Here is a 239,271-nt window from a genome sequence, read left to right as displayed (position 1 = left end):
TACTTCGGTGTTTTGGTGGTCTGGGGTCAGACCTTGGTCATATCAGAAGAAATTAGACTCAAGTGGCTAACGATAACAAGGTCATTTCAGCCCCCCCCCCCCCACGCATGCAGTTTTTACCAAAACACTCATTCATTTTTATATTCATTGTATATGTATCAAATATTTATTTTCACTTTAGAAATCGGAATAGGGGATTCAAAGGCTCGCTGCTATGCACGATTCTCATATCGGGCGATGGGCGTCATTCCTACTCCCCATATGGAGCCAAGAAATGACACCCATCAATTAAGTGGGACATTGAGCAAACTTTCTCTCCATGCCGGATACGTAAGCGGAATTTGATGCAAAAATATGTGACCGTATGTCAACCGCGTATGGCCATTCGGAGTCGTGTTGATCCTCTTCTGAGTTTAGATTTTCTGGGGGCCACCTACCAAACTTGCTCTTGGCGCAAAACAGCTTTTCAGCCGACCAGCCTACTGACGCTACTCCAATTTATTATTTATTGTACAGTTTTATATTATACATATTAGTTATACAATGCTATGCATCCCAATCATTATGAAAGCTACAACTGTATAAACTAAGTTCAGGTCTACAAACGGGCTGCACCGTCATGACATGTCCTAGATTACTGTATAGATAAAGGCCTGTAAGCAAAACAAAAAGTTTTTTTAGGAAAAACCAGTACGGACAAGGTGGTTCTAGGGCAACAAACAAAACCCGATCCTTGATCTCACCACGGATGAGAAACCCATTTAAGATGCCCATATTGTGTGAGGTGTGCAGAAAGCAAGAACCCGAATTTATCAAAACATCATCATCTCCTGAAGGCCTGTTATCACTTTGCTCACTTAAAAAATAAAACTGATCTACCTACTATTGATTTGACTTGTCTGGCAGAATGGATTCTCCATATGGTTTTCTGCCTCAGGAAAACAGATCAACGAGTACAATCTGCGCGGAATTGGAAACTAAGACTAATAAAGGTCCATGCAATATGAGAACTAGAAGTGGAGGCTTGAGCAACCCCGTCGTTAATGAAGTTTGAAACTATGGACGGACTATGGATGATGGATCCACCCAAACAAAAAACATGCACGGTTGTTTACAATGCCGTAAATGAGCTGAGGGGTAGTGCACAACTTTACCTGGCGGCAATGATTATCACTAGGTGTCTGCAAACTGTAGGAGGTATATGGTCATTTGTTTATTGGGCTAAAATGTATAATTAAGTTATTAAAATGTTAAAAACTAGAAAAGCAAATTTGGTCTAGTCAGAAGTCAAATTCCATCACACGTTCAACGTAACGTGTCTTTGAAAAAATTCTTCCAAAGAGGAGTGTCTTTCAATTTTTCATTTTGATTTATCTCGTCTTGAAACGAAAAGAGAGCGGATGAGTGGCAGTCATCGACAAGTTGTTGTGAGGAGACGTGCCCATAGCGCATCGGCTACCGTCAAGTCCTGTGGTCCACAACTCGACTTTCAATGATGAAATTGTATCTGATGCGGTGTTCATTGTGTCTGCGAAAGCATTGTTCACTTAACAATCAACAATCGTCGGGTCGAAAATAAGAGCCGATACAATAAACGCTACGGCTCGTCGATCGCTTCACTTTCTATTTCCATTTTCCATTCGGATTTCCCACAAAGCGTAAAAGGCCGAGATGGCTCAAAAACCAGACACGGTTTTCCATTTTCCTCGCGAAGGTGAAGAGGCGATGCTCGCTCACCGGCGATCGATCCCAGGTCGTTTCCCTTTTCGAAATTTCAATAATTCACTCCGACACTTCCGCTTTGTCGACGGGAGTGAAAAGATTGGTAAATTATTATTTATGTTGGTACTTTGATTTGTAAATCAGTGTCATTTTGTGATTTTGATCGCACGGCATGTTTTAACCAAGCAGCACGTTTTAAGTCGAAAACTATCATGAATAACTTACTACGATCCACCTTTTACAGCAACAAGGGTGCTATTTGAAACATGTTTGGCCCAGTTTATATTTAATTCAACAACAATGCTAACACACTAATTACATCCATTTGATGAAAAAGTGGCAGAAGTGGCTGATTGATAAGAGATAAATAAATTTTACAACCCTGCTAATTCACATAATAATAATTATTGCCTCTTTAATTTCGATTAATTACGAATGAATTAAATAATAATTTATGTAGTCTTAATAGATCCATACATGTAAACTTTTTAATAAAAGATTCCTTTGTGTAAAATTTAAAAAAGCACTTGCAGAAATTTTACTTAATTTTTCAGCCTGCTTTTAATTTAGGGTATAATACAACTTGGTATAGGAAGAAAAGAACTGTATCCTAATTTTACATATTTGTATTATTCAAGCCCTCATAGCGTCAAGGAGATAAGCAGGGTGAGACACAAGAAACTAATCCCCATTTTTGCGAGTGTACAACGCAAAAGATGCTTTTGAAAAATAATTGTATTTCGTTGTTAAAACATCTTACTTAATCAAATTGATTGTGTATAGGTAATAGGTTGCTGGGAAAATACCGAAGTCAGATAGCATCAAGGTTATAAGCAGGGTGAGGCAAAACACTCCTATTTTTGTGCGTGTGCCATACTGCGATATTTTGTTAGTAACAATTCTTGTATTTCGCTGGTATAACATCTTGCTATATCAAATTAATTATGCTTAATTAATGCCTGGAAAAAATCATAGTCAAATAGTAACAGGGTTATAAGCAGGGTGAGGCAAAACGCTTCTAATTTTGCGCATGTGTAATGCAATCGATATTTTGTTAGCAACGATTCTGGTATTAAGTTGATAAACATTTTACTCAATCAAATTAATTGTGTATGGTTAATAGGTAGCTGGAAAAAAGACCGTAGTCAGATAGCATCAGGGTTATAATGAGGCATCAGGGCTGGGTGAGGCAAGATTCTCCTATTTCTGCGAATGTACAACGCAAGCTATATTTTGACAGTAGCAATTCTTGCGTTTCGTTGTTAAAACATTTTATTAAATCAAACTAATTGTGAATCGTTAATAGATTGCCGGGAATAAATACCATAGTCAGATAGCATCAGGGTTATAAGCTGGGTAAGGCAAGATTCTCCTATTTCTGCGAATGTACAACGCAAACAATACTTTATTATACCGGCATTGGTTCACTTATTGGGTCTGGCTTCATCGCGGTTTGTTGAACTACACAAACGTGTTTCGGCATTGCGCCATCTTCAGTGTGAAATATTTTATTTTTGTAATTTATTTTTGAAGCGTCTTACTATATCAAACTGATTATATGTTGGTAATACGTTGTCCGGAGAAGATCATAGTGAGATAACAGGACTATAAGAAGGGTGGGGCAATATACTTTTCCATTAAATCATTAATCACAAGTGAAACAAAACTCGCTAAGCCTGGCGATGGCTGCTTTTTAAACAAGTGCCCTGGTCATATGGTGCAAAGTTAGGGTTATAAGATGGTCGACGCTCACTCAACCCAATTCCGAGACTAAGGCCTTAAACGCAAAGCAAGAGCATTTTCACGCCGTTTTTAATATTTCATTCTTTCACTCAATGTTTGAATTTGGTTTGTTGTAGAAATGGTTGTATGATTGATTTATCCCGGTTGATCAAAGAGCTTTTGAAACTTCATACATTGCATCCTGAAGTACGAAGTCAATATTCGTGTCGTCTGGAGCAAGTTGAAAGTGCAAAGTTCAAAATATCACCATAGTTCTCTAAACACACTGAAAGCCTTCTGTAGAAACCCTCAGAAATTTAGAAATTCTCTTTAAAAAAAAAAATTCTCCCTACTTAAAGTTGGATCATATTTTGGTTTTTGGTATTTTTTTTCCAGATATACGCGTTTTTGGTTTTGTCTCTCCCTTACGTGAACAATGAATATCTAAATCTTGGCTTCCCATTCCATAAATAATTAGGTCCACTGCTTTACTTGTTATACATCAGTGATTTTCCGAAAATGGATGGAGTAAAAATTGCAACGTTTGCAGATGACACAGCGGTGATATCACTAGGATCGACTATCACCCATTCAACCAAACTCCTCCAAACTGCATGTAATAAGATAAACGAATGGACAAAAAAATGGAAAATCAAGCTAAATCAGCATAAATCAGTCCATCTAATCTTTACAAACAAAAAGGTGGACCATGTTCCGTCGCTCATAATCGATGGAACTACTATACCATACAGCAATACAGCTAAATATCTGGGAATGACCTTAGATGCCAAGCTGAGATGGAAAGAACACGTGAAGAAAAAAAGGACAGAAATAGGTTTAAGGTATAGACAACTATACTGGTTGATAGGACGTGGCTCCAATCTTGCTATACAAAATAAAATATTATTATATAAACAAGTCATAAAGCCTATGTGGACATATGGTATTCAACTATGGGGTTGTACCAAACACAGCAATATCAAAATCATACAAACACTCCAAAATAAAATCTTACGTAACATGGTCAATGCACCTTGGTACATAAGGAATAAGGACTTACATAGGGATCTTAAGATCCCTGAAGTCACGGCGGAAATACAACGATTTGCCGCCAAACACCAGGCTCGCCTCAGCCAGCACGAGAATGTGGAAGCGACCAAACTCTTACATAACCGAAACATGGTCAGAAGATTAAAAAGAACAAAGCCATATGAACTTGTGTAGTTAAAAGTGAATTGTGAATAGTGAAATGTAAATCTTATTGTACCAATGGGTTTATAAGAGTGTAAACATTTATTTATTCTATAATATTATTGTAAAATTAATGGTTGGTCTAATAAGACCAGTTTTAATAAAAACATTTAATTAAAAAAAAAAATTTGGTTTTTGGTATTTTTTTCCAGATATACGCGTTTTTGGTTTTGTCTCTCCCTTACGTGAACAATGAATATCTAAATCTTGGCTTCCCATTCCCGACACAAATTTTTATCAGATGCCTTGTTTGTAATCCAAATTTTGAACGAATCCTGATTTAACCTTTGGTAACTTATTGGAATGATACCGCATAGAACTGTACAGAGATGTTCCCTGCGCGTCTAGCAGAAGGAATTTAACAAACCCAATTTTGTTGTGGATAATGTTAAAATTGAAAAGCTTCCTTTTTAATGGGCTTTAGTATCAGAATGTGGCACAGAATCGTCTATATAAAATAAAAACAGGCCACCTGCAAATCGATCGTGGTCGTCCCACGCAAATTTCCTTTCCGATAATGTCGCGAAACGACACGAAATGAGCTTCATCTAAAATAGACGAAAGCCACAAACAAACTTTGGTTTAAATTGTTGGTTATTGAACGTAGTAAAAGATTCAGTCGCGGTACTGGCAATATCAACAAAATTGTGCTTTTGTATTATAAAAATAGTCTAAATCGTTCTAAAATAACTAGTCTTTTTGTCTATTAAATCAATTTTTCTCCTAGTTATTATAGATTTTATGGATAATGAACTAGAACAATTAATAAATTTGAGAAGGAGTTCGATGACTGACGTTCTTAGAGAATGAATATGACAAAACACTCGGTTCACTGACTTTTGCCTCCGGTTATTTAAGGTCAAAGTATATAAGCAATTATAATAACGAACAAGTTAAACTTGAATTTTACAGGGCCCTTTTTATTACTAATATTTAAGTATAGTTTTGTGGCAAAATGAAGTAGTAAAGAGAATAATTGTAAAGAGCTGGAGTAAAACTCGGCAAAATAATGTGCAAAAGAATAGTGGAATTGAAATGAACACGTGATAACCTCTGAAAGAAGATGGTTCGAGAAAGTAGCAAAAGGACTCAAAAGAAATACATCCAGAAAAAACCAGGTGAATATGTGGTAGCATCAGTTTGTACATAAAAGAAAAGAATAACACACGTATGTAAAGACATTTTGCTTTTCATGAAATAAACAATATGATGGAGACCTTAAAAGACTTATTAGAAAAAGGTGTTGGTATGTAGAGTGAATAATTGGTCTCTTTGGTTTCCTTCCTCTACTCAAAGTTTATTTTGAGCAAAGATCAAATTTAAATTCTATTAAGCCGCTGGTATCAAGTCAATTCGTTAGAAGTATATGTTAAAAATAAAATAAAATATGAAATACACTGTGCATAAATCATAGCAATGAATATATAGCTTATATTGGCTTTGTTTATTTTGCTCAATGTTCCACTGAATATAAAATTTCCTGTAAAAAATAACCGTGTCTAAATACGCATTGCATTAGGACAACGAGGTCACAGTTGACAAATGATAAATCGGATTTTTACCGATCGTTAAGCCCAATAGCTTCGGAATTATCGGCCTCCACGGCGTTTTTTTTTCTTTTGGGCGAAAAATTTGATATATTTTCACATTTTTCAATTTCGCAATAGCAGATATTTTTCAACATTTTCTCAGTAACAAGCTGTTTATAATAAGAAATCCGACAAGACGGTCTAAACAATGCCGCGTGTTATTTAATAGTTATTACTATTTCGATTTTGTTCGGAAAGCCTATTTTAGCTGCTGGTCAATACCAAGACTGAGTGCCATAACAAACTAAAACGGTCAAAAACGTTTATGTTTTAATGAGGATCAATTGCGCTAAACCAGACTTCCACCCAATGGTTAAGCCAAAAATAACATTCCGTTTCTATCAGGCAGTGTTGACAAAGTAGTGTAAAGTACATGAAAGCTTTCTTGTGTTTAATATCGTCTTCAAAAAAGCTTACGATTTGTCAGAAGAATCGATACGAAAATATTATCCATCACTAGTGTCAAACTCCTAATGTGGCTCATATTAACCTGCAATATTACTAAATTTATTCCTTTGTTATATTAATGGAAAGGATAAGATACTAGCAAAAAAGAATAAAAGTAAGACGTAGTGATTAAATCATTAATTCACTACTTTCGTGGTCCGCTTGAAAAATGGCAAAAGGAGGGAAAACTCGTAAGGTGGGGTTGAGATGGGGAGTTGATGTCCGAGTGGATCGAGGTCATTCCTGATGGTCAAATAATTACAGATAAATAAATTCAACACCTTATTACTATATAGTAGGTTGAGATGGGGAGTTTGTGTCCGAGTGGATCGAGGTCACGATAGCTCAGGTGGAAGAGCAGCGGCGTATCTAGCCGAAGGTCGTGGGTTCGAATCCCTCTCGTGCCATTAACTTTTTTTCATCTCAACTAAAAACCTTAATTAATTGTCATGTAGTGAGTAAATTTGAAAAATTGATACATACAGACATAGTTAGATAGTTAGATGAATAAACAGTGAATGAGAGAGAGAGAGAGAGAGAGAGAGAGAGAGAGAGAGAGAGAGAGAGAGAGAGGAAGGAAGTGTGAGAAAGAGATGAGAGCTAGTGAAGAAAAAAGAGAGAGCGAGAGGGACTGAAAGAAAGGGAGTGCGAAGAATGCAAGAAGATATAAAGATGAAAGTGTTAGAAAGAGAAAGTGAGAAGAATTTTAACTAGAGAATAAGAAAGACACAGAGCGAGAGAAAGTCGTAAATATAGTGAGGGAGAAAGAGAAAGAGCGAGAGGGAGTGAGAGGAAGGGAAAAAAGGAGAGCATGAGGGATAGAAAGGAAGAGACATAGAGAAGGAGAAAGAGATAACGAGAAGTAGTAGAAAAAAGATGGAGGAACGAAGAGAGATCTGTATGTACAATACATAAACTAATAAAATAATAAACAAAAATAATAAAAACATAGGACGATGTTATTTAATCTTTTTTTAAACTAATTCTATGTGCTTTTCGGTCCTCTTGATTCAGACAGTCGTAACCATTTAATTCTCTGTAAATCCTGAAGTAATATTTTTGAGATAATCCAAGGCCATCGTATTGAAGATATCATCAGAACCAATCTTGAGCGACAGGAGTGCTGTTCCGGTGGACTCCTAAATACGAAGCAAGCCTTTGGTCGAGTATTAAGCACGGCTACTTTTGAAGAATAAAAAGATCCTCCCTCAACCTACTACTTGATACTAAAATCCTACTTAACAGACAGGCATTTTCAAGTTTTCAGCGCAAAAATGCAGGAGTACCTCAAGGAAGTATCTTAGTTTAAACCATTACACAGTATACATCGACATTCGTACCCTTTTTGAAACTAACGTTACCAATCCGATCATCATCTCAACCAGAAACCTGCGAGCCCATATCGCATCCACTGGGCAGTGGTTAAAGCTGTAAAAATGAGGATAAAGCCCAAAAATATGAATTGAATTGTATTCACTCCACCAACTTATGCAGTCCGCTGCGTTAGTCTACATATAGATAAACGACACTAACACTGACATTTACTCGACAAAGTGCGACTCAAAAGACAAGAACTCAACACATGCTTCAGACTTTTTAAAAGGCTGCTGGGCAAATGATCAAAACTAGGTCTGAAAAACAAACTCTTCGTTTACGTGTGGATTCTGAAACTCATTTGGACATGAATCGAAATTTGGGGTTTAACCAACGTCAATCGTTACAATCCCAAATCCTCCAAGCCATCTCAAACACTCCTTTCTATGCATTCAATCTTACCAATAACAACAACCTTAAAAGATCGATTTTTTTTCGATAACAAAAAAATTGAAATTGTTAAGGAATATAACAATATCTCAGTGTAACGCTATCCCATCGTCTGTCTTTCAATTATCATATCAACAATAAAGCGTCTACAGCGAAACGGGCTCTGAACTGTATATGGCGCGACTTAGTTTCCCAAAATTTGATTTCCAGTGAAATTCAGACTATTCCACTCAGTTTGCCGCTCGATACTACGTTACGCCTCACAGTCTGGGGCTATGAAAAATTTGAACAGCTTGAAAAAGCTCAACGTTTTTTCATTAGAAAGTTACTTGCCCTTCCCAAAACTACCCCGAATTTTATGATTTATTTAGAGACTAAAGTTGACCCGTTATTTTTATATACCTTCAAATTTCATTTTAATTACATCTTTAAACTCTTGAAATATCCTGATTTCTTTTCCTGTCTTTCCGAAATAGTAGTCCTGGAAGTCGTTAGTCGTGGTGCATTGTGGTTTGAACGTTGGAATAGCATGTGTAGGGATCTATCATGTGACTCATTATTTTCTATAAATAACTTGAATGAGTGGCCTTTACAGTTTAAGGAAATTATAACAAAATTGAGTGTCAATTTCAGTGAAGAACTTCGTGAACAAGTCAGATCAACCTCGCGCTTTTTATTCTATAAGGAACTTTACCAAGATGATTTTAATATGTTTAACCTATTTAAGGACAGATCTAAAGGTTTGTCATTGGTCGAGTTAAGGTCGTTATTCAAAATCAGAGGGGACCTCCTTTATCCCAATGGTGCACCTTTTCGGGCAAGAGAAAATGTAATTTGTTCATTATGCAATGACCAGGATAAAGAAGACATAGTGCATTTTATTGCAAAATGCACTATCCTATCGGAGATTCGGCTTCTTCATCTAAATACGCTAAATTGAACGTGACACAGGTTATTGACTTACTGCTTAATGATTACAAAAATTTAATCAAATATGCTCGCCACCCCTGGCGTGCAACTATCGCCAAGAGTTAATATTAGAATTTAATTTTTGTATATTTTAAAGCCTTGTCATTCTAAATTGCTGGCCCAAATAATTTATATATCTATATTTATTGTAAAATAAACAAAGAACAAAAATTATTGTTTATAATGTCTGTTAGTAATTAATGTAATTATTAAAAATTAAATTATCAATTGTAATATTTATTTAAGGATCAATTTTTTTCTTTTGTACTTTTTTCTCTGTGTCGACCAAAAATTTAAGTCAAATGAAAATGGACCTCCGGTAGACGGACCCTCCATACTTTAAATTATATATTATGTAATGTTTATAACTTTTCTTTTTTGCAATAAAGTATTATTAATATTATTATCCAATATGTACTTGAATTGGCCAAAAACAGCTACAAGGAGTTGCAAAAAAGATTATCCTGCCCTACAAACCCTTGTCAGAAATCTTTCGTCCAGCAACCTTCTAAATAAACCTCCTGATGATTATTCAGTCGAAAGTCACGATATCACGATAATTTAAGTGCAGAAATTGGTGGAGTTATAAATAATTAAAAAATAGAGATATAATCAAAAGATTATCTCTCATAATAGATGAAATATTCCTTTTACGATAAATCTAAAAAAAGTTATTAAGAATGCCTACACGAAAATTTTTTTTAAAACCAATTTACGTTTAATTTTTCTTCGGATTTGTTTAAACAGACTAGGATTAAAATCCATATGGATCCCGATCCGCTCTGGGCCTTTGATCTTTCACAAACCGGATGTGAGTGTTTGTACAAGTGTTTTGCATGAAGCACGTAAGGCGTAACAGGTCAAACGCCTTTCCATTTCGGAGTTTCATCCGTGCGATATTGTAATTATCAGTTTTGATGTTTATTTTTTATTTTTATTTTTTGTTATTGTAAATGTGCGGTATAAGATTTTCGAAAGGGACTAAGTACTATTTCTACTTCTTGAGCTAATTGCTAGGGTGGGCTCCTCCGGTCGTCCGGTTTGGTCACTCATGCGTTTGTGTTTCCTGAATCATTGGCACGCAAACGAAACGAAAAGTAGTCAGTTTCAAAATCCAAAAGGTTTATTTTTCCAGGGTTGTTTTGATTTTAAGAAATCACACTATTATCATCAAATATTATCCGATCCCGGGGTAAAATCTATAGAAGTAACAGTTCATCGCAACAGCTGCCTGTTGAACTATTTTTCTGGACTTGCACAAAAACGTCTACATAAATTTTCCACGGCCAGATAAAATCTTCACCTAGATAAAAAAAAAAACGTATTTAGGGTCAGTATATTTAACGATCTGTTAAGTCCGTCTGGCGTTTCCGAGCTGTAGATGAAGAGTAAGTCCTGAAGAGGAAGGAGAAGAAATGGTGGGGCCCCCGGTCGGAGAAGCATGACCGACAGGCGGCCAGTGCTAGTTTAAAAGTGAACTGAACAGTATCATGTGAACATGAAGGAATTGCCCATGCATCTGGACCAACCTCCGGGTAAGTGGCGTCGCAAAAAAATTCCAAAAATTTAAAAACGGGACTTTCCATAAGCCAAAAGGTTAACACAACGATCATTTAATGAATAAATATTTTTTTCAGTATAAAAAAAACCGTAAGCATCATAATAGTGGTACATAGAAACAGAAAATCCAAAATGTACTCTCTAATAATTTTATAGTTTATATCGGTAATGTATATTTAATGTTTAATTTTTCTGGCAAAAAATATTGCCAGATAGGAGAGAAAAAGTCTCAATAACATTTAAGTGAGTATGTTGCCAAACTATACATAACAAATTATTGGTAAAACTCATTAGCTTATTTAAATAAGTCTAAATAAATAAATAAGTTTAATAGAATAAAATTAGTATGTCAGGAAGTAAAATAATTATAAAATGATTAGGAAGATAGAAGGCAGTAAATTTTCAAAAAAAAAATTATTGGTATGGACTTCGTCATACTGCATACAAAAAATCTGTACCAACCTTTGACAATAAATAACATTTTTTTAAGAATATTAAGAGGGCAAATATATTTACACATATATTTATATGACTATATGTTTAAATCTTGAATATTGTTAGTTAACCATTTATGAGCTTTTTGTACTCTTATTATTGTCAAAAAATGTATGTTATACCACAGATATTTGTAAAAACGGTAGATATTTACTGTCAACGAATTTACTTAACAATACACATTTTCAAATCTTGAATATTGTTATTTAATAGTTTATTGTGCATTTCGTATATTCATTGACTTCCAAATCGCCTTACAAAAATCTAATTCTTAACTTTTCAAGTACCCTGTTCAATTTCAAACAAGAACTTAGATGTTTCTGGTTAGTAGATTTTTTAAATTTGTATTTCTGAGCCAGGAAAGAACAAGTTTTGTCTGTTATTAATTTGTCTAATTTGTCCTACTCTACTTCTGAAATTCGTTAGTTCATTCATATGAACTCAATTTTCAAGGATTTCCAGCTAAAATTGCTATCTAACACTTAAGGATATAATAAAATATAGATTACCGTATTTACCATATTGATGTTATTGTCCGGAAGATTGGCTCATAAAATCAAGAGAACAAACTCAATAGGACTTAAGAAGCAGCCTTGTCCCAGCACCAACAAATTAACTCCAAAAACTCTAACCTACTACACTGTATTATTGTAAAAATACCTTTTAATAATTCTAATAAAACTTTGAAAAAAAAAAAGACGAAATTGAAAGTTTCAATTGGCATTTAAAGAGCAAATTTAGTAATAAAAAAAATGATTGCATGAGAATATTTTGTGAACTATGTTGCTAATTTAATGCTAATAATAATAAAACCGATGGAAGGTAACTAATTATGAAAATTAATATTTAAAAAAGTTGAGGTGTGTATTTATATGCCATAAAAAATATATATCTATTATGATCGAAATTAATTTTTTAGTTCTTCAATGCCATGATACTTTGTTGTGATAATTATGTTATTATTTTTTAAGACTAGTTGTATTAATTTATTTGTAACTTGGCGTGTCTAGATGCAGTTTATAATACGACAATACATTTTTTTTAAATTCTATTCTTTTGAAGGGTTGTAAAATTTGTAAGAACTACAAGTCTACGGGACATGGTATTTCGTTACAATATATATTTGTTCATCAGGAGATCATACATCTTAATGATCAGATTAAATTGCTGTAAGTGAGTTGAGATATTATTCTTTTGAAAATATATAATACAACACAACATTCCCGTTTAAATCGGCGAAGTCCGCCTTTTTCCAGGAGACCCGGACAAGCTCCTGCGTGACAGAAAATTGCTTTTCGTTACATTAAACCAACTGATGGGAGTCATGGTCCTGAGATCCCTTTCTCGATAAAAAGGAGGTCAAGAGCAAATTACTTTTGTGGGAACCGACTTTTCCGAAAGCCGAACCACCTCCCTGGATTATCCCGCCGAACGGGTGGCCGTTTATTTTTTGTCGCAACGGTCCGCATTATTCGAATATAATGGGTTATAGTTTTGTTGTATTGTCGAACGGGCATGTTTGAAACATCTTTTAAATCTACTGCGGTTGGGTGTTGGGTAGAAAATGATAACAAACTAAAAGGGGGCGTCGATGACTGCAACGGTTTAGGCGTTCACTGTAAGGTAAAGGTCCCGGGTTCGAATCCAGCTGCCCTGCACTCAAAAACACTGACGACAAGGGTTGATAAGACCTCTGCTGTTGCGAACCCTCGTTAAAAAAGGTAATAATAATAAAAAATGAACCATTTAATGTAAAGAATATAAGAAAACGCATAAATTTGAAGAATTTGCCAAAATGGTGCGAAATAAATTAATAATAGAACATAATTATGTGCGTATTAACTATCAGGGGCGTCGGTGGCCACAACGGTCAAGGGCTCATCACTGTTACCGTAACATAATTGTCTAGGTACTTAAAAAGTTAAGAATTTGGTTTTTGGAATGAGGTTTGGAAGTCAATAAATCATTAATAAGTTTACCGATAATTTTCAGTCTACGCAAAATAAATGCTTTTGAAAAGAGAAAGTTTTTTTAAAGTATTTCTTTTTTGAACACTGTTGATACCCAAACAATTTTTAAAAAATTGACGAATTGCTTTTTCACATATCACATGTAATGTAATAAATAGATCAGTACCTTTAAACTTATAAATCCTGAACAGAGGTTCTTAAAGCTAATTTGGTGGTGCTGACAAGACTGCTAAGTCCTATAGCATTGGTTTTTTCGATTTTATAAGCCAATCATGTTTTTAAGACGGTGAAATAGATAAATATACTTGGTCGCCCGACCAAGTAATTTTATCTAGAAATCATTGAAAATTGAGTTCATATGAATAAACTATGAATTTAAAAAGTTGATTTGATTGAAACTTATCTTAAGTGATTTGGACGTCATACTAACTTGACCCGATATGGAATCATTACGAAAATTAATAATAGACAAAACGCGCTCTTTCCTTAGTCAGACATAAAAAATCTGTTAACCAGAAACTTCTAGATTCTTGCTGGAAAATTGCAGGATACTTAAACATTAAGGATTTCGTTAATGAAAGGTGGTTTGGATGTCAATAAATCATAAATAAATCTAAGGGGGATTTTTAACCTAAGCAAAATGAATCCTTTTAAAAATGGAACGTTTTATCGAACTATTTCTTAATTGAACCTCGTAAATAACCAAAAATTAAAAAATATTGAATTTTTGACAAATGTTTTGCACGTATAAAATAGAAATGTAATAAATTGAAACTTTTGAACTTGGAAAACCTGAACAGAGGGTTTTGAAGTTAATTTTTGGGGCTGAGACAAGGGCTTAAATCCTGTTACATTTGCCCTTTTGATTTTATAAGACGACTTGAAAAGTTAACGATTCGGTTATTGGAAGATGGTTTTGGAAGTCAATAAATGATAAATAAGTCTAAAGAGAATTTTTAGCATGCGCAAATAAACTTTAGAAAATGGAACGTTTTTTTCAACTATTTCTTAATTTGACATCATTGATAACCGAACAATATAAAAAACGACTAAATTTTAGACAAATTGCACTTTTTTATATTTATAACATGGAAATATAATAGATTGAAATTTTCGAACTTGGAAATTCTGAACAGAGGTTCTTGAAGTTAATTTGTTTGTGCTGAGACAAGGATGCTTCTTAAATCCTATTGCATTTGCTCTTTTGATTTTAATAATAACAATTTTGTTTACTGCATCAACAGCCATCACCAAAAAATACAATTTTGTAATATATACAATATTATTATAAACTAATTTTTAGAGATGGCAACTTTTTTAGATTAAGTTGGTTGATAATGAGATATGATCTTCATAAGGCTGACATACCAAAAATTGGTAGTGTTTGTTTGGAGATAAAATATATCACAATTACTAGTTTCTTTAGCTTATACATTGAAATATATTCTATTTAATAGGTTTGTACAGTTTAAATAATTATTTAACAATTTGTGCAAAAACAATATATCATAGAAAGTTCCAGTGACTGACTACACCTGAATTTCACTCCTAAAGAATGTACATGATAAATTTTCAACTGGTCTGTGCATTTTAAATGCAAGATACACGACCATTTTCTTCCAGGGCACTTGCCTTGTTTGCCATCGAAACGACTGTTCACAAAATGTAAGTCTAGAACCAAAAGTATTTATAAGCCAACCATGCTTTCGGGCAGTGACATCGTACATATTTTAATAGCCTGACCTAGTGATTTTATCCAGAATTCATCGAGTAAATGAAAATCGAGTTCATTTAAATAAACTACGAATTTCAGAAGAAGAGTAGGTTAAAACGTATAAGTGATTTATTTGGACGTCGTACTATCTTGACCCAAAACTATTACGAATATCAATACATAATAACCAACCATGTTATTTATTTTTTAAACTTACATAGTTAAGTTTTATATTTCTCAACCTGCATTTCGCTCAACTGCAACATACAGTCCACAAATTATATCCACAAATGTTTTGGACAAATGATCAATTTTTGTGTTTTTAGGCTCTATTTGCCATGAAATTTACAAATTAAGCCTGTATTTTGGTCTACCTTCCTCGCCGGGTTTGTTTCAATAGTTTGCCAACTTTAGTGATTTCTGTGAATTTAAGTCTCTTTTTTAGCGTCCTTAGGTGTCAGGTGCGTGAATCGTCGTTATCGTTCGAATGGAAGTTGGTTTGGTTGTCAATAAATCATAAATAAATCTAAGGTGAATTTTTAACCAACGCAAAATAAATCCTTTTAAAAATGAAACGTTTCATCGAACATCATAGATAACCAACAAAAAAAAGAGTAAATTTTCGACAAATTACTTTTTTGCACGTAAAAATGGAAATGTAATAAATTGACACTTGGAAAACCTGAACAGAAGAAGTTAATTTGGTGGGGCTGAGACAAGGCTTCCTAAGTCCTATTGCATTTGCCCGTTTGATTTTCTAAGCTGACTTGAAAAGTTGAGGATTAGCTTATTGGAAGGTGGTTTTGGAGGTCAATAAATCATTGTTAAACGTCAATTTTCAGCCTATACAAAATAAATCCTTTTGACATTTAAATTTTCGAACTATTTCTTATTTAAACACTGTTGATAACCAAACAATTAAAAATCTAATTTTCTGACGAAATTGATCGTAACCTTTGAACTTGGAAATCCTGAAGTTCTTGAAGCTAATTTGTTGGTGCTGAAACAAGGCTGCTGTTTAAGTCCTATTGCATTTGCTCTTTTGATTTTCTAAGCCAACCTGTTTTTCGGACAGTGACATCGTATGACACTGCTGATCACAAGTGGAAATCTCACGAGGTGATTTGAAATTAAACTTCCTGTAGATTGTAATAAGTGTGAAATATTTAAGTTTAAACCTGCTCTACAAAATTTGACGAAGTGTTGTCAATTCGATCATCACTGATCACCAAGTAAAAGCCTGCGCCACTTGATTTCTTTTATGAGTGAAAACATTTTAATTTCTAGATCTAATGGACGTTTATGAACATTAAGAATCATTCAATAATAATCATACATCATCATAGTGAAATTGAAAAAAAAAAATCAAAGGAAGAACTGTCAGTTCCACGATGATAGTCTATGCTAGCTGTTCTAAACGTTAAGTTGAAATATCACACGTGAAAATCTTTTAAATTCTAGTTCTAATGTTCGCTGGTTAATGAGCACTATTTCAAAGGGAAGAACTTTGAAAAATAATAAGTGATAAACTTCTTAAATAATCTGAACCGAACTTGTTAATTTTTATATTCAGGATGCCGTTGACATAACTGTAGTGGTGTTAACGGAGATAAAAGATGTACAAAACCTTGTATGGAAATGTACGTATGTAGGTATGGAAACCTTTTAAGACCTAGTTCTAATTGAAATGACAAAACCACGATGTCTTAATGGATCATGTTGCGTACGTAAGAACAGAGCTGCAATGTATCAGTTGTATCAAATCCCACGGTTGATATACCCTGTGTTGAATAAATGTTCTGTTAGGCTCGTCATTCACCCGCCCTCCCATCAACAAACACAATAAGACAGAAAACAACCCCCGTAGATCCATTGTTGTGGGCCGAATCATTGCCGTGACCGTTCGAACGATGATCGGTGATCATAACGCGTGTCCTGATGTAGACGAAACGATGGGGGGAGCCACGGTGCGTGACACGTCCCGTCTTCGATTCAACACCCGGTGGCTATAGATGTTGGCCAACCGCTTATGCAATCCAGGCCTGGAAAAGGTTAACGACGACGCGTTCTCTCTCCTACAGCCCGTGGGCCACGAACTGAAAATATCGCCCCGGTTCGGGATTCATTCGAAATCGAGAGTTGGGACGAGGAAGAGAAACGATTTTTTCGATTCATTGATTTTTATTTTTTTAATGTAAATATATTTATTAAAAATAGGGCATGAACGGAAAAAGGCAGTCCATCGAGGTGGTCGCGTGACTGTTATTCTATCATCAGGCTGTTCTTTTTATAAATGTCAGGGTTGTACTGTGGAGTGAAGGAGGGTCTCAACATTTGCTTAATACGTTCTGGTTACGAATAATTTTTTTCCATAATCCTTAACAAATTCAAATGTCAAACGGATGCTTTACCTTTGAAAATGTAGCACGCACAGGCGTGAGGACCTACCTAAAACTGCCCATTTCCTCTCTCTACTCTGTCACCCTCTCTCTTTCTCGCTCTTTCTTTNCTCTCTCTCTCTCTCTCGCTCTCTCTCGCTCTCTCTCTCTCGCTCTCTCGCTCTTTCTTTATCCTCTTCCACATCACTGTCTCTCCTCTCTCTCTCTCTCTCTCTCGCTCTCGCTCTCTCTCTCTCACTCTCTCTCGCTCTCGCTCTCTCTCTCTCACTCTCTCTCTCACTCTCTCTCTCTGGCTCTCTCTCGCTCTCTTTCGCTCTCGCTCTCTCTCTCGCTCTCTCTCTCTCGTTCTCTCTCTCTCCCTTTCCCTGTCTCTCAGCCTGTCTCTCTCTCGCTCTCTCTCTCTCGCTCTCTCTCTCTCGCTCTCTCTTTCTCCCTTTCCCTGTCTCTCAGCCTGTCTCTCTCTCTTTCTCTCTCTCTCCCTATCCACATCTTTCCCTTTATCATACTCTTTCACTATCACTCTCTCTCTTTTTTCTCTCTTCTATCACTATCTCTCTCCCCCACTCTCTCCCTTTAACTTTCTCTATCTCTGTCTTTTCTCTCTCTCTCTTTCTTTCTTATAACCTTTTCCTATCTATATTTCTCTTTTCCCTTTCTCCCACTCTTTTTTGTGTTTCTTCTCGTCTTCTTTCTCTTTCTTTCATACACACATTCTCACCCTCTTTCTCTCTCTCTCTCTCTCTCTCTCTCTCTCTCTCTTTATCTCTCTCACTCTTACTGTCTTGTATTTTATGTGCAGTTTTTTACTTAAACAACTACATTTGCCTTCTATCGTGTGGATGTGAGAGTTTTCTAACATTTGCGTCTCATAGATAACCCTACAAACTACACTTTGGCAAAAGAAATTATCTTCGTTGTTCCAATCGAAATCGCCGTACTTCCTCATCCACCGTATCCTCAAATCCGACGAACTTTCTAAATGCGTGAGTATGTTTAAGGAGTACAGGAAAAAAAAAGCTCTTATGTCACCTCTGCGGGTTCAAGACCGCTTGCATCGCCCCGGCCTCTTCCTATTCATGACTTTCGCAAATGACCCCTTATCGCGCTTTCTCCTTTGTTCGATATCCGATAACATCTGGAGGAATACATTAGACGATAGGTGAACTCCTAGATCGAAACCGGGTGGAACAGATAGTCGTGGAAATCGAAAGGGATCGGCCCACTATAGAAGAGCATAAATCCAATCGGCTTAACGCTGAAACAGCAGATCGCACAGAAAATGGAAAGACTCCAGTTTTTTCTCAATAAACTCACTATAATATAATGATGTTTAATCATATTGAAGGAGAAAAATAAATAAATATATTTAAGTATATTCCATATACAGTCTGGTTAGGGATGGTGTTGAATGAACCATCCCTAACCAGCCTGGTTGAACGTTTTGTTGCATTTAGAAAGTTTCGGATGAGGAAGTACTGTGAAATTCAATAGGAACAACCAAAACTAATTTGTTTCCACGATAGTGCACTTGGTTGCATTTTGCCATCGGTGGCATGATATCGTAAAAAATAAACAACAATTTATTCAATTACAGATCATAAAAACTCAGGTTATTACTCTAAGTTTCGATAATTAGTCTTTTTTTATGAAAAGGTAATATAAACTTTTATAGTATGCTATAATATATAAAACGCACATATGTTCTAATCCCTGAAAATGAGAAAATATTGAGTTGATCATAAAACAACATGGGTTTTTATGTTAAAATATTTATTCAATTAATTTTTTCATATCATTGTTAATTAGTACAGACTATGGACAATTCCAGCATGCTTAACTTTAAGCATTTTGAATGAACAAAATTCGTTTAAAATATTTTTTGATTCTTTTATTTCAAACTTCCTTTGTTTGAATAGCAATTTCAATTTTTTTAAACAGAGTGAAACAGCCTGTTGACTTTCCGTTGAAGGAAATGAACGATTCGTTCTCAAGGATCTTCTCAGAGTGATGTCCGCCCTTCGGAATGATTGCCGGACGGCTGCTTCGACTTTCCCGTGATTGCTGGAGAACTATTGTTGTACACAATCCACTTTTCCGTCCCGCGTCATCTTCTAATATAAGAAATGGGTCGATGAAATATTCTGTGGAGTAAAAACATGACAATTGCAAAAAAAAATCTATTTGATTAATGATGTCTCTGATAAGAAAATCCTCGTTTAGACGGTGATAAAAGCAGAAAAACTCATAAAAAGTCTGCCTGTGTGAATAATCAATCAAGTATTAAGGCTAAGGATCCATACATGCAAGGATACAAATATGAAAAGTTTGCCTGTGATTTTTTACATTCCTCAATTGATAATCTATGTCTTAAACTTTTCATTTTTTTAATATTGCGAGTTGTCCCTACAGATACGTGGACAGGGTGCACCGTGAACAGACATTATTCAGGAGTATGTCCTACATGTCAAATTGGACTAAAAAAAACTCTATTTGCAAAAGTTTTATTCTCAATTGTATTCGATACATATCACTTTTCGGATTACTTCAACGTTTCGCAACTTTTTCCACAAGTCCAATGGTCTCATAAAATGTAAATTTGACTACATCAATGGAAAGAGCATTAAAACCACTGAGATTCGATTGTTTTTTATTATTATCATTTGTTTATTATAACTCAAAATAATCAAAATTCAAAATCACTAAAGAGATCAACTTTCTCGAGTTTCCAAAGTTGTCTAAAGTTTGAATAAGATTTTCTTCGTTCTGTAAAACAAATATTACGCTTACAGAAAATTTGTCCTTATTAATGAGAATTAAACACTTATCTAAGGTCATTTTTCGCAAACGGTTTCAAAAATTAATCATCAATAAAAGAAAATTTTTTAAAAAGTAATCAAAAATGACTCTTTGGTACAAAATTTAATCCAGCCTCAAAGCATCAAAAATTAACTCGAAAGATCAAAATCTGTCAGTGTTGAATTCTTCAAGAAGGTGGACCTTTTGTTTTTATTATGTTCAATCTTGTACCAAAGAGCTTGGTTTGTTTAATTGTTATATCGCTTACATTATGTTTTTAATAGAACTTTCAAAACTTTAATTACTATTTTTTCGACCGTTTGTAACCGAAAAATCAAATTTCTAATTAAAATTAAATTATTTTAGTGGTGATAACTAATCTTTGAGAAATTATTTACGTATATTTAATGCTCATTAATAGGGGCAACTTTTCTTGTTGTTATTGCTTAAACTTTAGAAAATAACATCGGAAACTCGTAAAAGTTTATATTATAATTGATTTTTTATTTTGCTTGTTCAAGATCAAAACAAAAAAATAAAACGAGTAAATATCACAGGGTTTTCAATGCTCTTTTCATTGGTGTAATCAAATTTATAGGGAGATAGGAAAAATCGAATAAAGTTTCGAAAGGTTGAAGTAACCGGAAAAGTGAAATATGGATATAATCGAGAATCAGACTGTGGACGTCAATTTGCGAGGTTGTATGATTTTCTCAAGGATTGATGTCTGTTCACGGGACACCCGTATATGTTTAAACTGGCAGGTCATTTATAGCAAAAAGCAACTGAATGTTTCTACCTTTGTTATTAGTTGACCAAGTCTTGTGGATGTTTTATTTTAAACCATTCGCATTGCGTGGTGGAGGGCTATTTGCATCTGCTTGCCTGAGTGTTGCGGTGGTTTATCATTGCATGTGGAGCTTCCCATAAGCCCTCTTTGATTAGGATGGTAATAAAGCATTTTTAGGTCTAAATGGAATTGCGCGCAGGAATCGTTCGTAAGATTCCGTTTTGAACTGTTTGTACCATCTGCGAAATTATGCTGTTGAACCACTATGTCAAACGGGGCATTTATTTACTACCTAGTATTAGGAATGACCTGCTATCCAGGAGGTGTTTGATGCTATGTTTTCTATGTTTGTTTTTGTTACTTGAGTTTTATCATGCCTGCTGTAGGTATGTTAGCTTTTCATCCAACTGATTTAATCCTATTTAACGGAAATCCACAAGCGTGACGTGGACGGGTTTTCGACAGTGTGCCACCTTTTAGACCACTCTTTGTGTAAGGATGAAAATTGGTGGTCGTTTACGCATACAAATTAAATAAATGGGCCTAGAACGCTGCCTTGTGGGACCCAGAATAAAAAGGGTTGGACAGTGAGTTCTGGTATTTATTGCAAACCTTCGCCACGTGAGGTAGTTGATGACCTAAAGTCGATCTGGCAGATGGACCATGGATTTGTGTAATAATCCTTGGATTCACACTGTTCATTTCTTTTAATATTAATACTGACAAACTTCGCCAACTGAACTTGAAATCTCACTAACAGGATGTTTAAAAATCGAGTTTTTCTTCCTACTTCCTTTGCAGTAGAAAGAATGAATTGAACAAGAAAAGACTACTAGTCTACTAGTACACTGTGCATTTGAGATAAAATAGATTCATCAAATTTGCCCTTTATTACTACAAGGTCATCAGAAATTATGTTAACCTAACCCTAATTCGGTTTCTGTTTATATTATGGATATTCTCCAGTTAACAGTCGAATAGTTCATATTCTTTTTCCTTGATGCGGCCTCAAAGCTGCATAGTATTATTTCTTTTTCCCGCACCGTTTGGCTCATTCAGGACAGTTTTCATGGATTTGCCCCTTTAGTAGGAGTGCTGTTGCTTATAGGGTGTGTTTTTTGCAAGATGGTCTTTTATCTCTTAACCTGTTATCATCCCCATTGTGCTGTGTACGAAGGATAATAGGAAGAATATAATTATTAATTCATGGAAGCAATGCCTTTTTTAAAATCAACTTCACTGTTGGGCTTACTAGCCGTACTGATTTTGCTAAGCCTTAAAGTGGACTGCCCATTTTCGAAATGAATATGTTCTTCCTCTATGCCTTTTGGATATGGGTCATTTCATAGCTAATCTTACAAATATCGACTAAAATTAAGGTTGCAATCAGGGCAAATGCAAAATTGTTTTCTAATCAAGCCTCGATTCGAGCCCTATTCCTAATTATTAATTCATGCAAGCAATGTCTCTTTTAGTAAACTTATGATGAAACAATCCTCACCAAGACTGGCAAAAGCGTTGCAGCAATTGGAGAAGGCCAAACTCAGAGGAGTGGTAGGACTACTAACCGGTCACTGGCATCTGAGGAAACACCTACACAACACGGGTATATACAACGATGATCCCATTTTCAGATTATGTAAAGACGATGAGGAAACAGCCACCCATATCATCTTCGAATGCGAAGCAACAGCTCAATGGAGATTTAACCTAACATATGGAAAAAACTTAGGGAATCAAATTGTAGCAGCGACAGTCAATGACCTGAATCTAAGGAGAAGGATTGAGTCTATTGCACTGAACTAAGGAACTAGGAAGATACAATAAGCCAAAAGGCTGCAGTGCCTGGGGAGCGCAAACCCCGCTTCCTAGTATCCTTTTTTCCATGCCATAATGTCTCTTTTAAAATCATCTTCACTGGTAAAACTCTGCTAAGACTACATTTTTTTTATAACAAATAAGCTTACACGCGAACTTCTTTTGGAAATAGTGTACGTGCACTTTCAATGTTTAGAGCACGTCACGTGGAACGGTTACGGCCTTTTATAATCATGCTACATAGGAAGCAGTAGAAATGGGAAAACGGCGAATTTCCACACTTTCCGATGTTAATATTTTTTTCAATCACTCCAACAAATAAGGAAAAAAATCATCGGAAAAGACTTTCCACAGTGAAAGCGGCCAGGCCTATTTTGGAATAATCTAATAACGACAAAAGAAACGAAAAAATATCTTTGACAGCAGCAGCCAGTATAATTTACTTTCTATTAGGTATGATGAGACTTTTCACCGCTGTTCTTGCACACGCATACCTCAATCAAAAATTTATTAACAATAACGAAAAAATAAGGTGATCTCTAGAATCTAAAATATGTCAAGTTCCATTTTTTTACACATTTCGTTTACAAAGCGCCCTTTTGATCTCGCCTTGCCCAGACGGCAATCGCTTCTATTCATATATTGATAATCCAATAGCTGATGTTTAAGCATAAAATAATAATGCTTATTCTATTATGAGGAAAGTTACTATAGAACCGATCCCATTGTACGAAAAGTAATTTAAACAATTGTATTTCATTATTTCCAAAATACACTTTTGTTTATAAATATATATATGAACATACAAATACAGTAACTTGACAATGAATGAAGAATAAAGTTAATTTTTCGTTCATTCATTCATTCAGTATCTAAAACCACCCAAATTCTCAGCACTTTTAATACGCAGGGTGGGCGGCCAAGACCCGAGGGATTAAATGCCTGGGTAGACTCGTACCCCATCCCTAAAAGGCCCGGGACTTGGTCGGCTCCTGCACAATCTCTTGGACTTGTTCACAAACCCCAATATTTTGGACCATTTTATCTCGGGGAGTGGTTTGGTGATGTCCGCTCCTTCAAAGATTTCAAATCTGGACCTAGCATACCTATCACACTCTGTGAGGTAGTGCCTTGCCGTTCCTTCTTTTGTTTCGCAAAAACGGCAAAAGGGATCTGGTAGAATATCCATTATGGAGAGGTGTCTTCTCAGTGGGTAGTCCCGTCAGAATACCATCAGCCGCCTAATTCCCTTCCTTGAGATGGAGAATAGCCCTTTCGATTCTGCTGGTTTGATCACCTTAACAAACTCTTTCGATTGCCTGTGTCTGGGGTTAAATTCCACTCATTAAGGAATTGTTTCATGCCCCAGTTATTAATGCTCTCCTTCGCTGTGTTATAGAGTGAGGTAATACCGGTTGTGGCCCGACAAACGCAGTATTAGAGCCTTCTTTGTCTAGGTTATCCGCCTTTTCATTACCAAAGTGTCCTTTATGTGCTGGTATCCAAATAAGGGTTACCTTGTTTTCAAACCTGGAAGAGATCCTATTGATAAGATCTATGGTTTCCTCCACCAATCTTAAGGTTGACAAGTCTTTTTGTAATGACCTAAGACTAGCCTGACTGTCAGAAAAAATTCTAATATCCTTTCCCTTAATTTTATTTTCCATAAGTGTTCTACAACACACATTAATGGCCCAGATTTCCGCCTGAAAAACGGAGATGTTATTGCCAAGAGGGGAGGAGATGCTGATCCCTAATTTAGGTATGTAGATTCTTGCACCACTCCCTCTACCTTTCATAAGTGAACCTTCTCTATAGCAGTCTATGTTGCGTTGGTCATCATCCAAACTATTTTATTTCATTCATTTAACTATTTTCATTTATTCACAAGGGTGACTACATGAAAGTACTTTTTCCCCTTCTCAGAACATACAAAAATACACAAGTAAAGCACACCAGTAAGACTATTTACACACACCAGTACTACGTATGTACAAATCAGCGAATACACAATTTGTGTTTTAAAGTTTTTAGGCTGGATATACAAATTTCCACAAAAACTGGATACACTGCGTGACAATTTTCGAGGTACCAGGGAATAGTTGGTTAAGGTTGGGTTAGTTAGTTAAATTGGAGTTAGAGTTATGGTTGGGGACGAGTTAGGAGTTAGGTTAGCACTAGGGTTAAGATTAGAGGTAGGTTAAATACTTTCAAACAATGTACACATTTTTTTGGGTGAACATGAGTTGGGTGAGATACGTTAAGAATGGTTAGGTTAGGTCAGGTTAGGATTAGGGTTGGGGACGAGTTAGGAGTTACATTAGCATTAAGGTTAAGATTAGAATTAGGTTAAATACTTTCAAACAATGTACACAATTTGTTAGTATACATTTCAGTTGTTTTTGTGTGAACATGATTTGGGTTAGCTACGTTAGGAATGGTTAGGTTAAGTCAGGTTAGGATTTGGGTTAGGGCAATGTTTGCTTGGGTTAGTATTAGGATTAGGGTTGTTAGCTTAGATTAGGATCAGATTTAGGGACGGGTTAGGTTAAGGATATATGATACAATATTTTTCCCTGACGCTGAGTGTATATGCGAGTAGCAAGCGCGAGTTTTTTATTTTATATAGACAACGAGAATGGTAAAACTGCTAATAGTACTTCAATTTACTCATATTTATGAATAATAGGCAAAAGGACGATTGTAGACATTTTTGAACAGACTAATTTTCCATGAATTTTATCATTTATTATTTGTTATCTAGCTCAAACGAAGGGCCAGAAAGGGCGGACCGAAAGCAAAGAAATCCTTTGTTTATTATGTGTGGTTTACATATTTTTCCATTATTTTGCTACGGCTTAATTTTATAATTAAACAATTCATTTTTTTCATACACACACACACACACACATGTATGTATATATGATATGCACTTCACGAAGAGTCTAAGTATCGTTAAGATTCGACAGCTATTAGCATAGGATTTATAAAAACTGACCCTATTGAGAATAAATTGAGAAATTGTCCATTTTTTGAACCGATGAGCGTGTTTTCGACGCGTATTCAGGTCGTGAGAAGCGTTGAATAACGATCTTTCCCAATCAGGGACCTTTCGTAGTAGCAAGCGATTGCTTGCAGGTCTTCTGGTAATAACATATCTACCCTAATTAGATCTAGCAACTTCGCTTTCACCGCCAGTGGTCACGATCTCATCGGCCGGACATTTACCGCCTCTGCGATTGTCTCGTCCACTGGGATTAAAAGGCCGAGGAGTAATTGCAAATCCATTAAATAATTGCTGATGAAAATTTTCTAACAGAAAGAAAATTTCGTAATATCCGCGCACGGGTGCAAATAAGAAAAAGGATTGATTAAAAAACGCCTCATCTTTACTAAAACATGGCTTCTAAAGTTTTAACAATGCTACATAAAAATAAAAATTAAATGGTAATCAGAAGCAAAAGTTATTTCAGCATAAGATTAAATGATGAGGTTTAGTTTTGATGCCTGCTGGGTGAACGACTATCCTCGCTCTTTTTGCCAAACCAGCATCTCGCTATCTTCAGTAATTGTTTTGTGCGATTTCTGCCCAGTCAATTTTAAAATGTTAGTGAAAATGTGGAAGCAGTGTATCGATTATTATGCACGTCTGTCGGTTTATTGACCGAGTACGATTAAATTAAAAGTTCTTCACCCCACAGTCCTCAAGAGGGAATCTTAAAATTCAACTAATAGACTTTAAATCAAATTAAGTTAATATACTATATGAAGTTTTAAAAACAAAATAGGCGTTATGATGAAAAATCCAATTCTAGAAGACAACGCTTCAGTACATCGCTCGCGTTGACTCTCCCTGCTTATATCCCTAATGTCGGTATATGAGAAGATTTTTCTTGAAAACCGTAGGAGTGGTTCCTAAGTATCAACTCAGGCTTAGTTATTATTAACTACGTTTGTGCAATCAAGCCCTAACCCTGACCAGTTTCTAATCTACCCTAACCCTTAATCCAACACTAATCCTAACCTAACCAAACCGAACCATTCCCTGACCTAACCGACCCATGTGCACTACCGGTAATGCTCAATCGATTACTTAAAAAAATACCCATGCTACAAATAGTTTCATTACAACATCAAATTGATCAATATGTCTAATTTGTATATATATGTGAAATATATATAATAATATAATAAATATGTATATTTGTATATAAAAATATATTTGTGTATAAAAAACATGAGATTTGTTGGCTTTCGGTACGCCCGTTTTCGCTATTCGTTCTAGACGAGATAATTCTAAGTTTAACAAATATAAACTTAATCAAGTAAAATTGGTTTATTAAAGTAGTATTAATACTACAGAAAAGTATTGTATTTTTTATTTATCCTTTCATGTTTTGAGCAGTTTTAGCTAGATGTTAAAGGTCATTAAATATTACACAATTTTAAAAAAAATTTTGCCTCAAAAACAACAAAAGGCGAGAATATAACATAAGAAACAAGGGAAAGTCCTTCTGCGTAAAAACATTCACTATAAAGTATTTACCTAAATTTTACCTTCAGAATAGAAGTCCAACCAAGTTCCTCACTGAAGATTGCGTAAAGACGAAACTCGTTTGAGTAACATCAAGTATCCGCGAGTATAGACAGGCCCAATAAGTTACCCAGTGGCGTTTCAATATGTTTAGTAACCATTTTTATCCATTGATATCACAGTGCCACTCCTGCTGTTTTTAAGAAAAGCAAGGGCAACTTTAGGGTAGTAAGAAAAGAGAGTCAATGTTAGCGATGTGCTGTCTTGATTGATTTGTCTTATTAGATAGATTGATTATGGCCTATCCAACTCTGCCACAGAATCAGAAGGTTTTTATTTTGGAGAAAAGTTGAACGGACACCGCCGTTCGGTGTGGGCATCTGGCAAATCATGAGGATCCAACCATTGCCCATGCTGCGGACTTAGTTACCGATGTTGGCGGCTTATGGTGGATTTCTAAGCTCAATTTGTTGTAGAGTTGAATGACTAGAGCGGTCAGTAGGTTTTCTATGTTTACAGATGATAAAAAAATTTAGAAATGATCTCCACATTTCGTGGCTTCATCATTTGGTTTTTGAAGCAAATTTGATTCTGACAAATCCTGAATATCTAACCATTGATATTCCGAACCTCTAGTTTTTCAATATGGTGGCTTTTAGAGGGATTCTATGCCCAAATTTTGATCGATAATACAGGAATATACCGTACGAATTTTGCCTTACACTCTGGAGAAATTCATCATAATCAATCACTGAACAACGATGTTAATCTTGGATGCTGGTGCTAACTATAGTAAAGTAGTAAAGTATTGTTTCCAAAACCTACTACTGCACAACCAGCACAGACAACCAATTACAGCATTTTTATGAAAATAGCCTCAAGCATTCGTCAAAAATAGTCAATAGACCAACAAACAATCTTGAAGCAAACTCATTCATAGTTCTATCAAACTTTAAGCCACTGTTTAAAACGAACTGGGTTTTTCAAAACTAACCATTTTTATCAAGTGTTATAAATTTAAGTAGACATCTCCGTTTGGCAAGGCTTGAAGATCTAACTTTTCTAAGATAATCCGAAAACCAAGTATTCTAAGTTAGCGGCTTACATTGACCTGAATATCTAAACATTGATATTCCGTACTTCTTAGTTTTTCAATATGGTGGCTTTTAGAGGGCTTCGATCCCCAAATTTCGGCTGATAATCCAGTAATATAAGCGTACGAATTTTGCCTTACACTCTGGAGAAATTCATCATAATCACCACTGAACAACAGATCGATGTTAATCTCGGATGCTGGTCTAACTATAGTAACTGCATAAAACGAACTGGGTTTTTCAAAACTAACCGTTTTTATCACGTGTTATAAATTTAAGTTAAGACAAGGCATGAAGATCTAACTTTTCCAAGATAATGCGAAAACCAAGTCTAAGTTAGAGGCTTACAATGGAAGAAGCTCCATTTGTGATCAATTACCCAATTTGATCGATGCTTGTTTTGAGGTGTTTCAGTATTTTTGACACAAATCTCTGCCACAGAATCAGAAGGTTTTTATTTTTGAGAAAAGTTGAACGGACACGGCAGTTCGGTTTGGGCTTCTGACAAATCATGAGGATCCATTGCCCATGCTACGGACTTAGTTACCGATGTTGGCGGCTTATGGTGGAATTTTATGCTCAATTTGTTGTAGAGTTGAATGACTCAGGATGAGCTAGTTCGATGTCTATCTTGAGGTGTTCCTAGCATTCAGCTTGATGGTAAATCCCTGCACATTACAGCGTAATAATACTGAACAATTTTATTCAGGAATAAATGAACAACCGAAAGACACAGCGAGAATACGCGGACCACAATGATCAAACGTAGGATGAAATGCAGGTAGATAAGTTGTTTGGCAGTAGTTTAAGGATGAATATTTAAAAAAAAGATGTAATAAATGTACATATACACATTTGAGCAAAACATTAAAAGTTTCAACTTTGATGAAAAGAATATTTTGTTCATTGAAATAGACGCCAGGCCTCAATGGGTCAAGGAATCAGAGTCATCTCTTGTTTAATTGTCCGAAGATTTCAAGACATAAAGCGGGCATAATCGGTAATAGAATACAGCTTTCTTTCGAAAGCCCATTTACTCCTCAAAACAAGAAAGGAGTCGTTTTCATTTCTTATCTACTCTTCAAATGCTCGACTGCAGGGGGTTTAATGAAGCCCTTAATTTTTATTGTGCCTGTTTTTTATTTCACCGTCTGCTTGGCTGTCGGAAGTTTTCAAAAGGAGAAATACGACATCCAAAGGAAAAGCATTCCAGCCAAAGGTTAATCACCGTACCTTTTCAACTCGTCACGACTACTTTCAGCGATGGAACTCTTTAAGCACCTTAAGAAACAATTCTCACAATTCACAATTAACCTAACCTAAGAGGATTCATAAAGTAACGATCGGAATACATTAAACTACTGGAATGTTTGAAGTTTGAAGTTTTATTTACTTAAATATAGTATGCAATTTAAGTAAGTAAAGGGAAACTTAAGGGCTACTGTGCATCCTAGTGGCAGAGGGTGAAATTTTTTTACAATTTATGAATTTTATTTCTCTAACAATGCAGTGGGGAAAGAATTGTTAGAAACCAATTACAAATAAGGGTGTAAATTATGTGTCCTGGATGATGGTTGATCAAACTATAGTGTAGTTTCGAAGAGTAAAATCAATGTTGGACTCAAGTGAATTTATGTCTTTTACTAAGTAAATTATATATTTGAACTCTAAAGATTATCGATATAGACAAGTTATAATTAAGATAAGCACAGCCTCGTCGTGTCCCGGAAGCTTTTTGAAGTTTTAATCACGCTTACGACCATTTCCTCTTTGCCTTTTTGTTTATTTTTAATTAAATTCATAACCGTGAGACTTCCTTCGATGTATGACTTGATTAAATATTCTTCAAAGGTGTATTTTATAATTCGCCTATGCGTTCTTATATAAACTTTCACGAAATGTTTAGTAAAACAATTACAATAAAGAAGCATTGACATATTGCAACACAGTATCGTTGCTGAGTTGCTGACTAAACAATTATAAAAACAAACATTCAAATTATGTCTTGTTTCTAGGAGAATTGACGATAGAGAATGGGGTCCTTGGAGCGTCTATGGACTCTGGGATCAATGGGTCGATCTCGCCGACGGGCTCGCAGGCCTCGCAACCAGAGAGCCTTGCACAAGCTTTCAACAGGTGAAGAAGAATTTTGTGGAATTCAACAAAAAAAATTTTTTGACCTCTGAGGAAATTGTGTTCGCAGTCAGCTATGTGTAATGACGCCAAGGATGTCTCCAGTCGGGTGCAGTTCCGACAGCAGCTTGGAGTGCGGAAAAGAGACTGATAACCTCGTGGAAGAGGTCTATGTTGCCAAACACTCCATCACAAAAGGTGAATTCAAAATTAAACTTATACTAAGACAATGACACGCCTGTCAAATAACAACTTTCGCCTGTTTCCCCACCAGTAAAATTTAAACAAAAAATTCTTTGAACTTCATGAAATAAATAAAAGAACTATGACTGAAAGACAATGAGGCAAAATCAAATACTATCACATCAAAACAACGACATACAATGTACGATCATATACAGTTTTTTAGGTAGTAAGCGAAAGGAAAAAAGACAGAACGTGAGAAAAAGAGGGAGACAGATAGAGAGGAAGGTGAGAAAATAAGAAAGAGGAGTGAAAGGGATAGAAAAATAGTGATAGAGAAAAAGAAAGAGGAATGAAGGGGAGAGATATAGATAGAAAAGTTTGAAAGAGAGAGATTAAGAGTAATAGAGAGAAAGAAATAAGAGAAAAGAGAGATAGATATAGTTCGAAAAAGAGTGAGAGAGGTAATGATAGAGAGAAACGGCAGAGAATATATAGTGAAACAGATAAGGCATGAAAGGTAGGTAAATTAAGAATAAAGAAAAAGATAGAGAGGGAGAGAAAGAGGTAAGGAGTAAGAGAGATAGAGACTGGCAGACAAAGGGAAAGAGTAGAGAAAGGGAGAGAAAGAAAAAAGAACGAGAGAAAGGCAGTGAGAGAGAGAGAGAAGAAGAAGAAAAAGAGAACAAAGAAGGGATTGAAATAGAGATAGAGTTAGAAGGGTAAGAAAGAGAGAGTGAGAGAAATACAGAGTGAGATAGAGCTAGATAAGTATAAAGGGAAAGAGATATAAGGGAGTAAGGTAGGGAAATAGAAGAAGAGTGAAAAAGATAGAGAGAGGGAAAGTAGAAGAGATAGAGAAGTACTGAGAGATAGAGTGAGACAAGGGGAAAGAGGGCGTGAGATAGAGATCAATAAAGATAAAGTGAGTGAGAGAGATAGAGAAAGAGTGTGAAAAAGATAGAGCGAGGGAAATTGAAGGAGATAAAGAAGAAGAAAGAAACACGAGAGGAAAGAAGGAATGTAGTGAAAAGGAAAGAGAGAGTGAAAGGGAAAGAAAATGAGGGAAATAGAGATAGAGAAAGAGGAAGTGATGGGAAGAGATATAGAAGGGAAAAGAGTGGGAATAGAGATAGAACAAAAGGGTGAAAATTAGAGACTGAGAGAAAAGGAATTTGATAGAGAAGGGGACATTAGGAGAGGGAGAGAAAGACAGAGAGAGAGAGAGAGAGAGAGAAAGAGAGAACAAAAGAAAGTGAGGCAGAGAGGGAGAAAAGTGAAAGACAATATGGACAATTTAAAATTAAATAAACCAGCTTTGATAAATCACAAAGTACTGGACAAAGGTAGGGAAACAAAGAAAGAGAAATATGATGTGAAATGGGGAGTGAGGGAGAGATGTAAAAAGGGAGAAAGAGATTTCTTGGACTGGAAGGAGGGGAATCAGAGAGAAAGAGAGAAAAAGGATGAGAAAGAGAGACTGAAAAAAAGGAAAGATATAGGGAGAGGGAAATAAAAAGTGGGAGAGAGTGAAAGAGAGACTGATAGGAAGGGAAAGATATGGAGAAGGGGAAAGAGATTGGGAGAGGGATTAAAAGGCAGAGTGAGCGTGAGAGAGAAAGAGAAAGAGAAATTGAGAGAAACAAAATATAATAGACAGGAGATAGAGAGAGTGAGAGAAATGGAAAAAAGGTGGAAGAAGTGAAAGAGAGAATGAGTAATGGAAGTATTGATTGTACCAGTGATAAAATTGACATAACAAATAACTGAACATTTTTGCAAATTTAAAGGACATATCTAGAAATTTAGAATTTTGATAGGTTTATTTGAACACACAGAAATAATTTTTTTATTACATTTAATAAATCCTCATATTTTCAGGGATAATTTGTGCAGAACAGATTGAGTCATACGCTGAGAAAACTCCAAACATCCCTATGGTTGAGCTTGACGGACTGGAAGATGTCAACCTTCGACGAAGCTGCTTTGTCGAGAAAGTAGTCGTGAACGTGGAAAACCACAAAACCCAGAAATCAAACGATTTCGATGTTGTCGTATCCGTCGACATCGGTACCACATACACTGGTTACGCTTTTGCATTTGCTAAGCACCCGACAGACAGGCAGATACATATGATGCGACAATCTGAAGGTTCTTAGTTAAAACTAGTCAAGTTTAAAACCCATAAGAGAACTGGAAACTTTTTTAGGGGGCGATAGAGGTCTAAACAACCAAAAGGTGCCGACAGTCCTTCTACTTACGCCGGAAGAAAAGTTTCACTCTTTTGGCTATGGTGCACGAGACGCCTACCACGACCTAGACCCTCAAGAAGCAAAAGAGTGGCTCTACTTTGACAAATTCAAAATAAATCTGCATAACAATATGGTAAATAAATATTAATAAAATTTATAAGTATACCTGAAAGTTTTTTAGTCATCATTACTTCTATGGTTCAAGGTGTTTTTTTATATATCCTTCAAATAAATGAATCAATTATTTTTTATTTAATTGAGAAAAACAGATAATAAATTCAGGGTACAAATACTCAAAAGTGATTCAAATAAAAATCAGTGCTTAAATTATGTAGATGTAATACTGCCTAGCAGGAAGTTCTAAAACTTACGCAATTCTTTAGATTAAGCCATGACTTCATATCTGATGCCAACAAAAGAAAAAAAAATTGTTTTTCATCACAATGCTTAAAATAGACTTTAAATACCAGATTTTTTTTTTATTTCAGGATGTAAATCGAGATACACAGCTGAATGCAGTGAACGGAAAGAGCGTTTCTGCTCTGTCTGTCTTCAGCCAAACTCTCCACTACCTGAAAGACCAAGTCTACAAGGAGATAAGCGATCACGGAATCATGCCGACTCTCAGGTGGGTCATTACTGTCCCAGCACTCTGGACGCAACAGGCCAAGCAGTTCATCCGAGAATCTGCCTACATGGTAATATCCAATCACAAGACTTTTCTTATTATTGTATTGTTTGATGGGACAGCATTAAATGATTATGTTTAACTTGGGAACAATTGTTATAAAATGTTTTATTAATGTGTTTTGTTGTCTATGTTATCAAATTTACTTAAGCGCAACTATTAGAGCAGGTGTAAATAAATAAAGGAAAAAATACAGTAGTCTTAATAATAATTTAGTTCCATTTTATCTTCTTAATAAAAGAATTGAACTAAAATTTTACTTTGTATGCAAGATTTTTTTCAATTATTTTTAAAACTATGGTTTAACATAGACATGAGTGCTTAAAAAAGGTTGGTTTATTTGTTTGGTTGTTTGGTAAGGCTGACATCTGCAGTCCAGAAAATTCAGACCGGCTCCTTATTGCTTTGGAACCAGAAGCTGCCTCTGTCTGCTGTCGGCACCTGCACTTTGACCAAATAATCAAAATTGAAAATGGATCAACCAAATCAGGTAAGGTTTATTAAGGCTTAGTTAAAACTATAAAACTAATTTTGTTGTTTGGTTTTTCTCAGGGAGTTACATGGTTGTGGACTGTGGCGGAGGTACAGTCGACATAACCGTGCATAATGTTTCTTCACAAAACGGTACTTTGAGGGAGCTACACAAAGCAACTGGAGGACCTTGTGGTTCTTTAGGTAAATAATTTATCTAAAAAATATCTAACATATTTAATTTAAAACTTAAGATACGATATTTCCCATGGAACTGCTTTTTTAACTGGACTTTTTGATATTTAAACATCAGGGATCGATGAAGAATTCAGCAAACTGCTGGATGTTGTGTTTGGGCCGAACTTCATGGAGAGGTTCAGGCAAGAGAGGTCAGCAGCATACAACGAACTTATGCTAAGTTTTGAAAGTAGAAAAAGAAGCTGCACCACTTATAGGTCTTCCTCACTAAACATATTTCTGCCATTTGCTTTCATTGACTTTTTCCGACAGATATCAGGAATGGAGGTAAGTTAAGTTTTTCTCTTTTTGTATCTTTGCTTTTACATTTTTATTGATCTAGGTTGAAACAGCTATTAAGAAATATGGATGCCCTGAACTAAGCTGGTCCAATGAAGGCATCATGAAGATCCACCCTTCGCTCATGTTTCAGCTCTTCCAGCCCACCCTTGATAAAATCATTGAGGTAATTATCATGATTTTCAAAAACGTTTTGTTTCATTTTGAAATGTTGTCATTGAGATTCTGTTTCAGCATGTTGAAGCGATCCTCTCTAGCAGGAGGCTGGACGACACTATCAGCTATCTCTTCTTAGTCGGTGGATTTTCAGAATCACAGATCCTGCAGGAGGCTATCAAGGATAATTTTTCTGATAGAGTTCACATTATAATACCACAGGTTTTTTTTTCTTTTTTTATTAAAAGTCAAATCCCTAAAATCATAAAGTCATCCCTAACCATCCCTAAAAGTCAAATATTGAAGATTATGAAGATTTACAATAATTTTTTTCAGGCAGTAAGTCTGAGTGTTCTAAAAGGCGGAGTTCTTTATGGGATGAACCCGAGCATCATTACATCTCGTAGAGTAACGCATACTTACGGGCTTGGTGTGGTCAAGCCATTTTTGAACGGGATTCATCCTATTGGTATTTTATTTTTAAAAATTTTGAAATGAAGGTTGTATAAAATTTTGTGGAATTTTAGATAAACTGGTCATCCGAGGAGGCCAAAGGTGGTGTGTGGATGTCCTAGAAAGGCTGATAGAGTCTGGCCAGCCGGTTTCACTCGGGCAGAAAGTGTCGAAGAAGTACACCCCAGCTTCGACCAAACAGTCTGAGATCGTCCTACAAGTCTACGCGACTGTGTCAAAAACTGCACAGGTACACCTGCCCCATACAGACAACTAGAGATTAAACTAAAACGTTTCTTTTTTACAGTTCATCACGGACGCAAATGTGCACAAATGCGGACGGCTGAGGCTGGTCCTCCCAAAGACATCGGACCCGAAGTTGCGAGAGATAGTCGTCAGCCTCATCTTCGGTGGGACTGAAGTTACCGCTTTTGCAGTAGATTCGGCTACTGGCCAGTCTGTTCAAACCACATTGGATTTCATGCTCTAGAACTGCATTCCTGCAGAGGAACGTTTTCAAAAATTCTGTGATACTTATTTTATTTAGTTTTAGTACAAAACATTGTTATAGCAAATTGTCTTCTTTTTTAATTTTTTTAATTGTCTATTTCTTGGAAATGAACAATTTATTTTAATAAATAGAAAATGTTTTATTTACAAATGATGACTTTTTATAATTTTAATAATATTTTTTTAATAAATAGAGTTTAATTCATTTATGGCACTGGGCGATTTATGACTATGATGAGTAGTGCTAACCATTTTCCTATCAGTTTTTTTGAACAAAGTACAACTGTTCAAATGTACTTGTTTAACAATTAAAAAAAATTATTATATAAAATTATATAATTCATATAGAAAAATATAAATATTATTTTTCCAGGAGATAAATTCTTTAACAAATATAAGTACAAAACAACATTGGATCAAAGTTTCGCTCAAAGATGAGAGATCACATAATTTTCTATGGCATTATATCAGTCTAAAAAATTGGAAAAATATTGCAAACTGATTTCGGACCCAAGCTTGAACTCTTCACGTTTCAACTTATGTCCCCTCCTTCAGAGTGCTTCAACTTGCTTTCTTGGTTCAACAGATCTGCAAAAATTTGGCATTTTTATAAATGATAAAAATACAATTTAGAAGAAAACTTAAGTTACCTTCGATTGTATTTCCTTCTTTTGATGAAGTCAATTTTTCCGTTGGGGCATTCTTTGATAAAAGAGAAACAATGACATCGGAATTCTCTTTAAGCAGAACTGTCAATTAACATAACAAATCATGATTATTTTATTACATTTATTTTATTTTACTTTTTTTTAACGAATGCATACCAGATTTTTGAGCCTCAACATTTTCCTTGCCTATCACAACACATTCGCGTGTTTTTTTGTTTAGAACAGAGTGAAGGAGACAGCAGAACGCAGCAAATCCGGAAGCTGTGTAGAACAATGTCTGTCCACCATATAGTTTTAAAATAATTCCGCCAAGTAGATTTCCAATCGCAAAGCCTGTGAAATTCCCATTATGCCAAGGCTAGAGAAGAATTTTCTAATGGTTTTTACCTAGCCCGTCATCCATTCCTCCTACAAGCCCCTGCACAGTGGCTGAGGTCCCAGGAGGTGCGACTATGCTAGCGTAAGCAACTACTGTGTTGTAAAGCAGCGCATAAGTTGGACCTTGGAGAAACAGCTCGATAGGTACCGACCACCACGGCGTGGGAATAGATGCCAGAAGGAAAAACCTAATTACATAAATTGCAAACCCAAGAGTAATGCAATTTTCATGGCCGACCTTCTTTATCACCTTACCTGCATAAACAAAAAATCAAATTAAATCTTCACTTAACAGCGAAAGATTTCAAAGTTTGTACCTGCAAAGAAAAAACATACAACTTCTCCACAGAGGGTCTCAACGGCGATGACAATCCCCTCAAGCAGAACAATGCTGCTCGAGTAGCCAGTCGATTCTGCTAAGACTTCTAAATGCCTAAAAATCAACGTTAAAAGATATGGTTTAGTCCTTTAAGAACAAATATTTATTACATTTACCAAAGGAGGAAAAATATAACGCAAGAGTCACAAATTCCAATAAATACGGCGAAAACAATAAAGACGGCAACTTGGGGCTTCTTCAGCACTTGTAGTGCATCCTTCATGATACCTGAGGACTTTGGCAATGCCGGCAGCTGAAATAAAAAATTTAAAATTAGTTTTTTTTAATTCTTGTAACAAACTAGGCTTGTTTTATAGCATGAAACATTTTCCTTTTTTTAACGACAACTTACCTTCAGTTTAGTACAGCATAATAAATCAATGATCATGCAAAATGTCGCCAAAAGAAAAGCAGGCATGTAGTCTGTTGAAGTATAGTTTGTGTTGCTGTACAAATAATGAAGTAACGATCCGGAGAATGCTACCAGCCCAAATCCAATCGAGCCCCACACTCTTTGCTTGCCGTAAGCATTTTCACCACCAGCGCCTGTTTAACCAGCCTGTCAATAGCAAGATCATACAAAAATTGGCAAATAATTACCAAGGAGATCGAAGCATATCACATCGCTGAGGCAGTTGGAAACGGCAAAGCCTGCATTCCCCAGGGCTATGCATATGACAAATAGCCAGAATTGTGGACTGAGGTATGTCCCAGACTTATGATCCCGGCATCTCAACTTGCACACTTCCTTATCTGCACACTGCAACCTTTTTCCAATCGAGCACGTCTTATTATCCCTGGAAATTAAAACATGGAGTTTGACGCTCTCCCGGGGGCACTCCCAGATGCAAAATTCACGTGTAAAACCTGGTTTACTTTTACCAGCTTGTGTGATCTAAAATTTCAACAAAACTTCACTTTTCCTCAGTTGGTAATTTGTTTTAAATCCTTAGTATACTAGTGTATTAATTTTATAATCAAATTTGTCAGTACAATACACAAAACATTTATATGTTCTTTCTGAAAATACTAAAAAAGTTTAAACTAAATAATTTCTTAATTATTATCATAAATTTGGATTCCAAAACAAATAATTATTTTTTTATGTGATATAATGACATTTATTTTTAATTTGAAAAAAAAAACAAAAAACGCCCATCTCACCAGAACATAAATAAACTTGATTGTAAATATTTACCTCTCCTTCACAAATTGGCAATTTATTGCATTCCATATTTTCAACTAATTTCAGGTCCTGTGGGATAAAAGTCATAGAGAGGAATATCACACTGGTAAAGAGGAGAACAAGGATGAAAATGAGTTTTCTGCTATTGTTGAAGAAATCGAGCAAATAGCCGAATATTGGTTTAATCACGATGTTGACTATCGGCAAAACGGCGTTAATCGTACCAATGGCCAGCTCTGATATACCGAGCATCCTCCCAAACACTGGCAGGTACGGTAAGATTGGGCCCATGGCTTAAATTCGACAAATATTTCAGTTTTTGTTTGTTTCGTATGAAAAATATATCAAAATAATTACCTGACATGAAGAAGAAAAAGTGAGCCTTTATCGGCAGTAGATTTTTGTTGATTCGTCCCATTTTGCTGTAAAAAATAAGATAAAATCAGAGTTGAGTTAAATTTGAATTTTATAGTATAACCAGTTTATTTTATATAATTAAATCTATTGAATAAGATCATTTATATTAATTATAAAGACTGAGTTTTTTTAAAGTAATGAAATTGTGTTGTTTGATTATCATTTCTGATTGATCAAATGTCATAAGGCCTTACTGTGCTGACCACTTTTTTGTAATTATATTTCTATGATTTCCTTAAGCTGCAGAATCCCAACAAGAGTTAACTACACGCCCTGAAATCTTATTTATCACTGTAGAGTTGAAGAGACTTTTGAAAAAATTTAAAACCAGTATAATCTATGCAGGCGGTTAAAGAATGGTTCATGTTACTGTATAAAAAACGTTTCTCTTTGCTTTTTATCATGAAAAAAAAAGGAGCATAACATAAATATATCAATTCCTCCCAGTATATCGTGTTGCGATCATATTCTATTTCATTAAAAGACCAGATTTTTTGTGATACCGATCAACTTGATTTCCTTGATAATCAAGTTATAAAAAAAAGGTTTTTCATTCAAAGTGAAGGATTTGTTTTTGTAATCATTCCATCTGAAAGATAACAGGCTCATGTTAATTTTTTCTTTTTTTTCATGGTGCTAAGAATAAATTATTTTTCTTCTAAATGTTCTTATCATAAAATAATTTTTTCGCGATAATGTTCAAGTATGGATTCTCAGCTAATTTTGTCTGACATCTAAAAATTCATGTTTTAACATTATAATTAAACTACTCATAGAATAATTTTAAATAAAAGGTTTAATTACTTTTATAGACTATTCTATTTGTTATCTTAGAAAATCTAAATTTATAAAGTGTTTTGAAAGATAATAGTACTACTATTAGGTAGATATTACAAAGCAGATCAATATACTTTAATTTTTTTTTTTTTAAATCGCTGTCTGTATTTTGAGCTAAAATAATTCAGATGCTTTGAACAGCTTTAAGAGGGATTCTTTACGTTTAAAATCTACTTGCCATTGACTGACCAAAAATGTAATAGTTTATCCTTGTCTCCAAAGATGAGCAGCGAACATAATTTAATCTGAAAAGTAACACTGCGAACCCAGATTATGTAAAGCAGATCTGTGACCTTTTTTGTAGGCACATAATGCTACCAATATTTAAGAAAAGCGCTTTAATTTTTCTATTTGTTTATTTTTTACAATATTATAATAGGTCCATAGCGTTTTTGGATGGTAAATTCAATGAAAATTTCAGGTATTTGTAAATAAATCTAGGCAACAATATATAAATCTTTTTGTTCCACTATCTGTTGCCATCTTTCATGTAATTTTCTAATTCCCTCCTCCATCCGTGTTTTCTGCTGTACTTGACTATAGTTTTCCCATTAGTCGAATTTTGTAATGCCTTGAATAATTGAAAATCTGAAGTGGTTATGTCAGGAGAATAAGGTGGGTGTAGTAATAAGTCCCAGCCAAGCTGCAAAATTTTTGGAGCTACTGCAAAGACGTGTAGGGGTGAGCATTATCCTGAGGGAAAACAAATCCCTTGCAATTAGCTAATGCCAGTCGTTCAACTTTAATGATTGCAAATCAAATTATTGAAAAACGCTACAGACTTATTTTACAAATCCCTCGAGGGCCACATCACTTGCATGACACTTATTCGCTCACAATTTTGAGATTATTTATGATTTATTTAAAACAGAGAAGTATGACTGCGGTAGAGTTACAATGGAATTTGACTCTCATGGGCAGATGTGAAATTTGTGTTATACGGCTCGATTGAGGATTTTGGATTGAATGAAATGACTGCAGTGTGAGGTCATAGTTTGTCCTCACCAAAAACTTCACAATAAATAATTTTAGATTGAACAGCAAGATCCTACTTCCAAGTTTGGACAAACATGACTGAAATAGCCTTTTTAGTAGTTTCCAACAACGGCGTTTTTTACATTTTTATTTGATATCTTTTTCATATTTTTTTAAAATAACTAATTTCTAAATAAATAAGTATAATTCTTTAATCATTTTTTTAAAATGCATTTTTATTTTATACATTTTTTTTAGCACTAGAATGTTACATATTTATTTACAAAAATTTAAAAATGTGTGTGATTTCAAATAAATTTTAAAGTTAAAGGTTCATTTTCTATTTTATCATCTTTTTATCATCTAGGAAGTGAATCTTCTTTTTTCACTTGTATAAATTATCAAACTGATTTCACATTTAAATAAAAAAATGCGTAACCTAATGTTTTTTATTTTAATATTTTTCATTTTTATTTCCATATTTGTTACAAAATAAATACATAAAACATGTACATAATTTATATTTAATCTCTAGGAAATCCGATTCCTAGTAATAAGCATCTATTCATCTTCAGCTTAATGGTAATACTTTGGCCGAGATATTTCAGAGCATACAAATTACTGAGCAGTATAAAATTTTTTTTTTTTAATTTATTTATTTGTTACCTATACAGAATTGTGTACTATACAAATATGTACACATGCATGAAATATCACACAGCACAACACTAGCACTAATGCCAGCACTGCACCGGTAGAACACATGCTTTGAGGAGCCAGCCATTGCTGGCACTCAGTTTATATGATTAGGGATCAAGGAGGTCCCGAGGCCATCGTCGGTTGAGGCATCGTGGTGGGTTGTCAGGATGGGAATGAGTGAATAGGGCTCGAGCCGTATGGTTAGGATGGTTTGAAAGGTTGGTTTGGAAGGTTTGGAATCTGGACTGGATTAGTTCGTTGGCAAAAGGAATGTTGAGGTCTTTGTGGATAGTGAGGTTAGTGACATAATAGGGTGCTTTAACAATTTGTCTAAGGACTTTCGATTGGAAGGANCTGAATAGTTGGGGAGATGGATCCCAAGCCAGAGGCAACAAAGAAGTCCAATAGGTCTGGGAGACGATTGGGATCAGATGGCCAATATGTGGGTTGGTTAGGAGAGATAAAGGAATAATTATCTGTTAAAATGATATTTTGGAGAAGGCGTCCACGGGAATTTGCGATTCGGCTACCCCATTGCGGGTGCTTGGCATTGAAATCTCCCCCAGCCACAAACCGGCGTCCAAGGGAGCGAAAGATGGATTTTAATTGGGGAGGATATATGGGTACAGACGGGGTGCAATAAACTGCTGATAGTATAAAACAAACAACATTCATTTACTTGTTGAACTTAATCCACTCAGATGAAGACCAAGAATGTCATTGAGTATGATCACGTCAATTTGTTATTGAAGGTTTAAAAAAAAATTATTAGAATATTCATTCACTTGTCTATAGGATCAATCGTTAAGTTTAATCTTATGCACAATAGACCAATACTGGTTGTGGTGCACAGGAAGTAAAGAGGCGGCTCCTACATAATCTAATCTAGTTTTAATCTTTCTGATTGATAATATTGAGACGTTCATTACATTATGAAAAGTTGTGCAGTTTTGCTTTATGACAGCATAAATCAGTGATTCCCAAACTTTTTCTTTTTCCGGCACTCTTAACATATCAGACTTTTTCTGCGGCACCTCAAGACAATGGTCTATCTCAGCGTAAACTTAGTAATTCATTTTCAATTCAGAAAAGCATTAATATATCAAAACCTCTTATTTTATTTAATAAATTATCGAAACTCCTGACTTTCTTGTGGAATAGTAAAACTTCCCTTTTGAAAAGCGATTACGCACTTAATAGCAAAAATATAAACATTGATAATGAGATTGGATGGCCATCAGGATCTTAGTTGTTAAAGTTTTATAAAGGGGGGTATACTATTTAAGTTTTTTTTTTTTATAAATATAAATTTCAGTGCACTAACTATAAATTATTTTACAATGTAACTGTAAATAATGACAACTTTAATGAGTATTCAATTGAAAAATAATCGCATCATTGTCATGACTGTGTAGGCCGATTGTAACACCTGCAATAACAAAGATTATTTTATTTTATTTTATAGTCAGCAAGTATTAAATCTTACCCCAGCAAGTTGTGCAACGTTAAACACAATAAAATTTCTGAAATGCAACTTCAGGGGCTTTGACATCATCAGCATCTGGAAAAACACTGTTTTCCTATTTTCTGGACTTCTTTGAAACCATGAGTTGTAATGCAGCAGTCTGTGTATATTTTCACTCTGTTCATAAAAAAAAATGTTAAACTTCTCATGAAAACAAATCTGATAAAAACCTCACCTCTGTTTCTATCTCCTGGCCACAGAAGCATATCATCGAAGGCAACAGCCAAACAAATATAAATGTAATGAAAAAAACTAAAAGGTTTGAATGCAAATTTTCAAGTCCCTGCAAATATAAAATCATGGCAAAACATTAATCGGGAATATTTCATTAGATACAATAGTACACAATTATTACAAAAGATCTAGTCTCAGTTAAAATACAAATAACAAAAGCTGGTAAGAAAGTAGGGGTTGTAGCATCAGCATATTTTCCAGAATAGTAGGACACACCCTCCTCAAGAAGAGTTACANGAATTCAAAAAAGATCGAAACGTTGGCACGATAAAGAAAATGTTTTTCTGAAACCTACATCACATCCGACCGTATCTCATGATATCTTTATAAATATAAAAATATTTTTATAAAAAATTTTCATGGCGACCCTAGTAGTTTGGTAAGCACTGGTATATTATCCAATTGCTAACATGGCAAAAAAATTATTTGATGTACTAAACTTGTTAATATTTGGTCTTTTATTGATAAAAACAATTGTTAAACAGAAAAAAATCATACATTTACTCGAGCATCAAAATGGTTTAATGACATGAGTCATCATTGCTAATCAATCTGAATAATAATATTATAGTCTTGAATAAATTCAAAACAGCAATTTTACCATGTTTTCTTTACTTTGTAAGGGTCTAGAATATCCAATTGTTAAGCAGAAAAAAAAATTATTCAAGGACATAATGTAATCGAGATTGATTAATTATAATGAATCAATCATCAAACCATTTTGATGCAAAGCATTGAGTAAATGTATGTTGTTTCTTTCTGTTTCACAATTGCATATTGCAGGCTCTCACAAAGTAAAGACATTTTTTTTGCTTGGTTTTTTATTTATTCAAGGCCATAATGTAATCTTTCAGAGTGATTAATGGTGATGAAACAATCATTAAACCATTTTGATGCATCAAGTTTACTCAATTCAACAAAATAGTATGATGATTGATTCCTCATTGCTCATCAATCTGAATGATAACATTATAGTCTTAAATAAATGGAAAAAAATTTACCAATGTTTTCTTTACTTTGTAAGAATCTAGAATATCCAATTGTTAAACAGAAAAAAATGGTACATTTACTCGATGCCTCTCATCAAAATGATTTAACGATTGATTTTCATTATCATTAATCAATATGAATGATTACATTACGGCCTTGAATAAATTTAAAAAAAATTCATTTACCAATGTTTTCTTAACTTTATGAGAGTCTAGAATATCCAACTGTTAAACAAGAAAAAACCATCAACTCATGCATTAAAATGGTTTAAAGATTTGTTCATCATTATTCAATCTGAATTATTACATTATGGCCTTGAATAACTTGAATAAATTTTTAAAAAAATTAAAAAAGAACAATTTTACCAATGTTTTCTTTACTTTGTGAGAGACTAGAATATCCTGGTGTGTTTACAGGAAAAAAAACTCATGCATTCAAATGGTTTAAGGATTTGCTCATCATTGCTAATCAATCTGAATGATAGCACTACAATCTTGAATATACGCAGAAAAGCAATTTTACCAGTTTTCTTTATTTTGTAAATTACTAGAATATCCAATTGTTGAACAGAAAAAGAATTGTACATTTACTCGATGCCTCGCATGAAAATGGTTGAACAATTGATTCATTATCATTAATCAATCTGAATGATTACATTACGGCCTTGAATAAATTTTAAAAAAAATTTAATTTACCAATGTTTTCTTTACTTTGTGAGAGTCTAGAATATCCAATTTTTAAACAGAAAAAAAGAAATCGTACATTTACTCGATGCCTCGCATCAAAATGATTTAACAATTGATTTTCATTATCATTCATCAATCTCAATGATAGCACTACAATCTTGTATAAATTCAGAAAAGCAATTTTAGCCATGCCATCTTTACTTTTTGATAGTGATCAATATCCAAATTGCAAGTCACATATAAAAAGAGAATGACAGACATGTGATGATTTAATGACCATTATCGCCAAATTTGAATGATAGCACCCTGTCCTTGAGTAGAATGTGCAAAACTTATCTTTTTCCACCCTGATGTCCCAACATAATATTTATATGGAATACAGTGTTTAAGGACAGTCTTTGCCCGGATTCCTGTTTAACCTTGTGATTCAATTCATGCCACAAAACGTTATAGTTTTATACAATAAAGGAGAAAGTTTTAAGGATGGCATTTCATAAAAAAATTTATATTTTGGTGTGTTTACTGAAGAAAATCAAATCGGTTTTGTTGAATGAGAGTAGTTTAATGACACATCTGTCATCATAAATTGATCTGAAATATAGCACAACCTACTTAAGTGGAATGTGTCAGACAGAGCAGGCTGTTGATGGTCAATGGTGCTACATACAAATCACCTTTAAGTACCCCTGGCACATTGCTTTGTTTTATATTTGGACAATGCAGGAAAGTGTATTATACAATTTTAAAAACGTATGTCAATAAAACCAGTCTAAAAATACTCTAGCCTTATGATTTAATTTAGAATGCAAATAGATGAGACAAGAGAAGAAAAAATCTTACCTAGTCTATCGTTTGGATGTTCAGAATATTTTAATTCTGGGTGGAATCATTTTGAAAGGAGAATCGAGATACCGGGCCCGGCCAGCGGTCGAAACCGGTTCGCTCAGCAGACGGAGACGTTTTCGTCGGATTGGGCGAAGCGTCTCTCGTCCCGCGGATAATGAGCACGAGACGGACGTACTTCCAGTTCCGACACAAATCTCATTCCAATTCCCAATTCTCGGCTGACAACTTCGATAGGGGAGCCGAGTAGCGGGGGACTCGTCGGATTAGATAAGAGAGGGCCTGTTTGTCCCCTTTCCACAACGATTTTTACCGTTAACAACACGAAAAGAAATATTCGAAAAATAATTCAATAGCATGCTATTTGTCGTTTCTATTTGAAAAGAAAAAATTGGTTTTGATTGGACAATTTTTCACTGAGGGGCTCAAACGTTGAAATAGAATTGTTTCTAAATTTAAAATTCCGTGTTTTCTTGACACCCTGGCGACCCGAAGCCGAACTGTTGGCCCAATGAATTTCACTTTTTACATTCAAAAATAGATTGATTGTGAAATCAAGCATAAAACTGCATTTCGCACGTTTTACATTTATGTACACACTGAACCCCAAAAACTTTGCACTTTACAAAACCGACATTACCAGTTTGTTTTTTTTGTTTTTCAAATATGAACTTTATCCCTTCCAATGTTGCTAAATCACACACCAATACATTGAAAATTAAAACTTACAGAACAATTTACAATGAAACCGGGCCTACTGCAAGTTCCTTGATGAACTAGGTGTGCTTTAAGCACAGAACGAAAGATTCAATAGCTCTTAAAGTGCACAGTCTAAAACACACCCCGACAAATACATCTATCGAACAATTTACAAGTTTTTAAATAAATGTTATCTTTGTGAGACAATTTTTTTACATCTACAACTTAACCATTGATTAATCCTGTCTGGCCATCTCAATTTGTAGATCAGGATGATTGGAGACAACCTATTACATTTTTGCCTTTTTCTAACATCATTTCTGCTCATTTTGAATTGTATACAACATTAACAGTCAAATGAACTATTCTTACTTTATGAACATGTAGTTTGATCATCTTAAGACGTTTCAGTTGGCCTATCCAAACCAGCAAGCTTTTGTTGATCATAATGATTGGAGACAACCAATCTACATATTTCTGTCTTTTTCAACATAATTTCATCTCAATTTGAATTGTATAAAATATTAACGGTCTAATGAAGTAGTCTTACTTTATGAACCTGTAGTTTGATCATCTTAGACGTTTCAGTTGGCCTATCTAAACCAGCAAGGTTTTGTTGATCATAATGATTGGAGACAACCAATCTACATATTTAAACATCTACAATGTACATATTAAATAAATTTTTATCTTTGTGAGACAATTTTTTTATATCTACAACTTAACCATTGATTAATCCTATCTGGCCATCTCAATATGTAGATGAGGATGATTGGAGACAACCTATTATATTTTTGCCTTTTTCTAACATTATTTCTGCTCATTTTGAATTGTATCACATTTGATTATTCACTTCCATGATAGGTAAAACGATAAATTATAAAAACGGTTTTAATCCTTTTAAAATAGTCTGACGTAAATCAATAATCACCTGAATTGACAGTACGGCCTAAAACTTGTTGTACACTGAAAATATAACTGGCTACTTTCAAAAATTTTTCACCAGATCCACTTTAAATTGTGTATTTAAATTGTGTCTTTTTTGCACATTGTTTCAACTTCTCTTATTTGCTTGAGTGATAAGATTAATCCGATATAATTTACTCATACTTAACAGCCAGCTGTTAACTATGTGAAATTGTAACACGCTTTTTGTTTTATTTAATGCTACTCTGCAAATAGCGTTAATTAAAATTAAATTAAATTTTATGGTAGTCATACATTGAGTGTCAAAAGTGCACAAATTTGACGAAAAAGGAAAAAAATGACACTTTCACTCATCGTAAAATATTCTTGGCATTGAACAAAAATTCTTTCAATATTTTAAATTTAATTTAATTTAAATTAATAATATTTTAAAGATGGTCAGGAAATTATTTTTTTATATTATCCACCATTCAACATTCATCACATTGTTCAGGTTGAAAATGTTTTAGTTTTAAACAGATAACAAAAAAAAAAAAAAAAAAATTGTTCTAGTAACAGTAATGTATATTGTGTCTCTTTTAACATTATTACAGGATTAAATCCTATATATTAAAAACAATTTATTTTTTAAATAAACACCTCATTACCAAGATGTGTAAAAAACAATAAAATTTTCTAAATTTACAATGATTCATTTAATCTTGGAATGAGGATTTTAATTTATTAATTTTTTATTTGTGCAATAATTTTATTATTGTCTTAATAACAGATCTCAGTAGACCTGAGGGGGGAAGAAAACGTGCATCGTTTAAATAATTTAAATAAAAATCAACAGGACAGATAAAAAGTACAACAGTTTTGATGTGATATTAAATAAATAATATGGACATTAGTCCATTTTCTAAAAAATATAATCTATGAGATTAGATTATTACCGGTTCCATAAAATTAAGTACTAAACTAATTATTGCCTACGGTTAATTGATCTTTATTTACAGGCCTTTATTAAAATAAACCACAGGAGGGATTTGATTTTCGTTACTGTATTTCTTCGTCATCTGACAGTACTTGCCGGCCTCGAATTTTCTCATTGTATCCGTTTTCAAAGAACTGAAATTGTAATAAATAATGTTAACAAGGAAAAATTGCCATCATCCGTTAGAAAATAATTTTACCATCTTTGAGGGAACAAAGCACAAGCAGCTGGGACCATGAATAGCAAACTGAAAAGAAAATGTACCGTCAGTCAATAATTTGGTAAATTTTCTTAATAATCGCAGACTTACAATCCACCGCACATCAAGGTCTGAAATGGCGCATGGGCCCAAACCGCTGTTTTGAATGTACAATTACGTTCCAATCTTTCCATTATGACGGGTAACAAGGCTAAAAAAGCAAAAATGATAAATGATTTTATAACATTTCAATTAAATAATTTGATAAACAAATAAAATTGATAGTAGAGATCGAATGTAAAAACAGACATGCAAACAACATGTTGGAAATTTACTTTCAACCTCTTTCAACCTATAATAATGATTATTGTTTTGTATTTTGAGTTCAGTTTAACACGGTTTCTTGTCAAGTACAGTAAAATCTCTCTAAATGAAAACATAAAGCAACCACCTCTCTTGATTCTTCAACAAAAAAGACCTACTAGAATGGATATAAATAATAAAAATATATTAAATGTCCATTGTGTACATAAAAAGAAATATGTGATCAAAAACATTAATGTCAAAAGGAAGGTAAGCTATTATGGAATACAATCCTTTACAGAGAAATAAAAAAGCATACATATTTATATAAATTCCCTCCCTTAAAGTAACATTTACATATTCTAACGGATCAAGGGGCAGGAAGGGGATGGGATGTGCACTATATTAGGACGGCCACACATAACTGACAACCATATCGTCTGCATTGAGTGCCTTCTTAGCATCTGTAATATGTTCTCCACAAATCCACTAATCCAAGAAATTTGTGAGAAAAAAAAATTAATTTAAAAAAACTAGGAAAAGAAATCCGGGATATTTTTAGAAATGAAGATGACCAGGCAGCCAAACAAGCAGCAAGGTCCCTACATGACCCAGAAACACCGGTTTGTCCAGCGATGTAAAAAATCTTAAAAATCATTTTTAGAAAGAATGGCAGAACGGACCACCATGATCAATAAACTATATTAAATAAAACCGTCAGTCAAATCATGGACGGTGGACGAAATAGGAAAAAAAATCATATTGACACGCCTGTGATAGGCCACACCAGTCTGACACTGGGGCATCTCCTCATCAAAGAAAGACTACAAAGCTGCCCTTTATGCACAACATATATTAACATAGTGCGAGGAATTATCTCTGCAAAAGAATAAGGTGTGGTATGCCTGCAGACTTTAACCATTTTTTTGAAGCACAGTAGTGATTATAATAAGAATGTGATTCAAAACCTGAACCAGATAAATATATATGGTTGCTCCATGGAAATAATATCCTTGATTTGAGCAATGTATTTATTAGCATGAACATTATAGTCTGGGTGTGCTAGTGATGGAATATCATGTACCCACCACCTACAAACCAATGTAGTTTTATGAAGTGAATGTATTTATTTGCATGAGTGGTTAATTGTGTTTAAGGATGTGGCCTGTGTGGAATATCGAATAGCTACAGATGTGATAGACCTATCGAGACTTAGGATAATGATAGTATGGTTATTATTATGTGTGAATGTATTTATTAGCATGAATGAAGGGGTGTCAAGGAAAATATCGACATGCCAGGCTTTCCCAACCGTAGATCTAGGTTTTAAATAATTTTAGCAAAGTTGGGTGGGCTCTCACTCATTCAAACAGACAGCTATAAGGAAGTTTCATTGTATTTTATTACGCCTTTTTTTAATGTTAAAGAATTTGTGTAATTTTTTTAAGAATTTGTAAACCAAAAAGTTTTTAGTACCATTTTTAATGAGGTTTGACAAAAGAAAATTAGCATACAATCAACTGAAATACTCTGAATGTGTGTGTGTTAGCTACTCCCCCTTCGACACCCAACTGATGATAGTTGGGCATTAAGCCCTTCTGTATGATTGGATTACTTTACTTTACTTAGGATAGCATATATTTTGCAAATATAAGCATCCAATAAATAATTTTTACAATACGTACTCATTCCCGGAGCACACATGACAATTCTTGACAGGATAACTTCACTTATACCTTTCAATGCAGCAACCTGTTAACAAAAATTGATTAAAAGTAATTTAATTATTTATAAGTAATATATTTAATTGTTGTATTACTTACACGAGATTCACCAACATGTTTGTCCTTTGCATCATAAACATCAATGCCGTTTACTAGTTCATTTTGCCTCATGAGCGGAATGTTGACACAGTTCGCCGCCGCGACAGCAGCAAATGGAACATACCTCTAAACCCAAAAAGTAAATTTTAAATTTATAGAACTATAAAAGTAAACAGTATTTTTTTTGGGGGGGGGGGATTTTGGTAGTAAAATACCTTTTATGCTAACCAACCTGTATAAATGGATTAGATCTCTTCATGAGGAAATTCTTAAAGCCGATTGCCGTGACGCAGGCGGCTGAAGTGGCTGTAACGTACGCGAACCCCATTTGTTTCACGCTGAGAGGAGAGTTTGCGTTTCTATTCGTGTAATTGACCAGAGCATTAAATGACTGATTCACCCATTGCCAGAAAACAAGAGCGGGCACAGTTCTGCCATTTAAACACAACGTTTAAGTATTTTTAAGTATTATTAAACTTGAATAACAAAAATCAACCTGTAAAATGTAAGCATGGCACCAGTGATAAGCATTCCTCCCGGAACTTGAAAAGACATGCGACCAAACAAGTTCATCTTATCACCTGTATCTGGATGGAAAGCGCTGTCGTACAACTTCTTTGCGTACAGCAATTGCTCTTGGGTTGTACCAGGAGGTTCTCGTTTCTGTCTGCAAGCAAAATTAAATTTTAAAAAATATACATAATCAAATAAATACAAAATTTAAAAAGCTTACAAATATAGACTTCTGAGGGTTTTAGCCCTGTCAAGGCATTCGCTGCTAACAAAGTTCAATCTGGGATCTGTCACCCAGGCAAAATATTTAAATCTGCCTGAATATTTACTCTGGTCCCAGACATTGTCGTAGAAATTGAACCTCTTGTCGCCCATTTTGGTTTATCCTGAAACAAATTCTGTTGTTTGACATATTTTTATCAGTTACAACATAAAGTATTGGCCACGTATTGTTAACAGAAGAACAGTGATCAACTCAGACAGTCAAGTGGTACTGATGGAAAACTGATGGAAATTACCAAATCAGTGGTAAAGTCCAGAGTCGTTTGGGATTGTATTAGGGCCCTGTCATACTTTAGGAAAAAACAAAATTACCCTTGCCTGGATACCATGCACACAGGGCAGAGGAGCAATGAAGAGACCGATAAATTGGCCAAGACAAGTTCAATGAGGACGTCTGAGCCCTTTTGAAGCAAACCAAACTGCAGCATCATAGATTCACTGTTGGTACAAAGGCTTACTTAAGCTAAGATTCTCCTACTCCTGGGAGAAAAAAAGCTCGGGCCTAACGCACATGGGAGTTCTTGAAAAAGCTTTGACAATGAGAACAATGAGTTAAAAAAGCCTTAAGCTTAATATTTTCTTTGGTGATTGATCAGCCTTCTCAGTTTAAATATATATTTTTTCCTTTCCAAAAGGTAGATCGGGGATGAGGCCATCATCCCCAATCTACCTTTTGGAAAGAAAAAAAATATACTTAAGCTTAATGAGGAACTCTAGACAATAATAGAGATGCAGACCAGACCAATACTGGTTGCAGTATGCAGGTTGTAAAGAGGTCAACTGCTTTTCTAATCTTAATCTTAACATAAAGTAGTAATAATTATAATGTAAAATAATTATCATTACTTCATATAACATTCAATAAAATCAGAATAGATATAATTGTTTGAATTTTACCCTTTTTAACGAGTATTCTATCAATTATTGGTTTTAAACAATCGATATGGATAGTAAAAGACAAATATTGTAGTATAGACATTTAAAAAAATTAATTTGCAATGAAAATGCTTCTTTAGATTTCTATTAAGTGAAGCACAATGGGAAACCTTGAAATTCTTATCTGGTGAATATTTATTACATTATTTGGAGATTGGTCTGGTGTGACGTAGTTTTTAGAAAAACTTTACTTTTTCATGCTAGCGTTTCAATCTTTATTGAGATCATCTTCAGGGCTCAATAAAGATCGAAACGCTAGCATGATAAAGAAAATGTTAGCACGATAAAGAAAATGTTTTTCTAAAACCTACGTCACACCAGACCGCATCTCACAATCCCCAAATGACCATTAACTAACAGTCACTAAACACCAAACAGTTTATTACATTTACAATTTTTTCCTATATTGTTATATTTTATTTTTGAAGGTTCAATTCCATATTAAAAAGTTAATTAATTTTTTTAATCATCTAAACATAGCTAAATGTTAAATGAAGTGAGAAGATAAATCCTTTTGGTAGATGTGGACACACTTTCGTGTCAAGCTAAGCTAGTACCTAACAACTACCTAGTAAAAAAAGAAAAAAAACTTCTTACACCTAAAAATTCTAAAGATCATGCAGTTATTTACAATAGGGAATTTTTAAAAATTGTCCAACTCTAAACAAAAATTTTCTTTCTAATTAACTAAAAAATACTAAATTATCTTTATATATTTTTTTCTTCCAATTAGTGATGGAAAAGTGGGAATGCTCTGCTACCGGTTTGACACCCTTCCTCCCCTAGAACCTATTTCCCAGATGTAGAAACAGAAAAGGGTTCAAAATAAAATAGATTAAAATAAAATAAATATAATCTTACAAATTTACAAGTGCCCAAATAAGTCCTACCTAATATTATTTTCACAGATGTTTTTCTGGCCTGATTTTCCCTCTTTCTCGCTTTGATAGATTCTACCTTCAAGATGGCCTGAGTGCATCGTTCACTCAAATCTTTCCAAGACCCTTCTGGTAAGAAGTTACGGGACTCCTTGGTCCATGACAATTATATATCAAAGTTTTGTGTGACGGAAATTATTATACGACTGAATGTATGGCGGAGTGTTGACCCATTGTTATTTGTATAGATTAGGATGATGAGGGAAACTAATGGAATGAATGGTATAATATATAGGCAAAAATTTATTTACGAGTAGTTTAGAACTTGCCAAACTTTACCGTTCAAGGCAGACAAGACAAGTTTTACTAAAACTGATAGCCTACAAAATCTTGATGATTCTGATAACTTTTTAAAATAATTAATATATTAAAATTGAACAACTGACCAACTAGAAAGTTAAATGAGCACACAATTATTTTAAAAACAAAAAGTTAATAATTGGCCAATCTTATCAAATATTCTCTGAATTTAATTATTCTATCACAACCACGTGATAAAAAGTAAGCATTTTTCCAACAAAGACCTGGCATTAACATTCTTCAACGTTCAATTAACATTTTTTTATTATAATTTATGATCAAAAAAGGTTTTCTTCAAATCAAGAAAACTATTAGGTTGATTAAATAAGGATTAATTACAATAAATTAATAGATACCTATAGAATAATACTTTTAATTTTGTTTTAAATTTGGTTATCAGCCTTTGTTTTTGCAATTTCTTAACTGCCATAAAAATTGATGTAAAAAATATTGAAATTTATTTGCTTAGAATTTTCAACAAATATAGTAAACTTGTTAATTCAATTTTTTGATAATACCAACTCCTCAGCCAGTACTTTGCTAAATTGAAATTTTTTTTATATATTTTGTTGATACAATTCGTAGCAGGGGAAGAAAGAGCATTCTTTATATCGAAATGGAAATAAAAAAATATTCCATATATTATTTTTATTGTATTTGTTTTTATTATAAAATGTATTCAAAAGGATTAATAATCAGCAAGGGGATTTTATATATTTTAGATTAGGTAAATAAAAATTTAAAAAAAAAAAAAAAAAAAAAAAAGGAAGCAAAATATTCATGCCTTCATTGGCTTCCACTTTTGGAGCAAGGTCGAAGGAGTTAAGAACCGTTAAATACCGTAAAATACCCTAAATTTGCAAAGCATAGAAACTAATTTAGTGACCGAGGTCCGTCTGTACGGGGGTCGGTCATAGCAATGTTCAATTTTATAATCGATCTATTTCCAATTTTTAATTATTTTTATGATAATTTATATACGTAAAATTCACATAACTTGTAAAAATGTATATCAACTCTTAATAATTTGATTTTCTTTTTCCTAGTTTGAATTATTTGCCTGGTCCCTTGGATTTCGAAGCTATATTTTTAAAACTTTTTTTCAAGGCATTCCCCAAACAAAGATATCAATTGTCGGTTATCAATTTATTGAAAAAAATCCTATCTTTCCATAGCTCACTTAGATATCAACCTCCTTTAGAGCTGCTAATTGCACTTTTTTAATACAAAACATTACTGCAACAAAAGATCTGATAAGATAGAAAAATAAATTAATAAAAAATATATAAAAAATAAACAATACACTTATATTNATGAGAGAAATTCACTTTGCCACATCCTAAATATATTTGTTAAATGTAAACAATGTTTGTAAATCCCAGGCCCTGAAGATGATCCCAATAAAGATTGAAACGTTGGCACGACAAAGAAAAATTTTTTCTGAAACCTACATCGCACCAGACCGCATCTCACGATTTCTGAATAATTAGTTTAAATTACAGAACAAAAATTCAGAATTCTAATTTTTAAAAAAAATAAAAATTTTGAAAATAAAAAAAATAAAGATTTTTTTATATGTAATTTAAAATGGGTTTTTTGCATACATTTGGCCTTCCAAATTAAGAATTTTAGGATAAATTAAAGCTTGGATGGCAATAGGATAAATTAGTTTACGAGTAAATGTTTGGAGTCAGAGCTTTATAGAAGACTTAGAAGGGACATAGCTAAACTAAGATAGAAGGTTTGGGATGTTAGGGCACGAAATGACCTTAGCTGTTAAAACACCCTTAAAAATTAATAATAATTACATGACATTTTTCTATTAGGAGAAAAAGATTACACTCCCAGCTATCATAGGTTATAGGAGAGTATTCTTTATTCTCCTGAGCATGTTCCTATTGTCCAAACTAATTGCCTATTTGGCAGCTTCGCATTGCTTAACAAATTTAATGGTTACGTCTCTGATTCCATCACCATCAACATGTTTGTTGTATTGTGTATATCGAGGCATGGTCAGAACTTGTTCTGCACCATCTGCAGCCTGGCGGCATTAGTCCTCTCTGTGAAACTCTAGGAGAGGCATACATACAGGAGCATCGGGCTGACCACCCAGTACAGAGAAGTTTATTGCCAGGCGACAGGCTAGTCTGGCGACTGAGCAGAGGAAAAAGCATAGTAAATAAAATGTACATAATAAAAAGCTGCTTTGATCTTGTTCATCATTAACATGGGGAGTAAAAGTGAGTTTAAGTTGCGGGTGAACATAACACACTCAAATACCTTGCCAACAGGCTAAGTAGGCTAATAGGTCATAACTGTTTGGATTGGATGAGGACTTGCCAGGTTTCAAAGTGCGGGTAACTTTAGAGGTTGTCCAGAGGTAGGGATAGTAATCAAGTATAATATTTGATTGAAGATGTTTGTTAAGTGGACTATGGCTTAGCATGGTTTTTTTGTCATGTACATGCAATCTTTGTTTGGCAACAGATTGTAACGAACTCCGATAGATAGTAGAAATCATGAAGTATTTACTTTGAATGTAAATAAGTCACTCATGTAAACTAAATTTTTGTAATAATAAAGTATTTTATTTAAAAGGTATTTACAAATAAATTGTAGACAACTGAAACCAACTAATATTTTGTTCGTTGTTTTATGATTAATTTGTATAAAGATAAACATCAAACTACATAGATTGACTAAAGAAAGTAGCAATTAGCTCAAAAGGCACAGATTAAGACAATAGTATTGTTCATAAAGCCAAAACCGTTTACAATATAATTCAAAGAATGCTTTTATATCTTATCTAATTTCAGGAAAACTGTGATTTTAAAACAAATAAAAAAATGCAGAGAATTCCCAAAACCTTGACCTCTATTGAAGCCGTATTTGTTATTCTAAAATTAATTAATAGATAAATAAAATGGTTTTTTCGTGCATTACCCAAACCTAGACTTTTATGAACTTGTGTTGGTGAGCTGAAAGATTGACAAACAGATAGTTTATAATATAAAAAAGAGAATTTTTGATTTTTTCTTTTGGTATGGACAAAATTTATCTCGGACTTTCAAAAAAATTAAATTAACCTGGACTTTTATGACATGAGCTGATCAGTTGAAAGATTTTTTATGATATAATAAAAAAGAGAATTTGTGATTTTTTTTCCATTTGGTATGGGCAAGATTTAGAACTACCATTTTAAATTGCAATTACTCAAACCTAGACTTTTATGAGATTGAGTTGGTCAGTTGAAAGATTGATAAATAAATAGTTTATAATATAAAAAAGAAAATTTATGATTTTTTTTTGGTGTGGGCAAGAATTAGAACTTAGACTTGCAAAAAAATTAAATTAATAATAAAGTAAATTATAAATAAACAAATATCATTTAAGGAAAAAATTAAATAATAATAAAGTAAATAAATTAAAACTTTTGGCTTAAAAATAGCATTATTGATATTGCGAGTAATTCAACAAACCTAGCATTTTAGATTTGTAACTTGGACATTCCAAAAAATTAAATTAACCTGGACAAAAAAAATTAAATTAAACTGGATACAGCGAGCCATTCTTAGAACCTAGACATTTACGAGATTGAGTTGGTGAGTTGAAAAATAGATAAATAGATCATTTATAATATAAAAAAGATAATTTTTTATTTTTTCTTATAATATGGGAAAGATTTAGAACTTAGACTTTCAAAACAATTACATTAATCTCTTGCAGACGGCATTAGCCATGCCATTATACTTGGTGTACCATTCAAAATTTAATTTTTATGTGTTTTCTTTTAAAAAAAAGTATTTAAATCAATGAATTAAATTAATTAATAAAGTAAATAAATTAAACTTTTGGCTTAAAAATTAGAATTATTGATACAGTGATTCATCAAACTCATGTTAAATTAAATTGTTTTAACTTTAAAATAAATGTATTAATACAATGAGCAATTAATTGAACCTAGATGAGATTGAGTTGGTCAGTTGAAAGATTTATAATATAAAGTTTATAGTTTATTATATTATTTAGTTATAGTTTATAATGTAAAAAGAAAATTTGTGATTTTTTTTGAGTGTTGGACTTGCAAAAAAAAATGAAATTAAATTGGACAAAAAAATTGAATTAAATTGGATACAGTGTCCAATTTTTAAAACTTAGACTTTTATGAGATTAAGTTGTTCAGTTGAAATATTGACAAGAATATATAATATATCTCTATATATTTAGAACTATCACTTTAAAAATATTCAATAATTAAGAAAGCAAATAATAAAATTGTTTTAACTTTAAAATAAATATATTAATTACTCAAACATAGACATTTATGAGATTGTGATGGTTAATTGAAAGATTCATAAATAAATCGATTTTAGAATATATAAAAAAGGGAATTAGTCTTTTTTTTTTTTTTTGGGAAGGGCAAGATTTAAAACTAATACTTTAACAATATACAATAATTAAGAAAGTAAATAATAAAATCGTTTTAACTTTTGGATACATCGTCCAATTTTTAAAACCTAGACTTTTATGATATTAAATTGATCAGTTGAAAAGTTTATAAATAGATAGTTTTAATATAAAAAAAGAATTTCTGATTTTTTTTGTGAGCAATATTAGAACTTTAAAAAAATCATGCTAAAGTATATACATATCAGAGGTCATGTGTCATACGGAAGAAACAAAAGCGGTAGAAGAGAGAAAAAAAATTAAAGTTTAATTTGCAAATGAAAATAATTGCAGGGAGAAGTTTCGGGAGGCAAGGAAGAGAATTTTTTTTTACTTACTTACGAGAAGAAAAGGCCGAAAAAATTCTTCCACTTTTGTCGTGGGCGTTGAAAAATGTTTGGCAGCGGATCCCGCTCGTCCCGAAGCCGGCTGGCGGTCGAAAAGTCCGTCGGTCCGAGCTCGCCGGAAATCAGTAGCTGATCATCTTCTGGCTTGTCCTGTCTCTTCTGTTTTGGGATTTTTGTGTTCAGAACGGGTTTTTGTGTGGGTCGGGTGTCTGTGTGAAATGTAAATGTGGCTCTGCGGTTGAGCCGTTTTTGAAAAAAAAAAAACCTCTCCGGCCGATTGATTGTTCCGGTTCAGCTGAAAAACAGCTGGAGTTCCGCTGCCGGCTGGTGACTGGTCTTCTATTCAGTTGGATCGATCCCGTTCTCCGTCCCACGGCCGGTGCCGATACCCGATAAGCGCGGGGCTTGACGCGTTATTTTTAAATTTTGACCTTCTTCCCCACCCTTTTTTCAATTTCAAACCCATACCCAAAACTATAAATACTCTGCTTATTCTTTTGCTTCGATAGCAGAGTCAATAATTTTCAACAATTTAACTTCAAACATTAGAATCAAAAAGAACATCTAGTAAAACATTTCTCTGATCAAAAATTTTGCCAATCCCTTAAACTCAAGAAAAAAAATTCAATTATACTCTCATCCAGTTTGTCACTCAATATTTTTGAAGCCAATAAACTATAAAATCAAGTTAATGTAAGGAAAAAATTAAATTTGTAAGCATTAGCAAACATTTTTATTGTGAGGTGAAACTTAGCACTGACATACTAGTACCAAACAAGTTTTTTTCTGCCATTTTCAATATTTTTTTGACTTCATAAAACCAGAATCTATGTACTTGATTTAAGGAAAAAGTTAAATTTGAATTCATTAGCAAAAGAACATTTTCTCTTTAATCAATATGACCTGAGCCTGGTCATGCAAAAAAACCAAATTCGACGTTAAGTAAGAAGTAGAATGTGATCTGACAACAGAAAAAAAAAGTTGAAGAAAGCATTATGTGATCAATATAGAATATGAAATGAAGCCTAGATATCACAAAATGTGATTGGGTGAAAAAACGTAGTCAGTGCCCAAAGACCCAAAGAAATTTTTTCCCTTGTAACTTTCAATATATTTATGAAGCTCATAAAATATAGAATCTACTTGATTTAAGAAGAAAGATAAATTGGAAAATGTTAGCAAAGAATACTTTCTCCGTAATCAATCAGAACTGAGCACTGTCGTGCTAAAGGGCTAAAATTTATGTTAAAATTAATTAATCTAGGAGTAGAATTTGATGTGATAGTGAAACAAAAGTATAAGATAAAAGCATTAGTAAATGAACAATATAGGTTGTGAAATGACGTGAGATCAGACCTGAGTACGACCATTCTAAGTAAAATTTCTTAATACTGTTTCGTTAGCAATATAAAAATTTTTTGTGAATGTTTAAAAAATTAAAAATACTGGTATAAAAACTGTATCATGTTCTCAAAGAAAGGTAAAAATATATATCAAGTGTTATTCAGAAATCGTGAGATGCGGTCTGGTGTGATGTACGTTTCAAAAAACATTTTCTTTATTGTGCCAAAGTTTCGATCTCAATAAAGATTGAAACGTTGGCCTGATAAAGAAAATGTTTTTCTGAAACCTACATCACACCAGACCGCATCTCACGATTTCTGAATAATTATTAATTAACGGTCACTAATCACCACATATATCAAGTGTTATGATCAACTTTAATTTGACTCATATGGTATAACATTTGTAATTTTTTCTTATACTTTTCTGAGTGTTAATTTTATTAATTTATTCCTGGGATTGATATTGCTGTACAGTTCTAATTTTTTTTTTTTTCAATGTATTATCTTTGGCTATATTACATTATGACAACAAATTTTGTTTTTATATAAATTTTTTGCAAGTTATATTTCATGTTAACTATTTACTTAATCATTAATAAATGTTTTAATTATTTCTATCATTGTGATACTTCTGTTGTATTGCTTTCTTGAATCTATTTTTGATATCATTATACTCTGGATGTCCTGGTAAATGATCTGCAAACGGCTGTTGCATCCTGAGAAAAATCAAACAATCATCATTTGCACACAAATAAATATGAGGTAGAAATTCGCTATACCAAAACTTTAAAGCCAAGGCGTTTTTGTTGTTCAGGCATTTTGATGCAGACAATTGGCACTCGATTTCACTTATCCTTTTCAAAATTCTTTTCTCATTCTCTTCCACACTTTTCTCGATTTTATTGAATACGTCGACATCTAAAAAGAGGGAATGTAGGTTATAAAGAGGCATTTCTCTTTGGCAATAAACAAAATACATGCCAAAAGTATGTTTTTCGTTCTGGCTCAAAACCCGACAAAGCGCCTGGTGTTCCTCGATTTTCTGCAAAAGCATCTGGAAAACGGCGTAATCCGTTAACGACTGAGGTACGTTGTCTACTATTGTTGTGTTATTCCTTGAAAATATGTGCCAATTTATATAATCTTTTTTTTTTCTTTTTTAATAAGTCGATCAAATGATAATCTATACCTGACCAAATAATATTCCAGAAAGAGTTTTAATTGCTCAGGATAAGCTTGTTTTGATGTTGGAATGACCGTGCTAATACTTTCAATGATTTTGAACTCAGAAACTTCCTTCTTCATTAACCTTTCTAAGTCCAAAACTTTTTTTGAGAACAAATCGATGTCAATGGAACAGTAAAACCTTAGTTTTTGAAATTTTTTCTCCTAAAAAATGAACAATAAAATTAATTTTGCTACTCTATATTCAATTCCGTTTTAAATAACAATTTTTTAAATTACATATTAATTAATCAAATGATAACAGTTAGTACATATGTGGGATATTTTCATCAGATCCAGTTAACTATTTTTTATAGCCATCAAAAATTGTTTATCATAATTTAAAACATTTAAATGCCATTAAACTGTCTTTGAGAAAATTTTAATTTTTAGGCCAGGAAAATATGTGCACAAGATAATCAACGTACTATAATAGATTCCACTTCGCCTATGTTTTCTTTTTCTGTTTTGTATTTGAGCTCAACCTCTTCATTGGTGTTTTTCAAAGTGCACATGCTCTGCTCCAAAGCTGCCAGCTTGCCTGTTTCTCTGACTGTGTCAGTGAGTTTCTCTACAAGGAATTTTTTAGCACTAAAACAGTATCTTTCATTTTCATTCTGGAAAAAGAAAGTTTTGTAGAATACAGAAGAACTACAATAAGTGAAACTGCTTTACATTTAGCATCTTGTCATATATTTTTTTCAATATGGAATTAAGCTTTTCCTCCTTTGCAGCATGGATTTTTTTAAGAATCTCTAAATCTGAGTAACGCTTTACGTGTTCCTTATCAAGTTCGAACAAAATTTCAAGTCTACTTTGGCTGAAAAACATCGAGTGGTGTGGTTAGCATTTATATTTAATATGAACCTTAAACCGCATAGTTTGGTCGTTTTCGATCAATCATCCTTCTTTGCTCTGTCAGCTGAGTTTGGCCATTTAGCCATATTCAACCCACCAATGAAGATGGTGAAATTCCAAAATTTGATAAACAGAAAAGACCACATTTTCTTTACACTGTACCTCTTAAAACAAAATTTCACAAATTCAGTAGAGATTTATCCAATTTTACACATCTATTTACTGTAATAAGATACACAACATATTATATTGTTAAAATGGGAATATTTAGTGGGTATATTGTAAAAAACAACAGGCCAAGGATGCTCCCTTGAAAGACACCTATGCAGTCAGTGATATAAATGATATTTTATTTCCTGTTAATATCCATTTGATAGGTATGACTGAAAGAATGAATAATAAGGATGGGAGGATTTTTAGCTTTCTCAGCTGGCAATGTATCCTGCTCAAAATGAATAATGCACTGCTTTTAAGAAGTAAAATCTAAACTTATGATCTAGAACGCGAGAGGAATTTTCAATTATTGGCTTTAATTGTTTGAAGGAGTTTTTCAATATCTATTTTTTTATACAGAAATGTAATAAGAAATAAATAAATGGTAAGCTTGTTTCCATTGTATATCGTTTAAATTGTAATTTGGTTATCACCGATCACTTTTGTCTGCCTATCCTTGCTGGGTTGGTCTGTCAGATCCTCAATAATAATAGATCTAACGATGGCTGCTGAAATGCCTCTGACAATGATCAGTAACGACCAAATTACAAGTTCACCCCATAAATCACAGGAAAAAATTTCAGAACTGTTTAAATTAATGAATGTTCCAACATTTCTGGTGAGAAGTGTTACATTATTTATAGATAAAGTGAAATCATTATTTTCAGTTTTATTTATGTATTTTTATGTGCTAAATAAAATTAAAAAAAATAAATACCATTTGGTGCTGGAACAGTTGATTTTATTACACAAGGCGCTTTTCATTCTTTTGATCATCTCCTCTAATTCATGACCTGGTGTAAGGCTCTTTACAGTCGCTTTAACTTCTTTAGACCAAGGGGTTTCCTCCTGAAAATTATTTATAAAAAAAATGATTAAATTATCTGTGATTTTAAAAGTCTGGAAGTACACCCTGGTCTTGCCAAATCAATATCGCTTCTCTATCAAAATTAACTAGATAATTTCTGCTCCGAACGCATGCAATTGATAATCTGAATATATTTTTTTGTTAATTCTTAAATAAATATATTCAATCGAACAACTAAATTCTTGAATCATGTAATCAATTGGGTAGTTAGTATTCCACAATAAACCTCACTTATTTCTTACTAAATTCACTAGTTTCCTGGTCCGCTTGACCAATTAATATCATACAATTAATTAAGGTTTTTAGCTGAGATAAAAAAGTCAATGGCACGAGCAGGATTCGAACCCACGATCTTCGGCTTGATACGCCGCTGCTCTACCACTTGAGCTATCGTGACCTCAATCCACTCGGACACCAACTTCCCATCTCAACCACACCTTTTGAAATTTCCCTCCTTTTTGTAATTTTTATAATGTCGTGTAATCAATTTGATTCTCGGCGACAAATGAAATGGCCTTTTGAGCTTTAGTGAAGGATACTTCATATTTAAACTTATTAAATTCACTAGTTTCATAATGGGTTCGAATCCCGCTCGTGCCATTGACTTTTTTATCTCAGCTAAAAACCTTAATTAATTGTACCTTATTTGTTACATTGCACAATCTGTGTAATCATGCTAATAAATACCTTCACTAAGTGAAACATTTTAACATAAGCAAAATAGCATAATAAACTCATAAAAACAATTCCATTTTGTTATAATAATAATAAGAAGAAGAAGAATTAAACCAACTAAATACAAATGTATGTATATATTACACCCAGAACTCTCCTAGTGGTTCTAGTGTAGCAGATGCATACAGCTCAATTGAGAAAAGGTGAGTTCCAGTTTGAGGTAAAATAATTTTTCAGCTATCACATTATTTTAGAGGAATGGAAGAATAAGACAAAAAGTACAAATGGAAAGGGGAAAAAATTAATAAAAAGGAGAGAAAAATGGGAAAAATATATGGCCTGATATGGGTATGAACTGCCAACTTTCGGGTTCTAGGTGAAGAGCTTAACAAAAATAGACCCGCTTACACTACAATTATGTTAAACTAAGATTAATTTCTATCCATACAAGAAAAATAAAAATTAAAAAACAACTTCTGAGTGATAAAACTAAAACTATTTTAGCATGTAGGTCAAACAAAACAGCAACAAAATCTCATACAACTAAAACGTGAATAAACTTTATCGATTAAAAAAAAAAAAAAAACGTTTGGTGAACCCAATTAGCTTCTATATTTCTATAATTTTTCAATGTGCAAAAAATAAAAAAATAAATTGGTACACTCACTTTCCTTTTGCATACTTTCTTATACAAATGACAATGAATTATACTTTATTATACTTTACAACAAAAAATATATATATATTTAAAAAAAAAATAAAGTAGTATGACAGCAATGCTTCTGCCAAGAGGGTAAGTGTGGTGTGAAATGAACAAGGAAGTGCATGGGGATCTGAATCGAGTGGTGGTTGTGGAATAGTTCGTGTCTCAAATTATGGCTCATAACTTAAAACTAAATTTGAACTTGTATCTAAGAAAACTCATACTTTGGAGCACTCATATCTTATACTATCACTGTATTGATGATTATTGTGATTATTTCTGGGAGAACTTCCAGACCACGAAAGATTATTACAATAGAAAATTTACATTTAGATAAATTTACCTTGGAAATTTCACCGCTAATCTTTTTGTCGGATAGTTCCAAAGCCAATTTCTGCATTGTCCTCACTGAAAATATATCATTCTCAATTTCTTTGTTTTTTAATTGAAGGGTTTTAATTTTATTCTGGTTGTGACGCTTCCCCTCCAAGCACTCCTTGTTAATCTTGCCTGAAATTATTATTAATTGTTGTTAATTGTCATAAAACGAATAAATAGAGGAAATATTTCAGCATACTTCGAGCCTCCAGTTTGGACTCTAACTCTTTCATATCATCCAAAATGATGTTTATCTTGCAATCTAGGCTTGCCAACTTATTTCTCAATGGTTTCAATTCCTCGTAAGTCACTAGGTCTTTCACGCTGTTCATTTTTTTCTGTAAAATTGTATGAAAAGTATGTGTTAATAAATATGTTTAAAAATAACATAAATGGCTGAAGCCAAGTTGGACAAGACAATCCAGTATTGCATCTTTTGAATTTTCTTTAATTATTTTTAGAGTAATGACATTGTACACTCTTGTAATCAGATGTAATGGTTGTTTTTACCAATTTGCCATTATTTGAATTATTGCTGGTTGTTAATTTGTATAGAAGTAATTGCTTCTTAATAGTAGCTGCTTTCTGCTGTGATACTATCGTGGAAGTCAAATGACGCCATTCACTCCTCATACTTGGGCAAGCCAATCTTTAAAAAATCACTTATTTTAATCTATAAATAAATATGTCACTAAATGACTTTTATATCAATGCCACACACTTTCTCCAATTCTCCTTAAACAGCGGATCATCCACATCAGGAAAGCCGAGAGAGCTCGCCCATTTTTCCAGGTTGCAGTCATAAATCAAATCCCTCGTAGACACTGTCAAATAAAAAAATCTATTTAAAACTAAAATTGACAATTATTCATCTGATCAAAAATCGATTAACCCAAGAGGTTTTAAATCATTTCTTATCTGTAACTGGAGTTAAAATTTAAAATGCAAAAACCTGACCACTGCAAAACCAAACAATACATTCCTGTTATTGTGAGATTTCTTTTTGAGGTTTATGAAGTGACAAATCAATTTTTTAGGCATTTTGGTTCATTTTGCTAATCTTCTTGGGTAAAGAATGGGTAAAATGATTGAAACCAAATAAACAAAATTACTGCTAATCCAAAGGTTTGGAGGAGCAAGATCTTTCTCATGTTTTTTAATATACCTAAGGGCTTGGTTGAGATGAAAAGTTAGTGTCACGAGCAGGATTCGAACCCATAACATTCAGCTGAATATGCTGCAATTCTAACGACTTGAGCTGTCGTGACTTCAATCCACTCGGACACCAACTCCCCACCTCAACCTACAACCTTTTGAATTTTCCCTTTTTTTTGTTTTTTTTGTCATATTTTCTAGAGGGTTAGAATCCAACTCATGACACTACTTTTTCATCCCAAACAAGTGAGTCTCTAAAACACCTTAAGTAAAATATACAATTAATTGAAATAATTAATATGGTCAATTATAACTGCTAAACATATATGAATTAATACTTTAAATAATATTTTATCTGGTTGATCAATTGAAGTTTAAATTATATATTTTAGAAATATGGAGTCTTTATCTATGCAAACATTTTACATATTACTTTTCCAATTATTGTCTAGTTTGAAAAAGTAAATAAACAAGAGACAAATAATGAATCGACACCCTCATGGACATTGTCAAATGGAAAATCATTCATCTGCGTTTAAAGCAATGAAATTCAAGCAAGCAAATGACAATAATCATCTGATTGGTCAAAAACTGTATAACACAAGAGTTTTGTAAGTTGTGTATTTTCGACACATTTGTTAGCGACAATTTGCGATACGAGTTACAATGTGAAAAGCAAAAATCTGACCACCGCAAAACTGAACCTAAGCTTATTTGACCGTGCAGTTTGGATCTTTCCAAACCTTTTGGTCTTCTTTTCCTTGCTGATATTTGGTAAATGACAGACACTTCAGATTTATCACACTGCATATTAAGAAATATTAAATGAATGAAGTATTGATTACATCTAGCAAAGGACTAACATTCTGCCCAAAATCCATGTTGAATAATAATAATAATAATAATTGCTTTATTAAAAGAAAATTAAAACTTATTTTTGTGAAATTAAAGAACAAAAGCACTATGGACATGGATTATCTGATCCGTCGGCCAGAGGTCATTGCTTTACAAATATATGTACAAAATAAGTATTAGAGAAGAGAAAAGAGAAAAGAGAAGAGAGAGAGAGAGAGAGAGAGAAGAAAAGAAAAAACATACTAAAAAAATACAATAAAAATAAATTAGTGTACAAGTATTAAAAATGAGGTCTATTCAAAAATTTTTGATAGCTCAATAACAATGAAAGAATAAAATTTAAAAATGAAATTCTCTAATCAATTCGTGTCTGTAGCTCCAAGCATGTTTAGCATACTAAATCAAGCGCCAATTATTAGAGCCTTTCAAGAACCGCAATAATTCCCACCTTCCTTGGGAAAGTAAAACAGCCTCGACGGAACAAGAATTGCACAGGGAGCATACACCAAAGCTACTATTCCACACAGCTGAATTTACATGTAAAATCTTAGCTTAAAAGCCCATCTTAGTTCATGCAAGGAGAGAACGTCAAATCGGGCTTCTGGAAATCAAACATGAAGCTTCTAATTCCTTGTAAAGAGACAAGAATGTAGATATTTGAATCAATAATAATGTCGAACAATTCATTACTGTTATTGAGACATTTCTTCTTGAGGGTTGTAGGGGAACAAACCAATAGATTGGATGCTTTCATTCATTTTGTTCTGCCTGTACCGAGGCAAAATGATTAAGCTACATTTATCACTAACTTTGTAATTGAAAGTTTAATCATATCTAGAAACATTGTTTACATCCATTGTTTTATCTGGCTGATCAATTAAAATGTAAATTTATTTCTATTAAACTATAGACGTATTAAGTCTTCTTCTGAGCTAATATTATACATATTTCACAGAGTTTAAAATCATACAAGAACAGTATGAACATCATAGATAAGTAAGAAACCATCGAAAATAAAAAATCGAATAATTACAGAAAAATAATAATAAACTTACTTTTACTGATTAATTGAAAATGTCGAGACACAGGCTGGCCTTTTCCCCAGTTCCGATATTAACAAATATTTGCTAAAACTTTTAAGAAACTGGGATTATTCTCTCTTATCGCGAAAAAGCTGTTATCAAACGACAAAAAGCGGGAAAAGTTTAATGATGGGCATCATCAACACCCTCTGCCTGTGATAACAGCTAAAAGAGAGAATAAATTTTCATTAGTATAATAATAATTCTTGAAATTAAAAAGTGTTGAAAATAATGTTGTTATTATAAGTAAACGTACACACTTAAAAAAATTGAAATGAAGTAAAAAGAAGAAGAAATTTATTTTATTTTTACTGATTTTTGGGTGAGATTTAATCTAAACAAACACATTATAAACAGGTATTAAAAGTTAAAGGGCTTAAAAGTTAAGAAGGCTTATAATTTCAACTCTCCATAAATGCAGCTTAAAAGTTCAACGGGGAACATTATGCGCATTACCAAAGGTGGGGCCATTCCAGGCTCATGCAACAATAATATAGAATGATAAAAATCTAATATATGAGTTCAAAGGGGGTATTCTGCACTGGATAACATTTTTATTGTATCCAATATTATAAATCTCAAGCTGCATGTAAAGTGCAAAAAGTTATCTGTATCTCTTTTTCTTTTTATTAATTTAATTTGGTGGTTAGGTTGTTGCTTATTTTTGTGAACTAAAACATTAATTAGTTTTTATGTAATATATTTCAATCGCTATGCATTTTTATTTTTTTTATGCCATAAATATACAACGTAAAACACAATTAGTGTTTCAGTTCACAAAAATAACCTACAACCAAGATTATAATATATCTAAAGCTTTTCAATAAGGAAATTTTGTCCAAATTTATTAATATTTAAAAAACATTGTATTCTTCTGTAACTTCAGCAGTTCAAGGTCTGAGAGGCATCGCAGTTTTTTCAATGTAGGTGCAGGTGTGAGACCTGGTTGTGTCTTAAGTTCTATACTTTTTTGATCTCGATCGATCGATCGAGAGAGTGAGAGAGGGGGGAGAGAGAGAGTTCTGGGCATATATGTGCAATATAGATGTAGAACTTTAAAGTCGTTTGTGCTTTACTGTTTTACTTGTACAAACAAATGGGAAATTAGGTAACTAAGTTCATCTATAAGGCCATAAAACCATATTGCTGGAAGAATATAAAATATTTATAAGCCTTAAAAGATGAAAATTTTAGGGTGAACATTTTGATTAACCAAAAAAACCTTTTGTGTTAAAACTAGCACCTTCGAATGGTCAAATGTAACCCTGTTGGAACTCAAAGTAATTGATTGTATTAAAAAGAAATATAGCGATTGTTTATCATGGGAAACATATAGATAACATAAGAGAAATATATAGATAAAATCTTTTCTCAAACTGTGGAATATTTGGCATTTTTAAGTTGGGCTTTTCAAGACCTACTTTGTTGTTTTTACTTAAAAAAGAGAGAAATAAAGACAGAGAAAGTGAATGAGAGAGTGAGAGAGAGAGAGAGAGAAAGAGAGAGAAAGAGAGAGTAAAAAAATAATAAAAGTGGTGATAGATTAAAAATTTTATTCTGCCACTGGAGAGAGTTCTGGGCATATATGCGCAATATAGAAGGATAACTTTAAAGGCGTTTGTGCTTTACTGTTTTACTTGTGTATGTTGTATGTATTATGTAACTAAGTTCATATATAGAGCCATAAAACCATTTTGCTGGAAGAAAATAAAATAATTATATTTTAAGACTTAAAAGATGGGAATTTTAGGGTTAACATTTTCATTTTAAAAAAAAACTTTTAGTAGTAAAACTAGCACCTTCGAATGGTCAAAGTCTCCCTGTTGGAAATTACCATCAAATAGAAATTTAAAGTCAAAGTTATTGACGGTATAAAAAAATTAAAAATTAAAGCGATTGTTTATAGTGGGAAACGTCCATTGAAATGCAGATTGAGAATTTTTCATATTTAATTCTCTTTCCAGGCTGCGATTTCGCACTTTGTTTTTAGTTTTTTCAAATTCTTAAAATTAAAGGGAAAAAATTCTTTTTTGGTGATAGTGTCTGAGTTGATTTTTAAAATCTGTTTCGCCATTTTATGCATGAGGGGCCCCCGGCCGGTGGCGGAGGGCAACACTGGTTATTTATTTATACTTCCCTGCGTTGGGTATGTTTTTAGACTGCGCTGCAGTCGACGCATGGGAAGCTGCAAAAATGGCTGAGGAACAGGTGAGTCTGTAAACAAAGTATTTATTTACGAGAATAACGGATTAAAACTTGCCGGGGGGCGGCCTCAAGGCGAGAGAGTCGAAACGCCGGCCGGATCGCCGCCTCCGGACGCCCCGGGTCCGCCGCCTCCCGTTGTCCGCCTGCCCTCGCCGCTCCTCGGCGCCCCGCCGTCGCCCTTGTAAATAACGTGTTTCCCGGCCCGTTCTTCTTCCCTGCCGCCCCCGGCCGGCTTATCCGCTCACCCGGGCCTCAGACGCGGCTGTCCGCCGAGTCGGGATCCCCGGCGTCCAACATCCCGTCCGCCCTGCTCGTCGGCTTTTCTCAATTTTCTTCCTTTTTCCTCTCTCCTTACTTTCAACTTCTCTCTTCTTAGACGATTCGTTTATCCGCCAGAATTATTCTTCAAAACCGACGATTCTTTCGAAACCGCTCCCCGATCCGCTCCGCCGGATTTTATTTGTTTACTTCCAATCGGCCTTCTTTCTTTATCGATTTTCCCTTTTTCACTCAATGCCTAAACAATACACAACGGCTAACATTTAAATAATTTCTTTGTTCTGTTTACTACATACAATATTCTCTTTTTCCCTTTGAGAAATTTGTTTATGCACTTTAACCTGGACTTTTTAACCTTTGAAGTCGATCGGAAAAAAATCTAAAAAATTCTTAAACCTACATGAAATAAACAACAAATATAACTTTTTACAGACGCGTTTCTATCCTTTGAAAACTAATCCTTCCTAATTCTTGAACAAATTTAAGGCTTTTCTTCTTGACCAAGTCTTATGGAACTATTTTTCACCGAAAACAGTAAAACCCTAAGAACCCTTGGCTCTTCGACCCATTACAATAAAACAAATGTATCACAATTATGCAAATCTTATTATGTAGGACGATTTCATCTTCTCAAAAACAATATTTCTTTTGAAAAAAAAAAAAATTATTTACAAAGTCAAATAAGCTGCACAGTTTCATCAAATCGAAACATTTCCACGAGTCTTGTTTCTCGACAATATTGAATCAACTAAAGAATGTGTGTATTTTTTATTGTCAGTCGTTGTTGACAAGATAAAACAGCAATTCAAGATGATCTCACTATAACCTAAATCATTATTCATTATCCTTTAAATTAAGACATTCGTATAAGGCTAACTGCTTTGATTGTCTTTTGAAACTGCCATTTTATACCATTGTGGTCATTGGTCGTATCGGTGTTGACCACTGTATTACGAAGTAAAACTGCAATCAAAAATCCACTTCATTCAGTTAGCTGTAAAAACGATTTTTTTTCATTGCTAATATTGTTGATAATTGAGACATTTCTGATGGGTACATTATAAGAACATAAAATAGCCTGTGGTAGTTGAATAAACAAACTTTAATCTGTGGTAAACCTAAACAAGTTTTTAAGTAAGGTTTCCCAATATAATTTGAATTTAGACAATAATATAAGTCTAGGTGCTTTCAAAACTATATTTTGTGATAAGAATTTTATTGCACAATTTGATGAACTGGAAAAACCATTTGATTGCAGTAGCGGTCATTGGTTTATTCACTACTGACAACTGCATGATGAAATATATAACAGTGTACCAAATGGTGCAATAACCACAAATTTGACTAATTAACCAAGACGAAGTCACTACCTTTCAACAATTCATCAATTCATGTGATGAATCCGATTGGGCTCATAGCGAAATAATGCAGCAAGTGGTAGATGAACTTCAACGTATAAATAAATTTCTTCAAATTGTGATATTTCCACAAGTCTAGTTTCATGACAATATTGAATCATCTGAAGAATGTTTGTATTTTTGTTGTCAACGGTCATCCATTGTTGACAGAATGGAATTGCGTTAACCACATTCGTTCTTTAATATCCTTAAAATTTTGACATTTTTCTAAGCCTAGCAGCTATGAGAGACTTCAAGTTTTTAAGAACCTACATCACACCCGACCGCATCTCACGATATCTGAATAACTATCGATTAACGGTCACTAATCTCTACACATTTTTAAGAACTATTTTTCCAATATTATTTAAATTTAGTCAATCATATAAGCATAGATGCTTTCAAAACATTGTATATTTTGTCAAAAGGATTTTCCTGCACAATTTGATGAACTGGAAAAAGCATTTTATTGCCATAGCGGTCATTGGTTCAGTCAGTGAATCGCATAAACCAGAATCGGTCTTTATTGTTCTTTAAATTTCGACATTTGTCTAAGCCTAGCAGCTTGAAAAACTTCAAATTTTTCAGAAATATTTAGTCAGTCATATAAGCATAGATGTTTAAAAAACATTGTATATTTTGTCATAAGGATTTTCTTGCACAATTGATGAACTGGAAAAATCATGTCATTGGTGTCGCGGCCATCAAGCTGACAATTGCCTTTTAAAATATACGGCCATATGCCAAAAAATTGCTCTAATATTTTCATTAACCTAAACTTCAATAGCATATGGGTAAAATTACGGCCACACTTCAACAGCATTTCACAAGACTAGTTTCTTGGGAGTATTGAATCAGCTGCAGAATGTGTGTATTGTACTTTCGTGTCACTGTTGACAGGATAAAACAGCAATTCAAGTTGATTTCACTTTAACCTTTTAATTTAACTTTTTTATATTTATTTTATTTATTTATTTTTTAATGATGGTTTGGAACAGAGGTCATATCAATCCTCAGGGTGTCGGTTTTGAAAAAAAACCCCATTTGTAAATATGTCCACCGGCCCTGAATTCGAATCTGAGAACTTTACCTTACAATGATGAATGCTGTAACACCACCTTAGCCATTGTGGCACCAACCGTTTGTTATTAGCAATAAAATTCAATAGTCAAAAATCCTCCCATCTCATCAATCTAATGAAAAAACTATTTTTCACATATTGTTAATAATTGATTCATTGTTGATGAGTACACAGTAACGAAATAAAATAGTAGTTTAAGAGATGAAATTTAACCTATAGTTATTAATCTTTAAGTTAGTAGGATTATCGGCATTTTTCGTTATTATTCAAATTTAGACAGCCCGGAGGCTTTTTAAACCTTGTGCATTTTGTCCAGAAGATTTTATTTCACAATTTGAAGTATAGGAAAAACTGTCATTAGTTAAGTCATTGCTAACATCTGCCTGATGAAATAATGCAATTGGTGCAATAGATGCACATTAACCAAGATTTTGAAGCTGGATTAGCCAGGCGGATAAAAATACAGTGACCATAATTTTTTTGCAGTAATTTTTCCATTGGGCTGAGGTCTCCATGAAGATGGAATAAAACAGCAGTTGGTAGATGAACTTCAACCAATAAATACATTCCTTAAATTGAGTCACAAGAGTGTGTATATTTTATCTCGACAATATTGAATCAGCTGAAAAAGTGTGTATATTTCTATTGTCATCATTGACATTCACATATTGTCGACTGCTGGATAAAACACACATTCAAGCTGATCTTTCCACCTGAATCATCCTTTATTATCCTTTAATTAAGAATTTCATGAAAGATTAGCGGCTTTGATTGATTGCAGAATTGTGTTTTCAGCTTGCTAAACTTAACTAGTCACCTTTAAAGTTTGATAGTAAGATCATAGCCACATAACAAGTTAAAAAAAAAAAAAAAATCCAATATTATTTCAGTTTAGACAATTTAATAATTTAGACAAGCCTAGAATTTTTTAAAACTTTATACTTTGTTCTTGCCCATTCTTGCTCAGCTGTGTTCCTAGATGTGAGACAAGCCTTTGATCAAGTGTGCCATCCGAATTTGCTCTGGAAATTCAAGTGCATCTTCCATTTACTTAATATCTTATCCTTAAAATCCTATAAGTCTAAGTAGTATTTTCAATTACGAATCGGAATATCTTTCTCCCCCATCTGCTATGCCGATCCCTTGGTCCTATTCACGATTTACAGTATACATTGAAAACAAAACTATTAATCCTGGTACAGTACTTCTCAGGCGATTACATCATCCTTTCGTAACCCAGACCTAGTACTGGCCTTTCGAATCCTCCATGACCATCTTTCCTGTTACAAAGAACAGTTCAAGAAATAAGATTAGTCTCAACGAAACCAAATCCCAGCAAATAAAGTTCTTGACAACTTCTTGACAAACAAGTTCTTCTCCTCCAATCTATTACTTGTTCCTATGCCAGCAAACAATGTCATCCCATATTTGGGACTTAACATTGACAAGTTAATAAGCTACTTTGCATCCCTACCCTCGCCTCGAAAGTATAAAACTGAAACGACTATTTAAACTACTGCAAAGACTATATGAAAAAAGATAGAAACTCTCGTTTGCAACATAATGCCTCATGTACATATCATTACAATAACCAATCTGGACATACAGACTTGAACTTTGGAGTCCAACGAAGCATTCCAACCTCCTAGGAATCTAGTTGCTTTAGTCTTCAAACCATCCCTACTTCACATTCAACCTTACTATCTACGCGTGTTTCATAGGGGCCTGCTGTATCATAATTTGTTGCTTTCATGAAGAGCGGTCAAGCATGAGGTAGTTTAGAAAAACACCTTTTTCATTTTTTTGCCGATGTTTCGACCTTAATTAATTAGGGTCTTCTTCAGGGCCTGGGTAAATTACAAAACATATGTTGATTGGAAAAAATATAATTTAAGATGTAAATATAAATTTTGAACCAAGTATTTCAAACTCAAATAAAGTGTGATGATATTCTTGTCGTGACATATTGGTTTTGTGACAGGATGGGGGATATGATAAATCTGGGAAATTTTCTTTGATCGTAGGCAGTTCTATTTATTTTCAAAGAAATAAATTCAATTTCATTTTGCTGACTTACAAAAAATGTTTTAGAATTAGTATAATATTCATTTGTGACAATTACAGTAAGTAAAGTAATACATGTCATACAGGAGGGCTTATCATCCAACTATTGTGTGTCGTGGATGAGGGTTCAAGTCACTTTACAATACAACACATTTTTCATACCATTATCAATTAAAAATCCATGGGCTTTGCTGGGATTTGAACCCAAAACCACTAACAAATGGGAGTGAGACACTCAGGCAGCCATTGCAGCCACGTCATTTTTGACAATTTAATTTTAAGAGAACTAGTTTTTTTTTATTAATGTTTTAGTCCTTGTTGGTACAATTGTTGTTTGGCAAAGTAAAATAAAAACTGGTGGTTCGTCAAATTGAAAAAATCAAAACTTTCAGGATATTTTTTGTTTTTGGTTTAAACAGATTGTTTTATCAGTTTATTTTTTTAAACCCTCGTAATTATTTAAATAATATACCAATAAGAATATTAACTTGTTTTTGTTTGTTTTTTAAATAACATATAGTCCAAGCCACAAAAGTCGAAATACATATCATGTCTTATAGACCGTTGAGAATGGGCAAAATGATCACAGATGATTAAATTTCAGGATTATAATGATAAATGATTCAAGTATGTAATTGCTACCAACAGTCCGTTTTATTGTAAATTTTAAAATTTGTGATATGCAGTTTGATTTAAACACAAAACCATATTTGACGTTGAACATGTTTGCAGGAGGCTTTCTGAAAAATATTGTTATGTTTAAAGGTGTAATAAGAGAAAACTATGATCCCCCCCAAAGATAATGCTTAGTTATGCTTGGGAAATGCTAGGGGCTAAGGTTTTGTATACATTTTATAACTTTATTTGTACAACCTTACTATTTTCAAGAGTCATGTTTTATTTTTGCTTGATTTGTAATAAATCTGGAAGCATCTTAAAGAGTTGCTTAACAAGAAATTTATTTCCTTTCCTGTTAGCATGTTGTCTACTTTTTATATCATCTTTAATATTTTTCATTGTGGTAATTTTTTAAGTTTGATTTATTTATAATCAATAGGTGAAATCCTCTTGAATGAAATCACTTTTTTTTCATGAAAAATGGTTGTATTATCTTCCAAGGGGATCTTCTTATTTTTAATATTTAATTATTGTTTGTTTCAGGAGGTACAACATCTAGAATTACTGTGCAAACAACTCTATGAATCCAATGAGCCATCGGTCCAAATTGGGGCTGAGAAAGCTTTGATCGGTTTTCAGAATGGGACTGACACATTGCCAAAGTGCCAGCTCCTCCTCGACAGAGGGGACTCTAGCTATGCTCAGCTCCTGGCAGCAACGACCCTCACCAAACTGATATCAAAGAATGCCCAAGCAGTCAGTTTACAACAACGAATTGATATAAGTAAGTTGTATCATTTTATAATTGGCTGTTTATTATTTTGGATGGCAGTTTCATCAATTTTGAATTTGTTTTAGGAAATTATGTTTTAAATTATTTAGCTACAAGACCAAAGTTAGCTACTTTTGTTGTCCAAGCTTTGATAACATTATTCGCCAAGATTACAAAGTTTGGTTGGTTTGATACTGTTAAAGATGAATTTGTTTTTCGTAATGTTATAAGCGATATAACTAAATTTTTACAGGTATATTATATTCTTTAAATGCTTTATTTCATGTGTACTAATTTTTATATTTTTCTTTGTTTTAAGGGGTCAGTTGAACATTGTATGATAGGGGTTCAACTCCTTTCTCAACTGACCTGCGAAATGAATCAAATATCGGAAGCAGACGCAAATAGATCGCTGACAAAGCATAGGAAAATTGCCTCATCGTTTAGGGACACCCAGCTTTTTGAAATATTTCGCTTATCATGTTCCCTCCTCGGTACGGCCAGCGAAAACTGTAAAAGTTTGAATTTTAACGATGAAGGCCAAGTATGTGGTCCTAACCAATTCTGATTACAAGAGGCAGTTTTAAGTGCATTAACAATAGCCAATTTGTACTTTTCAGCATGGGTTGATGATTCAGCTTTTAAGGCTGGCACATAACTGTTTAACATTCGACTTCATCGGGACTTCGACAGACGAAAGTTCTGATGACCTGTGCACAGTCCAAATTCCTACTTCTTGGAGGCCGGCTTTCTTAGATTTTACCACGCTTAAGCTTTTCTTCGATATGTACCATTCATTACCCACTTCTCTCTCTCCTTTGGTAAATATACATTTATATAAAATAACTGTCATTTCTTTAAATATTTTTTGACACTACAAAAATATTTATAAAGCTTAAAAACATCTTAGCTTAATATAAGATAATAAAATATAAAGAAAGAAAATTTTCTTAATGTTGGATGACGAATTGTGTTTTGTTTTCAACATTATATTTACAAAACATAAATAAAATAAACAGTTAAATTCTTCTTATTTATAGGCCATCTTAAAGGTGGGTAAAAAATTTCATTTTACTGCGATGTTTTGGCATCCTTTTCAGAAATAAAATGGCTTTGAAAATGATGCAGGATGCTGAAACACCACAGTTAATTGAAATTTTTTACCCACCTTAAGAAGAATTTAACTAACTAATAAAAGGGACTCCAACAAAAGAAAAGAAGAATTAAAAAAGACAATGTTACTTGTAAAATTAAGTAATAACCACATAAACTGTATTTAGGATTATTTTATCATTATTATTAGTTTTATGTTATCAATTTCAAGTTTTTGATCTATTTGTTACTTATCGAAAATGGACTTTTAGGCTTTGTCATGTCTGGTTCAGATCGCATCCGTTAGAAGGTCTCTGTTCAGTAATACAGAGAGATCAAAGTTCCTAACCCAATTGGTCAATGGTGTCAAACACATTTTACAAAACCCTCAGGTAAAATTGATAAAAAACCTCATTTGACTTTAAAGATTAAATTTTTTTTCTGTTTTTCAGGGCCTTAGTGATCCTAGTAATTACCATGAATTCTGTAGACTTTTAGCTCGACTTAAGTCAAATTACCAACTTGGCGAGTTGGTCATTGTCGAAAATTATAGAGAAGCTATTCAACTTATAGCAAAGTTTACTGTTCAAAGCCTCCAGGTAAAAAAAACCACAAAAAACAACAAAATATTAACAATAGAATGTTTATTAATGCAGCAGGATCATTTGAACTTTTTCTAGATGTGGCAGTTTGCGCCAAACAGTGTACATTATCTTCTGAGCTTGTGGCAGAGGATGGTCGCCTCGGTACCGTATGTGAAGGCCATCGAGCCGCATTTCCTTGAAACCTATACACCCGAAGTCACGTCGACTTATATCACCTCGAGGCTCGAATCAGTGGCTGTTGTTGTGAGAGAGGGGCTCGAAGACCCCTTGGATGACCTTGGCATGGTCCAGCAGCAATTAGAGCAGCTTTCCGTAATCGGGAGGTGTGAATACCAAAAAACTTGTGCTCTTCTAGTCCAGCTGTTTGATCAGTCGGCGACGCTCTACCAAGAACTCCTCTCATCCCCTCACCAACCGCAGATGGACATTTCAATCCAGCAGGGTCGGCTTACCTGGTTGGTGTACATAATAGGATCTGCGATAGGTGGGCGTGTATCGTTTAACAGCAATGACGAACACGATGCAATGGATGGTGAATTAGTGTGCAGGTTTGTATTTAAAAAATACAAATACATTTTTCTGATTTTTTGACATACTTGGTTTTTTTTTCAAGGGTCCTACAGTTAATGAATCTTACTGATTCAAGAGTATCTCAAGGAGGTTGTGAAAAATTAGAATTAGCTATGTTAAGTTTTTTCGAACAGTTTAGGAAAATATATGTTGGTGACCAGGTATATATAATAATCAGTTTTCCTGGTTGTCATAATTGATAGCATTGTTTAATATGATTGTTAACATAATTTAAAATTTTCAGGTCCAAAAAAATTCCAAAGTATATAGACGACTTTCTGAAGTTTTAGGTCTTAATGATGAATCGATGGTTTTGAGCCTTTTTGTAAGAAAGATGTGAGTAAATTAAATTATACCACAAAAAATATGTAATATATAAAAATCAAATGGCAAAAAAATTTAACGGTTAGGACTCATTGCGTATTAGTCATTTAAACTTTTTTTTTCAGTATTACAAATCTAAAATATTGGGGGAGGAGTGAGCAGACGATTTGTAAAACCCTTCAGCTCCTGCATGACTTAACTGTCGGGTACAGTTGCGTACGTAAGCTTGTCAAATTGGATGAAGTTCAGTTTATGCTGAACAACCACACTGTACGTATTAGATAAAATAATTCTTTTGAAAATGAGGTTAACAATTCCCTCATTTTTACAGAGTGAGCACTTTCCATTTCTTGGCAATGGGGTTCCAGTCAGTGAAATGAGATGTAGATCCATTTTTTACACGTCGCTCGGTAGATTGCTTATGGTAGACCTGGGTGAAGACGAAGACAGATTCACTTCTTTCATGGTGCCATTGACAAGTAAGTCTTGCTAAATCATCCATAATTTGACTATTTGGTACGTTTTTAGTTTTATTCTTTAATTCATAGTTGTTATGAAATATCTTGCAAATTTGACTAAAAATGAAGTACTGTTTGAAAATGTTTTACCATTATTAAATTAACAAAATGCCAAATGTGCCATGGTTAGTTTCTTAATACTAGGTTGTCAAAGATGGTATGCTGTCTTACAATGTTATACCCTAAATCAATATCATACATCTTAGATTTTACCCACTTCATTTTGATATAAAACTGAAAAAAATTGTAAAATTTCATTTAAAAATTTTTTTTATTGGTATTTTGACTGAAAATTTTATTGCATACATTATTTCTTTCATGTTATTTTATTTATTATTTTTTTAAACAAGGATGAAACTGTGCTGTAATTTAATTCAATTGTTCATAAATTGTCAGTTGTCTACATGTAATTAAACATAAGAACAAAAATAAAATTTAGCTCTTTGGTTTTTCAAAATCATTCAAAATTTTTGGTTCTTAGGCATCAGCTGTATACCTGATTATAACCTTACACTATGGTTACCAGCCAAAAAGGAAGACAACTAAGTTATATTCATAAAAATCGTTTTTAAAAAGGTGGCAATGTCTTTACTTCAAGAGGATTACGAGCTGATCGAAGCGTTGATGCATGTCGTCTCACAAGAGACCGAGGCGTCAAACAACCTCAAAGAGATGCTAGTGAAGGCGATAGAGCGCAAGAAGCGTGAAGAGCCTCAAGGCGAGTACGGCAGTGGTGAAAAAATTGATAGAGTACAAACGGGCAAAAAGACGAAGGTGAACCCGGTCAATTTCCTGATAAAATCAAGCCACCAAGATGAAGCCGGTGATGGGCAGAGTGAGGATGAGGTGTACGACGAAGCTCCAGAAATGGATGAAGGGACTGCATGTCTAACTGAACTGAAACCTATTAACGACGAAGCTGAGATCATCAGCGAAGCTCAGGATGATAAGACAAATTTAAAAAATAAATCCTCAAACATGGCAGAGCCGGTTCTTTTAAGCAATGGGCCCTCTACAGAAAATGAAACCCAGGAAAACGATATTGTTCTCAGTAAGAAAAACAAAATCCCTAACAAGACGAGCAACAAGGGTGAGGCCAATCATAATTCAAAATCAAAAGTAAAGAAAAAATCAAAAAAGCACACTATTAACAATGGCATTCCTTCTTATTCAAAAATAATCTCTGAGGAAATGGAACTAATAGAGATTCCTTCTTCCGATGAGGATTTTCATTTTAACCTGCAAGAAGAGGGCAACCCAAAGAGATCAGTCAAGGAGAAAGTTAAGAGAACCGAACCCATCAGGAAAAAGTCTAACAAAGAAAAGCAAAGGGATAAATCTAAAGAGCGTTTAAATTTGAAGTCGCATAAAGTGCTTACAAGGGTCAAACCGAGAGAAACGACCAATGAAAAACAGCATAAGGCACTCAAGACCGATCCTGTCAAGGTACAAAAGAAAACTCGCAACACAAACAGGACAGACCTGATGACAGAATCAAGCCTTAGAAAGCTCAAGGATGTGAAGACATCCCATATACACGTCACAAACTCACTGGCAGCGGGAATAATCGCCGCCTTGGCAGAGAGGAAAGAATGCTCCTTGCTCAACACAGTTGATTTTAGAGTCTTGAACAAAAGAAAAGAAAGAATTGCTTTGAATTCTGAAGCAAGGAAATGATTCTTATAGAAAACAGTTTTAACAAAATATCACATTTTAAACTTCGGTTATCATAAAAACAAATGTATCCGTCCGTCCTACAATCACTTGTTTTCCCTTGTTACTTGATTACATTTTTATTCATTTTGTTATATTATTTCATTCTTATTATTTCACATGTTAATTGCCTATAATTTCTTGGTCTCTAATATTTTTAGAAGGGTGTGTGTTGCTTGTTCATATTAGTTATGTGTATATATTGTGTGATTTTGTTATTCAACATGCTTTTTATATGAATTTGCCTCAATGTGGTATATGTTTTTGTTGTTTTTCTAGTTATTTTATTTATCATTAATTGTCGATGGTGTACTGGTGCTGGCTTCAAGTCAGTTATCATAGGTTTCACAATTTTATGGCATTTTTCCAGCCAGTGAAATTTGGAACAAATGCTTTTATTAAATTCTTTGGCTGGAAAACTATAAAATCGTAAAACCTGTTGTAATTTTTATTTATGTTTGAAAGTATTTGATCTGTTTTTTCCCTAATCAGAGTCAATTGTTTGTATATTTCTATATTTTTATTATTGCCACAGTGATGATGGAAGTCGAAAATTCTTCCCTCGGCCATCCACTTCGCATGCATTCAAATTTTACTTTAATTTGAATTGCTCAAAACTGTAGCATGAAATTGCAATAATTTATGAAAACTACACTGCTAGATATTTTGTTTTATTAGGCTCAATTTTCTTCTTATTAAAAATGATAACAAGCCAGCATCTATGACATAAATTAGATTTAAAATGTAAAACTTCAGTTTTAAAAATTATTGGCACATAAAATCACTTGATTTTATTTGTTCCATTACTTTTGAATCGTAACATTCAAGTGAAATGGCATAATTATATTTCATAAGATCTTCTGGTCTGTGCATTAATGAAGTAATTTGAACCTTACTGATCGATTACCTTCATCTATTTATGATGGCTGGGTTGGTCACGTTTAATCATTTTGCCATCTTCAGTGTATAATTTTTTAACTTTTATTCGATTGGGAGGGGTGGGGTATGTTGGTATATTTGTTTATTGATACCTTTTGTAGATTAAAGTCTGGATTTCTTTGTTAAACAATAAAGACTTCCCCAAAGGTACCAAAAAACAAAGAAAATGCTGACACATGCACATCCTACACGACCTTTTAATATACTTAACATAATCACACATAACTGAAGATGGCAAAATGTCGAAAAATGACTTACAGACTAACTCAACGAGGATAGTAAGACCAAGATGATTGATAAACATTAAATTACAAAGCCATATTTGTTATAACCTACTTAACAATTACTATACTCATTTTTTTGAATATTACTATTCACTTTTATTATATTTGTTTTTTTTTATTTATTTACTCAGTTAAAGGAAATATGTCAAATTTGAGTTATTGTATTGTAAGAAGAGCTATGTGCTTAAAAACTTATAAATGATGTGCAATTGTCATTTATGTCCCAGGAGTATTTCAGCTTACAGAAACCTTCACACAAACAGACGACATGTTCAACCGTCTCTTTTCCTTCCTGGCAATATCTTCACAGACTTGTTTCTACCACTCCTAGTTTATACATATCCCTCCAGAGTCTGCAGTGTCCAGTTAGCAATCCAACTATTATGCTAGTCCTAACACGTCCTGGATTTAGAAAGTTTTGCTGTTAGTTTCTGCGAAGGTCATTTGCCTCTGTCCTGCGATAAAATCCGATTGAATGGAGGACTTATTTTGAATACATTGTATGATGGATCCACATTTTTGGCAGTTTAGTATGCCACAAAAAGGGTTCAGGGCCATTAGGTGTCCTCCTCGAACTTTCCTTAGCAAATTTATCGGTCCTTTCATTGCTCATTTTTTGTTATTTTCCACAATGTCTGACAGGGCCCGACTGGACTTTACCACTGGTATGATAATTGTCCTTAGTGCCACTTGGCTGTCTGAATGTGTCTGAATGTCTTCTCTTCTGTCAACAGTACGTAGTCTCTGTTTGTAAGTGGCACGTTGCCCAAGGCTTATATGAATTTAGTGTGTTTCTCCTTATTTTATTTCCATAAATACCAGCTCTGTCCAGTTTTGGGGCCATCTGTATACTAGAAAAGGCTGACATTAACTGGGATCCTTTTCTCCCAGTTGACTACCAGGTATTTTAGTTTGAAATGTTATGTCGAATCTGAATTCAAGGATCATGACCTCTACAGCTTCCCCCGAAGTGGTAGTTGCTCGTTATGCGAATAGGCTACTGTAAACCTGTCCCTGCATTATTCGGCCAGTCTCAGGATCCAAAAAGACCTAAATTCCATCAACGAATGTGCACATAAAAATTTGCTAGTTCTCAATCCGTCCAAATTCACCACCATAATTATTGGGTCCAGGCAACTCCTCAGTTCCCTCCCCAGCATCCCACCTCTCATGGTATATATGTTAAATTACCATCCCATTACCTTAAGCTCCTCGGTTAAAAACCTAGGAATAGTCTTTGACCAAAACCTTTCCTGGCATCCTCACATTTCCCAAGTTTCCAGCCGTTGTCTTGCCTCCCTCAGCCTATTTTGTCGGTCCTGGCTTCTCTTACCTTTCTTCACCCACAAACTCCTTGTATCTTCCCTTATACTTCCCTTCTTTGATTACAGCTGTGTGGCATATGATGGTCTCTCAGAGGGGGGGGGGAACACGCAATTGAAGCGTATTATGAATTTTTGCGTAAGATTTGTGTTCAGCACCCCACGGGGGTCCCGGGTGTCGGGGTTGTATTCCCAACTTTCCTGTCTCTACCCCTCCTTCTGCACAATATTTCCCAGGTTGCTCTCTTTTCCAATCCATCCACACTCGTCCTCCTTACATCACCCAATCCCTCCAATTCAACTTCTAACATCACACTCGTAACACCGGCTCATCCCCAATTGACCTTATCCTTCCGCAACATACAACCCATACCTTTGAAAGATCCTTTCTGATCCGAGCCCCTAAACTCAGGAACACCCTTCCCCTTAATATTCGTCACGCTGCCTCCTTTTCCACCTTTAAATCCCACCTGTATAATCACCTCCTCTCCCTCCAAAGAGGGACCTTATATTAATATTTGATATTTTTGTTTAATATTCTTGTTATTTTTTCTTACGGCTTGCCTTACCTTGTATACCTTGTGACAAGATTTTTATTACATTCTATTTTTAATTTCATAGAAAAAACTTCCTTTATTTATTTCGTGTATATTATTCTTAGGGGACACAAGTCCCAGAATAAAGTTATTTTTCTTCTTCATTAATCTATGTTTTGTGAATCTGGCCTCTTCTGGATGAAGATAGTGGTGGTAGATTCAGAAAGAATAAATAAATTAGGAAATCTATATATAAATTTGTTTCAGTCCTAGATTTAGACAATTTATAATAGTTTAATTATATCAAACATTTATTTTTCCTATTTTCCATGTGAGGATTAATATTTTTCAGATGCTTTTGAATCGATTGGAGCAATGTTGGCCAATGCCGGGACACCAGTTTTTGCTCCAGATGAGGCGAAGACGGCTTTGATCGGGCTGGCAAGGGATCTGCGCGGTCTTGCCTTCGCATTCAATACAAAACAGTCTTACATGATGCTCTTCGATTGGATGTATCCTTTTATTTCAAAATTCTACGTGTCAATTGGACTGTAGTAAAAAAACACTTGTTTTCCTTAATTGGCGAATATTTACAGTTATCCCGCGTACACGCCAATATTACTCCATGCGATCGAGCTGTGGTACATGGAGCCACAAGTCACGACACCTGTTTTAAAGCTGTTTGCTGAGCTTGTTCAAAATAGATCGCAAAGATTGCAATTCGATGTCTCATCTCCAAATGGGATATTGTTATTTAGGGAAGCTAGCAAAGTCATTTCAAGTTATGGTGTGTTTATTTTTTATCTCAGTTTACTAAATTACAATAATAAGTGATATAATTATTAAAAATATTTTCAGGATCAAATATTTTAACGATAGTGGATGTTCCTGAAGATCAAATGTATCCCATGAGACTGAAAGGCATCTCAATTTGTTTCTCTATGCTTAAGGCGGCACTTTGCGGTAGTTATGTAAATTTTGGTGTATTTAGGCTGTACGGAGATAACGCTTTGGACAACGCTCTTAAAACCTTTGTCAAATTGCTTTTCAGCATACCACTTGTAGATTTATTGGTAAGATTCAATATTTACTTTTTATCCAATTGGCAATTTACATAATTTGTATTAATTCCATATTTTAGGATTACCCAAAATTGTCACAAACGTATTATTTGCTGTTAGAATGTTTAGCTCAGGATCATATGAGTTTTTTAGCCACACTTCAACCATCTTTATTTTTTTATATACTCTCGTCTATATCAGAGGGACTTACAGCACTAGGTAGGTTCATAAACAGCTTACTTTGGTTTAAAAAAAAAAAAAATGATTGCACTCACAATTAAGTTTTAATCATTATATACAAAATGTATTACTTTTACTATTAATACAGGTTCTTTTACAGATACCCTTGTTTGTACTGGCTGTTGTGCCAGTCTCGACCACATCGTTACATACCTTTTTAAACAAGTTACGCAGAAAGGTAAGAAGCGCCGTGGGGTGAACCAGCCACAGAATGACATGTTTCTCCAGGTGCTTGAACTTCACCCGGAAATTCTCCATCAGATCTTGAGCACAGTTCTGAACATAATTATGTTTGAGGACTGCCGGAACCAGTGGTCGATGTCACGACCCCTCCTCGGACTTATCTTACTGAATGAAGATGTCAGTATCTTGTATAGAAATGTGAGCGCGTATAGTATCGTTACTGACTTGGTTTGTTTTTTAGTATTTTAATAAGTTGAGGGAAAATATAATAAGGAGTCAACCGGCTGACAAGCAGTCTGCTATGGCACAGTGGTTTGAGAACTTGATGGAAGACATCGAGAGGAATTTAGTTACAAAAAATAGAGATAAGTAAGTTGAATTTATTTCTAATTATATATGAAGATTCATCTTCGCTTAATACAGTTAAGGATTTAATGATTATTCGGAGATCATGAGATGCGGTCTGGTGTGACGTACATTTTAGAAAAATGTTTCCTTTATCGTGCCAACATTTTTATCTTTATTGAGATCATCTTCAGGGCCTTGGGGGACCGCGGTAGCCGAGTGGTTAGCATGAGAGACTCTCACAGCGCGGTCGTGGATTCAATTCCCACCGTCGCCTCTGGCCCTTTTTTCCCGATAATCCCCAATTTGAACACACAAGAATTCGTACTATGGCTAATATGCAAGATCATAAGGCCAAAAAAAAAAAAAAATCTTCAGGGCCTAGAATTTATAAATAAACGTTTGAATTTTACAAATACATGTAGGATGTGGAAAAAAATGAATTTATACAATGCTAGAAAATTTTAGATTAAAAAAATATATACAATGGTAGAAAATTTTAGATTTAAAAAAGATAGAATGAATTTATACAATGCAAGAAAATTTTAGATGAAAAAAAATGAATTTGTTCAATGCTAGAAAATTAAAGATTAAAAAAAAGAAAGAATGAATTTATACAATGCAAGAAAATTTTAGATGAAAAAAAATGAATTTGTTCAGTGCTAGAAAATTTTAGATTAAAAGAGAAAGAATGAATTGATACAGTGGTAGAAAATTTTAGATAAAAAATAAGAAAGAATGAATGAATTTATACAATGCAAGAAAATTTTAGATGAAAAAAAAATGAATTTGTTCAGTGCTAGAAAATTTTAGATTAAAAAAAGAAAGAATGAATTTATACAGTGCTAGAAACTTTTAGATTAAAAAAATATATACAATGCTAGAAAATTTTAGATTTAAAAAAGATAGAATGAATTTATTCAATGCAAGAAAATTTTAGATGAAAAAAAATGAATTTATTCAATGCTAGAAAATTATAGATTAAAAAAAAGAAAGAATGAATTTATACAAGAACACATCTTGAACACCAACACAATTTCGACTTCAAAAATCCAAAAGTATTACACACAGAACAAAACAAACATAAACGTAATTTCTTAGAAATGGTTTTTTTCAACAGAGGTAAACATAGCATCAATTACAGAACAGATACATGTAAACTCAGTCGCCAATATCATTTATCCAATACAGATAACACACCTATATCATCACATTACCTATTCCACACATCAAATATTTTTCACATAGTCTAATTTCCCAACAATTTAGCTTTCCTTTAATCCTGAAATGATAATCTGACCGAACCATTACCAACACATTTTTTCCCTTTGTCGGCTCTTTTCACCTCAAAGAAGCCGATGCCTTATACAAAAATGTCTTTTCTATACCAACATCCTTCCCCACCCCTTCAAAATCCAGCGTATAACAAAATAGCAAAATCTCACTGGCACTCCCGACACGACACGCAAGAATGGCACAATTACACAGAAGACAAACACTTTGAGTGAGTAGAAATACTTTGGTTGAATATATAAAAAGTATATTTTGCACTGTATAAATTCACTTTTCCACATCCAAAATGTAATTGTTATATGTAAACAATTTTTGTAAATCCGAAGCCCTGAAGATGATCTCAATAAAGATTGAAACGTTGGCACGATAAAGAAAATGTTTTCTGAAACCTACATCACACCAGACCGCATCTCACGATTTCTAAATAATTATCGATTGACGGTCACTAATCACCACACATTATAGATTAAATAAAAGAAAGAATGAATTTGTACAGTGCTAGAAAATTTTAGATTAAACAAATGAATTTATCAATGCTAGAAAATTTTAGATTAAAAAAAAGAAAGAATGAATTTGTATAAGGCTAGAAAATTTTAGATTAAAAAAAAGGATTTAATATAAACTTTTTTTTAATGCTCCCACAAAATTGGAAATAAGTAAACGTCAGATTTAGACTGTTTTTGTAGTGGTATAAAAAGTTTATTCAGATTTGTAAGCAGTTAAGAATAGCTGCAGAGAAATCAGAGAGGAAATGAACTTTTTCTTCTGGTTTGTTTTCTTCACCATCCACGTCGTGTTTGTTTCAGTTAAAATTTCATCATCATTATGTATTCAAATAGCTGCAATGTATTGTCAAAATTAACATACTTTCAAGTGATGGGATTTTCTTCATTTTGCAATAAGAAATGCCATCCGATGAAAGCTTGGATTTCATTTTCCAGTTCCATGGCCGATATATTTTCCTTTAGGAAACCACAAGTTCTGAAGGAATTTTTTTATTGTGGTTGCCGTTACCTTTTTCCTTTGTCTGCAATATTCGTTGCAATAAGCAATGTGGTACTTTTGAGTTTAGTTAAACTGGGCGCAAAATCGACCCTTGTGGTATATGTAACATGGAGCTCGGTCCGTCCTTATAACGAAACCCCCTAGTCTGTTCATACGTTTAATCAAGATTGCATTGCTAAAATACAAATTACAAGATGTTTTGTCAACCTTGAAGGCAAAAAAAATATGTTACACCGAGAGGAATTAAATTGGTTTTATATAATTCAACAAGAGTTTTTCAAGGGAACAGCACTTTCTTACAATATTTGGGATAAGAAATATTAAGATTTTACTGTATACTAAATTTGTTGATACATTAATTGTTTTGTGAGAATGTATTTATATGTGTGAATGCACGTGTAGTAAAAGAGTATCGATGGTGGGGAATATCTAGTGAATGAATCAACCCTCAATTAGACTAGGTATTATAAGTATAGTTTATAATGGATCTTTCTCGAGACAAGGAATTTGATAAATTAAAACTGGTTCAATAAAGCAATTTTTATTCAAAACACAAGGAAAAAAAATCAATGAAGAACAAAATAACATTCTTAGCTGTTTTCTCTTCTCTTTCACCAGGAGGCAGAGATGCCTTTCTTCTTCCTTCGAGATGTTTTGTTTTTAATTTCTTCGATTTTATTCCCACCATATGAGAGCCACAGAACAACCATCCAAAGGACAACCTTCCTCACTTCTCCCTTCTCTCAGACCTCTTTTCTCGCGCTCTTGAAAAAGCTATTCACCTCATGGTCTCAACCTACCAACTTGTTTGTTATAAGTTGTCTGTATGTGTGATAAAGGATGACTTGTATTGAGGTGTTAATATGTATATATAATTTTGAATATTTATTTTTGTATTCTAATTTACAACACAGTTAATATTACGCAGGGTGGGTGACCAAGACCCGAGGGGTTAAATGCCTAGGTAGACTCGTACCCCATCCCTAAAAGGTCCGGGACTTGGTCGGCTCACGAGTCCTGCATAAACCTCTTGGACCTGTTCACAAACCCCAAGATTTTAGACCATTTTATCTTGGGGAGTGATTTAGCTATGTCCTCTCCTTCAAAAGTTCCCTGGCATACCTATCACATTCTGCGAGGTAGTGTCGAGCCATTTCTTCTTTTATTTCACAGAAGCGGCAAAAGGGGTCTGGTAGAATACCCATTATGAAGAGGTGTCTTCTCTGACATATCAGCCTCCTAATTCCCCTCCTTGAGTTAGAGAATAACCATTTCGCTTCTTTTGGTTTGATTTCCTTCAGAAACTCCTTTGATTGCCTATGTCCGGGGGACAGATTCCATTCTTTAAGGAATTGTTTCATGTCCCAGCAATTAATACTCTCTTTCCTAGCTAAAAAAGGTTGATTTTGGTTTGGAAAAAATGTACCATTTTATTTATAAAAGGTTTAATTAGACTTGAAAAATTTATATTTCCTCAACACTTTATTTTTATAAAAGGTTTAATTAGACTTGAAAAATTTATATTTCCTCAACACTTTCATTTATAACAAATTTTGTTCATTCTTTTTTCAGGTTCACACAGAACTTGTCGATATTCAGGCGGGACGTGAATGACGCTTTAAAGGGGCCTTTCCTCACAACAGCGTCCGCCTCCGACATGATGACATCGTAGTCAACGTGTACCGACATTTTCCACTTTCCACTCATAGACTGATCAATAAAATTATTTTTTTAGATTCTGCATAGCCGGATAGAAGTAGATGCATTTACCTCCCTCTCCTCGTGAATTCGGGCCAGTGTAAATAACCACATATATACTCAAAAACCCTCTCTGGTGTATAATTGTTTTCACTTAAGCAACTTGTATAATTTAGGCCCATGAAAGAGGCATCCTGACTTATAACTCTTAACAGGTGTATTTCTTTTAAAAAAAATTCTTTATTTGTTTTCTTTAGTGAACATACAAAATTTTGAAGTTGTGTTATAAAATAGCACATACACAATACACTTATTGTCTACTTGAAAAAGGAACTGTAATGCTATTTGCTTTTACATCACCTAGAATTCCCTTCTTGACAAAAAGTATGAATGGTATTATGATTATTTGTATAATTTTCTGTGCATAATGTATATATATATCTATAATAATTTATGAAAAAAAGGGGTGAATATGTGTAGTTGAGAATATGAGGAAATTCCATACTCGTTTTATAAAGTAATCTTGTAAGTTTGTAAAGAAAATTTGACAAAAAATAAAATAATAAATAACATTACTAATGCCCCACTTTGTCTTGTAATTTATATACAACAGTGATAGTAGCTTAGATCGCTGCGACTATTTTGTCGGGATCTCTAGGAAGAATCTATACCATGTATGGACTTCCTTAATAGGAAAATAACAAAAAGAACCACAGAATGTGTGGATTATTTTTCTTTTAATTATCAGTACATTTAGTTTTTTTTTTATTATATAAATTAAATTGCTTATTCCATAAGTCTTCAAATGGGAAATTGGTTGTGATTTTATTTATAATTTTTATATTCTATCCGCAGCAACAAAAGCGGCAAAGGATCAGTCCTGGAAGCGTTGATACACATTAATTTTTTACAAGTTGCAAAAATGTTAATCTCGCCTCATTAATGAGAAACATTCCATTTAATTTTAAAAACACGTTAATTAGAAGTACTGTATCGGTTGGCAATAGCTTGTTTATTTTTTATAATTCAAGAGCAAAAATTGTCATCAGTTGCATTCAAACAATTAAAAAAAAAAAAAAAAAAAAAAAAAAACTTTTAACCAACTGGAAATGTTTTATCCCATAATTTTTAGTCTGATTGTTGTACCGAAGTTTTTTTTCTCATGTTTAAAAATTATGTAAATAATGTTTTTTTTGCATATCATATTTCAAATAAAGTGATTTCAAAGGAGGCGAGTTTTATTACCACCACGTTCCGATTTAAACAAAATTAAGCAATCATATAACGGGTATGTTATATGTAAGAGATGTAATTTAAGCAGGTTTAAAAGTTCGCGAAGATTAAACAACAATAAAATAAGACAAAGTCAAATTTTTTAACATATTTTGTATTTTATTTTATATTAAAAAAATCATAGTTTTTACAAGGTACCAAAAACATTGAACAGTATTTTAGAAAATTTTTGTAGAGTATATATATCTTGGCACAAGAGCGGCTTAAAACAAAGGTAAAGTGCATAATTAATGATAATAACGATAATAAATAATACAATGAATCACACTAAAAAGCTGAAAGACTAATAACTAAGATTTTGTAGAAGAGGAATGGGTAAGGCTACATATTTTTTATTCGCAGGGTTTGAAAACAAATCAAACCATGCTTTGTGTTAATAAATTAAAAATAAATAAATAAATAAGACAATTTGCTGTTTTATAACAATATTTGATCATTTGACGAAACAATGAAAATAATTACATAGGCTACCCAAACCTCATACTTTATTTTTCATTAGGAGTATATTATAATAATAATTTAACTTTTAATACTATTTTCTTCTTTTATACTCCTTGAAAGACATAAATTGGAATGGTTCAAAAATTTCACAACATAAACACTAAGAATCACACGTTAATTTGGCATACGGTCGTTTGGCTTCAAAGGAGGTCAAGTGGATTATGCGGCAACCCCGTCACCTCCCAGACTGTCGCGGCAAGTCGGCGCGACTGCTCAAGTATGCAAGAGGACGTCGCAAGGCCTAAATGAATGCAGTAGAGTTCGTAACAACGGATTTTGCTGAGCGACGTCTTCGGAAAGCAGGTCTCAAAGAGACGCCTATGTCAAAATGTAACAATAGGTTAAGTTTATCTGTAATCGCCACAATGTTAGAATATTGGCACAAAATGGAACAAAGGAAAATTTTAATAGTTGTAGGTTGAGATAAGTTGGCATCTCGGAGGGACGGAACGTCACGATATCAATGGGTTCAAGTCCCATTCGTGACACTAATTTTTCATCTCAACCTTCTCTGTATTAAAAATTAATATATAATAAAAAAATTTATCTACAATTTAAAAAAAAAATCTTACTTGTAAAAATCACCACTAAATACACCAGGGAGTGGCAAACCTTTGACAGCTTGCGCTGTACTGACTTTCGGCTTCAGTTGCGAACCCTGACAAAACAATACAATTATTTTGGTATTATTACTCCAATTGCACAAATTTTTTTTAAAATTACCGAGGCATCCTCAAACCAAAGGTAATACGAATAGTTGAAAGTTGTATCTCTCCACATAAGAGCCAGATGTCCTTCTTGTAAGTGTATTCTGCTGAATTCAATCATCGACCAAATCTACAACCATTTCGTACAAGAAAGTACAAATAAAAACAGTGTTGGTGTAAAATAAATGTAATGGTATAAGAATTGCATTTTCTGATCTATGACCTATCCAAGATTGTCAGCATTTAGACATGGTTCACCAAGAGGTGGGCTTTTTTGGTCTTGGTTTAGAACAGGCTGATTTATTTGAATTATTAAATGTGAAACCAGCAAATTGTAATAAAATGTATACCTATACTCCCAATGCCAAAGGCCATGATTTGTCTGTGTATATAATAATAATAATTTCACTAGTTTCGTGGTCCGCTTGACCAATTAATATCTTACAAATTAATAATTGAAAAATGGCAAAAAGGAGGGGGGGAAAAGGGGGTTGAGATGGGAAGTTAGTGTCCCAGTGGATCGGGGTCACAATAGCTCAAGTGGTAGAGTAGCGGTGTATCTAGCCGAAGATCGTGGGTTCGAATCCCTTTCGTGTCATTAACTTTTTTTCATCTCAACTAAAAACCTTAATTAATAGTAATAATAATACATTGTTGCTTTGTTAAGAAGCATATCTTTATAGAAAAATATAAACAAAAATAATTCTTAAATTTAATCAGAAGGTAAATTGTCTATAAGCTGCCAAATTATTCTTCCTAATGTATAAACTAGATAGATAGATGGTTTTATTTGAACATAACTTTCATTATTACAAATTATCAGGCTTAGAATAAGGTGCTTGTGCAGTCTTAATTAATGACCTTCCAACACCTTTAACAAATTGTCTATATGATTGTACTTAAAATATAACAATACAATAATCTTTGTGACTAATGCAACCTTTGGAAGACTTTCTATGTTTGGCTAACATCTTTTAATATACAACAGAGCTGGAACAGTCATTACACCCAGTTCCTTGAACAAAGTTTGCAGTGATTTCTTTTGCTTGTGGAAAATGAACCCCCAATGCTCTTTTTTTTGTATTAAAAGTACTTTTTCTCCATACGATCCTTTTGGAATCTGGAATAAACCTATATAAACTTTCCTCAGTGTATTGTTGTGAATTATGTTTCTCAATTTATAGAGAACAACAAACTTTTGTACAAAGTATTAATTTGTTCATGCCATTTTAAAGAACAGTCAAGTGTAAAACGTGTTTTTTGTTAAAGAAAAACTAATATTAATTTTTCTGTTCATTCAACACCAACAGATTTGCATAGAAATAATCATAAACACTTTGTAATAAATTTTTAAAATAGTACATTACCCAGTTACCAAAAAGTTTGAGTCATCAGCCAAATATTAGTAATTTAAAGTTAACATTTAGAAAAAAAAAACATTGGCCTAAGTATTGATCCTTGGGAAACATGACCTCTAACTGACTAGGTTCTGTGTTATTTTTTATGAGACTTGAGTCCTACATTGAGTTTGAGCAAAAACTTCACGCATTTCCTCTCATTACAAAATATTCTAATTTCCTTAGTAATATTTCATGATCAATTGTGTCAAAGGCTTTGCTTAGATCACATAAAATCATATTAGAAGTTTTTTTCATCTTCAAAACCTTGCCACATTGTATGAGATACTTTTTGAAACAAATCACTTATCAACTCTCCTTTCTATATCCTTTTTGTGAGGGAGACAACACTACACTTCTCTAGGTATGGTAAATAATTACTAACATACAATGTTAGTATAATAACATTTTTCTTTTGTTTTTTAACAATTAAACCAAGAAGTACACTTTTCTATTTTTTTCAGAGACTCCCGATGCCAAAGGCCATGATTTGTCTATGTATATAATAATAATAGGATGAAAGCATGGATAAAGCTGTGGATTATAGACAGACCCAATAAGTAATCACTGCCGGTTCAACATTTTCAATTTACCTATTTCTTCCCTGTGGCTACAGACATAATAAAAAAAACTTTCTCTTCTTCTACTTTAATGTATTTATTGCAGGCATGTCTGATGATAATTAGTAATTTTTAAGAGCAATGTATGACATGTACAATACATCCACTAGTGGCTATGTTAGGGGAATGTATCAAATATGACACATTTGCCAGTGACTACAATTAAAAAATCAATATTTTATGACATAATTCTAAATTAACAAATACCATTGTTTATCGGATATGATTTTGAAAATTTTCTTGTAACACATGCCAATTATCAATTAAGTTAAAGTTAACCTTTTGTTTGGTGAGTGGGACGATTCCGTGTAAACGTAATTCCAAGTTGGGAGTGATGATCCGATGGTTAATCCTATCGATGAAGAGGAAGTGGACAAGCCCCGGGAAGTCCTCAATGTATTTGTTGATACTCAGTGTCGTTGTCGTATTGTCATTTGATAAGGAAAGTGCATTTTTCAAAAATGATCACAAGTGTTGCAACTGTTATTTACAAATGTTATAAAGCATGTTTAGATTCAATCAATCGATTCAGGATATTAAAGTTTATAGATGCTCAAGAAGACAAAGGAAGTAGTCAAACGAATAGTGATACAATCAATTTCAAAAGGATATGATGCCATAGTGAAGTTCTCTAGCCCTTTGACTTTCAGAAAAGTTTTGAAGTCTGTAAGCGATGTGGTGACACGGTGAGCAATTAAATGAGTGACTTGACACTTTGGCCAGATGATGTACTTATTGTAAACAGTGAATCGGAGAAGGTCACGCAGGCAGTAGACAAAGCTGTGAGTACAGGAGCTAATACTCGCCAGGTTGCCTGTCGCGCTATTTTCAGTCCATTGTCTGATAACATTAGATTTAGACTAATTTTCTTACTTTGAAATTAATTATATAAAACATTTGTTGAGTTGAATGTTTCGTTTAAAATGGACAAAAGTAAATTTACCGCTTTAAGAGATCCAACTTCACATGCATGACTTTTACACAACCCTCGAGATTAGGCGAAACGTCAGTCTGCTTGAGTTTTTTTATGCTGTCAAAAACTTTTTTCACTGCGGGATCTAGTTGCTCCATGCCCCTCTTCATGCTTGCTAGCTCGGTTGAGCAGGTCGATACTGAGTTGATGACATTTATGGCTTCAAACACCTCATATATGTGTTGGCTTAATTGGCAATATTGAGACTTAAATAGAAAATAGTATAATTATCGAACCAGTTAAACAATTTAAAAAAAGAAAAGAAAAAAGCATGAATTAACACAAAGTAAAAGGATGCACCTATGGTTGTTTCCCATCAGTTTGAAACTCATGCTGAAATGGCATTGGATCACTTATTGGGTCCGTCTTCACTTGCAGGTTTGTTGAATCATTGGCACTGCACCATTTTCAGTGAGGAACTCGGGATAATGTGTTGAGTAGTTCAATAAATCCGTGAGTGAAGACGGACAAATAAGTGACCAAATGCTGGATGCGAGTTCACCGACTTGCAGACAAATTACCCAGCATCAACTTAGTTTTGATCTGCCATCTTCATTAATTTAACTACTGTACTAAATAATCTACTATTGATGATGAGCAACAAGTCAAACTACTAACTGGAAACAACTAAATTTTATAAAATAAAGTATCATTAATAGTTTAGTTTATACCTCATAGAGTAGAATTAGTGAGACCTCCTCTGTTATAAGAGAAACATTAACAATGTAAGGGCTTATTGCCGGGAAGTTGTTTCCACTTAGAAGCAGGATATCATCATATTTACCATTGTTAACTATAAAATTAAAACATTTTTATTTATTTAGCAATTTTGAAAATTATATAAATAGTAATTACTTTCTGGAAGTTTCTGGCTTTGTGGGTTATTAACACCACATTCTGTAATATCACATTCTTCTTCGTTTGAATGTGCCTTGCGATTAGCCATTTCAGTTTGATGCCACTTTGCCAACAGGCTGAGAAACAGCATATCACGAGCACTGAGATCCTTTGCACTTCGACTAAAGTGGAAGATTTAACAGAAAGTAGAAGATAATAAGGAATCATAAGTGGCAAAAAACATAAAAAGTACCTAGAATAAAGGGTGAAAAATTTATTTTCTATGAAAATCAAAGCATGTGACTTGGGCTGGTCCAGGGAAGACTTAATCTTATCTGTTGCTTCTTTTATCACGTTGACAGTATGCGCATTTATGTTACCATCAAGTGTTATTTGTTCGAGGGCCTCAAGCAGTGTGGCTTGGCTATGGCTAGCCAAATTCTCCCAAGTGTTGAGCAGCCGGATGACAAGGATGCTTCTGCTTTGGTTTTCCTTCAGCCTGGAATTTTCGTGGGAAACGTCAACAGTGAAGACTTTTCAAATAAGATTTGTTAATTACATAGAGACGTCAGGTCCGCAGAGATGTTGAATTATAGAAATGCATATTCCGAGCATTCGCTTCAGCCACTGTACCTCCTCAAACCCAAAGTGGACAAACAAATATCCCATGTACTGAAAAATATTTTTAACCATGAAAAATAAATAACGACAGACACAACACACCATAAACTGAACTTGATGCTGTGAAAATGGCTAGTAACTAAACATAAAGAAATATTTTAAATATTAATCCATTTATGTTTAGTGGTCTAACTGACCAAATTACTTATTTCAATTAATTATTCTTTTTATATAAGGTCTTGGTTGAGATGAAAAAGTTAATGTCACAAGTGGGAATCGAACCCATGACCTTCGGCTCAATACATCGCTGCTCTAACCACTTGAGCTATTGGGACTATATTTTAAATAGTTTATTCCTGAAGACAATACAGATTTTTATAGTGATTGTGACAATATGAAGCCTCAATTCAGCTAAAAATTTGAAAATAACAATTAAATTTGTTATTTCTATAGAAAAAAATGTTCAAATAAATCAAAATTGGTATTTTTTCAGTTTACTTAAGGATGTTAACTGCAGGTTTGATCATCACTGATCCATTACTATGATTTTTTTAAAAGGGTATTTCAAGAAGGAGAGGATATTTTGTTGTTGTCTCTTCAGGTATCACATCATCTTCAGTATGGAACTGTGTCTCACTGAAGATAGCACAATGCCAAAACGTGTTTTAGTAATTCAACAAACATGTGAATGAAGACAGACTCAATAATTGACCCTATTCAACATGAGTTCACCGACTTACAGACAACCCCTCATCAACAATAATCAACATTGGTTATCTTGAGAGTACCATTTTAAAGTGGTACTTCACACCAATTTAGGAGATTCTTCCCCTGCAGACCATATGGAGAAATTTCATGATTTGTAAAAGGTTAAGACCAGTTAAGGTTTGAAGTATTTGGTATCTTTATGACCTTATTCTCCAATATTATCTAGAGCTCTTAATTAATCTTAAGGCTTTTTATCAGCTTCCAAAGCTTTTCTACTCTCCCAGGAATAGGATTCTCAGGATGCATAGGGCCTTCGCACCAATAGAGGACATGTTCTGTTGTTTCCACTACTTCCTGGCAATATCTGCATAGGTTTTTTTTTCTACTGCTCTGAGTCTGCACTGCCTAGTAAACACTCCAACTATCATTCTACTCCTAACACATCCTAGGTTTAGTAATACTGCTGATAGTCTCTGTAACGGTCCTTTGATGAACTTTTTTGCTGATAGTACTAGAATACAATCTCATTGAACCAAGTATTTATTCTTAATTCATAGTCCGATAGATATAGAATTTTAGTGATGTTGTATCTTACAAAAGGGTTGAGGGTTGATATGTCCCCATCAAACTTTCCATAGCCAATTTATTGCCCCTCTGCCCTACGTACTCTGGCACCAAAACAAGGTTAATTTTATTGTTTTCTCCAATGTCTGACAGAGTCTTGATGCAATCCCAAACAGCTCTGGATTTTACTACCAAAGTACTGACGAGGTAGTTTCCTTCCTGTTCAAGTAGATGGCTATTCTTTTTGTTGTTGGAAATACCCAGCCTTTTCTCTCTCTTCTAATCTCCTTGGAATAGTGTGAATAGCCACAACTTCAGCCTGAAAGACAGATTGCCCAAGGCTTAAATGAATTCCAGTTTTATTTTTCCACAGATACCTCCTGAACCCCTCCAAGACCAATTAAATACCAGATATAGTCAGCATTAACAAAGATCCTTTTCTCCCAGTCTAGTGCTCTAGCAGATATTTTAATCTGAAATTCTTTTCAGAATTTTGAGATCATGATGTCAACAGGCATTCCAAGGACCTTGTCTACTTGAAGTTCACAGAAGAGTAAATTACTCCTTTACGGCTTATGATGAGCTTGTAATTTTGAAGGACTTGGAAATCACAGACACAGCACTGAAGATGACAAGAAGCAAATGCAACTGACAGATGATGACAACAAGAATAGGAAGACAGAAATAATTGTAAATGACTAAACTACTAACTTTTTAATTACTTTTGATTACTTTAACTGAGTAAACTAACCATACTGCTTTTTAACTGTTTAACACTTAATTACGACTGGATTAGAAAACAATGGGGTTTAATAATTCAAAATAAGGTAATTGAACTCAAGGAAGTACTTTTTTTACAGTATTATCTGGAGTACCTAGAGCTTATTTATTTTTGAACAAAAAAAAGTTACCTCATCAAAAACCATGTTGAGTCCATCTTCGCATTGGATTGACATGTATGAATTGCCAAACTGGGAGCTCATGAACCTCTGTGATGTGACGATGGGTGCGAAGAGCTGCATGATATAGTTCAAGTCAAGTTCTCCATCTTCTTTCTGTACACGATAACAAAATTAAAGTAGGATTAAGTAAAGTTAAAGTATGTTAAGTAAAGTTAAAGTATGACTTAATTAAAAAAAATATTCCATCGTTACCATGTACCGCTGGCGGTCTATTGCCTGGTATTTCGCCAACTTTTCCACATGGGCGACGAATTTCTCATCGCTTTTTGAAAAAACGATATCGTTGACCTGGTCGAACACTAGTATGCACCTCATCCTGGCTGTAAGAAGTCGAGAAAACTTGTTAGAACCAAGTGCTGAAGATGAAACCCATTGGTTTCTTCAGAAAAACCACTTTTTCTTTTTTTTTTTTTTAATTGGGCAGTAGTTACATAACTACATAAGAGATGCAGGACTGTATGAGTATGTAAACAATCGGTGTTCTGTCGACTGTTATAGATAAGTGATACCGGTGCTAGTTTATCAAGCCCGCCTTATTTTCAAAAAAGTGTTGACTTCCGACATTGCAAAATTTAATTTAAATTAGACAAATAAAATTAATTTCCTGCTTTTTATTATAACGAAGTTTAAATCTTAATCATTCTTTTCATAAAAAATACTTTAAAGTGCCAGTTCCTCTTTCTTTTTGAACAAACACTACTCCGGGCTTTTAGATGGTAAGAATATATAAATACACATATTATTAAATATTTACTTCAAAAATAATATGAAATTGTAGCAAGAAATGGGTAGTAATTGATTATTTCATTGTTAGACGATAAAAGTTTGAAAAATTGGTTGCACACCTAAAATGATTTCATTGCTTCTAGTAATTATTTACTTTTATGTTTATTTAATTTAAATTTAAACAGTTGTTAGTTGAAATTAAATGTTTTAAGCTACACAATAAATATTTTTGATTTCTTTTATTTCTTGCCATATTTTATTGACGATTCAGAAAGCTTTGGAGACCCACCTGTTGATTGTCAACAAAAGGGAGGAAAATAGTTTTCGCTGTCCCCTAACTTTATTTTTACGTTTTCTTTTTCCTTCCTGTTTTAATTTTTCTTACTTTATTTTCCATTTGTTGAACAAACCCTTTTTCGCCCTTCTAAGCACGCCGGTAGTAAGTTTTTAAGCGAATTCCCTCTTTGTTTCGGACTTTCTTTGTATTATAACCCGACAATGGTAAGGTTATGTTTTTGTTTTTTACAATTTTTATTTATTTATTTGTCAAAATAAATTGTTTATGACCGTCGGTTTTTGTTTATTTTGATGGAGCTTTGTTTTTGACGACGGGTTGTTGGCAACCCGGTCGTGGAAAGGCGTAAATCGACGGGCGTGGTCTTATCTCGAGGACACCGCCTACGCCCGTCGTTTAATCTAATCATCCTCTTCTAAAACGGCATTAACATACATAAACGCGTTTTCATTAAAGAATAAATCTTGCGTTCATAAAGTTTGGAATTTAATGATTCTGAGGTCTTGTTTGGACTTTGTTGATTAAATAAAATGAAAAAAAGATAATGCGTATTATCCACTGGCTGAATATATTGTACTCAATATACCTTCAAATAGTACGGAGTATTATGTTATTATTTGAAATTCATGTAGAAATGAAGCATTGTTATGGAAAAACGTGTATTTTTTGGAAAAATGAATTATTCATTTCTTAAATTAAACAAAATGAACTGACATCTTGTTAAAGTCAGTGAAACCTACCAGTGGTTCCCACCATTATTATCCTCCTTCTTATAGCTCCACCTAACCTTTGAAATTCTCTCATATTTATTATTATTACTTAATGAAAAGCCTTTTATGGGTTAATTATCTGAGAGAACTGTCAACATCAAATTTAATCCATGTATGTTTAGTGGTTACAATTGACCATATTAATTATTTCAAGTAATTATTCTTTTTATCTAAGGTCATCGTCGAGATAAAAAGTTAGTGTCACGAGCGGGATTCAAACCCACAACCTTTGGCTCAATACGCCGCTGCTCTAACCTCTTGAGCTATCGTGACTTCGAAAAAGTGGTTAGACACTGCTCATGACACTAACTTTTCATCGCGAACTAAGACTTTAGATAATAATAATAATAATATAATGATAATAATGAATAATTAATCAAGTTTAATGTCTGTCATCGTGCTAATTTTCAACATAATGATACTAGTGTTGAATGGTTTGATTTTGGATGAAGTAAATGACATTTTGGAAGCAAACCTCAAAAACAAAAAAATGTTGAGAAGCTAAAGAAAAGTTAATGGTATGCTTAAAGTAAGGTCTATTTAAAAAATCAGATCCGTAATGTTGACGGGACGTATCTGTGCATTCTAAATGAACGTCATCATGTACATTATTTATTTATATTATTTCAACTGTGAGGTTATATGAACCCTTGTGGTGCTTGTGTTTTTGAAAGAAAGCTGATTTGTAAGTGTGTCGGGTTTGATTACATGGCCGTTGGATTCGAACTAGGGACCTTGACCTTACAGTGATGAGTCGCATATCAATGATGTGATGTTGATATTGATGTTAAAAACTTGCTGCTGTGCACTGTTAAAATATTTTGCATAAAAATTTCAATTTTTCATTAGGAAAAACCTGCATTTTGCAACAATTGTTCTTTTAGACTTTTTAGATAAGTCTTTTAGACCCCAAGATGATTTTTTACAGCGCACTGTGACAAGTTTTTAACATCTCTTGTCATATGCTTGCCAAATAATAAATTTAAACAACAACTGGGTGAACATCTGTCAGCTAATTGCTCAAATCATTCACAGGCTGCTAATCATTCTGACTCGTTTTACCAAAAGACACTCAAAGAAAAGTAGTTATAAATCAATTGATTCTCAAACATAACATCAATTGATTATTCAATTTTATTTTATTGTGAGTATTGACAAACAAACTTTTGTCTTTTTTTTAGGTCATTTCAAATTTTAAAATACCACTCATTCGGTACATTTACACAATAATTACCAGCTGACTACTTAAATGCTCACTGGCTGCTAATCATTGCCACTCATTTTGTCAAAAATCATGTCCAATGTGCATTAAACATTATCATAAGCCATTACTCATAACGTAAATATATCACATGGGCTGAAATATTAACAGTTAAATTCGTTATTGAATTTGATTAAATTTTGAGTATTTACAAACTTGTCTTTTTTTAATTTTTTAGGCCAGTTCAAATCATACTAAACATTATCATAAGTCATTGCTCTAAAATACTATGTGGACATAAATAATAATAATCAAATTGATTATTGAATAAAGTCTTATTGGAAAAGGGTGTTGAATTTATGGAATCCTATTGTCTAGTCAGTAGTATTATAAGACTTATTACAATTTTATTATTATTTTTTGTAAAGAATAAATCTTAATTAAAATAAATAGTAATAACTCAAAGGGTACAAGTTCACACTAATGGTATGTTGGAAAAAAAAATTGGTATAATTATATAAATAATATTCAAGTTGAAAGAGAAGCTGTGTGGGAAGACAGTTTAATGACATCTGTGTTTATAATAAGATCTGATATTTGTAGATCCTTATCTTTGTCTTTTAAAATATCAAAATGGTTGTTAGTCTACGATGTTGCGCCCGTTTCTCTACATCTTATTCTATGTTTCGTTGTTTCTTGCCCACATGCGCGACTTGCTTAAGAGCAAGTTGGCCATTGTGCGTAGCCTGGGTACATGACATTGCGGTGTACAGATGATTAATGATCGTCCTTTGTAGGTGGTAATGGGCAAAGCCCAGAATGAAGTGCCTATGATTGACAGTCCACAGTCCGATGCTAGCAGTCTCCTGGCCGCTGCGTTGCAGCAAATGGATGGGATCATTTCAGGTAATTGCATTTGATAAGTTTGAAATTAATATTTTTAACATTTTATTTCAGTTGAGATTGTTCATTTAAAAACCCCAATTTATTTATTGTTATGTGATTTGTTGCAAATTTTATAAAGTAAACCGAATACCCTGTTTACAAAGTAATTATTACTTTGTAAACTGTAACTGTAAGTATTACAGCCAAACCTTTCTTTAAACTCTAATGTATTTTGCTTATTTGATAGTTTGATTAATTTTATCAGCACTTGTTTTCATTATTGTTTTGTTAAAATTTAAAAAGTGCTTACCTGAATAATCACAATTTTCTTCCTGCGAAAAAGGCTGTGGGATTGATAATGACGAATATATTATTGTAAAAAGTACTTATAAAAAAATCAATAAATAAAAATAATAAATTGAAGAAATTTTGTATTGTAGGTTTGTTATTTTGTTTACTTTTCTTCTTGAGCCTACAAGGAATTTTGTTTCTGTAATTTAAAACACGGGTTTTCACAGGAATATTCTTGATGTCACCTTTGACCTTTCAAGTTAACTGTGTGTTTCTCATTGCCTTGTTTGTAAGCCTTTCTTGTTTCCTATTCATTGTCATTTCACCATTCAGTTTGGCCAGGTATATGCAACAACAATTAAACAAAAAGCAATGGTGTATAAAACAATATAGCTTGAGTTTTCTTCAATGGTAAATTATGTTTAATTTTACATTTGCCTCTCTGTTGACCATATTTTTTAAATATATTTACTATGTGAATCATTTTGTCAATGATGAAAAAGTATGCAAAATTTCAGATAAAGATTGAATGATTTTTCAAAACTGATAAAATATCTTTTATTATATTAATGTTTGATTAATTAATATAATTTAGAGTCTTTTAATTTTCATTATGAAACAATGAACGATGCAATTTAAATGGACCACAAAAATTTCCAATTATATTTTAAAAAGTAATTACAATTTTTCTTTTTGACTTCAGTGCCTGGGATAACTAGTTAGTTTTAAAGACATATGTTGTCATTACCCAATGTATACCATTCTTTGTTGTTAAGATGATTAAAAATATACTTATTTTATTAATATTCTTTGTAATATAAACGTGGTAATGCGTGAATTGTGATTAAATAATAATTAAATAAATTCCCATGGTTACTGAATGTATTTGTAACATTATATGTTAATATCAATCAGATTGTTATAGCGGTTATCATTGATTGGTTAATTTTTCCTTTTGTGGGTTAATATTTCTATTCAGAAAAAGCCCAATTTGGGCCAGTGTTGTTTGGAGACCCTAATGTAAAAATTCAGCATATACATAGTTTTTTCCCCACTATCATTGACTTGTGGAATAATGTTGACAAATATTTGACTTTTGGGGAAAAAACTGCTGACAAATTTTACACCCTTAATCTTAAAGGAAAAAATCAAGTAAATAAGAGTTTTTAATTGAAAATAATATATTTCACAAATAGTGTGTTGGATTCGTGAGGAGCTGCTAAGAATTTTTCGGTTCTTGACTGCTCCTCACGAATTCAACAAATTATTAAACAAACGGTCACTAAAAAACACATATTTAACAACAAAAATGAATTTTGCATTAATAATATTATGTGTACAAATATTAATGTGACAATCATGAACTTAGAAAGTAAACAATTGTCTTGTAATTGAACCTTTTAAAGTTCAACTTCAGGTCAGATTGAATTGAATTTAAAGCATTTTCATTATATTATAAGCTTTCTACTATTTCTTACTCTTATCCATCTTGGAAAACAGACAGTCACCCTTAAAACATATTTTTCGTTTTTATTTTATTTTAATTTTTGGCAATCTTTGATACAAAAACTGTGAATTGGGGTGTGTTATGCACAAAATGTATATTAAATCTTTTATTTTCGTAATTTAAGTTATTTAAATATGAAATAAACTTTGGACTAGGTTAAATGTAATTGATAGAAAATATTTGTGTAAAATTTAGTTTTCTTTCGAAATATTTAGTAGGTTTTATTGATTGGGATTTCATCTAAGGTTTGCGGGGAACGTGAGTCGTTTCCGGTTATTTCGGTTTGCCTTTCTTGCAGTTTTTGCGTGTCATTTCCCACTCCAGTGGTTTGTCAGTGCGTTTCCTCCTCGTGGGAAAGCTCTATATACTCCACCACAGGAGAAAACCTCTCTTATAACACGAACATACACAAACACCTCTTTCTCTCTTCTCTCTCTTTTCTCCCTTCTCTCACTCTCTCTATCTCTCTCTTTCTCTCTCTCTCTCTCTCTCTCTCTCTCTCTCTCTCTCTCTCTCTCTCTTTTTCTCTCTCTCTCTCTCTCTCTCTCTCTTCTCCGCTCTCTCTTCCTCTCACACTCTCTCTCCCTATTTTTCTCTCTCGATTGACTTTTTTTTTAAAGTATAACTCGATTCTCTATGATTGGCATTCGAGCTCTGTTCAAGATCACTCTTCACGATAAAGTCGGGCTGCCGCTGACAGGTATATGAAGAGCGAGGGGGTGCGAAGCATTGAAATTTAACTGATAAACATGTCACTCCTCCGATGCCCAATCAATATACGATTGTAACCCAGAAAATCGCCCTCGTTTGAACGGAAATTTAACCCGAAAAAAGAAGCAAATTGTGGTTTATTTTAAATAACTGAGTTTATAGAGGTAGGTGTCTTTATCAATTACCGAATCACCCCATTGCACAAATATATTGAAAAGAAAAAAGGTCCGACGTTTCACTTTGTACCAGGTATAATTTGCCTACGAATGTAGTAAATCCACCTTGAAATTTTCACAAAAAAGTGCATCTCTTGACGGCTGTAGAATAAATCAGCATGATGAAAACAATTGTCGTCCTGTCAAGGAAATTGAATCAATTTGCGTCTTTAGATTTTAAGACTCATTTAAGTCTGGTCTGTTAAAACAAGCCTCCAACAGCATAAGCTAATTTCCGAATTCAAATGGGGAGGGTTGGTACAATCAACCTCTCACATCTCCAAGACTTTTCCCTTTTTTGTTAAGTTAGTAAACGTTCATGATATTTACATTGTTGTTTTAAAATCAAGAATATTTCTTGTTTGAACGTACAGTATTTATTTTCTTTTTATTCTTGGTTGTTTTATACAAAATACAGATTAATGCTTATCAAACGACCTTTTACCTTTTTATGTCGTTGTTTATCATTTTAAATGTTCAAATCTTTTGAAATAACTAAAGTAATAATGCTTAATAAACTGCAAATGTCTGTAAAACGTCGTTCTATGTATAGGGATAAAAGAGGCGGCCAGAAGGCCTGCACCTCGACCTGAGTAGATCTATTGTTCTCCCCTGTTTTTGTAACTCACTGGCCAGCTTCAGGTTGCCAATCAATCACTACGTTTTCCCAGTCCTACGGAAATTTGCATCAAGAAACCTACCCAAACCATTATACAGCGTCGGCCTCCTTCTATCGTCTTTGATAGGAAAAGCCCTCGAAAAAATGTTTGATTATCTTCACCAACAATAGATCAACAATTTTACCTTTACATTTTATCGCCTTCAATTTGAGAAAAAGTATTGCGGGGCTATCTTTCTTTACAATGGGCAACCACTCGATCGAATCTGGGATGATCTATGATCCACAGGCCTCCTGGACCTATTACCTCATTCTAAAGTCCTAACTTGATTATTTCTGGACAATGTACGGTTCCGTTTCGTATATCCTTTCCACGCAGTGGTCAGTCGTTCAAGACAGTGCTCTAGCTCATATCTTTTACTTAATATACCGCTGATATAAGTAATCATCTAAATATATGACTGTTCTTATTGCAGAAGACACGCCAATCCTATCACTCACAATGATACCGTTATTGCTGTTCATTCCTTACAGTCTCACGTTGCCACTTAAGAAGTGAATGAATATAATTAAATTATTTTAAAGGATTAAATAAATAAAAAATACAGAGGATTAAATAAATACAAGTTAAGAAATACATCGAATGTCGTTCTCTTGGAATCCTAGACAGAAAAAATAATAAATACTCGATGGAAACGTCTCTCTACTTTAGACAGACGATCTAAACAAAAACAAATCTCAAGCCAATGTGGGCTTGCTGCATGGAATTTATAGGGTTCAGCCAAAAATTCAACACTTAGTTCCTAGACAGTACAAATTCTTTCTGTCGTGTAATTTCCTTTTGAAGTATGCGGGTTGATGAACCTGTAGTTTAATCGCTTCTGAGCATTATCCGTGCAGTTTTGATCTGTAAGATAATGTTTTGGTTTCTCACCATCTTGCAGATATGAGACCCCAGCATCGCAGGTGACATCATGTGACATACCAAAACAGCAAGCATAGGCAGACCAAAATGCTCCGGATCGACAAACATATACGTTTTCTGTGTCAAATCTCACTTTTCACCATGACATCAAAATCCCTTGCGTTTCTTACGTCATAATGTTCAGATTTAATAAATTCCAAATCAATGATCCAGCTTTATTTTCTGAAAATCTAATAATAAGTTCACTAGTTTTCGTGGTCCGCTTGACCAATCAATATCTTTCAATTATCTTCAATTTATCTCAACTAAAAACCTTAATTAATTCTACTAATAAGGCTGGGGTTCTGCGATCTCATCAAAATTGTTAGTGAGTGAAGCGAGTGTTTATATTTACATATTTACATCAGAGTGTCACTACGGGCTTTTATTTTCCTGTTGTCATAATATTTATTTTGTGTAATTAATTATTCAGCTGTAAACGTCCGTGCTTCAAGGCTCAAATGTTGAACATTGTTTTGTATTTTTATTTCAGATCTTCCTTTGCTGCCAAGGGAGGACGCGACCCATCCTCTGCAACAGTTTTCACGTGAGTCTTTCAACATTTCATGACAATTCTGCTATCACGTTAACATGTAGTTAGGCAATTCGTGATTTTTTGTGCGTAAATTTTGTAAAAACACCCAAATTAATTTTAATGGCTTGTGAAACGTGTCAAATCAATATAAGTAAGTGTAATCATTAACGGACATCCGTGTTGCTCTTCTTTATTTTAACGAAAAAATAATTTATTATTTATATTAATATGATAAATGTTGGTGGGGGGGTCTTCAAATGAAAATGGGAATTTTAATTAGGGAGATGGAGAGTGGAAAGTGAACAGAGTCTTTAATTTAACTGATATGCAGAAGATTTTTTAAAAAGCCTAATAAATCTTACCTGTTGGAAAGTAATGAAGAGAAATTATGATTGTTATAATTTGTCGGAATAAAAAAACTGGGGTGATAAAATCTTCATCTCGGCCCTTTTTCGTAGCAATTCTTCCAGAAAGTCCGTCGAAATAAAGTATACAGCGTTCAGCATTCCCCTTCACATTATGATCTCATGCATGATTGCCAATATAGGGAGGGATTGTTCTAAAAGTTAATCAAGTACCTAACTTAAGTATCGAACTGGTGGTTTCTTGGTTGTTTGACAACAGTATTCTGTTCGCGTATCAAATCCATTTCTTTTCAATATAACCGAAAGAGGGTTTAAGTCTGCCAATCACTATTGACATCTTTTGATTTCTGTTATTGATTTAAAAGGAAATATATGCACCCCAGTGAACTGTTGATTGGTATGCGAGTCAACAGCATGGTCTGGACTAGCTTGTCTTCATTAAAAGAATACATGGATAAAATGAAAAATTAACAATAAAAGTGTGAAGGTGGATCTGGTTTATCTTAGGTTTTATCAATTACTTGAGAGAACAATTTAATTCACTACACTTTTGTGATGATCGTCCCCTCGCTTCCAATGTGCAGATCCCTTTCTTCAGAACGATCATCACAAAATTGTAGTGAATTAAATTGTTCTCTCAAGTAATTGATAAAACCTAATTGTAATAAGTTAGGAAGAATCAGACGGGTTGAAACTATGTAAATTACATACAATTGTTCCATTTGTTTTCAAAAATGGACAAATTTTATTTAGGATTCGAATTGAATGCAAGTTGTTCGAGCTGCTCTCTTGTTTTCGATTTCAATTTTCATTTGTTTAAAAAAACGTAAATGCCAATTTTGGAGTAACAAGTAGTAGACTTATGATTTATTTATTTATTATTTATTTTTTATGAGGGTTCGAATGAGTAGAGATCATATCACCCTCGGGGTGCCGGTCCTTTTGAAAAAAAAGCCAATTTAGTAGACATCTTTAAACGAAGTATGTTCTTTCACCAAAGCCGGGTGTCGCTGCGTTTAATTTCGCCCGTTTCGAATGTGTCCAGGTGATCTTTTTGCCTGACGAACGACACAACTATGGTGTTTAAAAAGTTTTGCAGTAACACTCAACAAAAGTTACGCAAGTTGCTGAAGAAACACTATAATAGCTTAAAGATTGTGAAATCTAGTGTGATAGAAAAAGAGTGTTTCGCCATGTAAAATGCAAATTTAACCTAAGCTTAAAAGTTAAAATTAACTTAACTGTCGCTGCGTTTAATTGAATAAAGCACTCCAAGAATGAAGCAATCCGATCATTTTATTGTTCACTTAACTGAGTCCATTTATTCTCGGTAATTTATGTTTCACTCATATTTGTTTCGGCTTCACGTCATCTTAAGTGAGGAATGGTCTGCTTCGATGAGAATAGACCACCTAAACCATGGAACGTTTTTTCTTCGGATACATTAACATCAAACATGTCATGGTCTTCTGTTCTTTCCCCTTGTTTACAACCAAACTTCTGTACGAGCTCATCTAGATATGGTTTGAGTTGCATGATAATAGTATTTTGAGGTCGTTTACTATTTTCTTCTATTCTTAGTACTCCTTCGACTTCCTTGTTGTACAAATTCACCATTAAAGATGGCTCATGCCGAAACAAGACTATAACAAACCGGCGAGATATGCTAACCATGTTAGTTCGGAATTCACCAAAGTACATCTAAGAATGTTCACGTTCGTCCATCCCAAATTTTATACATGAAATATAAATTTTTCCTTAAAAAGTAAGTATTCAGATATGACATGAGCCGAATTTATGTACATAGCATAAAGCAAAACATCCCTTTGGTACTAAGAGCTGATAATATAAAAGAAGACAGTTGAATATAATCAAAGGGCGATGTTTTCATATTGGCGATAAAAAGAGGATGTCGACCCCTACCCCCTACGAGGACCTGTTGCAACCGCTGCAGCCCAGTGTCGTGGCACAGGGGATGCCGAGGGGCGGCGCCCATCCCCCGGAGGCGGTAGTTCGCCTGATCCACCCTCAGTACAACGACCGCCTCCACTCGAACCACCTCGCCTCTGGATTATACTTGTATATACGAGTGTAAGTCAAAAGTCATGATGGCTTCAATAATTCAGAATTTATTGACTAATCGGTTTATTAAGAATGGTTGCATTTTTTTGTTTGGATTAAATATGCTTTTGCCCTGTTGCTGTTGAGTCGGGCCTCATTGATCATAGATCATGTTGAGAAAAATTGTCCTATTCCTCAATTCAAAAATTGAGGTGTTAATTAATGATTTATTTTGGATTTTCTCCACCTTTCGCTTTGAAAAAAATATTAACCCGTCTGCAATTTTTTAAATTCTTATTGAATAATTGCTAAGTAGACACTTTGAAGAAATGACAAACAATACATCAAAACGTTCTTCTTGAAGTTGTTGGAGAGGACGTTTCTGTTTTTGTAGAGATCCTCAGTACTTTTTTTTTATTGCGTTGAACTAGGTCAACTTAGAAGTTGATAGATCGTAAACACCTGATAAAAGGGGAATCAAACGGTCCCAGATCGCTAGACTACAACCCTTGAAAACTAATCGATTTCGAATAGTCGTAATTCTTTTCTCACCCCTTTTTTGAATCGTATCATCAAAAATTAATCAATATAGAGTGAGAGAGTTTTCAAAATTAATAAGAATCCCGTGACCTTAGCCCTTTACGTGTTGTGTTAATAATGAAAAATGTCTCAAACTTTCAACTTTAAAATGAACTCCTTTGAGAAGAATCAGTTATCAAGTTGTTAAATTTAATAGTATAATCAAAAATAAAACGAACAGATCTTTCTCATTTCAACAGCTCATTATCGCAGAACACCCAAGTTCATGTTTAAACTTTATATTAATAATTTATCAATTATTTGACAATATATGTAATATTATTCAACCAAGCCAAGGGAAGCTAATTAAAAAAAGTATAATTATAACTTTCCAATACATGATTTTTAAATCTGCTAGCATAATTGATGACAGTTGAGGATATCACACTTCATATAATTATGGCATATTATTCAAATTTAAAAGTGAATTAGTTAGCAATTGTGTTTTTAAATGTTTAAATAAAAATTGAAAAATCGCCTTTTTGGATTTGGATTTATTACACACATGTGCAGAGTTGAGCCTATCTCAGCTCCGTCCATCAGCAATGCCATGCCATCTTTTGTAATTTACAATTGTGTTTTTATTGCGCACTTTTTACGTTTTATTATAGTAGTCGTTTAATTAACCTCAATTGCAATGCAATATAGTGCGATAATTTTGGAATTTGATCAACGATTTAAATTTTTGACAATTTATATTTATTCTTATAGCAAAAATTGGCATGAAGTCGTTCCTGGTATATATAATTTTCGTGAAAGCATTTAAAATTAGAACATGGAGATCAATTCTTCATTAATTTTTTCTCTCTCTGCCAGTATTAAGGTAAAACAAGAAAGGACTGTTGTGGAAATAAATCAACCAATAATTCCTTTGTTCTGTTTGAAAAAAAATCCGTTTTGTTATTATTTATTGTGCTCAACGAATTCATTAATCAACATTACATAAACAATATTAGCTTGCTTCTTTCAAAGGGAACAAAAACACTAAACCCATTTAATTAATATTTAATTTTTAAACCGATTAAGTGTTATGATAATAGAAACCTTTTGGAAAATTTGTTAAATTAAAAATGAACAAAATTGTGTTGAAAAGGTGTCTAGAGATGATCTGTTTTTCTTTATTATTTATTATTTGTTGCTTTAATTACGTATTGTACTTGAGACGCTTGTTAACCAAATATACTTAAGATCATCTGTCGTGCAATTTGGATAGTTATTATCGACGTTTTACTTCCAGTCTTTTTAGCGTAGTATGGAGTTCCAGGTCAGTCTCCTCTCCATAAATAGTCCATGGTAACGTTTGTACAGTTGAGAGAGGTTGCTATGGAGAGGTAGTGTGATTCGTCGAAATGTAAAACTTAAATGTTTTCTTTTGTTTTAGCTTGTATACTATCTTCCACGATTTTTACTACTCTTACAGAACGTAAATATAAATTTTAGGGCCTTTGTAGGAGACGAGGATCTGAATAGTTGAAAAGGTTAGCTGTATTATCAGGAGGAAGACATAAATGTTGTATGGAAGGCTGTCATGGGTGTAAATGGAGTAGACGATAGGAAGATTCCTTGATACTTCCTTGGGTATCTGTTTATTAGGTTTGGTTGATTTATATAGGTCCAAAATTAAGCGGTAGTGTGTCAACCTCGTATGGATAATTCTTCTTCAGCGGTTTAGACTTTCTGGGTCTTCTTTCTTGCTAAAATTTGAGCGTAAGGTTGTAGGTGTAGAGAAAAAGCTCACCATTGTGGCCACAGACGTCCTACGTTTATCCTTAAACTGCGTTGATATGAGACTGGCAATCAACGGAAAGCCATTTTAGATTAAATCGCCTCGTCTCAGCAAGACAATGAGAAAAATACATTTATCGTTTAAATTCTTCTTTTGGGGGCGTCGGTGGCCGCAAGGTTTAGTTTTTGACACGGCGCTCATCACTGTAAGGTGAAGGTCCCGGGTTCGAATCCAGCAGCCCTGCATTCGAACCCGACATACTTACAAATGGGCTTTTTTTCAAAAACACCGGCACCCTGAGGGTTTATATGACCTCTGTTGTTGCGAACCCTCGTAAAGAGAAAAAAATTCTTCTTTCGGGAGGTAAAATGAGTATATACAGAAAAATCTGTAAAACTTGTATTGTGAAAGAGAAAACTTACTATTTTTATTTAATATTTTTATTATTCTTGGAACACTAATCGACTATAATTGGTTATTGTTTGTGTACAATTAAATCGTCCAATCACAATTGATTGAAGTACTTATTTTATTTTATTTTTTTATTTTTGGTGGAATCGTCCTCCCGGGTGGACTTTTCTCTTTTGTATTGATTCGTCTTTCGTCTGGAGCGTAAGGAAGGAAAGGTACGGCCGGTGTCGTAATTCCGGGCATGTCCTGTCCGGTTGTCAGCCTCGTTTCCTCATGAAAAACGTTTGTTACCGCCCCCGTCCCCCCTGGAAAAAGGGCCGCGGCCCACCCTGACGGGATCTTATTAAATCGTGGCGAAAACACATTATTCCATGACCCTAGCCGAAAATCCTTCAGCAACACCAATATTTCCTGTGTCGTTCATCTCTCCCGGGCATGAATTTATTGACCCCCTGTATTTATTGGACAGGATGCATTTTATTATTAAGACCTGTTTTTGTATAATATGTATATTTGGTTCCGCTTTTGGAATGAAAAAAATTAAAAGCATCCTTTCGAAAATGTTTGATATTCACACGATTCCATTAGGGACGATAAATGCGGTTGTCAATATGAAAATTGTAAAAATTCGCTTCTATCATTACCCTATTGCAGGCGTTAAGCAGTTTGAATTACCATTCCAACGTTCTACTCTTATGCTTCATGATTGTCTTAAGATCCTATAGGATTTTCTCAGTTTTATGTTATGACTCACACGTTTTTTCCCCTAGGATTTACGAACAGCGTGGCCGTAAAATTTATACTTTACCCACAGGAACAACTCTTTTTCCAAGGGGTTAAATGTACCATTGAGGGGGTTTAGCAAATTCTGTTCAAGGATGTGGAAGTGCTCGACGCTAACCAACCGTTCTAATCCCCCCTCTTGCACATTGTGCATAGCCCATTAGGGTTCCAATTTGCAAAATAGTTAAAACCCCTTTCGTTCCACTAGCCATTGATTAAAAAAAAAAAATTCAAAGCAGATCATGTGAGAGGAATTCCACAGGATTGAATCTTTGCGCTCAATTTTAACAAACAGGCAGCCTCGTTTTTCAACCGAACATGTACGATTAATTTATTTTCCGAACCCAAAATGTTATTTATGGTCTGGTCGAATCATCAGACAGAACAATTTTCATGAAATTCGCCCAGAAGAAAGTTTAAAAAATATGAATTTCAATTCATAAAAGTATCAAGGAAGACAACTTCATGTTGGAAGTCTTAAATACAAATAGGATAATAAAAATATGATATATAATCTATCCAAATAATATTTTCATTTTGGTATGATTCGTATATTTTATTAATAATGTAAAACGACCGTCATGATGTACAAGCCTAAGATAAGGATAATTGTTTACTAACTTACTTTCTCTCTCTTAATTTGAGTATTTAAACATCTACGGCTAAAATATGATTTTAATTAATGAACTTGGTTGTATTTAGTGCCATATTTTATTTGCGGCAATTTTTTCTCTCGTGGATATATAATTTTGTATTTTATTTAAGAGGGTCTTCTCCTTATCCACATAATTTCCCATGTACTAGCAGTTGTATTACACTGAGAAAATCTTTCCGTACGTTTTCATTTTCATCGATATTTCCCAGGCCTTTGACATTCTGACCTGTTGTTCAAGTTCAAGCTTATCCTCCTCTAAACTTTGAAATCCACCATTTCTGACCGCTTGTGCCGTGCGTCAACCTGTAAAAGCGAGCGTCCCCCAAGGTTGTGACATTGGACCCATCATAATGTTTTCACCACAGAAATTCCTACCCTGCCAGACACTAATTGCCATGCGGTGATTTAACCTCGGAACGGATCGCTTTTACGCGTCCCAATCCTTACAATCTCCTCTGCAAGAGATCGCACTCTGGTGCAAGACATTCGTATTTCATGAGCAATAATAATCACAAAAATAGATCCGGAAGGCCTTAAAAAGATTTACATGTTGCCTTGTTTCTGTTGACAAGTGATATACTATTACCACACTGATCTGCTAACTCGAAAGAAATATAACTGGAATCTGTACACTGGACCTTGTAGAACTAAATAGATGACTGGTACTAGGTAAATAAAATAATATTAATGTTTGTAAACAGCCTTACCACTCGTGACCTTCATCAGATCATCAGGGTACGGGCTTGAACTCTGGGTACAACCGAGAAATCGAAATCTAACCTAAGCCCAAACATTTTAGTCAAAGCCCTTAGCATCATCACCTAAGCTCCCTTTCTAGGTCTCTTGAAACCTCTTAAGACATTGATGTGTATTTTGTAAAAGAACCCGTTCAATCCGAATCGAAAATTTGCACAGCAGGTTTACTTCACTCCGAACCTTTGTTTTCCTTCTCTCTCTTCTCTCTCCCTCTACCCTCACTCTCTCTCTCCCTCTCTCATTTTCTCTCTCTCTCTCTCCCTCTCTTCCTCTTCCTCTCCCTCTCCCACTCCCTCTCCATCCCTCTCTTCCTCTCTCCACCCAGGACAGGGGCCAAAATATTTCTTGTCCATACTCTATAGCATAAATTGTAGAAATAAGAAGATAAACATTGAGAAAAAGAAGAAAACTGAAGTGAAATTATAAAACATATGTAATAGTGAATGCTAAAATTGTTTATCAACTCCTCTCAGGATTAAAAAAAAAAAAAAAATTGAATGCAAAGCTGTTGCCATGCTATTTCCCTAAAAGATGTTAGATGGTAATTATTATCATTGTTATTGTATAAGGTCCGGTAGTAATACATTTATAACATTTATCATCGCTGAGGTTTATACTGGTTTTTCTAATCTGTTGAAACCTGTTTTGTACCGGGCCGATCAGCCATGACAGGAAAATCAAGCTTCCGCAAATCAGTACTTAGTGAAGCCCTAGGGTATGAGGATTCGACATTACTCGGAAGAGCTGCTTAACGCTAACTACCCTCTGGAGTAAACTACGAATCCCAAGTGCTCCAGTCACTCCCCGATATTAGCAGGAAGAAACTACGAACAAACATGCAGAATTATAAAGACAATTTGGTAATTGAACATAAATTAACCGGAGGGCCGCCCTGGAAAGTTAGGGCGGTAACACCTGTGCGTATGTGTATGTTAATAAGAGGGAAAAGTGGATTAGGGTTTGCATTGCAAGGCCAAAAGTTAATTAACGGTTCGTTTGCTTCCCGTGGAACAATGGTCTGAGGACAAAAGGTCTCCTGGAGCCCGTAGATAAACCCCCATTCCAGGCCTATCAATAGGGTTGATCCACTCGAATCAAAACTAACAAATGTCTACGTTTTCTTTTTTATATGGAGGGGGGTGCTCGCGTGTAAAAATTATTATATTGTTAAATATTAATATAAATATTAATTATTATATATGGTGTATGTATGTATGTGTATGTACACATATATGTTTAGTGCTATAGAAGTGGCAATGACAAACTTTGTTCAAGAGTTCAATTGTTTATTTTTGCGCGAAGTCAACAATCTTTGAAAAACTTGATTATTAATCTTTTTTATATGTACAACTCTATTAAAATTACAAATAAATATGTTATTTGCAATAAGTATATGATATGTTGGATGGAGACTTCGCTGCTCATTATTAGCACTATTAACCAAGGAGTCGTGAGGACACCTTCATTTGTGATAAGATTATTAATTATTCTGATAAGGGTGATGGTGCAAGTTGGATTATAAGGAGATCAATAGTTATGGATGGTAAGATTGGATATCTAGAAAGAAACATAGACTTTGTCGGAGGATCTTGGATTGTCGAAACTAGATGGTAAGGACATTGGAACATTCAGTTGAATTCCAGTCCATAAGCCTATATTGCCTTTAATTACGTATTGTACTTGAGTCCTTTGTTAGTCAAATATGGTTAAGATCGCCGGTCATGACAATCTGGATAGTTGTTATCGTTGTTTTACTTCCAGTCGTTTTAGTGTAGTAGGTGTTCCAAAGAAGTCTCTTGTCCAGCAATTGGCCGTAGAACGTAAGGTATAGTAGGGTTGTATAGATAGGTATTGTGATTCATGGCTTGTAAATTAAATATTTTCTTTTGGTCATGTTTATTTATTATGTTCCACGTAAGAGTGAATTTGAGGTTTGGTGGTGGACGGGTAGACATAATTGTTGGATGTAGGGATGTCTTGAGAGTAAATGGAGTAGAGAATAGGACCGAATATAATTCCTTAGGGAACACCCGGCTTAACTGGTAAGATTAGAGTGAGTATCGGCCTCGAAAACTGCAAAACGCAAAATTATATAAATATACGCACTTATGTACACATATGTGTAGAACCGAGCCTATGTCTTCATAGAATCACCTACTTCGGTGTTTTAGATCCGTACCGTCCGGGGAGTGTTTTAGATCCGTACCTCCGCATAAGTTAGGCTCAGGTCAACAACAAGGTCCTTTCACACTCGCACTCGTTCTAAAATACATTCTTTCTTCTTTCACCTTTACTGGCGATGGAGTACTAGATATTCCTTCATCACCCTTTACACATATAATTACAATACCTCGGCTAATTGAGGGTCGCTGGCGTACATGATATTCCACGATCGTCGTTCTTGTACTACACACATTTCTAATATAAACATATTGGATAAATGATAGGATTTGAGGATAAGGTAGTAGCTGAAGGGAAAAATGCTATCGTGTTATACGTCTATTTTATCTATTCATGTTTATGTCATTTATTCATGATTATTAGTCTTGTGACAGAATTTAATTTTTATAGGGTATGCCAGATTCTTATTGTTAGGCACTGTTTATTCTTTAAAAATTCATACTATGATTTCTTCAATGGACTGAACGTGAAGAACATAAACAAACAAAACATAAACCAAGTTTTCAACTGAATGAAGAAAAATGGAGTTAAAAAGTTTAATTAACCGATTAATTAAATTGAGTCGTTCGTTCAATGATTCAAAGCGTTTTATTTTCATTGTTTCGGCCGCTTCATAAACGAAAAATTCATTATACCTTTCCCCCCACTGGTATTACTCAAAGGGCTAATAACGTTGAGTTTGCTAATAAGTACGTTATAAATTTGAGCCATGAATAAGTACTATGTGTATTGGTGAATTTAAATAATTTAATGGGCGATTAACGTCACGAAAATGGGGCTAAATGTGATTCGTGTTTAATTAAATGGTAAACAAAAGGGAACCAATTACTCTTTGAAACAGTGGGAATGTTGTCGCAGTGTATTCCTCGTTTTATTCCATGAGTTTTCACTTTTCTTTACACGGTATTTTAACAATTTTACCCGTGGTAAAAGTCCCATGAGTTGATACACGACGTGTGCGCGTAGAGCAAAAAAGTCTTGATTGTTGGTCGAAAGTCCTTTTTCATTTTAGCCCGTAATGTCATGTTAAGACTTGGAGAAAACTTTTTTGGGTAGGCTTTTTCTCCCCGCTTACGATAGTGAAAGGATCGTAAGTAGAAACGGTTGGATTGGCTCTAGATTGTGCCGAACTTCGAAAGCAAGCGGGAGAGTTGTTAAAGACCTACTCGGAATAAAAAAGACTTGAGTACAAGTGATTAAGTTTATTTGACTTAAATGTTTTTAGAAAATTGATTGTCTTCTTCTTATACTTTAAACTATGTTAACGAAATTCAGCTTGTAAATTAAAACCCAGCAATAATTTGATCATATTCAATTAATGGGAATTTCTTAATTACCTGCTGTTTCATAATTTGTTGAAGTCGTGAGGAGCGGTCAAGAATGAGGTAGTGTGGAAAAACACCTTTTTCATTTTTTTTTTTCGCCGATGTTTCGACCTTTACTCGGGTCATCTTCTTGGCATAAAGTGTGGTGCCATATTGGTTTTGTGTGAAAGTTTGTGATTTTAATATAGCACCACACTTTATGCCCTGAATATGACCCGAATAAAGGTCGAAACTTCGGCAAAAAAATGAAATAGGGTTTTTTTCTAAACTACCTCATTTTTGACCGCTCCTCACGACTTCAACAAATTATAAAACAGCAGATCATTAAGATAACTGCACGAAATTCAACCATCATTAAGATATCTTACAGTTAGTAAGCTGGGCTTCGTAATTACAAATAAATAGGTAACTTACTTTGAAGGGAAATATCTCGAGAAGTTTTATTTTCCATTTGAACATCTCTTGGAGTTTTTGTTAAATATATTTAGTACAATCTGTAACCGTACATTATGTAATGAGCTGAATTTACAAATGACATGGATCATGTATCGTGAGGGGAGATAACAACCATTATTGATCTTCCGACTATACGCGATCCTCGTTTATTGTGAAAGGTGTGAGGGTATTGTGAAGGGTGTTGGTGGAGACGTTCTAAGGAGCATTGACTACGGTTCTGAGGACTTTGATAGGAAGGAGTGTATTCTTTGGATGTTGGAAGGTTTAGAGGCACTGCTCCAAAGTTCTAGTCCGTATGTCCAGATTGGTTTTAATATTTTTCTTGTGGATTGATTGTTTGTTTTTGTTGAAAAGTTAAATTTGCGTGCCATTAGTCTGTTTTAGTCGTGTGTGGTGGTTCCAGGTTCGTCTTGAGTCAGATGGAACCGAAGGTAGTGGACACAGTCTTTTTTGGATGGGAGTAATATTGAGGAAAATTTTAATGAGGGGTTTTACTTGGAAGGGTGGACCATAAATGGGTGCTTTTGCTTTCATTAAACTTTATACGCCAGTGTTGCTCCATGAGGCTATTGGCTCCGAACCACTTTTGGGCTCGGGATCAGAAGTATATAGCACAGCTAGGTCGACGGGAAAGGATGCAAGGATGGTGGAGGATAAAGTTGGGATATTTACGGTGTATCTTGGAATATTAAAAATAAATATAAAATAAGTATCATTCATCAAATAAGAACAAATTAAATCGAACACCAAATAACAAAACTTTCCGCCAATCGTGCAACTATTCGTCCAGGTTCATGCCTGACTTGCTATTTACAGACTTAGCATTATTCGAAGAAAAAGTGCGTAGGTAATGCCATAAGGGAAAATACGATAAGCAATTATGAAGTAATTGTATGGTAAAAAAATAAATTAACTTAATCTAGAGCGAACTCACAACTCCTTAGTTTTCTGACTAAAAAGTGCCTTCCTCCACCCATCAAAGTAACAATTGTGTACAATTAGCCATTCAGTAATCAAATGCAGGAGTGAAAGTACAAGGAGAAATAAGAAATGAATGTGTAAAGGAAGAATGCTGAAAGAACGAAGAGTCACAAATTATGATTGTCATCGCGAGGAGAAGACGGAAAACTATTTCCGACCCGACACGTAATATCGCGAGCTGACGGTGAATTTTCCTTTTGTTTCTTTAAATTAAGGGGTTATAATTATACGCCAGTTCTTTTACGCAAAGCCCGGGGTCATATTAATCATCGGGCTTGAAAAATAAGTCCTCTTTCTATTGTGACGAGTTTTTCAATGGAACAATGGTGACAATGGACAGAAATATCCGTTATATAGTACAGATCGCGAATAAGTTGAACCGTTATAAGTTCGATCATGTCTCGTCCGTCAATCCAGCTTTTTGCAATCTGCAGTTTTTAAAATTTCTTGAGAGACTAAAAGAAGACGATCGGAATTCCCCCCCCCCACACAAAACTATAGCTTTGAAGTTTAAATTTTATTTTTGTTTGTTGATGGAATTTAAAATTTTTATTCAGTTTCATTTGAGTTCTGATCTGATTGTTTTTTTTTTGCGCATTCATGTTTTAATTTCAATTTTCAATTTAAAACTGCTTCCTCGGGGTTGTTTTTCGTTCTTCTTTTTTCATTTTTCTTAGCAAATTACATTTATGTTTTTACTTGTTGAAACAAAAGAGCACAGCACAAACAGTGTAACTGTAACGTAAACTGTTAAAAATCAGAAAAATTAAGGGTAGAATTTTCTTACGGCCGAAAATTATAATAAAACTAAAGTGGGCCCAATTTTTGCCTTTTAGTGTGTATCGAACACCGATTGAAACAGCACACACATTTTGTATAGCATTTGTAATCCAAAAAAGGAAATTGGAGGGGGTGGGAACGTTATGTTGCAAAAAGAGTATAGATAGAAAAAAAGTTTGTTTCCGCCCAGGATCGAACTGGGGACCTTCTGCGTGTTAGGCAGATGTGATAACCGCTACACCACGGAAACCTTGTACCTGGGTACAACTACTTTCTTTTTTCAGACGGGCAAACTAGGCCAGTGTTTGCTCTGGTGAAAGGACAGTGAAATTTGTACGCAGGTACAAGGTTTCCGTGGTGTAGCGGTTATCACATCTGCCTAACACGCAGAAGGTCCCCAGTTCGATCCTGGGCGGAAACAACTTTTTTTTTTAAATAAAAAATATTTTCTTTACGCATTTAAGGTATTTTCTTACTTTATGAATTACAAAAAGAGTGCAACTGTTTTTAAATAATTAACATTCCTCCAACAATCGTCCAGCGTTTTATATTTAGAATCTGCCCTTTTACACGTCAACGACATGGAAAAGAGGCTTGTTGCTGGATATTTAAAGGCAAACCTAATCCTTAAGTACAATTAATATTTACCATCTCGTTGTTCGATATTATTACCTAAACCCCATAAAACGTAACAACAGTACAGCCGTATAACGATTATATGAGAATATTTCGTGGGCTTAAATTTTTAAAACGAACTATGAAGACACTGACAACTTAACAAACAATGAAAACAATATTAATAATTGATTAATTCCTACTGGTATACTGACGGCTCACAAACTGATAAAGGCATGGAAGCTTGGAATCCTCGGTATGAATCCGAAGGCCGAACTGGCTTTAAAACGCTTCAGTTTTCCATGTCTGAAATCATCAGTTGAACACTACACCAGAGAAATAAAAAGGCTAGGAACCCATCTCTGATAGTCAGGCGGCACTTAAGGACTTAGGCTCATGTTAGATTTAGGCAAAAGACGTATGAAATTGTATGAAATCCGTGGTAAAAATCAGCGATATCGATGACATCATGGGTCCCTAGGCATTCGGGACTTAGAGGAATTGTGAAAGTGGACATTTTGGCCAAAAAAGGTGCCAGTATGAATTTTCTAGGCCTCGAACTGTATTGTGACCAGCAACTAGCTACAAAAAAAGGATACATCCAAAAATAGATTCTTAGAGATTTCAAAACCTTGTGGGACAAAACCCCAGGCATAGATTCACAGAAGGGCCAACCGCAAGGCTTCTAAAGGAATTTGCAATGGGAACCTCAACTGCACCAAGATTCTGGTTGAACTCCTGGCACTGCTACCTAAGATGGCACATGCACCGGATAGGGGTACTCACAGAAGAAGCACTGTGCAAACACTGCCAGGTAGAAGAAGAGACCTGTAGGAGTAGATTCTTGCAACTAGGAGAGGAAAAGCCGCCAACAAGATCCTACATTAAAGAGCCTCAATAGGTACTTGAGTATGAACTGTATTTTTTGAATTTTTTTAAACTTGTTCGAAAACTGAAAGAACAATTATCATATATTAAAAATAATATTAGATTGATTATAGATTTAGAAATATTAGATTGGTTGCTTATTTCCGTAGATATTTCATTTCAAACACTGGGTGGTATCTCATACTTTCAATGTTGTTCAAGCAAAAATAAATATTGTGGGAGTTTATTGCTTATGTTAGGAGGAGAATTAATACTTAAAGCCAATAAAACTATTCATTATTATCTTAATTATTGTACACAAAGTTCAATTTATTATTTTTCTTTATCTAGCCTACTTTCGGCTTATGATTACAGACATCTATAATGTATTTGTATAACAATTAAGAAGCCACTTAACTTAAACTTTTTCTATTAAATTATTCTAATAATTTAGTAGAATTAAATTATTATTATTAATTATTCTATTAATTTCAATTAATTATTCTTTTTATGTAAGATCTTGGTTGGGATGAAAAAGTTTGTGTCACGAGCGGGATTCGAACACACTACCTTCGGCTCAATACGCCGCTGCTCTTACCACTTGAGCTATCGTGACTTCACGAGCCGAAGGTCGTGGCTTCGAATCTTGCTCGTGTCTCTAACTTTTTCATCTCAACCAAGACCTTACATAAAAATAATAGTTAATTGAAATAGTTATTTACATTTACAATTCACTATAATGTACCTGATAATTTATTGACTTTTTTATTTTATAGTAAAACAAAATATATGTCAATCATGTGAACATTATCAATGAGAATCAACATTGATAGTGTTCGCATGATTGAAATATATTCTAATTACTCTAAAATAAAAAAGTCAATGGGGGCGTCGGTGGCCGCAACGGTTAGGCGTTGACACGGCGCTCATCACTGTAAGGTGAAGGTCCCGGGTTCGAATCCAGAGGCCCTGTGTTCGAACACGACATACTTACAATCGGGCGTTTTTTTCAAAAACACCGGCACCCCGAGGATTGGTATAATCTCTGCTTTTTAACCCTCAAAAAAAAAAAAAGAAAAAGTGAATACTTATCTATTTTGTAAACAGAAACTATAAATATTTAAAAAAATGTCACGCCTTACTTTATTACATAACATACAGAATATTATTACATTAATTTATAGATCTCAATTAATAATTAAGTTTACCCCCCCCCCCAAAAAAAAGAATGATTTTATTTAAATAGTTTGAGCGGTTTAATGATTTATTGAGAGAACACATAAGAAATCCTTGTGTTAAACTAACTTATGTACACATCTATAAACAGGGTGTCTCGTGAAGTACTTGAATACTTCAAGAGAACTTTTTAATCCCATCTGATACGTTATTCTACATTCGTGAAGTATTCTCGACTATTAACTATTTACCCTGTATGTAACATTTAAACCTTGTTAAATGAAATTCAAGGGAATAGGTAGAGAAAGAAGAAAAAAGATTTATAGATATTTTAAATTTTTCAACAGTAACTAGCATTAATGTGCAGAATGATAATCGATTTGCGGGAATTTATATAAACATTCGCCTTTGGTATTAAAACTTCGAATACTCAAAGAATATCCCATTTCAGATATTGTTTATGAACATCAAACATGAAAAATAATATCTGAGTTTTCCCAAGCCCCAAAGTTTCGGCCTAATAAACGTCAGTATCCTGCTTTATTTCTACCAGTATTACTTTTTTTAACGGAAGCTATTTTTCAAGCACAGAAAACAAGCGGATTATGAAGGGACGGACCATTTAAATATAACTAGATTATTACTATCCTTTGACGTTTAATTGGTTATATTTACTTTACTAATGTTACGTGATTAAGGTGTCAACTTGACTGGCACCATCGAAACTAAAATGGAGAGAACACATAAAAAACAAAACAATAAAAATTGTTTTTTTCATAGAATGAAGAGCTGTCAAGAATGTATATAGTTTACGTACTATTGTCTCTAAATTTATTTAAACAAACTACAATTTTACAAACATTATTTTAATGTGTTGTGTTTAGTGACCGTTAGTCAATGATTATTCGGAGATCATGAGATCCGGTGGTCTGGTTTGACGTAGGTTTTAGAAAAACATTTTCTTTATCGTGCCAGCGTTTCGAGCTTTATTGAGATCATCTTCAGGGCCTTGTGTTGTCTGCGTTTGAACAAAAAACAAGCAAAGAGTATTCTGAAGGACATCGCCAACAATGAGAAGAAACTTGCATCGGCTATCAATCAGAGAACTTTTTTGTTGAAATGCAGACAACACAAGGCTCTGAAGATGATCTCAATAAAGATCGAAACGTTGGCACGATAAAGCAAATATTTTTCTAAAACCTACGTCACACCAGACCGCCGGATCTCATGATCTCCGAATAAATATTTTAATGTTTTTATTTATGACTTGTTTTTATTAAATTAATTCGTTTTGTCATTCGTTTGTTTTCATTGTGAAGTAATATTTTTTTACGGAATTTTAATTAAATTTCTGTAATTTATTATGTCTTTCTTTAAAATATTCCAAAGATTTTTATAGTAAAGTTGTAGGAAGCATTAAAATGAATCATTATTTAATATTTATTTAGAAATCGTGAGATGCGGTCTGGTGTGATGTAGGTCTCAGAAAAACATTTTCTTTATCGTGCCAACGTTTCGATCTTTATTGAGATCATCTTCAGGGCCTGGGATTTACAAACATTGTTTACATCTTACAAATACATTTTGGATGTTGAAAAGTGAATTTATGCAATGCAAAATATAACAAATACATTTTGGATGTTGAAAAGTGAATTTATGCAATGCAAAATATATTTTATATATTCAATCAAAGTATTTCTACTCACTCAAAGTGTTTGTCTTCTGTGTAATTGTGTCATTCTTGCGTGTCGTGTCGAGAGTGGCATTTTCTTCTCTAAACTGATCTGAGATATGCGGTTTTTAAAGTTTCAGCTGTTACTGCAGGCCTTTTCTAAGACCAAAATGGAAAATTGTAGCTTAAAGAATATTCAATATTCCATAAAACGGGATTATTGTGTGCAAGAGGTTTTTTGGTTTTTGCTTTCCCAATTGGCTGCTGGAATAAGTGCATGGCTCACAAGGTTGACATTTAACCACTTCTGCCGTTTTCCCATCAATCATGGTAAATGAACCGCTAATTGTCATTAGTCCAATTAATTCGATTGCTGAGGTTTTGTTTGAGGTGCTGTTCATTTTTCGTTCGCAATTCGATTTCGTACCTCTCTTGTACGGAGGGCAGACTTAATTATTTTTTAGCAAGTGTTATCCTTGAATTGTAAATGATGGAGTTGGGATTAAGTGATTAGATCAACAAAGTTGTGTTTAGGGGGAACCAGTAAGAGGATAATAAACACTTTAGGTATTAGAGTTTGTTTTGACTGAATAATTAACTGCAGTCGCATTCGGTGTTAATTGGAGAATAAAGGGTTTTACAAATGTTACAAATAATTTATCTTTATATATCATTGTAATTCATGATCTCTATTTCAATACAAAAACACGGGTGAAAGCAGTGATTTCTGGTTCAGGCTACTTTGGAGCCATTTTTATCCTTCTGTGAACTATATTTGAAAAAAATGCTTGTTGGAAGAAACCTTTAGATTTATCCTAAAATAATAAAAAAAATTAATTAACTTAATTAAACTTTAGATTATCCTAAAATAATAAAAATTTATTTTTTATCACATTTACTCCATTGTACAACGCTCTCTTTGCTGTTTGATCTTCATGTCTTCTATAGAGTAGTGAAATATTAAGCTTTTGACAGACGTTAGCTTTCGAAATCATGCTCAAAGTAGAAAATTATATTCTCAATTTCTCTTGAAAGTCACTTAGTCATGGGGTTTAGCACTGATTAAAATTAACCATTTTTCCTCGTTAAATTATCCATAATTTGGGGGTGTACTGTAAATTTTTGCCGTCAAGTGCGATAGTTTGATCCTATGGCATTCAATGAAGAATCCATGAAAAATAAATTGGCCGATCATCCACAAGTGATTTTCTTTGATCATTTCTGCCTTGAAATTGTGGCCGACATCTGCGAGTGATAACTTAATCACTCTTACGAATCCTGACATACACTCAAGCCTTTCACACAAGTTTGTTAATCTGCTGCCATCTGATTAAGTCCTCTACAATTAATTTGACAGTTACAATTAATATTTGCAAATGAAATACAAAACAGAAAGGGATATACACTATTTGAATAATAAATGGCCAACGTATACAATGATATAGGCATTATAAACAAAAGATTATAATAAACATTAATAATTAATTAAGGATGTTTTCATGTTGGAGAACTTTTCTAGCAACTTATGTTAATAGCATCGCAGTCGAAAACGTTTATCTTTATATTTCCTGTTTCCATTGCTATTCATTAAAAGAGCTTTGTTTACTTAATATTTTTTAGTTGCTTGTATGTTAAGCGAGGCTAGGCGGATTAGTGTTCAAAGCTGAATCGTCAATAAGTACTAAGTACTGTAATTGATACTTACAATAGAGGTAAAGCTAAATGAAAAATAATATGTACTTATCGTTATTTAATGTTATTATGGCCTTTTTACTTAGGAACAGTTACATAATACGTTTATTTATTTCATGTAAATTGATATGCGAAAGATCCCTAGTGATTTACTAACAATATCTTTTGTCCTGTTGGTCGGTTCCAAGCTGGTAGTACTATTTTTTTTTTGTGATGGATTGTACCACTCTAACAGAATTTAAGTTTCGGCTAAATTTTTAATTTTTCCCTTTGAACAAGGACAGAAACAAGTTCATAATGTAAAGGAGAAAGGTCTGAACTATATGGTGTGTCTTCGATCCTTTGAAGACCTTACTTTTCCTTGGACGGGATGTTTCTGGCCGAGTGTTATCTCTTTGAATGGAACTTCTTTACGGTTAGCCTAACTGGGTTTAGTTTAAGAGACAATTTCACGTCACTTCTTCCTAATTGTTTGCAGTAAAGTTAAGTGTTCAAAGCACAATTATCAATAACAAATTGGTTATGAATAACATATGGTTAAAAAAATTGGATTCTTCACACATCTTCTTTGATGTAACTGGAACATCCGTTTGAACGGACATTGTCATTATCCATGAGAATCTTGTTTTTGCCGATAAATTTAATTTTCATCACACAACAATCTTGTAGTAAAATGTCATATCAGATGGGCTTTTTTTAAAAATTCCCGCAAGTTTCTACCTCACACCTGAATGCTTTAAGCCAACCTCCAGACATAACGTAGGATAACGCAATGCCATTATAACGCAGGAGCATATCATATCGAAATCCAAATCATCATCGGTGGCGTAGAGCGACGGGACTGCGTAACAGTGCTTTTGTTTCATCTCAGGACTCTGACTACCATCGTCTTGTTCGTTTCTTCTTTTTTCTGGTAGTCCATGGGCTGTAGGTCGCTCTTTCCGTTAGTTTGTCCAATACACTACATAGTTGGACCAATTAGTGGTATGTCTGGGGTGCCAGTTGAGGCAATCCCGACAGCAGGGTTTTTTTATTTATTTATTTTTTTTTTTAATAAAAGGGCTTCAGATCTAAACGTTCCCCGAAAAGGTCGTTTATGAACATGGTTGCAGAATCCATAGCTACGCGACTGCACCTATAACCTCTTGCACGTTTTGACTCTGCATCTAACGTAAGACTTTTCATTCACGCATGCGGGGCCTGCTATTGTTCCTTTTCATCTTCCCTATGATGAAATTGATAGTATCTTTCGACATTCCACCCTCTGGCAAATATGCGAGCATTATGGTTCTTTGATGGTTTTTCTTCTACCTTGTTTTGGACTTGTCGACTTTTAGGACTTTCTGTTGTACACTTTATGCAAAATTGATCGAACCAACATTTATGGGGATCTTGACACTGTTCATTCATCTGAACGAAAAGTTTGTTTTCCAAATCGGCTCGCGTGATGTTGCCTCTTACTGCAAGTGTTCGTTTTGGAATCGATCCACGAACGTTCACGCTATGCCGTCGTCTCACCGCGGTAAACATCCGGCGTGGTAATTTGGTACGGTGTATTATTCGTCGGGGATGGGAAAAAAAATTTAAGGCGGAAGGGGCAAAAATTGATCACCGACCCCTTCTTCGCACAACTCAGTCCGCATGGTGCTGCAGTATTTAAGAGACTCTTCCGGATCACCTGTAGAAAACGCGAAAATTATTAACGGCTATGAACCCTCGACAATTTTTAATTATATCTTCCTGTGTAACATATATATTTACGGAAAAAGCGAAATAGATTATCTTCATCATTTTCTGCCTGATTCGTTAATTCATAGTCCGAAATGTTTTTATTTTCTAGTTTTATTAATTGCTTGCCAGGTTTAAAAATAATCATATAATTTTATTGCTAACCTAAAATTCATTTGTGTCTCGTCTTATTATACGACCAAATATTTTTATTTGCATATTGGCAATAGTCGATATAGGGCTTGAAATTGCTTGCCGCTTTTGCTGTTTACTTTGTTCTTTTCACTAGGTTGAATTGATTTTCTCAAGATCCATCTAATACTAGTAATCTATTATCATGTAAAACGGGATTTGCGAACGCAAAACTTAAATGAGAATGGAACGAGGGTGATATTATGTACAGTCATGCCGGGATGCCCAATATCCTGCAAAAGAAGGGGTGGAAAGACTTTTCCAGTTCGATACAGGACTGTACTCATATCCCTTGGACTTTATCTCCAATTAGGAAGCTATAGCATTAAATTAAGGGCTCCAGTGCAGAAGGGATGTCTTATTTTTCGCCTTTTTTCTTGTGTCTTTTAATTCACTCTCCTTGGGCTGAGGCACAAATGTTGAATTTTTATTCATTAAAACTGGCAAAAAATTACTGCCGGGACCTGGAGCACGTTTTTATATTTTTAATTTTTCATTGATCACGTTCATTTTAATTTCAACATAGATTAATCCAAAAAAAGATAAAATGCATAATTGATATGAATAAGTTGAGCTTAGTTTGTGAGGACAACTTAAGCATCTTTAGGAAGGAGGTTGTGCATAGTTTTATTGTTCAGGCATGACAGTTATTACTTTTTATACCCCTATTATTCAATTAGTTTTGCAAATAGAGATATTGGTTTAATAAAATTCAATTAGTTTTGACTTGGAAAAGTATAAATATGACTTGAAAACTTGGTTGCAGTTGTTTTTCAAACGGATTCATTTAGCATGCAAAAGGATGAACATAATTAATTATTTGTTATTATTTGCTTTGTGTTATTGATGATTGGATTTACAACGCACATACGAGTTTTTATTTCAAAAAATTGATTGGATTGTCGAAGGCTTTTTTGGGTCAGTTTTAACGAATGAACGAGTAAGGTAAATTTACAAAACAATGTTTACAAGTCCAAAACGTAGAATTTCAATTAGCCAAATGTTAAATTTCCAGTGGAAAACACGATGCTCTCTTATGCTGGCTGGGAGTGACCAATATTATTAACATTGTAGAATTCTGCGAGAATCAACATTTGCATGAGTTTGTTGTTTATTTATTTATTATTTGATAAATTCGTTGAACAGTTCAACCTTTTATGGATTTTTTATTATGGTTTTATGGTTTTTCCAATTCGAAGAAATTTACATTTAAAAAAAAAAAGTTGTTAGAAATCTGTTAAAAATGTAACCTGGGAGAAAATCAAAACAGCAATTCCTGCCTAATTTTTCTGCTTGGTGTACATATTTTTTGTTTACATATTTTGACGGGTTTGAGTAATTGGCCTACTTAAATATTCGCATTGTCAGGTTATCGTAAACCCCTTCGAATTGTCAGCAAGATGGTTAGACGGCATAATTCTGGGCCCGAAATATTTTCACCCTGTTTGAAGGAGTAGGTTATTAAACTAAATTTAAATATAATTTCAAAATAAATAAAAGATAAAGTTTAAAAATTAAGACTAATTATGATTCTTTATTCATGTATCAGATTCAATGTGCCATCAATAAGGGGCTTGAAATAATTAGTATTTTAATGTGTATTACAATGAATTGACCGTCCTGAAATACTAAAATATTGCAGTTAGCGTTTACGAGATCTGCAGGTCAGTTCGATCCCTGGGCGGAAACGAGAGTTTTTTATTTCTGATGTATGTATTATGTAGCTGTAGTCCATACAAATAATTACCTTCATTTATTAATTAATAAGAAATTATTGAAAGCGTTTTGAAAGTGACTTTTCTCGCCTGATCATCAATATTTTATCTCACTGCCTAATTTTTTTTAATGTAATGCTCTTATGCAAAATGAATGCATTAGAGGTGGAAAAGTTCGCAAGCATTTTTAATATTGAAAATTAACTATAATTTGTAATCATAACTTTCAGTGTCCATGTACGAATACTGATCCTGTTTTCCTAAAGAAAAAAGACATAAAATTCTATTTTAGTATTTCAACTAAAACTAAGAGGAAATGACCGTGTTGAAATACTAAAATAACATAGCCAACGGTTTCCGTGGTGTAGCGGTTATCACATCTGCCTAACACGCAGAAGGTCCCCAGTTCGATCCTGGGCGGAAACAAAATTTTTTTAAATAATATACATAACCAAAAAATAGATTTCATTACAAGCTGTTTGTGTGTTCGGTGTAAACTTAGCTCTTGAGTTAAATGCATTTTTCTTCAGAATTCAGTAAATTCAAAGTACTTTGCCTTTTTTATTTTATGTTTTAAATATTTGTTTCTAAGATAAAGAGAGACGATGGGTCCTTCGATCCTGGGCCAGTCTTTTTTATATTAAAATATAAAGAAGTCTAGTTATAACAATTATCTTGATGTATTAATTATTATGGTGATCGAAAGTGGTTAGACGATCGTAAGTAGATTTTGTTCAATCCTTGACCAAGGACTCCAAATATATTTTTTTACATCCACATTACCCATTCCATATGAATCAATTTTATTGTTGAATACCATCACAGAAATTTAGCCAGCCTATAATTAAGTGAAATTTTTAAATATTTTTATCTTTTACCAAAACAAAACAAAGATAACAGCTACAATTAACCAACTCTCAAGCTACGACAGAAGTAATTGAGACTGTTTATTGGAAGCATATCAATGCATATAAGTTTTCAAACATTATTTTTGGTTTTATATGCGTATATTACATTAAATACTTATACATTTTGATATTTATAAGCACATTTATAACAGCTCTTATATCACAAAACATTTTTAATATAAAGATATTTTTAATTTAAATTAATGACAAGGCCTTCAGTTCTTCCACTCCTTTTTTGTTCTCCATTTATAACATTTTAGAAAGATTCTCAGACTGTTCAGTACCCGTACGTGGTAACGACCATGCGCTATTACATTAGACGACTTTTCTTACCATTATCAAATTGAATATTTTCAACCCTTAATTCAGAATATACGGAAATTCTGGGATGTGTTTGAAAATTTGGTCTCATTTGATAAATAGCAAGATTTTGACATTAAACCTACACCGTATTATCTGTCGTCTGTTTAAACATAATATCTCAAAAATGGGACTATATTGCCAATAATATAATGCCTTAGAACCTAGATGATTGGAACATATCGTAAAGGTTTAAAGCTGTATAAGGCAAAATTTTTATTTGGGCTTTTTAATTACTAACAATTTACAAGCCACTAAAAGAATAGCTATTTCAATTTATAACAATTCATTAAGTGTTTGTAATTTAAACTGATTCGTTGATTTTTTTTGGATTGGACGGATTATAATGAATTATTGATAGTTAATCACTGTCCATTTAATCCGTAAGAGATTAAGAGCATAGTCGACGGTTGGTGGTAAAATTAAAGACAAAAATTTAGTCTCTTTGTTCTGCACGTGTTAAATTCTCTTTAGAGTTGTGTTCATTCTTGCCTGCGCAACATGGATCGAAGAAGTTGATGAATCGTTTCTCAGGAAAGCCAAATCACAAAACTTTTGCGTAACATTCTCACCAGTTGAGTTCGTTTACCTTTATATTAACTTATGTTCTTGTGAATTGTATGTGTATAAAGTTTGCCCTGTTTTTGTATTCGGGTGATGCGATCTTGGGTTGCTGAGAAAGGTTCCCAGTTCGATCCTGGGTGGAAACAAACTTTGTTGCTTCTCCTCGTCGTTTTTAAGAAGTTTTAATGGACATTACACATTTACTACTTTTTGATTCGATGAAATTTTTAAATTGGTAATACCTTTTGAATTAGAGAATAAACTTCTCACCCTGACGTAGCATCAAATAAGAAAACCAGTCAGTGGCTTAAAAGATTTATGTTGTATTTCAACATATAGTGTGATCCAGGAATACTTTTGTTGGCTAAGATTTGGTTAGGAAGAGGTCGCTATTTAATTAATGACAGTAACGGTTAAAAGGTTCAATAATCGAAAAATAAATAATACAAAATTTTTGTTAAATATATATATTTTGTATAAATAACAATTAAACTATAATACAAGAGAAGCAAGCGTTTGCATTTACAGAAATCTCTCTAGATTATTATTTTATTTACAAAAGTTTGTATCGTATTCTTAGCATCATTTTTAGTCTTTTGTGCCATCAAATTTACCATTATGTAAAAACGAAGGATTATAGGGAATGTCTTCTACTTGATATTGAGGCGGATGTGTTTAATTATATTAATGTCCGGAATTAAATTCTCGAGCCGCCACTCCAGGGACTCCCTTGATTGTTGACTCTTGATTGATATTTTCTTGGCTTGGCCCTTTAATTGGAATTGCCCCCCACCTCAATGAATTTCTTGAGCTTGTCTTTTATGTAGTACATTGTTTTCAATGTGTGCCAACATGCTTGCGCCTCTTTTCCCCTTTATGACATAACTGCATTGTTAGTAAGAAGCGAATTCGTTCTCAAATAAAAATAATTAGTGATAAAGTTAATGCATTACAAGGGAAACAAACGGGTTCTCAGAATTTCTAGCCTTAATGATTAATCTGATATTGTTATTTCAACTCAATAGATTTAAGGTCAAGCAAATGTGTTTATCGTGTGTTTAATGTAGTTGTTAATTTGCTGGGACAAGATTGCACCATCTCCTGCTTGATTCCCAGAGCTTTCTTTGTTTAGTTCTAACAATTAAAATTGCAAGTGTTCGTTATTTAATCCGTACACATTTTCCACTCCTAGTTGGATGAAACTCAGTGTAAAACTATTTTACACTGTAATCTTCTAAGAGAAACGTATTATGTCAGAAAATCTTTTATTTTTTTAAAGTCCAATTACACAGACCATGTTCAACACTAAGAAGTGAAGGAAAATACAAACGCCAGTTGATTTGAGTAATTGATTTATTAGTCGCCAGTCGAACGATAAAATAATCAATGTTTTCTTATATTTCGACCTCAACAGTTTAACTTATGATTTTTCCTTCTCGAAGGTGTGATAATAGGTCATCTTAAAAAAACAACCAGTTTTTCTTTCAGTCAATAGCGTTTCGGATTTATTTTAATCCTTCCTCAGGTGAGTTAACGCAGTGATAAAATAATTTACAAAAGTGATCAATTATTGATAAAAATTGTGTCATTAAATAAAATGGCCAAATTAATAGCTTATGATACATGCTCTAATTTACAAAAAAGGGCTTTTTATTTTTTAAATTTAATGTACATGTACAAGATATTACATGGAAATTATCTTTAAAGGTAAAATGGTAGATTATGAATAATGTGCTTTTTTAGTGTAGAGGCGGACATGCTATTGTGAAATTTTTGTTATTTTTATTTTTACCTGATAAAGCTATGAAGTGAAACACGATCAGCAATACCAGAGATTCCATGGATTTCCAAATTTACCTAAAACATCTTGGAAAATGTATGACTCCTCTCTTGAAAACAAGGAATGCGAATATTGGGTTGTCCGGAAAATAATGCAGGATTTTAAGTTTTCATTAAAAAAAATCTATATAAAATATTCTGTTTACGTTTACAGGATTACTCATTTGTATGAATGTCAACACTTATTAATCCTCTTCCAAATGATATTGTTTGTTTACCTCTGTAGCATTCCGCTACTTGGAAATAATTCAGTCATCCTTATAATGTCAAAGCGAGAATTTCGTACGATTTTCTTTTACGAGTTTAAACTCGGCCGAAGCGGAGCCCAAACGGCTAGAAACATTAACCAAGTCTGGGGCGAGGGTTGTGTTAATGAGTGCACTGTGCAAAGGTGGTTTAAAAAATTTCGGGAGGGAGATTTCAGCCTTGAAGATGAAGAAGGTCGTGGAAGGCCTTCCTCTCTTAATGATGATGTTCTGCGATCAGTGGTGGAAGAAAACCCCAAAACAACTGTTCGAGAACTTGCAGAGCAACTCAAAGTCAGTAAAACGACCGTCGCTGACCACCTCAAGGCGATTGGAAAAGTGAAAAAACTCGAAAATTGGGTTCCACACTCATTAAACGATCGCCAAAAAAATCAGCGCTTTGATGTTTGTGCATCACTTCTTTGTCGAAACAAAAATGACCCATTTCTGGCCAGAATTGTTACATGTGACGAAAAGTGGATTCTCTACGATAACACTAGACGTTCTGGACAGTGGCTCGACAAAGGAGAAGCTCCAATACATTTTCCAAAGCCCCCAACTCATCAAAAAAAGGTAATGGTTACGGTATGGTGGGCTTCATTTGGTTTAATACACTACAGCTTCTTAAATCCTGGCGAAACCATCAATGCTGAATCATACTGTAACCAAATTAATACCATGCATCAGAAATTGGCAGTAATGAAGCCCTCTTTGGTCAATCGGAAAGGGCCCATTTTGTTGCATGACAACGCTCGACCACATGTGTCACGTGTAACGTCACAAAAATTATTGGAGCTTGGCTATGAAACTTTGCCTCACCCACCCTACTCTCCGGACCTCTCGCCTACTGACTACCATTTTTTTAGACACCTGGACCACTACTTACAACACATAATATTCAAAAATCAAACGGAACTGGAAAATGCATTTATTGACTTTATCAATTCTAAAAATTCTGAATTCTACTCAGACGGAATTAATAAGTTACCAACACGTTGGGAGAAATGTATTGAGAGTATGGGAAATTATTTTGATTAAAGAACATTGCTTTAAAGTAACTAGTTTCTTTTTTTTTGTTTAATACCAAAATCCTGCATTATTTTCCGGACAACCCAATATATCGGCTTTAGCGTTTAAAAACTCTCGTACCACAGACGATAAAAAAATTAAAAAAAAAAAAAAATAATAAAAAAAGTGTCGTCCTTATATTATTAATACGAACAATATTGCCTTTCAAGACCTTTCCGGAAAATTTTTTATGACTGGGTATTAAAAAGTTGTGGTTACAATATTGCCGAAAACCCTTTCGTAATTGACTTCTTGTATTCCGAAAACCAAAATGAATTAATCCAATGCAAATTTCTAATCGATCTGAATCTCGATTGTCCAAGTCCTGTTTTTTAGGAATATTAATATGGTTACCGTGTCACTGAATCAAATAGTTATTCATGATCAATGAAGCAAACAAAAATATCCTTATTGACATAGAGATATCACTGATCTAATTGTGAAGGTCAAATGATGCCTCTAGTTCCGAATCTATTACTGATTTTAACTTGAGTATTTCCTATGTCTCTTCATACTTCCGATTAATTGAGAACTTGAGTACTTGACTCATCAGACTGATTGGCCGACATTCATGACTACCTTTTGCATTAGGTTCCTTCGGAAGTAGTATCAAAGTGGACTTGTACCATGGGATGGTTCAACTTCTATAGATACTGTTGTATAAATCGACCAGACGGGAAAGTGATTGTTCTTTTAAGCAATTTTCCATGTATATTTTATCAGGGCCTGGGGCTTTGCCACTCTTCGATAGTGAAATTATATCTACGCCATCATCAAACTTGACACCGTGGTCAATATATTTGTTATCCTTAAAGAGATGTTATAATATTCCTTCTATTTCTGTAGTTTCTCCTTAGTTTGTCAAGACATTATCGTTTTTGCCAATAAGAGGTTCACTTCATTTACTTTTGTACACATTTTATTGCATGTGTTAAATGAATCGTGCTTAACATCCAGTTCTTCAATTTCGCTTCATTTGAAAGTTTTTCTCCCTTCGCTATTCTTATTTTCTGTCATATTTTTTTTTACTGTTTTTTTAAATTTTTTTAAACATTTATATTGTCGGGGGCGTCGGTGGCCGCAACGGTTTAGGCGTTGACACGGCGTTCATCACTGTAAGGTAAAGGTCCTGGGTTCGAATCCAGCGGCCCTGCATTCGAACCCGACATACTTATAAATGGGCTTTTTTTCAAAAACATCGGCACCCCGAGGGTTCATATAATTTCGTAGTTTTCTTTTATCCAAGGTTTGATCTTCTTTATTTCTACTCACTTTATAAAGAAATACTTCATCAATGTAAAGCAATAGACTTACGTTAGTTTTTAAATTCCTGAGCTGATCAATCGAAACATTTTTTTGTAACAAGCAAGTTCTTGTAGCTTCTTCTCATTATTAACAGCATTTTGTTAGTGCTTATTAAGCATTCTCCCATTTATAAAGTAGTATTACGAGGAACACAGCTGGATATTAAAGTTTATAAAGGTAAAACTCAGGGAAACGAAAACTTCAATTGTGTTCACTTAGGATTAATCAATACTTAAACATAAATTATATCAGATATAATTAGTGATCTGTATGATCGTCTTTTAAAGTAATTAAGAAAAAACTATTATAGGTGAAGTCACTTAGAAAGAAAACAATCTATCGTCGAACTTTCGAGGAATATATCTTCTTCGTCGAAACATTGATTGAACATTGAAACTTTAATTAATAATTTAAAAGTTTAAGAAATATGAACAACTATTAATAAATTTTGAAAATTAAATGTCAATATTCTGATGAAGAGGATATATTTCCGAATGCACTAGAAAGGAAGTAAGTGTTTTATTTCTAATTGGCCTCACCCGTGATCATTTGCTAATGTATCATTTCATCATAAATACATTTCAATATTATAGGAGATTAATTTTTTAAATATTTCATTATTTGGTGTTGTTTAGTACTTTTCTTTATTGAAAAATAATAAGCTTTATTTCCAAGTCCTTGGATTGCTGCAGCCCTCTAAATGGAAGAAGTTTTAATACGTACATATGACGTGCACATGTGATAAAATATGACTAATTTCATAATTATTAATTTGCGATAATGTATCCATTGAATAATTAATTAATTAATTCAATGGTTGTGTAATATATTATGGTATTATAGATACTACAATAATATTAACGTTTATATATAAAAAAATCCTCAGCCTGTTTATACAGTTCCAGCAAGCTTGGAAGCGTTGCTGGTTTAGCATCGCGTAAGCATGAATTTCGAGACCTTTTATTATTTTGGCCTTAATTCTTAGAAAATGCCCTAGTAGAAATTTCTACAAAAGGCCAAATTAATAATAATTCTCGGTGTCTCGCGTGAACAGCGTGTTTCGAAGTTTGTTAGCGATTTAATTAAAATGATGTTTTGTCTGTCGGCTCACCCTTTGAATGCCGCTTAGCGAAGATAATTCTATGACAATTTCTGTGTGTTTCCAAATGCTAAGCCATTGGTGTACGAATTCGTGGAGATAGTCACCCATTACTGCTTCTTATAAAATTGAACTCTATCTCTTGAATATGTAAATCGGGCAATCAGTTTTGTGTATTTGTAAATGTTGTGTTGCTTTTTGGGGAGATGATATGTAATATTGATTGATTACAGACAATTAAAAGTAACCCAACTTGAACATCTTGGATGTATTAGATCAAGTAGAATCCTTACCCCCTTATTTTAAATATCCATTTTTTCGGTCCCCGTTAATATTCTCAAAGGAAGTAATTGAAATCTAATGTAAACACTAATTCATGAATATCTGCGAGTTATTACATTTTAGTAATCATAGGATTTTTGGTCCGAAGATAATTACAAGGATTCAGCAACAAACCGAGAAATCAATATTCTGGATTAAAAAAGGTCTAATATTCTATTGTAAGGACGGCCTAAAATGTTTTCTCAGGACTCGTTGGGCGTTGTTGACCAGGGCCAATAGGGATCTGACATGGGTCGTTAATTCTCCTATTCTTAGAGACTCCATAAGAGCCAGATAGATACTGGATATTTCAGCGTTTTGTTTCAAGCCATTAGACGTGCCATTACGATTGTTTATATTATTAATAAATTACATATAATTTTACAGGCTTGCTTTTCATTATTTTATGATTTCAATGGTATACATTGAATTTTCGTTATATGCCTATAAAATGACATACCGAATCTGTTGTATCTACATAAGACCAGTTTAAGGTTAATCCATTGTAGTTGAATAGGAAATAATGACATGACAAACATCTTAGAATTTCATTCATTTCCCAACTAGATTTTAAAAAAATAATAAAACTACGATGCTATGTTATAAGGTTTGGAAACGCCACCTGGCTTTTCTTGTCAGTTGTTATCGCTATCAAGAACTATTTTATTTTAGTTATTCGACTGTCTTATCGCCCTATGAAATGTATTCCTTTATACAGTACCTTCAACCAGATTTTTGGTTCACACAAATGCTTACGGGGCATGGAAACTTTGCAGTTTATCTGCACAATTTCAAGAGAGCGAATACCCCAAACTGTCAGTTATGCAAGGGTTACGTGCGACACAAGCTATTCTTGATTGTATAATATTATTTTACGAAAAGGAATAACCAGCAAGGGGAGACCGATTAGATTAGGTCAGTTTAATTAATATAGAGAAGAAAAATATAATACCCCTAACCTTCCTCGTGTCCCTCGTTTAGAGCGAGGCGTTATGCTTCCATTTTCACCCAAACAAGGAAATAGGTCAGTCTAGAGACCGAGGTCCGCCGGTATGGGGTCTCCCTCAGGTATGGCGGGGTGGCGGATGTGATTTTTACAAAGAACGTTGGCGTTTTTAAAGGTATCTAGGTGAGTTAGCTCATTGGTGCCCTGGGATATTCTCTCAACATTGAGATTCTTGCAAATTTAGCTGTTTCAGCATAGATATACCAGGATTAGTTTCTAGTTTTAGAGATATCTAGGCATATTTTTTCGTCTCATCCTGATTCTTTTGGAGTTAGAGGTCGTTCTGGGCCCCTTTAACTGGATAGGATTTGCAAGTTTTCTCTTTGGATCTTGGCATTGCTTTCATATACCATGACCTTTCTCCTTCGGCAGTTTTCCCCGATGTCTCTTTAAGTCTTCGACATGGCTCCGCTAATCCGCATGATCATAAAGGGAACCCGATGAAGGTTTCTTACTTTCATAGTTCTATGCGGTGTCTGGGCAAATGTTTTTATCTTCTTGTTGTCAGAATTCTTTCTGGCGTTAGAAGGCCCTTTTTACTGGATAGCGGTTTTAGCATGTTAAACTATTATAGTCCGACCTAATACTAATGATAAAGGGCGATGGACGTTAGTAGGAGTTGGAAGTAATCGAGTGGAGGAACATTAGCCGGGAACATACCCGATGCAATGCTATGCGACGCTATCCGATGGTACCCGACTCCTTGTCACGTTTTGGTACGGTGTGCACATCTATACGACGTCAAGCGCACGCCACGTACAGTCCGCAGAGTGTCACAAATCAGTATCACAATCGCAACGCATATTTAGTTCTTAATGCATTATTTTCAGCAAAACCATATAATAGATTGTTAATTAAATTTTATGAGCACAACCATGTAATAAATTGTTCGTTAAACTTAATTAATTTAAATAAAGTTATTCCGGTGTTTTGATAAATTTTCTGCAACAATCACAATTAAATAATTTTCATAAAATATCATGAATTTTTGATCTCGAGTAATTTTGGTTGTATTAAAATAAGAATGTTGTAATTAATATAACGACAAAATTACATATACATAGTTTGAAATAAGCTTCAAAAAATATGAGTGTCCTGTTCTGACGCTACTCGACAAAAATGGTTTAATTTTTATGAGCAAAACCATGAAATAAATTGTTAGTTAAATTTTATTAGTAAAACCGTGTAATAAATTGTTAGTTAAATTCATTATATCAAAAATTGGTATTCCGGTGTTTTGATCAATGTTCTACCAAACTATTAAAATAATTTTTAAAAAATAAAATCTAATGCATTTTTGATCTCTGTTAATTTGGTTTATATTAAAATAAGTATGGTGCCAATATAACGGCAATAATACATGTAGTTTGATTAAAAGTATAAGTGTCCGGCTCTTTTGTCTACGACTATAATCGATGCGACCCGACGAAAATTTGGACAGTGGGGATCGCAGAGCGTAGAGTAGGGTAGCATAGCATAGCATCGGGCAGATGTGCCCGGGTTAACCTTATGGAAAAATAGACTTTGGATTTTCGTCGGGTAGCATCGGGTAGCGTCGCATCAGGTGTGTTCCCGGCTTAAGTGATGGGTAGTTAAGGTTTTTGGAATAGCTTACTTGTAAAATGGTTTTCCTTTAGTCTATTTGTGTTATCCAGCATTCTATGGGGAGGAGTTATGGTCTGAACCCTGGTTTTGTTTTTACTTATTAATATATTTTTACTTAACCCCAGTGAATGTCATTAGCGTTTGCAATAAGGTTTATGGACCAAAAGTTAAAGTAGTGCATCCTTATGTTGTCCCATGTGACTATCACTGATTAGTGGAAATGCATATTTTTCGTTTTTTTAAAACAGCTATTTAATTAGAATGTCTCTAAGGATTATTATTATTAGAGTTGGAACTATTGCTCGCAGTATTGTATTTTAAATGAAAATAAATCAATCCCAGTTCTTCCTGAAATATTTCTTATCTGTTCAATGTTGATCAATTTCATTCACCAACTAGGTTTGCGAGCCGGTTTGCACCACGAAAAAGCCAACACTATAATTATTGTTGGGAAAATGGTATTGTACCTTAACATGCGAAAGCACTTTGGGCCACGCGTTCTACACCGTTTACTTTCCGTTTGGAGGGATGTCTTCAACCCCTTTCTGCGACATTTGATTTTATTCGAGTCTAATGACGATTTTCAAGAACACACAGAACAATGTGGGCAATCTACGAAAGCGGCCATTTCAGAGCGATGCTTACACTGGCCCTTCATGAAACATTTTCAAAGATTAAACGTTATAAAATGGTTAAAATGGCCATTTCAACTGTTGCTCTTATTTATAAATGTTTTATAACGAAATATGATGCATTTAATTTTTCTTTCTTGGTGGTCTTCACTAGTGTGTGGCTAAGTATTATATTCCCTGGATTTTTCGTGAGACATTTCTGATATTTGCTAATTAGTACGTAGACCAGTGTGTAGTCTTCCTATTGATTTCTGATTCGTATAGCCATTTCACATTATACTAAAAGTGTTGTATAATAATGAAATGTTTAAATGTAATTCGAAGTTGATTTTAAGACATTAATTGTGAAAATTTATTATGCGTGCTATAGGGCTTTGGAGCTGCAAATACAATATATTTTTAAAATACTGTCTTTTTTTATATTCAATACAAAGAAAGCACACCGCTGACTATAGAATTACAAGGGTAGTCGATTCTTCCGTTCTCCCCGCGTTAGTATTATTACTTGAAAGCTTCTCTATCGGGTGGTATTGATTGCTAAATAAAAAAAAAGAATCAAATATACATACGTGAAAATATTCTGTCCCCCCTCCCCGATTCTTTGACAATACTACGTAAAATTAACGGGTTCCGTATATAACCATGACACGTTGATATCCTCTTGGGTCGGGCAATTATCACAAATCACAGATGTGATTAAGATGGTTCATCTTTGAAAATGTAAATTCTCGTGAGATCAGGTCGTTCAAAACAACCTGAAACATATAAGTTGTTTAGAGCTTAAATTCAACCCCATGTATGTAAATCTTGAAATTAATGAGATTTGCTCGCAGGTGAGCTCTACCGTTCTCACAGGATATTTATGATTTTTGGAATAAGCTTGTTATTAATTATACTCAGGGGTGAGAACTCTTTGACCCTTTTATGTTAGAAAAATATTCATTTGTTTTACCATCTCAACTAGAAAACTCTGTTTAAATTGTTTTTGTCTGTGTTGAAAAGTTTTTCTCTATGATATTTTTCCGTTTTTTTTCCCCTCGACCGGCTAACTACTAGGATCATTGCCGGCACCTCACGTATATAAGCTTCTCGCATTTTTCTTTGTTTCATTTCAACTTTACCTCTATCTCATTCATTATATCTCTTTTTTTAATTTTGTTTCCTACCGACCAAACAGAAGAGTGTCTTGTTGCTCGTTCCTACCATCCCACACGTGGTTTGTTAAAAATACTTCAATATTTACAGACTCTCTAACAATACCTACTCACTCTAAGAAAATGATTACCTAATCTACGGTTGGCATGGCTCAGAGTACAGTTGCACGACTGAGGTCCTGCCTCTACAACTAAATAAAATTCCTTCCATTCTTGCTGATAAATACATTCATACAGTATCCACAGAATTTCATTAATCCATTAAACTAATTTCCTTTTGACGGGCTTGTGGAGTACTCGATATTTCTCGACATCCACGTCCATTTACACAAAACATTCACGCTAATAAATACATTCACATCAGAGAGGTCGCAGCATCTCGTTTTACTTGATAGCGGTGACCTGTCCCTCACATCAGACAACAAATATATAATTATCTAAACTAATTTGGCGGGCCTGTGAGCTACTCGATATTCATTCACAGCCACACCCAGACATACCTAACTCATCACCCACGCTAATAAAAATACATTCACACTGCAAAATGGAGATATACCACTTGTGGTTGGTTACATGTATCCATACTCATTTATCAGTTTTAAGTACCTAATAAGATTCTTTGAAGTCACTGTTATGCTTAAGAACTATTTCCAGATTAGATGGTAGGTTACACCGTTCTCGGTACTCTCTTAACTTATTACATTCCTCTAATAGGTGTCTCACCGTTACCGGGTTTCCACGGAGTTTTCCTTCTTATATTCATAATAATGTTTTATTCATACATTTGAAATTATACTATTAAACCTTTGAGGTAGTCCACCCTCCGTTACAATACAATGCTTGTAAAGAAAAAGTTTTCCTTTTTCTCCCCCAAATAAAGTGTTTTTATTCAAGTGAAACTTTTTACGAAATTAAACGACGAACGGACCACCGAGTCGGAATTGTTTCCCCTGAATCGATTCCGTTTGGAGGTGGAAGATAAGTTCGGGATTTGCCTGTCATATAAATTTAAAGGGGCTTGTGAGAACGATTCCGCAATGTTCAACAGGTTGGCTTTTCGTTTAAATTGATCATTTAAACGAATAGGTTTAATTTTGTACAGTATCATTCTCTTTTTATTATATGTTTTAGTATGTTAATCGCCTTATTTTTCGTACTAAGCGGTGTTTTAGGAGTGCTGAACGAAGAATTATTAAAAATATTAGGCCTATATTTTTTACAGTATGTCACGTACATCCCAAGACAAAATTACCTTGAGCCACCCCCTTTTATTAGTTACTACTAAAAAAAGGTTATTTAGTTTGTCCATAAAAGTAAAAACCGCATTGTATTATATTCAAGAATTTTTAATTATATGCAGATTGGTAATAACAATGAAAATACAATGCGATAGTTTCGTTGGATGATTGAGGACCCAAGATGTAAGCTTTAATTAAGCCGACTTGCGAATGATATATGCACTTGATAATGAGTTCTGTTGAATTATTAATGTGATATGAGGGGAGTAACAGGCTGATAATAAATCTGGTAAATAGTTCTGCTTAATAATAAGGGATAAAAGCATGACTCCTTTGTAGAATCTTCCTATTTGCAATAAAAGGCACATCTCGTAAAATACATAAAACGTGTCTGATCCTTTGCCATGAGATTCTCTTTTTAAACCCAAAGGTGCCGGGGCGCCCCTGCGATTAAGAATGTGCCCTTTGACCCCTCACAACGCCGTATAATTGCCTTTCCCGCACAAAGCATTGTTTAAAATGGGATTTGTGAACTATTTCATAATCAGGGGGAACTAATTTAATTTAAATGCGCGGTGTTAAAGATGGGTTGTTATTTAATTAGAGAGTTATATGATGATTGGTTTTAGTGGTTGTCCCAAACCCCCTTGCCTTTCTTGGTTCAACTGTTGACCACCGCAGATGTTATTTACTCCCTCGACGATAATTGGACCGGTGGGTCAATTGACACTGACAAGGTCCAGCCTGAAGTCTGTGGATGCTCATCTGTTAAATTGACGCGTTACAGTTATAAACAAGACGTAAACGGATTCAACATTAAAGTTATCATTAGTAGAGATATAATAAAGATTAGTTGAAAACTAGGTCGAAAATGGAGAAAAACATTAACTAAAAACAATTCATAAATTAAATCTTTAAAAGTTAATCGAAATTAATTCTTCAAACTAAGTTCAAATTGAAGGAAAAATAATATGTTTCTAAGTTAAAATTATCAACATTGATTATAATAAATGTAATCCTATCATTTCGTCCTCAGTTTATCAGCAGTATTGCTTTTTAGTAGAATAGTGTGTATTTAAGGGGGAAAAAACGCGCGGTTTAAGTGGAAGTAATATTGTCTTTTAAAGTCGTTAAGATTTTACTCTTCAAAATATTCGTCGTCGGTGATTTAATATGTCAAAACATAATTCGTCAATATGAATTTTAATATAATTATTTTGAATTTCGCACTGGTATTGGGATGGGTTCGCTGTATCAATTTGTCCCGGCCTAACTGCCCTTCATCCGGTAATACAATCAAGCAAACCGAACAAATTAGGGAAACTTCTGAAATGCAATTGTAGGATTGGATTGTAGGTCTTCAGTATAGACGTGTTTATAAAGCGAAGCCGAATGTTCCAAGGTTGGATGATGAAATTTATGTTTTGAGGGGTTACACGTATTTACTTGATTTTGGATAAAATCCGAACCGTTGTACATTATCTTTAAAGGTTTTTTGGTAGATCGAAATGGTACTATTGTTTCCGATCATACCCATCGTTGTTGGGTACGCCAAAATCGTACGATTGGTTTTGAGCAAACTAAAATCCTACGATTGTTGTTGGATTACACCAAAACCTATTATATATATTCTATCTATAATTATATGAAATTCCTTAATCTTTTTGACCGCATTACAATCCTTGCTGCAATGATTGCTTTTAGGCAGCTTACATCTTAAGATTGTTGGTGGATACGTCAAAATGCTAAATTCTATTTGCAATTCTTAAACCTTTGCAAAACAAAATATTACGATTCTTTTTGGGCCCAACAAATCGTAGATTGTTTTTGGGTAATAAAATCCTACGAATGCTGTTGGATACACCAAAATCTTTAATTATTTATAAATAACACATAATCTTTAAATCTTGTTGGGCGCACCAAAAACCTATGACTGCTTTTAGCACACCTATATATGATTGTTGTGGTATACACCAAAATTCTAAATTCTGTCTACAAATACACAAAATTGTTAAGTACTCAACCATTGCTTTTTGAGTACCCCTGAAATCCTACGATTCTTAATGCCTACAATAAAATTATTTTTGAAATCACTAAAACACTTCTGGGTGTACTAAAATGTTAACCATTTTCTCTAATTCGTCATAATTTGCCAACTGTTCTTGGGTACGCTAACACCCTACAATTTCTCTTAGTTCTACTAACTCAGAATAGTTATTTGATAGTCTAGAATTCTATATTTTTCCTTTTTTTTCTTGTGGGTAATTTGCGTTAACTAAAACCATTTCTACGATTTTTTTGCCTACATCAAATTCAGGCCATTTTATGTTGGTATAGCAATATCGAACAACATGTTGAGATACGTTAAAATTCCGTAATATTTTTAGTATTATTAAGTAAGAATATACAAAAAAATCTTCATATAATTTTTTTTGAATAGAAGTCAAGTAGTTATTAAACAAATAGTAATTTAAACAAAAAACTGATATAAACCAGGGAATGATTAAAAAGCAAATTTGAAATCAATATGAGGTACAAATAAAATTTAGCATAATTGCTTTTCTTCGAATCATTTTGATTATACATTTTCATAAAATGCTCATATCGTTTGGTCATAAAAACAGTTAATCCTTAAAAAATACTTTTATTGTTTAAAAAAGGATTAAGTTGCATAGTAGTTTTTTGTGAATTGCCCCTCTTAGATTTATTACATTATTGTAGATACCATTGAGCATTACTTAGTATATATAGTCTAATTCTCTCAGGGAAATAGATAGTCGCATTAGCTTTGTTTAGACGGTGTACAGGGGCAGTAAACCATGAGTTGATGGTTAGGGCGGTGTAAAGTTTTACAGGCACCAGCGAATCTGGGTGTCAATATGCGAAACTAACTTTCCCATGGGGGTTGCCCATTTTAATATACTGAGCCTCCCCCATCGGAAAATCCAAATCTCACCCTGAACACTCTCAACGGGGCTTTACTCGGATTAAAGAAATCCATAAATATCCCATGGTAAGCCTTGGTCGAGGGCGTTCGTTCGTGTTGATGTGTGCTTAATCCAGTTCGGATTTTATCCGTCATGTGTTTCCAACTTGCTGATTTAAGACTGGATATGAAGAAAAAACAAAATAGTACTTAGAAAAGTTCATTAATTAGTTGCAATAGTGAATACATTTTTGAAACAAAAAGGGAAAATCAAATATAACATACAAATTAAATTTTTTATAATTAATTTAATAAGTTGTTTTGATGTGATGGTGATAAACTTTTGTCTTTTCCGCAGCTCGACTTATATTCGATAAAATTCACATCTGTCACAGTTCGTCTTTTTATTTTCGCTGTTAATCTTGGTTTTTGGATCCGCCCTCATCAATTGAGTAATATTTTTGTTAGCATATTATTTAATTATTTAAATTTGTAATTGATGATGAATGTTAATTATTTTAATTAATTATTCTTTTTATGTAAGATCTTGGTTGAGATAAAAAAAGTCAGTGTCACGAGTCAGGGATACGGACCCGCGACCTTCGCTAAATAGCCGCTCTCTACCACTTGAGCTATCGTGACATCGACTTTTTTTCTCAACCAAGACCTTACATAAAAAGAATAATTAATTGAAAGAAGTCATTTGACCACTAAAACATAAATGGATTCATGTTAATTATGATTACTATGGTGAATCTTAGTTAACAAGTTTTTGTGGCTGAGCTCTTAATTGTTCTGCAGATAAACTCTTGTATTTTGAATTCTTGGTTGTTTTCAACCGATATAGGATTTTTTTTTCAAGGTGTTTCTTTCCCTAATAAATTGCAAAACACCATTAAGTTCTTTTGACCGCAAACATCCATTTGCACCCCCCTCCCCGGTAGGGCAATATTTTACGCCCGGCGAGAAAAACCGTCGGAACCCGCCCCGTGAGTACCACCACCAGGGCAAACATCCTCGCCAGTTATGTACACAAGACGTATCCAGGGGATATAAATTTTTTTTGCGCCTACGCTTTATCCAGCAGCCCATCTCATATTATATCCGCAAACTGGGTTTTAACCTGAAAAAAATGAAATGCTATTTCTTTTTTATTCCGTTCAGGATGCTTCACGTGCCGTTCCGAAATAAGAAAAGGGGACGTCTCGAGTCTCACAGGCCAATTTATCTGAAGAAGGTCCTTCTGGGAGTGCCTGCGGCAGTCCCTACTTAATATTAGGCACTTAATAAAAGTTCGAGCCGACCCCTGGTGTAATTGGGAGAATTATGGTAATTCAGTTTTACGACAATTAATCTTAAATAGTTTTGGTGTAAGCTGTTAATATTTGAGAATGACTGATAACTTCTTCCAACTCAGTATATGTAATCCATCCTTAAATTCTGTCAGTATTCTTCCTTACGTTACAATCATAATCTTTATTGATTGAACTTTTTTTTAAAGCACTTGATGTCATATTACCTCTAAAGAATATCTTACCATCCAAACTTAATTTCCTTCAGGTCGATAAACATTCAAAACAAAATTGATATATTTCTTTCTATAATATAAATTAAAGTTAATGTGAAAAATCAATACCACCCGCTGCGCCACTTGGTTTACCAAAAACCGGGTTGGTCGCCGCGTTAGTTACCGAAAAACCGGCCATGGATAAAAACAAGCATTACTCTGAAAGAAAAAGGTCGGGACAGTAAGGCAGCTGTGACAAGAGTTCGATCCCATAAAGATCTAACTTTCCTTGACGGGGAATTTTGTAAGAACGTCCTTCTGGATTAGAGCTTCTTTACGATTAACCAACACTAGTTTACGATGTGACAATCACCATTTACCAGATCTCAAAGCTTTGTTAAAGACTCCCTTTGTATTATTCAGCCTTTAGCTTTTCCTGCCCCGGGAATCTCAGCCTGCATAGGCCTTCGCACCAACAGACGAAATTTTCCGTTGTTTTTTCTTCCTCTTCCCGGCAATATCAGCACAGCCACTCTGAGTCTATGCGTCCGGAGTCGGTAATGTCCGGTCTGCATTCAAGCTTTTAATAAGTTCTAGGATGGTCCTTCGACGAATGTTTTCACATGCCTTGGAATATATTCCCATTGAATCTAGGACTTATTCTTTATCCGTTGTCTGATAGATATACGTTTTTGGTAGATTGGTATGCCAAAAGAGCCCAAGGCCGCCAATGGGTGTCCTCATGGTACCTAAATCCAATAAGTTTACTAGTCCGCTCTTTGACTCGGAAGGAACAGAAATGTTTCTGAACCGATCTTTTAATTTCTAGTCTGTCCAATGTATTGTCTCCACATTGACACGTGAATATGAACACCGTTATTGCCTGGCAGGTCGGTTATGTTTACGCTTCCTTTTAATAATCTAGCTGTGTTATTATTGCTGCTTTTAGTTCGAGTTTGTTATTTTCTTTTTCTGTGTATGTGATTATTGACGTCGCAACACAGAGATAGGGTCCTGGTGTTTTTGAAAAAAAATATATGTTGGTATGTTGGGTTCGAATTCAAGGCCACTGGATAGAACCCGGGACCCTTTTTTCCTGGTTTTTCCTTGGTCTTCCTTTTACTTTATAATGTCCTTAAAAGTGATGAGTCATCTGTATGATGGTACTTTTTGTATCTGTGTTTGCTTCTTTTGTTATCGTTAAACGCGTTTAATTTCAACGCAATTAAAGAAACAAAAAAAACAGCGCGTTTAGGCGGACCTAACAAGTAACCAAGGTTTCAACGTTTACAAACAAGCTTGAATAACACTTTTAAAGAATAAATTGCTCCTTGCCGGGCATCTTGGTTCTGTCAGGCGCGTTTCGGCATGCCGTCGTCTTCAGTGTTGGGTCTGACCAAAATGGTCATTCTTTATAAAAAGATAGTTCCTGCTTACAGTAAGACTTGACACTACTTACTTTGAGTAGGAACTACCTTTTTATACAGACTGAACAAAACGCTCGCTCCACCATTCATTATTTCTAAAAAGGATCATTTACGACTAAAATTTGGACACACTTAAGATACGAAATGGAATATTCGTATTTACTGTCATTGATATTCATGCATTTGAAAAATCAGCTTTTTTTTCATACACCCATTCATTTCTAGTTTTTAATTTGTTGCGGTGTATCCTACAATTACGGTTCCTTGATTTGCTAATGAAATTTATTTATTGGCGATTTGGTTGTAAACGATCAGATCGGAGAGGGGTAAAATTTGGAAATGGCTTTTTTCCACCCCCGAATTTAATCTGAATATTGATCTTTTATCAACGCTAACTTTGAAAGCTTGACATTATGGTCCAACAACGGGGAATTTAATTTATAAAAAAAAAATCTTTCAGTTCCATATTGATAAGTCCAATTTGTGAGTAGTTTAAGAATTGGGCCGGATGGTGTCGTGTCGGCGTAAATAGGTCAGGAGCAGAGCCGGACGAGCCCATTCCATTTTACCACCCATTAAACCCTCCTTGGTCTCTTGGGGAATTTAATTACACACGCTTCTATCATACTGCACCCCTTACCCTTCAATAGTTCTTCCATAATTGTCCATTTAAAGCGGAAGGGTTTGAAAGGGTCAAATTTTTACGCTTCTTTCAAAATCACACACCTATAAATCGATTTTCTGCTGAATCGTAATGGACCGGTCGATGTTATGATTAATAAATTGTAATACATATGGCTTACGAGTCGGATGAAATGGGGGAACACTGCGGAAAACTGGGTTAAGTTCTTGTTGACTCAGATGGCAGATACAATATCCGCAATGGTATTCATTATTTGCCGATTTTCCATTATATAACTTGTTTACATTTGTTTTAAAATCATATTTAGTAAATCCTACCATCGTGATCATAATTTTTATGTTATAACGTTTATAGTTTAAATCACGGATGTTAAACGACACAATAGTTTGACATATTTTTACTAAGTTAACTTAGTTACCAAAAGTCCTGTTGGATGTTTTGAAATGATCTTTAATTAATGTCACATTTTTCCTGCCTTTTTTTAATAATTTTCTGCTATTTTTGTTTTGTTTCTTTTTATATTGGCTGAAAAGTTGTTTTATCTGAGCAATTAGACCTTTAAAACGAAAAGTACGGTGGGTCCTTCCCGAATAAGCAACAATTTTCACCGCGTCATTAACGAAAATGTAATAAAGCACCTGCAACTTCATTTCTCTTTTCAAGCAGCTCAGCTTTTACCTTCATAATCGGCTTATGAAATTGACCGTATCGCCGAGTTTCACGGTAAATCTTCTAAACTTAACACGACTTTCTTTGTGTGAAGTACGCCCTTAGAAGTCGATAATGGAGGTTTCATTAGGCTTTGCTCACAACCCCCGCTAATCTTGTATGAAATGGATCGTTATCTTCTCGCTTTGAAAGCAAATCACAAAAACCGTTTCGCTCTCTTTACGTACGTGGCAACTTAGTTAACTTAGTAATCATAACCCGAATTGCGTACTGTTTAGCCCTCATACATGTAAGCTGATCATCTTCTGGCATCTAAGTTTCATTTTATTTTTCATAAGCTCCTAATTTGTTTCCAAAGTTCTTGTCTGTGAAACTATAAGTTTTTAAGGAAATATTAAAATCTCAATATATTCCTTGTTAGAAAACTGGCCAGATTTTCTTTGGTGTTTGATCGACTCAAGCTAAACAGCGAGTCGACCCCTTTTAGGGCCAACTTGCTACAAAGTCCGAAATAGGTCAATTTAGTTGAAGAAGTGTCATAATCGATGAAAACATGTGTTTAAAAATATCTTACGTAGGCCCAAAGTCCGTTATTTCCCCAAGATGAAGGTGTTTTGCACTTTGATCTCTGCAGTGTAACTAGCTGTGATTGCTTCTCTTTAGCTTCATACTCAACATCTTAAATTAATTAATTATTAAATTATTATTATTAATTTAAATAACCGATCTTCGGGTGGGGGATGTTGATCTGACTGTCGGTGAACACATATTTAACTGGCACTTGATATCTTACTGGGCCCGTTTTTCGGTGAATAACATGGCGTAAAGCCGAAACGCGTTTCAATAACATCACAAACCGGGATGGCCGGTGGACGCAATTATTAACCCAGTGTTCAATCTTCATTTTATTAACTGTAATAAAGGTATACTGCATGAAATACGGCAAGGAAGTGTAGCAAGAGCAATACTTTGGAAATGGAAGGCATCGGCTATGCATCGCCTTTGGTGGTATTGTGAATGTGTGCTCATCGAGCTCTTTGCAGTTGACTGGAGCTTTGTGCTGTAGAAAATTTGAAGTTTTAAAAGCAAACAACCTCTTATAACCGGGCAATTAAATCCATGCACAGAGATGGAAGTAGCCAGTCAGCACGGGCAGTATCGCTTCGATAAGGGATCCAGTGGAACTATAGCGAAAAGCGTTAGGGTCGGAGAGCTTAGATGCCAAGGTTTAGGTGTCAGCCGGAACTCGTGGATAGAGGAAGTAATTGACCGATCCGGCTAACCTTTTGCAAATCTAAAAATCATAGATTTCTCTTCGTGTGTAACCCGAAATAAAGAAGCTACCATAGTCTCGCCTACGTAGAGTCGGATTTACCGGTTCCCGTCTCAAGCGAGTGCTCACTTTCGTTAAAATTAAAAGACTAGTTCATATGTGTAAGGATTAAATTAAGTTAGGATAAGTACCTTTGCTTTATTTGCTCATTGTAAATTTTTGTAATTAGTTAAACCATCACACTTCTTTATTTTTTATATTGTTTTCCATTTTCATAAATTGTCTGTAGTACATAAATTAATTGTTATTAGCGAACCCTCCCGACTCACTCGGAGCTATCTTCTGGCCGCTAACACGTATACCCGATGATAGTCAAAGTCTATCTGGCGTCCGTTGATTTGTTAATTATTTTACAATTGCAGCCTGAATAAACTAGACCGGGGTTACACTCTATTTTGTAGAACTGGTTGTCTCTCGCTAGTTTTGAATCGAACTCATTTTGGCATTGCGCCATCTTCAGTGAGGATCTGTCCAGATAGGTTTGAATGAAATCAAAAGCCGCGGATATGGACTTGTGTTTCTTGAAACCAAAAGAATCCAGTTTTAGAGTTTAGCAAGGTCCGAACTAGCTGAAATGGAAGAAATTAGTGTCGTGTTTCAAAAACTGCGAAAGTGGTCCCTTTTCATAGACGACAAGACTAATGATTTTGTGCTTTTTGCTCAACAGCTAGACAGAGTACATGATGTTTTAATTCGGTCTTTGGCGGGTTGGGTTTAAGCAATGCTCAACCGTTCATGATCAGCCCAAGCAGAAATGGCAGCTTTACCTGCCTTCTTGGTCCACCCAGCTTATAACCCTGATATTATGCCATATCTGTACGGTCAACTTTCAGTGGTTGGCTGCAAGATAAATTCAGAGTTGCGAAAAAATAGTGTAAAATTTAAGGACGAGCACAATAGTGATTGTTTTTTGCACAGTGGTCATTTCCTAAAATTAGGCCTACCAGACTGGCGGAGTATTTTTCCATCTACATTCATGTGTTTGTGCCAGTGAGAATAAATGGGATGAATGTGAAGCTAATCTCACTGACCAAATGGTTGGAATTGACAAAACAAGTTGCGAAGAAATTGCGCATTTTGATGTTTCATTTGTTGATCCCTTGAATAAAAGTGTTTATTTTTATTTTGATTAATGAATTAAAGTTGAGAAAAGTTGGTGTTACAATTAACCAGTTCATCCTTATGGAGTTGTATTAAATTTTTTTCTCGATCTTATTTAAAACGTTGTTTGCCCACAACGATCTTTAAATTAAGTTATTATAAATTCATTTGAGATTTCTAATCTTGTTTAAAATTTATTTTTATTCATTTGTGGTAGAGAAATCAGCATATCAATCATAATTGACACTCAAAACTTTCAACTGTCTTCACTCTCGATCGTGTCTTCACGCCTGTGATGCTGTGGTTTTTCTGAAGTTGTGACGTTTCCTTTTCTCTTTTTCCGAAAAGTGTGAAATGGTGCCGTGATCAGCGTTGCTGGATGCCCGGCGGCTGGTGGTGCATACGGTTCTGCGACCAAGTCTCAACGACGAACTCGGTCGAGACGGCCCTGGCAGGCGTGTGCAAGACAGCCCTCAATGGTGAGTCAACAACTGCATTGACAAACAAACATTGACGTGCAAAGGAGTTCTATATTTAAAATCGTAACAATTAATTTAGTTTTATTCTTTACCAATTGCTTCTTACTAGTAAAAGTCGTTTTTTTTTAATTTAGTTTGTCCTACTGTCGCGCAAGTGTCTCTTAATTTTTACTTACCTTTTACACGCAGTAGATGAACAAACACCGAATTTCCAAAGCACGACGGCTTAACTTAAGTATTTGAACAATGTTGGATAATTAGAAAGTATGCAGCACATTTAGTCATCCGGTTGTGCCTGTTAGAATACTATTTACTCTCAAATCTTCCAATTTGTTAGCAAGTATGTAAATATTCTTTAACTAAGCAGTAATAAGTCTTATTAAGTAAATTTTCAATTTTCACGCGTTTTTTCTTCTATTAGGCGAAAATTAAACTGAAATAAACTCAATATATCTTTTGCAACTATTGAAAACTACATCTAGGGAAGAAAAAAAACCAGTCCTTTATAGTAAATCAATTATAATTTAAAATATTATCATATGACATTCTTAGACTATTGATAATGATCATAAGGCGCACCGTTATTAATCAATTGACATGCACGAGGCATTTTACAATTAATTAATAGGCAATTGAACAAGTAAATTTAATTACGAATGTCGTAACATAACAAGTAAATGCGAAAAAGATAATTAACAAACGTGCTGTCGAACAGTTAGTAATACATTCATGCGACGATCAAATGCCCTCAATTGTCTAGTCGTTCAAGTTCTTTTCCCCCCCTGGTAATAATGGAATGCTTGACAAAGGAACAATTGGAAGAGTTGGCAGACTAGAATAATTGCAATCCGGCTTTTGCCCGCTTATTGTGGCTGGCTTATTTTCTCCTTTACACTTAGAATTTGAAGTATCGTTACCCCATTTTTTGAGAATACGTTGCACGCATCCTTCACACACGTGAATTGATCTCTGGATCTAGACGGTATTTTCAGCTGTAATGCACTTGTCTGTTAATTTTGCATGATTAACGTGTTTAAATGCATGACATTTAGAAAGCAGTGGTTTATGAATGTTTTCAGGAATTATTTAAAACATGTACAGAAAAAGCTGTATTCCAGACATAACCAATTTCTGTTATTATTACAATTTCATAATTCAAGTTGTGTAGTAGAAAAAGAGAGGTAGACATAGAGAGAGAGAGAGAAATATAGATAGATAGATAAGGTAGAGATAGATAGTTAGATAGAGATAGATAGATAGATAGAGATAGATAGATAGAGTTAGATAGATAGAGATAAATAGACAGAGAGACGATAGAGACAGATAGATAGATAGAGATAAATAGATGGAGATAGATAGATAGAGATAGATAGATAGAGATGGATAGATAGAAGATAGAGATAGAGAAATAGAGAGAAAGATAGATGTATAGATAGAGATAGATAGATAAATAAAGAGAGATAGATAGATGGAGATATACAGATAGAGATAGATATATAGAGATCGATAGATAGATGGATAGAGATAGATAGATATAGATAGATAGAGATAGATAAATATAGATAGATAGATTGAGGTAAGGGAGAGAGAGAGAGGGAGAGAGAGAGAGAGAGATTTCATTTAATTGGATTTGATAAACGATTTCTTTTTACCAATCTCCCAGAGTTGTCAAGTTGACATTTCTTACACCCAACGAGAATCGAACTATTACAATTTGAACTTACATACATGCACTTCTAGATGATCATATATATCTAATAATAAAAACAACAACAATAAATATAGAAAATTTAAGCTGAATGTGGAACAGTAATAATAACAAAAGAAATATTCACATTTAACTCTAACTAATCAATAAAGAGAGAAAATTATATAATTACAAAATTAGCTAACAATAGTATATAGATTTCATACATATAAAATTAATTTGTTATCACCTCATTACACACTGTAATAAATCTATTAGCAAACAAATCCTGAAAAGCACTTACAAATTTGTGCAAAATAACATGCAATACACTATAACAGCTTGAATACTTGACAGATATAATAATGAGAGAGAGAGAGAGAGAGAGAGAGAGAGAGAGAGAGAGAGAGAGAGAGAGAGTGAGTGAGAGAGAGAAAGTGAGGAAGTGATAGAAAGATTGAATGAGTGAGTGAGGAAAAAGTTGTACAGCTACTCACTCTCATATCCCACATAGCAATTTCAATTCAATATATAATAATTATTCAGATATCGTGTGATGTAGGTTTCAGAAAAACATTTTCTTTATCGTGCCAACGTTTCGATCTTTTATTGAGAGGCTCAAAGTGTTTGTCTTCTGTGTAATTGTGCCATCCTTGCGTGTCGTGTTGAGAGTGCCAATTTACACCACACCAGACCGCATCTCACGATATCTGAATAATTATCGATCAACGGTCACTAATCTCTACACATCAATATATAATTATTTAGATAAAAAATGTGAGTGATACTAAAAGGTAGGAATGAGTGAGGGGATAACGAGGCTTTGGACTGAGCGAAATATTCGTTTTATTTTAATTTTGCTGTAAAAGTAATTCTTTTCAGCTAGGATATATTGTTTTGAAAAAGAACTATGATAAAATACTTTTGACTTATTTCTATTCCAGTATTTATTGGATTTCGTATTTAATTTAAACTATTGTTAATTAATTTACCTAGATGGCAAAGTTTCCGAGTGGTAGCATATTTTTACTCGCTTTCATAATAAGGGGTGGGTCATTTGGGGCTTGGAACTATGTTGACTATGCGGTAACAATGTTTGCAATCTCGACGAATTGCAGCGTTAAGTCAGAGCGCTTTTATGCTTTTCCTCACGATTACAAAACTTTCTCACATACTCGGATTAGTAAAACTAAAACCGGAGTGTTTTTTTAAAATAGCAGTGTAAACAAAATGTACTAATGTAATTCACATGCGTTGGAGGCAGAGTAAGGCAGCTTAGTGACAGCTTTTTAAGACTACTTTTGTACTTTGACCATGTTAAAAAAGAGGGGGAGTACTTTAGTGGCACTGTCTGACGTAATTTTCACCTTTACCTAGTCCACTATATTTAACATAACTATATTTACTTCTTTAATCAAAAATTTTATAGGTAGGAAATGGAAAGTAAATGTAGGAAATAAATAATATACATTCTGGATAATTTGACCAACTTGTCGTCGTGTCGCTTAGCTTAATTGAGCTTATTTGACTTAAATGGTTAACATATTTAGATCAAAAGTTGAAAAGTCGTTATAATTTGACAAGGCAATGTTTTGAATTATTTGATACTTTATACTATTCTCTCCTCTCTCTCTCTCTCTCTCTCTCTCTCTCTCTCTCTCACTCACTCTCTTTCTCTCTTAATTTCTCTCTCTCTCTATCACTCTCTTTCTATATTAATTTCTCTCTCTCTCTCTCTCAATTTCTCTCTCTCTCTCTCAATTTCACTCTCTCTCTCTCTCTCTCAATCTCATTCTCTCTCACTCTTATTCTCTCTTTCCCTCTCTCCCTCCCACCCTACTTCTTTCTTTTTCTCTAATATATAATTTATGTAGAGAGATATGCATTACAGTAGATTTTTATTAACAGCATACTCTCTGGGAACAATCTTCGTTTTGTTTATTAAGGACATTAAAGAGATCAATTTTATTTGTTTAGAAAACGGCTTATTCAATATGCGAATCCAGACATACTCACCCGGCAAAACAGATCATCGTGAATCTTTAAGTAAATACGAAATAAACGATAAACCTTAAATGACTTACAACCCTTTCATCTGTCTTATAAATTCATCGACAATAATCTATAAAGTTGGGCTTTTCAACGGTTTTGCACGGGTTCTTTGTGCATGTATCCTTTGTTTTCCTTTCTTTGTTGTCTCACCGACAAGAAAGAGGAGAGATAGCGAGGGAGGTCCCACTGACATATCAGCATACACAGCCAGGGCCGGGTCAATACCCAAGAAGGGTAAATCATACTGGTGAGACAGCACTTTTATTCTCGTTTCTACTCCAAGAACATTTCTTTTTTATAAAGTGCAGATAAATATTCGGTGCTGTGGGTTTAAATGAAATGTTATGAGGTCGTGTTTGCATCTTTGGTGGGGTTTTTTTTTTATAGAAAGAAAAGCGTGATAAGTCACACGTATTCGCTGAGAGGACATATTATTTAAACAAACTTTAGTTTCACGTGTTATTCTTGCATGTTTTTTCCGCCTTGTATAGGATGCAAAATTGCACAAATGAACTCCTATAAAATTGTTACTTTACTTGGTAGATTTGTTAGGGTTGAGAAGTTACGCCAAATATTTGCCGACTGAGCAATGAAAGCGGATTCAAATTTAAACGGCAGTAAACGAGCTTTGATCCGAGGGATATTGTTTATATTTCGATATGGTCGTGGGATTTATTGAGGGACGGATTTAAATTGTTTACTTCCGTCCTTGCACGCATTATAAACGGAAATTTATGGCCTGTGCGATATTTTATGACGTTTCCCTCTTCATCCCAGCCTTTCTCCCTTCACTGAGAAAAACAAACTTTCTACTTGATATTATAGGACAAACATATAAAATTTGTATATTACATTAAATTTCCAACGCTGATGCTAATTACGAAGTTGCTTAGTAATCTAACTGAAGATCAAACGAAATTAAGTGGATATCAAGTGGGCTGGAACGCCTTTGAATACTAAGAAACCTATAGAGATGATCCATTTTCAATCAACTGTCGTTGTTCACCTCGGTTCAACTAATTTCTATCATTATTTAAAAAAAGCCGTAAGAGTAAAATATATTTTATCTAGTTAACTGCCTTTACCCAATCAAATTAAGATTAGTACCTATTGTCAAATGAATACACATTCCAAGTAGGACAGGGATTACAAAACTTAAAAATACTGTCTAGATTTTACCATCTTCACCAATAAAATGAGAAATAACACAGTTCATTATTGCTTTACACTTGAACATCTTTTTGATCGCAAAATTGCGAAACATAGCCTTAAAAAGTAGTATATGTTTGTCTGTATACATAAAAAATATGGGTGGCTGTAAAACCCGAATATAGAATAAATGTATTATTTTTTATGTAAGGTTGAGATAAAAAAGTCAGTGCCACGAGCGGGATTCGAACCCACCGAGCCGAAAGTCGTGGGTTCGAATCCAGCTCTTGACCCTAACTTTTTCATCTCAACCTAAACTTTACATAAAAACAATAATTAGCATTGCTGAATTATGATGATGTTTGACATAATTTTCATGGCTTATTAGCTCAGATTTCAAGAAGTCACGATAGCTCAAGTGGTAAAGCAGCGGCGTATTTAGCTGAAGATCGTGGGTTCGAATCCCGCTCGTCTCACTGACTTTTTTATCTCAACCAAGACCTTACATAAAAAGAATAATTAATTGAAAGAAATAATTTGGTCAATAGTCCAATAATTATAATGGATTTAATTCTAATAATAATTAGAATAAATATAATTGATTCTGTACATACATATATGAATGTGAAGAATTAGCTTACGCTGCTTCGGGTTTTGGCAATTCGGGGTCAGACCCCAATCTTACTCGACTGTTCCAAGCAGTACTGCCGTGCTCAAGCACAATATTTACAATTTTCATATAGCGAGATATTCCTCCCGGCTCTTTATATGGAGCCAAGGTATGATATCCTGTACTCATACTATTTCTTACTAATATAATTGAGGGTCTGTGAAGTATCAGTATTCCATCATCAGCCAATTCACACTACACATTCTTGCTAATAAATACATTCACTCGCAATATACACAAAAGAGAACGAAATATCTGTACACCACGAAACAGCCCTGTTTCCTCCAAAAAGCGGAACAGTTGACTCAAATACTTGCTGCCGTGCCAAGCACAATTCTCATATCGACAGAGATCGGTACACGCTCTCTATATGGAGCCAAGGAATGAATTAGGTGGGACACATCGAGCAACCTTTCTGTACATACTGGACATGTATGCCAGCTTTAGCCAAAAGTGTCTGTATCGACCTTACATGACCGATTCTTAATTGGGTGAAAAACCTGTTCTACTTTATAAAAAGAACTGAAAATAATTAAATAGGTTGTATATTATTAGGAATAAATTTTAGTTTGAGCACGCAAAAGCAATTAAATTAATACTATTATCATTGTTTCTGAAAGTAATATACTGAAATATTATTGCCATGGCGACCGTTTCTTTTTCCACGTTAAAGATATCATCACGACTTCATTTTACCAGAGTAGTAAACGCTAGCTACCACACGACTATGTACAAATGGCCCATCTTTTCGACTTCTAAATTAGGCTCGTTTGTTTTTTCAGAATCAAATGAAACAATTTGTCGAGGATCTCCTCTAAGCTTTTGGGAATACTAAATGGTGCCTTTTCTCTCTTCCCAATCTGTCTTTCCCTCCTCGAGGGATTTATAGGAAGCCATTATTCCTTTGTAGGTTTATCAGGCGTTTTCCCATGGGCTAAAAAGGATTTTTTGCGTTTCGTAAAATTTCTCTCTTTTTTGGACGACGTTCGAATTTTGTTACAGGAGATAGTTAATTCATGTTTGGCTCAAATACACAACGTTCACTCAGGTTAAGTTGAATTTAATTTAGACCAAAGAATTTCACTGTCATTCAGTCATTTTGTTTTCATCTTTTTCATAATACCTTCAGAAAATCAGAGCATAATAAACAAGGGTTTGCAAAGACATAGATCAGCAAATTTAGTCTATCGAAAAGAAAGTGAAAAGTTTAGCAGATAAACTTTAAAATGTTTAGCCATCCCTTTAATTAATTATACAATACTGTTGAACTAGAGTAAAATGTTTTTGAACGTGTACATTTGGCATTCCTTTTGTAAACCCGAGAGCTATGTTGTTGAATATGGTAGTTAACAGAAAATATGCTCGAAAAGTCAGCTTTAATTATATTTAAGCTAATTATTCAGGAATAACATTGTTTATTGTTAAAAGTCAAAAATAAAAATAAAAATTGTATTATAGCGACCCTGAAATAATGATATAAAAAATCGGTAATGTGGTGCCTCAGTCAATTTACCAATACTACTATATACATATTACAGTATATTTATTAATGTTTAAGAAAATAAATAATTATAAATTTGCCTACTTCGGTATTTTTGTTTAGAGTCTATGCAATATTTTGTGGGGGAAACACTTATTCCTCTTTCTCATTTTCTTGTTCTACTACTACTTATTTTATTATTTCAATAACGCGAAACCGAATTTCTTTAAAATAAAATAAAACAAACTCAAACGTGTGGTGATTAGTGACTGTTAGTCGAAGATTATTCGGAGATAATGAGATGCGGACGGGTGTGACGTAGGTTTTAGAAAAACATTTTCTTTATCGTGCCAACGTTTCGATATTTATTGAGATCATCTTCAGGGTTCAAAGTGTTTGTTTTCTGCGTAATTGTGCCATTCTTGTGTGTCGTGGCACTTTCAACACGACACATAAGAATGGCACAATTACGCAGCAAACAAACATTTTGAACCCGGAAGATGATCTCAATAAAGATCGAAACGTGGCACGATAAAGAACATGATTTTCTAAAACCTACGTCACACGAGACCGCATCTCACGATCTCCGAATATTCACAAACTCAAACATTATGCCAGTTTGTGGTTTAATTTTTAAATTTCTCCTCCTTTAAAAAACCGAAATAATTATTTAATATTCTTTGTTAAAATAAAGAGAAAAAACATTAATTGCCACTTTTGTAACAGTCTATGTGGTACTTACTAAATACTCCTTCTCTTTGTCGTAATTTTCCTCCTCGTTCTTCTCCTTTTCTTTCTTCTTATCCTTCTCCTTTCTTCTTCATTTTCTTGGTATTTCATTCTCTTCTCTTTTTCCTTATTTAACACCTCGTTCTTCTTAATTTCTTATTTTAATAACCTTAAACAACGCTTCTTCTTTCTTTCTTATTCCTCATTTTTTGTTTTAATAATGTAATTTCTTTAAAATCTTTGTACATTTAATATTTCACACAAGATAAAACTGAATCGGTTTTGTCATAGCCACTTTGTTATGGGAAAATGGAAACTATATTAATTATAATAATGAAGTTGCCTAAGTCTGTTTTAATGATCTATTTAGAACATATTTTGATTGATGCCTTAAAGTTTCTACTATTTCGTCCTATTCCTTCAATTCTCCTCTAACTTACGCATTGTTTCGTGGGGCCGGTTTTCGCTGAAACTGTCAAAAGTTCGTTCAGTACCGAGCCATCACAATGGTCCTGTTGTTCTTTCGACGCGAAATGGTCAACTCTCTAAAATAACCCGACCCGTTGGACATGTAATCAAATTGATTTTCACAAAAGTGAATTAAGCCTGGGTTACACTAATAACACCTTTAAAATTGGCAGGACGCGAAGACGATAGTACCTTCTGGCAAGGTGTTGGCGTCATGTGCTCGCTATTAATAAATGAAATTAAGCCTCAAGTGGCGGTAGTAAGCGAGAAATGAAATTTCACCCCGCACCAAAGTGATATTCAAGGCTCTTTTCCTCAGATGAAGCATTTTCACGAATAAAATCAAAAAGACAATATCTAAAGTAGTAAATTTATCAGAAATAAAGTCTAGGCCACTTTTTTGTCATTATAGCGTTCATATATTTGTAATTTTATTGTTACCGATCTTGGTCTGCCTACCCCCGCTGTGTTAGTCTATCTAACGCGATCCGGCATCTTCAGTATTGGTTATTTGTGATTTCTGCGAAGTCAAGTCTGTTTATTAGTGCTTGTGCGTTATCTTTGTTTGTAGGTGTCTTTGGTGGATTAGGTACTACTTAGATAGGGGAAAAAATTATAATAAAGAAAAAGTTTTGGGCGTCGGTGGCCGCAACGGTTTTAGGCGTTGACACGGCGCTCATTACTGTGAGGTGATGGTCCCGAGTTCGAATGCAGGGCCGCTGGATTCGAACCCGACATACTTACAAATGTTTTTTTTCCCTAAAAACACCGCACCCTGAGGGTTGATATGACCTCTAATTGGGACTTTCGTAAGAGTCGATTCCTTATCCTTCGTATTTTTCATTTCTTTCTCTTTTCCTGCTTTTTCACTTCTTGTTTTAATAACCTACAAACGTAATGGACGCTTCCTCTTTCCCTCTTATTCCTTATTTTTGGTTTATGTTTTATTTACAATGATGATAAAAACCTACTTTGTGATCGTTGATGAGGTACTTGGTGGAAAAACAGTTCCCCTTCATTTTTAATTTTCTTCTCGTTCTTCCCCATTTCTTTCTTCCCTGGTTCTTATAATAAAAAATATAATAAAAAAGAGAAAAAATATTATTAATTACAAACAAAACAACAACAACATTCAATTATAAAAACAAGTAGGAGATTTTATCTGGGTTTTATTTACCCGTAATCCTTTAAAAAGGACCAAATATTGCTGTAAGAGATTCAATGAGGAATTGTCTTGTTTACGTTACAATTGTGGTATTTCGTATACTCATTTACGGTAAAGCTCTGGTTTACTTATCACGTGTTATAATGCTTAATAATAAAAAGAAACTTATTAAATTGAGGAAAAGATATATCAAAAGCAGGACAAAATACAATTCCATCAAAAGGTATCCAACATGGAACTTTTACTTTATAATCTGTTCGCTCTGTTTGTGCTTATTTTTGACTTAAATATTTCCACTATTTATGATTAATCACAAAATTAATTAATCTTTATATAAGGCATTGGTCGAGATAAAAGTCAGTGTCAAGAGCGGGATTTGAACCCACGATCCTCGGCTAAATTCGCCGCTGCTCTACCACTTCAGCTGTCGTTAATTCGATCCACTCGGACACTTAACTTCCAATCTCAACCCCACCTTTCGAATTTTCCCTCCTTTTTGCCATTTTGTAATCTATTTGATTCTCGGCGACAAATGAAATGACCACGGAGAGCTTTCGAGAAGATATTCTTCATTTTATATATTAAATTCATTATAGTTCGTGATCCGATTGACCGAATAACGTTTTTCAATTAATTAATCTTTATGTAAGGCATTGGCCGAGATATAAATGCCTTTTTATCTCAACCAAGACCTTAAATAAAAAGAATAATTAATTGAAAGAAGTAACTTGGTCAATCGAACCACGAACTATAAGGAATAATTCACGAACAAGAACTAAACTAATTCTCAAACTTGTGAATTCCTAAACACACTAGCGCATGGAAATTTGCATGTACACCTAATTTGTACAATTTTAATAGCATTTAACATTATTTAAAATTGATATGGATCAATCAGATATTGCGATCAAAAGGATTTGGAAAGTCTATCCTGAGCCATTTCTGTTTTAACAGAAATAACGCGATGATTTTTGCAAGGAGAAACTTCGGAGAAATCGGCCGGAAAATCCTCTAATTACCCGAAACGGGGATGGTTCTCTTAGGTAATAATTAAAACTTTTCCGGCTCTTCAGACATTTCCACCCCTCTTTTTGTCCTTTTGCCCGAGTTATTTAAAAAGGTTTTTCATATCTGAGCCGTAGCAATCTCCCGGGGGGCTTTATCATTGCGAAAATTAAGCACGGCCAGAACTTACTTGCAGAGAGGGACTGAAGACGTGATATAATCTGTCTTTATATAATAAAAAAAATCCTCTTCAATGCATCGGCCAATTAGGGGCCGTTTGAATAACCAGGCCGGTTCAAAAAGTAAAGGGGAAAAACGTTTTCCCACGTGATTATCATCAATTTACACACTGACTTAAACGATTTCACTTTCTATGCAATTAGCGCGAAAGTGTTTGTTTCATAAATGTTACAGACAATAACAGTTTCCTATTATCACTTCTTTCCAATATATTGGAGTTTGGCTTCTTTATTTACTCCAAGAATTAGATTTGGAAAAAATGCCTTCCAGCTTGCATTTAGTTTTTTTAAATGAACATAGACATCCTCGATAGTTATAGTAGGACATTTTATTTAGCAGTTGCAAAGAATACTATAACAATCGAAGATAACAGCGATATGGTATAAAAAGACCTGTCGGGGTTTGTAAACTGCTCAAAAATAGAATAGGGATATTTGTATTTTATTCTTATTATATTATTTTAAATTAAATTAACCGATATATTCTTGTTAATTGGATAAAACAAAATAGAAAATACAAACTAAAAACAAGCACATGTTAATCCTCATATTTAATAAGGATTTACTTAAGTGTACTTAACATGAAGATAACTCAGTTTCTAAACAAACGCCTCTTTTCGCCTTTTCTCCATTTTAATCCAGTTGTACTCTCTTTATCTTAAACCATGGAAAGACATCATCTGGAACCAGAAGTCCTCAAGATTATTGTGAGAATGAGTCATCGAGGTCACCGGCGATTGGATATCGCAGATGCAGTTGGCGTATGCCAGAGGGTGGTCTCCCGGGCTTTAGTCCGATTCCGAGGTACCGGAAGTGCCATAGGAGGCCTGGTAGTGAATCTCAGTGCTTTACGACGCTAAGAACGACAGAAATATTGTTATTGCTGCAGGACGGAACCCTTTCCATAGTGCCCGCCACACAAGATTCGTAATCGTTTGGAAGTTGAGCTCACATCGTATGCCCTTTTGGGACGACCCGCAGCAACAGCCTGCCACCAGCAACTCAGGGGAATACGGTGCAGCGTGCGCCTAGAAGCGAACACCCCTTTGTATGCTGTTATGTTTACTGATAAGTCGCGTTTCTGTCTGTATAGTGACAACAGGCGCCGAAGAGTACCGAGATGGGAATGCGTACAATGCCCCATTCGTGTTCCCGTCAGTGCAGTTTGCGGGAGGCGGTGTAGTGGCCTGAGCTGGGATTTACACTGGAGGACGAACTGGATTCCATATTGTTGAAGGCAACCTCACCGCAGCCCGTTATGTCCATGAAATTATCGATAAATACATCCCTCAATATATCTCACTGGCAGGGATTTTCGATTTCTGGATGACAATGCCAAACTTCACAGAGGCCGAGTTGTTCATCAATGTTTAGAATCCTGGAAATTTCATATCTGCCCCTTCCCGCCATTGTCTCCAGACCTCAATACCAATAAGCACATATGATATGCGTTGCACAGACAGCTGTTCTACCGAGCTAGGGAATACTTACAATGCCCTAGAAATCTCTCCAACCGGGGATCTCATTGGCAGGGATTTTTACTTTATGGATGACAATGCCAGACCTCATAGAGGCAGAGTTGTTCATCAATTTTTAGAAAATCTGGGAATTTCTCATCTGCCCCTTCCCCCATTGTCTCCAGACCTCAATCCCAATAAGCACATATGGTATGCGTTGCACAGTCAGCTTTTCTACCGAGCTAGGGAATACTTACAATGCTCTAGAAATCTCTCAAACCGGGGATCTCATTGGCAGGGATTTTTACTTTAAGGATGACAATACCAGACCTCATAGAGGCAGAGTTGTTCATCAATTTTTAGAAAATCTGGGAATTTCTCATCTGCCCCTTCCCCCATTGTCTCCAGACCTCAATCCCATTGAGCACATGTGGGATGCCTTGTAGAGAAGGCTTTTTGTTCAGTTTTCGGATATCTATGGAGTGAAATTCCTTATGCAATTATTGACAACCGTATTAACAGTACGCCTAACAGGTGCACAGAAGTTTTAGCTAACAAAGGATATTATACACGGTATTAATATTGTTTAAAAAATCTTGTCTCCAATAAATAAAATTATGGAATTAAAACCTTTTATTTTGTTATTTTATAAAATCCCTTAATTAATTTTTCCTCCAGTAAAACATTATAATTTTTAATAAATCTTAATTCCGTTTATAATAAAAATGAAATAAAATTGCTCGGGAAAGGAAATATTACAAAATTGGCAATATCCCTTTCATTTTAGAGCAGTTTAATTTGAGGTTTGCGCGACTAAAACTTTTTCTCTTTTCAAAATGTAAAATAAAAACTTAACTTACAGCGGTTGTTCGGTTACAATTATTATTATTTTTTTAAATTTCAACATAAAAGTATATAATCGAGTTTATACTGGTGAAATCAGCGCATTTTAGGATTCCATTTAGTACTGTCCAGGTATGGAAGCTTTCGATGCTCCTTTCTAATTACTTATTTATAACCAGTTTAATTATTTATGAGATTTATTCATTTTATCTACAGGGTGATGAACCTGCAATTTTGGTCGTAACCAATCAACCTGCTTATCTTATCTTTGCTGTGGTGGTCTGGCTGACGCGTTTTTACGTTTCGCACATTTTCAGCGGTGCGTTTCTTATTACTGTTGATGTCAGCTTTTCGTATGCATTCCAGCACCATCTTCGAGTTGACAATCTGTGTTTTCGTTACTCTGATGGCGTTTTTGTTTATCAACTGTGACGTTGCCTTAGTTTTTGTAATTGTTAAATTTGAATTGAGTTCACCCTTCAAGTGCACTTTTAGGGGTATACGTGACATTAATCAATTATAATCATCAGAAATACTGTCAAATCGGATAGACAGGGAAAGCTACACGTTTTGATAATAGATATATTAACGTCCTTCTGACTTTTGTGCCAAGTGACTAAGAATAGTACCAAAATCACGGATAAGCTTGATAAACAAGCAATACGCTCATGATCCATCAAATCAGAACAATGAAAGGTTTACCCACTCGGGAGAATCAAACTGCTGGCATATGAACAGGGCCATGTAAAAAACCATGACGGATATGCAGAAAAAGCGCCTTTCTGCAGGATCGGCAGACCTTGCCATGGAGAGGCATACCGCAAAGAAGCAAATAGGATTACCAAACACAAATCTGTCTTTCTTAAAACTGGGTTGTGATCCTCGTAGTCTTTACCGAAAGGCATCAACCTCCAGCACTCCAAACACATAAAATGGCTCTCTTGTCACGGCTAAAATTCAGTGCGAGCTAGTCCTATTGCCTAGAGTATTGGAGAAAACATTCTTAAATGTATGTTATAGTTATTAAGTTAAAGAGAAATTAGAAGGAACAACTTGCTTACAATGGGCAATAAAACTTTCTCCACATCGTGGAACTCTTGTGACCTCAACGTCGATTCAATGTTAAGAGAGTTAAATTTGGCGATCCGGCTTATTCAAATGAACCAAGATTGGTCCGGGATAACTTGTCAGCAGTGGTCGAATAGATTTGGATTGCTCATGAGTGTAGTGGTTGAAGATTTTGTTTCTTTCTTTTAGGCGATGCATATTAATTTCTTTCCAAGTTTATTATGATAACTGTATAGTTGTATTCAAACCTATATGTTTTTACTTAAAATTTAAAAAATTTCTCTTCAAATGTTATACTTCGCGATGTTGTTCACTTCCCTACTGTCTTCTCAATCTGCCACGGTGATTCATGTGTTTTAAAATACAAAACAAAACTTCTTTTTGTTTATACATTTTATAAATGTTAAACTATTTTTTTTTTGTCTCAGGAGTGGGACTGGAAGGGGTGGAACGGACATCCGGAGGTGTTGAGCTGGCGGCGGAGCGTCTCGTCAGTGCTCTTCAGGCGCATCCCGTCCTCCCGCCTCCGCCCGATCCTCACAAAGCCAACATCCTCAGATTGTGGATTCAACAGGTGAGCACAATTTCATATTTTCCAAAGATTCGGACGAATAATTATTTTTTGACTTGGTGGTTGTACAAATGTATCTTGTTGATGTTTCTTCTTCATTTAGTAATATTGACCCTTTTTAGGTTGTTATGTTTTGCAACCATGTTTTTGTGTGCATGGAATCAAGCGATTTAAATTATATGAAAAATTAATGTTATTCTGTATCACTGTTTAACATACAACAAACTTGATAATTTCATTAAAAAATCATACATTTCTATATCAGATACCCAAGAAACAATGTTTTCTAATCACAGAAAAATGAAAGTTCAATGAACTAAAACTTAATGCACAGGAAAGTTGTAATATTTGACAAAATTTAAATCTGATGTAATAAAGCCACGAAAATAGTGTCACAAATCATCATAGTTCAGCAATATTTACAAGTAATTAGTCTTTGTATGTAAGTCTTGGTTGAGATGAAAAAGTTAGTGTCACGAGCGGGATTCGAACCCACGACCTTCGGCTGGATGGGTTCGAATCCCGCTCGTGACACTAACTTTTTCATCTCAACCAAGATCTTACATAAAAAGAATAATTAATATGGTCAATTAGACCACTAAACAAATGGATTAATGTATAATACATACAAGTTTACAACACTATCTGTATTAAGCGGATATTTTTGGTTATTGTAACGCTTTTTTAAGGGCTGATATTATATATGAACACAGTTCCAAATTTGATTGATGTACCTACTATGATTTTAAGTCTAAATGTATCCCAAAATATTATGAATGGAAACAAGATACCCGTACTAAATCTTCCAAAATATTTGACCTCTCATATCTATAGTACTACAAATTTTTCGTTCGGTAAGCGGATTTATAATCCCTAACATCATAGAATTCACGTTAATCGTTTCACAAAACTTAATTGATCAGAAATCCGTTGGACGAACGAAAATACTTAGTGTAGCATAGTACTTTAGTTTGACACCCTCAAATATAAATAGTGCCTACTTGATATTGAAAAAAGTTTTGCTTTTATACACTTAATGTCTAAGAAGCAGGAAGTAAACGTCTTGCATATTAAATTGGACGTCGCAAAAGCCGTGAGAGTTTTTAGAAAGCGGTCGAACATTCAGGGGAAAACTGAAAAAGTTATATCCTCCTTTCTGATATATAAATTTCCGAGCAGGTGGATTGAAGTATACTAATGTTTAAAGAATAGGCGATGTTTCAAGTTTCTATTATAACACTTTTTAGCTGAATAAAAAGTACATGGTTGTATTATTTAACAATTTCAAGTGTAAATGCAAATATATTCGAAAGATCAATAAGGTAATGGCCTACAGTAGTAGCAGCAGCAACAGCAGGGATTTCGTATTGATACTCGATTCTATAAAAAAAGGATATAAAAGAATTCAAAGGTCGTTAATAATCGAATATGTAAAACGATCCAAAGAAATGAATTGCGTATAAAAATACTAGTATCGAGTGTCAACCGATACCTGCAAAGTGAAAGTGTACATAGTTTTTTTAAAAATAAATTTCCACTTAGCTGAGCTTTCGTTAGTTAATGAGCCAGGTAAAAATTTGGATAATCCCTGAGATATCGTTAGCTAAGTAGTATTGATCCCAGGAAGATATGAACCCCCCCCCCAGGAGATGAATCGGTACCAAGTACAATGCATTACAATTTTTTTTATTTTTTTTATTATTTTTTATAACGGAGATTCGCAACAGCAGAGGTTATATCGTGCCGGTGTTTTTGAAAAAGCCCATTTGTAAGTATGTCGGGTTCGAATGCAGGGCCGCTGGATTCGAACCCGGAACCCGACGCCCCTATCCACATCTTTAATAACGATTACATTTACATCACATAACTTAGCAAATTGGGCAATATTTTTTTACGGATTTTAGCCTTGCCCGACTTGTATTTGTCCAGACATTAAACGAAGGAACTGTAAAGTCCTTCCATACTACGCTCACGATGCCTGATTCAGCAATCCAATTGGTGAGAGCTTTTTAAGGAATCCCCCCCCAAAAAAAAGTAAATATATAATTGTATGTATCAATATAAAATGAATACTAGTAGGCAGTATTTAGTGGTAATTTTCTTTTGATTTGTTTTCATTTTATCTCTCATTTTAGTTAACTACCGACAGACGGATTGTTATCCATGTCGTATTGTACTTTGTTCCCTAATTTATCTGTATATTGTATAAAATAAAACTAACCACTGGCAGTTCTGGTATCTCTCTGGGTTTTAGGCTTTGTAAGATACGGGAGATATTTATTAATGGATTAGGCTGAGAAATTTTACATGGGATTTAGCGTATCGTCTTTGTCATGGTTCATGGACATAGGGGTCGTTTAGGTTTGTTCTTGGGTCCATATAGGTGCAGTGTGCTGTGTAAAGTTTTGTTCTGTTCTTTTAATTAGTTTAGAAACGTTGTCTACTGTACGATAATTTATGTATAAAAACTCCTCGTACTGTTGTATTAACTAATGAACTTCGTTTGTCGTATTGTATTATAAAGGCGGACTAAAGGTGATGACTTGGCCGAGTTTGTTTTCATTAGCTGATTCTCTTCGCACGAAGCCGTGTATTCGGGCTGTGTAGGTGTTGGGGAAAAGAGCGAAAGGTTTTGACAGGATCTGAGTTGGAAGAGGATAGCCATGCCATGAGAGAATAAAATGGTTTTGGTATTTCGGTGAAGGGGAAGATCAGCATTGTACCAGTAGACTTCCTTAAGGTGGTGAAGAGGAATGAAAGATGAATAGGAATTAAGAGCTACATAAAAGTGATAAGATAAGTTGAATTTGAACATTAGTAAATATGTAGGAAGAAGTATTACCTTCAATGCAATAGTAGTAGGGTTGGTGTCCACCACTGATGGGGTTGGTGTATGAAGGAGTTGAAAAGGCCGTTGGTTTCTCAATAACGTAGGCAACCTGATATATACCTTCACTCATTTTCTCTATTTTCCACGTGTAAATAAATGTAGTCATCTTTCGTAACCGGATTTGAAGTAGTGCTAGTTATTACAAAGAAGTCCTTTATTGCATTTAACCTGTGTTACGCTCCTTCATACATTCACCTGGCGTTCAATCCGATTTTTAGCAATGCAGCACGACTTTTACTTTTTTCCGGACGGATCGTCGAAACGATACCGGTTGATTAGATATCCGAAAAACCCTTTGGCCCTCCAGGATAAATAAGGCCGTTTCATCTCCTTACTGATTCTCCGCCTGTTCCCAGAAGGGCCTTAAACCCAGATTGAAAAATATAATCGTGGTCTGAAGGCCTTTTTCGATTTTATCCAACCGTCGAAAAACAGGTTATTAGATAGTTTGCCCTTGGATTTGAATTAAATAAATGCATAATGCTATCCGCGTGTTTTTAGTTGTTAACCATCAAATTTCTGTCAGTTAGCACTTGAATATTACTCCGTTATCAAACGTACCTGTTACTTAATAAATTTTCCTAGGAACTGCAATGCAACATTGGGTGGAGTAACTCTACATTGAAAAACCATCAGGTACAATCTTTGGTGTAGATAAAATCGATTAGTAAGAGTCTATAGCGTTATACCAATATCTTTCAAGGCCATGTCAATAAAAATGAGAGATCTGAAGCGATTGTAAAAAATGAACAAACGTCTGTCATGAATATTTATCCTAGGGGTCCCAGGACTAGGGACTAGGGGACTTGCAGGGGTCGACGTAAATGTGGAAGTGGATGTCTGTTGACAGGGCCTAGATTCTACATGAAACAGGAATTAGTACCGTGATTGGACTTCTTAGTATAAATGAGAGTGAAGAAGCACACAACAGTATGCATACAACACAATAAAACAGAAGAAGATGGAAGTGGTTCAGAACTGGAAATAGTTCCTTCATGAGGAACTGGAGACTCAATAGAAATGATGAATGGTGGAATGAGTGCGATGTTCAATCCTTTTTAAAAAGATAGTTCCTACTTTCAGTAAGTTGTTTTCAACGATCCGGATTTCGAGCTTTTAGCTCATCATCAGGTTGAAGGAGTTCTACAACCTGATGATCAGCCAAAAGCTCGAAATACGGATCGTTGAAAACAACTTACTGTGAGAAGGAACTATCTTTTTAAAAAGGACTGAAGACTCAATGGGCAATGTAGTAGTTTTCCTCCAATTATTTGGAGTCGAAGGGATTTTCCCATTTTCCACCCAAACTTTCATCTAGATTGATCTCTGCTATAGATTTCCTGAAAAAAATTTGATCCTTTGATAAAGAATAAAATTCTTCTCAGGAGCTCTCTAGGTCTTCTGTATTGCTTAGGAATGCTTTCCCTAGACACCAAAGCCCTTTCTTAGCTATTGCAGGGCAGTTGCGTAGGTTATGTTGTGTTATAATAATAATAATAATAATAATAATAATAATAATGTTTCTTTAACAACAAAAAGAAATGTATACAAAACAAAGGAAATTAACTGGTGGCATATGTTCTCTTCCATGATGAGGGCACATGGTCATGCTGAGGAAAAATTATTTTTCACAATTTGTCAGTTGAGTGAGAGGATTTACATAAAGAAAAGGTAATGATCATAATTGTACATTCTTTTTAACTCTATTTTGCAACTGTTTTATCTTTTCGTTTGTATATTTATTTTTAAGAAGTCAAGATAAAACCTATATTCATATCATTGAAATACTATGGCCATTGCTGGTTAAGTACTTCTTATCGGTTCGCCAATAAGTATTTTTTAGCCGTATTTTTGTTTGCTTTCGTCTTGTGTTTTTTCTTTCAAGGGATTTCTTAACATCAGCGGAGGAATGGTGTTGGATTTGGGCTGTCTCAGGTTGATCCTCTTACTGCCGGATAAAGTTTGAAAAGTTACCTTTAAACTCTCAAGAAATTTGATGCCCTATCGACAGGGATATTCAATCCCTTGGAATATCTTACCTTAAATTCATTTCATTTCTTAAAAACTGACTTTAACGGAAAAGGGCAATTGTTAGTTGGAGCTAAGTACCCCAACTTAATAAGCAGGGCGAGGCAAGGCTAGTACATTCAAACATATTTATTTAAAAAGTAAATTTATGTAAATAAATAAATGTATAGGTGCTACTTCCCAAAATATGCCATTATATTTTCCATAATTTTTACCCATCTTTCAGCCTAAATGTTGACCAGATCACGTCTCATTCTGTTTTGTGACAATAAAAAAATTACTATGTAAATTAGCATACTCGTTGTTTTCAAACAGCTACTATTTCAAATTGAATCTAAAAGAATATACCATAATCAGGGTTATAAGCAGGTCGAGGCAAGCCTTACTAAAGCTTATGAAATATATTAATAAAATGTGAAGTTAGTTTCGAACTCGTTCAAGACATTAGTTTGTTTGTTTTAACCAACCATTTAAAACTTAAGTACACTTATTAATTTAAATGTATATTGATTGTGAGATTGTGTGTGTGTGTGTGTGTGTGTGTGTGTGTGCGTGCGTGCGTGGGTGCGTGTGTGCATACCTTGATTGTCAATCCTTGTTAATTATTTGAGGATGAAACGCACGATTTCTTTCTCAAATGTTATGGTTTGTACGCTGTGGTCTATTTTGAAACCGTTCAATTCCAGCTATTTTTAGCCGATGGTCAGTTGGAAAAGTTAAGGTCGGTTGCGTTGAATGTTTACTATGTCTGAAATTTATGCGTATTTGTTTAAAAAAACCAACCGGCCAAACTCTTCACCGAGGTTTGCAAAATTTATTCAATGCAGGTACTTCACTGGTGTTCACCTCTGTTAAAAAAAACCTGTCTTAAGGATTTCGATGATAAAGTAGGACGTTCAACCGTCTTCTTTGGTTTTTCCTTTCCCACATGGTTCTTCTATTTCTATTTAAAAAATCCTTCTCATCCAGCAATTGCCTACGTTGCTGGTAATTGCTTTGAGAACGGGATTCCTTATTTGTTGGAATGGAGATCAGAAAAAAAATGCATAGTTAAAGTCGGCAAGGACCTCGGTGCTTGTAGATGTCAAGTCCTCACCTTTCCTACGACAGAGGCAAACATGTCATCTGATTTCATGTTTTCTTAGACAAAGTAAAACCGTAAAGAGCCTGAAAAAATTGTATTTTCTTCAAATAGGTGATAGAAAGTCACATAACCGCTTGTTAGCCGTAACACGAATTGCGCTATATTCCCTTGATCTAATTTGACCAAAACCTTTCAAGATATAAAAATGTCCAGCTTGGTAGAAATCCATTTTTTTCTATATATGGATGCTTTTATATACGTTTATTTAATAAGATTTCAGAAAATTACAGTCCTTATAATTACGTGAATGTTGACGTTTGAATTATTCTTATCGTTTGTAATTTGCAGTTCGAAATAATTACCTGATGACAGCTGAATTATCGCTGATTCCTATATACTTGCCAGTTTTGTTTACTAAATAACAAAATATTTCGAGGTCCGATTGACCTAATAACTTCTTTCAATTAATTAATCTTTATGTAAGGTATTGGTTGAAATGAAAAAAGCTAGTGCCACGAGCGGGATTCGAACCCACGTCAATACACCGCTGCTCGACCACATGCGCTATCGTGGCTTCGATCCACTCGAACACCAACTCCCCATCTCAACCTTCCTTTCGAATTTGAAAAGTGGCAAAAAGGAGGGAAAATTCGAAAGGTAGGTTGAGGGGGCGTCAATGATCGTCGTCGTGACGACAAAGGTAGTCCAGACAATCAATCTTGTCCGTCTTGTCTACAAAGATTATCGTCTTGGCTAATCAGATCGAATATGAGTCGTTTTGGAGGTAAAGGTGTTTTATCATGTCAACTAAAGTCATTTTGGCTACAAAGATTGATTACGAATAAATGACTTTCTGGCCATAAACTTTTTAACCAGCTCTCTCAAGTAACGTGGGACCAGTCAATGTGACAATTACATGACACTTACGGGTAGGCATAGTGCTGATTTTCATAGCTACAAATTTTCAACGTATTGTGCCTGTGTCAATGGTTATGCGTAATGCTTTTAATGCTGCAAATAACCTGTCGAGCGTTCAAGCTCAAACTCATTAGCCTTGTCATCTGGAAATAGTTCAAAGTGCATACGACCTTCCAAATGTTCCATTATCGACTTGTATATACAAATAGAATAAATAACCCTGACACAACTAATGACGGTAGAGTACATTGATAAAGAAAATATTTATTTATTTTTTTTAACGAGGTTCGCAATAGCAGAGGTCATAATAAACCCTCAGGGTGCCAGTGTTTTTGACAAAAAGCCCATTTGTAAGTATGTCGGGTTCGAATGCAGGGCCGCTGGATTCGAACCCGGGACCTTCACCTTACAGTGGTGAGCGCCGTGTCAACGCCTAAACCGTTGCGGCCACCGACACCCCCTCAAAAAATAGTATGGAATCTTTTAATTTGCCTGTATAGTTGCTTTCCTTGTTTTCCGGTGAAGATGACAATTTTAGAATGTTTCTCTTCCTTAGTCAGAAAGGAGGCTGGGACCCGCTGGTAACAATGAGACTAGGCGGACCAAAATCATAATATTCCAACTCAATTACAATTTCCTTTTATGTTTTGATTATGTACTAGTGGAAACATAAACTTGAACTTTAGAATCGCCCTCCTTTCTACTCGTACGTTAACAGCCTTTTCCCATAAAAAATTATTTTCCTGTTTTATTGTCAGATTACGACTAAAATACTAATTAATTTCGTAGTGGTCATTAATTGTGAACTTTCATAAAAACAATCAGGGTTTTTGGTCAGTGTGTCAATAAGGAATTGTATCACGCCAATTTCCACACTCTTTGCTTACTCAGTTTGCGCATACATAATTTTAGCCCAATGAAAATAATTTTTAATCTAATAATTTGTTATTCTCTTATGAAACGTCATGGAATTTGATTAAAATACTTACTGTTCCACAAACAGATTTGTTTTTCACCGTATTCATATTCTCACCGTCTTTGGATTGATGAAGAACCAAATGTTTATCGACAAAATGATTAAGCAAGAATTTTTTTAATATAGTAAAAATTTATATTTAAAGTCAATATAAAACTTTGTGTGGGTTGTTACCTTAGATATGTTTGAATGTGTCGGTTGAGAGGATCTTGTTGTAGCTAAGAAGCTCCCAAGTAGGTGCGCGATTCTGTCCCAAGTTTTTAACGTGTACCCAATCGATCGGCAAGAACTTGACTGGATCGAGGGGTAAGAAAGAGTTTCCCTCTTAAATACTTAAGCCGGAAAAAGTTTCTGGAGTTGAGAACAAGCGTTTATTAGAAGCCGATGTCGTTCTGTCGATGAGATCGCACTGCTAGGATTGAAGTAAGCCGTTGATCAATGAGGAAATTCTTTCTTCGGAAAAACTTGAAAATTTATGCAATTCGATGCGCGAACGTATAAGTTAAATATAGTTTAAATTTAGTCCAGGCAGTTCGTCAAAACTTCCACTAAATATTCAAACAAAGTTGTAAAGCTGGACTTCAGGACATTAACCTTTTTGGCAAAATTAAAAAAAAATTAACAAGGCTTAAAAAATAGTCCGTGTTGTTTGTTAATGTTTTAAATAAGTTCATCTCTGGTAGAGCGTGGGATAAAAAAACGAATGTGCGATTAGGTTTTAAGCTGTTGCTTCAGGGCGCCAATATGAAAATAATCGGTTTTATCTCAGAGTTCTTTAATTTAAGCTAAACAAAGCAATGCTTACAAAAAGAAAAAACCTAATCTTTAAAACCCAAACACTAGAATAAATGTTAGGATTTGCTTTTTTACAAACAGGTGTAAAAGGAAAAAAACAAGGTTTCAATGGTCCATAATTTTTCACAATGATTTTACACTTTATGGGAAAACAATTATTAGAACATCTATTAGGTTTTGTGGTCCGATTGACCAAATAAATTCTTTTTCAATTAATTAATCTTTAATTAAGGTATTGGTTGAAATGAAAAAGCTAGTGCCACGAGCGGGATTCGAACCCACGACCTTCGGCTAAATACGCTGCTGAACTACTTGAGCTATCGTGACTACGGATCTACTCTACTCTAGATCTACTCGGATCTACTCGGACACCAGCTTCCCATCTCAGAATTCAAAAGGTGGGGTTGACATGGGAAGTGGGTGTCCGAGTGGATCGAAGTCACGATAGCTGAAGTGGTAGAGCAGCGGCGTATTTAGCCGAAGGTCTTGGGGTTCGAATCCCGCTCGTGACACTGACTTTTTTTATCTCAACCAAAACCTTATTTAAAGATTAATGAAGTTTACAGATTAATAAGTGAAAGAATATTAGAACGTCACAGTAATTCGTAATTTTTTTGACATGAATATTTTTTGAGGGTGGATACACAAAATTCTTCTACGTGACTATTTTGCGTTATTGATTCCGCGTTACCGGGGTGCGGGCGTGGGTTCAATTAGTTTAGGTAAATTAGGGTATGTTATTTTATGTTAAGAATGGTTAGGTTAGCATTGGGGGTTAGGCTAGATATGATTAGGGTTAGGGACGGGTTAGATATCGATTAATCTTTTTTTCGTGATGCAGAGAAAGTTTTGCCTTCGAAGATGCCCAGTTAGAAAAATCATATTTTAAGAAGAACTACTAGGAATTGAATTTCAAAAAAACTTAGATTTTGTAATATAAAAAATAACACCAATTGTAAGATCACCAATAAGGATTGCATATTTCGTTAGATACCTCTTTTCAAAAGTTGAGGGCTAGTTTTACTTTTTTAATCCACAATAATCTGATATTTTCCCTGGTTTGTGAAATGCCTTCTAATTGTCAAAGGCCGTCTATTTCTTAGACTACTGACGGTATATGAAAATAGGTCCGACAGCAGTCAATAACTGATCTCATTTGAAGATATCATGCATCGGCATTTGGCTAGATTAGACATTAATAGTTTCCCCAGTCAGAAATAGGGCAGTTGACTGAAATGTCTCTTCAAATGGATTAAGTTTCATGAAATCAATGTTCAGCCAATTTTCAACATGCTATGTCCTTTCTTAGAAGTGTCGAAGTTTCACTAGTGAGTAAGTCATTGAGGTGTTTGATTATTTGACACGGTTGTCTTGTTTTTATTTCTTAAATGGGTGTTGTTATAGGTCATAAAATTTCTGCGGAAAACTGTAGCATCACAATCGGATAGTAGGTGTGTTTCTGCTGCATCCTTCCAGAATCTACACACTATTTGTGTTTATTCTTCCCACTTTTTCCGAGATGCCCATTTATTCTGCAGTGCCTCATCAATAATCCTTTATAACACAAATGGTTCGGGCTTTGTCAACGGTGTGGTAACCATTTGTCTGGGATGACATTTTTGACTAGCAAGGTACGATGTCTTTGTTTTTGTAATTGTTCAAGTTGAATTGTCTTTATGTCTCAACTGTATCCACTTCGGTTTGAAACAGTTGCAAATTTCTTTGGACTCGGGATAATGAAAAAATCAGAAACCCTTTCCTAGAAAAGGGGGCCCGGGTATATGATCAATTCCAACATACTATAAAGTTCTCAGCAGCTATAAAGATGAAGAAGAAACCAGGAGAAAATCAAATACTATTATGTATAGATGGCCCAAACAAATAAAGGAACTGGATAAGGGATATGGATATGAAACCCCAAAATATGAGCAATCAAAAACATTGGAAAAGTACACATCGGTCTTTCAAACTGAAATATGCCGTGCTGAATGCGTATGCCATAGAAAATACTGAAAGTGTTTACACAAAGAATCTTCATACGCTCACAGTGCCGAACAGTAATAATAGCACTAACAATTACAAAGGTCACATCTAAAATGGAATGTGGACTGCAGAGATGCAAGTCTTGTATAATTATAGAACCATCATTAAAACTTGCAAATGGCTTTGATACAGACTATACAGATCACTGGCATCTGAGAAAACACCTACACAACAAGGATGACCCCATTTATATATACAATATTGGAATTCGGGGTGTTGCTGATGATCTTATATGCATGGTCGCCACCAGAAAAAAAATCATTAGGGAGATTTCTTCTGAGACCGCTATCAAGTATGGAGTACCAGAGGGTTACATAATTGCCCCTCTATTATTTTTAACACATGAATTACTTCTTACAGAGCGCTGAAGGTGTACATTTTTATCTGATTGCTGTCGACGCCTCCTTAATCGTCGCGAGAAGCACATCCGATGAGTAATGGCTGAAAATTAAGCACACAATGGATAAAATCATTGCTAGCTTTAGGAGAATGGTATTGCTCTTAACCATAAAATAGCGATTCCCTTGATTTGTCGTATGCTGGCATCTTGGTAGATTGGACTCAATTTCACAAAGTGCTGGGTATTGTCCTTGATAGCAAACATTAAAAAAATATTCTTTTATTTGCTAACATGTTTCATATACATGTTACATGTTATACAACTATTATTATTATTTAAATTAAAATTATATTTACAATATTGTACTAGTAAATAATTTTAGATTTAGGTTATAATTTCACAAATCATTAAACTTAGATTTTATGTTACAGATCATTAAAGTCAAAATTCATTAAAGTTCAGTTTCTTCAAAAATTTTAAAAGCTTCGAATATGTCCCTCTTCTACCAGATTGGTGTAGGCCGGCCATGTATCTCCCCTGCCGGTCACGTGGCTGAGCCCTTTCTTCTTCGTAAAACCTGCAGTCCGTCAGTCTATGTACGACGTCTTTGTCGAAAGTAATCCCATGGGCTGTTGGAGAGCTCAAAACGCCAATACGGTGCAGCGAGTTAACATGGGAAAAATATATTTTCCAGCTGCAACCTAAACTCGGCCGACTTTGCTTTGCTATAAAAACACTTAAGCGATCTACATGTGCGAATGTAATCAGAGTGGTTTATATGATCTGTTTTCAACCAATTTTAATTCAAAAAATTATTTGCGTTGTCTTGCGCTAGTTACCTCGACTCATATATTCCTTTCTGAAAAATGAAGTATCCTGACGGTGACATGATTTTATATTCTTTCCTTAGCAGACCAAACATATGGTGGTCAGGAACTCATATCTTCATGTGAATGAAATTAGAAGGGCAAACTAGTTCTATTAAACAATAAAAAGCTTGAATCAATAATAGAAATGGGTTTTATAAATGTGCAATAATTTATAACGCCCTCTCTCCTGATGTTAAACATTTTTACAGTGTGGAGGAGTTACTGAATTTTTAATCCGCAGTTGAGGCACTCATGTATTTTATATTTGCGGCAATAAAACTGTTTATTTATTTAAGCTTTAATCTATCGGGAACATCTTTTCATTGAGCAAGGCTTAATTCGAAGTCCTTATTTCGTACAAAGGGTTTAATCTTGTATTTTCTCCACAACAGTTGTGGTATGATCTCACCACTCCTGTGATACATGTACATGCCCGTCTCAGTACTGTGTACATGTATTATACACTGACAGGCAAAAAATTCCACCCATTTTTAATATAACAATTTGTATATATTACATATTAATCAAAATATTGCGTTTTTAACGTTTAATAATTGAGTCTTTGTTTAAAAAAGTAAAAAAATGTAAATTGCTAAGGAAAATGAAATTTAAAAAAATTGTTGTAATTTTGTTTTAGATTTTTAATTAATATTTCAATATCGCAGATTTCCTCCTCTTGCCGTAATTAAGTGTTGAGGACGCCTCGGCATAATTTGTACCAGTCTGAAAACGACTTTTTTCTCGAGGTTAGCCCATTCTTCACGAAGAGTCCTTTGAAGATCGTGGAGTGTGTCCGGAAGAGATGGACATGCTCTTATTCGTTTTTTGAGGTTATCCCATAATGTTCGATGGGGTTCAAGTCTTGAGAACGGGATGGCCAGGCTAATAACCCGATGTTATGAAGGTACGCTGTTGAAGGTACGTTTGTACTATGAAGCGATATGTGGACGGGCATTATCGTGTAGTAAAATTGGACTGTCTTTGATTTCATCGAGGATAGGCAACGCATGATGTTCCCAGATTTCGTCCACGTGGCGAGTGGCCGTCAACAACCTCCCCGAACAACAACCAACTCTGTGCGTCTCTCCATTGAAATTCCGGCCCACACGATCACTGAGTTACGTTGAAAAGGTTGGCTCTGGGAAAAATGACAGGCTTCGTACCTTTCATTTCGCCTTCTCCACTCTTTTTCTGGGTGTCGTAGAGCAAATCTACACTCATATGTAAAACGTACATCAGACCAATCGTCTAAACACCAATGGCTGTTTTCTCGAGCAAATGGGAACCGTGCAACTCTGTGTATTCTGGTCAATTCTGGTACTCTTTCGGCGCGAAAAACCATCAGTCAATACAGATTTAATCTTCTTCGAGCAGTGCGTTCAGAAATTTGAACACCTTGAATTTCCTGAAGCTGATGAATCGCTTGAGCAACAGTAAGCTGCCGGTTTCGCAAAATTCTCAAAGTCAAAAAACGCCCATCTTATGGTTTTGTTACTCTAGGGCGTCCAGAACCGGTTCTTCTTTGGTAGGGCACATTTTCTCGAAAACGTCTAACAGCGTCTCTCAGTGTTTTGTAGGGGACTTCGATGGCAATAGCCGCATACCTGATGGAACGTCCATCGTCAATAAGAGCCACACCACGCCAGCAACATCCTCAGCATTAAGTGGCATTTTTAAGTTTAAAAATTGACATTAAGAAAACAAACGTGAAACTAAACAGTTTATTACTTCAGAATTCAAATTATACTGAATAAAAATTTTAAATTTTGTAAAAAGTAAACATTCAACCATCCTTTATCCTTGTTTTGGATTAAGGATTAATTGTGTTTACTTTTAATTAATATTCCCATTTTAAAACATAGCATAAACAAATATTTATTTATAAATACAATGAGACAAATTAAGGGCAGAATTTTCTTTTATCGAAAAAAAGAAAAAAAAATCAGTTGGATTGGTGGAATTTTTTGCTTGTCAGAGTATGTAATTATTACATAATAGTTCTGCCCATAAACAAGTTCAACAAACCCTATTGGTATACCCTAATTGTACCTAATTGGTATGCCCTACCAATTTGAAAAATGGCAAAAAGGAGGAAAAATTCAAAAGGTAGGTTGAGTGGGAAGTTGGTGTGCGGGTGGATCGAAGTCACTATAGCTCATGTGGTAGAGCAGCGGTGTATTTAACCGAAGGTCGTGGGTTCGAATCCCGCTCGTAACACTAGCTTTTTCATTTCGACCAATACCTTACATAAAGATTAATTAATTGAAATAAGTAATACGTTTGGTGATGTGTCACTCAACGATGCCCTTAGTCAAAATGCCTTTAGCTCATAACCACTATCACTATTGTCACCTATTATTACGACATTTGCCATTTTGTGTGCCATCATCTACTTGTCAGCTCCGACTTGTATCTTAAGTTTCTGTGATTAAGTTAATTAAGTCGTGAACAATTTGGAAAGGGTACGCTACTTTTTAACTCGCCCTCGGTCACCAAGTTTGGGGAGATAGCCTTCGTCACGTTACCCATGTTTAAAAACTCTTGCGGACCCACTCGAAGGAACTTACTCCTGGCCCGATCGCCTTTCCCCCCGAGGGATATTAATCACAGTAGCTCGTTGCCAGGGATACTCCGAAATTATGCCTACGGAGACTTGGCCGAAGCAGATTCCCAGGGAAAAAACACTATTACGTATAAAATTACAAGAAAGGTTACGGATCTTTTTTTTTCCCCCGACCGTCCCGTTTAGAACGACAGGAAATATTAATGCGAATGTATAAAATATGCCCCCTTGTACACCATCCTGCGGGAATTCGGACTATTTTGATGAAATGTTGAGTTCCGAGTCCATGTGAAATGTTCAACATAGTCTTGACGGCGAAAATACCCCTTGGGCGGTTCTCGCCTTTCTGCCCTTACTAGCAGGAAGACATCCATCCTATTCGGAAGATATTTTTAGGCCGTTGGATCGTTGTTATCGGCTTGTCAGGCGCATTTTTCTAAAACCGGAGACAACAATAGACTTCCTGCCAGTTAAAAAAAAAAATATCCAAAAACAGCCATAATGCTTTGTTTTACTTAATTTAAAAAATTGATTATTGAAACATTTTTCTAAAAAGTTATCAAAGTTTTTAATAAAAGAAAAAACAATAAATCGTCTTTTTGTCAGTCTGGAGTTTAATACCAACCAACTTATAAAATTTTCTGGTTGACATTTGTCCAAAAATATATATTTAATGCCCGTTTAACATTTAAATGAATGCTGTCGTATAACAATGCTGGTTCGTCTAGTTGACTAACTTTCCTCACCAGTTTGATCAAAGCCTTCGTTCATCTAAGACTTTACCCTCAATCAAGTTCCATTACAATTTTGTCGTTAGATCTTTGTACTTACCTGACCTAAAACTGATACTCGAATTGCGGTTTTTTTTGACAAATTATTGTCATAAATACTATTGTTAGATTTCTTTTTATTGTAATGAATTTTGATTTTTGGCACATAGTTTACCATATTGAGGTTCTTCGGTATAAGTAACATTCAGGAGACGACATATGTCCGTGCAGCTTCGAATTTTGGCACGTTGTTTTCCAAATTGAGGTTCTAACCAAACTTTAACGAATCAGCCGAGGTTACCATTTTGTTTACAAACCCGACTTCGAGGTGAAAACCCCTAGTGTCGCGATTTAGCTTTTTGAAGAATTTAACTGTTTAAAAATAGTTTAAACAGTATATACAAAATCTCACAGGAATAAATCGCTTTTTCAGGGTTATGAGCGGTGGCCGGTGGCCAAGTGGTTAGGGGATCCTCTATTGTATATATAAATAATCAATAAGTGTGGCTGAACTTTATTAGCGTGATGCTGATTAAATACTTAGTTAGATTAGTTAAGTTTTACGTATATTTAGATATATAAATAATATGTTCGGCGTGAAGGTGTTGAGTATCAATCGATCAGTTAGTTCTTTGAAAACGGGGTCCGGCCCGTTATCTTCCGACTCGGAACCGTCTATGTTCGGATGCCACATGGACACCTGCTATTAGCTCAACCTGAGGGTGTTAAGGTCGCTCGATGTATCGCATAAAAATGACATGTCATATTTTGGGTCCATATAGAAAGCGAGTAGGCCAATTTCTGAGTACCCTGTTCTGTTTTTTCCCTGCATATATACTTCTACTGCATATATCATAAATAATCCATGTTTTTGTGTGAATTTGGGAAATTATTAACGCATCTGCTTGGTTTAAGAGGCTCGATGGCTCAATATTGTGTACCAATTGATCCTCAGATAGGTCAATTAGTTTTTATGTATATATAGGAGGTAGGTTCTTCCAGGAAATGAAATAAACAGCAGTTTGTTACTGATAAGTTCGATCCGGTTATATTTTCAGAGGAGCAACTTTCAAGTTAGAACTCTGAAGCTAGATATATAGCTATAACCCATATGTGAAGAAGCACAAGTGTTTGGACGCAGTGAAAAAGTAGTTTATGCACGTCACGTCGTCAAGAAACCTATAATTAGGCTGACATCAGATAACAATGATAATGCCTAGAAATATTGCAGAACGTTTCAGTTTATCTGATAAACCATTGTGCTCGTCTGTATTCGCCAAGACGGACGGATGGATTAGCATTTAGCAACATTTAAAAAACGTTTCTTTCCTCTTAGCGACAAAAGTGGCGGCAGTAAACTTAGACAGACTAAATACTCAAGGTAAAAATACTCTCGCACAGGACCAAAGACCGCCGATTCTTGAGAGTATCTGAATTTTTCTGAGTCCCCTGTATCCAATTAGAAAAATGTCTTCTGCTGTATGAAGATCTAGATAGTCAATGTTTTTGGTGATTACATGCTTTTGAAAGTATTTATTAGCTGGAGTGTATGTTAAAGGCCATAATACTTCTAAAAAAATTTAAACTCTCATAAACATAGTGAAATTACCAAATGGAATAATTTAAAGAACTGTACATGGTGTAACAGTGGGCAGAGGAGGTGAAAGAATAAAGAACGTTTTGTTTTCTTGGAACAGACCTGACAACAAAGCCATAATATTTTTGTTGATCTGTCAACTGCCATTGCCGACTATATAGACGTATGAAAATATCGGGCTGGCAGAAGATGAATGAAGTGATGAAAGAAAAAAGTGAATGTAGATTGTGCCAAAAAGGTCAAAAAACTGCAGTATAAATGTTACTGTGAGGACCTAGGACAAATCTTTGTACCTTTAATTATATTTTGTTAAAGGTTTTTAAAATAACAGTGTTTTTACTAATGTTCAATTTAACTATTTTCCTATAATTTATTCGGCACGAAATGGTTAATTAATAAGGTAGTCTTTGGAATAGCGGTAGGTTGGGCTTTGACGACACATCACAGTACGAGTTTCGTTCTATTTGGTTTTCCGAAACGATTTCTTCCTCAAGACATTATTTCTCATATTTCCGTTTTTCCTTCTTTATCCCGTTGTTTTCCTCCACTTTGAAGTGTATCTCGGCGTGTTACTCGCAGAAATTGACCTGTCAGGGAAGCAGTCATAAATAAAGCCAATAACTGAATCGCGCCTTTTTTTTCTCACAACTGTGAAGTAGAACGTTGGATTTATAAGAAAAGGGCGTCTAGAAGAAATTGTTTCCCGTTTCACGGTGGTTTGGCCGAAACCACACCCTGCCCGGTCATGATATACCACGGTGACATTCCTCTCACGCACCCGTATTGCAAGATAGCCCCGAGACATTGATCCTTCGCCTTTAACGAGTTTACCCTGAGTTTTTTTTTTATAATATAACTTTGCATATTAGCCAAGGAACGTGATCATATGCGATGCGTTTTTTTTTGGGGGGGGGAAGGAGGATTGCCTGAAAAAAGGGCAGGGGCGTCGGTGGAAATCGAACCAACGACCGCGTGGTCTAGATCCGAGAGCCTATCATACTGACCACTAGGCAACCACGGTCTCCTACTCTGAGATTTCCTACACGATTTTGGGCTAATAGCAGAGGATTGAGACAGAGGACCGCCGTAGACGACGAATCGATACACAGTAATCGATACAGAGAAAGTAAAATCAGCCTAACGAAAAAGAACCCGGCTAATTTAAAAAAATTTAAACAATGCCAATTTTTAAGCTTTCTTGAACGACTTTTGCATCATTTATCTTCTTTTTTTTTAAATGCCAGCGAGCTTTTTATTTTTTGATATTTTATTGAGGAATGTGTTTTTGACTTATCTCATACTTACCCTTTAAAAGCTTTATTTCTCTTACTGACTTCGAATTATTGCTATTTTTAAAAAAATATACATCAAAGGGGGTAATTTGTATATTTAAAAAAACGTAATCACTAGGCAAAAGGTTTCGACATTGTGAATATCTCAGACGAGATAGAATTTCTAAATTTAATGCTAATAAATCTTCGAATAATTCCGCTAAATATAATTCTTCTTACTTCCTCAAGGAAATTGGATTGTCACTTAAAATGGATTTCACCACCAAGATTCGATCTTACGCTCTTAAACTTGATGGAATGATTAATACTTATATAAAATCACTACTTTAAACCACATCACTTTGAGAGTGAACACATTGCCCTGCTTTGTTCACACATTAATAATTATCTTCAAATGAAATATAAATTTGGTTAGTTAAGTTGTGAACAACAATTTTTATCAGTTTCATAACACAAGGAATTTTGTCGATTTTCAACTAAAGAACTGAAAAAAAGGGATGATATTGAGAATATGTCAGGTGATATAGGATATTTGAACTTAATGCCAATAAATCGGCGAATAATTCAACAAGATCATCCTCAATGAAATTTCCACATAAATTACAGAATCATGATCTAACCTCAGGCATTTAAATTCGGAAGGGCGTATGAAATTATAAGTGGAATTATAATAACCTGGCTTGTTATTTTCACTAGTTATTTTCACACGAATTATTGTTAAAGCTGATTTTTTGCCACGTTTGCATGCTATAACTGCATCCAACGACGGTTAATATTTGCCATTGACGGGTTCCTTGGAATCGAACCGGGGAAATTCTGTTCTAAAGCTTAAAAACATAAAATAAAATTTGTAGCGAATACTTAGACAAGAAGATTACTTTCTGTTTTTGGCTTAGATTTTAGATTTTGCAGCTTTTTGGCATCCTATTAGAATTATTATAGGAACTTGTTTTTCTTGGTTTGACAATTTTTGTACTTTCACTTAGACCTGGCTGTATATGGTAGATAAACCCCTAAAGATGGTTCCAAGAGAGTCGAAACATCCAGAAATGTATTGTCAAATCTGTAAAAAAACGATTTATTTTCTTCCCTAGCCGACACCGCGACTACCCATCAACAAAAATTTAATATGATTTTGTTTTATTTATTTAAATGCCCTTAAGAAATTCAAAACGTGTTCGAAAAAACATATTGGAAAGAAAATAAGTTAAAAGAATACGAAAATGACCGCTGATACTACTTACTTACTACTAGCTTCTTCTGAAACTATAAAAACTAAGTTCAATAAATTTTGAAAAATGCTTCCAATTTGGGATTCTTTCAAAAACCATGATTTAAAACTATCTAATAAAAAAACTGAAATTTTTATAGCAAATAAATAAAAAATATTTTTGTCATGTCTCCCTTAATGGCGTCCAAGTGTAATCAGGTAAGGCAGAGAACGGTTGTACGAAAGGAAAAAATACAGATTATTATTATGACTAACAAACACGTTTTTTTGGTTTTTAAAGAAGTTATATATACACAGACAACAAATGCCATTTTTATTTGAAAACAAAAATTTTTTTGCTACAGTTTGAGATTTTGCATACAAACAAATTTAAGTTTTTCAAATATATTTTTTGAACACTAAACAATCCAATTTTAAAGTTAAGAACTAAAGTGCAATATTAAAAATTAAGCATCAGTAAAGAGTGAACTACAGACCGATCGTTCTCAACCAGGGACGAGTGATAATGCATTGAAATTTTTGAAAATATGAATACGAAATTCGTGATTTTGATTGGCTTTTGAAACACGAGTGAAATTTTTCAACAGATTAATAAAGGCAACCTTTCAAACTAAAAAAAAAAAAAAAAAAAAAAAAAAATTGAATTAAAAATTTTAATATAATTGTGCTTGTCTTATATCCTTGAGGTATGCGTTGAAATATTAAAAATTACTAAAACAGCACTTTACGAACTTTTTAAGCCAACATGTTAATATCGAGAAATACTTCAAAAATACTGAGAATATTGTACAACCGACAGAGGAAATGTCAAAATGAACCCGTTTTTGGTTTGATAAGACTGTTGATAACAAATGATAAGACTGCACGAAAATCCTTACAATTCAGTCTCTAGTTTTAAAACCAGCCATAGCGACAGATCATTGGTATTGTAAGGCACATTGATCGATTTTTTAAAAAGAAAAAGTACGTAAAATTCTCCTTTAATATTGATTTTGATATTATTTCAACTAAATAATGCACAAAATCAATGACAATAAGGGCCACGTTTTATTCTTTGTTAAATGCGAACAGGTGGTTAAATTCCCAAGTATTTTGAGTATTGAAAATTAAAAATGTCAACTGATTTTCAAAAATCACTGTCCATGTACGAAAAAAAGAAAAAGCGCTACTTTAGTAATATTTAGTATTTCAACGAATACTAAGGACGTCTTGAAATACAAAAATATTACAGACAACGGTTTCCGTGGTGTAGCGGTTATCACATCTGCCTAACACGCAGAAGGTCCCCAGTTCGATCCTGGGCGGAAACAAGTATTTTTTTATAAATAAAATATAATGAATCGATAATAATTCATAGTGGACACACAACCAAGACATCTACACAGAAAACACACACTTTGAGCCCTGAAGATGATCTAAATATAAATCGAAACGTGGGCACAATAAAGAAAATGTTTTTCTAAACCTACATCACACAGACCGCATCTCACGATCTCCAAATAATCAATAATACTTGCCTTGGTGTATTAATTGTTATGGTGACCGACATCATCTAGGATTTGAGGATTTTTTTTCAATCCTGGATTAAAACAATTTTTTAATCCACATTCCATATGGAAAAAAGTAACTTTTCCCTATTTGTTGACTCATGAAGAAGAAACTTTCTGGAACGGATGGATGCCTCGCCCTCGATTCCATTAAAATGTCATAATAAAAATAAACTCATACCGGCATCTTTACAGCGCGGGTTAATCAGTTTTCATAATCATTGAGAAAGTGTTTTAGAATAGAAATGGGTAAGGAATAGTTCAAATAATGGTCAGTTTATGAGAAAAAAATTAAAAGTTACAAAATTCGACAATCCCGCCCCTCAAATTTCAGATTCCTGTCTAATTAAAATTACGAAATTTCGAAAAAAAGCAGTCAGACTACACGTCACACATTCATACCATTATATAATAATACCATAATAAATTATAATATTTACTCAATTTTATTAATTGGTTTTGAAGAAAAGTGCTCAAATGTAGCAGGATTTAAGGTTCACGAAGGAAATTAAGCTTAATTATTTAAGCAGAAGTTAATTCTATTTCATACTGTTAGTTTTTTCTGAACTGAGAGAATGTGCAGCATTCTTAACAGTGTCAAACTGACAAACATTGCAGCCAAAGTATTTCACAAATTAACTAGCCAACTTAATTAATAAATTATGTGAAGATAAATAATAAGTGAACAAGCCAGTTTATTATATTCTATAGGATTTAAAATGTTTTAAGGAATAAGCTCATGTTTTAAAAAGTTATATAACCAAATAGTATTTTCTGTTTATTAGACAACTGAGGTTATTACATAACAAAACCGGATTAAAAATGTAATCAAAACTACTGCAGGTAATAATAATCGAGAGGTAAACGAAATGCATACATTACCACAAGCTATGGTGGTATTTCCGTTTTCCATTTATGGAGAAGAAATTCTAGAGGTCGGATTTCAATTGTCCGATGTAAATTGTATTTAGCATTTTTTGGCATGCATAAACAATCTTTCTGTGTTTAACATTTTTTCTATATAAAGAATCGGTACAATTTTCTATAGAGTTTTCAGTATTGTTTCTCACTCCAGAGATGATCAGTTTCATCAAACTGCCGTCGACACTTCATCTGTTCTCATTCGGATCAAAACAATTTAACAATTAATAATAGAAATCATTTTTCTCCGTCATATTGTACGATTCTTATTTTTTCTTGTTCTCAGTGCGATTGGAAATTTTCCTTCCTTCCATTTCTCAGATTTGTGACTTTATCATACCCTGCTTATACTTTTCCAAGGTGTTCACGAGGAATACAATTAGGAAGTGGCCGGGTATTTGTTGTCGATGCACTCCGCCCTTCTTACTGGGAGGAAATTTAATTCGGCCCTCTTCGATAGGCAACAGATCTAATTTTGAGGCTGAAAGGACGAATTTCACCCAAGGGATAAGGTTTGAACAAAAAGTTTTTACAACCGCGAGTGGATTTCCGGGCTAAACGTAAGTCTATTTAAGTTTGACAACTAAATTAATTACACCGGGAATTCTAAAAAGATCTCATTGCAACTGAACGCCATAAAAACTTCGTTATTTGTCGCTTTGTTTCTTGATCGAACTGGCACGGAAGACTTGGACGAACTTTTAAGTCGGCTTAAACTCCTTCAATGTATGGACTAATTTTTACACTACGTGTATAATTGAGCTTAAAAAGTTTCTTTTTTGGCTAAACGACAATTTTCGTCCGAGAATTTATTCGATCTGGCCTTTTTCCATGAAATTGTTATATATACGGTTATCAAAACAAGTAAGTTTTGCCAAGCTTTCAACCTTTACTGAGGTCTTCATCAGGGCTCTATACGTAATTACAATTAATCTTTTTATGTAAGGTCTTCGTTGAAAAGAAAAAGCTAGTGTCTGAAACCTTACATAAAAAGATTAATTAATTGAAAAAAGTAATTCGGTCAATCAGACCACTAAATATAATGGATTTAATGAGTAATTGCAACGTTTATAAATAATAATAAGTAACACATTAATTAGCAGATAACAATGGATAACTGGGGGCTGAAATGACCTAGATGTCGGAAGCCCCAGCAAAAACAAAAAAAAAAACAATGGATAACTCGCTAGTCACAATATTTAAAGTAAAATATTATAATGATAACGGTAAAAAAAACAATACATATATGAAGAGGGAAAATTCCAAACGTGCCAATTTCCTCAAAATTGAGATTTTTTTCGTAATATGTTGTATGTTCCATCGCCAATAACCCTAATAATCCATTAGATTTCGTGGTCCGATTAACCAAATAATTTCTTTCAATTAATAAATCTTTATGCAAGGTATTGGTTGAAATGAAAAAGCCAGTGTCACGAGCGGGATTCGAACCCATGACCTGACGGATAAATACGCCGCTGTTCTACCACTTGAGCTATCGTCACTTCGATCACTCGGACTCCAACTTCCCATCTCAACCCTAGTAATGTTCTAGGTGCCAAAACTCTTTAAAAGTGGTGTGTTGCCTTCCTCATAGATGGCACGGGTCTAAGGATGGTACATATGATTTTTCCAAAGGTTTTAAGTGCCATGGCATCACAGCCAGTTGGAGAATCAGAAGTTGGATCCTGCATTTTACGTCTAGTGAATTCATATGACATTTTCGTCAGAAAGAAACGTGTTCTGTGGCTAGATAATTTTGCGGGCCAAATTAAAAACCGCACCCTCAGTTTTGTAATGACGTTTTTGGAACAACTTGGACATTTTGAAGAGATTGTTCAGAAATTTCTATTAAGCGGACATAGCTTTTTATCATGTGATCGAGACTTCGCCATTATTGAAAAGTGGAAAAGGTTTTCCAAATGTTTCACTCCGACAGATTTACAAAATATTGTGGCATCAGCTAAAGTTACATGGGAACCGTTCACCGTAGTTAACATGGAATATTCGTACTTTCTAGACTTAAAACACGCCTGTGACTCTATATTAAAAGTAAATTTTCCAATTGCAAAGGCTACTATGATAAAAGTTTCCAAAGATGATCCATCCACATTCAGTAACACAGACTTGTGTAAATATACTATAAAAAATGGGGCTAAACCTGATGATATTAAAAAAGTTTGTGTGTCATTGATTCATAAGCCATTCCTGTCGGATGGCTAGAAAAAAGAATTCTCTGCCATGCTGTATTTTTTTGCCAGAAACTGCTAAAAACTATTATCAAAACACTCTGAATAATTAAAACTTTAAGTTATCTTTGTGGTGATTAGTGACTGTTAGTCAATGATTATTCGGAGATCGTGAGATGCGGTCTGGTGTGACGTTGGTTTTAGAAAAACATTTTCTTTATCGTGCCAACGTTTCGATCTTTATTGAGATCATCTTCAGCACTCAGAGTGTTTGTTTTCTGCGTAATTGTGTTGAGAGTGCCGACACACAAGAATGGCACAATTACGCAGAACAAACACTTTGGGCCCTGAAGATGATCTCAATAAAGATCGAAACGTTGGCACGATAAAGAAAATGTTTTTCTAAAACCTACGTCACACCAGACCGCATCTCACGATCTCCGAATAATCTTTAAGCTATCTTTATGCTATCTTTATATCTTAATTTCATCTATTGAATTATTTAGGTTTACCATGTTCTATGTATCAATATAGTTTTCATTCAAAGAATTCTATGTACCACGGTAATTCTTATTTTTTTGCATATTAAGCGGTTTGTTTTTGTTTTTCATCGTACTTGCCGCGAAAGAATATACTCCTGTATTACCAATAAAATACAATTCAATAATGTTTGGGAGTTACCATTTGACTGACTCAGTGTTTTTTTGCTTTCCTGAAAAACTAACAGAAGGCACTTAGAACATTTGGAATTTCCACTCTTCACGTATGGAACCAAATGAGAGGTAACCTATTGTTGTTATAGACACAGAATGACACAACACAGGCAGAAAGGCCTAAATTAGGCAATTGTTATTTATATAACTTCTCAAACTTAGCGAATTAACATCAGATTTAATATGTAACGTTTCTTCTAATAATCTTCGGTCCAATCTTCCTGCCAACCACAACCACACCATCAAAGTTTATTTCATGATTGGTTTCATGATGATGTCTTAACGCTGTTCCTGGCCTGTTGTCAGAACAATCATATCTGTGCTGTTTCAACCAGGCTTCCAGGTATTGTTTGGTCTATCCACAGTACACCCAGGGGCAACCTTTACACGGGATAGAGTATAAATCAAGTTAGACAATCTTAAAGGCGGACCAACACTTTTATTTGTGAAAATTTTCCTACCCCCTTATTGTTATATTTGAAAACAAATTTTGAATTATTTATGTGGCTCTCCAACAAAAACTTGTTTTTTACCGTTATCATTGTAATATTTTACTTTTAATATTGCGAAGAGAAAGATTGTTATATGATAATTATTGTGTTACTTATTATTAATTATAAATGTTGTAATTATTTGTAGAGCCCTGATGAAGACCTCAATAAAGGTTGAAAGCTTGGCTATTTGTTTTGGTGACCGCATCCCTGATCTCTAACCTACTTGTGATTTCCTGACAGTCGATTCATCCTTCTTTATATCCTTCGTTATATTTCAATATGAATATTAATCGCTGTTACTTTATGTTATTTAAAAACCGCCAGGAAGAATTGATTCCTGTAAAAGAAAAATAGAAGAAGTTCCTTAGTTAGTATTTTAAGTACGATTTTAAAAGTAACTGTTAGGTGTGGATGTTTTTATATTGTTTTCAACTTAGAATTATGATAAAACTTCCGTTAGAAATTTGTACTTATTAAATGCTGTGTCATATCATTGCTAAATAACAACAAGTGCAATATAAAAAATGACAAAAATATATAAGCAGGGCTTTTGGGTGAGATTGTTAAAGAAGCCTTTGAATCGAACGAATCTTTCTGAGATGTTCTGTTCTTTCCCGACTCAGAACTGGCCATACGCGGATGACACTATGACACGTACTTGTAAGCTGTACCCTTGGATCTGTTCCTCAAAATGGTAACGAACGGAGAAAAAAGAGGACAACTGTCTGAAATACATGGATTGAAAGACATTTAACTCCACCATGGAGTTGACCATCCAATTTTGTTCAAGACAGTGGTTAATAATTAATTACTGTTGTTTATCGGGTGACCATTACAAGGTTTTTAACATAAAAAAGCGGAAGTAACAATTCAATACTGAATTCATTTCTAAAATTACTTCTTAATCCTCCCTACTTTAATTTTATAGCGAACACTTTTAATTTTACGACTCTACATTGCAGTAAATGTCAAACTAACTTCCCCATTTATCTTCGTTCGCAGGGGTGAATCCGAAAACGAATAACGTAGGGGTGAAAAAATATCCTCACGGGACAGCTCATGTCAACAGGCCGTTTTCAAGAAAATACGTACAAATGCAGTTTAGTGTTTAGTTAAAAGTACTTTCATCACAAGCTCACCGTTGCCCGGAAGGAACCGAAGAGCAATAAAAAGTTTTTTTTACCCTTCTCTCAACACAGTCGGTGTCGGATAGGAGAAATTTTGTAGCGGTTGCTAAAATTGCGTGGTTTTCAGTGAGTTTTCCTCCCCTCGGCGAGTCCTCCTGTAGTGACAGGTAGAACCAAGAAACTATTTAATTAATGAAATAATAAACAAATGAAGTGCTAAAGATTTATTTTTATCTCTATACATCTATATTATAAGGCGTTCAAATCTGTGTAAAGAAAAGACTGTCAAATGTTTGCTGGATATTGTGCATGCGAGTGGATGGAGGGTCCGGAGAGAAGGGTGGAAGAAATTCGATTTCCAACGTTGTGAAAGCTTTTGTTTTGTATCTGGGGGGGGGGGTAGTGCTCCGTTGAAACAAAATTTGAGTTTCTCTTTTATAAAGCATTGTATACATGCTGAAATTTCTGAAATGAAGTTCCTTGGCTAATCATTCATGGAGTTTATAAGACTTATAATCATTAAGAACAAATGCTGTTTTCGATTTAGAATCATTAATCAGATCTTTCAGAATTATAATTACATCGCAATGTTTAATATCATTATTGATTAAAAAAACCAAGACCTTAGATAAAAAGAATAATTGTTGAATTATTTGATAAATAACTTCAACTGTGATTAAAACAATATGACAAGAACATACAGAATCGTTTTTAGGTCCGATTGTTAACGAAACTTCTTTGCTTTTAAGCCCAACCTGTAAAATATTTGGTGTTAAGGTTGCTCGATGTGTCGCACAAAAATGCTTTGGTTCCGTATATAAAGCGAGTAGGTATGCCATGTGGTATCAGAAATGTATTGTATGCAGTGAATTTCTATGCCCCTGAGCCGAGTTTTAGCAAAAATAGGTATCTTCTATTGCGTATGATTAAAAATAATCATAGTTTTCGTGGGACTAAATTTATTAGCGTGATTGCATGGAGCCAGAGGCCCGGTGGTGGAATATTGTGTACCAATTCAATCCCCGTTTTGGTCAGTTCGTTTTTATGTATGTTAACATAAAGGTTGTGCCAGGAAGAGTAAGAAATCGCAATAGATAATATGTTGTTATGAAGCGCTAGAAGAATTCACGGGTAAAGGTAAGTTCAACCCAGTAATCGTAACTGAGGAGCCACAATCAAGCTAGAACACTGAAGTTCGAAGCTTTAGCACTTATATGAAGGAGCACAATCGGCACCTCGACAACAAACCTACAATTTACGATAATTAGTGGACGAGACAGAGGACTCCGAAATCTCAAACATGTGACATAACAAAGATATATGTAAACTATCTAGGAATGGAAGCAGAAGAACGTTTCGGCTTTATCTGACACCCCCATTGCGCTGAGTAAAAACAGCATGTGTAATCGCTAAAATGCCTGGATAGATCATCACTTATCACCATAAAAAAGTTTATTTACCCTTAGGCAGTAGTTATGTAGACTAAATACTCAAAGCACAACTACTCTCCGCAGGACCGAAGTTTAGCTATGTTAAGACCGACCAAAACGTTCCGCTGTACAAGTTATATTCAAAGCTCCACCTAACGAACGGATCAGAAAAAAGAGGACAGAATTAGAGACACTTTACTCCATCCAAATTACGACATCTAACCAGCGAACCACTGGCGCAATAGTTGACCAGTAGATCTAATGGCAAAACCAATTTTGATTATTTTCCAACAATACATAAGCGATTTTCATTGTGAATTAAGTCAAACTTTTGACTTAATCCGTTTTCAAGTGGTTAGAAACTTCAGGTAATACTGGCACTGATTCCATCTCTCAACTTCTGCACAGATCATCATGATATCCGATATCATATCGGATATCATCATGACCGTATTCCCACGCAAAGTCCATAGCTCCATAGATTATTTCATAATTGGAAGCTGATATTATCCAACATAGAAATTATAAACGATGGGGTGAGTGTGGAGTTCAATCNAAATATGTGACAATATGTGATAGATAAAGGATCGTATAAGAAACGCAACAGATTGAGCCAAGTACATGAAAAGTTTGATAAAGCAATGAGATGTTGATTGTTAGAACTATAAGGAAATAGGTTGGGTTTTTCTCATTTGGCTGTATATTTTAAAAAGTTTAGGTTCAAAACTTTATTATTATTTAAACGGTTACAAATTCGTAGATATTTTAAATTAAAAGATTGTATTTAACACCCTTTCTATGTTATAATTCAGGAGTCGGCTACGAAAGAAGGAGAGTTTTGTACTAAAATCACAATTCCATTGCGATATTTTGAATTCAGTCTACCATCGTTTTGACCTCATCTTCCTCATCGCTATCTGAGGACGTTTATTTTTAATTGACAGACTGTCCAGAAAAATTTTGCAATTTAAAGTTGAAATCGAAGTGAATAATCAGGCTATCGAACAGAAAAAGTTGGGCGACCCACATTTCAGGTCTGGTTTCTGTAGGCCCAGAACTTTTAAAATAGCCATTGTCTCCCTGCGGTTTTAGCGAGACTAGTCGAATTTACAAAAGTTTTCGTACATCGAGAGTTTTCGACTGCTTCGCTTGCTTCATCAAGTATAGTCTTAGAGGTAAAACTTCTTACCGAACAAACAATAAAGTCCGCTAATTTGTATCCTTCTGATGGCAATTAGACGGTGCCGATGACGAAATTGCGATCCCTTTTCCCGAGCAATTACTGGATCTGTCAGATCCTATCCGTGGCAATTTGCTTTCCCAGTGAAAACGCTCGGCTAAGCGACGTTCGTTCCCCCGGGAAGGTGTGACCCGGGGAATGAAAGTAACCCTTTGTTCTTATCCTTGATTCCCATGCCGGGAGTCCTGGGAAATGGGCCGGGGATGAGTGAAATTAATCCATAAACAGATTATTAGCACCGTTTTAGTTCCAGGACAGCCAGCTTTCCGAACCCTTGAAGTAAGACACGCAAAGTCATTGCGAACTTTCCCCTAACTTCTCATTTCATCCTTTACTTTGTTCTTTTAAATAAACCTGTTTGTTTTCATCCATGTATAATTTCAAATATAAAATAACGTTTACTGTCTAAAAACCATACTTCCTAAAGGAAAATAGAAACAGATATAAATATTTCTCAAAGGTACATGGCCCAAATAAACGTTTTGTTTAGTTTGATATAGCCACATATTACATTATATAAATACCTTTGTCTTGAAAGGTCATCTAAAAATAACATCACCTGGCTAGAACAGGTTCTCAAATCTCTGCCAATTATCTCGTTGAAATTATATAGATTTTATTAGACTATTTGACAGTGTTGACATTGACTGCAAGAAATCAAAGTTTCTTGTTTTTACCATTAATCTTCTACATTATTTAACATTTCTACAATTCTTGTTTTATTGATACTTTGTACCTAATGATTAGTTGTTTTTTTTTTTTCATTTTAATATAAAATATTGTATTTTTGAGTGTCTTTTTTTGTGCGTACAAGTAGTGTGAAGTGGAACTTGTAAACAACCTCGTGTCATTCGCCATCGGTTTCAAGTAGAAATAAATTATTTAAACTAAATAGTCAACAAATTTAACAACTATTATGTTTCGTGCTCCGATTGAACAAATAAATTCTTTTCAATTAATTAAGGCTTTGGTTGAGATGAAAAGTCAGTGTCACGAACGGGATTCGAACCCACGACCTTCGGCTAAATACGCCGCTGCTCTGCCAGTTGAGCTATCGTGACTTCGATCCGCTCGGATACACCTCCCTATCTCAACCCCACCTTTTGAATTTTCCCTCCTTTTTGCCATTTTTTATTTCAACCAATACCTTACATAAAGATAATTAATTGAAAGAAATTATTTGGTCAATCGTACCACGAAATCTAATGGATTTAAATTTAACAACTGTTAACCCTGAACAAATTGATTGTAAATTGTGTTTGTGTTTTTAAATAAATATGACAGCCAAAATCAAGATTGGATCTTCAGTTTGCATAAATTATTCAAATCTCACTTTTAATGATTACACAAAGAAAGCTTCTTTCTTTGAAAAAGAGTTTTAAAAGAAGCCACGGTTGTGTAATTTAACTTATAAATGAAGATGTCGGGGGGAACGTCACAGGGGCTGTTTTTCTGACGTTATCTCGGGCTTCGAGGGGACAAAAGGTGTCCCACGACAGAACACGCTATCTGCATATCCCTTTGATTTACATTAGCATGTTAATTAAGTTATGAGCGTTTATTGTTAATTTATTTATCGCGGATTTGTTGTTGGCTGGGTAAAAAAACGGGGTTTTCTCTCTACTACGTTAACGGGTGTTCTCTTCGTTTGCAAATTAAATGATTTAAAAAAAATGATTTAATATAAATGTACGTTAATAAATTAACGAAATCTGCGGGAGCGTTGACTTAATCTAAACTTACATTACTGAATCGCAGGGTAACGCTGCGTCAAATGTATGTTTTATTAATTAAAGCTTCCTACAAAACTATCATATTTAAAAAAAGAAGTAATATTCCATAGTGNAATAATACAAATGTGTCATATCTGAAATTTCAAGTTAGCGAAAGGCTCGCACTTTGTTCTATTCCTGTTTGTGGCATGTCTTCAAATGTTCAATCCATCTTGCCGAATGTTCTCCAGTTCTGACTACTTCGTCGTTTTAGTGGCAGGACACCAATCATTCACTTATTCCGTCTGTTTTCTTTTCGACTTTTGATTGCGCATTTCCCCCCGAACTTTTTTTAAAAATTATTTAACCCTTGATTTCGACTTTGAGTATTAACCGGCTCGATCCTTAGCCGCCTTCTGCCCGGTTTTCAATACTTTTAAATTCTTCCTTGTCAATGACCAAATTTACTGTTTGAATCACGAAAGGATAACGTTATTAAAAATTTACGTTAATACTTTCATATTTAAATTATTATATTTGTACCATTGGTTTACTAATAATGTATTTTTACCGTACGCCATTTCAGAAGATCCTATTTATAAATTTGTACCATCCTTGAATATACAGTGGCTTCAAATTGTGCGACCTGCATGATTGCTAACCATTTAGCGTAGTTTTAATTTTATCTTTTTATTTTCATGTTTTATTATTATTGTAAGTAGCATTAGTATATNTGCGTGTTAGGCAGATGTGATAACCGCTACACCACGGAAACCGTTGGCTGTAGTATGTTAGTATTTCAAGACGGTCACTTCGCCTTAGTACTAAGCAGAAATAATACATACCATTACTAAGCGTACAATACGTCTTTAGAAAAAGATCATTAATTACTATTGTGTCATGTATGATGGCTAATTTTCAATATTAAAAATATTTGCGAATTTTACCACCTGCTCACATTTTCCAAAATTCATAAACGCAACCACTGATGCCATTGGTTTTACCTGGCATTTTATAGGGCAAATAGATTAAATCTTACAAGAAATATTAAGCAGTGAACGCAAGTTCGCTTTTCATCATGTCACGATAATTTTTATTTCATTGTATTAATAATAAAAAAAATGTTTTCGCCCAGGATCGAACTGGGGACCTTCTGCGTGTTAACCGCTCCACCACGAAAACGTTTGACTTTAGTATTTTAGTATTTTTAGACGGTCATACAGCCTTACTATTCGTTGAAATACTAAACATCACTAAAATAACTCTTTACAATAATTTAGGTCAATATTCGTATATATCAATATCGAGCAACTAAAATACTTACAATATTGTGCACCCTGTAAGAGAAAATGTATTATTATTGATTACCACATAAAATTCAAAATGAACTCATTTTTTAAATAAGTTTGATTCTAACAAATGGTACGACGTTTTTTATAATTCAGCCTTCATTTTTAAAAAAGATTTTGTAAGAGTTTGTAACGAATAGTGACTGAATTGAAAGAAAAAGGACGTACAGTGATACTATATTTATGCTGGAATATTTAGTATGTATGACATTTGTATACATTAAGGGACAAGTTTTATTCTATGTTAAATGCGGACAGGTACTTATGTTCTCAAATATTTTGAATATTGAAAATTAACGATAATTTTAAGGATATAAAAAAGGACTTGTTTCCGCACGGGATCGACCTGGGGACCTGCTGCATGTTATGTATTTGTGATAACCGCTACACCACGAAAATGTTTGACTAGTATTTTAGTATGTCGAGACGGTCATATAGCCTTAGTATTCGTTGAAATACCATTACAAATAACACTTTACGTCCTACCTATCAATATCGAGAAAAACTGCAGAAATACTAGAATATTGTAATACCTATAAGAGAAAATGTCTCATTTTTAACAAAATATTTCTATGAAAATTCTGTTTGATGATCGAATGTATGTGTGAATGAACACCTTCCGCACAACGTGGGAAAATTATTTCTAAAAGCAAGATACAATGTAACCTAAAATATTAAGGTTTTTAATGTTAATTGAATAAGGAATTGTAATTAAGAAGTGCTTTTTCTAGAAATTACCGGACATAATATTTATCAGATGAATATTATAACAGATTACACTGCAAACTTACAACATAATTTTACCGAATTGTAGTTTTTGAAATATCAATTGATACAAAGAAATAGTTGAACTAATTAAGCATTGACTACCGGAGATATCGCGGCCTCGCACTTCTGCGCGCGCTTTAGACTGTTGTCCGTACGGCCATTTTGACCTATTTTCTTAGCGCAAATCTTAAGACGAGGGATTTAAAGGATAACAGGTTTCCGTGGTGTAGCGGTTATCACATCTGCCTAACACGCAGAAGGTCCCCAGTTCGATCCTGGGCGGAAACAAGATTTTTTTTAAACAAAAAATATATTGGAGCTATTATTATAGCTCCAATATATTTGTATGTGTGACTGTGGTTACACGATAATCTATTACTTATTCGAACAGAGCCGGAAGCGGAACTGTGGACGTTCGATCCTGGCCGGAAACAAGAAATTTTCAATATTCAAAATACTTGAGAACCTAGCCACCTGTTCACATTTAACATAGAATAAAACTTGTTCATTAATTATGTAAATGTAATACATAATAAATATACTAGCATAAATATAGTACCATTTTACGCACTTTTCTTTCGATACAGTCAATTTTCATTACAAATTATCGTTTTTAAGCACTGTCCGTATACGAATAATAATCGACTTTTTCTGAAGACGTATTGTACGCTTAGTAATGGTATGTATTATTTCTTCTTAGTACTAAGGCGAAGTGACCGTCTTGAAATACTAAAATGCTACAGCCAACGGTTTCCGTGGTGTAGCGGTTATCACATCTGCCTAACACGCAGAAGGTCCCCAGTTCGATCCTGGGCGGAAACAAATCTTTTTTNATATATTTGTATGTGTGACTGTGGTTACACGATAATCTATTACTTATTCGATCAGGGCCGGAAGCGGAACTGTGGTCGTTCGATCCTGGCCGGCAACAAGAAATTTTCTTTTAAGATAAATAGACTAGGTGTAGGTATTCTATAAAAATAATTACCTTCATTTATTAATTAATATAACATGACTGAAATCATTCTGAACGTGCCTTTTCTCGACTAACCATTAATATCTATTTCATTGCTTAATTTTTTTTTATGAGTTAATCTATTTGCCGTTATATACAAAATGGCTCCATTAGAGATAAAAACGAAGACAATAGTGGTTACGTTTATGAATCTATGGCAAATGTGAGCAAGTGGTTCGCAACTATTTTTAATATTGAAAATTAACGATATCTGATAGAACATTCACTGTCCATGTACGAATATTGATCAACTTTTCCTAAAGAAAAAGGGCGTAAAGTGCTATTTAGTATTTCAACCACTGCTAAGGTGAAATGACCGCCTCGAAATACTAAAATATTAAATGCAGTGTGGAGGTGATCACATCTGCCTAGCATTCAGAAGATCCACAGTTCGATTAAATAATAATTATCATGATGTATTAATTACGTTTTTCTGTACACATTGTATTGATATACATCCATACATAGTTCAAATCGTAAGCATGTAACAATTTAATCAGAGAGTACAAGCGACACTAGACAGACCCAAAGACGTTTATTAAATTTTGTTTAATTCAATTATATTTTGTAGTCTATTGTCCAAATTACTTCTTTCAATTAATTAATCTTTATGTAAGGTATTGGTTGAAATGAAAAAGTCAGTGTCACGACCGGGATTCGAACTCACGACCTTCGGCTAAATACGCCGCTGCTCAACCACTTGAGCTATCGTGACTTCGATCCACTCGGACACCAACTCCATATGTCGCCGAGAATCGAATCCTGACTACACGACATTTGAAAAATGGCAAAAAGAGGGAAAATTCGAAAGGTTGTAAGTTGAGATGGGGATTTGGTGTCCGAGTGGATCGAAGTCACGATAGCTCAAGTGGTTGCTCAATTCTGCTCGTGACACTAACTTTTTCACTTCTACCAAAACCTTACATAAAAAGATTAAGTAATTTTGTTTAATATTATATGACCATAAAACTATAGTTGTATCACTTTGTATTTTAATTCTCTGAAGGCAGTGTTTGATTATTACTTATCCGAGTGGAACAATGTTTTTGTTAACATTATGAATTTCATATAGATTAACGACGGTTAATTTCGGAGTGAAGGAAAGAGAAAATATTCGTGTCGTGATGGCTGAAAAATATCAGCGATGTCGGCTCGTTATAATCAAACATCGATAATTCCACAGTTTTGCATGCTGTTGCATTACGAACAAGAGTTTTGAAGTGTAATCACGCAGGTTACGTGACTGTATTACACAAAAACAATTTTAAACAATAATTTGTTAAAAATATAATTTTACTCTGCATAGGTGCATATAGTACATGAAATTTACATTATTCATCAAACTATCCTTATGCAGGAAGATAATAAAATGGCCAATAAATTTATATTTTTCTTGATATATTGAATTAATTTGTAATCTATCAAAGGGAAGAAAGTAATAAGTAAACTTTATGTGACTCTTATCTCATATATAAGCTAGTTCTGTTCTGTATATTCGACTGTAATTCGACTAGGTGATCATGTTCCCAAATAGATTTTTGAATGTCCATCCTTTCAATCTGTTTGTCAAAACCAGGCCCGGTTCAACGATTGACATTCAATTTTAAATTAATCCCCGGATTGAGTGGACACCCCGGCGCCTCGGCGGATGCGAAGTCCACGAAAAGCCCATAAATCTAATTGAAGTACTTTCCAACAACAGCAAATCGTTCAGAGAACCGAAAGGCCGTTTTGCAGAAGATGGATCGCGTTTTTTCACCACGGACGAAGCCTTTTTCCGCCGGGCCTCTGGTGATTGACCGTCTCGTTCAAACGGGACCCAAGGGGTGGACCAGATATTTACGTCCGCTCATCTCTTAATTAAACGCCTTTTTTTTATTCTTGTCCTCTGTAACTCGTAAAGGTTTTAATTTTCGACTTAAGCAGTTTACACAAAGGATTAACCGAATGGAACAATTTTCCTTAAGAAGCGTCACGAAGTAACTAAACTGTAGCAGTACCTTATAGTTGTAATTTGTATAATTTCACTTGTTTCTTTTTGATTCATCGTTCTTCTAAGTCAGTTTCGAAATTTTAAGCAGATCTGGACATCCAATACGCCTCCTATGTCTTGGCTAAGGTGTCAAGCTAGGTGACAAGGCGAGTCGCTTGGTGAGTCACCTAATAAACGAGCGGGTCTGTTTTTTTACTTGGTGGGTAGTGATGTGTGATAGTTTCATAATGAACGAGGTTATTTTTCCCGCAGTTTTTGAAAGACCTGCTCTATTGAATCTAAATGAGGATTCCACGACTACTCATTTGTCCATACAGCACTTCGAATTCACTTTCAACATTCTTCGCCGATTGATGTCATGTACCCAATCCTTGATTTATACCCTAATAAATCATATTGCAATTTAGTATTTTCGGAAAGAAATAGTTTTCTAGTTAATTTAGAGAGAGACATTGCGGGCACTTCCTTACACAAAGGACAAAGCACTACTAATCCTGGTGTGGCCACTTTAACCAGCCACCAAGCTAAGCACCTAGCTTATCACCTCCGGTGTGGCCTTAGCCTATAGTTATTACAGTCTGCCTACTACAGATGTGTATGATATAACCAGCTTCTATTTGAACTATCAGACAACAATAAAGTCGACTGAAAAGGAAAAGGCTGCAATACTTCCTCAATTTTTTTTATTGACAGCGGGTTTTTTTTATAATCACTTTTCTCCGCTAAACGCAGTAACAGGCTAAACAATACCAAATGATGACATTGTTAAGGTTGTAGAAGGTTATAAAGTCCAGTGTCTTTCGCACTTCTAACGCAAATGTAAAAAGAGTCAGGTTGCAATCAGTACATATGTAAATATTTAGTCAAATATACTAGTTTTTCTTCTTCTTCAATTTGCTTTAGGTAAACTAAACTAGTAAACTAAACGTAAACTAAACTAGTAAAACTAAAAGTAAACTAGTAAATTTAGGTAGGAAAATCTCACTGTAACATAACATGAGTTTCTACATAAACTACCCTATATGCACATATAATGTCATACACCTTTTCAGCTTAATTGTACTAATTAGATACAATAAAGCTTTTATACGGCGTTCAAGGGATATCTTGGCTATGTCCTTTCAGCATTTCTGGAGTGCTTAGAAGATTTCTTTACGAGAAAAGGGTTGAATTTATATGGGGACATAAAATAAGTCCGTGCCGTTTTTTATAATAAATCCAAGAAATTTTCAGGGCTTGTAAACAGATTGAGAAAACAGTTCATCAACTATTTTGTTCCTCTACCTTTTACCATCTTCCGTGTAATTTTGTAATTCCATCCTCCCAAAATTTCTCAGGTTTATGAACCTTGAATTCCTCGATTTGTTTTTTTTTTTGCAATCGTTGAGTGAAGTAGAGTTTTTGCCATTAATAGTTTTTTTTAGAGCCTTGAATAAGTAAAAATCTGAAAGTGCGATGTCAGGCGAATACACGTGGGGGTGAACGTTATCCTGGTTCAATCGCCTTGCGATTAGCCGATGTCGGTCGTTTTTGGTCAATTGTTGACTTAAATTGACCAGTTGTGTTCCGTGTACACTAGAATTAATGGTTCGATTGTGCGAAGCTTGAATCAACAAGAAGAATAAAGCTCCCCTTTCCAATCCACGTATTCGTTCTTGGCATGTAATCAGGCTTTTAGAGTTGTTCAGTGGGTCGCTGCGTTTTTCTAAGGAGTTTTCTTTCTCTATATTGTTAAACAAGGACCACTTTTCATTCCAGTTACCAATGTTTTTAAAAATGGTTCGTTGAAATTGCGTTTTAGCAGGGGAAAGCGATCCAGTAAATTCTTCTCAGTCAACATTGATGGAACGCATAAATCCCTCCGACAAATATATCGAGACGCTCTTAGATGCTTTGGAACGATTATATGTTGAATGTGTAATGTGTTCTAGAATGGGTGATTTGTGAGAAAAGTTTGAATTTGGGCATCATAATCGGTTGAAGTATGACCAAAGCGCTTTGTGCCTTCCAAATCAAATTTTTCGCTTCTAAACCACTTAAAATCGGTGCCTTCTCCTAAATTGTTTCAAACCACAAGATCGAATTACTGAATACAAACTGCGGTCTTATTTTACAATCCAATACAAAATAATGCGGAGGATACAACCTATATGTGGACTACTAACAGGACAGGTCATGATGCTAAGGACTGGAATGAATGTTGGCAGTATTCCAGTGCTCAAGACCGTGCACAAGTTAAGTTTGTATGTACCTCAATAATACTTTCTTTCCCTAGTAGTACATATATAAGTAGTATTACTCGTCCGATTAGTTTTTATCTTTTGGATCTAGCATGTGGATTCCTGTGGATGGTTAAGTTTGATGTCGCGATATTGTGGTAGCAAATTCGCGTGCGTACTGAAAAAATTGTTTTTAAAAGTAACAGCGAAAACCTGGACGTTTTCTGATTGATTCTTATGCGATTTTGTACCAGAATTTGATCTCTTCCAGATGTTAAATACACGTTTGAAAGTTGGTTAATGAGTGTTGAGGAAAACCGTCTCATCGGTGTATGTTGACATCTTGTCCTTTTAACAAGCAAAAGCTCCAAATATAGTACAATTAAAACACAAGACAGGCGTGTTATTTACTCACTTATCCAATAAAATACCTACTGTAGTAGGAACGGCCTCTAGAAAAAAATAAATTCAAACCGATTTCCGCGAACATGTACGTTTCCAAAGAATTACAGATGCTCACACGGCGGTCTATTTATAACGGTAGCCTGAAAATCTGGCAGAAATAAAGTCCTGTTCAAAGATTAATCGCAAAGGAAGGCACTTCCCAATTAATGTTGTTTATAAGGCTGTCGAAAAAAACACAAGTCGGAAAAAAAATTGTCCATTAAAAAGATGGACGTTAAGTTACATACTTGGAAAAAGCCAAGAAAAAATGTATCGAACAAACGACGAGTCCTCCAGCTTTTGCATTAAATTAAAAACTATGCTAGTTTTGATTAGGCGAAATCATTAAGCCATCTAATAAGTAAATTATTTGTAGAGTTGGTTTAATAATAAAACACCCAGAGTCAACCATTACAATGAAAATCTTTATTTTCTCTCTCTTCACTACAACTATCCACATGGTTTTTTTCTTTAACAGCTCTTTAGTCGGGTGTGATCTTTACTATTATTAATTAAGCCATTAGTTAGTCAAGTTCATGTATAACAAAAATTATATCAAACAACACGAATGATCAGAGGACATAGTTGTAAATCAAAATAAGCTGAATTTTACGAAAAAAAGAAGATACACCATAGCAAAACAAGTAAGTCATATAACAAATTTTAACACTTCACGATTGCTATAGAATAACATAATAAATTCATTGATCAATATAGGATAATAAAAATACCTTTCAAATAATTAATTAAAAATCGAGATTATATTTTGGTAAACCCAATAGGAGTGAAGCAGCGTGTCATTGTTTCCGATGATGCTGCTTCGAAGCACAAACAATAGAATGTCCCTAGTAGCTGAAAAAATATTTGAAGTAATTTACACGATTTTTAAAAAAATATGGTTTTCATCCATTTGCCCTTTGTTGCGCATGTATTTCAAGAATTTTTTAAAATTATGTATTATATTATATCAGAGGATTTTTTTTCGTTAGGATAATAGAATAATATGCAGGATTGGATTAAAGAAGATTAATTGTATAAAAAGTTACAAAAACCAACAGACCCTTCCAGGAAAGTAGGCAAAAATATTGTTTTGGAAAGTCCAAACGACAATTCGGTCTTAAGTACCTTTCAATGCACTTAAATACGAATTTTTATAGAAACGGTTCCACTGATCTACAAGGAATTTTGCAGAGGTACTTAAATGTACTGAGTGATGTGATGAGTACTTAAAACGAACTGTTTTTATAGATTTAATCTTTAATTCGATCTTACATCTTATGGTATAATATATTATATTAAAAACAATATCGAATAATGTATAATAAATTATCATGAAATACATGATAACCTTGGCACAAGCCCATATTGAAATTACATGTTTATTACTAAGGCGAAGTGACCGTCTTGAAATACTAACATACTACAGCCAACGGTTTCCGTGGTGTAGCGGTTATCACATCTGCCTAACACGCAGAAGGTCCCCAGTTCGATCCTGGGCGGAAACAAATCTTTTTTTTATATCGTACAATTTAAATATAACATTTTAGCAATGTGCTTTTCTTGCTTATACTGTTTCCTTCCTTATTCAATTAGAATTAAATTTAAAAAAATAACACATTTTCTCTTACAAGATATGCAACATCCTCAGAACTTTTGTGGTTTTTCTTGATATTGGTATATCCGAACTTTGACCAAAATAGGGCGTAAAGTGTTATTTTAGTGATGTTTGGTATTTCAACGAATACTAAGGGTCTATGACCGCCCTAAAATATTAAAGTCAAACATTTTCGTGGCATAGCGGTTATCACATCTTTCTGACATAAAAACTATTTTAAACTATTTTTTATTATGAATACAATGAAAGGATAATTATCGTGATATATTAATTACTTTTTTAACACACTTATCAACGTGACATCATGAAAAGCGTACTTGCCTTCACTGATTACTTTTCTTGTAAGATTTAATCTATTTGCCCTATTAAGCAAAATGCGTAAATAAGAGGTAAAAACAATAGCATTAGTGGTTACGTTTATGGATTTTTGGGAAATGTGAGCAGGTGGTAAAATTCGCAAGTATTTTTAATATTGAAAATTAGCCATCATACATGACACAATAGTAATTGTCCGTGGACGAATAATGATCGACTTTTTCTAAAGACGTATTGTACGCTTACTAATGGTATGTAATATTTCTGCTTAGTACTAAGGCGAAGTGACCGTCTTGAAATACTAACATACTACAACCAACGGTTTCCGTGGTGTAGCGGTTATCACATCTGCCTAACATGCAGAAGGTCCCCAGTTCGATCCTGGGCGGAAACAAGTATTTTGTTATATCCTACATTTTGAATATAACATTTTAACAATGTTGTTCGACTTTTCCCTACTGGTACTGTTACATTACCTATTCAATTACATTATAGATAAAAACAGTTTCAATTTCTGCCGTTTCTCTTATGTAAACAAGTCTTTGTAATAATCGTAGACTGTCGAAATAGATGTAAATTTTGATAGTTAATAGTTGATTGATAGTTGATAGTTAATGGTATGCATTATTTCTGCTTAGTACTAAGGCGAAGTGACCGTCTTAAAATACTAACACGTTACAGCCAACGGTTTCCGTGGTGTAGCGGTTATCACATCTGCCTAACACGCAGAAGGTCCCCAGTTCGATCCTGGGCGGAAACAAGTATTTTTTTTATAACTTACATTTTGAATATAACATTTTTGCAATGTTGTTCGACTTTTCCCTGCTGGTACTGTTACATTACCTATTCAATTATATCAGAGATAACAATATCAATTTCTGCTGTTTCTCTTAAGTAAAGAAGTCTTTATAATAATCCTAAACTGTCGAAAAAGATATAGATGTTGATAGTTAATAATAATAAAACATGAAAATAAAAAGATAATATTAAAACTACGCTAAATGGTTAGCAATCATGCAGGTCGCACAATTTGAAGCCACTGTATATTCAAGGATGGTACAAATTGATAAATAGGATCTTCTGAAATGGCGTACGGTAAAAATACATTATTAGTAAACCAATGAAATAACACAATTTTTAATAACGTAATAATTTAAACATACATTTAAGACAGAGTTTAAAGGTGAACCAAAATGCGAAGCCAACGATTTCACAGTAGTAAAGTTGCTTAATTTGTTCCACTTATTCCTTTTCTCTATTGATAATTTTGCATGCAGGTAAATCTTGTTCCCGATTCTTCTTTTCTTGCAAATTAGTATGAGCAATATAATTCAATTAGTATTAAAAACTTGAATTGTTCAAGTTACAAATTGTATGTTTTTTTACAATTGATTTTCCTAGGCTATACAGAAAAAAACTATGTACACGAATTTAATAAATGTGTGGTGTTTAGTGACCGTTAATTAATGATTATTTAGAAATCTTGAGATGCGGTTTGGTGTGATGCAGATTTAGACAAACATTTTCTTTATCGTGCCAACGTTTTGATCTTTATTGACATCATCTTCAGCGCTCAAAGTGTGTGTTTTCTGTGTAGATGTGTCATTGCTGAGGGGCACTCTCAACACGACACACAGCAATGACACATCTACACAGAAAACCCACTTTGAGCGGTGAAGATGATGTCAATAAAGATCGAAACGTTGGCACGATAAAGAAAATGTTTTTCTAAAATCTACGTCACACCAGACCGCATCTTACGATCTGCAAATAATCATTATTCAATAAACCTAATAAAAACACATTTTTTTGTTCAATTAATATGTATTATTGAACAAAAAATTGTGATTCGTAATAAGCCTAGGTTTTTTAAATAATATGCATTACGATTCTATACTCATAATTGTTTATTTATTGTGTAATACTGGCGACAATGAAATATTTAATTAGATGTAATAATGTGGTTCCGTTTTAAAAGTGACACTCCTCAAGAACACTTTCTCTTGCATAACCCGTTGATGACAGAATATCCCACAGTGGCAATACAAGACAACTTATTAGAACTTTCGGTCGTTCGATTGTAATTGTTAAATTTCCATCCAGTTCGAATCATCCTTTGAAGGAAAATTATGCAATAAAAGACTACACACCAATGAGTTGTGTCTTTATATAAGTAAAACTGTTCAAAGTTTTCGATTTAGGCAGAAAAAACTATGAATATTAGGAAAATATTGAAAACCTAATATCAGAGACGAAGTCATAAAACATTTAACATACTGATCAGTTGATTCAATATTATTAATATTTATCCTGTATTATTTTAATTACAAAATTTCCGAAAATATTAGGTTCTATTAAAATTTTCGTGCAGTTTTTACCAAAGCACGCGTATACTTATATTACTTAAATCTTTTAACTAAGTAATTATATACTTTTGCTTGTGTATTTACAAGCTTTATCTAAAACAGAATTCAGAAATTTTTAAGTAAGTATTTCCTGTCGTACAGGAGTGCTTCACGTAGTTTTTTCGAAAGATTTGGCTAATTTAAATCGTTATACCAACTTGCAAGAAGTGAACCATTAGAAAAAGATTTAATCCATAACTTGTTTTCAAATTATGCTGATCGTCTATACTTATGTAGGTAAATTTATTTACTTGTGTAGAATTTTTGGAATATCAATGGAGATAAAGGATAAGTTGAGTAGATTAAGTAAACTGACTACTGTAGAAATCGTTGCCTTCGGACTTCGCGGTTTAGACGCATGCACGTGTGGTCAATTTGACCTATTTTCTTAGGATAAATCTCAAGAGGAGGGATTTAAAGGATAACTGGTTTCCGTGGTGTAGCGGTTATCACATCTGCCTAACACGCAGAAGGTCCCCAGTTCGATCCTGGGCGGAAACAATTTTTTTCAAAAATATTTTGAAATGTATTTCGGATCTATAATAATCATTATCGTAATAATAATTACGATGATGTATTCATTTTAATAGGTTAGTGTTTAATTTCTTATACGATCAAGGCCGGAAACGAACTTTTATCCACAAAAGTTTCAACTTTTAAAAATATTTTAATACTTAACAGAACCTTAGGATCAAATTTATTTATTTTTTTTATTGTTATTATTTTATTTATTTATTTATTTTACGAGGGTTCTATCAACCCTTGGGGTGCCGGTGTTGTTGAAAAAAAGTCTATTTGTAAGTATGTGGAGTTCGAACGCAGGGCCGCTGGATTCGAACCCGGGACCTTTACCTTACAGTGATGAGCGCCGTGTCAACGCCTAAACCGTTGCGGCCACCGACGCCCAAATTAATCTAGTAAAATGCATGTGCATCCAGAAACAAATAATAATGGAATTTACGTTAAAATATCCAACAAAACACGCGTGTTTTTTCCCCTGGATTTAGAAATCCATCTGTTCATAATAAATAATAATATGTGGTGATTAGTGACCGTTAATCGATAATTATTCAGAAATCATGAGATGCGGTCTGGTGTGATGTAGGTTTCAGAAAAACATTTTCTTTATCGTGCCAACGTTTCGATCTTTATTGAGATCATCTTCAGATCGTAGAAAATAGAAATACTTTCATTGAATATAAAAAAATATATTTTGCATTGTATAAATTCACTTTTCCACATCCTAAATGTATTTGTTAAATGTAAACAATGTTTGTAAATCCCAGGCCCTGAAGATGATCTCAATAAAGATCGAAACGTTGGCACGATAAAGAAAATGTTTTTCTGAAACCTACAACACACCAGACCGCATCTCACGATTTCTGAATAATTATAAATAATAATCTATTGTACAAGTCATTCAAAAACCAATTGGGACAGAGAGGACAAGCGATACTAGGCGGGGCCAAACACGTTTTTCGTTTAAGATCCAACATTCTACACATAACCCAAAAATATACACATTTCATCGTTCGCTGGTTGTTTTTGCCATTCTCTGTCAAAAGAGCTCTTGAACAAGTTGAAATCTTCTTCAGACTTCAGTAAATTCAATGCTCATTGTCTTTCTTTGTGCATAAAACCATTGCAACAGATCGATGAAGCTGACTAATTCGATTATCATGAAAGACAAATACTGCCGCTTCAAAAGAATTGACTTTTATAAGGTTAAAAAAAGAATGATGATAGTTTTTACAGAAATTTTCATCTTAAAGACATACAGTAAAAGGTGTTGTGAAAGAAAATTGTATTTTTCATGCCAAGCTTTGTGTGATTGCTACATCTTCAGGCCTGTAAAACTTTAATTCGTCCTAGAACGCCCTATGCTTAGTGCAGATACGTATGTACCTGTGTTGCTGGCCATTCTTTCCATAATTATTAGATCATCTCCACTGTACAATTTAACCAAACAATGAAGAAACACTTTTTGTCTTTGTCATAATTTTAGTACACATTTTCATTAGTAAAATAAGTATCTCATAGGAAAAATATAAATATGTGTCATAATTTCTTTGTAATATCTTTGGGTATGTTATTCACTGTAACGTGGTCGACATGCAGTCAATTTTTTAAAATAATTTTAATGCTGATTTCCTGTAAAAATGTATGTACGTGTTTAAAATGATGGAATATTGACATGTGTGAATGAACATCTTTCTAATCTGGGAAAATTATTTCTAAAACCCAGATACAAGCTAACCTAAAATATTAAGGATTTTAATGTCAATTGAAAAAGGAATTGTAATTAAGTAGTGTTTTTTCTTGAAATTACCGGACATAGCAGTTACCAGATGTATGGTATAACTGATTACACTGCAAACTTACAACATAGTTTTACTAAATTGTAATTTCTGAAATATCAATTCATACAAGGAAATAGTTAAACTAATTAAGCATCGACTACCGGAGAAATCGCGGCCTAGGACTTCTTCTCGCGCGTTAGACTGTTGTCCGTCAATTTGACCTATTTTCTTATGATAAATCTCAAGAGGAGGGGTTTTAAGGATAACAGGTTTCCGTGGTGTAGCGGTTATCACATCTGCCTAACACGCAGAAGGTCCCCAGTTCGATCCTGGGCGGAAACAAGTCTTTTTTTATATCCTTCAATTTGTATTATAAGATTTTAGCATATATTGACCAACCTCTAAAGAAACATGACGTACTGTGATAATTTAATAATTGTTGGTGTTTCAACGCTATTTCAAATCTGGTTGACTCCCTATTTTGCCGATTAGACATCTAAGTACAATAAATAGGCGAATGCTTATAATACGGTGGTTACATTTGTCTTTTACAAACAATTGTATGCTTAGTTATATGTACCTATTTGTGTTAATACTAAGGCCGTATGACTGTCTTAATGTACTGAAATATTACAGCCAACCGTTTCCGTGGTGTAGCGGTTATCACATCTGCCTGGCAAGCAGAACATCCCCAGTCCGATCCTAGGCAGAAACAATATTTTTTATTTTTAATGAATTTTTAGAGTAGTACATACAATAAATATTTTCAACTATCAATTACCAGTAAGTTTTGATAGTGTCTTTTCACATTTGATCATTAATATTTATCTCACACTTGAATTAATTTTTTTAAAATTTGTAATCTATATGCACTCTTATGCAAAGTGAGTGGAATAAACATAAAATCAAATACAATAGTGGCCAAGTTTGATGCTGTGGTAATTGCGAGCAATCGATAACGTTCGAAAATATTTCTAATAATGAAAATTAACGATAATATCACAAAATTATTGTTTAAGTATTGATATGTACGATTATTGATCGTCTTTCCCTAAAGAAAAAGACGTTTCTAGTTTATGAATGGTTAGTATTTCAACCAATACTAAGGCAAAAAAACCGTCTTGAAATACTGAAATACTACAGCCAACAGTGTAGAGGTTATCACATCTGCCTAACACGCAGAAGGTCCCCAGTTCGATCCTGGGCGGAAACAAGATTTTTATTCACATGAAATTCATATGGACTTAATCTCCGTAAATGTTAAATTGGGTATTTAATTTTTGTGTTTTGTTTTTGTTTTGCTAAAATAAAGTAGGATTACGATATAGTATTTATTGAGGAAATAAACATGTAATTTCAATATGGGCTTCAAGGTTATCATGTATTTCAAGATAATTTATTATACATTAGTCGATATTGTTTTTAATATAATATACCATAAGATGTAAGATCGAATTAAAGATTAAATATATAAAAACAGTTCGTTTTAAGTACTCATCACATCACCCAGTACATTTAAGTACCTCTGCAAAATTCCTTGTAGATCAGTGGAACCGTTTCTATAATAATTCGTATTTAAGTGCATTGAAGGGTACTTAAGACCGAATTGTCTTTTGGACTTTCCAAAACAATATTTTTGCCTACTTTCCTGGAAGGGTCTGTTGGTTTTTTTAACTTTTTATACAATTAATCTTCTTTAATCTAATCCTGCATATTATTCTATTATCCTAACGAAATAATAATAATAATAATATAACACAATTATTGTTTAAGAATTGATATGTGCGATTATTGACCGACTTTCCCTAAAGAAAAATACGTTACTAGTTTATGAATGGTTAGTATTTCAACTAATACTAAAGCGAAGTGATCGTCTTGAAATACTAAAATGTTACAGCCAACGGTTTCCGTGGTGTAGCGGTTATCACATCTGCCTAACACGCAGAAGGTCCCCAGTTCGATCCTGGGCGGAAACAAGTTTTTTTTTTTGTAATAAAATTTTATAATGAATCGATAGTGATAGCAATTACCTTGATGTATTAATTATTATGTTTACATTATTGTAGTTGATTCCACGTTTTTTTCTCTCCTCCTAAAAAGGTTTTTTTTAAATTATAGGGAGTCTTACGAGGTTACTGCTTGGTAATTAACATTGATGTTTTTTAACATAAAATAAAAATAAAAATGTGATGTAAATGGTATTAATTAATAATACTATAATGTGTACTACTCTGACTGTACTTCTTGTTATGGTTACTGATGACGGGCAGAAAAAATAGCCCGAAACGTAGACGAAAATGTGAAATAAACTAACTTTTAAAACCACCACGTGTCTCTTGGACTACACCTAATTTAAAGAAACTCTAGTTAGTATGGTGACCGACAGTGGTTACAAGATCATGAAGATATTGTCAATCCTGGATTGAGACTATTTTTTTTCCATGTAAATTTCATACTCTACCTCTATTTAAATGAAATTGTATGTTAAAGAAAAGTCAGAAATATTCATATTTTGAGAAAAATCGAAATGGTATAAATAATTTAGTGCAGTATGTAAAACTTTTTAAGGTATGATGTTCTTTGAGGTTTTGTGAGATATTTTTGGGAATTTTTCGTACCTTCTGACCAGTTTAGACAGATAAATTTCAATTGAACCTGTTTTTTCCCGTTTTGATAAGACTCAAACAGCCGAAAGACTTTATCCACTGTGCTAAAATCCTTCCAATTCAGGTTCTATTTAAAATCGAAAAAAATCCTCGTATGTACAACCCCTTGAGATTAATCGGTGAAAAATCTTGACCTTCCTAGTAAGATCGGATGAAAAGTCTTCATCTATTTTCAACACTCTCCGGGAGATCCGCGTCTGCGGAGGGGGGGCGAGAACGTCTGCCCAACTCCGCCTCCACAGAGATCCCACTGTCAGTAGTGATGTGAAGATGGTCCGCGGTGGCAGCGGCCGATTCGTCGCGGCGACCGTCGCTCTACTTGAAAAACAGCAGACGAAGCAGCAGACTTCGGATAACAACAACAAAGGTAAGTACAATTTATTTTTCAATTTATTTTTTTACAAATCTTTCCGTCAAAAAAAAATCTTAAGGCCAAATTTGCTTTTGCGTCAAACCGTTGGTTTATTTAACACGCTGTTGTGCCTAATGCTTAAAAAATTAAACATTTCCAATTGTTAACTTTTTCCGTATTGCAGGCCATAACAAACATTTGTTATATAATTAAATTTTATTCCTTACAAACATTAATTTTGTCCATAGTCAACAATGTTCAGAAAAGAATTTCTAAGAAATAAAATTAAAATTTTAACAGTCAGAGTTGAATCAATGTCAATTTTCAGGGCTGTTGGTGAAAATTTTCCTTAAAAACCACAATGAAAAGTTTATTATTTATATCTGCTGACTATGATGACTTTGTATTATATCATAAAAATCAGATAAATATTATAAAGTTCTTGTTTTAAAGTTTAACTCCAAGCTTCTGTCAAATGATTTAAGAACTTGGCCTTTTCTTTTGGAAAGGATAATATTTTCACATCTTCACTAAGATTTTCACTTTATAAAAAATCTTGATTAATAGTCTGTATTCCTCTAAATCTTCATTTTAAGAAAAACCAAATTTTTGTCGATTTTTGGTCAGTTTTCATCCTCTGGAGTCGAGGAATTGCTGGGACGCATCTGACCGTAGCGCAATACGAGAAAATCGCAACTGAATCAGATAAAAAATTCAGAACACTGATTGTGAGTTACATGCTGATCGTTTTGGCCCAAGAGATTGCAAATTAAACTTATAAACCCATTTCAATTATTTAAAACATACATTTCTATTAAATCTGAAAGAAACCAGTTATTGCGTGGTAGCGTAATTTATTTAGTGTTCCGGGCTATAAAGCCGATCTTCAGCATTCCCAGCTTAGAATTTCGAGATATGACAACCACTAGGTCTTTTCTATTCGTGTCCCGCTTCTAGGCCCTTGAGAGGGCTTTGCAGGTGAGAGATATGACAACCAGCAATCAGTACGGTTCATGTCAAGATATACACAAAACTACCATAAATTTTTATGAGATGAGATGATGCGAATAGTCAGTTTTTCCTTATTAATATTATTTGCAGGATTATTTGTAATTTTTAAGTTCTAGATATAATACGGACCTAAAGACTCATTCTTAATGAATTGACTCCAGCGTAAATATTATTGCAAACCTGGCTTTCTTGTACGTTTGATGTCGAAATTAGAACTTAAAAAAAAGGCTTTAGGTAAAGTTTCCAGCATTGACTAAGAGTTGAGTAAACAGTTTATTTCTCAAGAGATAAACATCTTATTTTCAGCATATGCTGTGGAAAAAAGGTTAGTGATGGGTTTTGTGGGTTTATTATATAAAATTTGTTTAAGGAAGACGCTTTTCCTTTGTTTTTTTGAGATATATCACCAGTTAGGTTTGTTCATGTTTTGAGCCTCTTGTTATTTTTGGCCGGATTTTAATCCGTCGGCTCGTTTTCTTTGTTATTTCCCGCGTTTACTTGCATTACAGACACATTCGACTGTGCCCTACTTGGACCCCATTTAATCGGAGAAAGGGGTGAAATGGAAATCGGAGGTGTCGGACCGAAAAAAAGAGGATGCCCGTACTACTTTAATGAGTTGCGGTATGTAAATAACGGAAAGATAATTGCCCCGATCTCTTTTGAATCCGCGGACACCCAAGAGGAAAGACTGTCCTGGGTGATTTTGTAACCTAACCCTGGAAAGTCCGCCCCCGGCTGCTCTGAATCCTTAAACGGGGCCGTGAAAAGAAGCCGTGTCATTTTTCCTGTTAGTTGTCAGGTCCAGGCTGGGTTTGCGTTTGACAAAGTCCCGATAGAAAAGCCCACACCTTCGCATCTCAATTAATTGTTCCCTTCAATTTACATTCCATTTCATTCATTACCGATTTTTATTTTTATTGACTCATTTGAGGCCGTAAAGGATTTTCTCATATTTCATCTCGTCCTGGATGGTGAAATTGTTATCGGATTTCTCAAGCCTTTCAGGCCATTCCCACAGTTATTTTTTTTTATTTTTATTAATTAGAATTACAACAAATAATCCAGGATAATGGACGTTAATGTCTAATCATTTTTTATTNCCTGAAGCCAAGAGTGGCTTATAAAAATAAACATTAAACAGTAACAATCGCACCTTGAATCGTCCCTGTACTAATCTCTAAAAAGATTAAATTAATTTGATCAATTAACCAAGATTATCCTTACTTACTTAATAGTAATTTTTTTTTATTCAAAAATTAACTACGATATTCTGAAACAGGAGAACGCACACCACCCTCGAGTCCGAAATCACAAAGGCCCAGATGGAAGCCAATCTCTGCTTTTTCATCCGACCCGCCAGGAAATTGAATCCTTTGTGTTCCCTCTCTCGATCAATTACCATTATGAGAATGGGCTAAGATGTAAAATTGGACAAAAATCTATTGGCGGCATTTATTTCCTAAGAATTTAACCGTGTACGCACCCAACACTTTCGGTTCAAATCGCTACTCGCAATACACTTTCACGCCGAATAAATTGGCAAACTGCTCGCTGATTATGGGCATTTTCGTAATCGTTTTGTTTTGTGCCACCAACACAAGAGGAATAAAGGCATTTTTAATGGACTAAATGCCCTTGTTGATGATTGTGGATGATTTTAAACCAAATTAGGAATTAAGAGGTTTTACCTCACAATCGGCGATAAAAAAAACGAAACAAGTACGTTTCTTCTAATTGTAATATTATATCATTTTGAAAGTAGTTATAGCAAAAAATATGGCCAAAACATTTTCAAAGTGTGTCACTTTTTTTATGGAGCAATGTATTTGTAATTTGGTGATGAAGCAATACTGATACCCCAATATATTGTTACTTTAAAGTATCAAAACCCCCTAGTGAGTATATAAAATAATCAATACGGTGAAAAAATACAGAAAATTGATAAATACTGAGCACCTAAATCATGGTGAATCGTCTCATGGTCACTTACTCTGTTAAAAAATTTTTTATATATTTTATTTGTTCATCATGCCCGATTACATTAGATATTACATGAATTAAACGTAATTAAATATTACAAAACATATTTACAATATAAAAATAAAGTAATACTATTTTTTTCCACTCAATATTATATTAACTCCTAATAATGATTTAAATAATTTTTTTAACTCTTCAATATTATTTACAATTATGTGTTAATTATTCATGGACGCCATTATTCCCGACACCAACTTCATAAAATACGGTAGCATTTCGGTCTCCAAAAAGCATGATTTTGTTGGGGGCGGTCAACGTAAGCCCTGGGTCATCATGTGTTGCAACAACGGAAGCCTGGCAGCCGTTGCTCCATCGCACTCCAGAAGAAGATGATCCACAGTCTGAGGAGGCGCCCTGCTGCAAGAACAAGCTGGGTCGGGGATAATATTAAAGCGAAAGAGGTACTCCGCCAATTTACCATGTCCTGCAGGATTTGACTAAGCCTGTAGTTCATTCGCAGGTGGTTCTTCTGTAAGCGGCACGAGACCGATGGAAAGAATTCCCTGGTCAGTCGCCACTGGATAGAGGTACACCAAATTTCTTCCCATCTAGCCAAGCTGCGTTGATTCAGCCATCTCTTAACTGCAGATAGAGGGACCTTTGAATATGCAAATGGCAAGTCTTCTTTTTTGGAAGCAGCCTTAGCCATTTGGTCAGCAATCTCATTTCCCGCTGTGCCCACGTGCGCCCTGACCCATGAGAACGAGGCTGTGCGACTCTTCTCACTCCGCTTTAGGTTACTTCTTGATGTCTTCTATTAGGGACAGATGTATTTTAGTGTTCAGTAGCTATCATTTATTCCCCACTCGAATCGATGCCGGTGGTTGTGCCTTTGTGGCTTGTTGGGATGAAGAGACACTTCTGGAAAGACAGATTCGTCGTGTTTCAAACAACCAAGCTGAACTTTTGCCTATATTGAAATGTTTGGACTGGCTTATTGATCTAATGACTGATAGTCAAATATTTCTCGACATGATCGCCAACACTAACCACATGTCCTTGGTGGATAGAATTCGGCTAGCCTTATTGAGAGTCTTAATCAGAGGAAATGCCATGTAGTTTCAGTAAGGTGGGTAACGAAAGAGCTGATTTATCGGCGAAACAAGCATCGGAAGATGAGATTTTGCAGGTATCGAATTTGTTCCGAAAACCTATGTAGAACTGTAGAATACATAAGAAAACAGTGGGAACTGCAAAAGTGGTAACAAATTTGGCAAACAACAGGGGAAAGGTTTGCTCTCTAAGGATTTTTTTCCATCTTTAGGGGTAGGACTTTTTGGTGTCAATATATTTCTAGTTTTCCTTCTGATGACTCCTCATCTTTGCTGATGTTATAGATATAAAAAAATATTGTTTCATTGTTTGGTTGATGAATGGGTAGGTAATTTTACTAAATTTTTTAGCGACTCTAAAACCCAAATTGCGATCCTCCACATTCGTCGATTCTGCCATTTTGCTACTTTTAATTATAATTTTTTTTTGTCCCACTACAGTAACCCTGCAGGTACACTCCTGAATGATGTGCGTCCTTGTCTGTTCCCCACCTTCACAAGGAGTCTGCGTTTTCGCTGATGTGCATGCATTTCAAATATGCTCCGTTTTTCCCGTGCCACTTGCCATAATTGTCTTGTACGTGTGGGCAAAGATGGTGTTCCTTCTGTCGTGAACTGATTGAAAATAGCTTCTTGTAATCATGCCCTCATCTGCCTTTATCCACTTATCGTTCCATTTTTGTAAGCTTAGCTTTCTTCCTGTATTTTAATGTAGGAAAAAGGTACTTTTATAAATGAAATAGCTAAGTCCTATTAGTGTACACATTCAAATGTCGTATTGCTTACAGGGACCTCTTTGAAATGTGTTTTTCCTCGAATAGATTCGACTCGAAGGAGAACGGAAAAAGCATCAAAGCGACTCTTTGCCCCAACGAATATTACAGGCCCAAATTGATCACGGTATTGATAAGACCGTTAAACCATACGGTTCGGTTAAACGTCGTAATCTAAAGCAAGTGGGACGTCTGCCAGTTCGCGAACATAAACGAACAAAAAGCTTTTATGTAAAACGATCGTTTCCATCTCCAGTGGCCGCGGAGCAGTAGGGCAGTTAAGTCTATTCTTGGCTCTGTTGAAAACGACGGGGGGATCCTCTGGGCCTTAGTTCACATCGGAACTCGTGCCCTGGCACCGACCGGAAAATGCACTCTCTGGACTACGAAGGTGAGTACAATTAACCCGGTTGTTACAGTCGACAATCACCTCATCATCCGTAACGTTCTGATGTGTGTTGAGTTGATTTTTGCCCTGATAAACGCCATCCGTATGAGATCGGAAAATCGGTCTGCCCGGGTTTGTAGTTTTGTCAGATCCATCCTTAGAGAAGTGATAGCATACGTGGGACAACCGTATGTCGAAGTTCGAATTAAAATTCGACGGAAGATAAAACCAGAGTGGATGGGCAACTTGCCCACAAAATCTGCCTTTATGGGTTCATTGCAGGACTAAAGGAATGCGATGGTTTTTGGCAGCAGATCAACCAGCCAATCGAACGGTTTCAAACACCGAAGACATTGTTGAACATACGAAATCGTATAAATCCTCAACTGGGCTGCTTGTTTCTTTCAATTCCTGTTATGCAACTCTCGATTCATAATGAAATTGCGTTTTTACCGGTATAAATGCCTCTTTTACCCCTCGGCATTGATTTGCCGTGATTTACGTATCGGGTCTACGTAACGACCTCCGTCAAAACAAAGTTGATAAAAAACTGAAAGACTCTTCTTTTCCCTACATTTGTCACTGCTCTTGCCCCGGAACCCACCCATCAGCTGAAGGTGTTTGAAAGAGTGCTTCCGAGCAACAGGTGTCTCAGAACACGGAGCTTTTTTCCCCGGGGGACAAACGTTATTTATCACAATCGACCGCAAACCCGAAGAAACGTTTTGCTGTTCACGTCGATGACGTCTTCAAGGTAGAATGAACAAATTATTGACTTCAAGCCAGATTACATAGTTTTATAATGAAATGGCCTTAATTTTCACTATACTTTAAGTAATACTATTACAATCGGGAAAATTCCCACCGCTGAATGATAAATTTTACCGTTACACCTGGTAAAATCGACCGCTTAACCTTAAATATTATTATAACACTGCTAAAATCCCACCGCATAAAGGAAAATATTAATATTACCCTCTGGAAAAATCCCAAAACTAAACCAGAAAAATTACTATTACACGAGTAAAATTCTAGCGCGAACCAAAAATAGTATTATCACACTCTAGTAAAATCCCACGGCCGAACAGAAAATGTTACTATTACACTGGTAAAATCTCACCGCCCACTTAATTTATTACTGTAACACTCTGGTAAATTCCTACTACTTACCCTCAAATGTTACTATTACACTCTGGTAAAATCCCCCGGCTAAACAGAAAATATTATGTTGTTTAAAAATGTTGATTGATAAAAAATAATTGAATGTTATTAATTGGCCAAGCGGACCACGAAAAATAGGGAATTTAATTAATTTATTACTATCACACTCTGGGTAAAATCCTACTACTTAACCTCAAATGTTACTATTACACTCTGGTAAAATCCCACGGCTGAACAGAAAATATTATGTTGTTTAAAAATGTTGATCGATAAAAAATAATTGAATGTTATTAATTGGCCAAGCGGACCACGAAAAATAGTGAATTTAATTAATTTGTTACTATTACTCTCTGGGTAAAATCCCACTGTTAAACCTAAAATATACTATTTCACTGATAAAATCTCACCGCTCAACTTAATTTATTACTATTACACTCTGGTAAAATCCTACTACTTAACCTCAAATGTTACTATTACACTCTGGTAAAATCCCACGGCTAAACAGAAAATATTACTATTACACTGGTAAAATCACGCCGCTCAACTTAATTTATTACTATTACACTGTGGTTAAATCCCACTGCTGAATGTTAAACAGTAATTGGAGAACTTTTGCGGAAGTCTTAGAAAAGCAATTTACATCAAACTTATCTCTTAGATCTACAATTCAAACAAACTGTGGAAGAGACACTTCAATTCTAACTTTTTAAACAACTTTTCACTCTAAACAAAGCTATAAATATTAACAAACGCACGCCAACTAGAAAAGCACCCGGTCAACATCTAAACCGTTTCGTAAAGCGTAGGCTAGAAGACTTTTATATTAACACAACATGTAACATACAATATTGCAGGTGATTTGTTATGTGTTGTGTGAATATGATCTCATAACTGGCAAAAATCAAAAAATGTTATAGGCAGCCTAAAAATTATTGAAAGTCTTATTCAAACTTCTGTTTGATAACGTTCCATTCTACAGGCTTAAGTTCGTGTATCAGTCGTTCAAGCATTTAATTTTCTTTTAAGGATTAGATTTTTGACCTATCTTCTATTTTTTCTTCTTATTAAAATAGTATGTAGCAAAATCTTGTTAGTCGTAGTTGTCCGATTTGAAGAAGTCGTGTTTCTTCAATTGCTTCCTTTACTACTTCCTCCTATTTGAACTGTATCATTCTTAATTTCTATAGTGTTATCTTTTATGTTGATATACCTTTCTAAGCTTTTTCCGTATTTGTTCTCTTTTACCTCGATCACTCTTTTCACTTTCAGATGTTCCATTTATGTGGTGACGAGCCTTTTTCATTTATCTATCCTGTATATCTGTACATTTCTGCCAATTTTAGATTCTTCAAAGAACCCAATGTCCCCTCGATCTTCAAATAAGCTTAGTTAACATTTGCTTCTTACGCTAATATTTAGGGTAAAGGGTAAAAGTTATAATAGTCTGTTTCGCATATACACAAAGGAAAATTGAAGAATAGTCTCTGCTATAAATTAAATAAAATGGTTAAATTTCTTTTGTAATGGATAAGTTTAAGACTCAGTAACTTTAATAAATTTTAAATAACATCATGTTTTATAGATTATTTAAAGGGATAACTCCGATTCAGAAGGGGAATCTTTGAAAAATTGCACAGATTCTTTATCTCCGGCCGGAATTTTCTTCTTGAATTTTTTAAATAAACTAATGGAATTTTATCATTATGCTTTAATCGAAGGAGAGAATTTAGGATGGTTAATTAATATTTTTTCTGTCGAGTAACGGCAACATTTTATCCATTTCAAATAAGTAAAATTAAGTTAAACAAGAAAGGTTGTTATAATTATCCGTTCTGCACTCAGTCAGGCGCCCGTTTTCTAACATCCTCTCATAGTTTTACTTTTATCAAATGCAAAGAAAAAGTTAACAATTGGAAAATGTGGAAAATGCGGGCTTAACTTTGAATAAAAAGCTCTGAGCCGATTTTCTCTGAGCTTTTTTCTGTTTTTTTGTGTTCCTAGATAGTGTAGAATCGAGCATGGACGATTCAACGCTAAAATGTAACAGCTCGACGGACTCTGGGAAGGACGACCAATCCCTGATTACAAGCACTTCTTCGACATCTTCGAACTCGAATGAAGGTAAAAAAACTTGGCTTTGGGTTTTTTAAATATAATTTTTTTGGTGAAGGGATTCGGATAAAGCGGAGAATAAAATAAACACGGGATTATTATATTTTTTGCTCTAACTTTGTTTTCTGTATGCTTTTTCTACTGTATGAAGGGTATCTGTAAAAATACTGTAGGTGTATCTTGATTTATGACTTAAAGAAGCTGGGTGGAAAATATTTATTAAACATAATAAGTAATTCACTTAGAATTTTATGAAGAACAATAGAAATTTTTGTTTGGCCGGTAACGATTATCCTGAGGTCCGCCTATTCTCGCCGTTTTGGTCTGTCGAACCGCCGTCTTCACTGGTGAGTTTTTTTAATGAAAAGAAGCTAATAGTGTGAAGATATACTCACGTGAAAACGTGCTGATGGGCCATTGAAGATGGCACGATGGCAAAATACAGGCTGATAAAACCAGTGAGGACAGAGAGACTAGGTCTAGGACCAAAGTACGAGTTCATAAAAAAAAAATACTGATTCCTGATTGTTGATTTATATAAGCTCAAATCTCCACACCCATGTACATACATACACGTGTGTTCAGTTTAGCCTATCATTTCTCACAGTCTATTGGCAATTCCAGCTTTTGTAATTTAATAAATCGAGAATCATCCCTGGGTGTTGGCAGTCCAGGGGTTAGACCTCGGCCTTATCCAACCGGCCACCAAGGGCTTCCAGGGGCTATCAGCATCTAGGTCATTTCAACCCCTAACGCAATCAGTTCCTAAAATCAAACCCATTCATACTCTCGCTCATTCTTAAATACATCCTTTTTTTATTTACATACTCAGGGTGGTAGAATACTTGATATTCCTCCATCACGCTTTGCACCTACACTAACCTAAATGAGGGTCAATGTGGTACTTAATTCCACCATCGGACCTCTTATACTACACATTCGCGCCAATAAATACATTCACTCTCAATACATGCTAGAGACACAAAACTATCAGTTTTATATACAATAAGACAATATTTTTTCCTCCAAAAATCAGAACAAGAGATCCTAATACCCACTGCCATGCTCTCTATGTGGAACCAAGGTATTGGTACCCTCCAATTAGATAGGACATTGAGAAATCTTTCTCAACATACAGGACACATGTGGGCTTTCATCCAAAAGTAAGTATCCATGTGTCAACATCGTCTGGCGTGTTTTTAATCGGGTGAGGATGGCACCTTTTCTATGAGTCAGATCCTGTTAGGGCCCCTTTTGACACTACTCTTGATACCAGCTTCTCTGCCGATTATCACAAGAATTCTCACAATAAAAAAATATTATACTCTAACCTTGATAAGAGTAAAAATTAGTTATACAATATATTCTAAAGTATAAACAGACTTGCAGTTAACTAATAAAATGTAAATAAACATAATAAAATATAATTACAGAAAAAAAAGTATTACACGTGAAAATATTTCAGACATTTTAGCATGGACATTATTATCGTCTATCACCCCGACCCTTACACCTCCATAACGATCATGATAAATTTATCAAAATTAAATAAAAACAAGTAAAATCTAAATAAACAATTATAAATAATAATAAAATTTATACATGAATGTATTAATGAGGTAATTTTTATTCTTGTCGTGTCAGTCGAGTTTTTCTTTGTTGGCTATCTATCTTTCTAGATGGCTTATCTGAAACTATTTGCTTGCAGGGAAGATTTTATTTAAACATATTCAGCATTGACTTTTATATCAATTGTCCAATTCATTCTATGTTTCTGTGATGGATTTGAGACAGATAGAATTTTAAAACAGTTTTCAACAAATCACTTGTATTTTAGACAGTGTAGACCCAATCAATTTTGTGTGTGTGTGTGTGNGAGAGAGAGAGAGTGAGAGGGTGTTTCAACCACAGAGTAATATGAACCCTCAGGGTGCTGGTATTTTTGATAAAACAACCCTCATTTGTAAGTATGTTGGGTTTGGATGCAATGCTGCTAGATTCAAAAATTAAATTTTCTGGGATGAGCGCCGTGTTAACCCCTAAATTGTTGCAGCCCCGATACCCTCGACCCATTCAATGTTGTAGAAACAGGCAGTTTTCCTTTTTCTTTTTTATTTATTTTTAAACGTGTCTTTATTCCTCAGTTTGTATGTTTTAATCTTTCAAAATCTTTTACGCGATTTCCTCTGCATTTATGCTCAAAATAAGCCAAGCCCTGCAAATCTAGTGGACATACAAATGTAAATTTTACGAGATTAATGATTTTTTAAATCATTTAATTTGAGAAAAACTGTGTCAACCCTAATCCAATCGTTACTGATAATTGTGGCCTGCCCATCCTTGCCGGGCTGCTCTGTCAGGTGTGTTTCATAATTTCGCCACCTTCAATTCACATTTGATATGTTTATGTCATAACAGTATAATTTTATACAATATACCTAACTATTTATACATTACAAAAAATGTTCAAATTTTTGTGTTTAATAACTAATTCATTTTAATATTGCTCGCTTATTAATACATTTAATTTTCAGTCATTGAATGCTTGTTTATGTGTGGACCTTTTTTGCTTGCTTAACACAATTAAATTAATTTTTTTTAAAACTATTTATGTTCAATAAATCATTAAAAATCATCAATATCGCTATATTAGGCTTCCTACCTTTTTTAAATCATTGACAATATCTCTAGTTGAGAAACAAAAAGAGCAGAAAAAGAAACATTTTTCATTAATCGCCCAATTTAGATTATTTACAAAATCCTATAAACTTGTACAACGTAGCCGGATATATGTTGTTTATTTACAATACGAACTAGAATCGTCCAGCTGGTGAGGCATAAACAGCCCCCCCCCCCATTGAACTTTCACCGAAAGCAATCTTCAATATATTTTTATTTTTATTTAAAAAAACCTGTTATTAAGAAAGTGGATTAGTTCTATAATGTTTTAGTTTTACGCTAGTGCTTGTAGACAATTATACCAAAATGTATGCTAAAATTAACGCACAATCTCTCTGAAGATCACATCCCTTATCTGTGATTTTCAGAAATGAGAGTCTTTTAGCCTTTGAATTATTCTTGCAATAAATTGCACTAAGCTCGATTATTATCTAGGGTGATAACTCATATTCATCACTTAATTATCAATTCTCTTTGTAAACAGCATATTTAATAATTGATGCTTTAATTTGTCTGTTTATTCTATCATTTGTTTCCTTTTATAAATTCTTTTTAAAAAAAATATATCATCCAGACTGAAGGCTGAAATTATATGGAAAAAGAAACATTGTGGCTAAATTGATCTTTTTTTTTCTTGTAGATTTGGGCTCGATATGTTGCAAGAATGACTTCCAGTGGGTGTTGAGGAAGGAAGAGAATGTACAGGACAAGATAAAAGCCGAGAGAGGTAGAGAAAGAAAGCAGCCGGAGGTGAGGATGCGCAAGCCGTCTGTCAGCTTGGACCGGAAAAGAGTTTCAAGAAGGGAAAGAGACCATAAATCCAGGTCGACCGCTACACCGAAATATCACGATTGCTGCAGCCACGATTACAGGGCCTACTGTGATTACGGTGACAGACTTTCAGCACCAATGCACGACTACCGGATCCCTTATTTTTACCGTCCACCACCTCTTATGCCATGCGATTACCCTTATAGATTTGTCACAAAGGTGTGAAAACAAAAGAGAATAAAATTTATACAACCGCCAAGTTATTATTAGGAAAATTAAATGTTATATGTTCTAGTTTAACGTGATTTATAAATGATTTGTTCTTTCAGCCGACAAATGAACTACAGGAGCAACTCAGGAGGTTTGAAAGCGACAAGGAGACACTGTCACTCCAGGTCGCTGTGCTTACAGACCAAGTGGAAGCACAAGCAGAAAAAATTGCAGATTTGGAAAGGACCATTTCAGAGCAAAAGCGACAGATCTCTGCTTCTGAAGACCTTTTACAAAGGGTAAATTGATTTTTTTTCTTTTTTTTTTANTAGAACGCTTTACCATCTCGAGAAGGTCAAGTCTGGAAATGGGGGCCAGAAGTGCAATGTAAAAAGTTTTCTTTTGTTTACCAGTGAGAGTTTAGATCATCAGTCGACTAGTCGTTTTTAGCATGAAAAATCGTATGTTACAGTTTATGCGCTCTCAGGTATGGGGGGTTCCACATCAGTCGTTTGTCCAGGTAGAGTATGAGGTGTACATCACAACAGGGATGGGAACGTTGTTGAGGTAGCGTAGGAGTGCATTCTTGTTTAGGGTGAACATTATACTTGTGGATTTCGTTTCGTTAATATTTATTCTCCACTGTCAGAGTGATTTTGGAATCAATTTATCAGGAGACCCGGAAACAATCTTCACAACTTCCTATAAAGTCTCAATGAACTATAAAGGAGAGGAAGAACACAAAGAGAGCATCAGATACAATGATATGGTACACAGATGGCTCCAAAACAAACAAAGGAACTGGATTGTGCATTTTCTGTACAAGCCCAAAACATGAGCAATCAAACTCATTAGGGAAGAACATTTCGGTCTTTCAAGCAGAAATACATGCCATCAATTCTTGTGCCCTGGAAAATCTTAAAAGAGGTTACACTGACAAAAAAAATCCTCATAAGATCAGATAGCCAAGCAGCTTTTAAAGCATCAGCATGTAAAAGAATCACATCAAAATTAGTCAGTGAATGCATCCATCTCCAAAACCTGGGGAAACACAACAACCTGATGATATCTTGGGTGCCAGGGCACAGGGGAATTTTGGGTAACGAGAAAGCAGATAGACTGGCCAGAGGAGGATCTGCAAGACCATATATAAGCCCCAAACCTATTCTTTGGATAACAAAAACAAATAAAGAATCCTCCATCACAGAATGGATCCAAACAAAACAAAAGGAGAAGTGGATAAACTCTAGCAGTGCTAGACATAGTAAACTTATGATGAAACAACCCTCACTGAGACTGGCAAAAACACTGTTGCAATTGGAGAGGGCCAAACTCAGAGGAGTGGTAGGACTACTAACCGGTCACTGGCATCTGAGAAAATATCTACACAATATGGGTTTATTACAACAATGATTCCATTTGCAGATTAAGTAATGAGGAGGAAGAAACAGCCACTCATATCATCTTTGAATGCGAAGCAACAGCTCAATGAATATTTAACGGAAAAAACTTAGGGAATCAAATTGCAGCAGCAATAGTCAATGACCTGATACTTCTAAGAAGAAGGATTGAGTCTACTGACTGAATTAAGGAACTAGGAAGGCACAATAAGCCAGAAGGCTGCAGTGCCTGGGGAATATAAACCCCGCTTCCTAGTATCATTTTTCTCCATACCATTTATCAGGAGAAAGGATTGTGGTATAAGCGACAAAGGTGAGGGTGATAGTGTTAGGTTGCTTACTTAGGTCGGAGGTATAAATTGACTAAAGGATATAAAATATAGGAATAAACTTATTTTTACATATATTTATATGAATTTATGATATCAAAGCAAGACCTTTTTCTCCGTAGGAAATGTTGACAAGGTCATCGCTTGAGACACAGAAGCTCGAACTTCTTGCAGTCGTCTCTGAAATGAAGAGGCACGAGTCAGCGCTCGAGAAGGACAACATCGATCTGAGGGACAGACTAGCAGAAGAGAAGAGAAAAAACAAACCACCCTTGGCACCAAGGAACCACCTCTACCCTTCTACATCCACCCCCACCAACTTTTCAGTAAATATAAATTGTTGCCTGTTTTATTTTATTTATTTATTTTTTTGTTTTATTTTATTCTTTCTTCTGAAAGTCGAGAGTGTTTAAGTTTTTAAATAAAACGTTAACAAATTGAAATGGGTAATTATTTAATTAATGATGCTTTAACATCAGCTTTCAAAATGAGTCTTTGTACTAAAAACTAGCATAATTAAAGAAATTTAACTTGTAATGTAAATATTAGTTATTTACATTTTTTATTGAGTATAAGAGCAGATTGAAATAAATTTTAACATATATGCAGTTAAAACAATTTATGTTTGTTAAAAAAAAATAAATAGGAGCCTAGGATTTCACCCTCGCCAAGCCCACTGTCAACCCATTCAAGAAAACTAGACTACTCTGATTCAAGTCACAACACACCAACATCACAAAAGGTAAGGTCGTGTTGTTTGTCTGTAAAAGGAATTAATTTTTTAACTAATCGATTTTTTTGTTTCAAGGTGCTAATAGGAGGCCAGTACAGGAGTCTTCCACGTGAACATCAAGGTGAATCCACTGCCCTGAGGCGGGCTGTTGTCTTCGGTAGGCCAACTGATCATCCTCGGTGCTCTTCAGTACCGAATCTAGGTCTGATTCACGCTGACACAACCACTTTGCCATTTTGCCTGCTTCGTCGTTCATTCACACCGCCTTGTCACACCACACCATTGCAAATTCCTCGTAGATTTTGTTTAAATCGTTTTTTGTTTAAGTGTCCGCTTTTCCGGCGCACGTCCAAGCATGTAAACAGCATGATGTTCACCTCCATTGTAAATAAAGTTTCGTGTGTGCAAAGTGTTCTTGTCAGCTTTCGTCCTTCATTTTGCGTTTTACTGTTTTTGCATGATACATATTCAATAATATTGTCCTGAAAATATCTTTTGCGTCGTGTTAATAATATTTTCGGTATTTTTCTCTTGTACAGCTGAAACCGAAACGATAGTTATTGACCGTGAAAAAGACGGGGAACAATATACGAAAGAATCGAGCCCAACTATGCAGTCAGGGCAGCCAAAAGGCATCAGGAAAATTTTTGGGAAGTATGTACACAGTTCAATATATAAAATTAATTAAAACACTAGAATAAAGACTTTTTCTAATGATTAAATTTTATCGAACAGGATGAAACGGAGTGGTTCGGGCAGTCTTGACGATATCCCTTCTGAGGAACAATTTACGAGAGGAGGAGTGAGATCGACAGCTGGCCCAAGGCTCTGTGGCAACACCCAAGGCGTCAAGTAGATCCTTTCCTTATCATAAATATTTTTAAAAACCCATCATTTGATACAAATCATTTCTCTTTTGCATAAATAGGAATGATAAGCCTTTCTCCGAGTGGACCACTGATGAAATCTGTGCTTGGTTCAAGGAGATGGGGCTTGAAAATTCACTTCAGGATGCTAGAAGGTGGGTGAAGACTGGGCAAGTTTTGTTGTCAGCAACACCACAAGAAATAGACAAAGAGCTTAATATAAAGGTGAGTTTTTTTGATGTTGATATATTTGCTAATCAAGTCATTGCTATAATTCCTCCATCAGTATAGAAAAACATAAAGGGAATATGTTTATAGTAATCTCATCCAATAGAATAATTTTGATTTTTTTTTTTTTTATTTAAGAATCCACTTCTTCGCAAGAAGCTTCATCTAGCGCTAGAAGCCGAGAGGGGTGTGGCTAGTGACCCTTACCTAGAGTGCGCAGGGCGGCTTGAGCCCGGGTGGGTGCTCAGGTGGTTGGACGACATCGGCCTACCTCAATACAAAGCTAGTTTCTTGTCTGCACGCCTCGACGGCCGGGTGCTTCACAGGTTGAGCATGGACGACATCCAGGGTCTTCACATCAACCTCTCTCTACACCTGGCGAGCGTGCGGACCGGGATCCAGGTCTTGAGGAAGGAGAAGTTCGATCCACACTGCCTAATCCGGCGGTCCGACCCGGAAAACGAGACAGACGAGCGTGTAGAGCTATGGACGAACCACAGAGTTATGGAGTGGCTCCGGCTCGTCGATCTGGCCGAATACGCTCCCAATCTTCGAGGTTCAGGTATGATGACCGTTTGATTTTTACAACAGTCAATTAATTTTTTTTTAAATATGTAAACAATAGGTGTTCATGGTGGTCTGATGATCCACGAGGACCGCTTCACGGACACATTACTCGCCAGCCTGTTATCGATTCCGAGCGAGAAGACCTTACTCAGAAGACACCTTTCGACCCATTTCAAACAACTCCTTGGCCCTGAGAACATCCAGAAGAAACGCGAGGCCGAAGCAACTCTCGGTTACGTCCCACTAACTATAAATCTAAAAATCAAAGTAAGAATCTTTTTTTTTTAAATAAATAAACAATTTTTTTTTAATGGTCAATTATGTGGTTTTCAGGTAGCGAAAAAATCTCAGTTCACTCTTAAACGTAAAAAGAGCAAATACGATGTTGACGAGGGTGAGCTTGTATGTCCGCTTAATGACAGCAGGGGATGTCAAAGCACAACAGGTGACTCTTCGCCAGACATTGGTGTAAGTCACTAACACTACTAACTGTCTTACTAAATGTACAACGGTCCTATGTCCTTGTGTGATTAATCGTTTGCTGTTCACTAAGAAAGCCCTGATTTTCTAATTTTTTTTTTTTTTCAATTTACAAATTTATTGTACAGTCTGTAAATATTCAAAGTGTATTAACCACATAATGAATGATTTTATGGAATATAATGATCGTGCAGTATATGCTGAATAATGTACAGTAAAAAAGGCGTAAATTCTTGAAATAAAGATAACAGAGAACAATTAATTAAGGTTTTTAGTTGAGATGAAAAAAGTTAATGGCACGAGCGGGATTCGAACCCACGATCTTTGGCTAGATACGCCGCTGCTCTACCACTTGAGCTATCGTGACCTCGATCCACTCGGACATCAACTTCCCATCTCAACCCCACCTTATGAGTTTTCCCTCCTTTTTGCCATTTTTCGAGGTTCGCCATTAACTTTTTTCATCTCAACTAAAAACCTTAATTAATTGTAATGATTTAATTGGTCAAGCGGACCACGAAATTAGTGAATTTAAATAACAGAGAACTATATAAAACTTTGTTATTTTTGTTATATGTAAAACTTTCATATAAAATTATTACAGCAATGCCTAGAATTAAACCGAGGACCAACACATCGCAAATTGGAGAATTGGATGCCCCAATGATTAATTGGTTGAATAGAAACCATATTTAAGTAAATTGTTAAAAGTTAAAAGTTGATATTTTTTGCTTTCGCTTAATATTTTAAATTGCTAAAAGAGGTCATACAGACTGACCTGTTTTTTATTTTTATTTTTTTAATTTATTTATATACACTGACAAGCAAAAAAGTCCGCCCACTTGTAATATAAGTTGATTTGTATATATTTTTGTATATATCTTAATTTGTATATATATTAATCAAAGTTTCACGTATTTTAGCATTTAGTAATTGAGTCTTTGTCTAAAATAGTAAAAAAAAGGTAAATTGCTAAGGAAAATATAAAATAAAAAACTTTTTGTTTTAGATTTTATATAGCATTTCAATATCGCGTATTTCCTCCTCTTGCCTTAATTACATCTCGAAACACCTCGGTATATTTTCTACCAGACTGGAAATGTCTCTACGCAGGAGGTTATCTGTTCTTCACAAAGAGTCCTTTCAAGATCGTGGAGTGTGTCAGGTGGTGATGGATGTGCTCTTATTTGTCTTTTGAGGTTATCCCATAAATCTTCGATGGGGTTCAAGTCTGAAGAACGGGCTGGCTAGGCTAAGAACCTGATGTTGGGCTGTTGAAGGTACGTTGAACGTACGCGACATGTGGACGGGCATTATCGTGCATTAAAATTGGACTGTCTCTGATTTCATCGAGGATAGGCAATGCATGATGTTCCAAAATTTCATCCACGTGGCGAGTGGCCGTCAAAAACCCTCCCCGAACAACAACCAACTTTGTGCGACTCTCCATTGAAATTCCGGCCCACACCATCACTGAGTTACGTTGAAAAGGTCAGCTCTGGGAAAAGTTACATGCTTCGCACCTTTCATTTTGCCTTCTCCACACTCTTTCATGCCCACCTGGAGATCATAGAGCGAATCTGCACTCATGTAAAAAGTACAGCAGACCAATCGTCCAAAGACCAATAATCATGTTCTCGAGCAAATGCGAGCTGTGCAACGGCTGTGTGTTCTGGTCAATTCTGGTCCATTTACGGGGCGAAAAGCCATCAGTCCATACTGATTTAATCTTCTTGGAGCAGTGCGTTCAGAATTTGGACACCTCGAACTTCCTTGAGCTGATGAATCGCTTGAGCAACAGTAAGATGCCGATTTCGCAAAAATTTTCATAGTCAAAAAACTGTCATCCTGTGGTTCTGTTACCCTAGGGCCTTTTGGTAGGAACCAGTTTCTCAAAAAAGACGGCGTCTCACAGAGTTTTGTAGGGAGAGGGGGATTTCCAACATTAATAAGTGCCACACCACGCGTAACATCCTCAGCACTAAGTGGCATTTTTAAGTTTACAAATTGAAATTAAGAAAACTAAGATGAAAACTAAACAGTTTATTTGAATAAACATTTTAAATTCCATAAAATTAAACATTGGAAAATCCTTTATCTTGTTTTGGTGTTTACCCCTAATTTTCTCTAATTCCCAATTTAAAACATAGCTTAAACAAATATTTATTGGTAAAAACATTGACACAAATTAAGGGCAGAATTTTCTTTTATCGAGAAAATGAAAAAAAAATCAATTGGGTGGAACTTTTTGCCATTTAGTGTATAATAACTGCAAGATGTCCATCAAAAATTAAATTTATAATTTTCTCATTTGTCTAATGTTTATAAATTTAATTGAACTGCATGGATGCAAGTCTAATGGTGTAATAGAGAAAACCAGCTGGGGAAGCGAAAGTTCTAACAAGGAATCGTGTTAATTTCGTGTATTATAGAATTTATTAAAAAAATAATATCTTTGCAGAAGTCACCAAATCACGTGGTTGCCTCTCCTGATAAAACTTCACTCTCATCGCAGGTAATTTTGCACATTTTATTTTTTAAAAAAAATTAACTTTTATGACTGAATGTTCGATTTTCAGAGCTCCGGGGGAAAAAAGAAGAACGAGCGGATCAGCGATGTCTAATCTGATTATCCACTCTTGAATTTTTATACAACCATCTGATTCGAAACAGTCGACGAGTGTTCTGCATGAAACTACAGTAAATCTAGTGCTCAATTATAACATATTAAAAAAAATTGCATGAACCCTCTTCCAAGAGTAAATAATCCAATTAAAGACCAAAACGGAAACAGCCATTCTTCAGGGTAACAACGGTGTAAATCTATGTGGAAAACTGAAAGGCTGTTGATTGAGTGTTAATAAAAAGAAAACAAAACCACTTGCTTGCTATATTACATTGAATAATTTTAAATTTATTATATAGTATGATCTTGTAAACAACCAACAGCCCTTTCGCAACATTTCTATAAGTAACACTGTAAATAATCAATATTAAAACTAGGCAATAATTTTTTTTTAAATTTGTACACCCGATGCTATTTAACTAAAAGCCACTTTATTTGCAGTTGCAATACAAAAAATGTCTTCCGATTTGATTTAAATGATCTTATTCCTAGTGGGACCAATGAACTTTTCCAAAATGTGAAACTTTATGTGGTTGTCGCCCAGGTCCTTGGCGAAACCAGTTTTCTTTTTTTTAATTTTATAATAAATTTCATTTCTGTATGTTTTTTTTTTTTTTTTTTTTTTTACTAACTGACTTGATTTTTATTAATTGAATTTCTGTTTTATTTTTGACAAATGCAGCAATAATAATAAAATGGCTTTTTAAGGATTTTGTTATTGCTAGCTTTATTATGTTTATAATTTTTATAATAAAGGAATTAATTATATTATATTAAATGATGTAATTTATTATTAAAATGTTAAGGAACTAACTTTAAAAAATAAAAAATAAAATGTAAGGAGCATGAATTATGTAAATGGACTCTTTTCAAGGAGTTGTATACTATTGTTAATAGGAAATTATTATGATATGTTGTAATTTTGGAAAATTATATTTAAAATTAATAAAATAATAATTTAACAAACTTATTATACTAGCACATTTGTGCCAAATAAATGAAATATGAGAAAATACAGAGGGAAAAAATGTGAAAAGTTATAACAATTTTCTTATTTCTTCGACAATAAAATATGCCTGTTTTTGAGTAAAGAATAATGAAAAATATCTGTTGCTATTAAGAGAACAAAAGAAACAAGAAATAATATATATACAAAATGTTCTGCTTAATTATTTTACCTTATAAATAAATACCTCAGAAGAAAAAAAGAAAAGGATACATTACGGCATTATTTGTCTTGCCTGGTTTGCCCTTTGGGTTTGAAATGTATAAATTTTATAAGTTACAAGCTAAGTACGCCGCTGCTCTACCACTTGAGCTATAATGACCTCGATCCACTCGGACATCAACTATCTCAACCCCACCTAATGAGTTTTCCCTCCTTTTAGCCATTTTTCAAATTCGGGTTCGAATCCCGCTCATGCCATTAACTTTTTTTCATCTCAACTAAAAACCAAAATTAATTGTAATATATTAATTGGCCAAGCGGACCACGAAATTAGTGAATTACAAGCTAAGTTTTATTCTCGTTTATTAGCAGCAGTTTGTGATTGTTCGTATGATAGTATTGTAAGCAAATATACCAATAGTTAGGACCCCCTGACCTGATATTATTTGCGTTTTTTTTATAGGTTAGAATCGGAACAACTCGAGACTGGATTATATACACAAAAAAACATTAATTATGCACATTATATTCATTAACAATCCTTCAAATACGTCACAAAAAGCTGCCTCGAGCTTACTCAGCAAGTTATAATAGAAAGTGGCAGTAATGGTTTTACAGCCATTTCTTTAAGTAGGTTTATTTTTAAGGGTGGCCGAGTGGTATTCCGTCTCGTATTTATCATGCCAGTGGTTCTGGGTTCCATAAACCATGGCAACTTAATTGAGAATAAAATGAAAAATAAATATTGTAAACCTAACAGGTAATTCAACGTTAACCCCTGCTGTTTGACAGAAATTACTTTCCTGTTTTTCAATAATTTTTTACTTGTAAGTGGCGCTGACACTATGCTAACTGAAGCGATATCTACCATACACGCTTAATTACTTTTTATGTGCAAGGAAGTGTACCCTTTTTTATTTATTACAAAAATTAAAAATAAATGCTTAAGTCCCCCTCCAGCATTGGAAAGTATTGTTCTTGCCCTAAAAATTGGAAAGGAGAGCCAAAGAAGACAGGGCAGCCAATGTCATCAGAACCAATTCGGTCATATATAAACGAGGGTTGGTTCTGTAGAAGAAATTGATAGCTTAAAAGGAAAAAGAGAATCAAGGCAAAAACAGCAGAAGTGTTGACCACCGGCAGAGAGGATTATTTTTGCTCCCCTCGTCTGCTCCTCCTCTCTGCCGGTGGTCAACACTTCTGCTGTTTTTGCCTTGATTCTCTTTTTCCTTTTAAGCTATCAATTTCTTCTACAGAACCAACCCTCATTTATATATGACCGAATTGGTTCTGATGTCATTGGCTGCCCTGTCTTCTTCGGCTCTCCTTTCCAATTTTTAGGGCAAGAACAATACTTTCCAATGCTGGAGGGGGGGGGACTTAAGCATTTATTTTTAATTTTTGTAATAAATAAACAGACAAATTGAGACTGGCAGGCTCGAGGATACAGACTGGGAAAAGTGGCCTCGTGTGCAGCCGAGGCCATTCTTGATTGATTGATCAGGACAAATTCCGGAAGTGGATTTGTGCCTGCTATAAGGAAGAAAGAAGTTGGCTGAAGAGGTAGTAGGCCCTGTCTCTCTCTCTCTCTCTCAAAAAAAAAAAAAAAAAGAGTAGGCAGCAATGGCCACTAGAAAATAATTTTATTGTGTTTGTAAGTAGTGCAGCAATCATTAGTTTTACATAATGTAAAATTTAGCTGTGGAGAAGATATGCTAATTTTGCTCAATTTTTTAAAATTTAAATAAAGGTGTTAATTTTGCTATATAATTCAAAAATTTTTACTTGATTAACTTTTTAACAGAAACCAACC

At 34.4% G+C, this 239,271-nt stretch overlaps 7 protein-coding genes and 13 non-coding genes across 40 annotated transcripts; 15 read left to right on the top strand and 5 right to left on the bottom strand.

The window, feature by feature from the left end:
* Positions 1 to 10,922: 10,922 nt before the first annotated feature.
* Positions 10,923 to 36,160, top strand: LOC106669866 (heat shock 70 kDa protein 12A-like). The gene is made up of 14 exons (XM_014399688.2): positions 10,923 to 10,999; positions 30,650 to 30,770; positions 30,838 to 30,965; positions 32,832 to 33,101; positions 33,160 to 33,335; positions 33,691 to 33,900; positions 34,251 to 34,380; positions 34,443 to 34,565; positions 34,675 to 34,886; positions 34,942 to 35,064; positions 35,133 to 35,276; positions 35,391 to 35,523; positions 35,582 to 35,757; positions 35,815 to 36,160. Exons 1-14 carry the CDS (start codon positions 10,963 to 10,965, stop codon positions 35,995 to 35,997), a joined length of 2,166 nt encoding a protein of 721 aa, XP_014255174.1. The 5' UTR covers positions 10,923 to 10,962; the 3' UTR covers positions 35,998 to 36,160.
* A 292-nt stretch (positions 36,161 to 36,452) lies between these two features.
* LOC106669867 lies at positions 36,453 to 47,509 on the bottom strand. 2 transcript variants are annotated; one of them, XM_014399690.2, is made up of 11 exons: positions 47,465 to 47,509; positions 38,986 to 39,050; positions 38,641 to 38,921; positions 38,043 to 38,337; positions 37,795 to 37,988; positions 37,559 to 37,695; positions 37,381 to 37,496; positions 37,073 to 37,318; positions 36,842 to 37,018; positions 36,668 to 36,766; positions 36,453 to 36,605 (listed from the first exon to the last, which is right to left on the bottom strand). In XM_014399690.2, exons 2-11 carry the CDS (start codon positions 39,044 to 39,046, stop codon positions 36,550 to 36,552), a joined length of 1,662 nt encoding a protein of 553 aa, XP_014255176.1. In that variant the 5' UTR covers positions 39,047 to 39,050; positions 47,465 to 47,509; the 3' UTR covers positions 36,453 to 36,549. The 2 variants fall into 2 exon arrangements, with proteins under 2 accessions (XP_014255176.1, XP_014255175.1); XM_014399689.2 differs by lacking the exon at positions 47,465 to 47,509 and adding an exon at positions 45,832 to 46,247.
* A 923-nt stretch (positions 47,510 to 48,432) lies between these two features.
* LOC106669870 (sideroflexin-2) lies at positions 48,433 to 58,927 on the bottom strand. 4 transcript variants are annotated; one of them, XM_014399693.2, is made up of 9 exons: positions 58,515 to 58,927; positions 51,495 to 51,660; positions 51,258 to 51,428; positions 50,994 to 51,195; positions 50,762 to 50,887; positions 50,624 to 50,690; positions 48,747 to 48,846; positions 48,636 to 48,683; positions 48,433 to 48,570 (listed from the first exon to the last, which is right to left on the bottom strand). In XM_014399693.2, the coding sequence occupies exons 2-9, from the start codon at positions 51,647 to 51,649 to the stop codon at positions 48,453 to 48,455; spliced, it is 987 nt and encodes a 328-aa protein (XP_014255179.1). In that variant the 5' UTR covers positions 51,650 to 51,660; positions 58,515 to 58,927; the 3' UTR covers positions 48,433 to 48,452. The 4 variants fall into 4 exon arrangements, with proteins under 4 accessions (XP_014255179.1, XP_014255181.1, XP_014255180.1 ...); XM_014399695.1 differs by having other exon boundaries at positions 50,994 to 51,192; positions 58,515 to 58,926; XM_014399694.2 differs by having other exon boundaries at positions 58,519 to 58,915.
* A 1,298-nt stretch (positions 58,928 to 60,225) lies between these two features.
* Positions 60,226 to 68,001, bottom strand: LOC106669812. Its single transcript, XM_014399562.2, has 12 exons — positions 67,854 to 68,001; positions 65,510 to 65,612; positions 65,299 to 65,437; positions 64,988 to 65,126; positions 64,754 to 64,920; positions 62,883 to 63,013; positions 61,769 to 61,913; positions 61,522 to 61,710; positions 61,059 to 61,258; positions 60,851 to 60,984; positions 60,649 to 60,787; positions 60,226 to 60,585 (listed from the first exon to the last, which is right to left on the bottom strand). Coding segments are annotated over exons 1-12 (1,599 nt in total). The 5' UTR covers positions 67,855 to 68,001; the 3' UTR covers positions 60,226 to 60,473.
* Positions 68,002 to 69,876: 1,875 nt separating this feature from the next.
* On the top strand, positions 69,877 to 91,121 carry LOC106669811 (exportin-7). 2 transcript variants are annotated; one of them, XM_014399561.2, is made up of 19 exons: positions 69,877 to 70,088; positions 76,068 to 76,308; positions 76,383 to 76,549; positions 76,616 to 76,840; positions 76,917 to 77,117; positions 77,661 to 77,780; positions 77,841 to 77,987; positions 78,069 to 78,541; positions 78,607 to 78,724; positions 78,808 to 78,899; positions 79,013 to 79,157; positions 79,219 to 79,366; positions 84,552 to 84,711; positions 84,796 to 84,986; positions 85,058 to 85,272; positions 85,341 to 85,479; positions 85,601 to 85,860; positions 85,925 to 86,052; positions 89,899 to 91,121. In XM_014399561.2, the coding sequence occupies exons 1-19, from the start codon at positions 70,029 to 70,031 to the stop codon at positions 89,996 to 89,998; spliced, it is 3,330 nt and encodes a 1,109-aa protein (XP_014255047.1). In that variant the 5' UTR covers positions 69,877 to 70,028; the 3' UTR covers positions 89,999 to 91,121. The 2 variants fall into 2 exon arrangements, with proteins under 2 accessions (XP_014255047.1, XP_014255046.1); XM_014399560.2 differs by having other exon boundaries at positions 85,589 to 85,860.
* A 707-nt stretch (positions 91,122 to 91,828) lies between these two features.
* Positions 91,829 to 103,573, bottom strand: LOC106669792 (Hermansky-Pudlak syndrome 1 protein homolog). 2 transcript variants are annotated; one of them, XM_014399527.2, is made up of 13 exons: positions 103,395 to 103,573; positions 99,400 to 99,527; positions 99,157 to 99,300; positions 96,912 to 97,024; positions 96,606 to 96,851; positions 96,371 to 96,534; positions 96,187 to 96,308; positions 95,486 to 95,721; positions 95,155 to 95,382; positions 94,822 to 94,966; positions 92,542 to 92,655; positions 92,391 to 92,476; positions 91,829 to 92,136 (listed from the first exon to the last, which is right to left on the bottom strand). In XM_014399527.2, exons 2-13 carry the CDS (start codon positions 99,520 to 99,522, stop codon positions 91,959 to 91,961), a joined length of 1,899 nt encoding a protein of 632 aa, XP_014255013.1. In that variant the 5' UTR covers positions 99,523 to 99,527; positions 103,395 to 103,573; the 3' UTR covers positions 91,829 to 91,958. The 2 variants fall into 2 exon arrangements, with proteins under 2 accessions (XP_014255013.1, XP_014255012.1); XM_014399526.2 differs by lacking the exon at positions 103,395 to 103,573 and having other exon boundaries at positions 99,400 to 99,690.
* On the top strand, positions 100,224 to 237,446 carry LOC106669791 (liprin-beta-1). 15 transcript variants are annotated; one of them, XM_024225982.1, is made up of 16 exons: positions 100,224 to 100,434; positions 102,997 to 103,105; positions 107,885 to 107,938; positions 153,941 to 154,071; positions 168,512 to 168,657; positions 229,181 to 229,360; positions 230,913 to 231,116; positions 231,437 to 231,725; positions 232,063 to 232,177; positions 232,259 to 232,375; positions 232,452 to 232,614; positions 232,756 to 233,179; positions 233,243 to 233,451; positions 233,518 to 233,652; positions 236,126 to 236,179; positions 236,244 to 237,446. In XM_024225982.1, exons 4-16 carry the CDS (start codon positions 153,972 to 153,974, stop codon positions 236,286 to 236,288), a joined length of 2,181 nt encoding a protein of 726 aa, XP_024081750.1. In that variant the 5' UTR covers positions 100,224 to 100,434; positions 102,997 to 103,105; positions 107,885 to 107,938; positions 153,941 to 153,971; the 3' UTR covers positions 236,289 to 237,446. The 15 variants fall into 15 exon arrangements, 14 of the variants coding, with proteins under 14 accessions (XP_024081750.1, XP_024081746.1, XP_024081748.1 ...); XR_001340994.2 differs by lacking the exons at positions 100,224 to 100,434; positions 102,997 to 103,105; positions 107,885 to 107,938; positions 153,941 to 154,071; positions 168,512 to 168,657 and adding exons at positions 216,747 to 216,876; positions 225,291 to 225,410; positions 228,721 to 229,070; positions 234,269 to 234,360 and having other exon boundaries at positions 231,437 to 231,532; positions 231,599 to 231,725; positions 233,518 to 233,629; positions 236,244 to 236,259; XM_024225978.1 differs by lacking the exon at positions 153,941 to 154,071.
* Positions 121,163 to 121,235, bottom strand: Trnav-aac. The gene has a single exon. It is a non-coding gene; the product is annotated as a tRNA-Val (tRNA).
* Trnav-aac lies at positions 121,334 to 121,406 on the top strand. The gene has a single exon. It is a non-coding gene; the product is annotated as a tRNA-Val (tRNA).
* Positions 130,996 to 131,068, top strand: Trnav-aac. Its single transcript has one exon. It is a non-coding gene; the product is annotated as a tRNA-Val (tRNA).
* Trnav-aac lies at positions 189,288 to 189,360 on the top strand. Its single transcript has one exon. It is a non-coding gene; the product is annotated as a tRNA-Val (tRNA).
* Positions 201,753 to 201,825, top strand: Trnav-aac. The gene has a single exon. It is a non-coding gene; the product is annotated as a tRNA-Val (tRNA).
* Positions 202,287 to 202,359, top strand: Trnav-aac. The gene has a single exon. It is a non-coding gene; the product is annotated as a tRNA-Val (tRNA).
* On the top strand, positions 208,641 to 208,713 carry Trnav-aac. Its single transcript has one exon. It is a non-coding gene; the product is annotated as a tRNA-Val (tRNA).
* Positions 209,460 to 209,532, top strand: Trnav-aac. The gene has a single exon. It is a non-coding gene; the product is annotated as a tRNA-Val (tRNA).
* Positions 209,826 to 209,898, top strand: Trnav-aac. The gene has a single exon. It is a non-coding gene; the product is annotated as a tRNA-Val (tRNA).
* Positions 211,972 to 212,044, top strand: Trnav-aac. The gene has a single exon. It is a non-coding gene; the product is annotated as a tRNA-Val (tRNA).
* Positions 214,113 to 214,185, top strand: Trnav-aac. Its single transcript has one exon. It is a non-coding gene; the product is annotated as a tRNA-Val (tRNA).
* Trnaa-ggc lies at positions 214,486 to 214,558 on the top strand. The gene has a single exon. It is a non-coding gene; the product is annotated as a tRNA-Ala (tRNA).
* On the top strand, positions 215,747 to 215,819 carry Trnav-aac. The gene has a single exon. It is a non-coding gene; the product is annotated as a tRNA-Val (tRNA).
* Positions 237,447 to 239,271: the final 1,825 nt, after the last annotated feature.

The sequence above is a fragment of the Cimex lectularius genome, unplaced genomic scaffold (genome assembly GCF_000648675.2).
Source record: "Cimex lectularius strain Harlan isolate CLEC.00 unplaced genomic scaffold, Clec_2.1 scaffold76, whole genome shotgun sequence".
Taxonomy (NCBI): Eukaryota; Metazoa; Arthropoda; class Insecta; order Hemiptera; family Cimicidae; genus Cimex; species Cimex lectularius.
The sequence above is the reverse complement of the archived record's forward strand: the minus strand, read 5'-3'. Positions and strand labels throughout refer to the sequence as shown.

Coding starts and splice junctions, on each gene's coding strand:
- LOC106669792 (XM_014399527.2), bottom strand. CDS start 99,522: ATGAGGTGCATACTAGTGTTCGACCAGGTCAACGATATCGTTTTTTCA. Junction 97,025..99,156: donor TCAACATGGTTTTTGATGAG/GTAACTTTTTTT, acceptor AATATTTTTCAG/TACATGGGATATTTGTTTGT. Junction 94,967..95,154: donor GAGAACTTCACTATGGCATC/ATATCCTTTTGA, acceptor AAATGACAATAC/GACAACGACACTGAGTATCA.
- LOC106669811 (XM_014399560.2), top strand. CDS start 70,029: ATGTTTTTAGACTGCGCTGCAGTCGACGCATGGGAAGCTGCAAAAATG. Junction 77,988..78,068: donor TTACTGTTCAAAGCCTCCAG/GTAAAAAAAACC, acceptor AACTTTTTCTAG/ATGTGGCAGTTTGCGCCAAA. Junction 86,053..89,898: donor GTTACAAAAAATAGAGATAA/GTAAGTTGAATT, acceptor TTCTTTTTTCAG/GTTCACACAGAACTTGTCGA.
- LOC106669870 (XM_014399693.2), bottom strand. CDS start 51,649: ATGGGCGACAAGAGGTTCAATTTCTACGACAATGTCTGGGACCAGAGT. Junction 50,888..50,993: donor GATCTAATCCATTTATACAG/GTTGGTTAGCAT, acceptor TTTTGGGTTTAG/AGGTATGTTCCATTTGCTGC. Junction 50,691..50,761: donor AACATGTTGGTGAATCTCGT/GTAAGTAATACA, acceptor TTTTGTTAACAG/GTTGCTGCATTGAAAGGTAT.
- LOC106669867 (XM_014399690.2), bottom strand. CDS start 39,046: ATGGGACGAATCAACAAAAATCTACTGCCGATAAAGGCTCACTTTTTC. Junction 37,497..37,558: donor GTTATATTTTTCCTCCTTTG/GTAAATGTAATA, acceptor GTTGATTTTTAG/GCATTTAGAAGTCTTAGCAG. Junction 36,606..36,667: donor AGAAGGAAATACAATCGAAG/GTAACTTAAGTT, acceptor AAATTTTTGCAG/ATCTGTTGAACCAAGAAAGC.
- LOC106669791 (XM_024225949.1), top strand. CDS start 216,780: ATGGTCCGCGGTGGCAGCGGCCGATTCGTCGCGGCGACCGTCGCTCTA. Junction 229,361..230,912: donor CTGAAGACCTTTTACAAAGG/GTAAATTGATTT, acceptor TTTTCTCCGTAG/GAAATGTTGACAAGGTCATC. Junction 236,180..236,243: donor AAACTTCACTCTCATCGCAG/GTAATTTTGCAC, acceptor TTCGATTTTCAG/AGCTCCGGGGGAAAAAAGAA.
- LOC106669812 (XM_014399562.2), bottom strand. Junction 61,259..61,521: donor GCGAAGTGGAATCTATTATA/GTACGTTGATTA, acceptor TTCATTTTTTAG/GAGAAAAAATTTCAAAAACT. Junction 60,788..60,850: donor GAACGAAAAACATACTTTTG/GCATGTATTTTG, acceptor CCCTCTTTTTAG/ATGTCGACGTATTCAATAAA.
- LOC106669866 (XM_014399688.2), top strand. CDS start 10,963: ATGAAGGAATTGCCCATGCATCTGGACCAACCTCCGG. Junction 11,000..30,649: donor GCATCTGGACCAACCTCCGG/GTAAGTGGCGTC, acceptor TCTTGTTTCTAG/GAGAATTGACGATAGAGAAT. Junction 34,381..34,442: donor AAATGGATCAACCAAATCAG/GTAAGGTTTATT, acceptor GGTTTTTCTCAG/GGAGTTACATGGTTGTGGAC.